Consider the following 243,359-nt stretch of genomic DNA (forward strand, 5'->3'; position numbering starts at 1 on the left):
GCGAATAATATTCCAGGGCTCTCTTTTTCACTCGTGCCAAGACATTTCTATAATTTGGACAGGGAATTTCATTAATTATTGTTATAAATTGAGACCTTTTAAGAATCCCAATTTTTTCTTAAAGACACATTTTTGCTGCTTTAATCATAAAGGAAAAGTACGACACATAAGGGCACCCAATCATATGGTACATATTGCCTCATCCTTTTAACAAATATGTTTCATAGCCCTATTAAAAGGGGTCTTCATCTGTCCTGTCAAAAGGCAGCCTAGCTGGGTTTTTTAGTTTAATTACACTATCCAATTAAAAAAAAAAAAAAACGAGCTGCATTCTGATCCGCCTCTCCTTGGGTTTGAGTGGATATGACATTTACAAGGCTCGCCTTTCAAGCAGACAATGGCGTGATTGATGAGGTGCAGACGCTATGAAGGAGGCGATTGCCATGTGGAAGCAGTGCTTAGTGCACTTTGATTTATTTATCATCTGTTTCTAAAGCAAGGCTGCCTGCTGCAGGTCCACACGCTGCAAAGTGAGGCTGAAGGTGGACCTCAGCCTTGATGTTGTGTGCTCACAGTTTTAACATAAGAGGAACCCCGGTAAGACCCTGAGTGGCAGTATCTTAGGGAGTATCCAGCCCTCCAAATCGTTGTAGCCCTCATTGTGCGCTGAGTCCAGTTAATGTTTCTGTTATTGACATTGACATGCTGTGGTCAAGCAGCAGGGGCCTCTTGTTAGCTGACTCGTGCTGTTTTGTGTGTTTAGAGAATGATTAATTCATTCAGGAGGGAGAAAAGCTGGATTCAGTCCACACACGGATGCTGACAAGTGGAAAAGAAAGGCTTAGAGCAGAGTATACATTGCCTTTATGTCAAAAGCCTTTGATATAATGTTAAAAATAGAAAAAAAATCCTCTCTGGTGTTAAAAGGGTTTTTTTGGGCCATTGGGTTTCTACAGATTTATATCACAGTCTGAAATATGGCACATTATTTAAGTCAATTCATAAAGATTTTCAGTATCACATTTCAGTCTTTTAAAGGGAAAAAACCTCCTCAAATCCTTTCATCCAAACCCACTCTATTAAGACTTTTTACCACAAATTCATGGTCTCCAACAAAACTCACTTTTCTAAAGGAGACGGTAACGTCTTGATTGGAACATCTTGAGAAGCGCAGCTGCATTGAAACTCAGCGAGGCGTGCTCGCTCGCCCGCTCACTGCAGCAGCACCAACCTCATCAGAATCCACTGATGAACTTAGCCTCTGACATCTCTCTTGTCTTCACACTTGTACAGCCATGGAGTCAGAATAATTTAGAGCAATATTTCATTTTTCAGCGCGGATATCTCGGTACAGGTTCATGAACAGTTTAACACCAAGCAAAGACGCCCAAGAAATATGTAAGGGTGTCTCTCACTTGCTCTTATTTAAAGAAAAGTCACTCTCTTTCCTTGTAAGATTTTGACTTTAAGTGATGGAGAATATGTTTAGTCTCTCTTATTTCTATTCTCTGAGCTAAAAATATGTTTTTGAATGAATGAAGGTGTGTTTAAGAGATATCAAGGGTAATATTTGAATGAAATTATATTTTAATGCACCAATCACTGAACTACAAGCACAGGAAAAACATGTAACTCAGACACCATGTGATCCCCCAACACTTTGTGATTCCTCTTTCGTCCCGGTCGGACACAGCAGTGATGGGTGGCTCTGTTCGCTCAGCATGATGATGGTCAGCCCTCTGAGAGGCAGCAGGGGTGAGCCACCTCTGTTGTTTATGTGCAGCCTCCTCCACACGCAGACTGAAGGGGGGAGTCAGGAGACAGATGCTTAACGACTCCCTCAAGGCCACAGCTCCAACCCTTATCTCATCCCCAGTTTGTGCAGGTTGCCATGGTAACTGACCTGAACTCTTGAAAGGATGAGTAACACTACAGTATATAGATATTCATATGTGGGCCCACAAGCTACCAAAAGAATTTATTGAACATATACACCAATAAAAGCCTGACATAATGTTGGGTTTATAGTTTGAATGTTTAAGGCTTAGTAGCAAAGCTGTGAATGTTATAACTTATAAAACTTATAGTGAGAGTTTTGGTTGAATAAAACTCACTTTTGAATGGTCCACTTCTGTAGTTTACATTAAAACATGAATGCAACTGCATTCTGTCTTAAATTAAGTTATTAATAATCAACTTCAAAATTCAGCTTGCTTTAATATTTCAACTTGATCTCATTTTTCATGCTGAAATATGTTTTAAGTCTGCCAATTACTGGAACATGATCCCAGACAATAAACTATGTCAGGGTATTAAATCCAACAAATATTTTCATATTCATATAAGATACATTTTTGCTCATTGCACTTGTAAGGTAAAGCTGAAAAAAATATATATCTGCACTGCGTTTGTCAGTATGGTGTCCATTGTTCAGCCCCAGCCTGGGCCTTGAAGTGCAGACTAAACTAACAAGGAGTGGTTGCAGTGTTGCTGGTTGCAGCAGCATGTGCAGCGTGGTGATCAGACAGGTGTTTGACATCTCCCTCTCTCCTCTCACAGAAACATCTGGCACTGCTGCCAGGACTAATTGTAACAGCATTCTGCAGGCTGTCAGTAACCCGGACACTAACAAGCACAATACAATTACAATGATGATGCAAGGAAAGCCTTTTAGAAAAAACACACAAAAGATTCTGTAAAAATTCAATGTATGTTTGGGCATGTATTCATTTCCTGTACGTTAAACTTCACTGACCTGTTCTAATTCACTGACTGTGTCATGTGTGTTTATTTCAGATCCTACCTTTTTGCATGAACAATATGTGAAAGTTGATACTCTCTTTTTTTTTTGTCTTTTCCAATTGTTTGGTCACTAAAGTTTTATTTCATTCAGAAAAATGTTGTCATACACACTCTTTGAAACTTTTACAATATTTTACAACTCTTAGTCGAATAAACATAAATCCACATTAGGTGAAAACTTACTCTGATGTCTTCTTTGGATTTGTTCCCCAAGCAGCATGACGCTATGTAAGATAGAAAAAGGAAAAACACCTGTCTGCCAATTGTTACTATCCTTTTTTTCTTTTTCTTTTTATTGACTTTGAAGAGGAATAGGAGGCAGTTTATGACCAGAGACAACAAGGTCAGATGTCCACTGTGGACAAGAATGTTGCCCATTATGTCTACTATATGATAATCAACATACAAAGCATATACAAAGCATACACCATTGTTGTTGCATTACAGCCATTTATAACTACTACTTTTTATCATTGTTGAATTGTTCAGACAAATCATTCAGGCCCCCAAGGGACAAATGATCTGCATGTCTGTTGAACCAGGCTGAAGGATGTTTGTCCATCACCCAGTTTTGGGTTTTATTTGATTAAACAGATCACTAAGTGAAAATGATTAGACATGTTAGCTTTATTAACACGAGCCAAACATCCTGACCTCAGTTAATACTGGGGCATAGACTGTGGACAAAATGTGTTGATCAAGCCACAGTGGACAAAATGTGAGTTTTGTGGTTTGCCATGTGTGCCTAGTTGGTAAAAAGTTGTCGGGATTTATATATAAGCCAAGTGATCCCAAACACACAATAACCACATGCACAGACATCAACAGTTTAAGATAATTTTGCATTTTATAAAACGACCTGTTATCAGTGTGTTTGGATTATTATTATATTTTTTATAATTGTGTTTTAATGCAGCTTTAAAATATCTACTCCAAAGTTTTGGTTCAATTAAGATTTCAAGTTCTGTGAAATTGTTGTTTTAAAAAAAGAGAGAAAGAAAGAAAGAAAGAAAGTCTTTATTGTCATTATACAACGAACAATTAGGAAATGCTTCATTGCAAAACATTTAGGCATCACAGTAATATAGAAAACATAATGCATTCAAGACTGAATCTATATAACACTGTGGACAATGTTACACAGTAATAACAGTGTAAAAAAATATACGGCACAGATAGACTAAATATGTAAAAATGTAGTGAGCAGAAGTGCATGCACTGGATAATGACTGTGTGTGTGTGTGTGTGTGTGTGTGTGTGTGTGTGTGTGTGTGTGTGTGTGTGTGTGTGTGCGCGCGCGCGTGTGTGTGTGTGTGTGTGTGTGTGTGTGTGCATTTTTAAGGAGAATATTTTAAGAGATTAAAAAAGTGAACATTTTCTTAAACAGGAAGAGTCAAAACTTTTTGAATAAAAGCTTTAAGGATCTAAAACTTGGGAAAAATTCTGTGACATTAGTGTTTTTAAACCGTTCCATAAATGATCATGTAGTTTTAATTTGTAAGCCCTTTAAGTGCTCATTATCAGGGCTGAACGATGAATGATGGCACCGTTAAATCAAAAACATTGCCAGCTTAACAGTGAGATGTCATGCTGTACAGTTATTATCATACTCTGTAGAAATGACAACATGTCAGTCAACAGGTGTTTATATGAGACTGTAAACAAAGCTTCTGATTGACATCACACTCTGTATGACTTACACCATTATGCCGTAATACTACAAACCCTGTGCTTATGTGTGTGTGTGTGTGTGTGTGTGTGTGTGTGTGTGTGTGTGTGTGTGTGTGTGTGTGTGTGTGTGTATGTGTGTATCTGGTGTGTGTGTTCTCTGACAAAAAGAGAATGAACAGTTTTATAAATGCAGACAAAGGGGTGTTAAGTAGAAGTGTGGCAAAGAAATTAAATGAGCACAATAAAAATGGTATGAGCCGTTTTACGAGTGACAAAAGATGCTCACTTTTACAGCATCCAGAGGACAAATTCCTGTGGCAATTGTGAGGAACAATTACTTAAATAATTGGGCCTTCAAAGAAAAGATTGATTGTCTAAAAGCTGTTTTCTGTGGAGAATCCATTAGGGGAAACCATTTTTCCTGGCTCCTTGACACAGTGTTTTTATTAATTTCTCCTCGCAAAGATGCATGATTCTTTGGTTTTTTGCTGCTCTGTCGCTGGCCTGCATGATGAACTGTGCTGCGTGGGGAGAAGTCATCAGATGAACAATTTAGATTCAACCTCTGATTTACTGAGCCTATATACATATACATTTCTCAAGCAAAAAAGAAAAAATCTCTTTCAACTTGCACTGAAATGAATTTGTGCAACTTTGAGGTAACTAAGATGTCTCTCCTGAAGAAAACTGAGCTGTGCATAACAAATATTGCGTTGTTTTTTTTTCCTGAGTGCAACAGTATGGTGTCTTCTTGATATGCACAGAGCTTAATTAGCACCTATTCAGTACATGCTCTTCACACAGTGAGGAGAGGCAAGGGATGTGAAGCAGCTGAAGGTTATCTCCCAGACAAGCTGCTCAGAGACGCCACAGCCTCATTCACAGTCGACCACGAGGCGCGTCAGGCGGGTCGTGCCCCGTCATCTTGAACCTGATTTTATTCCGTCTCATTTTGAGGCATATATTTCCTCATCTTGATCCCATTTTTAGGCCCTGCAGTGTGATAGGCTCTACCCTTGACTTTAATGTAACTCTGTAAGTACCCTGATGATTGATTCGGCATCTCCTGTACGGTGTGATTAGGGGTTGGAAGGGGGAGGTTTTGGGGTTGTTGTTAAAAACGTATCATGCTAGCGGGATGATAAGGCGTCTCCCTTATTGTGTACGTGTGTATGTGTGTGTGTGTGTGTGTGTGTGTGTGTGTGTGTGTGGGGGGGGGGGGGGCATGTGCATGTGGCCATCTTGAGTCCCCCTTCTGTTGTGCTGATGGGACAGAGCTGCTGCCATCTGCTTCCCATCCTCCCCTTTCCCCCCAACCCACAGTCGCGGCCGCTCTCTGATGCCCTTTCATCCCATGCTTGCATTGTCTTCCAGCTCTCCTTGGAGGTCATGTTGTGTGCAAGTACAATAGTGTGAGCAGTAAAGTGAACCCAGGTATGAACCCTGGAACACAGATAGATAAATAAAACTTTGTCAGACAAGGTATGGAAACTTTCTTGCATCAGCTCCATTTATGACATTAAAACTATATATTTTTAAAACTTACATCTGACACAATATTAGCTTTAACAAAAGATTTGATTTAAGGCCCTCGACTCCAGGTTAGACTCCATATTGAATCTTAACACTGACCAGAGTACAAAGAAGCTTCAGTCTGACCTTTTTAAAACCTGGACTACTGCTTTTCAGTTTTTTCATCTCAGCATTCACATGTTTTTATGTGAGCAAATTTAAGTTTCAATATGTTTGATTCTGCACAGTTAGTGAGCTAGTACTGCACCGCAAAAGCAAAAGGCATTTACCTGCAGCAAACATAACATTTTGAGTATTACTGCTAATATGTGGGAAGCTGATGTCCATTACCGTCCAATCCGGCATCCCGGAGCATCGTCACATGATTATAAAACCTTGGGGCTGATAGAAGTGATGGTACGCGTGGTGGAGTATTATGTAAATTTCAGCACAGGGAAGTGTATTCCAGGAAGAAAAAAAAAAACCGCTTTATTTATGTGTCCTACATCTCAACTTCTATTTCAATCATCCCCACCCTTCATCCCCCCTCCTCCCTCTGAGCCAGGACCCGCAGCTTTGCTCCGGGGCAGTCTGGTCCTCCTGTGACTGACACCCTCCACTGCAGCCCCCCACCAGGATGCTTCACACACAACCTGGGGGGCCCTGTGTAGAATTAGCTTTAAAAAGTAGGGCACAGATAATTGTCTGGACAAGAAAGTGTATCAGTGCTCCGTCACGTTCAAGTTCCTGCCACTCAGCGTTGTAAGGCTAATCCTGGGGAAGTACCTCTTCGCTGTAGGGGCTGAATCGCGTTGCTTTTTGACTTATTTCTCTGCCTGGGTATACATGTTAATGCACTCCTCAGCCCAAGGCAGCTGAATATAATTAATATGTATGAAAGGTGAAAAAGGGAAGAAAAGAGGTGTTTTTGATTCATTGTTCCTCTGTGTTGGCTTTACCATATTAATAACCAGGAGGATTAAGAAGGTCAGGACTGACCTGGTAAACATTAAAATTTCATGGCACTGCTACACAGAGCTGACAGTAAAAAGACAGTAAGCATACACACGCAGGCTCTCACGCTGGCATGAATATAAATTACTCACACAGCGTAACACCAACCAAATCTGAAAAGTGTGCTGGGATGTCATTAATAATAAACAGGCAGGCTCCCATTTATTAGAATAGTGAAAAGTCATGTTTTCTCCAATGTGGCCTATTTTAAAAGTGCGTCTGTGGGAATAGAGGAAGCGCTCGGTGCTTGTGTCAGAGCAGAGTCTCCGCTGGGAGGAGGTTTGGCTCTCGAGCAGCTGAACACTCCTCATTCTGGTGGGACAAATAGCAGAGGGACCTTTTTTTTTTTTTTTTTTCCTTTATTTTGCAGAAGCTAGATTTCCTTTACAGTGTGTCTCCATTCTGCTTATCATGTAAGGATCTGAGATTTTATTAGCCATGAAAATGTTCCGTATATTTTTATGCTTGGAGCTATAAAATGTAATGAAAGGGGAACACCCCACGGTGCATAAAAACAGCTCAGATCTTCTAGGATCCAGCTGATACAAGGCCAAAGGGTCCATTTTTATCTTTTGATTCTCACATTAACCTTCCATTAAAAATTATCTATGTTATCATCACCCAAGATTTAGCCTAATAAATTCCAGTTTTATGAGCCATCTTGGAGGAGAATTATCATGATGTTATAGTTTAAGTAACATATGTTCCAATTTACTGACGTCTACTAGATTTGACATGGCATCAGCCATCCATTCACATCATCATCATCATCGTTTCGTGGCATGAAATTCCTTGCAATAAGTCGCCTTTGGATTTTGGTGATCAGGCAGCACATGGAGCCAGAAATGAACAGGCTGGAACAGAGCTGGTGTGGAATTGAATGGGTTTTATTCTTGTGATTATGATCATGAAACATAATGTAGCAGAGTTTCTTGAAATAAAAAAAGGAGACAACCAGTGCACTGAAAAATGCACCTAATTTTCTTTTTAAGGATTCTATTAATCTGTTATGCTGAATCCTTACATTTAAACTCTTTATTGAGTCTATTAGCTCTATTAGGACTAAAAACACATTGTGAATTTAAAGAGATTCTTATAGGAATCTTGCTTTAAAGACAGTTCAGTTTTGTATCATAGTGCTTTATTACCTTTGGACTGGATGCGTCTATGCAGGCACAATTGTGGTATTTACTGATTTATTTTTGCATGAATGATAATTGATGGTTGATATATAACCAGAGAAAATATCATCTGAGGTTACAGGAGATGTTTGGAGTCTCTGAGGTGTTTATTGCCAGGAGGAGGTTGACAAATGTAGATGTAAATCTCATGTTTAAAGGTTAATGCTTTAGAGAATTCAGAGTCGTAGGAAAAAGAAAGCAGTTGTATTCATAAGTTTCATTTTCCTTCTGGAAAGCTGTAAAACATTTCCCCAAAGCTCACTTGAGTCTTACATTTGTGACAAAGACCAGTATAGTGTTACAGGAATTGTCTGCATTTTATTAAACAGCATGCGTCGTGCAAAATGAATACCTCTGTACGTGTTAAGTGATGATTTAGAGTGAGAAAACAAGTCTTTCCTTTTTCACAATGCATTGGTGTCAGTAATTTGTGTGGTACCATAGAGAGATGAGTCATACAAATGTCACAAAATAAAACCCAAGTGATATCACTAAATGCCTGACGCCTCTGCACAGAGCGAGCGGAAGCCTTTCAGGAGGTCAGCCAGGGTCGGACGGTGGGAGGGAGACTCTAGGGCACAAAAAATGAAGCTTTTCTGGACAGCTGCTGCAATAACGTGAATAGATGTCTTCCCCTCTGCAATTAAACCCTCCCTGATTACGTCTCCCTGGCTATCGATTGGAAACTTTCACTTAATAACCACTAACATGGTCTCTTATCTTAACCCCAAGGTCTGGCCTTCAAGGAGTGACTGTGCAGAGATTTATGTCCGCTTCTTTAGAGACTCCTCCGGGATATGGTGTCATTTCTGTATTCCAAATGAGGAAAGGTCTGTTGATCTCTTGTTGAACCACATTATTAAACACAGTGCTTCCCTGGGTTTGCAGGTCAAATCTTTTTCTAGTGCGGTGAATGGGAAGGGGTCAGAAATGGTTGAATGTAGCTCTACAACTTTCTTTGATTGTTGTCAATGAAAGGTTAGGTAGGGGGAAAAAAAGTATTATAATTGTATGACTTTAATGCTACTTAAAATAATAACCAATGTAGTCATGTAGCTCTAGTTCACAGTGAGTGCTGCTCTGTAATGAATGCTACAGAGCTAAAAAAAAAAAAAAAACTAAAACTGAGTTTTTAAAACACAATCTTTTCACACAATATCTTCATGTTTAAATGGCTCTCTACATAGTATCTTAAAAACTTTAATATTTCCTTTCACGAGTTTAAATTACTTACATTAGAGGGATAATTGTGGAAAGACCTGCAATCAATAGGATGATTACTAACAATGCCCCACATCAGCAAGAACTCATTTTAAAGAGCAAAATGAGTCCAGTGATTTAATTTTTAACCAGTGTTGGGGTCTTTTTATTTTTAGCATTCGTGATTGTAAACCAGGTTCCGGGTTAAACTTTGACTTACAAAACGATGTGTGCATTCAAAGTATCCCGTTTAAAGAGGGATTACCAACATCAGAGCTGCTCTCATCTCTTATTGTTGTGTTATAGCCAACTAGAAGTTAAACATGTCTTAATAAGCTAGCTGTATTGTAAGCTTGTTTACAACTTATTAGCCTAAAATCTGAGAGCTCTTTCTTGTTCTATAATTTGTTGCAGTCAAAATGTGCCTCAAAATTTCCGCAACAACTTGGCAAGGTGATTTTATCAAAATGAAATAAGTGATATGTCCTAAAATACAAAAATAAAACCAGAGCAAAAGGCTAACAAACAGCTAGCTTGTGGAAGAGACAGGGACTTGTACGTTAATATCAGGTTTTTTTAGGGCTAGGAAAAGGGCATTTCAGGTCAGTTATGAAGAAATGTTGTATATCTAAAAATAATTGTAAAATGTCAGTAGCTCAAATGTTTAACAAAGAAGAACGTGCATCATTGTTGGCTGAATTGTTTATTTCAGGTACTTTAGAGATGAAATTAACACTTTTCTTTATTGAGGTCCTACATTTACTATGGCAACAATTGCAGAGAATATAGTTTTGTCATTCTTATGTTGATTTTGTGGTAATTGGATCCTGCATTGTGAAGTGAAATAAGGTACATGATTTTCAGTTTGATTTAGAAACATTAAAAAAAAGGCAAAAACACTTAAAATAATTACCAGATTTAATATAAACTGCTTAATGTAATAAGGTGTAACCTTGTGAAATTTCTCAAGTATCAAGTGTTGGCCAGATCTTTCCAACAAAATGCACATGATGATGCACAGGAAGTGATGACTCTGTCAGCATGAAATAAAAAAATAGAGCTGGGACAATAGCCGTCTGTAGCTAAATGAAGAGACCTCCTACACAAACTGAGAACTCATCGAGAGAAAATCCAGAGATATCACAAGATGAACATCGCTGTTTGAAATCAGCACAACACTTATTAGCAACATGCAGATACCAGATGGTATTACTTACATCTTACTTGTCATGTTGATGAATTATTTTAAGACAATATTTACCTTTCATCCCAGAGTGATAACAAAGAAAGACTGGGAATGCAAAAGTCTCAGAAGCCTTGAAACAAAAGAAAGCGCATTTTAGTTTTTGAGAGGAAAAAAGTCACAGTGCGTGTAAATGTTTCCTGGGACAGCTCCAAGCCTCTGTTTGCTCCAAAGGCAACATTGACTTGTATAAGAAAATTCACCCTTCACAGCTCACGCCTCTGAATCATACACCTGTTTGGTTTCAGCGTGCCAGTCTTCCTCACTCACGCTCTGCTCAGCCATGTGAACATAGCGCAGGTTGTCCACAGTACTGCCCTCGGGCCCCGCAATGTGTTCATAGCCCGGCTGGCTGGCTAGCTGGCTGGCTGGTTGTGAGGGTGCATGCAGGGGAAGAGAGAAGAAGAGAAAGGAGGGGGAATTAAATAAATAATAGCTTGGCCTTTCTCTGGGTGAGTAAGCAAAGAGGGAAGCAGAGTTTCCAAGTGGCAGACACGGTGCCCTTTTGTTTTCCGGAGCTTAGAGCCCCTGCTCTTTATGGTAAATACAGAGCTTAAGATGATATAGTGTGTTTGCTGAGTGCAGGAAAAACTGGGAGAAGAACTGTAGCATGAAGGAGAAGATCCACCTCATCCACGTTTAGTATTTATGTAAAAATACAGCCCTAATTTGGATGTGAAATTAACATGAAATTGGCGATGGTCATTGAAACATGTTGGACAAACCGAGGTATTATCTTTCAGATGGATAGATGGTATTCTGTTCTTTCTGTCTACTGTCTGATATTGGACTAACTACTGCATTCATCAAAGGCCGAGTCAGACACACAGAGACAATAGCTAATGAGTAGAAGCTCCCAGTTGGGCTGAACTGGGCTTTGGTACTCCAGACAATGCAACAACATCTGTGCTGCTGCGTGCTGACAGAAGCATCCCCAGAGAAGTAGATAGAGAGAGAGAGAGAGAGAGAGAGAGAAGGGGGGGGGGGGGGGGGGGGGGGGGGGGGTGGAGGTGGTGGGGTCTTCACATGTCCTGTACATACAAACCATCCCACCCTCCTTCCCCCTCATCCAAGCCATCACCCATCTGTACGGGGGTCTCAAAACACAGAAGGGATGGATGAAACCAGGATCCATTTCTCAACCAGGTACACCACTTGCATTAAACTCGAAGCATTTGTAATGTCAAGAGTTTTGAGTTACCACTGGAAGAGAAAGAGAGATGATTTTTCCAGAAAAAAAGAGGGAGAGAGGAGGAAACAGGTGTGGACCTCCCTGTGGATGGTGCTCCTCTTGGGGAGGGTTAGCAATGACTGGGGCTGGATGGATGCCTCCCCACAGGGAGAGAGGTGCACATAATTCAGGTAAGAAGCCGTTCTCACCTGCTAACAGAATTAGTTATGTTAGGTGCCGACGAGCACAGCATATCCAACAAGATCCTGAGCGTTACAAGGCTTAGCGGAGTATCTCATTGTAAACATGCGGGTAAAGATAAAGCCAAGAACATGCACGTCTGCAGACTCACTCCCACCAAGGCGGTGACCCATCCGGAGGACAAGGTGTACCAGGTAATTAAAATGCAATCTCTGCTGCTGTGCCCCCTGGAGTGGCGGTGGCAGCGGACTCACCCAGGAGCCCGGGGGCGAGAGGTGCCACCTGCACTGCCACACCACCTGCGCCACCACTGCCTCCCTTCATTAAGCCTGGTATTTATACGAGCGTCTGCCCCCCCTCCAACAGCCCTGGTCTTCATGGGCCCCGGTAAGGCAGCGCTTTATTAGAATTAATGTGGCACTTCAGAGGAGAGTGTCAGTGTGGCGCGTACCGGGGTGCCAGGAGAAAGAGTCCCTAGCTCTCCTCTGTCACATTGAATAAAGGCGCCGCAGCCAGCCCGGAGCTGAGATGAGCGTGGACAGCACATGACAGAACTGTTTTCCAGGGCCAAGGGAAGGCAAAGTATTCTTTATTCAATCTGCTCTCATGTTTACAGGATGAGCGATTATATTGTACATGGAGAAGATGATGCCTCAAAGACAAGCACGAGACAGAACGTTGTGTCAAATGTTACCAAGAAAAACGGACATTCGACAAAACTCGCCAGCAAACACATGTGACAGTAAAAAATAAAACATCAAAGTCGTCAGGTTCGGCAGACCCTTGCTGTCATTTTATTTTGAATTATGTAATTGTCAACTTGATGGCATCCAGATTTAATATATTACACAGATGACGCCCAGCTTTCTCACTTTACATGTTGGTTTTTCACTCCTGCCACAAGCCAAGGCTCAACTCCCTGGGACATGACACAATTATCACATTACAAATCCCAGCACCCAAAATAATCTGAAAATAACATGATTTAATAAAGTTCCCATATGAGTCAGGAGACTCTATCTTTGGCAGGACTTCACAAGTACTTTTGCACTTCTTTGTATGCCAGACAAATAAAACAAAACTGTAGCATTTAGATGTATTTAGCCTCTAATATCTGCATGTTGTGTTGCCACATTTAGAGGTGAGTTTGCAGTGAGTGTGCTTCAGACTTGTTAGCAGTGTATTTGGTCATTTCTGCAAGGATAGATGGAGAAGGAGGGGTGGCAACACGGATGCTACTTGTAGTCAGGCAGCAGGGGAGGGCATTAAAAGCTAGTTTGCATCACTCAGCGCCTCCAATTAAACACGAATAACCAGATACAAGTTCCTGTCTTCAGATGTGTTTTATGAGCTGCTGTGCAGCAGGGGAATTCTCCAGAATATACTGTACATCTCTCCGCAGTTTGGCCATCTCCACTGCATGCCTCAGTTCATTAGTGTTAAAAATGGTAAGCGTTTTACAGCCAGATGTACTTTTTAAGTCTTATTAGCTTCAGATGATGTTGTTTAAGGGGCATATGAGGCTTCCAATTAAATCTGTAGCAAACTAAAACAGAAGTTTCACCAATGCTTTTTTTTTTCTTAGAGTTAGATGCAACTTTTCTCTGAGCCACGGGCCTGACTGTTAGCATCCTCTGTATCAAAGGCAGACATCAAAGGACTTCTGTAGCTTTGGCATACACAGCTAGACTAATCCTGAAGACAAAATCTCCCAAACTGGACTGAAAAAGAGAAACTAACAGTTCGGTCATAATGCATAGATGTCCATCCTCTGGGTTGCTTGAAGTTAGCATCAGTGGTAAACCAATCTAAGCATTAGCATATTTGTATTTTTTTTCAGAAAACAGTGGAATGAGTTTGTTGCACATTACATTCATGTTACATTAATTTTGACCAATTGCCACAGCTTTTTAAATGTCTATAGTGTTTAGACTAAGTTATTGATGCTGTCTATCCTCTGAAGGTTGGAGTAAGCACTGGTGGTAAACAAATCTTAGCAGAAGAATAACAAAACACAAGGTCGTCTTTTAATCACCAAAACCAAGTATGAGTTGCTTACACATTCCAATGTGGTAGAGTTTCAGAAGCTTTGTAAATGTCTTAAAAATCTGATAAAAAAAGTAAAGAAGCATTATAAGCAGTTGATTCAATAACTTGTTGTCTGAACAACTCATTTGGCTTGCCTGCAGTCATTTGTATTTCATTTATCTTGACAGCATGACTTTGATAAAAGTAAATATGTCCACCTCTACACGGACACAGTCACAGCTTCTTTGGCTTCTAATTTTGTGTTGGACTGGTTAAAATGGGTTCATCTTGAGCCATAGCACAGCCAAGAACAAAGCCCTTTAGCATCTCCCAGTATGGGGAGGTGCAGCGAGGCCAGGCTGCACTCCCCAATCCCCTTACTGTGCTGTCACTATTCATTCACGCTCTGCCCTTCCTCCGCGCGCCACAACCTCAACAGCCGCATCGCTCATGATAGAAAACAATGAGTGTGATTTGTGAACTCTCGCCGTCTTTGTAATTTCATCAGTGTAATGGGATTATATTTCAAATCACCACTCCTTTGTTCATTACACATTTAAACTCCTCTGACAGACAAAAACTTAAATAAAATGTGCATGTCAACCCTGGTTGACTTTGCCCGCTCCCGCACTTGATTAGACAAACAGCGTAGCGGGGCTGCGGAACGGGGGGAAATAATGTGCTCATTTATTCATTTTTCAGACAAGTCACAATAGATTTTTAACGACCAGTGTCTGACCTCCCTTAGGTACTTCTTGCTTAGGGGGGTTAATAAAGCTGAACACTGTGGTGCTTTTGGAGCAAGCCGAGAAGAGGCCTGTGATGAAATAAAGACAGGACCAAATCAAGAGTCTCCGAAAGCTCGCTCCAACCCCAGAGAGAGGACAGGAAAGTGGGGGTGGAGGTGGTGCTGGGGGTTGAGGCTGGAAAAAGAGACTGGTATTCCACTTAGATTCCAATTCCACAGGTCTCTGAGGGACAATTAAACCAAGTGAGGAAGAAGTACTCTCTTTCTCAATGCACTGGGGCGTGCATATTAGACGCTGCAACCATGGAGATACACTCACACACAGAGGAGTCTGCCAAGATTTAACTGGGAGGCTTGTAAAAGCTGCTCTGAAAACTTCATACTGACATTTCAGAACACACAAAGATTTCACTGAATAGTTCTTAAATTTAAACCCAAGCTGTGTGCAGTTAAAGAAGCTTCTGTACATCAGGGCAACATTAAAAGAAATGTGTTAGTGCAATGAGAAATTGCATAATATTTAGGGTTTAAAGAAGAATGTAGGCCCTCTGCAAGCCTATTAAATGTGCAGACAGACTGCTTTAGATGTGGGATGTCTCGGGAAAATGTCAAAAGTTTGGGCTCACCACACACACACGCACACACACACACAAACACACACACCGAGCAAAAGAGAGGGAGCCCGTGCAGATGTGCTGCCACTACACATCCATCTTGTTTTCCCGCCTAGCTCAGTGCTCTATTTGTCTGAATCTATGTCATTTTAGCTCACTCAGGTCAACGGCAATTCAACCTCCTCTTTCGTCTGAGGCACTTCAGAATCATAATGTGATGCATGTGGGATAGGAACCTGCTAAACACAGTCGCTGTCACTGCTCAGACATCGCTGGATATAAACGATATGAGCCCTGCTGCCTGCCTTCCCCGCTCTGAGCCGTACTACATCCTGTTTCCACCTGTCCATGATGGTGCAAACATCCTCTCCCACACCCTCTCAGGTAGTGCTCACAATGTGTCACGGCATTGGAATAAAATCACACCTCCAGAAACAGCAGAGAATGAATAGCTCTCAGGAATAGTAACAGGAGGATTTGTTCGTAACAGACAATATTTCATGCTTTTTCTGAGCTCAGCCTTGTTTGTCTCTGCATCGTTGGTGCAGCTCTCTGCTGGGCGTCTCTTGGGAATGGGGGAAATTAGATCCTACCTGATAATTAGCAAAGTTCAGAGCAAACTAAAATGTGCCCCACTCTCTTTTTGCTCCCCACCACTGGCAGCTTTCTCTTAGCAACTAATTAAGTCCGCCTCTGAGGTTTTCAGACAGCATCAGTGCTGGATGCTGCAACAGCAGAATTAAAAAACAACAGCAAGAAGGATGGAAATGAAGAGTGAGGGTTCCTTTTTTATCATGTTTTTCTGTTTCATCTTTTTATACTGACGAATAAAATATGACAATGGTATTCCTGGAGGGAATATTATTATTTCACACTTGGATGCATTCTTCAAATAGAAATAACAACATTGGCCGCTATTACGCGTCGTGGCAAATAGTGAAGCACCCTCTGTCCATAATGTTCTTTAATTATTATAATGTCATCATCCATATCCGGCAATGTTGCTTGAAAAAGAAACAGCAGAGCACACCGGGTATTAAATGCAAATCACTAATCTCCCCACAGCTGAAAGAAATCACAGCACACAGACAGCGTTATTAGTGATGTTATCGACACTGGTACAAATCTTATATGAGACTTATATGGTTGCAGAACGGGCTGTGATGCCTTTTTTAGCTTCATATAATTCAGTTGGGATTTAAATAGTTGAGGAAAACCACGTTTACATTTTTTTGTCATCCTGGTCCCCTCAAAATCTAAGAGGTGTTACAAAGCAAGCAAAGGTAACAAAAAAGAATGGGAATTAGTACATTGTATTAAAATTGCTTAAAAATGAATTTAGAACTGTTTGTATCAATTTGATTTAGTTAACCTCATTGTGTAAGACTTGTTGATATAGTAGTTTGATAATAATCCACGTTACTCAAAGCAAATCAAGTGTTTTTACACTTGTTTGTTTAGTCTTATTGATAACTTTTAGGTTATGCAGGTCCAACTGTCAAGCTACTTATGATTGATTGATTGATTGATTGATTGATTGATTGATTGATTGATTGATTGATTGATTGATTGATTGATTGATAAACTTGATTGTATTTTATTTACATGTCTTGCACACAAAGTGCCTGACCCCCTTGTTGATAAGACACCAGACATTCAGTTGCAGTGGTTTACTATTTCATAACATTACAAAGTTGCATGTTCCTTTCACAGCTCCGTCTTGAATAGTGGATTCTGTCTTCTCTCGATTTTGCAGATCAAATCTGCTATAAAAAAGGTTCCTCTATAAAGCACAACTCAAGTTTTTCATAATCATCTAACCAGAAGAAATCCATGTTAATGGAAGAAATGTTTCCAATAAGTGGCTCAGTAATAAAATATGTTTGTTTGCATTGATTGAATAGAGCTAAATGAGGATAAAATAAACGGCTTTATGATTTAATTCTATACAGTTTAATTCACTGGACCCTTGGCACCCTGGCCTATTAATTATATCTAAATCAACTCAATTGTTGACATAACTGGGTAATGTTAATCCAACCAATAGTTTTTTTTATTTATTTTAGTATAAGAGAGTCTGGTTCAAGTACAGTAAAAAGAAGCTAATTGTAATCTGTCATAAACCTTGAGTTAAACACTTGAATACAAGTTGCTCATTAGAGACGCTTGAGCCACCGGGCCTCTGATGACTCGCAATGTAAATGGAGTCGGCTCTAAGAGGAAACCCAGCAGCCTCCTTGATAAAGCTCTCGGCTGCACTGAGACTGTTTGTGATGTGCAATCCATGAGAGACGAGAGGAAGCAAGGCAGGCAGGCAGTCATTATTTTCTCCACAATTACCTGAAGTCCTTGATAACGAGCAAAAAAAAAAAAACTGCCATATAATTAGAAAAACACCAGCAACACCATTATTGTCAGGAGAACACAACAGTATAATGAAGCAATTATAAATGAGCAGCTTTGTGCTTGTCATTAATTTCTGCTTTTAAGGTTGTGGAGATGAAGCATGGCTGAACGTCAGAGCGGATGTTTAGGTGGGTGAGGCTACGAGGAGCGCACTCTGGAGTGTGTTGTGTGTGCGTGTGCGTGTGCGTGTGTGTGTGTGTGTTGTGGGGGGGGCACTGCTGGTGATGAGTCCAGCCAGTCTCAGAATGGACCAAATGTCCACTGGGGGGACACTTGAAACACATTATAATAACCTTCGATCATGCATGTGCAGCTAATGCTTTCAGTCTGAAATGTGTGTTTACAAATATGGCCGGATTAGGCCATGCAGGGTCCACAGACGGCCAAAAATCATCATCACGCTGTGTTCAAGTTGTTTATTTTGAATTAAGTGGAAGATGCTCAGTTGCCAAATGAAAAGTAATGAGGAAAAGTCCATGCCGGGTGAGGAGCTTGCCCTTTTCACACATTATCACAGAGATTGATCTCTGTTTCTGTTCCTCACACTCTTATCTAGTCTAAATTGAGAGATACCACATTTGAAATTCATAGATATTTTCCTTTGAAATGTATAGTGGGCTCCTGATGCAGCCACGCAATTAGGTAACGTGTTGCATTTCATTAAAAAAAAATTCTTCTCCAATCACTGAGTGGATTAGAGACATGTCTTTTTATTAATGAGCCTTTTTCCCCTCTTTGATTTCTGCACATATTGAAATGAGTGGAGACAAGCTGAAATCCCAGTTTCCTCCTGATATGTCAGCACAGCAGCGAGCGCGGATTGTTTGCTGCCTCAGAGGCTTCAAACTGAGAAAAAGGTGAGCAAATAAGATCAGCAGTGAGTGAGTGAAGTCACTCTGATTCATAGAAGAAGAACTCCACAGCTTTGTCCTCCACAGTTAGAAATGCCATCTTATTAACACATTCTACAGCACACTTCATCATATTGTCTCAGGAAGGCAATTGTATGGAAGGGGCAATTAGGACGGAGAAGCTGTGAGGTTGCCATTATTTTGGAATTTAATGACCACGCAATACGGAGCTAGATGTAGAAATGAGGGCTACAATACTACAATTATGCATAATCTGGCAGATCTTAGCGCACCCCCCACACTCCTCTTCCTTACGCTTTTGAATAAATTTACATGGAAATGCACCTCGGCCTAATTTATTCCGAAAAATTAGAATATACATTACAAATATTTCCATAGAAGACATCAGCAACATGCGGTAGGGAATTTAATGACTTATTTCTTTGTATTCATGCTTATGGATTAGGTTTGGGGGAGGGCAACTCCCCCCAAGAAGGACACAGATAAATAATTAAACACAGGTGAATGTATTGGTATTTATATTCACCTTTCATTCTTTTCAACCTGCTGTGCCATTCCTTCGAAAGGAAAAGAAAGCTTTACAGCCCATAACTCCAGAGAGAATACACACTGTGGGCTGTGTGTGGTGTGTGTGTGTGTGTGTGTGCGTGTGTGTGTGTGTGCGTGTGTGTGTGTGGTGTGTGTGCGCGTGTGTGTGTGTGTGTGTGTGCGTGTGTGTGTGTTCGCTGTGAAACCAAGTGTGTATGAGCAACTTGTAATGGCAAGATGCATGACTCTGGACACAACCCAAAAGCAGAGATTATTGACATGGATGCTCCACCATTAATAAGCGGCTGTATCCTTTTGTGTTCGGGGTCGCCATGGCTGCAGTTAACCATAACTTGTCAAGGCTGCTGCAGCCGCACAATGCGTACCTCATGCATCTCCTGTCAGCAGGCATAATTCCTGGATGCTGGCACGCCGCTGATTTCTGCATAAGTGATGCGAGCCTTCGAGTAGAGTTAGGAGCACGAGTCTTTTGCCATTGAGAGATGTTCATCATTCTTGATCTGGCTCTGTCAGGACCTGGTGTTTTAGTGCCTCTCACGATTAGGCAGAATTGACAGGCCAAGAAGGCAGTGAATAGCAAAAATGTGTGCAACTAAGGGGGTGTGGTGTGGGCTGCAGGGTGAAGTGGAGTGTGGCCGCCATTTAATCTGCAATTTATCAGTTTAGGCTGCACCATGTAACATCAGGGAGATTACATTCCTGAGAGAAGGAGCTCCATCTCCCCCTCCATCCCCTCCCACTCCTCCCCTATCTCCTCTCAAATGCCTCCTAATGTCGTCTGACGGCACAATGCTGAGGACAAAGAGGGAGGACTGTCTTTATTGTCGCCATTATTGTTTCTGAAACCCTTAATTAATATATAGCATTGTGAACTCCTCTGCAAGGAAGCAATGAAGTGCCAATGACAGAGAGACAGAGCATAAGAGGTTTTTCTGCAGAGACACGTCTTTTATAGAGGCTGTTAGTCATAAAGAGAAAGTTCGGCCACATTTAACATGCACAAGCACACAAACTGCACGCGCATTCACACGTGCACGCGCTGCTATTGATGTGCGCACATGACCTCTGACAACACTGATCACGTTGGGCCAATAAATGCTTAATTGCCATTTTTCCGTTGGGCTGCTTTATTGATGTCATTTCAAAAGTGATTAATATGAACTGTTAACTAGCTGTAGCATTAAGGGGAAAAAACTGAACTGGCATTTTAAATTGTATGCGTTTCTTTGATTTTTTCTTACACTGTAGAAATAGAATATGTTCAAAAATGATTCATATTACTGTATCAAACGACAAAAACATTTGACTTGAATGTTTGCCTCTGTATTTCCAGTGATGTGCAAAGAATAACTCGTTTCTAGACCTGAACACTGATGCATATTTTGTAGTATTTCACAACTGCCTGAGGGCACAGGGTTGTTTCTATGTGATGAAATATCTTAGTCTAAGTGATCCAAAATATTTTCTCTAATTTGTACACCTTGCACACTCTGCATGGTGTACAAAAAGGACTGTTAACAGGGTCACTCGCTTTATTAATATACACTGGATGACTATAGCAACAGCACGCTTACAAGTCCAGTTTTATCTCTGGTTGTGGGAGGGCAGCAGGCGAAATATGAAGACGATGGCTTACAGGAAGGAAACCCGTGGCAGCCTGATATTAAAATGGTTCAGGAGTCAAGTAGAACAAGTCAAATAGCCGGAGGGCAATCAGAAGAGAGAGAAAGAGGAGGGAAAGAACGGGTCATTCTTAAAAGCTAATGGACTGTCAATGAAAGTATTGTACTATATTTAATATAATGAAATATGTTTGTTGCTAGTCAACACTCTGCTATCAGTCATTTACTGTCTATTATTTTAACAAGATTATTAACCAAATATGAACAAAACATTTTTTAAAAGACCAATTTTATTGACATATTATTTCTTACAACCACAGCAGTGATCTTCCAGTAAAAATATGTTTTTTTCTGTTAATATTGTTTTCATTTTGTTATATGCAGTTTACTAATACTTCTACACATTTTATTTTTACATATTTTTCTTCTCCTGCATCTTAGTAACTTTTTCAGTGTTTGTCTACCAGCTGTTGTGATCACAGCTTCCCACAGCTGTAGCTTTCTGTGCTGAATGTCGACCAGATGGACTGTAGCCTGAATACCAGGTCATCCAGGGCTCAACATACAGAAAAAGCAGCCAACGCTTGTGCAAGAATAAACTTTCCATTAGGGCATTTGTGCATTTCAAATTGTGTGTGGTAGACAGTGCACAGACACATTAGTGCAATTTATTGCTCCATAATCAGCCTTTATCAAGCATGCCTGTATCCAACGGGGTATTTTGTAGACATTCCCCTGAAGAGGGAGTAGCGTATGACCCGCTACACTTATCTGCACAGCCTCTCTGCAGCGACAGAGAGCCTGATCCATCCTGAAAGGGGGATTGAACTCTCACAAGATGAAGACATGACATCTCGGGCTTACTTGATGTCAATGATAGGACAGCTCACTTGTAGATCGGGCATGTTGCCAGCCAGCTCTCTCTGGGTCCTGAACGCAGCGTCTGAACAGAGGCCAACGACACAGATGACACCCGGGGAAGCCCAGTCACCTGTTGCTTAAGGACAGAATAATCAAAGTGGGTCATACCGGGACACTGGCCACACAGTTTGTGTTGGGAGATGATGTGTTCATTACATGCATGTGTTTGAAAGTGTGTGTGTGTGTGTGTGTGCTTTTTGAGCTGAGTCCTGATATCCACCCCAGTGACAGAGATCATCAGCATCAGCAGAGGATCTTCAGCCTGGATCATGTTCACAATGAGATCTTAGTCAGGCAGCCACATCACGGCACAGAAAGATCTGCCTGCCAAACCATATCTGATCATTTATTTAGAAATGTTTAAATAAGCAAACATGTAAATGAAATAAGAGCATTTTTCTGAGATAAAACAAGGGTCATTTTATTATGGACAAATAACAACTGTATTGATTTACATGCATGTTACTGCTGCCCTTAGGGGGGTGTTGCCATGACAACTCCCTAACAATACTGCTTAATTGCAACCTCAATGAAACATGCATGCTCAATCAGAGACAGAGTTTACTGTCCAATTTATGTCAATGCATGAAAGGGGCCTGTGTTTTGTTGCAGGCTACACCTGCACTTGTCAAGGTACTCAAGTACGCCGGATAATTGGCTGTTGATTGCTGCCATTAACATGTGATGGCTAAGTGCATCTAATTCCTGTGCTATTTCTGCCGTTCAATTTGGTGTCACCACCACCCACTCTTTATTTCTCACAGGTGATTAGCTTTGCCGGGGAAATTGTTCTTTTTCTAATGATATAAGCACAATATAAGGAAGTAGCAGCAGTCTCACAAGCACCATTGTAACTGACACCTTTGCCTAATTGATACCCTTTGTGGTGAGCAGAAATGGAAGAGGTGGGTAGGCAAATGTATTACTCTATTTTATGTCAAACATAATATAATTAAAAGTATAAAGTCTCAAGACAGTATATTACTTTTTTTACTGTATTTCCATGCTTTAATATTGACTCTCTTAAGCTTGCTTATGATCAACAAGAGCTCTGCTTTTTATTTGTTCCAGGACACACATCTCCTTTTCAGCCCTTTGTCTTTGTAGTTTAAGCTGGACTCATCACAAAGAGTTGTGCTCACTTTTCCTATTTGCATCTCTTACAGTATCTCCACCTCAAGGCACACATCCTCGGTATCCCTTTGAGTTTAATCTCCTCTTCTGCCCGTGTCCTCGCGGCTATATCATTTAAGTTTTAATATGTGTAGCCTATTTGACATTTTCGTTCATTTAGACCCCCCTCTTCCTCTTCCTCAGTGCCCCCCCACATTTAATTTAATTGACGTGCTGCTATCTTGACGATTATTCTGTCCTTAGTAAAGCTTCCCAACACAAACAGCAGGTTAGTCCAACGAGATAAGAACATATGGACATGTAGCCAACCATATATGCACGTGAGGGGTGGAAAGAGGGCACGTGCATGATGTATTCGGACCCATTATGGAAAATACGACGAGGAATCTTAGTCAACAACAGACCATTTCATTGGATAACTCGTAAAAATAAAGTAAAAAACGTTTTTTCTTTGCCTTTCTTACAGGCTTTGCTGCTTAAGGTTGAGTGTTACATGTCCATCCTCTAAAGGGGCCTATATGCCTACTGAAAGAATAATAAAGACAATAATGAAGATGATAGAGACAATAATATATGTAATAATAATATATGTGTTTTTCTTACGAATACCCACCATAAACAAAGCAGATCCAGTTCCAGACAGCGAGTGGTTTTAAATGTCAGGCCGTCGTGCCCTGTGGTATTCTTTGTCTGAGCCGCTCTCAGATCAGATCTGCACACCGTCGACAGGAATGGTGTGTCTGCCATCTGCAGGCCACGGAGGGAGAGACGCGCACAAATGCAGTGCACAACATGTAAGCCTATCCTCAGTCGTGAAGCAATGCTGGTGCTTGTTGTCCCAGGCTGCATGGTTTGTAAATTATTCCTGGATTAAAAACAATGACTAGCAAGAACAAAGAAACATGTTTTAAATATTCTCATTCTCAATATAAGTCATGTTACACGTGATTCTAGTAGCCTTCGTCTAATGGTGTAGTCCTACCTTTTGCAATGTCATTATTGTTTGTATACTGTATTATCACTTCGGCAGGGGCCTTTTTTAAGGATCTGCTAGCCTACTGAAAACATTTTCACTATAATGAATATTTTTTTAATTATAATGAGAACATTATTGTCTAATCAGAAAGTCCGCAACCTCTTGCTTCTGATGTGTTCAATGACTTCACATTGTTGAGTCAGGTTAGTAAAAGCTACAGTGGGCCTATGGCTGTGGGTGATGCAGGATTCAGTTAAGCAGGAGGTGTACTTCTTCTACTGCTACGCTGCAACCAGGAAGTACTGTAGCAGACCACCATGTGAAGTCATGCATGAGCCCCGCTGGACTGATCATCTGTCTTCCCACAGCCATCTGTGAGAGACCTCGGGCCTGTTTTTGTCTGACATCAATTTGAAACTTAAACGAGTCAAACATCCCCCACTTTAATGGTCTTCTTTTTCACGTCAAAAAACATCACCTGCATGAAAAAAAACTCAACTTGCACCAATTATGTGCGATATTGCTGCAGCTAAAGACGGTAATAGCCATTGATAATACAGTATGTGTAGCAGCATAATAGACAACAAAACCAAGCCTCCTTGTCTTTCAAATCAACCAAGTGCCACATAGTCAAAAGATCCAATCTCCAAATCTGGCCTATCTAGCCATTGGCTTATGCAACTAATTAACTTCACACACCGAAATTTGAATTTAAATTAACACTTGCAAGATATCATCAGGGGACACAAAGCACCCCGCAAAGAAGTTTATGATGAAAAAAAGATGAGTATTAGAGAAGGCAAGCGGTGAAGTAAGGAGGGCTTTTAGATGAGGGGATATCTCCAATTACAATCCAGCGTACACTTGTCAGCAGTAATGAAATGTTTGCTGAGAGGTTGCTATTTGTGGTTGCTAGATTGGATGATGCTGCTCCACTGCCCCCACTAACAATTATATTCTGTGCATAAATTTCTCCACCATCTCCTCTTTTGTGTGAACGGTTGGACAGATATACCTACAACTGTCCGGGGATAATGAAAGTGTTGTGCGTGTACAGTACAGTACCAGGCACTAGAAGTGGGGTAAAAAAAATTATACAGTATAATATTGCAATATTTTGTGTGCCAATATTATATCTCATGTCAGCCAAGCATTGATATTTTTAATATATTTTAGATGTGCTTTTTTAATTTTTAACTGCTGAAGGGGTTGCACAATTCATTTTGAACAAGTTGCATTAAGAATTCTTGTTCAAGTTCAATTAGACATAATATGTAGTTAAAAAGCTTAATCGCAATATATTGTATCACAATTCTCAGCATATCTCAAAATGTAAAAATATCGTAATAGAATTGTATTGTGTCTCGAGTATCGCGAAAATATCGCATCGTGGGGTCTCTGGTGATTCCCACCCCCAGCAGATACGACATTCTCCCCCTGCAGACAAGACCGTATCTCAAGAGCTTAAAGAAAAAAGAAGAAATAAAAAAGGGAAAAACTTCTGCTTCTTTATTGTTTTTAAAGAATTACATAATGCATTGATCACAGTAAAGACAAACCGACTTTCCCCGCATGTCATAGTTGTGCAAGCTTACAGTTAAATGTAAAATTAGATGTAAGATGTAAAACTTTTATTTTCCTCTGCTTGGCCTTTCGACTCAATTGTACAGGGAGCAGAGCAGTAAAGCTTTGAGGAACAGACCTGCTCTTTGGCCTGTTTACTTTGCATACAATCAGAGCTAAAGTTAAAGTTGCTGTTACAGTCGTGTATAGAAATAATGTGTTGATTTGATCAGTACGTCACTCGTTGTCTGCAGCTGCAGAGACGGGCTATCTGTGGAGAAACATAAGCCAGGTCCCAAATAATTTCATCAGATTTGTGGAGTATGTATTTCCTATTAAAGTGACATCACATAAACCTAATTAGCATAGATGCAACCTGCAACTTGATTTTCCAGTGCATGGTTTTCTCATCAAATTGATTACACAGACGCTGCAAAGAGTACACCGCCAAAACATGGAAACATGTGGTGCATATGCTACTGTTGACAGACATTAAAAAAAATGTTTTGATGTCCCTGTAAATTCATCAGCTTGAAAGAGTAACAGTCAGGTGAAAAACTTAGCTACTCGAATGTTATTCTAATCACAATATGTTCATGTTAATGACTGCAAAGGCTAGAAGTAATGGAAAATGCACTGCTCCCTGTAAATTTGTTCAGGAAAACACATCTGTTTTGTGCAAAATAAATCATCGAGTTCTGATATGCAAGTATCACGGACACAAAGAGGAGCTTTGCATCCTCTTGCAGGTTCAATTACTGGCCTGTGGCAGATAGTAATCATATTCTACTGTTTATCATAATAGAGGAGCTACAGACCATCCAATGACTTCATGCAAGAGGAGGCAGAGGGTCAAGCAATCCCACACTCAGCTCACACACACACACACGCTCACTAGATAAAAACCACACACACGTACTACACCAATCACTGTAGCATAAAGTCAGTAACAAGTCAATAGTGTTGATTATTTGCTCTTTTATCCTTCTGTGTTTTGTGCTGTCAGGTTGTTTGCCAAGAAAAGTAACGGGGTAACTAAAACTATAATACATGTGGCAAGTCAAAATAGAAGCAGAGGATTTCAGGAAAGGGGGAGTGTTTAGCCATTTCCAGGATAATTAAAGACATGCGTGTACGCTAATTGGAAAGTTACAATGACACTGGGATAACACAGCCCGCCAAATTGAAAGGAAAGAAGAAGAAAGAAATGTAAGTGCACATAAGCAAAAAGTCCCTTTCTTGAAACTTAGGAGGAGGTAGAGAGCTAATATCCAATAGTCTGCCCATGTGGACACGTGGCATCTCAAGTATCAGATTAGCAACTAAAATGTCTTTGTTCGCTAACAAAGGCGAGCGTTAATTAAGGGTGATGTGACCAAACCATCACACTAGCTCAATATCCAATTTTCCTCCCCTTTCTTCCTGAATGTTTTACTGTTTTTACCCAGTGCAAAAATGATCCAGAGCTCTGTCGTCAACCAATTCAGGACAGTAACTGTATACAGGCTGATATCAGGCTCATTGGTTCCAACTCTGAGGTAGGATCTAGTATACCAGAGGGGATATTTATTGAAGTGCCTTAAAGGGACTGAGCCTTGACAATCAGTGATGTGGTGATGCGTGGTTGGCCGTTGGAGTGTTTGTACGTGGTGGTCAGGTGGGGATAATGCCTATCCTGGGTTTAAAAAAAAGAAGCTAAAAATAAACACATGTACAGAGCGCCCAACATCAAAGGCACTGTTTTCAATATTTCCATAAAATGCCACCACTTCTCTGTACACATTCGACCCTGTTTCCTGACCACCCAGCGTCCCCCCCCCCCAACACACACACACGGGCTACTCGTCGCTAAGGTGCCTTTCCTAACTCCAGCTTTTCTAGCAAGTTTATAACAATAACACCGCTTGCCTCAGACATTTCAACTGGGCACGATTGGATTTTTTTTTTTTTTTTTTTCAAATGATAAACAAAGAATTAAATAGAATTACAGAAATAAATACATTTTATTTCATATAAATATGTGGGCCCTTATGTCCAATTTCTCACTGACACATTCGTGTTTGGGAATAAGATGAAGTAAACAATTCATGAAAGAAGCTGCCCGACTGTTTGATACACTAACCCTCTGAGTATTATGGTTTTTGTGAATTAATATCAGTGTTTATGAGTCTCTAAATCCCATCAGTAACCATCACGCACTGTAAATCCCCACGTTACAATGAATTTAATGAACATTATACTGTAATTTAATTGGAAGCCCTTCCCTCTCACTCAGGGGGAAATAAAGATCAGTGATCACATCAAGGAAGTCTGGTCCCTTTATATAGGATTATCTTTTAGGTTGATTTAATGTCATATTAATAGCTGTGTTTATATACAATTCCTAACACAGACCCCAAAAGTGAAACATGACTAAAGAGACAAAAGAGGAAAAATCTAAATCAGGTTCAAAGTTAACATCTGGCCAATTTTTTCCCCAAGGCTGTTTTTTTTCTCAGACGGCTAAAACCTGGATTTGTCCACTTACATACAGTAATATATATTTTGTAATCTTTCAACGTCTCTGGCTATGTACAAGCTATACAAATAAAGAGCAGGCTGAGGGCCAGGTTTGAGAGGCTGTGCAGAGGGAGCAGTTGGTTGGGAAGTCTCCCAGTCTCCCGGCTCCTTCCCCCGCAGTCTGCCCATACAGGTGGCTGTTCTGCTTCACTTGCGATCGTCGATGGTCTTAATGAATTCCAGCGCTGCGGTGAACTGCATCCACCAATAGCACTCCTCCCCACTCAGCCGGCTGGCATAGAAATTATTGATGTACTGAACGGTGGACAGCAGGCAGGGCGGGTTTGCCTGGAGGGGAGGAGATGTGGGGATGGGCTCACATTAGCAGCTGAAAGACGCTCACGCTACGCCGTACAGATTTTAATCAGAAATATGTAAAATATATCCACACAGGTTAGCAAACAGCAGTCGTCTGGGGAAGAATTTCATGTTTATTTTTCGTCTTCATTCATCAAAACACAATTAGTAATCAAACTGAAGGTATGAATCCAAGGAAACTGAAGAGTTAGCTGAAAACACAGCTTTGTACCGACTGTGCTGTCAAACTGTGAGTATGAAGACGGAATGTACTCACTCTTATGAGGACAAAGACGAGCACAGGGACAAAGTCATCCGCTCCTGGGACGGAGTCTTCATTGGCCAGACTGAGGAGGTTCATGATGGTGGAGCACATTCGCAGTATACACTGGACTTTGTCTCGTGGTGTCTTGTACGCATTGATGGTCCTGATCTCGGACTGAGCGGAGGGCCAGGGGGCCTCCCTCAGGTAAACCTGCAAACACAAAAGTAAAATTACCCAACAATGACAAACACTCTGTAATGCTGACTGTACCAACACGTCTGTTCCTTTTCTATAAATGTTCTGGAGTGATGAGGAAATGTACAGTAATTAGGTAAATACCTCTGGGACTTGAAGGGCTTTATGATTTGCCGTCACAACTTTTGACAGTCGCTGGATATGTTCATGGAAAAGCCTGCGTGAGACAAAAACACTCAACATGGTCAATTCAACAATGTATGGTTTCTTAAAGAATCTTGTTCCTCTAGTTCTAGTTATGCAACACAAAGAGGCAGCGGTACTAAAATGCCATGACTTTCAAATTTGAAGTTTCAAATAATGAAAAAACAAGCAAAGCTGCAGTTAAAATGTCACAGAGTAGCTTCACATCATATTCGAAACATGTGAAATTATTTTAAGTAACTTGCACACGTACAAATTAGAGCAAAAACTTTAATCTGCTGATTCAATTTATGTATGCATTTAAACGCAATAATACAGACAAAACAATTAACATTGAGACTTTTACTACACTCATGAATCGAGAGAGGATGAGTGGAGGTTGAAGTTCTGCGATGGAATATTTACACCATAGAAAATGACTTCAATAAATTTGGGTTGAGTGTAAAAGTCAAATTTAAATGATCACTGATTCTTTAAGGCTGGAGCAAAGCACAAGAGAGTGTGTGCTGCTCTGGTGTCGTTCCAGATACTCACTGGTCTCTGAGAATGTCTCCATCCTGGTTGGGGTAGAAGGCCAGTTTGAAGATGCGGTTCATAACGCTACGTTCGATGGCCATCTGGGCATCCTGCAGCTGGTCCTCGCTTGCATATTGCCAAATGGCATCACGGGCCATGGCACCGTACAAGTAGCGCAGAAAATCCTCCACTGCTGCTGTCTTGTCATCTGATGCTGTGCACCCCTGGAACGCTGGAGGGAAGCAGAGGGACAGCATTAGCACATCAGCAGGATAGACTGCTATAATATAACTTCCAGCCTTCTAAAGTTCGCTATCACACAAAAAAACTTGACGAACAAACAAGTCAATAATCCTGAGCTAAGGGTTGATTACACACAATGTGAAAATATAGAGATACCTTTAATGAAGTCAAGCATCTTTGACTCCATGTGTTCGAGGAGGAGCCGAACACAGACTGTGGTGAAGTAGCGGTTAGCCACCTCCTTGTCTCTGAGCACCCTCTGGAGGAGCCTCTCCAGATGGGCCTGGGAGGTCTGAAGGCCCTGACGACACCTGGTTAGATAAGCGATGTATGGGGCCCGCTTTCTGAAAGGAACACATGTAACCAAATCTTTTATCATTGCTGCCCATGACTCTGTAGTTGCATAAAACAACACCGAGCACTAAACAGAGAAGATCACAACACAGAGCCAAGACCCTAAATGAGCCTGCACTGTCACCACAGTTACCTGTAATCGTCTGCAATCGCAGCCAGCAGCTTCCTGCAGGTGCGTGCGTCGAAGCGGCTGACGCAGCGTGTGGTCTCCTGGATCTGAGCCATCTGGTTCTTATCCTGAAGGTTGATGGCTTCTGCTAGCTGGACCTTCAGGAAGCAGACGATCTCATTCTCTGAGAGAAGAGAACGGTAGGAAGACGGCATTAGACAACTCTGCTCGCTGCTCTGATCAACCTGCTGCCTCCACATGACAATGTGACTGATGGCAGTAAAATGGGGTCCTGTGGTTTTTGCTGTTGACCATTGATTCTGCCTGCAGAACTGCTTGGAGGAAAGCTTAGAAAGTCTGTCTTTTCTACACCAGAGCTCTTGTATCTTACTGAAAAAATGCTGAAATGTTGTATTAATCTGTGTTACAAAATTATTTGTACTACGTTTTAGTAATGTGACGTTTCGCAGCACCATATGGAATTTTCTTCAAAATCCTTCTCTTTCAACCTTTCCCTAAATCTCTGAAGGCAACTGGAAAGGTGAAGGCGATACAGATGTTCTTGTCTTGCTTTAGGACACTTTCAGAAGGTAGGATTCTAGCCAACATTAAGGGTTTGTACCCTGCTCCTGACACAGAGCAGAGAGTCTGATTCCTTGGGTCAAGTAAATTTAAAACTAAATAATTAAATCATTAGTTTCAGTACAAACTCAAGTCCCAGCTCTAACATGCATGCAGCATTAATATTGTACTTCTTAGTTTCCTCTGAAGAAAAAAAGGTAGGACATAAAAAGCAGGTGAAAAACTCATTCACTGAATGTGTATAGCTACTAAACAAGCAAGTTACTATAAGCATTTATAAATATTGATTTTATGACTGTTTACCCTCAGAATCCATGTGATCAGGCAGCCCATTGCGAGTGGTGGCAGGAGCCATGATTGGCAGAGCCACTGAGTCTGCAGAGCACAACGCCAACCTCAACTTCTTCTTTGCGTCACTGAGGGACATAAACAGATAGAAACATAAGTAAGAGCAAAGGATACAAGTACAAGATCTGCAAAATTGTACATTTCTGACCTGAAAGAGAACTTGGAGCCGTGCTGCTGAGCTGTCTGGCTGGCTGAGTCCGGGAGGTCATCTGTGGAAATGTTCTGCAGGGTGTCCTCTCTGGGAGAGTCGTGCACACTTTCTTCTACACAAAGATCTAACAACACACACAACAATATTCAAACTACTCGATTAAACCATTGTAAGTGTGTGCAATAGTCGAATGTACCAGAGTGTCATTTTCTCCTGACCTCCTGTACCATCGTAGGAAGCTCCACCTGTGGCTCCATCACTCGGGCTGGTCCTCTTAATGTTCCTGTATTTGTCCAGGATGTCTTCAGCTGCCTGAGCTTGAAAGTTCTGTCTTGGCATTGGGTCATCTAATAAAACAACGCGTACAAAAAAATACATTAGACTGGAAACCAACATAAAAGATATCCACATGTTGATTCAGGCGTGTTTGGAAACATTAAATAAAATGTTGTTGAACCAAACACAGACCTTGTGGGACACGTTCATGGGGGATGTCATCTTTCTCCGGCTTTTCCCTTTTCCTAAATGCTGCTATTGGAGCTGTAAAGAAGGAGACATATTAACGACTGAATTCACTCTCACTTTCACTGGAGGCTGATCGTGATCCACTTGCTGTCAACCACTTTAACAAAATGACACTTTTTTCATGGTTGCACTAATTTTTAGGTTTTGTGGTGCCAAAAATAGTTGTGAAGAAGTAAACAAAAAAAGAGCAAAAGAATACTGAAATGGTTGAATAAACCCATTGGTTCATACCAGAATATCACAAGCTCACTGTATCTTACTGTGAAACTGTAACAGATGTAAATAACCATATGGATGATCATCCTATAAAACAAAGCTGCAAACAAGACAAGCAAGACAGACACTGAATCTAGAATTGGATAAACACAGAAAACACTGGGTAGTGTATCTACGTTGATATTCTGTGTTGTCTATACAGTAAGATGGGAACGTACAAAAGGAAAAGGGTGGTAAAACTGGTGCATGGATGAAGAGTGTGGGTGTAGGGACACAGGCTACACCATTGTCACATCACAGCCCTACAGCTCTAAGAAGCAGCACGGGTACGCAGCCGCTGGTTCCAGCAGGAAAAGCTAGCTCAATGACAACAGCACAGAAGCGTTACCTGGGACATCACTCTCAGCCGTCCAATAAAGCACTGTGAGGGACACAACAGACAGGGTTGGCCTTTCACACACAGGCTGCAGCTCTGGCCCACATGACTGTGTGTCACCGTGCAGAGCATCAAACACACACAATGGACTCTACAGAGATTTGATGGGAGATTGGTGGTTTCGGCTTCAGTGCTCTTTTCTTCTCCATGTGCATACTGCCGTCCACTTTATGAATATCAATGTATTGTTTACTTAAGAAACATCATTATCTCAAAGAGTAATAAGCAGTCATTGTGTGTGGGCACAGCTCATTATTTCCCAGACAGATGTATGAGAGATGGTTGTAGAGTAGAACTGCAACAAGAGATGTGTCATCTATCAGTGCTGATGACAGAAAGGTCTATCTAATGACCATTAGCCGCTGGTTGACAGCACTGCTGGGAGGGCTACAGCCATACAATCTACACAGCTAAAGCTCCTCTGATGACTGATTAGCTTTGAAAAGTCTATATAAATCTGGAGCCAGCGAGACATAAGGGAAAAAGGGCCGGACACGTCTCTGGTGTAACTTCAAACAACAAGAAACATCATTTTCCAACTAGAGCGTCAGCAATGGAGTGGACAACATGGATCATCATTCTCTTTCTCACATTATAAATTGGTTTTTGCTCAGTTCTTTAAAGTGTGATATTTCCTGTCAGTTGTGATTAAGAGAACTTTTTTCTGCGACAAGAAAAAAAGGAGCGCTGTGGGCAAACAGATCTCTTTTAGATGAATTAAAGGTCATTTTTCATTTAAGAAAAGAGGGCATTCTTTAAGTGCCTTAACGCTTTGTTTCCTTACCTTTGGGTATGGCTGACACAAATCGTTTCTTCCACCATGGCCTGTTGCGATCAGACTTCTCATCATCACTGTCTTTCCTGTCCTCAACCTTTGAATGGAATGATTCAGGCAGATTTTAAAGCATTATATCTAGAACTTTCACCTAATCTTCAAGTCTTTATGCTTGTTCTCAGCATTTATTGCAATAACAAAGTGTGCCTCTGTTGCACATACCTCTCCTTTCAGGGAGTCCTTGCTAGGCGACGAGGACGGTCCTAAGGCAAAGGCAGGGTCCCGCTCTTCTACAGCTACCCGCCGGTTAAGGCCGGGGTCACTTGTGGGCCGGCGGCCGGGGCACACGATGTCAGAGCTGCGGCTACGAACCAGCCTGTCAGGGAAGGAGTGGCGCTGTTTGGTGTGCTCCAGCTCAGCCTGGGCCAGGCAGTGAGGCATGAAGAGAGAGTGGCGCGTCTCCTGCCCCAGGGCACTAGCTTCAGGGATGGGAGGATCGGGGGGAGGGTGAGCAGGCCTGGCGTAGTGTACTTTAGGCCTCACTATTGTTCCGGTGGAGGAGCCTGAGGTAATAAAGCCAAATATAAAGGATTGTGGAGTTGATGGGGTTTTTTTTTTTTTTTTTTCAAATGAAGATAATTAACATTTATTCATCCCTGTACACTCCGTATACTGTATGATCAGTTTTCATTATATTCTCTATGATCTACAGGTTACTCACTTACCAGCTCAATGCAAAGGCTTCATAAAGACTCTTTAATTTTTTCAATATCAATGTTGAACTACACTCAACACCTTAAATAGACTGATGAGATTCTACAAAAACTTAAGTAACAGGTAGCGTTGTTCTGTAACACAGAGTTTTACTTTTTCCCAAAAAGTAATTTGTTTAACTTTCTATAACAAGAAAAGTATAAACACCTAAAATTGGGAGTACTGAAGAGAAATGTTAGTGGGACATGAGCCCTAGGTATAGGTGGGCCACCTGTTCCAAGGGTACACTCTCTCTCCTGAAAAGCTTCCATTGGCAGCATCGTGCCATGAGCACAGTGGGACGAGGGGACAGTGCCAAAGAGCCTGGGGTGAGGTCTCTCAACCTGTCATCCCTTCACCTTGCCACAGACACACAACCACGACCATTCCTCCCTCACACTTTTCCCACCTGCTCTATAAACAAAATTCACCAGAACAAAGACTGTAAAAAATAATCTGAGATACTTAATCAACCAATTGAACTGACATTTCATTTAGCTAATATGTCCAGTAATTGGGGCCCAGTCAGTCTTTCAATTTATTTCACAGAGTTCAAGCTGTTTTGAGAGCCCAACACATTAGGGTAGGGATTAAATGATGATTATTTCTAGCCTGATTGGCTGTAGTGCATTCTGGGAGTGCAAATTACCTTCACCCGAGGAGAGAGGATCGAACATGGCGAGTAAGGACTCTGCCTGTGAGGGGGGAGATGTCAGACTGTGTCCTGTTAAAACACAAAAGCATACAAGACAAGAGGGTTCACTAAATTGATGGTTGTTACACAAATTGTAGTGCTGTTATTTAAAATGGTTAATATCATTTAATTAAAAGAGGTAATACCTCAGCTTCCATTTGTGATCACCCTACTACTGACTAACATCAAATATTTGATTTGACCCTCTTTATTTAATAGTTAAAAGTACTGTAATACAGCCTTTTGGCAGCTGTGGAAGTGATGGGAATTGATAGCTCTAGCTGATGATGTGTAGGACGGATAGACATTGGACTGATGGCTTAGCTAGCCTAGCAGGGATGTGACACTCTCCTACCGTGGCCTGACTCCTCCCCATCTGGACTGGTCACAGAGTCCTTCCCCCCGAAGTCTGAGCTGCACTCTGACCGCAGGTCCTCGATCTTGTTGGGGATGTCTTCTGAGGTTGCACTGATCCCTGCAGCGAGGAGGAACAAAAACAACACAACAGTTGTGTTGACATTCAGGACAAAAGCAAGTCAGTAGAGTAAACTTTGGCTTAGCAGCAGCCAGAAGAGAGGGCATGTTCTGCATGTTCAACGTCTCTCACAAACAAAAAGAGGACATTTTTCTCTTTAGACTAATACTGCATGGTATCTCTCAGGTGTGAACCCACTGGGAACTCCAAATTGGTAGCGTAAGCTCCCATGGGTTAGAGGAGAGATACAGATAAGAGTGATCATCAGATGCAGACTATCCATCGACCGGATCCCATGGGACGTTTTCCTGTGAGCTGAGCCAGGAACATCACCGCTGGCTTCTTAATCTGGGATACTACCTCATGCCTGTCAACAAAGTGTGTCAAAAAAAACGTGTCCACCTGAGCCCATGAAAAAGACACCCAACAATAGCCTGTGCCATGCAGAAAAGTTCTCACTGACCCCACGATATTGGCTGACTAACCTACCAGCAAAATGACCGCTCTAAAAAGAATTAAAGAGGGTGAAAAAAAGGCCATTAACTAAACCAGAGTTTAATAATACAGGGACATTCATTACTGTTTTACTTATATAGGACAAAAGAAATAGTAGGATAATATAAAAATGACAGAGCAGTTAGGGGATTTTGGGCTAAAGAGTTGGTAAGGTTCATACCTGACACAACACTGAGACCTGGTGTGCTGGGCCTCGAGCTGACCTCTCTGACCTCTGTGTCGTCTGAGGTGCTGCCGACCCCGGAGCAGCTCTCCAGCTCCTGCAGACGCTCCTCCTGTTTCAGGTCTTGGGCTTCTGGAAAAACAGAAGGAATAGATATAAAAATTCCCTCTACAGAAAAAATACATTTGAGACAACGTGATAAGCTTTTTTCAATTCAAGTATGAATAAAGTACCATTTGAAATAAACTCATAATCCAATGTACTTGTGTTTGTTTGTTTGTTTCAAATAATGGTCACCCCCCCCCCACACTCCTGAAAGATTATTGGGCAACCAAGTGGGCACATATGTGAGAAATCAAACAAAGCATACATTATCATGTCTTATAACTGCCAAACCACACCATAAAGCTAGTGCGGCCAATTCTTTGGCTACCCAATGGAGCTGTTGGGTCAAACCCAGAGGCTCCATACTAACAGCAGTACTCATTTGCATGCTCGTTAGTAATAATGTGTTGCTGAAGTGCTCTTCAGAGTGTAGTTTTCTGCTGCCTAGCCATGAAACAAGCGCTGTACTCAAAGCGAGTCTCCTATCGTGCTATTACCGAGCAGAACAGGGGCAGCAAACGGAACAAAAAGCAATCAAGACACTCATGCATGTCATTTCTGCACTGCACATATTGAAGTGGTGTACTACTTCAATTAACATAAGGTTCAGGCTTTTCAAAGAAACACTTAACGCTGATAATAAAAACACTCTAGTGATTTTCACAAAACACTGGTTTTCAGAAGGGGAGTTAACTACATAATCTCTCATTAATAACAGTTGGGACTGTATGTTCATTATGTAAGTAAAGACAAAGAAAGTGTAATATTTCATTTAGAAGATTGTATTCACATGTCCAGTAGATTGACACAGTGACACGTCTGATATAAACTAATTGTCCTGGGTTATTAATGTTGTGATAATAAAAGATTTGATGTCAATAGAAATGCAGCTTTATGTCTAGACATGTAAAATAACTGACACTGTTTAAAGTGAGGACAGCTGCTGTCCTTGTGCTTCCCTCCCCACCACTCCACCACAGGTGCAAACACACCTGGTGGTCTCTCTAAGGAAACACTGAGCTGCCTTTTACTGGCAGAAGCAGATCTGCCCTGAAATACAGGCAAGTGTGCATACATGGGATGACAGATGCATGCACACATTTATTGGTATGGAATGCTGTGCAACCACACCTGGCGTTCCAACCCCCACTATAAGGAAGAAACATAAATGTGCATGCAAACACAAATGTAATGCTTTCATAAAGATAAAGTGCAAGAATCAAGACTACATCAGGAGCAAAGGAAAGTCAAAGCAGGTCTACAAAAACAGGATGAAGCTGGTTACCCACCGGAGTCACTGGGAAGGACCTCCACGCTCCAGGCCTCACTTGTGGTCTCTGAGATGGTGGAGCCATAGGGGTCCAGCAGTACTGAACCCGAGCCAGGAAGACACAGCAGGCTGCCAAGCATGTTCTCTGCAGCTGCCCCTGAGAGCAGAGAGACAAAGAGTTAACCTCCTTCCATAAAAAAGTGTTGGAACAGCAGAATATCCCCTCTACAGTCTGAAAGTCATCTTGAAGGCACCTTATTGCTCCTTGGAAAACATCTGCATGTTGTTAGGGCTCTGGTGTTGATTCATATTCTGTAATTACTTCTTATAAATTATTCAGGTTTTAAATATGAGCATCTTGAGAACTTTGGAGTGCCACTACAGGAACGATGCCTTTCATAAAAGCTTGAAATATTATGAGATGCATGAATGTTCATAATTTTAAGAGCTCTGTTCAAAAACATATCAAAGCTTGGTCTTATGGGTGCAACTAATTATAATTTGAATTTTAAAGTAATTTTAAAGTTGTATTTTTTATTTCAGAAATTAATTATTAAGTCCTTCACATCATTTAAAAATGCTTCTGAAAGCCCAAAGATGGATCTTGAAATTTGCACATTTGACCGACACATTTCAAAATTCAAATCACGATATAAAATGAGAGAATAGCATATGATCAGATGTAAGAGCTGGACAAAGCCAATGTGGAATAGTAAAAAAATCTTTATTTTTATCTTAAATCCATAATCTCTAATGATTATTATTCTATTTACTTTGGACTGAATGTTTCAGCACTAAATGGGCAGACTGTTGATAACCCATTCATCTTTACTAAAAACCTGTTCAACCACTGTTACACTTTGCCTTCAGACAACACAGTGTAAAGGCCTGAGATAAGCACAAATACTACATAAACCCTCTGTGACTGTTGTGTGGTCAGGGCTTCAGAGACACTGAGCTTTGCATACAGAGACACAGAGAGAGTTGGAGGTCACATACATTTCATGCTGGGACCCACAGGCCCATATACCACAGCGCCAAAGGTCAGAGGTTAATGGTAATATTTCACCCTGCCCTGGCCTCCAGGGCCATGACTTTGTGCTGTTGATTAAGCCTGGCATTACTCACAACCAAATTAGCGCCTAACCTAGCCTCTCCCACAAAGTCCTCAGCACTGTCTCCCTCCATCTCCATTTGAGAAGCCGTGGCTTAACAAGGCGGAAGAATGTGGAGGAGGGGGAAAAGAGCTAGCAGGTGTGAGTGGGAGTCCGTGGCCAAGGCACAAGACCAAAAAGTCGGCCTGTGGTAGCCTCACCCCCTGATATGTCATGATTCCACTTCATGGCACACACGCGCCATGAGTATGCGTATGCATGCCAGCATCCAGGCAACAGTGTGTGCTGATGTTGGCGGGGGCAGGGCTCTCAGTGACAGTGGGAGAGCTCTATCCCGCTGTCCGTGTTTACAGTCTTCAAGGTAGGGCGCAGAGTACTTGTCTTTCAGGTGGATGATTAAATGAGTGGCACAACAAGAAGTGAAACAATTAGAATTTCTGCCTCATTATCATGGTAATCTTATCAGTGGGATAATGAGGTATTAATGGATATTTAATGTGCATCTCATAACCCAATCCCTTGGAGAAAACACATAAGGAAATCGCTGTAAATTCACTTAATGATGGAAAAGTCCCCCAACGCCATATTCCGAAGAATGAAAAATGGTGGATGCAAATGAGAAGGAACCAAGGTCAATAAGACTGCAGGGACTGAGTGAATGTCAGAGAGAGAGAGAGAGGATGGAGAGATGGGCAGGGGAAGGCTCTGACGAAAAAGACTCAGGCAGAAGAGATGTGAAGATGAGGGTTTAGAACAACAGGAGGACTGTTATAGTCTTTCAGGTTTCACATAAGATGAACCCTATCTCTGTACAGCCTTTCTCTTGCTCACGTACTAATGGCTCTATAGAGTGCAGAAGCTGACCTTGCCCTCCACTATCTACTGAAGAAATGTAGATTTTATATCAGCATATTCTCTGAGCTATAATTCTGTGTTTTTATACTCATTAACAAAGTAATAAATACTGAGATACAGTATTTCAACCGACCACCAAGTAATATTAGATCAGGTTGCATTTAGGATAATTGGATTGAAACAATGACACTGAATTTGGTTACTTACCGTACTTACTTCTAACTTATAGTAATTCTGTTATTACCTTTGTTGCCAAAAACAACAAAAAATTGAGCGCTGGATAGCCTAGCTGTTTGGTTTCATGCCCCCATGTACAGAGGCTGTTGTCCACAAATCGGGCAAACCAGATTTGAATTCGACCCTTGACATTTTGCCGCATGTCATTCCCCACTCTCTCCTCCCGGGTTCTTACTCTATCCACTGTCCGCTCCACAATAAAGGCATAAAAGCCAAAAAGTTTTCTTCAAAACAGAAACAAATTAGTATTATGCTCAATTACAGCAAAACTGATTATGTGTAATCTTTATATGCTTTAAAGCTGTTTTATCATCTATTGATTATAGAAAAGTATACCAAGAGATTGTTTATGGTAAGGGGTTTTTGTTTAAGCAGTGAAAAAAGGGGTATGTCTTTCTATTACTTGAGCTTACTTCAAGACCCGCCTTTTGATGCTATTTCACCCTCACACCACAAGGTGATGACATTTCCCTTAAACTACTTAATCAGCAGTCAGAGAGGGTCCCTACATGGAGCTAATTCATACCATAAACTTTGCAATGATCACTCGGGCTGTGTACATCAATCAACATGCTTAATGATGAAGGGGGTGAATGATTGCAGGTAACACAGACATGACCCACCAGCTATTTCCTGCAGCCGATCTTCATCCATGTTGGGGTCAAAGTCACTGCCCAGCACATCAGTGCTCCACGTTTCGCTGACCGTCTCAGAGATGTCCCGATCGTCCGTCAGACCCATCATGTCTCTGATCTCAAACTTGCGCAGTTTGTCATCCAGGTTGTCCTGAGTGGTGGCTGCAGAAGACAGACTCATGAATATCTTTCATCTGTGATCCCTGCTTCACACCACCTGTAAATGATACATCCATGCTTCAAACCAAATATTTTCTAAGAAACATAACACACACCTTGTTCATGCTCCAAAAGTTGTAGAGCCTCCACCCCATTACTTCCTGATGGTCCAGCTCCGAGCTCAGAGACAGACTCTCCCTCCAGGTCCAGAGACGACACAGAGTTAGAACGATTAGATGGGCCTAAGGGAATACATGCATGAGAAGAGAGCGTCAGTCAGTGATTCAGCTGTTAGGGCATAAACCAGTTATGAAGTTGTGATCTTAAACAAAGGACAGTGGAATGTAAAGGTGACTTGAACCCCAAGCCTTTTTTTGTTTGCTTATCTTATTTGTCAGTACGCTTCACCCAAACAAACAAAACTGTTTTTTCTAGATTTCCAGATACCACTCTGAAAACACAAAAATAAACAGCTCATTTATTTTATTTTAGCATTATATGCCACCAGGCTGACGACTCACCCTCTGAGATGCCTTCCAAGTTGTCACTGCAGAGGGAGAAGCGCAGGGTTTTGTCTGGTTTACCATGCAGCTTAGTATCATCAGCATGGGCGTCTCCCTGGGCCCCATCGGCCATTTGAAGGTTCAAAACCTAGAGAGCCACAAAGAGAAGAAAATAATACTGAATAAAAAGATATCACTTGTCACTGCAAAAAAAAAACAATTATATATAGTTGCAAACTAGCATTTTGCTTTTTGCATTTTTGCCAGAGTAGGAAAAGGTCAATCTGAATCAGGGAGTGTGTCCTAAAGAAGATCTAAGGTTTCAGTTTCAGAACATTACAAGAACACACAAAGCACTAAAAAAATGCCTGACACAGACTCTTAAGAAGCCTTACTCCCTTTCAGTGGCAGTAAAAAAAATATGACATTGAATTTATAACATCATCATCATCTCCTGCAAATGAGTGCATTAATTCAAGTCACATTACCTCATTCTCTGACATCATCCCAGGGACAGTCTGTGGACCAGTTCCTAGTGAAATCACCAGCACCTCCTCTGGCATCAGCTCCTGCAGGGACTCTTGTGAGCTGGCCTCTGCCTCCCCCTCCTGGGCAATGTTGGTACGGCTTCGGCTCCGGGCTGCTGCTTGTTGGCCAGTTGGAAGAAAATTATGGGAGTAAAATGTTATTTTATGATTGTTACAGTTAGGAATTTAAAACTAAACAGTTATGGTGAAAATGAGCATCTCTAGCTAACAAGTCAAAAACTACAGAGCCAGAAATCTCGTCTTGCATGTCACAACAAGGTGTTGCCTGCAAATGGTTTCTTTAGCAGTGGGAATAGCTTTTGCATTATGAGACACAGCATCTTTAGGAGCTCCACTAAGAAAATGTCAAAATTGACATGTGTTTGCATGTGTATTCCTTAGGTAAGTTATCACCTTTGTGACATTTAAGACGAGTTGTTCATTAGTTTCTAGATGTCAGACAGAAGTTAGTAAAAAAAAAAAAAAAGAGGATTAGCTTTGTTTCAGCATGAAAAACACTTCTCTGAAATAAATATCAGTGAACAGCTGACTGGTTAAGCTGGAAACAGCCACACAGAAACACACGCACACCAAAGCACATAGACAGCTCAGTTCATAGACAGCTCAGTTCATGGTGTCTCAAGAAAATCAATTAAATGATATCTGCCACTTTTTTTCATAGCATGGGTCTACAAGGCTCATTCTTGAGTTAAAAACTAGTATGGCATTTGCTAAAACATGGCACTCTGTGCATGTTGAAATACCTACCAGGCCTTAAATAATAAAACACTTAAGCAGCTCATGACATTCATGCCGACTTTAAGACGAGCCTGACATACTTTGGCTCTATGCTTTTTGTGGCTGTAGCAGTTTAATATCCATTCTTAAAAACATTGAGTGAACTAAATATAGGAGCCTGGCCTGCAATTTCTGAATCATCTTGAGCGTTACATTAATACAATCAAGAATAGATTACAATAATCCAATATGGGGTCTTTTTTTGGTGATTGAAAATTTGAAAAATTCTGAAACACTACATGCCCTCCAATTCATTCAAAACAGCCAATGTAATCACTAACATCTTTCCTGTTCCACTCTAATCAGTTTAGCCTCTACTCCCTCAGAGACCGGTGGATGCCTTGTGCGTTATCATTGACACCAGAATTGTGGGAAGTAATTGCACCAAAGCTTCTGATTTTGACCACTACTTAGGCACAGACCAGAGGGAGGAAAGGTGAAAGATTGTTTCCCTTCTCTACCTGGTAATGAAAAGCCATAATCCGCTGGATGAGGAAGCAAAAAAACAGGAGAAACTTGTAAACAAAATCAGTGCAGAAACATTACAGCTCTAAAAATTAGCCACAGCAATGTGCAAGGCAAAGCAAGCATGGTGAGAGCATATGGACGACTGCAGCGCTAGGCAACTCTGGCAAGGCAGGGAGGTTGCTGTGCAGCTGGGAGAATGAACTACATGAGTGTTATCTAACACGCAACTGAGCGAAACAACATGGGTTAAGTATTCCCCAGCTCTACAACCGGCAGGCTACCCACCAAAAGGGGTTACTAATGGAATGTGAGCAGACAGAGAGGTGGTTGTGGGGTCCCAGGATGTTATAGCGGCTAAGTGTTGTCCTGGTCATTCATTGGCAGCAAAAGAGGAAAGAAGAAGGACAAGGTAGGGAGTTGAAGGAAGAAAACATCTCGAAATTTAAAGAACTTCAAGTATAAAATCAAAATTGTGTGAATAAATGTCATATCTCAGAAAAGCAAGTACAAGTGGTTCATTCTAATTAAGGGGGCGTTGCTGCAGCATCATTTGTCTTGAGAATGCTAATGAAGGTAGTCCATGCATCTTTTCCATCCATTCCAATTAAAATGAGTTCATTTATATTTGGTAATTTAATTGGTTGTCATTTCTGTAATTGAGCCTCAATCCAGGCCATGCTAATTATCTTTATAACAAGCCGAGAAGAAGCTCATTAGCTTCCTATAAAATACAGACCTTTCACTAGCCATCACCACTCAACTCTACTTGTTTATTTTGTTTCTCATTAGAAAACATATATCAATTCTCTTTTCTAGGACTTGTTTCAAATGAATGTGATATTCCAAAAAGACTCCTCACATGAGAAGACTAGACAAGCTTGCTTCAAAGGAGGACATCAATATTTAAAAATGTCAGAAATGCAGTGGCTGTAAAGACAGATACCTATTGGGAGCCTGTTCTTCTTGTTAGCAGGAGTAGTAGCTGGGGAGAGCTGAGGGGTGTTGGAGGGAGTAAGCTCCAGACTGTTACTCTTCACAGTTCGAGACTGGGGCACGTTGGCAAGCAGGGTCTCTAGAGCCATGTGCTCCTCCTCCCGAAGGTGGTCTCCGGCCATCACGCTCCGAACAAAGTCCACCTGGGCAGAAAGTGAAAGACTTTATTTTCAAGAACATACAACATTGACAAGTCAACAGTTATCCTGACAGATGGGGTGTGATGTAAGTCTAAGGTGTTGCTGGTACAAATCATGAGCTCTTTTGTCCACTGACAAAATATATTGTGTGATGAATGAAAACAAGTATCAATAGAGAAGATACACAAAGCTTTAAATCAATAATGAGATGCCTAGAGGTACCTTCAACCCAAAATCATTTTTCTTATTTCTGGATAAATTAAACTGCACACAGAAATTGCCAGATATGTTTATGCATAGATTTCTCATCCTGGAAAATTTCCGCTGTTTGCATCTGATGAAAGCTGGAATGACCACATTCTTCTTCTGTGTCAATTCTAACAAATAAAAGTGAGTCACTTCTGCAGTTCCACTTTTAAAATTTGAAAATGTAGTGAAGTTCTTCAAAAACTAAGATGTGGTCCTGGCAGTGTTAGAGGTCTACTCGGAACATGCAAACTTCTTTTTTTATTATAGATTGATATTTTACTTAGAACCCAAATTAATTCTAAAGAACCTACCAACACAAGCAGCTGATTATGAGAAATATAAACCGCAGTCCTACTGAGGCCTTCGAGAAGGTTCATTGAGGACATGGGAGGGGTCTCCACTGCTCTTCCTCCAATCACCACATCAAGAAAGGCAGCAACACAACTCTAAAGACAGAGATTCAAACAGGTAAATAGGTTATGAGACGACATTTGCTGCAATGGAAAAAATAAAACATCACAATGGTTCACACACCTTATCAAATTTAGACAAACTGCTTTTCCGCCTTGGGTCTGCATCAGCATCAGCCATGGCCAACTGCTGCAAAAGCTGCCCCACCTGTACGACAAGGAAATGTAAACTGTGTCTAAACGGTAGCATGATTCCCAAAAGTGTTGTGCAAATAAGAAAACCTGCTGTGCCACTGACCTGCATGAGATTAAAGCGAGCCACTTCATTGATGGGGGCATCTGAGATGATGCCATACTGCTCTGGGTTAACTATAGCTGGGCAGATGAAGCAGGTGAGCAGCAGGTCTGTACACATGGTGCGCACCTCGCCTACCTCCAGACGCTCCACACATGACAGAGTCTTGTACATCTGTGACACGATCCAGCGCAGGCTGTGGGGGAAGCAGTAGGTGTTCTGCTTCAGGTAACCGATAAACTTGTTGACCAGAGCTACCAGCTTGGCTTCATTGGCCTCCACAGCGGCCTGCACCCTTTGTTTGTAGCCATCTGAGCCCTTCTCTCCAAAGCGTTCCTGCTGGGCTGGAGTAAGGCGCTCTGTTACCTTAGCTGGGTCAGTCTCAAGGTGGTCTTCGTCTTCCACAAGCAGCTGCATAATGGGTTCATGGAGGGTGGCAGTGAGGAAGAGCTTAGCTGAGTACAAGCCCTCGGAGAAGAGCTTGAAGAGGATGCTGAAGGCACAGGTTCCTCGTCGCAGAAGACGCCGAGGGTTGTCATTCTCCTTCAGCTCAAACTCTACCAGGTATCGCAATACCTGTCAAAATAAGAAAGTTGATCAAAACATCTTACCAAAAGACTATTCAACTGTCTTGTAAATGTGTAACACAAGAGACAGAAAGGGCTGCTGACCTGTAGCAGGTAGCTCTCGTCCTCCTGCATGATACAGTTGCCGTAAAGTGAGGTGAAAACTGTATGGATGACACCCTGGGTGTGCTCCTGGTTCAGCCTCTCTCCTGCCACCAGACAGGACGCTACCAGTCTGGGGTTCTCCCTCATCCTGGCCAAAAACTCCCCATAGATCGTCTCCTGGAAGCCCAGAGTCTTGTAGCCATCGACAAACTGTGTGTCTTCCAGCATTTTGGCATGTTGGCAGCATTCAGCCGGAGAGGCCTCCGCACTGTAGAACAGTGATTTCCCATTACTAACAAATATTATATAAAATCTCTCGTTCCACAATCATTCGATTATTTAACTATTTCTCCTTATGATGTTAAATGTCTCCCAAAGTACAACCACAGTGGGTCTTGGAAGAGTTTTGCATTATCTGAATGTTAGACAACACTCCATCAACATTTGATGGATTGACAGGAAACATTAGCTTTAAAAACTCCCTTTAGAGCTGCTAGATAGATATATTTCTTTATTTCAAAAAAGGATCCAGGCTAGTTGTTAGCCTCCTGACCCCAAAGCTTATCTTGGGCTAAAATAGCCAGCTCCTGGACCAAGAGCTGTACTTTAATTCCCAACAGGTTGAACTTATCCATTTAAACACCACAGCATATCATGATGGTGGATCTTACCTGGTGAGAATGAGTCGATCAAGGTTGATCCTCTGCTGCTTGGCAATCCATGCGGCCCGGCACAGCCTCTCAGATGTCTTCAGCACATCGCTGTTGAGCTTTTGGATCAGCTGCTTTTCTGATGCCACGTACAGCCTCTCCTGCTTCAGGTGGTGGGCCAGAGTGTGGATGTCTGGCTTCACCATCTTCACCAGCTCACACGGGCCGAGGGCTAAATGACTGGAGCAAGAATGGAACAAGATACAATTGGAAACAGGTAAATGAGAGGAAGTGAGTACACAAACAATTTTGAATAAAAGTTGAAAGTCTCTGGTCTTTGATAAAGTACTCAGCACATCTTTTTTTACACAGCTGCATTCAGTCCACTTTGGGTATAGAGATGTTTTGCCCTTCAAGATTTCAAATCAGGAGGTTCATTTCAATATTTGTTTTATTATCATTGAAGGTTGAACATTTTTAGTTTTTAATTGTTGGGCAGACAAAACAAGTTATGTAAAATCAAGTTTTTGGAAAACGTATTTTCTAGTATTCTAACTGTTGAATGGAGTTGACTTGACAGACGAGTTTATGAAGCAGAGTGGATGACAAGAGAAGAAGCTAGTGGTTACATTTTTGCCAACTGCAGGAAAAACGAAAGTTGAGGATATCACAGTCTCTGATGCATCAAACTTGAGAACATTGTCATGCATCTCCTGTAGGTTCCCAAACTTTAAGGAAGTGAATAATAAAACCAAAAAGGAGTTTATTTAAGAAAGTTTCAGGAAGTAAGACGCTAGTTCACAAATGATGCTACGGTCATACAAAAAAAATCATTTGCATTCCACGTGCTTCACATACTGGCCCGACAACAACAGCCAGAGCACCCTGTTCACAAGCTTGAGAAGACGCTTCATAGCAGAATATGCTAATCACCCTCTCCTTTTCCAGATATACACAGCCAAGACATACAAACCAAACGCATAAAATTTGAATGATTTCTTGGTGAATCCTTTGCACAAAAGCCTCTTTGTGGCATTGCCGCTAACATAGTAAACACAGATTTAACTGTGGAGTAACGGCCCTAGGAAGAGAATGAGACTAGACTGGAGAAAACTGCCTCACAGTGGGAATGGCTGCAAGGCAGTGTTACTGCACACAAGCTAAGGGACAACCACAACACTTGTGTTGATATGCCTGACAAATCAGATTGGTTATGCAGATTTAAACACAAACTGATGAGCTCCACACTGAATTTCCCTGGCATTTCTAGAATAAATGGAGATAACCGATCTCCTTTTAATGTTATAAATAACTGTCTGTAATTATTGTAAAAACACAGGTAAGTTTTTAAATATCTGTCTCACATTAGAAGAATCTGGTAAGCTGTTAAATGATTTGTCTGTGAAGGCTTCCTGGGGATAGAACTTCAGTTCAGGTCAAAATAAAAAGGCAGATCATGCCCAACATTCATAAGTAATAAAAGGTTGATATACAGTGTCAGTTGTCAAGAAAAGTCAATAACTGATCACGTTTGTAAACGTTTTTTGTTTTTTTTAAGTATTGAAGACCGTTAGGTGTTTATCTCTGCATAAAGCACATAAAAAGAAGCCATGAGAGCGCACACTCTTCACAGGGAGAACTCAGAATACATTTTGCACATCACAATAACTAGTTCAGTAAACTCACAATAGCTAGTACTTCTTCAGTAAACTGCCTTACTCTTGAATGATAATTCATTACTTTAATATTTAAAAAATATTGATTTGAAAGAAAAACAATGGTTGACTTGATGATGAAAATATCAGTATACTTCACTTTAAGTTCTTCAAATGAGCTTTAATAAGCGATATACAAATGTTTATTAAATGTTTATAACAAACTACATTACAGTTATAAGCAAGTATGCAAGTTTAAGTGTTTGTCAAACACCATAACTCATTTTGTGGAAACCCTTGAATGTAGACTTTTGTAAACAGAGTTAATGTGTAACAATATTGCTTACCAACAGATATTATTTCTTCATAGGAGAAGTTATAATGGCTTGCAAACACAACACAATAACAAACAGAGAATGTCCTTAAGGTTCAGTAGAGTTCATTAAAATGTACTTGTTCAAAAATATGTTCATGTTTTGTATTGCTTGTGAATTCTTACTGGAGGAAGTTAGGTTGAGATGGCAATATGAGTTCATTGTCTTGTTCATGTCTACTTTTTATTTTCAAAACGTCCTTCTTTTTATTGACGAATAATCTGCAGGTAATTGTCTCACTTGATCTACTGCTGGCTTGTCTTTAAAGGGAGAATTTTCAAACTACTTTCCTACTAAAAAAGGCAGACAAAAGCACCAAATATTCACATTAAAAGACTGGGAAAACCTGCATTTCTGGCAGTTTCACTTAAAACATGAAACAGCCTGAGGCATGGAAGGTCTTCATTGATTTTTGGTCACATATTGACCAATTGTTTCAGGTGTGCAATTTATGCCAATAACTAAAAAAACCTTTGAAAGATTCTGGCATTAAGAATCTGTCATTTTCAGTTAAGTACGATGTCATTCTAACTATTCTTTAAACTATGTTTCCTACTAGAACTGCTGAGGTTGCTTTACAGTTTGGGTGATAATAGTTACAACTTTGATATTTTATCATTTCAATAATAACACTCTCTCTCTCTCTCTCTCTCTCTCTCTCTCTCTCTCTCTGCACTTAGGCTGGGCACTTGGATAGGGCTTTAAACTATTGTAATTTACATTTAGGACTTTTAAAAGATCAGAAAATAAAAAAGGCAAACATAAAAAAGATCATTTTTCTATCACTTTTGTTTTCAGCTGACAGGTAACTGGCTGACCAGTACTTCATTGGAGCACTTCCATGAATATACTTGTGTTCTTGAACAAACACATTCCTCACATTCTTGGAAGGAAGTGAAAAAGCATCTAGCTGTGAGGTGGCTAGCAGGGATGTTTACTGCCATTTGTCGTGGCCTTCTGTGCCCATCAGCTTTAATACAATCCATCCCATTTATAGCTACCTGGTGAGTCAGACATGGAGAGAGCTGAGGAACTCGAAAGCAGAAGAGATACCAAACAACATACAGTGTGAGGGAAAGCGTCATCTGCAATCCTCTGCTTTCTGTGAGAGAAACAGTAGTTGGAAAAAGAAGGCCGCTGACGGACAAGAAGACCTAATATTTCAACAATAGCGTTTGTGTTAGCACCATAGTTATAACAACAAGGAAGCATAGGACACAAGAGACGAGGCAAAAGAAAAGAGGATTTAAAATACCAACTACTTACATAATGAAGAATGAAAAAAAGGTCAGGATTATTTTTGAAAAGTTAAGCAAAAAAACCACTCAAAATTCAAGTACACATCACAACAACTGAGAAAAAGGTATTTGGAACACAGCCCTCTCCTCCTACTATATGTTCTAAGACACACACACACACACACACACGCATCCCCCCCTCCCACACACACACACACTCACATGAAACTCTATACTTTTTATAGAGATCCAAAGGTTTTCACTTTCTACAAAAGGTATTCATGGTTTTGAGCCAACATCCTCTTCACACTTCCCTTTCAGATAATTTCTTGCAGGTTGGGTATTGAACCTCAGACTTTCTTACTTCAATCTTTCCAGACCAATGGTAAAGGAAACTGACATTAAATGAAAGCTCATTCTGAGCATTTGTTCAGCTTTTCAGATTGGGTAAGTGGGCGAGCTGAGGGAATGACTCTGAATTAAAGAAACTGTAGTGGGGGTAAATACACAACAATCTCAGTCTTCATTGTTTCCACACCAAACTAAATATGAAGGGCGGAACAAGACCTGTATCATGAGGTTTGACCTTCAGTTGAGAACACAACATTAAAGCTGATATTGCCACACAAACCTGACCTTTTTTTTTTTTTTTAACTCTTTGTTCACTTAGATGTGATATCAAATAACTGGATTGTATATTAAACTTTAGACATACACATGTAATTTCAATAAACACAACACTGTATACTAGTTGTCCATCATATACTAAAGTGAAATGTCAGTACTTGTACTGTAATCCCCTTGTATCCTTAACATTCATTATCTACTTTACTCCAATCATAACTTTTTTAACTGGGGGGAAATGTGCACATTAAGCCTGGCTTTCAGGCCCTGTGGAGGACCTATTTAGATGGGACGGACCTTGTCCTTTTGCCCAAAATAGACAAAAACAAAATCCCTAATATGTAACGCAGACAAAGTTCAGCAAACAGCACAAACAGACAAAAACACCAAAACAACATAGACTAATAAATCAGTAACTGCAGCATGGACAAGCAAAGCATCAGAAAAATACAAATATTGGTAGTGGGACAAACATATACAAACACAATCCATGAAGAAGTTAGTCCTCATGTGGTGAGCAGACAAGTTTAGTACTGCTGGTACACAACATGATCAGAATTAGGAGTTGGACTGGCTGTGCTCTCGATGTACTGAAGTATAACATTTCCCTAAATACAAGTGGAAGGTGGTGACTTTATATCTGAGTTTGTAATTAAATACTATTTTCTTAATTTGAGTTTAAAGTCACAAATTCACTTAGCTGGTTATTTTCAGGAAAACATTCAGAACTAAAATGTAATCCATTACATGACAAAAAATAATATGAATACAGTTCAGACTTTAAAGTGTAACATTATTTATTTATTTTGTCTATGAATAATTACTACAGTAATTTGGGGAGAGACAATTAAAGTACTTCTGTAGCATCCGGAGTGAAGGGTTATATCCAGTATTTAAATATTTATGATGTTAAATGACAATGGGCTATGATTTTATTGTGTACTTTGCAACCGAGATTTAGCTCAGCAGCCAGAGACACGACATGGGTTGGGTTAGGGAGTGTTTGTTACCGGATGTTAATTTAGCATAGATTACCAGCAGAGACAATCTGGATGTTACAAATAAAACACCTAAGTGACGTCAGCTTACAATTAAATGATATGAAGGAAACTGACACAACCAAACACAACCAGTTGAGTGTCTTGCACCAAACGAGTGATTTGAAAAAGGAACACAGACGTAAAGAGGTGAACTGGCTAACTTAGCAGCAGCTCGCTAACCTCACCCAAGTTAAGCGTTTGCAGGTTAAGCTAACAGTCTGCTAGTTCGCAGTTAGCCTAGCTATAAGCTACGAGCTCCTGAGTGTTCAAATGGGATCAATACATCATGCTAACATGGATACAGTGACTTACCAAACGTAATCACCGTGTAGTTGTTGTTCACACTTTGTCCAAACACAGCTGATAATACGATTTCCTGAATCAGAGGGGTTGTTTGTTGGCGGCTAGCCGTCTTACAGCCAACAGCAGCGAACAGTGCTGTCATTTGCTGTCATCACGAGGAGACATGCGCAGTCCGCATGCGCAAAAGCTCGTTAAAGGGAGATTCCACACTTGTAAGGAAAACAGAGTTGGGTAGGCTTCTTTTAAATCAAAGTGCTGCAATTTACGATTTCATTCACACTGGAAGAATTTACTCTAAAATTCAGTTAACCAAAAAATATGTGTTTTTAATACTTTGTTTTAAGTTAAATATGTTTAATTCTTAAAATATGAAGCCAGTGAGAAAATATAGAGCAAACTACTTTGGGGGAAATGTGATCAAAGTGATAGTGTAAATGTGATGTGAATAATAACAATCACCCCATAAACAATCAGTGACAGTGGAAAGTGCTAACAATCTATTTCATGTGCATATTCAGAATGAAAACAATGGCTACAATCTGTAGCTGTTCCCTCAGTTTAAAAAAATGTTTTGTGTACACCATTGTTAAAAGGCTATTCAGTATAGCTTAAATAACAGTAGAGGAACAAAGCCCCCAAAAGACTAGTTTTTGAGATACCTCTATCCAAGGTAGAACAAAGCACAACCATGTTATTTCATAACTTTTCTAACATGTCTAGTTTCTATCATGGATGGTTGTATAAAAAATATTTTACTTCACTTATTTTGTTGTTGTTGTTTAGGATCTTAACAAAGTGAAAACAGTGAAATTAAGTCGTCTCTGTAAGTCACACTATCCGCCTTATGTATGTTTGGAAATCCAGAAAGAATGTCACCAATATTTTGAAGGGACATTTACAGAAAGTTGTTTTGTACAATTAAGCAAAGTTTTCATTTAGACCATTTTCAGTTTTTAAAACGTACACACTTAAACAAAAATGCATTCGAGGAGAATATTGAAAAATATAACAATAATTCAAAAGGTATGTATAACAAATGTCATTTTTAATGTAAGGAGAAATATCATCAACATTTGTCATTTATATTTTCTTAAAGGTCAGATATTATGACATACACTTTACCATGGGTTTCTAACACTAATATGTCTCTAGTCTGTCTACACACCCTGCAATTATAAGAAAAGTCCATCTTTTCTGTCTTTTGCCTGCTCCACTTTACAGAACATGTGTACTCAAACAGGCTGGTCTGGGGATTTTTTCTTCATGACATCACAAATGGCAGTAACCCCTCCCCCAGCCTCTCCCACAGCTAGGTGTTTGTTCTGCCATCTGAGCCTGTCTTCTCACTGTAAACAATTGGTGATGGTGCAAGAAAGCAGAAGCAAACCGAAACGGGCGTGCTCAACACAGCTCATTTACAATCTTACATAGAGCTGCTCAAAATACTAAGTCCTTTGAAACTTCTCCTATTAAACTCTGCACTGAGGATCACATTCTACATTTAATGCCACCTGCTCCTAAATTTTATACCATATTGCTCCTCTCAAGATAAAAAAACAAAACAAAGCCTAAATCACTGCCTTGGCTTACTGGACCCACTAGAGCCCTAAGGAGGAGCTTCAGACAAGCTGAACGCAAGTGAAAGCAGGATGAGCTTCAAATCTCATACGAAATCCTAAAAGAGCAGCTCATCACTTACCAAATTGCAGTCAAGGCAGCAAGAGCAAAACATTTCTCAGATATCATCTCAAAACATCACCATAATCCTAAAGTCCTATTCGATATTATAAACTCTCTCACCTGTCCCCCTTTTGGATCTTAGACACTCCTCTTAGTCAAGCAGAAGACTTTTTAAAGTTCTTCACTGAAAAAGTAGCTTGCGTTAAAAAAAATATCTCAGCCCCTACCAGGCCGAAAATAATTTTAAACATAAAAATGACATTTTTGGGTCTTGTTATACCGTTACAAAAAGGCATACTAGTCACAATGACTTTGAATCCCAACTGATGTGAAATAAGTGAGAGGTACTCACTAAAGGTTCTTGGCTGAATATTATTACTAACGTGCAGCCTCCCCGCCCTTCAACTGCTCTGCCCAGTTAAACTGTTTTGAGCCTATCACCTTAACCTCACTCAAAGAGACGGTTTTTAAAATGAAATCAGCAACCTGCCCAAGTCATATAGTACCCACCAAGCTCCTCAAAGATTCCTTTAATGTGACCGGCCCTTCGATCCTCTTCATTACAAACAGCTCTTTGTCAACTGGTGTGGTTCCTCCCTCTTTTAAACTTGTTAAAAAAAAAAACAACCTGGACCCCTTACCACTTTCCAACTACTGACCCATTCTAGGGTGCTGGAAAAGGTTATTCTTCAGAAATTGCTACCCTACCTTCAGCATAATAGCATATTAGATACATTTAAATCAGGTTTCAGAGCAGCCCATAGCACAGAATCTGCACTTCTTAAAATCCACAACAACCTTCTCCTTACAATGGACTCTGGTAACTGTGCTTTCCTGATCTTACTGGACCTTACTGCAGCATTCGACACTGTCAACCATTCAATTTTAGTTCGCATGCAGCATTGGGCTGGTATTGGAGGCACAGCCCTGACTTGGTTTACCTTATATCTGAAGAATAGAACTTTCCCCCTAAACATGGCCAACACCACATCCTCCAAATCTGGTCTTACCTGTGGAATACCACAGGGTTCCATCCTAGGCCCCTTACTGTCCTCAGTATACATGCTCCCATTGGGTCAAATTATCAAGAAGCACAACCATTCATGCCACTTCAACGCAGATGACACTCAGCTTTAACTACCCGTCAAACCAAACAACCTTGCAGAACTCACCTCTCACAGAACTCACACAATGCCTTGAAAACATAAAACACTGGATGGCCTATAACTTCTTATAATTAAATGAGTCAAAAACTGAAACCCCTGACGTCATCAAACAGGTTTCCAACAGCTTAGGACACTTGTCCAGCAACATCAGGCCCCACGCCAGGAATCTTGGCTTTATCTTTGAACACCGGTTTTACATTCGATTGCAAGGTAAATTAAGTAGTCAAATCCAACTTCTTTCAACACCGTACGATTTCAAAGTTAAAACCCATCCTCTCATTTAGTGACTTACAGACAGTAATCCATGCATTCATTTCATCTCGAGTTGACTACTGCAATTCTTTATAAACTGGGATAAGCCAGTCGTCCCTGTCTCGTCTGCAGCTGGTCCAAAATGCTGCAGCAAGGTTGCTGACTGGATCCAGGAAGAGGGAGCATATCAGTCCTGTCCTAGCATCCCTTCACTGGTTGCCAATACGATTCAGGATCGATTTTAAGATCGCGCTGTTTGTTTTTAAAGCCCTGAATGGCCTGGCCCCCCTATACATTACTGACCTCCTCAGGCCATACACCTCATCTAGGCTCCTAAGATCATCAGCCTGCAGGCTGTCCCCCGCTCACGACTCAAGCTCAAAGGAGATCATGCTTTTTCAGTTAAAGCCCCTAAACTGTGGAACAGCCTTCCTCTTCCAATTAGGTCTGCATCCTCTATTGACTTTTTAAGTCCCGTCTCAAGAGGTATTTTTATATATTATCGATTAGCCATGGTTAAATGTAGACCTCATGGTTAAATGTAGACCTTCTCATGGTTAAATGTAGACCTTTCTATCAGCCAAGGGAGCTCAGCTCCACCATTGTAACTGCAGCCTACATCCCCCCTGATGCCGATGCTAAAGCTGCTATGAAGGAACTTTACACCGCTATCAGTAAACAACAGACTGCTCACCCGGAGGCTGCATTTATAGTTGCAGGTGATTTTAATCACTCAAACTTAAAGACAGTGCTCCCTAAATTTCACCAGCATGTTTCCTGCAATACAAGAGGAAACAAAACTTTGGACCATGTTTACACAAACATCGCAGGAGCCTACACCACGACCCCCCTCCCCCACCTGGGACAGTCAGACCACCTTTCTTTGTTCCTCATCCCCAAGTACTCCCCACTCATCCAACGTGTGAAGCCATCAGTGACAACGATTAAAGTGTGGCCAGCGGGGACAGACTCTGTACTTCAGGACAAGTTCCATCACACAGACTGGAGTATGTTTGCTTCTCAGGCTACCTTGGGCTCTCACACAGACATTGACACCTACACTTCTTCTGTGTTGGATTATATCAATACCACCATCGACAGTGTTACAACATGGAAGCAGATCACCACGTACCCAAATCAGAAGCCATGGATGAACAAGGAGGTGCGTCTCCTGCTGAAGGCCCGCAACACCGCCTTCAGATCAGATGATGCAATGGCCTACAGCGTATCCAGGGCAAACCTGAGGAGGGGCATCATCAAGGCCAAGCACTGCTACAAGCTGAAGGTTGAGGAACACTTCTCCAACTCCGACCCCAGACGCATGTGGCAGGGCATCCAGGCCATCAGTGACTATAAACCCAGAAACTCCACCCCGATAACCACAGATGTCTCCTTCCTGAACGAGCTAAATCACTTTTATGCTCGTTTCGATAGAGACAACAGAGAGACACAGACCACGACCAGACCTCCTGCAGACAACCAGCCCCTCTCACTCACCTCCACAGACGTCCACGCTGCACTGAGCCGGATCAACGCTCGAAAGGCTGCTGGTCCAGACGGCACCCCCGGGCGCGTGCTTAGGGCATGTGCGGAGCAGCTCAATGGGGTTTTTACGGACATCTTCAACCTGTCCCTCGCCCAAGCAGCTGTGCCAGCATGCTTCAAAGCCACCTCCATTGTCCCAGTGCCGAAACACTCCAGCCCGACAGGCCTGAACGACTACCGCCCTGTGGCACTCACACCCATCATAATGAAGTGCTTTGAGCGACTGGTCCTAGCACACCTGAAAAACTGCCTCCCACCCACACTGGACCCATTCCAGTTTGCCTACCGCAGCAATAGGAGTACAGAGGATGCAGTCTCCACTGCGCTGCACTCTGTGCTCACTCATCTGGACAATAACAACACATACGCACGAATGCTGTTTGTTGATTTTAGCTCAGCATTCAACTCTGTCATCCCCTCCAAGTTGAACACTAAACTCGGAGACCTGGGCTTCAACTCCTCCCTCCGTCACTGGATAATGGACTTTCTGACCAACAGACCCCAGTATGTTAGGTCAGGACACACCTGCTCCACCACCATCACACTCAACACAGGCGTACCACAGGGCTGTGTGCTGAGCCCATTCCTCTACTCCCTCTTCATCCACGACTGCAGACCTGTACATGGATCCAACACCATCATCAAGTTTGCGGACGATACAGCGGTGATTGGCCTCATCAGCAACGATGACACGGCCTACAGGGAGGAGGTACAGCATCTGGCCGCCTGGTGTGCTGACAACAACCTGCTCCTCAACACCAGCAAGACGAAGGAGATCATTGTGGACTTCAGGAGAGAAAGAGGAAGCACGCACAACCCCATTCACATCAACGGGATGGCTGTTGAACGTGTCTCCAGCTTCAAGTTCCTGGGGACCCACATCACAGAGGACCTCTCCTGGTCCACTAACACCTCCAGTCTGGTTAAGAAGGCTCATCAACGCCTCTTTTTCCTGAGGACACTGAAGAGACACCACCTGTCTTCAGCTGTACTGATGAACTTCTACCGCTGTGTGAGCGAGAGCATCCTGACCAGCAGTGTCTCAGTCTGGTACGGAAACTGCTCTGTCACAGACCGTAAGGCGCTACAGCGGGTGGTAAAAACCGCCCAGCGCATCACAAGGTGTCCACTTCCTGCCATTGAGGATGTCCAAAGAACACGCTGTCTGCGGCGAGCTCATGGCATCCTTAAAGACTCCTCCCACCCTGCCCACAGACTGTTTACCCTCCTGCCCTCCGGCAGGCGCTTCAGAAGCCTCCGGACCAGAACAAGCAGACTGAGGAACAGCTTTTTCCCCAGAGCTGTTTCTCTACTGAACTCTACCCCCCGAACTCTGAACTCTGTCTCTCTCTCTCTCTCCCACTCTCTCTCCGCACCCTGCTGACCCCCCTCTCCCCTCCATATCACCTCACACCCCGAACTCTGAACTCTGTCTCTCTCTCTCTCTCCCTCTCTCTCTCCGCACCCTGCTGACCCCCCTTTCCCCTCCATATCACCTCACACCCATCATCCCCCCACCACTCCTCATGGTCACACACACACATCTCTCATCCATCTGTATTATTGTATTATAGTATGTTCATATTCTTTAAATTATCTGTAAACTTGTATAGAATGCTCACTGCATCTTAATCTGTATATTATTAGTATAGCATGCTCACTGCATCTTAATCTGTATATTATTAGTATAGCATGCTCACTGCATCTTAATCTGTATATTATTAGTATAGCATGCTCACTGCATCTTAATCTGTATATTATTAGTATAGCATGCTCACTGCATCTTAATCTGTATATTATTAGTATAGCATGCTCACTGCATCTTATTCTGTATATTATTAGTATAGCATGCTCACTGCACCTTAATCTGTATATTATTAGTATAGCATGCTCACTGCATCTTAATCTGTATATTATAATCCTAAGAACACACTTATTTTGTAGCATTACTTATTTATAGCATTTATTTATATTTATTGCATCCCATTAATCCAGCCATCCAGATTTACCAAATAATTCACTTTCTTTGTCTACATCTGTAAATTTTGCAATTACTGTACATAGCACAGAATTACTGTACATAGCACAGACTCTTGCACTCAATTACTGTACATAGCACAGACTTTTGCACTTTCTGCTTATTTGCACTTCTGGTGAGATGCCAAACCTCATTTCGTTACTCTATACTTGTATATGTGTAATGACAATAAAGTTGAATCTCATCTCATCTCATATTAAGTCTTCTGGTCCTGAATAGAGGGTTCTTTCAGGTTGCAATTGTTGCTTTCATTATCTCTTCTATATATTCATCTATTCAGATCATATTTTCTTTTGTGTTTTTTCGTGGATGCTATGATCACCTGTAAATTGTTTTTAAACGTGCTTTGACTTTGATTTGACTTGCCGACACTGCCATCTTTATATTTTTGAATATTACTGAAAAATGGAAACTTTTCTTTCTTTTTATAACATTTTATTTTGCAATTTAAGTCTGTCCAAATATCCGACTGGTCAGGCCTGTGGCTGGTCAGGCCTCTCGCTGGACAGGCTTCTTGCTGGACAGGCCCGTGGTTGGTCAGTCCTATGACTGGACAGGCCTGTGGCTGGTCAGTCCTCTCGCTCAACATCCCTATGACTGGACAGGCACTGCAGTGGGCTGTCACTGCACAGGTCAGTTACTGCACAGTGATTTCTCTGCACAGGTCAGTTACTGCATAGGCCTTTCCATGAACAGGCCTATCCTTGAAATGTGCTCTCAATGCACAGGTCTCCTACTGCACAGGTCTGTCAATGCAGAGGACTCTCACTGCATTATGCTTTCAATGCACAGGCATGTCTTTGCACAGCACTCTAACTGCACAGCTAGCCCTCTCCCCAGAAATACTCTACCTTTGAAAGAAGGAGCTACCTCACATGGCTTGGCTGCACTGCACTGTGGATGCACATGCCTGTCACTGCACAGGCCTCTTGCTGCACATGCCTAACACTGCACATGCCTAACACTGCATAGTCCTTTTACTGCACTGTGCTCTCAGCAAACAGGCCTGTAACTGCACAGGCCTATCACTGCACTACACTCTCACTACATAAACATGCTACTTCACAGGCCTATTCCTGCACTGTGCTGTGGTTGCACAGGGCTGTCAATGTACAGCGTTTTCTCTGCACATGTCAGTCACTGCATAGGCCTATCCCTGAAAAGGCCTATCCCTGCAATGCACTCTCTCTTCAAAGACCTGTCTATACATAAGCCTGTTAGTGCACTGTACTCTCACAGCATAGACATATCCCTGCACTGCACTCTCTCTGTACTGGCATGTGTCTACATAGGCCTGTCAATACACTGGGCCAACGTCATTATTTAAAATCAACACAATGTTGAAATAGGGTGTCAACCCAATGTTGAGATGACTTCAGCCGAACGTCATAACATGATGTCAGCCTATAGTCAGGGAATAACATTGACCTAATGTCAGAAAGTGACATCAGACCATTGCCTAAGACCATAATGTAGCCCACAGGCATGTCACTTTACCAGCCTCTCACTGCACAGTCCAGGCATGTCAATGCACTGCACTTAAGTTGCACAGGCCTGTCACTGCAAATGCCTCCTGCTGCACATGCCTCTCAGTGCACAGGCCTGACACTGCATTGTGCCCTACCGCCCATTCCTTTTAGTGCACTACTTCCCTCTTCTGCACTGCACTGCACTGCAGTTGCACATGCCTGTCACAGCAAGTGGCTGTCACTGTTAAGACCTGTCACTGCATTGCGTTTTGTCTGCAAATGTCAGTCACTGTATAGGCCTATCCCTGAAATGTGCTCTCACTGCGCAGGTCTGTTACTGCACATTGTTATATCCCAACCGTGTCTGGTTGCCTGTATAACAATTAATAGTCGTACTCTGACTGCACGTGTTACCATTTATTGGATAACTACAATAGCATGGTGTAACAGTGGCATTACTCTTAGTAACAAGGTAACATAGCCCCAGTCCCAACATTCAATGCACGACTCTTCTATGAAGGTCAAAGTAGGCCAAAATACATAACAGACATGCCTGCCAGTGCACTGTAATTTCACTGCATAGGCATATCCCTGCCTAGGCCTATCATTGCAATGCACTCTTTTTGCACAGCCCTGTCTCTACATAGGCCTGTCAGTGCAATGTAATCCCACTGCATGGGCCTATCCCTGCACTGTTCTCTCTTTGCACAGGCCTGTCTCTACATGTCTCCAAAAAGGTGTGAGGCACAAATTGCTCTAGCAGGTGTCATCTTTGGGTTCAGGCCATGCACCTTATACCAAGGGACTTTCTCAGAGGTTTCCAGTGTTGGTAAACAGAGGAGCACAAACATTTTTTTACAGCGTGTTTTACAGAGTGTTATGTGGGTGATATTTGTATGGAAATGTATGGACAATGTTGGAATCTGACAAGGGACTGTCTCGCTGCGAGGCCACAGTGCCAGCTCACATGACAGAATGATCTATCTCCCCAATAACCATTAGTAAATGATAATCTAATGGTAAACTATTAGTTAGTGCCTCAGTCGTTCCTCATTTGTCCCCCAATAACTATGCCAAGTTTCTTTTTCACTCAACAGTTGTGAAAACATTGTCTTTATCATATGTTGATAAATACATTTTTAGATCTGCAAAAAAAGTTCAGAATAAGAAATGTGGCTGGGAATTGCTCCATGGTCTTGGTCTTGTCTCAGTCTTGGAGCACTCTGGTCTCGGATATGTCTTGGTCTCGGTTTGTGTGGTCTTGACTGCAACACTAGCCCAACATCATAAAAATGTCGTCATCTGAACATCAATAATCACAGTCAGTCAACACATTGTTGGGATAGGTTGTCAGCCCAAGGGGGGTAAGTGAATTCAGCCAAACATTTTTTTTCTGTGTTTCTCTAATTTCTCATCTTCTCTTTTCCATTCTTTTTCACGAGAAATGTTGACACCATAAATTGTTGCATTTTTGTGTGCCTTTGTATTCTCAATAATGGCAGCATCATGAATAAAAATAACTTTGTTATAGTATAATGTGTGTGTGTGTGTGTCTGTCTTTGTGTGTCCCTATTTAGTTGTGGAGTATTGCTACAGTACTGCATACACAATAAATGTAACACTTGAATAATACCACTAGGTGGTGATCCAACACATACAACATTAAAGTCTTGAGTGGCAATCCTGAAACAGGAACACTAGTTGGCGATTAAAGCTCATTAATTGAATTTACTTTATTTTTCAATGATTGGGGAAGTTTTACAACTAAAACCACTCCCTTAAAAGAATTAACACTAAGTCAGGATATGGGGGGAGAACATGGGTTTTGGAGATATGATCAAGCAGCAACTAATAATTTGAGCAACAGAGTCAGAGTGAATAAACCTCTTCAAATGTATGTTGCTTTTCCAGCATTGTTTCTCTTTGCTCTACACCTCATTCGCCGTAAATCAAGTTTCCTGGAAAAAATGAGATCTGTTAACAGAAATAAAAGCCTACTTATTTATTCCAAAGAGATGTTTCCATGCCAGGCACTCAAGTATTAACGCAAAGTGTCAATACTATGACATCAGTTAGATCATCATAAAATAATAGTGCTTTTAAGATTTCTCTGCTTGCAGTTTTGCACTTTGAAGCAAAGTAGTTATTCTATAATTTTTTACATGTTTAAAATGTTTTAAAGAAAATATTTTGAGGGAGTGGATTAAGTTTTCCTGTTGCATGCATGCTAGGAAACAATTTTTGACATCTTAAATATCCAAGGAAACTGGAAAAATATGGATGTCTGCAAATGCTTATCAGGATGTATTACTCTTATTGACGGCACTCCTTCACTATAATTACATCAAATGCCAGTAATCTGGAAGAGAAATGCAAAACCACGAGGTCACTCTTTAAATTCCATTTATTATATATTTTATATGGGTTATAAACATCACAAAATAGAAAGTCGTGGAAGGTCTTGCACAAAGATATATACCATCAAGTAAAAGAGCAATCTTAGATTAGTTTACATAGGCAATAGAAGCAAGCATATATTCATATCATCATATCTGTGTTCAGTTCTGCAGCTGTGTTAAGAACATTCTCATTTATAATTTAAGTTTTAGTGCAAACAAAGTCTTTGCAGCTCTTGGCTCCAAGGGATTATTCAATATAATAATAAAATAGGTTTTTAGAATATATATGGTAAGGTTGCTCTTTTATTGCATATTGTTTAAGAACATAATGTAGTACTATAGTTACAATAAGGTCTCATGATTTTCAAATTATCTTATATTCAATATATATACCTCTTACATTTCTAAGCATCAAATTCATAAACATAATAAATGTAATTTTAAGCAATATCAATATTAAAATACCTGAATTTAATAACATGCTTTGAGCAAAATAATAGTTCATTTACAATGGTATTTCAAACAGCCGAAGTCCAGAGCTCTCAATGCTTTAGAATAAGCTCAACATCTACATTACTTTGTGTCAAATGCATTTTTTTTTCGACTGAAGGCCACTATCAAACAAAGCATTCTACACAAGAATGACATCAAAGTCTTATGATGATATAGTTTGAACTTACATTTTTATGAATTGGGAAAACAAAAAGGTGTTTTGATTGAATCTCTTCATCTATCAAACAATAACTTATATATATATACACAATTAAAAATATATCCACACAACTACAGTTTGCTTGGGAAATAATACTTATAAACAGTATGTAATATTACAACCACCGCAACATGGTATAATAAAAATCTCTGGTATAACATCTTTTAGAAAATCAATGATGGTTGTCTTGGCTGTGCCTGTGATCATTCTGTGTCTGCAATGAGATGTTTTCTTCATAAATATTGTGTGCTTCAAACATTGTTTGCAGAAACTGAATAGATCATATATGTCCACATTTAAATCACCTGGATGGGGTTTGTGCCTAGTCCACATGCAGGCTATTTGCTCTTCTGAGTGCAACAGGATCAGAATAAGCTACCGCGAAATATTAGAGAAAGAAAGAAAGAAAGAAAGAAAGAAAGAAAGAAAGAAAGAAAGAAAGAAAGAAAGACAGAGAGAAGGAAAGACAAAGAAAGAAAGAAAGACAGAAATAAATAAATTGGTCACATATTTCAACATAATTCCATATCACTTTTCAAGTTTGCTAAACCACACCATGTATATACATTATGTACATTTAATGTAGCTGACATCATCATCATCATCATCATCATCACTGATTAGTGCTCTACTATATAATATCATCCAAGAGATGAGGGGTGCCCACCCAGTCCAGTGTTCTTGGCTCTGAAGCAGCCATGATCATGCACATAAACTGTTTCCCTGTTCTCTTATCTATTGGGTAAATCGTAGTCGGAGTGAACCTTTTGTTAGTCTCAACAAACGCACACAGCTGATTATAGATTATCGGGTACTCGTGACGGAGGAACACTCCCCTGGTCCTGAGCTCACGCTGGATATTGACAAAGCAAACCTCCCTTGCTTTTCTTCCCTCCTCGCCCTCCTTGTCGATGTCTGGTGTGCCTGGAGGTGGAGTTAGGATGAGAGTCTCCATTTCACTGTCCTTTTTGAGCACCTTTTTGTCAGGGCTTGAGGATGCCAAGGACACCTTTGCATATTTGCGAACTGTTGGTGCTTGGACCCTTGGTGAAGGTCTATTAGGCACTAGTTCACCAACAGCTACAGATACATTCAGAAGAAAACATTCATTGGGGTCATACTCATTGCCTGCCAACTGTAGTTCTTTGCAGTATTCACCAAGGTTGTCCTTGAAGCCATCTAGTTCTCTGAGAGATAGGTACGTGGGAGACATGAGTAGGCTCTCAAGCCCTACATGCAGGAAGTTGTCAGCTGTCTCTGGATTAGCAAATCCCAGAAAGAGAACACCTCTACCTCTGGAGAGGTAGCCAGCTTTAGCAACCCGAGAGAAGGCTTTGTGGATCTCTGAATTCTCCCTGCAGAACTTGAGTGAATGTCGACACACACTGTTGACACGCCCGTACACACAAGTCTCTTTATGGGTCTCCCAGTCGTCCCTACGGCAGTTTCGTGAGCAGTAGAAGGTGTAGCAACTGTGACAGGATTTGTAGTACAAGCAGGCATTGAACATATTCTCAGTCCGGTTGCACTTGTTGTTAGCACACACCATAGTGTCATCTTCATCTGTACTGTGGTCAGGGGAGCATTCTTCTGCACTCCTTTGTAAAGCATCACATCCACTATCAGGGTCTTTGAATGTGTCAGGGCTGGATTTAGAGGATGGGAGTGGTGTGTTTGGACTCCCTAAGTTTTCAAGTCCAGAGGATCCTCTGTCTTTGTCATCGTCTTCAGAGATTAATTGTTTAAGCTGGTCTAAAAGGTCTTCACTTGACTTTCTGCGAGTTGGTGGTTTGTAATCAATGACCAAATCAGCTAAGAGTTCGTCTAGTTGCTCTAGACTCTGCTGAAGGGAGAAATTGTTGTGTTTCCTGTCTTTGGTAACTTCTACTGTGTTAGATGGCTGCTTCTCAGGCATTACTCTAGGAGGAGGTGTCTTTTCACTCTCCAACGTATCCCAGCTGACAGAGTGCACATCACGCCGCTTGTTCTTACCCGCACTCAGGTCATTATCAGTAATGGTGATCTCAGGAGTAACAAACCAGTGCCCACTCTTGGTATTTCTCCAGGGATTGTTTGAGCTTTTCTCTAAGGAGTTTTCAGAGAGCGAAAGGGCGGCATAGCGCCTTGGTGAACTTGAGAGATTAAGAATAACAGGTTGAGATGTGACATCGGAGGATGCTCCATGCCTTGCTTGGTAAAACAGATTCTCATAGCTTCGTCCACGAGGCACTGATTGCTCTCTGTCATGCCTGGGATATAGAATATTGTCCCATGACTTCGAGTGGTTTCTGACCTCTGATCCTAGTCTGCTGTTCTCCAAACAGCTGTTAGTAAACCAAGGGGGTATACTGGGGTCTCGCCCAATTCTTGGAGGTGTTATCTGAGAGGACTGGTTAGAGTAACCAGATATGCTTGAGCGATACCAGTCGTCAGAAAAGGCCTGGGACATACGAGGGCGACGGCGACCCTCTGTTTGGCATGGCCTTGGAAAGTACTGCTCCTCAGGGGAACTGTATGTTTTAGGATAGAACAACCTCGAACTACTCATGGAATGGTATGGATTAAACCGGCTATCATCTCCATAGTAAGATCTAGATAGTGGAGCTTGAGAAAAGTATGATCCTGCCTCACTTGTGGAGTAAGGCCTACTATATACAGAGTCTCTGTTGGAAAGTTGGTCTGTGTAATACGACCTGACAGGAAGGGTGTGCACCCAGCGAGTCCTTGGATCATACTGACCAGTTATTGTACTACCATGGCTGGTAAGACTAGACCGATCATCCTGGTAGTATGCTCTAGAGTAGGGATGAACTGAATATCGCACAGGGTCCTCTGTATAGAAAAACTTGGTTGGTATATTTGGATTTGAGTAAGCTCTTTGTTCTTGACTGAGAAATGGTGCAGTTGGTGACGGCATTCTGTGCATGTCTAGATGCTGGTAAGAGATTGGAGACATGCTGGTGGTATAGTGGTATCCTTGTCTATAGTCTCCACTGTAGCATTCACTCGGAGTGGGAGTTGGTGAGGAGACAATCTGTCGTGGTACATATAATCCTCTACTGCTGGCCTGGGAGTATCTTTGCCAAAGATGGTCAGTCCGCACATTGGGAACCTGCCTTGATGTGTGCTGCAGAACAGCAGCATCTGGTTTAATGTCCACACGGCACCTGACATGAGGGGTTGTGGCTGGTTTATCTGGTTTATCCTCCTCAAAACAGTCCGAGACATAGAGAGGAGTATGGTGTTGCAGTTTGGAAGGATGCACATCATTCAAAAAAGCCCTGTTGGATGAGTACGACTCTCGATGTGTTTCAGAAGTCCTCATGGTATCTGACGCAGCCTGGGGTGCATCCCTCCCCTTCCCGACCCCTGGAGGGGACACTGAGATGGGCACGGGAGTGAGGGTGGCCTTGATTCTTGGAGCACTTTTAGATCTTGTTCTCTTTTTAGAATCTGACCACGTTAGATGGCTAGTTTTGTCCTGGCCAGGCTGCTGCTGGAACTGCCTGGTGTTGAACAGATCAGGAGATGAAAAGCGCAGGTGCCCAGATTGATCTAGGCCATTCCACATTAGATCTTTGTTCAATGTCTGATGCTCAGCCCTCTTGTAAGGGTACTCCATTGTTGAAGAGAAAGACTGGGGGTCATCCAGTGACTCGATGAAGTCAAAGCTGCGGCAGTGTCTTTTGTTAATGATTTCCGGTTTGTCAATCATTTTTAAGTCACATTGCTGAGAGGACTGGAGAGAAACTGAGTGGTCAGTTAGGGGATTTAAAGTAAAGTCCTGATATAGAGTCGATGCAAGTATATCAGGGGGATGTGTTCGTGTCATCTTAAAGGAACATCCCTCTTCTCCATTCAGTGTTATTCAAGATCAACGCAACCTGTGAAAAGAGATAAATGAAACAAATAGAAATCAGTGCAATGTAGAGATGTATGACAAATGTTGACTGAGAGCGGGAGACAAAAAGATCCCTTTAAATTTGACTGGTCTGTGAAATAAATCTCCATAAATATTATGTTTATACATTATAATAGTAAAATGTTTATTGTTAAAGAACCTTATTATTTGTATCTGGTATGTTATGCTCCACTTGATTTGTTCGTATTGTTGTTAGTCTTTTGTGTTAGGTTTGTTTTTAATGGTACACTGAGTTGCACTTAGCTAAACATTACTTTTGCACAACTGCCCAAGGCAAATTTCCCCTGGCAGCAATAAAAGATATATATTATATAATATACTCTAGTCTAGCATTAAGTAAATGTAAATAAATCTGTTCAACGACTTGATTACATTGATTGCAGAAACCTGTAATGATTGTCAAGATATATCCAAATGATGTAGTTCCTCTTTTTTTAACAAATTGATTTCAACCAAACTGTTAGAATAAAAATTTAGACCTGAGCTGTGTTAAAACCAATCATATTAAAATCCTCAGTTAATTTGAGTAACTTCAGCATATTTGAGGAGATATTCTTACAAAATCAAGACTTAAATTAGGTTTCACAGATATCTATATAGGGGTTTTCCATTAAAAATGCAATATACATTTGCTTGGCATAATGCCTGTTTGCTGGTAGGGAAACAAAAAGGCTGAAAAAAACAAAAAAAATTGATGATATAATCTTAGTAAGAACTAATTTTATTGCATTACTCCAGCATGTCTTATTTGCCAGGAAATCCTTTAACCTATAGATCTTACTCAAGAAGCAAATGTTGTTTTAAAAGTAGGTTTGAGCTTATGTGTCTTTGTTTTTATAATAAAACAAATCAGGTATCAAGTGTTTGATATATTTACATTTAATTCAATCTATGCGTATCGATAGCAGAACTATTTTTTAGGACTTCAAATTATAAAAAATAATAAAAATAAATAAATATCATGACCAGAACAATTCCTTTTCAACAATGGATTTATGTGTCATAAACACATGGGCTTTCTTGTTGGCACCCGACCACAAGCTAACCCTGAGTTACCATCTGTTCACCGTGAAGAGAGAGGACTGACCAGCCGTCTCTCTGTCATGTCTCCACAGCACACCTAAATATCACTTTGGTTCACACACGTTCAACCTTGACAGTCAAAACAGCACTAAAGATGATTTTTAATAGTTTTCTTGTTGTATTAAAAAGCCTTCTATATTCCTGGATTTGCATTTTTTGGTTATCAGTTGATAAAAAACATTGCAAATAAATACTAATTCACTGTTGTTGTTTGTTTTTATGATAATGCCTTTCCATGCCCAGTTTCAGCTTTACTTGTTTACTGCATGTCTGGGAAATAGGCAAAAACGTTACTACATAATTCAATACAAATAAATAGGCTTAATTCAGTTCAACGCTTATCCATTTCACAGCTACCCAGATTTATTACAGGATATGAAAAATAGCTCCCACTATAGTTGTATAAAAGGGTTTGCGTTGATATTGTTAAACATTAAGCCTTACAAAGCCATAAAAGACCCTATAGGAATGCTATAGTACATAAATGCATCAAGAGGTCGACAAATATCAGAATTAGTTTGTTAGATCTACAATAGGTCCCTATTGAGCTTTTTCTGCATGAAAGCGTTTGTTGCATTGATTTAAGATGGAAAATAAAACAGCTTTTAAAAAAAAATAAGTAGACAGAAAAGATGTTTGAAAAACCTAACTACACATTCCTTCCTCTGTTCATCTTCATGGTCAGAGGCTGCTCTTCAATAGGGGAACTGCACTTTCTAGCACAAGTAAAAGACCACATGCCATGTACAGTCTCCATGGCTACAGCAAAGAAACCATGAAACACTCCTGGAGTTGCACACACAGGGCACAATTTTAGTCTAAAAAAACATGGGCCTCATAATCAATATGAATGGCTTTAATGTTCTCTGCTCTGGGCAAACAAGTGATGCTGAACTTATCAAAGAACGTACCCAGTGTTAGAAGCATAATTACAGAGATTAAGGCTATATATTTGTGTGCAAGGCTATAGGGTATATTAAGCCTCTATTATAAGATCTTTTTTCTTGAAAAACTCTAACATCAATAAGGCTTAGCCTACATTAATTTGTTTGCCAATTTTTCCTTAAACAACTTCGACAGGGAGCATATTTCAGCTTCTAGGCTATACGAGGTTTTCCAGACAATAACAAACATAATGCAGATTCGCCTCCCCATGGGGCCAAACCGAGGCGACGCATTAAGCCTGGAAGTGATACAAAAATTCTTGCACTAACACAGTTGTGCACCCCTTTTTTGTTTTGGTGCTGCGGCACGAGCGGCCCTCCATCCTGTATGGCTGACCTGACGCCTTTGAGCGCTGAATGACATCATTTGCGGTTAAAAAGGGAGAAAGCGACAGCGGGTTCAAATAAGGACAGAGAAGGGAAAAATTAGTTCGACTTAGTTTGGAAATGTCAGATTTCGGAGAGTGAATGAGTGGGGGGGCCTTACCGTCTCGTCAGTGAGTGAATCCGCTGCGGTGGACATGATGAAGCGACAGCCCCGTTCCTGAGCAGCTTCACCCGTTACCGCACCTGCCGTGATCCTGCCGGAGTCCATCCGTCCTTCATTCCGTCTTACATGTTTCCTACTTCACCCAGCAACGCTCACACGCTCGCTTGTGTCTTTTTGGTATGCGCGTTTGTGTGAGATGAAGAGGAAGGAGGAGGTGTGTCTGAGCCTGCGCCTGTGCGCGTGCCTCTGGAGGCGTGGTTGTGCGTGTTTTCATGATGGAGGGGGGGGGGGGGGGGGAGTTGAGGAGGCTGATGGTGGGAGGTGGGTGTTGAGTCCCGAAGCAGCAATGCGGTCTCATCTCAGAACATGGTGCCCTGAGGACAACTGCATGGGCACCAACGGGGCAGCTGCTGCTCGTTAATCTCAGTCTCCAGTGAAAGGTGCTTTGCAATCAGGTTTGTTCATCAAAAGGCAAAACAATTCTGACATTTACATTTAGGCCTATAGGGAAAGTTTGCAGACAGGCTTAAACACTGGCTGCAAACTTAGCCCTCGCCTGGATTTGTCAGGTCACTTCTGGTCCTTCTCCCACACTTCAGACATGCAGTAAACTTATTGATGAGAAAAGTCAGTCTTGTGCCAACATAGGCAAACAAAAATGAAGGAGGGAAATGCATGATGTAGGCCTCAGGGATTGGCTTGATACAATATGCCACTTTGTCAAGTAATCCTTAAATTACAATATTTTAAAATGTGTGCACGTGTTGGGGGCGGTTATAATTTCATCTAAAGTTCAAGTTGACATATTCAAATAACTTGTACTATTCTTTACATGTAGGGCTTTAAAGAATAGTACTTTAGGGCTATTCTGTCCTTAAACCAGTAACAATCACGTTTCTATTGATGGATGGAGTTCTGTTGTTGTTGACTGATTATCTAAACTTGACCTTTATGACCTTCAGTCACTCCTTTAATAAGAACCAGGAATGACGCATTGTCTTGTACAAAATGTTTTGTACCACATAGAAAGCAAGATTTTAACTTTTCCATATGTCGCCACTGTTACAGCTGCATGTTAAAATATCTTTTATGGGGTTGTGTACTAATGGACCAACACACAATGACCTACAATGCCAGGAGAGACTACAATATTCAAATCTTATTTTTCAAAAAGATTTGAGTGCTTTAAGCTTCTCACTTAGAACAAGTGCAACACATTTCCTTCGTTGTTACTGGTGCATCCAACAGATTATTTTTAACTACTGTTGCATAAAAATTAAAGTCCCAAAAAAGTTGGAGTCGGTTGTAAGAGTGTAAAATGTGGACAAGTTGAGGGTAAATATTTATGCAAGACATTGTATTCCATAATACAGCATGATTATGATACAACAAGTGTTTCTTCTTCTCTGCACACTGTCTTTGTTGTCTTCACTCTTCCAAGGTTACAGATAAGTTACATTATGTGCTATTATTATTACACATCTGCCCCAGTCTCACCTCTCAAGTCTCACCTCGCCTCTGCCTCCTGCATTGTTTGAATTGATGATGGGGACAGCTGGCTGTGAGCCTCAGCCCTGCCCGGCGGAGCATGTGACTGCTGCTGGAAAACTGCTTACAAAAGCACTTTGAGGGCAGATAGAAATCACCACAGACCAACTGTACTGATGATGCTGAAGATGGTGATGATACTTTGCTTTTGACAGAACCCGTTGTTAATGAAAATCTGGCGCAACACCGCTCAAGCACAGACAATGATCATCACTCTTTATTATCTTTACTCCTGTATCTCAGTTACAAAAACCCCTCGCCTCCATCTGTGACACACCACGTGTATTAGACATGATTCAGACCGACAGTACAGTGGATCTCACATTGTGCCGCATCCAGCCTCCCTGAGAGTGGGATCTATCTGAGCGTGTGTGACTCACCCTCTTCAGCACGGTGCATTGGCATCAGTTTGTGTCAGCTGTTGGTGAGCAGGCATGAGTGTCTGTCAGCTGGCTGCTAGCAGGTGTCTTAGGCACCTCGTATAGGCTCTGCAGAGAGGAAATCAATAGCTCTGTGTTGATTATAGGCCCCTGTGACAGGAATCAATCAGGCTTCTACAACCACAAAGTAACAACATCACAACACAATGCTGCCTCCACTGCTCAAACAAGCTACACGCTGCTCTGACGTATCAGCCATAATGAGCCATAAGGAAGAACCCGGACGTTCTGCTTTGTTCCTACACTCATGCTGGCACATTAAACAACCCTCAGTTCTCCAGCTGTCGCCTATTAACTCCATGTTAGATTAAGCGATTCTCTACAAACTTTCTCTCTGGTCTTTCTGTGTTCCCATCCAAGGGAATTACATAAGAGATGCGGGGATGCACACACAGCCAAGGCCCCTGCTTACAAAGTCCGGCCTAAAATAGCTAGTGTGGCAGCCTATTACAAAGCAACGTTCAGCCTCAGTTGTTTTGGATTGTAATGATATGTGAGAGGAAGCAAGGAAAGCACATTAAACAGGAAAGAGTGGAAATCACATTTCAGAATTTTTCGTGTTTTACAAGAAATCCCCAGGAGAGCCAAGGATGTTTCCTTTTGCTCCCTATGGTTAATATTTCACACAGCCAGGATTAGACATACATCTACATGTGGGAGGTTCCTTCAGCTCTTAGAGGACCCTCTCATGCCCTGTATGAAACATGTAGATGCTCTGATTCAGAGAGGAGTTAAAGTATGGAAGCCCTAAGTGGACATGCATCCATAAGTTTTATTTACTTTCCTGTGATAACCTTGAGACCTCCATTTATCTGTCTCTTATTTCCAGAGTTGCAAAAGCGCAAAACAAACATAGAAATAGGCTTCACTTACCTCTTACCTTTAGTGTGGGCAATGGCAGCATGTCATGTTCTGGTCTGGCCTTTCACAGTGACCAGCCTATTGTTTTTTTTCTACTAGATCGCCAGAAAATTATAACAAGAAAACAAGCTTTGTTATCTCAATATGATGATATGACAAATGAATATGTTATTATGGAAAAAACTAGCTTTGTTGTCCCGAGATAATCATAAAAATAAGCAGAGGCCTCGATAAAACAAATGAACTTGTTATCTTGGAAAACCAGCGTTGTTATCTCAAGATACCAAGATAGAAAACTCAAGACCTCTAGAAAACAAACAGAAATGACTTGCGATCATGGGAAAATGGAGTAAGTAAAATGTATTGATGCATGTCCATTTAAGGCTTCCGTATTATAGGCAGTGGTGACTCCAACGACTCAGAGGGAGATGCACCCAGTCTTCCCTTAATCCCAAATGAACCCTGATTAAGCCCTCAACAAATTAAACCGCTGAATCCTTTCCTTCATCTTTCCAGACCCCAGACGCAGTTTACAGTTGTGGCAGTTCATGCAGGGCACACACCACTCAGACGGCCTGTTTTTTTTTTTTTGAGGCTTTAGATGCAGCCAAGTGAAGTATTTGGATGCTCTTTTGGCTCAACGGGGCAAGTGAAGAGCAACACTGGTGCAGCTTTGATTCCTGGAGGATAAGACTAGATTAAATTCAGCGGATTGTTAGGTTTTTTTTTCCTGCATGCACTTGACTTATTAGAAAACTCTTACCAGTGTCCTCATGTCGCTGATACTGCATGTTGTACAAGGTGTGTAATAGTAGGGATTTCATAATCATCCCCTGAAGAGGTGGCCTACATCTCAAAAGAGAAGAATAAAATAGAACAAAAATAATAGTTGAATTGTGATTTCCCCGTGCTTGTTTTGCCAATTGTGCTTACATTGGCTGCAGACACACAAAAAAGAACGTTTTAGGCCACTCCGAGTAACACTCAAACAAATTCATGTGCACGCCAAACCATTTGGGAGAAGTATCCATGGCAACCCACACTGAGTAGGAGCAAAAGAAACCGAGCTGATTTCAAAGGGAATGAAGTAAAGTGCTGATGGGAGTCTTCCATGGAGACCGTAAAAATCTACGTCATGAGGACAAGAGGAGGTGAAATTGTTCCTGGCAAATGGTCATTCTGCAGACGCACCATCAGGAGGGATGTGAATGTGCAGTCTTTTCTATCAAGTGTTGGTTTATTGGAAAACTGGCAGTATGGATGTCTCTCATGTCCCAGATTTCCTCCAGCAGAGATTGACAATGTAAAGTTAACATAAGGTTTGGCATAAGGAGAAGCCCTGCAGCAGCCTCACGGTGGAAATGAGACTTGTGTTCACGTGGGCTCACCCTCACATCCTCCACTCTGTGAGCCTCATCTAGGTCATAGTAAGAATAGTGTGGATATTATTCACAGCTGCAGCGAGCAAACACAAACTCCTCTGTACCCGTCTCTGGAATCACAGTAAGACATCCCATGGTGAGTTTTAATTAAATCTTTACTGTACACACTCCTCTCTCATCCCTCATCATCTGCCATCTTGGCTCAGGAATCACTCAGTCATGTGTGCAGGTTTATTAAAGGGGAAACACATTTAAAACAAGCCCTTTGCTGCGTGCACTTTCTTTCCTCCACTCCCGGTGGTGTGAATTATTTGTGGTTGAGCATTGTGACAATGATACAGTTACGTAACTGCACAGAAACAGAACACAGGAATATTACAGTCAGAGCAAACTGCTCTGGCTCAGTTTCATCAGATTTTCAAACAGTGACTGAGGGCAGCAGGAGGTTTTATAATGCAGGACTGTCATTAAGAACAAGCTATTCAAGACTGGACGGACAACAAATCTTTTGTGCCTCGCTGAGGACGAATCAATGAGGTCCTTCTGGATAGCTCTCTGCTCTCCATCCCACAGACGCACAATGCAAAGTAGTACTGAGTTGCACTAATTGTGCAGGGCTGTATGTTGTGTATAATAGCTGCAACAGCCAGTGTTTCCCATTCAAAGATCCATCCATCGTGTGAGAGCTGAATAAAAATCTGAATTGTAGACTGACACTGGCATTTCTTTTTTTTCTTAATAAAAGAATGACTCTCAAACACTTGGTTATTCCTTTTCGACGAGGAAAAACCACTGTCATTAAGATCCTGCATAGTTTGCACTTCCGTCCATCAAATTGCATGTGCAAATCAGATTTGACACTTAATGTATATAATTACGTATGCACCTGTGCTTGCTGCTTCTCCAGGCTCTTTAAATGGGTCAGATCTCGAAATAACCAGCTCAGAGAAGAAGTTATGAGGCCCCCTCCCTTCTGTCCTCTGTCCATAACAGAGCAGAACTATTGCCTAAAATAACATTGAATCCTTTAGTTTTTACCTTCAAAGTCAAATGAGTGGTATTAGAGTGATTATACCGAACATCTATGGCTGTATAGAGGAGGAAAATCACATTGTCTGCTTTGAGCGGATGGATTAGCTTGTCAGATAGTGATTGACTCCATCCAGAAACAGATCCTCCATCTTTTAAGATACTTAACTGATTCCTCACCTCTGAATTTGAAGTGTGAATGATGATGTCTTACTAATATGATAAATTGCCTGGTAAGACCAGCACCTTAACTTAGCCTAGATTTGTGCCGAGAGAATAGAATGGCTTGCTGGGCAGCTAGATAAGAGATGCAAACAAGCATAGAGAGTTGTAAAATCCCGCACTGACCTTTCATGAGCTGCTATATAACATCCTGCCTGCAAATTGGATTTTGCACTCTGGACACTTTACTCTGCAATAAAAACTTTCGAGGGAAAAAGACATTGATCCATTTGGTGATTAAAATTGAGCTCCCTCCCTCACTGCAGGAAACCAACCAGCCAAAATATTCAGACAGGCCAAGCCATTTTATGAAGTAAAATATCTCAATTTTAGTGTTTTTCTTTCAGCTGTAGTCATACTCATTGATTTATACAAAACAAGCAGATGAAACACAGTCATCCTTCTGACTGCGGGGTGCATAATACTACTGGTCTCGCTCAGCTGCAGCTGCTGCATTCAGATTGGAAGGCCTAATGAAAGCCCGAAAGATACTGAAACATAATACATGTGTTTTTCCTCAGACACCATGAATTAGGCCATTCTTCCAAGAAGAAAAGATAGACTGGACTGTGATGAGTGGCATGCAGGGAGCCATTTGGTAAAATGTGTCAGATTAGTTTTGTTTAATAGGATTATGCACATGTTGGTATTTGTGCGTTCTCTGTGATTACGACTCAGCATTGTGTTATTAAAATGTGCACCTCAAATGAAACAATGAAAATGAAACCTCTCTGGAGTTAAAAAGAGAAAAAAAAATCAAATAAAGCACCTATCTCTTCAAACAAATCAGAAAAATTAAACTGCAGAATAAAATGTTTTCTGCACTTTCATTTTTTTTTTCTTGGAGGTTTGAGTGCACAGATTGTAAGTTGATTTGCACAAAACATTTGCCCCATGAATATAATGTGATTTCATATAGAGCTCTGATCATTACATGGTGTAAATGAGTTATATAACCTCCATAATGTTGTGCAGAACTGGAGTCTATGGTAGTCAGACTGCAGGCCCACACCCCCTTGTGGTCACAGTTGTATGACTGTAATAAATATTTTTTTAGCAACACGCTGATAAAAATGTTCAAAAACGATATTCTACAAAATGTGACTTATCCATTTTATCAGGTTTTTTAAACGACGTTTTTTTGGCTCTTTCCTGGGCTCAAATCTGTCGTTGTTTTTAGATGGTTTACTATCTTACACAATTTTTGTTGGAAAAAAAAACCCTAGACACATTGATCTTTATCTCAGAAGGCTTTTGGATGAAGACAACATAAAACATCATTAAACCTGATTTTTTTTAAGAAATTCAAAGGAGAGTCCCTCTTGAAGGATTGACTGACACTTCACTGCACAGGCATAATTAAGTCAAACTTTTAACCTGAAGCTGTTTTACTTTCTCTATTTTCAGTCAATAATAACAAATAACAGTCACTGTTGGTCATAGACTTTATTCACCATGTGCATGTTTTTATAACATACTCATTTCCACATAATATAGCTACATTGCATATAACATCAAATATTTTTTTTTTTACATTTAATTCAAGATTCCACCATGATTTAACGTTATGCAGTTTCTTATTTTTGATTAACAAAAAACCTCAGCTGTTTGATTCTTGCACTTACATTGAAGATAATCCGGCAGGCATTGACTGACAATCAGTTCCACTCAAAAGAATAGAATTTCCTCTTTTTACAATAGTTATTCAATACAATTTGAAAACAGTCAAACAAGCTTTCACAAAGAAAATAAAGTACATTCACAGTCAAATATATCTACCATAAATAATGTAAACGTTTCAAATGAAAAGATCTGTCATTTTTTTTCAAACGTAAAAAAAACCCACAAAACTTCTTTGCACTTCAGTCGCAGCTCATCCTGTCACTCTCAGGAGTTGCCATGGTGATTGGTATGTCTTAATATGGCCTCTGAGTGACAATTTTTCAAAGGTAACCATCCGTGGTGGTTTTTGATGGCTCATTTTCATAATTTACACACTCGGTGCAATGGTTACACAAGGCTGCTCATTCTGATTCTCTTGGCAGTCGGCTGCACCGCGATAAAACTCACACTGAGTCATTGCAAAATTAAAAAAAGAAGCCCTGAATCACAAATGCATAAATTCTACAGCCCCAGATAGTCCTCATAGAAAAATATGAAGCATAAACAAATGGCTGAAATAAAGTATAAAAACATAAAATGTAAAGATAGGATATCCACAATATATCACAAAGCACAAGTAGCAGCAGGGGAAAAGGCGACGATCTGCATCACTCTGAGCTCTGTACAACACATCTATTTTGGTTTGACCAGTTACAGAACATTCATACATTTATGCACCATTGAGCACAAGGGGTCACTGTGGCTACACAAACAGACTGATAATCACAGGCAGCATGGAGAATGAGCAGGGGGACCAAGACTCCTTTTCACTTTTGGCTATTGGGTCTTCTCTAAAAAAGCATGTTATTGCCATACGACGTCCACTTTCAAATGAAAAGCACTCCTTCTGGAAGACTTTTTTAGTGCCTGGAAACAGAATTGTTTCTGATATTTAGAATAGCGAAGATGTCAATGCAAAGGAAGGGTGACGGGGAGTGTCAAATCAGCTGCAGGTGATATACCTTTACTTTTACATTTACATTATATCGTTTATTGTTTGGACTCTTGCTTACGTTGAACCTGTTGACAACCAAGAGGCACACGTATGAAAGCAGCATCTGCCCCTGTGCTGAATTATATAGTGCAATAAAGTGCAAAAACATAATGCACTCACAAACTGTTGAACCCTAAACCAGCAAGACAAGAAACCACAAACAGATTGTACATCCACTTAGTCTCAGGCTGGTTTACAGTCGCAAGTGTGTTCATAACATTGCTTTCAAATAAAGGGAATATTAAATGAAACTGTCCAAATAATCCATTTGTTCCAAAAAATGTTTCTCAACCAAACCCACCTACGCTGTACAATACTGCAACACACCTGTTACTGACACAGCAGCACTAAAGCTCTGTTTACACCTGGTATTAACATGCGTCCTGGGTGATGGGATCACCTTGAGCATTAACACACATTCATTTCATAGAAAGTGTGTTTACATAACACAAGACTTTTTCTTCCACAGGTCTGTGGTTTCTCAGTAAAATAAAGACTATACTCTTCGACTGGAGTCTCTGTTAACGGTTAAAGTATCCAACAAAAACATGTGCATGCTTTACTCACACATCCTCAAACATCTGGATCCTTACTTTACAGCACTGCTACGAGCTGCATTGATCGGCTTGTGGATCACATCTCCAGCTCATGTCATTCCAAGCATTGGGAGATGTAGTTAATGCATTCAAATGGGATGTTAATTGAAAAAGCAGAGGCGTTTGCGTAGGGACAGGAGGACACTTTCATTTTTTCCATCCTGGACAATCTCGTCCAGGCACCATCTCACCCTCATCCCCCTTACCCTAGGATCGTGAAGTATTGAAAATCAAAGTCATCGTAAATTACTGGCTCAACACGAAACAAAAAACATTTCCTGTTGCTTCATGAAGAGCAAATTTTGATGCATACACTAGGTCATCATTTGCTTAAAATGACATGAAGGTAATCAAGCCAATAGGTCTAAAACAGACAAGAATGAAAGAGGAGTGGTCTGCTACTGAACATAATCTTTGCTATACCTCCCAGACCTACTCTAAATGTGGCTTGAGTGATCAGATGCAATCAGTATTGGGTGCGTCCACACTTGTATTAATGGCTCTCCACTTTTGATAGATTCAAGAAGTCTGCATGTTACTGCCAGGTGTACACAGCCTCTGTGATGCTGCTTTGTCAAGAAACAGAGAAATAACCCTGAAAATACAGACTTACATCAGTCAGTGTCTCTCTATTCAAGTATTATTCTGCAATATACTCTGTTTGCAAAAGCTTATGAAACAATAAAAAACACTCACCTCATCATAATGCATGCTTTTCCTTCAGCATTGGTAAACAACAACAACAACAACAACAACAACAACAACAACCATAAAACTATAATGGAAGACCCTCACCAACACAGTGTCACAATCAACTGGACATCCCTGAGACAGCTCCATTTGATCTGACGCTCTTGTCTGTGTAAGGCATGCTTTCATGGTGAAGAGCTTTCCAGCTTTTTGTTCTTGTGCGACAAAATTAAAATCAGAGAAAGTGGCAGCAACAACATCCTCACAACACCTAATAGCTTACTGCAAGAACTAATTCAACTACGTGTGACGACACAGTTACAAGCGCCAATGTCAGGGGTTGGAGAACGCAACCATTGCCTCCTGTTGACATGCAGCGAAGACATCACCATGAGCGGTCAACAGCTTGAACAGATCTAGCATTAGCTTAAAAAACAGACATCCTATGTGCGCAGCTGTGCTGAGTTAGGGACTGTATATAAATTATTAGGGGGCATAGGGACAGAAGAGGGGGAGGGGAATATATCTTTACATGTTTCTGTAGGGAGAGGAGTCAAATTTTTGTTTATATTTTTGGGTTTAATTTGGATAAAAAAGTTACATCAAAGATGATTTTTTTACATGTGTAATCGAGGGCTATTTTGCCATGTATAGAGGATTTGGGGTTGGGGGAAACAATGAACTCCATAACCACTTTGCATGTTCAATTTTGTGGCTATAAAACAGTTCATATGCAGCTATTAATTCAAATACAGTGTTTTGTTTTTAAAGCCTCCCATTTAAAAAATTATTTTTCATGACGTAAAGTTTAAGAACTAGCTATCCAGAATAATTTCCATACAGTCCCTTACTTCATTTGGTTGGTCAGCAAACCAACTTAAACTCAAACGTAAGAGTTACAATGACTTAACGGCACCAGCAAACAAGTTGTGTGTTTTCTTGGGTCTTATCTCTTTACGAGTGTTTGTGTGCTCTTTTAGGCTATATACAGGCTTTTGTGTTGTGTGTAGCATGACACAAGTAAATGTCTTACTTTAGCTTGAAGCGACGCAAGGAATGTTTCAGACATTAGTGGTTAGATTTACTGTGTAGTCTACTTTTTGCTTACTTTAAAAGATTGAAACATTTTAGGCAGTGGGTGTCAAGTGTGTACATTTTCATATTAGGGTCGGAGTTCTGTTGGTCCTTGTTGGGGGGTGGGGGGGGGGGGGGTCTGGCCTTCGGTTTTCCTGTCCATCTTTCTGTCAGAGGGAGGAAGGGTGGGTGAGGGGGCTTTTACCATCTCAGTCTGAGAAGAGACTGGCAAAAGATTTGCGTAGGTTGCGTATGGTTTCAGCCTTCACCTCATCCTGGCTAAGGCTGGCTCGTGGCGCCGGGGTTTCTGGAATGTTGAAGGTATTGGTAAGAGACTGGGATTTGCTATAAAGAGAAGAAAATGGCAATAGAGGAGAGGAAGAGGCTATTAAAGTCATGCAGCAAACCAATGGAGTGAAAAAGACTGAAGCGAGGCAGGAGAGAGAGAAAGAGAGAGAAAAACCTCAGAAGAATAAAATAATATGAAAGCGCATTCATCAATCATTCTCAATGGTCATTCACTATTACCTCATCATTTCAAGGTAGCCTCGAAATTGTGTAAAATGTGAATGATGTTTTAGGATGTAAACACATGGAGGTTTTTTACAGACAAGTGTGTTTTGTGTTTGCTGAAAGTTTTGGGAACTTCTGTGCTAGTGCTTTAAACCTGCATTCTTTCTTACGGCCAGCAGGGGGGTTTTATGTTGGCGCATAAGAGGGAGATTGTATCGAGGTCTATGAGAGATGAACTCTTCAGCTGACTAAATCTACCAGCTCAGAAAAAATCTGTGTTACAAGTTTAGTCTCACCAGTTCATCTGTCTCAACTAGAGCTTATTAAACAGTAGTGCACAGTCTTCCTTAGGGTGTGGCAACCATGTAGAGACAAGTCACAAATTGTAAAACAAGATAGATGCCCTGCTATTCATATCCTTCCAAGCTCCCATCCCTATTCCATATATGGTAATAGGGTAGCTCATCTGATAAAATGAAGGACTAAAAAAATATTGTAGATTTTTATAAATGGTATACTTTAGTATGCCAGATATAGTCGTTAAATACTAAAAATGTTCCACTTGTGTAAATGTGAAAAGGGTTAAGATCGGTTAATGTAACATTTCATAAAAAACAAGAACGTTTATAATTTTTGTATTCTTGTCAAAACTTATTGAGCAAAAATGGTGTTTCAGTTTCGAATACTCCTCCCTTTGTAGCACAATAACAGAAGAAATTAGATTTCAATTAACTGTTTTTTAAACAACTTAAAAGTTGAAAAGATACAGAGCAATAAGCGTTCTTAAATGTTTCTGCAGATGCTATCTAGACAGAGGTGACTAATGCAAAGATAATGTTTTGAGATCTTGTTCATCAGTGTCCTAGAAAATGATAGCGACAGATGTGTTTCATTCATTACGGTCATCAACAACCACAGGCCAGCCTTCGCTTGTTGATGTTTTTATTTATGAATCAGCATCTCAAATGTTTTGTGAAACTGCTGCTGAAGGACTGAAAAATGTAAGAACCAATAAATCATGCACATTCAGGTGGATAATTTGTCAACAAAGAGCATGAATAGATTCCATTGTGTCATGCACATATCAATGCAGGCAAAAAGAAAGAGGGGATCTTCTGTTCAGGTCAGCTGTGTTCTGCCCTTCATAAAAACATGAAAGGAAACAGATCCCACATCATTTATCAGATACTTACTTCAGTTGTGGCGAGTTGTCCTGACTTGGCTTCTGTGGGGGCTGAGGCTTTTGCTGCAGGGGGGGTCGTCCACCTGGGCCCCCTTGGCCTTGAGCAGCGGGTCGCGGTTGCTGGGTGGTGGCTGAGCCAGGACGGCCTTGCTGGCCAGGAGCCCTTTGTTGTTGTTGCCCACCCTGGGACTGCTGCCTGGGGGGCTGGGCAGGCCTCTGTTTCTGCTGTACAGGGACGGACTGTTGCCTCTGAGTTTGAGGTGAACCTCCTTGGCTTCGCTGAGGAGAGCCCTGACCAGAAGAAGGTCTCTGGCCTTGAGTAGCTCCCTGACCTGGGGGCCGTGGCTGGCCTGCAGTGCCCTGGTTTGCTTTAGCACTGGGATCAACAGCAGGGCTAGCAGCAGGCTGCTGCTGGGCCTGTACAGGAGGTTGGCCCTGAGGCTGAGGTCGCTGCTGGGATGGGGGACTCTGCTGAGGGCCACCTACAGAAGACCCTTAAAATCAGCAACCAAATACATATACTCAGAATTGGATGAAAAATAGCAAAACATGTAATTATTATTCCTAAACAAACAAAAAAATCCATCAAAGTTGTAGATTTTTGTAAACAATGTACAGTAAGTCCTCACCCTGAGGCGAGGGGCGCTGTTGAGCCTGTGGTACTCTTGACTGTGAGACCGGCTGAGGAGACAACGCTTTCTACAAACATATAGCAAGGGAAAGGACAGAAATTAAGTTTTAGTTTTAAAAAAAAAACAAAGCAAATAATAGTAAAGGTAATGTTAAAAAATTGCATGCAGAGAAAAAAGTGATTCTTGTTGCTGTAATAAATATCTTAATTATATCACACAATATTTCAAGACTGATTAGATCACTCTCATATTATTCTCGAGGGCCCCATAGGTCAATAACTCTTCATATATTTGGCTAAATTACTAAATATGACGTAAATGTCCACCTCTAAGCTAATGACACTGTCTGACATCAAAGTTTGAAACTAATGGGTTAGGTAACTCTGATCCCTTAGGAGCATAAGCTTCATCAATGCATCTGTATGAAAAAAAATGTAAGTTTGAGATACCAGCTATTGGTCTGGTCACATTTAAGCCTCTATAACTAGAGTTCTCTTGATTTGGTTGGCTTGGACATCACAGAGTGGGTGCTAGAGAGGTGGGGGTGTAGGGTTTATTTCCATCCTTTGAATCAACAATATTAAAAAGATGAATTTATAATTTTTGTAGAATTTCTGGGTAATTGCTTTGCCCTTCAAAAAAAAAAAAAATTATAGAAAAATAACCTCGGCTACACAGCATCAATTCTACATTATATGAACTGCAAAAGCAAAGGTCTATTTTATTTCTGAAGCCTAGCATTGATAGACATGGAATACACATGTACAGTATGTGTTTCATTATGTATTAAGTCATTGAATTATTTATAAAGGTACTGTGTGTATCCATATGCATTTATGTTAATAATTAATCTAGTACTCTGTTGCTCTTAGCATAGCATAAAGCATGCTCTTACTAGTATGTTCACATGTGCTATTTTAATAAAAAATGTTTTAAGACACTTTTGTGTAACTGAGCGACCAAAAACAAAAAACAAAAAGAAAAGCAGCATGCATGGAAATTCTGTGGTTAGAGCACCTGTGCTGGCTGTGCTGCTGAGGCACGCACTATTGAAGGGCTTGAAGTGGGAGGAACACTCAGGCTCATCTTTGACACCACCAGCTCTGCAATCTGAACCCGATCCTCATCCTGCTGGTCCCCAATCAGTGGCATTGAACAGTCATCTACCTAAAAAAAGATAAGTTGATAGATGTGATTCAGTATGCTTTCAGTCACATACAGAATATCCCCTTGATATGATTGTCTTGCCTTCTAGTACCTCTATAATGTAGTCCTTGCCATCTTTACCATGCAGAGCCTCCACAGCACAGATATCCAACCCTCCAAAGATGTCAGCACAAGAGTCCACCCACATTCTGTACCTGTAATGTGTTAAACAGAGCTATAATAGAGCACTGAGTCACTTTAGGGTTAGCATCCTCATCTCGTCTGCATTAATGTGCTCTTACTTGTCTGACATGGCCACCTGCTCAAGCATGGATGAGCCAGTGTTGGTTTTCCAGTTTCCAGAAATTGATGTTCTCCTGTTTCAAATTGTATTGTCATGTTAAGCCATTTTAATCTGTTTCACGTTTAAAAGTCTGAAACTTAATGCATTGAATCCCTAATTTCACTTACATGTATGCTTTGTAATTGTCCCCTATCTTCTGGATGCGGACATCATACTTAGCATCAATGAAGGGCTCAGATGTGGCATAAGTCTTGGTCAGTGCTACAACACTGGCAATATCTTGAAAATCATATTGATTGTCCACTTTAACCTGAGACAAGAAAAGGTCAAAAAATATACATACTGATTTTCGCGTTTCCACAACGATAGTGTTCATGTTGAAATAGGTGAAATCCTACCTTTCCCATTCCTGAGTGAGCGTGGCCCATCTTTACCACAACAGGGAACCGAGGGCAGGTTATCTGAAACAAGGAGCATTATCACATATTCAGATTCATCACTTCAAACACTAATGTCCATCCATTCCAAGCCAATAGGAGCGATTCATATTGATGGCTTGAAAGCAAGCCCAGTACTGTCAAGACTACCGTATGTGTGGAGTCATCTGCTCTGCTGCAACACTGATTTAACACACACACACACACACACACACACACACACACACACACACACACACACACAATAATCTGCATCCACCCAGACCAAAAAAAGCACACTCCTAAGATAAACATCTGGGCCTCAGCTGCTACATGAGATAGAGTATTGACATGGAAATGAATGACCTTCCTAAAATGTGTCCTGTGCAGAGAGATAGCCTGTCTGTGTTTGTGTGTGTGTGTGTCTCTTTAAGGGTTGTTAGCATGGAGTCATACCTATCAGCACAAGTGGATAAGGGGGAGGAGAAAGAAAGGAGGAGAGCAGATGGCAGAGAACTCACCATTTCCTTGTGGTTTGGATAGTAAACCTGTTCAATCAGTGGGAATTCCTCTGGGCCAAGTTGCTTGAAGACTCGAGACATCTGAGCAAACTAGAATAAACAAAAATGTTAAGGATGGGGAATTTTATCCAATCTATATATAGAGCCCCCTTCAACAGGCACTCCTCCGAAAATATCGGCAAATTTCAGACAAGCCTGACCCTGACATTTTCCTAAGTTGCCCTTGCACATATGTCCCTCACAGCAGGAGATTTTTGCTGTCTGACGGGGAGAGGGGGCGAAGGTCTCGGGACGGGAAGACATGACGTAAAGAAGACACTGCGAAAGTCACAGTGTAGTGTTTACAACATATTCAAGAAGGCTGTTGGGATGCAACGATTAGAGGTTTGATTGGAACAATTGTCTTGATTATTATGCATTAATTAATTTCACTACATGACCAATGTATGATTCATTTAAATATCCTTTAGTAATGTGAATGCGTTATTCATTGTGGCCTTTTGAAAAAGATTTTTGAATTTTGAATAACGAATCTTATCTGATAATCCTGTCTCTCTTTGTTTTTTGTTTGTCTGAAGTTTTGATGAAAAATTACAAACCCACAGTAGAGTGCTGCAAGTTTACAAGCTCCTGATGTTTTGTCACTGTTCCGAAACTTGTTCCCTCTACACAGATTGGAGAAGGGAAAAGTGTCACTGATTGAAGCCCTTTAGAGGAAAATTTTGTGTCCCATAGACTCCATACTGCCTTATTGATGATTGCTAATGTTGCACTGAAAGCCAACTTTCACTGCTACGAATGATTGGAAGTTACACGTTTATCTTTAATTCTCTACTAACTCAATGTTTGGTCAAGTAAAGTGCCACGAACTATGTATATATTACAGTTATTATGTATAATCTGTACTTGGGCATGTAGTGCTAAGAGATGATCTACCTGCTTGGTCCCACTGTCTAAGTAAATCTAAAATAGTGTAGCCCCCATGTCTCAATGAGCATGACATATGAAACTGCTGCAACATACAAGCCCCTTTGTTTCTATTCCATGCAGGTAGATCCAAAAGTACCACTAGGCCCTTTTTTGACAGTGAGAACACCTGTTGCAGAGCTTTTACAATTGAAAAACCTTGAGGGTTTTTTTTTTTTTAAAGATTCATTTTTGAGCTTTTTATGCCTTTCTAAGAGTAACAGTACAATGGATAGAGTCATAATCAGTGAGAGAGAGAGAGAGAGTGGGGAATGACACGCGGCAAAGGAGCCACAGGTCAGATTCAAACCTGGGCTGCCCTATTTGAGGACTGTAGCCTCTGTACATGAGGCGTGCAAATTAACCATTAGGCCACCAGCGCCCCATAGCCATGAGGGTTTTAAAGCATGGTTAATAGTGGAACAACATAACTGCTGCTACGCATTATTGGACGTATTCACAGTTTAAACAAATGAGTAGAAAAAATGTGCTGGTAAGTAGAAAAGAGTAAGAGGCAGCTTCCTTATGTGCACAAACATTCCACTGGTTTTGCATATAACGTCATCATCCCCACCCACTTACTTGCAGGGAATTGCCCTTAATTTCCTGGCTTACTTCAAGTGGAAATTTGAGTTGCAGCATGGCAGGAAAAAGTCCTGATAAAGTCGGGATGCAAACTTCAGGCATTTGCGTTCCCACATGCACCCCAACTCAACAATTTCAGGATATTTTCAGGAGTGCGGTGCTTGTGTGAAAGAGGCTTGAGTACGTTTTTGTTCGCACAAAACAATGAATTACTGAAATAATCCTTACCACCCATGGTTTGTCACAGAAGTTGTAGACAGAGTGTAAAGAGTTAACACTTGGCAGTCCTGCATACTGCAGGCCGATAACCATGTTCCGGTGGTCTCCGTTCTTGTCCATGCTAAATGCATGCTGTCGGATCAGCACAAAGTCTGGCTTAAAGGACCTGGGACAGAGGACAAAATATTAAACTGCATTCAAGACGAACAGAGCAGTGGCCTGGAACGTGCTTGTAATTTCTGCTATAGTGGAATTTCAACACTGAGGATTTCTAGAGTCTTTACAAGAAATACTTTGCAGTGTACATACTTGTTAACCTTGTGTCCATTCCTAAATGCATCAATGTTCACGTTGTAGGTTCCTGTTGCATTGGCCACCAGGTTGATTTCAGAGAATTCAGCCTAGAGGGAAAACATTCACTTCAATCTCTCATAAAGAATACCTTGTAACATATGATATGGAGGAGAACAATTAATTATATTTTTCATTCTATTCCAGCCAGGTTGAACAGGGTGCAGTAGACTCAAGTGTGTTCTTCTTTTTAAGGAGCCACAGGGGAAATAATGGAAACGCAATCACAATGTGAAGTAGAGGGACATAAATAGGTGGGAAGGAAAATGCCTCAGGCAGAGAAAGAGATTTTCTTTTAAATCTTCAGACTCTCCTGTTTGGTGGATTGAGGACTAATTGTGAGTGACAAAAAGTAGATCACGAAATATTCTAATCAGGCTACATGTTATGATGCAAAAACTTAACCGAAAAAGTGAATTGGTAAGTTGCTATAGGAATCACAGACAACCTTTTTATTATCAAGGCTTATAATTAAATGTTGCTTAATTAGAATGGCTTTATGGATACATCTGCCACACAAAATATTGATGAAAGACAATGAATCAGCAGTCCCCTCCTCTGTCTAACTGGATCCCTGGGGAATTTAGTTTTCAAAGGGGTCTCTGTTTTAACACAGTAACAGCCATTGACCTGAATGAGTCATCTGTTATTTTGTGAAAAAGCATAAATCCGTTTTTAGATGGTGTCGTGTGGTGGATCAGTGCTCTTTAAATACATAGACATAATAGTAAGACTGACAGAATGACTCAACTTGTGCCTTACAAATTTATTTTGGCTTGGTTAAAAACCAAAATAGGATTAGAGTGAACACATTTAAAACAGACCCGGCAGTATTTTCTCGACACACATAGATGAGAGACTGTGCTATTCATTGGCTAAATGTCTTTTTAAATAACGATGTAATATCCCCCCCAACTGAGGTTAACAGCCTGGGCCAATTTTTTTTTTTAACTACTCCAGTCTCTGCTCTTTATTTTACATGTTCTCTGTCATCCTGTTGGGAGGAAAAGAAAAACTTACCTGTTCTACTTTGATGTCAAAATCACCGTGGACCTTTCTTCCCTTGAAGACCTTTACCCTGCATGTGAAACGAGGAATTCAATCCAAATGTTGTTTGAATCCAGACAAATGGCTATCAGTTGAACAGTTCTCTTAAAATAGCTCATTTGCTCAAAACTAAAAAACTGTATTAAAAAAATCAAACCAAAACATCAGCTGACATCAATGGAGCATAGTGTCACTTAAAACTGATACTGGTTTACAGTATAATTGCTGCAAAGGCACAATGCAACATAAACACAAGGAAGCCAAGAAGTAAGCAGTCATTATACCTACCTGGAACAAAAGTAAATGCGAATTTGACCTAACAATGGTTCTTGCATTTAAAATGCACCTAAACACATCCAATGGCTGTTATTACTGTAGAGAGGGGGAGCACCACTTTGGGTCTGTAATGTTGGACTGGAGGGTTCTGTTGTCTTGGTGCATAGATCCATTGTGTTTATGATCCCCTAAAGTAAAGCTCTAATAAGCAAGCAAAATTATTTGCACTAATGGAGAGGCTGGGTTAAACGTGGTGCATGCATATTTCCTGTGCACTGTCCTTACATGCACTGTGTGAAAACACCTGCATCATCATGGTGGCAACAGCCCACCCAGTGCGCTGGTATCATCTTGGGCATTTAACAGGCAGAATGGATAAATACTTGGGCTCATGCAACAGCCGATCGTCTAATGAAAATGGCTTCTCTGCCTGCAATCTGTTGCGCTTTTTCCATGGCACAATTTCCCATAAGCAAGGTGTTTCTGATCTGAACAAGACGCCAGCAGGCTGCTACACGTGATATACCTCACTGAGTGAATCATATGACCTTCTCGATGTTAGGCCACTGCAGCCCACAGTCTGGCACACATTTCAGTCTAGACGATGCACGGAGCTGGCACTGCGCACTGCTCTTACCAGTCGGTCTGCTGGTCATCGATAACCAAGAGGATCTTTGCGCTGCTGGAGACCCCTGCGCGGTCCGCTGCCTCGGATAAGGTCGCGGCAGCTGCAGCCGTGGTCTGTTTGACAGCGTTGGAGATGGAGGAGAAGAAGCTGGAGCCGGAGCCGGAGCCAGAGCCTAAGCCTGGGCCTGAGCCTGCACCTGCACCTCCTACAGGCGGCTGCTGGCTGGTGGACTGGCGCCTCTCCGTCGGCCCAGGCGACACTGCGGGGCTCTGCTGCGGCGGGTCGGGGCGTTGAAGATCCGTCATGTAGCCATTGGGCAGGTTGGACATGAAATTACTGTCCGAGAGTCGTCGACGCAGGTAGTTCATGATGGAGACTTAATAAAATGACGGAAAGGGGTGTCCAATTATCCTCCAAGAGGATGCAGATTACAACTTGGTATTCAGAGAGAAAAAGGGATGACTAGGCTACTTTTCCATGGACAGAGGAGGGATCAATGTTACCTAAAGAGAGACAACTTTGTGTTATCATCAATAATGTGCACATTTTTGAATCTGATGAACAGTAGTGGGGAATCGTGACTGATCAGCCAGAGGAACAAGATATGGTAACATTAAAGCCAAAAAAAAAAAAAATCACACGCCCCTGATAAAAGCTTAAAAATAAAGAGTCCTCGCGTCAAATTCAAGTCAAATGATGTTTACATTCATATCGAACTGAAATCGGATTTTTGTGAATAAACTCACCTTTCAAAACAACCACCAATCAGTATAGTAAATGTCATAGCAACCTACCTTGGAGTGTATCATCAACTGATCCGCCCCACAGCTGAAGTGATGATGCCTATTAGCCTATTATTACTCTATCTCACAGGAAAGACTTCACATAGGTGACTCTCGTGTCCTCGCACGCGGGCATTGGGCTTAAACCTGTGAAATCAAAGCTACAGTCCACCCTGCATCACCGCCGTTCATCTGTCCTTCCCCTGAAAGCCCCAGTTCTCTTTTTTTTTTTACTGTCTGCCCTGCGTCACTCCCAGTCATCCTGAGGGAGAGGAGCCTGCGAGGTTGGACCAGTGTCAAGGTAGACAGGGTGAGGAAGAGGACTTCTGGATAGTGCTTTCAAAATAAGAGGTTACGTTTATAAGGATATTGATTTTTATTTTTTCATTCATAAGATTTCAAGCTCAAGATGAATTTATAAGAAGACATAGGCTGCTATTTTGACGTGTGTGCTAATAAAAAAGGTAGGCTAAACATATAATCACTTTTTTTAAACACTCAGTTTGCTAATAAAGGAAGAAGCCTATTAGTCACTCTCATATATGAATACTTGGGCTAATCTATAATAATTTAATTTGATATGTTTTTTTTTGTATTTGTCGGATAGGAATCCTACTTTCTGTGGCCCAGGTAGTATAATCCACTCGCTTTCAAATAATACATTACACAAGATGTTAGTCGGAATGTAAACAATGCAGCCACTGAAGGGAAATATTGACCGGAAGTCCTTTAGTTGAGTTCTGTCTTTGTTTTTCTCTTGTGTTATGGCTGTACAAAAGCAGGAAGTTTCAGTAGGGTCGTTAGCCCTCAAATAAAAAGCCTTGAAAGAAGCGACAAACTTCAATATTTGAAGCTGGTTTCAGCTTTGAACTTCCGGTGTTGTCCGCCCTGTGTGTGTCTCACTTGACGCAGCTGTGTGTGGGATGTTTTGCTGCTGATGAGAGCAGGGTGACAGGGGCGTCGCTCACTGTCAGACATGAGCCTGCAGTTGACTCCACGGGGGGGCAGGTTGTTGATGTGATATTGCATCCTGGTGAGTTCAATAAACCTGCAGTGGCACCCACACTGTTTGACTTTAGCTGACACGGGGTGTGACATTTGATTTTCTAGCAGAGTCAAAACAGGTTTGTCAGTAATACGCCATCTGTTGGTGACACAAAGGGCCAATGATTAAAACAGAGCCCTGGGGAGTCTGACAGTCCCAGACCCCCACTGCAGTCTGTGGTGACGAGGTTCACAGTGGACACTGATAAACATCACTGTTTGCATGTCTTACATAAAAAAGTAGAAGAACACCTGGTTTGGAGGTGCTAACTCTTCATTTACCGATAACCAGCGTGTAGACACATTTTTTTAGGCTGTACACAATTTCCTCTTAGTTCTGCTGTTTCTATAAGGTGATGAAACAGTCCAGCAGAGCAACATAATATTTATGTTCCAATTTGCATGTTTTTATGGATTGCAGGATAAGCGTTTTAAATGAAATGTGCGATGACCTTATTGACTGACTGATTTATTGATTCTCACTTAATCCTGCCTCTTCAGTTTCAGCCCAAATGTTCTCAGTCCTATATGCATCAACACTGCTGGAAACATCTAAACTCAAAGATAACCAAAAAAAAAAAAAAAAAAAAAAAGAATGACAACTGTTAACATTTTGCAACATATGATAAGTAGAATCATTACAGGACCCATGTTTTATGTGCCTTACAGTTTAAAAGCTACAAGATACCAGGGTTGGCATTTATTCAATATGTTCGAAAATGTTCTTTGTTTGAAGAACAAAAAAACCTAACCAATTAATATCAGAGGACGGATCATGTTTCAGAGTAATGGTTCATTGTTTTACACCAATTTAGAGATCCAGCTGCACCATTTCAATTTCTCCTGTGGGACTATGTTAAACCTCACAATAAGACAATACACAAATGTAACACTTAAAACACTTAAAAACACCTTAACCAAGCCATACAAATGGATTCATTAACAGACAAACTAAATGATTAAACAAAGATCAACTCAAAACTAATGGAACTAAACACACAACCCCTTGGTTGAGCAGCACAGCAGTCCCCACTCCAAATGTCTCTCTCTGCTGAAGCCAGCACTGTCCTTTTAAACACTGATGCCAAGTGTACCTTGTTAGGTAATCAGAAGTTTCACCTGGGCAGAGCAGAGAGCAACAGGAACAGCAGAGGGAAACATACAGCCGTAACAACTATGACATTTATCACTGTGTAAAGTGCTGGTTGTAAAAAGGTTCTATTTCCAGTGTATTTAAACAAAATACACCTACACCCACCCACACCAATACTTAAGAATAAAGAGATGGACATTCAAATAACAAACATGTTGCTTCATGCCTCCTCTTTGTTTAAGCAAGATGAGCCATGAAAATTATAATAAATATAGAAGAAAAGTCTGTGGGGGGATTCTAAGTTGCAGATTCAGAAATGTAAAGCCAGACTGTTTAAACTGCAGAGAATCTGTCTGTGAGCAAACATGTTTTTCCACTTGGTTATGTCATGAACAGCACTTCAGTATTTCAGATTATTTGTGATGCATTTTCATAGGCAGTACATCTTTTCACAGCATGCCATTACAGTGCATGACCTAGAGGGGGCACTGTTGAGCCAATATTGTATTTTACACAACACTTTTCATTTATTTATTCACAGCAAGACCTTCAAGTGTACAGCTTTTTCTCATTTTCAAAAGTTCTTTATCAACTTTTATTACACTGCAAGGACGAAATTTACCATTAAATATGTAATTGAATAGAACTACCTTATATTTACCAAATATTATTTTTGTTTACTAAGTACTCTAATGTGCAAAACCAAATCATATATAAGTGATTAATGTGTTAAAAAATGATTAACACAATCTATTTTCTTTATTCAGATGTACCTGTGCTAAATAGTGTCTGAGTGCTGGCCTCCAGAGACTTTCTACCTGTGTCCAAACTCCTCAGCGTTCTCATGGCAGCGGCATTTCCAGGACTTAAGAGTCTTTGTCTGGCCATCAACAAAAGCCTTTGGATTACTGGTAAGGCAGGCTCACAGTGCAGCTGCGTGCGTGTACGGGCAGGTCAGAGGAATGACTGGAGCTCCGGTGGGCTAAGAGCTCGAAAAAATGCTGTTTGGTGAGATTGCTGATTAGGTGGGAAGGAAGGGAGGGGAGGGGGGGGGGGCAGGTGCTGGATCATGGAGGGAAACAAAAGGCACACTTTACTTGCTTCAAGGGTATGCATCAAGAGTTGTGTAAAATATAACAAGATGATGTATGACCCCAAATCTGAAAAAAAAAAACAGCAAAACAAAAACAAGGCTCTCTTACTTATTTGGGATTGGTGGTTCTTTAATATTAAGCAACTCCACTTTCTACCTTTTAGACACTTTCCTCTGAGCTCATCCCTCTAGGACAATAACAACACTGACAGAATGAGGCTTCTTGATTGGCCCAGACAGCAGCCAACCAGAAGACAAGGACTTAGTCACAAGGAAGTGACTTCACCTATCTGCACTCACCTGATCCTTTACCTGGCCGAGCTCAGACGCAGCATCTCATTACCTTTCCATTACAATCCATAACTGAAGCTCACTGTGTGTCAGTACCTGCAGTCAAGGTGTTTCTGTGTGTTTGGCTTCACAAAGACAAAGAAAAGAAGACATGGCAGTCGCTAACTTCCACTACATCACCCGCATGAGCAGTGGCTTCAAGGTGTACATTTTAGAAGGTAAGGTTGATTTTTGCTATTCTTTGAAATGTACTTAATAGCCGCATGCTGTTCAAAGAGAGTGGATCCTTGAGTTACCTTGATCAGAAATATGAAATGTCATCATATTGCTTTAATAGACACTTTACATGTAATGCCTTAACTTATATCTGTGTACATCAAAGTATAATTTCTCTCTCTTAATGCATTACTTTAAGTGGAAATTTAAATGGAAAGAACCACGAGCTGTTACAACAGTCTCAAAAGCTTTAAACACTTTCAACTCCTTAAATAGACTAGTAAATTAATATGTGTAGCTTTTAATCACAGAGAAAGGCAACAACATATTGTTTTAAAGGAAATGTACTTTTGATAAAAAAGTTAAAGTCTTCTTATTTATGATTATTGGGTTGAAAGGTCCTTAAATGGATGTAATATTCTGTAAATTGTGCTTGAAACAATGCAGTGTGTCTGTTCCACATTCATGATAATGATTAAAGGCAGGGACACAGAAGGTCAGGCAGAATATTCCCGCTGATATCGAGGGAGAAATACCAATGCCTCAGGCATTAGAAAATCAGTATAGGTGTGGTTATGCCTGCCCCCTCCCTCCCCTCCACAATGGCACTCTGTGTGGAGGAGCCGCTCGCAGGTGTCGGAGTGTTCAGACACTAGGAAATGTGTAATGGGTGAGCACTCAGGGTGTGAATTCAACAAGAAATCTTTTGTTTTTTTGGAAACAATGGATCTCTTCCACTGTTTCATTTCAATGACAGTAGATGTTTATGTGACTCCTTTAAAGCACTGAATGACACATTTGAATACAGTTAAAGGAGCTCTGAAAATACAATCAATGTGGGTTGTAAGTGCTAACTGAGCATACAGTCAAACAATGGGTTGGTATAATTATGCTGCCATCACATGTTAAACAATGCTTTTTGTTTTTGTCTGTCTTGGACATGTGTGCTAACTGATGCACAACACCCAAGATCAAGTGGATTTAAGATGTAATAAGTGCCTTTTTAAAACCCCTTAAAATCCCTTTATGGGTTCAACTGACAATCTGATTATAAAGTGAAATTTTCTCACACTCTGACATAATTCTTTTTTGTCGATGTGTTTCAATTTAGTGTTGCAAGAATCCAGTGTGTGTTCTCCTTAATGGCCCGTTCCAATAATGGGCTCCACCCAAATCAGGGTCCTTGAACTCTTAAAGCAGTGTAATGTATGTCACTCATCCATGACAATGAGCTGTTGATTGTGCCCTGTTCACCGTGTGACGCGGCTGAATGCCAAACAGCATGCAGAAAAACAAAATTTACCGTTAGCATTGAATCAGCTGTGTCTTGTTGTAAGCCTCACTGATCAGGTAGATCGAGTTCAACGAGTTAACGGAGTCTACAATTAACGGTGACAAAAAAGAAAAAAAATATATTTTCCCACGAATTGCTGTCATGCAGGTCGATGTCACGGATCAAAACAAGAGTGAGTCATCACATGGTGACACAAACTACTATCAACGTAGTAAAATCATCAATGCCAGTAAATGACTGAATCGTCGATCTGGATTTCTTGTTCCCGCAGATGAGCAAAGCAAAGTCAGTTGTGCAATCATTGACAAGCCTTTCATTTAATTCTGCACTTTTGTTTTCTTATTCAGGTCAGCCTCACCTCAGAAGTGAAGACAGATACAGACACATCACAAACGACCGCGCTCGAGCCCCAGCCGTGTATCCAATCAAACGCAAGCGCAGCCACGAGAGAGGCCTGACACTGGAGGAAAGGTTTGTGAAAACGACTTCCAGTCATTATTCAGCATGACAAATGTTCTACATCCAAAGAGAGATCAAGGAGATTTGACATTGTCCAATATTTGATTGTTTAAGGCGAGAGCGGGTGCTGAGCAGAAGTGTTGGTAAAGCCGCCCAAAGAGCAGCACCAGCACCAGCCATCTTTAACAAGCCACAAAGCCCCACATCCACCTGGAGTCCAACCCCCAGCCCCACCAGCCCTCTGCCCTCCCATGTGTACTACACACCAGTCATGGATGAACCACTCGCCCTCATCAAGAAACCAAGAAAAGATCCAGAGAGCACAGAGGAGAAGGCTAAGAGTCCTGCAAACACTCAAATCCAGGTAATTCACCCAAAACTCTCCAATGTACCGAAAAAATGATAGATATTTGGGCCTCCATAATTTGTGTCAGTGACAGGACTGTATGTCCCTTTGTAATCTCTGTAGTATAGCTTCAGGCTACCCACAGCAGTGGTACATCTCCCATCTGGAGTCAGAGTGTCAACAGGCCTAAGCTTGTCCCAGCTATGCAATCCAGCCAGATTCAGGGAGAAAATGTGAGCGATGGAGGGAGGAATGTCATCAACAAGACCAAACAGACTGTTTTTCTCTTTGACCTGCACATGCTACCTCTCTGGGAGGGATCTGTTTTTTCCATGGGCAAACCCAACCTGTTCCATTGGTTTTTGAACTATGTTTTTTTTTCTGATGAGATGAAGTGGACAGTCAGGTTCAGGAGGTGTTTAACACTGAGATGGAAAGCGAAAGACACCCATGTTTTTTTGTGTTGTAAATGCAGCAATGTTTTTTTTATGTCTTAAATAGCAACCCATTCTTGTTTTTTCAGATGCGTCCCTCTGTGATCACTTGCGTCTCCTCATCAAGAAATCCCTCCTGCAGGTCTGATATCCACAGGGACCCCTCATCAGGTCAGTCTGACACTTTGTGAAGTAGCTGATCCATCAGACGGTCACTCCCTGATTGTCATTCATGTATCATAATGAATCTATCCTGCTCACTTTTACTGACTCACTGAGGTGTGTTTCTAAACAGTGTCCTTCATGCTTTCTCTTCTAGTGATTTCAAAGTCAAACTATGACCACGTGGTCGAGGAACATTTCCAGAGAAGTCTTGGAGTGAACTATCAGAAAGCCGCTCGCTCCCAGCAGCTCTCAATCAGCGTTTCAGTTGACGACCACTTTGCCAAGGCGCTCGGAGACAAGTGGCTGCAGATCAAGTCCAAGTCCTCCTCCTGCTCCTCCACACCTCCCAGCAGCCCGAGTGTTACTCACTCTCCCACCTACAAAGAGTGCACTAGCAGCACATCACCAACCTCCAGCCACTGGTCTGTCAACTAGAACAGAATCTTCGAGAAGAAAGTGGACTTTGTGAATTGAAACATTTCACTGCGTGCAGCTCTGCTTGTTGGTCAAGAGAAAAGCCAGCGCTAGTATGGAGAGGGCGAGCTTTCAGATGCTGGAGTGCTGTCACTTTGGACCGCCGTGTGTCAAAGTTTGAGACATATTGATGCAGACTGTAATGTAGCACCAATCAAGACGTCCTTGTTTGTTACATTTCTCTCCTTATTGCTTGTGGATAGCATCAGAATAATGAGATTCTGTAGTTGGTGACGTGGGATGGTTGAAAAATCATCAGTAATCCTTTACATTTCTTCGGTGTGTCATTCTTAAGTGACACAACTTTACTGTATTATATTTATGTTCTGATACACCTGGGTTCCTTACAGTCTAAATGACTTGCCTATCTGCTGTATAAAATATGCTTATAAGCTGTACACAAAACAAAGACTTTTAAAAAAAGACTTTTAAAAATAAAAACGTCAAAAAAACATGAAATGTTTTGTGTGTTTGTTAGTAAGACTTGATTTGCATTTTGACATCTGTTGGGCAACAAGTTAAAACAAAAACTAATTTTTTTTCCTCAGAAAAAGATGCTAAGGAAGTAACAGAAAATGATCAAACTTCTTTAAAACTCAAATGTCAAAAATGCACGTACAGACAGTAAAAAGTGGACAGGGTGGTGCACCAGACAACCTAATTTCACAGGTGAGTCAGTTTGTGTCTGCAGCACGTCCGGTGCACACATAGCATTTTACATGTAGACCTGTTGCCACACACTGAGTGGAAATTAAATGGATGTATGAGCAACACATTTGGGGCTTTTTTTTCTTTCCTGTAAGTCAGGGGAATGCAGGATGCATGTTGGAGCAGGCAGTAGGCCTTGTGTTCTGACATTCCTGTCTCCTGAGAAAATGACTCTGTAAGATCCTACAGATCCTGTTTGGCGAGGCACAGGAGGGAGGGAAGAGGGGAAAGCAGGGTTGGGCTCACATAGGCCTGAGCATGAGAACCAGCAGAGCTCTTCGGTTACTTATTTGCATGTCCTATCTTGTCCAACCTTAAATATGATAAACAACACTGGAGAGAAGTCCTAAGCTTCTGTCTTTGAAAGTACAGAGTTGGTCATTTTAATGTAAGTTGGGAAAAAGCATTTATTTTCTGACAAGATGAAAACCATGGGAAGGAGTTGTATATGAGGGTGGAAAAGATGAGAAAAAGCCATCTGAATGAGTTTTTTTCACACTGAAATGGTTGGAGTAAACCATAAACATAAATGTGAAGTCTTAAATATTAGTGGCAAAAAATCGAATCTGCAAATTATACCGGCAACACATAAGATATATGAGAACAAACGCAGGAGCAAATTGTGATCTAACTACTTTTTAATACTTCTCATTTACTGTCTAAACTGGTATTTCCACATGGAGCATGATTCATCAGTCGATGTAACCTGAACAGGGGCATTGATGCCACCTAGAGGCCCTGAGGTTTAAATCTTTAAAACAGGCAACACTGTCAAAGACAAAAGAGTTCATGTTACATGATGAGCTGCAAAAAAAAACAGATCAAAACAAAACGGGTGAACTGGTTGTTGGGTGAGCGAGCTCGCCTGACAAAATGACCTTTAGAAATGAAAGACAGATGGAAAGTGAGAATAAATACATTGCTTAGTTCACCACTAGAGGGCGACTTGGTGACAGGTGTGTAAAACTGCATCACGCTTCATTCATAAAATGTCAATCCACTTAATATGCTCTAACAATCATTAATTGTTTTATTCATTGATAATATGCAGTGTTGACATTATTCTTTGGTAAGTGAGTCTGTTAGCAATTATTTTGTTTATTCTAGTTAGAAGGTTCTTTGGTTTAATTACAGGCTATATTATAAACACATATATCTTTGACTAGATATAATGAGATACATAGGTACATTCAAGTGTGCTGGATAAAATGATTTAGTATGTTTAGATACTTGGCAGGCTGAAAGATAAAAAATGACTAGATCATGAGAATGTAAAGAGAAACACTTCTCAAGCAGCTGCACAAATGCACATTATTACTTCAGGCAACAATAAAAGATAATTACAATCCTGAATAACGCCAACATGACAGAAAACATCATTTAACTGAATTTGACTGAAGCAGTAGTAATTAAGTTTTCCACTAAAGTACAGATGATTGGTTGAGTTCTTGGGAAAGTTCTTTCTCTTTGTTTTGTCAGTCAGAAGTTTGATCACTGTCAACAGAGCAGGACGCATTTAGTAAATAATCCAAATGACATCTCTAAGCTCATGAGAACATGATTGTTCTGAATGACTGTTGTGGAGCAGCATGATTCATTGTCAAGCTTTGTGTTCAACTACTCGGTATTTAAACGAGCATGGGCAGCTATCTTATTGTTTGACTACTGATTGTTCACTTTCAGAAAGCTGGGTGTTTCCCAATCCCAAACTTATGGCTGATGTTTAATGATTTGAAAAAGAAAAGCCTTTTGATTTAGCATTATGCTAATACATGTGCTTTATTGCTTTAATACAGATGTGTTTCATAAAATCATAGACAAAACACAAAGATTGCTCTCAAACATCAGAAAGAAGTTATTTAAGTGACTTGTTATAAAAGAAAGCAACTTTTCCATGGGGTCAAAACAATTCTCACAAGGAGCGCCGATAGCATAGTGGTTATGTCGCACAGCGCATGTGAGGCTATAGTCTTTGTTGCAGAGGCTTTGAATCTAACCTCCTCCCTTTGGTGCATGTCATCTCTTACTCTCTCTTCAGTCCTGTCCAATGAAGGCAAAAGGGCCCACTAACAACTTTTTAAAAATTGCTCTCAAATGTCAGGCTGAAGTTATTTAATTGACTTATACTATAAAACCAAATTAACTTTTCCAGGGGGTCAAAACAGTACTCTGGTATTTGAGTAAATAGAGCAGTATTGTAGTTTAAAAAAAATCTTACTTAAAACAAAAGGACATATGTTTTGGAATCAAAAGTCACCTACATGTTTAATGGTAAACATATTCAAAAAGCATGACTTTGGTGTTTATTTAGCAGCCCCCTGTGGACGAAGTGGGACAATCACCTCTTTGCTAATCTTGACCAGTACATGTAAGTAGAGCGTTCTGAGAGAAAAAGGAACCTACTCTATTTTAAATGACCATAAGCTATTCTGAAAATATTAAATTAAATTAAATTAATTAAATATAAAGAGGCCTGAACACTTTTGATTATTGAAATTTTGTAGGATTGAACTTGTTGAGATTTTGTGAATATGTTGAAAACAATAAATAAATAAGTCTATAAATAGTCATAACACCCGTAACATCATTCATCACTAGACGAATACAAAAGTTAATATTGCTAACTATGGCTTTAGTTGACTAGTTAAAATGTCACAGAATGTGCTCTTTTCTGACTTTTGTACATCTAAGGACCATAATATAAGCTCATATATAGTACATGTTAATCGGGGGGGGGGGGGGGGGGGGATATTTTCCACACACCACATTTCTTTCAGCAGAGCTTTGATTCACTGCCGTTCACTTGTCACATGGTTTGGAGAGGTCACAGTTTTCCACACAGGTAGCATATGTGGGGTTGACTTGTCGGAACTCATCAGCAGATTTGGAGGCAGTGTAGCAGCTCGGAAAATAGCCCAAATATGCTGAAGTTTCTCATTTTAGTAACTGATTATCTTAAATGACAAGTTGCTCAGTAACAGTGTCTGTCATGGTTGTTTCAGTTCTGCCAAGCAACAGTTGTTCAGGTGGTTATCCATAGCATAAACTTAAAGTTAGTGGGATGATAAGGTATCATTTTAATGTTTGATAATCCTACACCCAGAAAAAAAAGATAGACAGAGATTTAACTAACTCTTACCTGCAGGATGAGAAATGCAGAGACGGTCCTATTTATTTACCATCTCAATATGCATCGATATAAAGTTTGTCCAGCAGGTGGCACCAGAGTAGAGGTCATGCTGTTCACTGAAAGATCACACGTGGACGATTCAGCACCTATTTTCTCCTCACTGATAGATTTTCTTTTCTTTTTTTTCGTCCTCTTAATGATTTAAACCACACAACGAATTCCAGAGAATTATGGGAATATTACTGGGGTTTTAGGAAAACAATTAACCCCGATTACTGTCAACAGAATGTAGCCTTAAATACTTTAATCGTTTTTCTTCAGGCACAAGGTGAAGATATATTTAGGCAAAACAAAAGACATTTGTGTCTCTCCATGGGGGTTTGGGGGAATTTTTGAGGATCAAAGGGACATCATCATTGAAAACTGTAATTTTTCCCCTCTGTCTACAAACACGTTAAACATTAGCTTTTAGGCAGCAGTGGTCTCATGACCGGCTGTGAAGGCGTGTACTCTCTCAGCCCATTATATAAACCAACCTCCATCAGGAGCATTTGAAGTGTCTGCAGCACTAACAATTTCCTCCGAGATAGAATAAAGTTTTCCCTGACTGGTTCCCCACCTGTTAACCAGACAGAGAAGTGGACCCCAAACACTGACAGCTTCACTTCGGTTCCACCTGTAAGTAGAATCATTTTTCTCTATTATCGCTCTCTCTCTCTCTCTCTCTCTCTCTCTCTCTCTCTTGTTCTTTCGTCCTTTTTTTTCTGCTCTGTCACTCTATTCGAGTTATGCAAGGGCAGCTAAACAGATTAACATACCGCTATTTTCCATGTTCACGGTGAGTTTGTGGGAAATGACTGACTGCTGTCTACCCTGAACAGTCCAATTATTAAGTTCTGAGCGGATTTATTATCATGGCATTACGATGAATTGGGCTGCTTTAACTGTCCCGTTGTTATGCAGGATAGACCGCCAGCTTCGTGTTTAAAATAAATTGTTTCCCGATACGTAAGTCGTCAAAATTGAATGAAATAAATTGATTTCGTCCCGTTTCAGTATTCGCTGTTACTGGTCCAACATTTTAGAAAATCCTATTAAAACGCCACAGATAAAAAAAAAAAAACATTTAAAGTGCTTTAAAAAAAAATGTGTTTAAAATCACTGCTGTAGCGTCTGCAGCATATTCCCAGCATGTGTCTAAGGACATGATCATTTTACATGGTACACCTTTAGTGGTCTGAGTCTTTCTCTCGTTTAAGTTGTGAAATGAAATCCACCCTCAGCCTAATTTAAAGCGACGTTATTGAATTCTGACTGACACTGACTGTGACTGTAAGATGAACTCAGCTCTTCACAGCCTCCTGTTTAGACTCTATAGGTTACACAGATAACTCAACAGTAATTCTGATCTCTGGGCAAAACCATAATGTGGCTTACCCCACTAATGACTTTTAAGTGATATAAAACACTTCATCATAACCACTTCCCTCTGCCACGAACACTGCTGTAAATCACAGCCAGTTACATATGTTTTGTTAATATGTAACTTTTCTTTGTCTTTGTTTATGAGCCAATAAATAAGAAGCATTAACCACCACCTTCTGTGTTTTGGCAGTGTGTATCATCATCAGTGCTCACCGTCACCATGGATGTCTCCTCTGGCTCTATATGCTGTCATTCTATGATGAAGGCTACAGACAAACCTTACATACTTAGCTCACAATGTGATTCTATTTTTCCCTTTAGCACTTTAAACTGAACCAACGAGGTTATCTCATAAGTTTTAGTATACATTTATTTATATGCACATATTACCTCAAATCTTATTGTAAAACCTCAGTCAGTTGGCTTGATTTTTTATTTTTTTGCTGATTAAATTGAAAAGTAAGTAATAATGGAAACGACAACACTAGCATCGCTGGCTGCTGCCACCACAGTGGCTCTGGCCTATCAGGCTGACATGTCAGGATACTTGTGGCTGCTGGTCGTCGGCTTCATCATCGCCTTCATCCTGGCTTTCTCCGTGGGGGCCAACGATGTGGCCAACTCCTTTGGTACGGCAGTGGGCTCCGGTGTGGTCACCATGCGTCAGGCCTGCATCCTGGCCTCCATCTTTGAGACGGTTGGCTCAGTGCTGCTGGGGGCAAAGGTCAGCGAGACCATCCGACAGGGGATAATTGACGTCCGGATGTACAACGGTTCTGAACACGTCCTGATGGCGGGATCTATAAGTGCAATGTGGGGTAAGAGCTAACAACAGTTAGATGGATATTGCTTTTTAATCTGAATTTTAAAAATGAAGGTTCATAGGATGTTTGATGTCAGATTATGAGAGCAGGCCATGTTCATGTTTTTGTCCTGTAGGCTCAGCTGTGTGGCAGCTGGTTGCGTCATTCCTGAAGCTTCCCATTTCTGGAACTCACTGCATTGTGGGGGCCACAATTGGCTTTTCCATGGTAGCCAAGGGTCATCAAGGGGTCAAATGGCTAGAGATACTGCGCATTGGTGAATATATGTTGTTATTTCCGAGCATCTTAAACCAAAGTGTGCAAAATCTAAAACACAAGTGAAGGAGAACGTTTTTTAATCCCTCCTCTTTTGCAAATGTATTTCCTAAAGTGGCTTCCTGGTTCCTGTCACCTCTGCTGTCAGGCATCATGTCAGGAATCCTCTTCTATTTTGTTCGCAAATTCATTCTGAACAAGGTGAGCCTAATTCACCTACCAGTGCACGAAGTCGGTTCAAAATCGTATTGAGAAGTCTGTGACGAGCCTTTACATGAGTTAAAAGAGCAGTATCATGATATAGATGGACCACATACTGAGGAAATTATTGAAAACTAAGCAACTCAAATCAGTGTTGAGAAACAGTATTTAAAAGTGTTTCCAAAGCGAAGGGTCACTTGAAAGGGTCATGAGGTTAATCTAAAGGGTCCTCGGGTAAAGTAACTTAAAGAGATTACGTCCTGCTACACTGATCAGTTTTTTTTTTGTGTGTGATATTGGGAAACATGAGTCCCTGGGGCTTCAACAAGTTAATTTCCTGAAACCACCAAATCTGAGAAGTTTAGATGAAAGTGACAAGAAGCCCCAGCTAGACACTTTCTTTATGAGGAGTTTCATGCCACAAAGGTAGACAACCACAGGTTTCATTTTTTCTGATTCATAATAATAATAATGGTTGTTTTTTTCTACAGGATAGTATTGTCTGAAGCAGTTATTAACTGCAGCTGCCAATAAGAATAGAAGACTTAAAAGTAATAAAAGTGATTAAATGTTACACTGCCCTCTACAGGCGGACCCAGTACCCAATGGCCTCCGAGCTCTCCCAGTCTTCTACGCCATCACGATGGGCATCAACCTCTTCTCCATCATGTTCACAGGAGCACCATGTGAGTAACACTGACATACATTACGCACATGCTTCTTTTTCAATTTTCACTAACCACACAACTCCCTGGAGTGAGCTGAGATCTGAGTAAATGTCACCAGAGGCATGAAGAAGAGTTGATGACCTTTGTAGGAGTCTTTGTAGAACTAAATAGGTGACGAAAAAAAAAAAGAGACGGATTGTTGTGTTTATCGTAATTTTTTAGATCATTCATGAACCCAAAAGTGTGCCCAACCTGGCCTCTCTTCGAGAAAATCTTAACGTTTAAACGCTGTGTTGCCAGCTAGGACATGACTGCAGAGAGAAAAAAACACCTTACACAACAAAAAAACACGTGAGCAGGAATTTGAGAGGGATACAACTATTAAATAGAAAATGTCCACTCCTTTTTGTTTCATTGGCAGGATTTAACTTGTTGAGAAGTCATTTGGCCTGGGCGCTTCACTGAAGGCTGCAGGCCGGTGTGTGTGTGTGTGTGTGTGTGTGTGTGTGTGTGTGTGTGTGTGTGTGTGTGTGTGTGGGATAGTATGATATTAACACACCACATCTCCTGCTGTGCAAAATGACTGCTTAATGCAGCACTCCTGTGCACACCCCAAACCATAACTGCACACATTTTCCAGCCAACTTATTTTTCCCAACACGGAAAACCACGTTTTTATTTAGCCTGCTAAAAAAAACCAGCAACAAAATATTTACCAACATACTTTATGCAGTAAATGTATGTGGCTCCTATTACTTCTCAGAACATTATGATGATAATAGCTTTTATTGTGTGGCCTTAATTTGTTGGTTACCCCCTGTCGTCTACAATCGTATTCTTTAAGGTACTGCAACAGCAAGGTGTCAGTTTGTGTTTTTATTTCTGAAAAACTGAAAGTGAATTGTCTTCAGCAGAGTGAACTCTAAATACATTATCATTTGGCTGCAAGACTGGTCTGGTTCTCACTATCTGTTCAGAGGAGTGTGTAGTGTTGCTGATACTGTTTTCTGTTGGAAAACTGAAACTCTAAAACAGTCTGTTGTGACATTTTGTATCATCTTATTTATTTCTGTTTTTTACAGAGTTTTTTGGGGGGTTTTCACAGAAAAAAAACATGTAGGAAAAGTAGAAATGTTGTGAAAAGATACAAACATTCTTTCAAAAGAGAGAGATAAATAAATCCTCTTTTTGTCTAGGCACCACAAGGTTCCTGCTCCTAAAATGTCACAGCCATTATCATTTAGAAATGTTTATGATGGTATGTTGAAATGTTCAGGAAGGTATCATTATTTAAACTCTTTTTTCACCAATTTTTTGAAGGAGCATGGAATTAATAAAGATGCCATTACGTTTGTGTTTTTCTTAATCTGAGACTTGGTTCCCTCTTGTGTCTCTGTCCTGTGTGCACAGTGCTGGGCTTCGACAGAGTGCCATGGTGGGGAACACTGTGTATTTCTCTGGGATGTGCCCTAATAACAGCTTTGTTCGTTTGGTTCATTGTTTGTCCACGCCTGAAGAAGAAAATCAAACGTGAGTACATGTCAAACTTTTAACCATTTGAAGCATTCTTCTGTAGTTTGCATTTGTTTTCAACTTTTTCACTGTGCTGCTGGTTCCTCCCAATCAAAGTTGGCTAAGCATTTTGTAGTTTTTTTGCCCTAGTCGGCCACTATAGCTTTTGAATTGCACACAAGATAGTATGAAATCTCAGAACATGAATGAAAAGAGAGGGATTTTCAGTCAACAGCTTTGGGTAAAAACAAAGCGTTGCCTAAAAAGATCTGATCACTTTAATGTACTCCAGGAGGAACTACTCCTGCTCCCTGTGAGACCCCTCTAATGGAGAAGACCTCCAGTAAGCCTGCGCCTCCAGAGCAGCCCTCGATACCACAAGACCCCCCACCTCAGACTCCTGCTGTGGACAGTCAGAAGGTGGCTTTTAAACTCGGAGGCTCAGAAGAAACTGACTTGGACAACAATGACATGGAGACCAAAGATTTGGATATCAGCAATGGTGAGATTTTAAGCCTAAAAACATTTAGTTTTTAACTTGTATTTCTCAGAATTCATTAGACCCCATTAGTTATATTTGTGGAGGTAAAACAAAAGTCATTCTGATTTAGTTCACCAACTGCCTAACAATAAACATTACATTTTGTAGGACTGAACGGCACTTTTGGCCCCATGATGATCACTGATCCTCACAGTGGACGCTCCCACACCATCCACAAAGACTCTGGTCTGTACAAAGACCTGCTGCACAAGCTCCACATGGCTAAAGTAGGAGACTGCATTGGTGACAGTGATACAGAAGAGCGACCCATCAGGAGGAACAACAGCTACACCTCCTACACCATGGCAATCTATGGTATTCAAGGAGACCCCAAATACAAGGAGGTGGACGGTGGCGGGCTGCAGAGGAGATCCAGGGTGGACAGTTACAGCAGCTACAGCTCAGCGGTGACCGGGGGGAGTACGGTCCAGGACGGGTGTGTGACACAGGAAGCTGACAAGGATCTGCCTTCGGAGGAGGACGAGCTGGAGGTCGATCAGCCGGCTGTGTCTTTGCTTTTCCAGTTTCTGCAGATACTTACAGCTTGTTTTGGCTCTTTTGCTCATGGAGGGAACGATGTAAGGTAGGCAAGAGGGGTTTTCTCTGAGGATATTTATGTATGTGCTGTTCACTCAAAGAAATTTAACAAGTCATTTTTTTTAATCTCTAGCAACGCGATTGGTCCACTTGTGGCTCTGTGGCTTCTGTATGACAGCGGCTCTGTCGTTTCCAATGCACCAACACCCATTTGGTTGCTTCTGTACGGCGGAGTAGGCATCTGTGCTGGACTCTGGGTGTGGGGAAGAAGAGTGATCCAGACCATGGGCAAAGACCTCACACCCATCACACCCTCCAGGTATTCTGCTTATTTAAATCATTAAAACGTTTGTATCCAAATCTTGCCTTAGTGAAAATGTAAACGGTCAAAGTGTATTAAAACATTTTTTTCCCAATTTAGTGGATTCAGCATTGAGCTAGCTTCAGCACTCACAGTTGTTGTGGCATCCAATATTGGCCTCCCTGTCAGCACAACTCACTGCAAGGTAATGGATCTCAAAATTTCATACAAGGAAAATAAATATTAGATTTGTGCTGGTACTGAAACCACTTTCAGTATCGGCCTCCAATACGACAGAAGTGCAGCAGAAGGTATCGCTGAGAATACTAGTCCATGAACCAATCCAATAACATAACCGCAAATTATTCTCTTTATAGATTCTTCTTAAACATGTAGAATCTGCAAATCACAAGAAAATCTGCTTCTCTTTCGGGTTCACATTGCTAAAGTTAGCCAGAGTGAGGCCTCAGTGTAACTTACTATTTACAGTTAAACTGAGATTCAGATGAAACAGATGAACGGGCTCTCCGCGGGAGGAAGTAAACAACCAAGAAATTAGGGCGTTTATTTTGCAGAGATATCTGGAGAGATTCATTTACTTTCGCTCAGTTACTTCTTTACAGTAGTTACCAAGCATGTTTTTTTAATCAAACAAGTATTGGAGGGATACATGAGAATTGGATTGAGGGAAGTAAAAAATCTTATCAGATTAAATCTAATACATAAGAATCTAAAGATGGTTCAGTGTAATGTGATGATATCTGTAGATTTATTTGATATTGTGTGATCACAGGTGGGATCGGTGGTGGCCGTGGGATGGCTGCGCTCCAGAAAATCTGTTGACTGGCTTCTGTTCAGGAACATCTTCATCGCCTGGTTTGTTACAGTCCCCATCTCCGGCCTGATCAGTGCGGCCATCATGGCCGTCTTCATTTATGTCATTCTGTGAGAGTCCAACTGTGCAGCTACACTGTTACATTGACTGAAAGACTGCTGGCAACCGCTAATGATGGCTGACGAGTGAAACTGTGCTAATAAACATGCTCCCTTTGGTGATAGTAAATGGTGTTTATTATATCACTCACTGTCAGCTCGAGGTCAAACAAAGATGACATTTTAATGGTGGAGTGTCATTCATTGTTAAATATCCTCAAGTCTGTGATCCTGTATATCACACTGTACATTTGTATAAAAGCAATGATCTGTTGAAAATCAAAACATTAATTTGTATAAAAAACTTCAATGTTTGAATTTTTTGATGTAAAAAAAATATGTATGAAACAAAAGAATTAAAATGTATTTTACTCACTATTTACATGTTTCACTTGTTTCACTTGTTTTTATTTACAGGGTAGGATAATAATAACGCTATTATTTTATATATATTAAATATTTATTTATATAGCACCTTTAAAAACAGATGTTCACAAAGTGCTTCGATAGACAAAGTAAAGGCATAAGCTCAAGAACAGACAGACATCAACAGTCAAACAGAGTACAAAAGTCATATCAACGCTAATAACTGGAGTAAAAAAAGATACAGCAGGCAGGTCTCTAACGGCAGTTAAAGCTACAAAGCAATACAATTTAGGAAGATTAAATAAAAGATAAAATATTAATTGGTTAAAAAATACACCAACATGAGTCGTTTTGTGAAGATGCTGATTACACACTACGCTGATTTGCCAACATCAACACATTGTTTACTAATTTCCTTTCCCCAAGTATATATGTAAGGTTTGATTCTATCTCCACTTCTTTTATAACTTAGACCTTTACTTTTGTATATTATATATTTGTTTTCACTTTAATCAGCTTTTTTAAGCTATACAAAAATAATAAAATCATGTCTTTGTGAATTTGGAAAAGAACATTACAAAAAATCCACAATAACATTGTTTTCACAAACCCCTGTTGAAGTTTACTAAAAGCCCACTAGATGGCGCTGTTGTCGTAGCTGCCCTCACAGCCTTAGCTATATTTTTTCCTCAGCCCAGACACACTTCCTCCCTCTCCAGCAAACAAACACCAGTGTAAGGAAGGACCGTGTTTACAGCAGTGTAATACTCATTAATACAAGATCGTTTATTAACCATTGTAAATGTAATCTTTCTGTTTGTAATTATTTAAGTGCTATTTTAGATTAGGGACTGGAAATAGTTTTCACTCACTGTGTGTTGTTTAGAATATCTCAGAGGCTCGATTATAGATTTTGATAAAAGTCGAACAGCTCCAGATTTTTGACTTCTGATTTTCCTGAATACATTTGTTGAGTCAATTCTTTAATTCTCTGATATCCCAAAAATAATAAAAAATAAAAATAAATCCCCAGATATCCAAAATGTAATTTGAATATCCTGAATATCTTTGACTACAAGTTTTACTAGTTTGACTACAGCTCTGACTAGGAGAAACGTTCAAATGACTTGCCATACACTCAAGCTAGTTTGAAGAGAGTGTCCTTGAAGAGCTGCAAAAGGCCACGTGATGGTGCTGTTCTCCAGATAATTAATGCTATTGGTTGTGTTTGAAGTAGAATATTCTTAATCAATGTCATATGTAAAGTAAAGTATTTTTTTCTCTTAGATTTTGCTTGTAAATGATTATACAGTAAAGCTTATGAGTAGCCTATCTTATAAAAACAAATTAAACACTGCTCATATTTTTGATTGCATTTCTCTACTATTTTCATAACTTGTATTATTCACTCCTCCAGGTCAAGTTATCAACATTACACTCTTATAAACAATTCATCTTTGAATCTTAACCCCTACCAATAAATTTGGACTGGGACAGAGGATCACATTCAAGACTTTTCATTCATTTTTTTCCTGATTGACAAATGGCTTCAAAGTAATTGGTAGATAGGCCCAGAAACATGTCTCTTCTAAGGAGCCCCTTTGCATCAAAATGATTGCAAAGAAATACTACCTGTTGCAAGAAGAACATTTTGCCAGCAGATAATGCTGTTGTCCCATATAGCAGGATGTTACATCAGTCACAGTTGGCTTAAATACACAGTCCTGTCAGTGAAATGATTGTGAAATGTTCTCCTTTTGTATCATCAGTATTCCTATCACTCATCCTTGCAATCATCTATAAAAACTTGATTCAGATATTTTAAGTCAGTGTTCGTTTTGAACTTTTAACATGTATGTATGTAGACAAATATCGGATGAAAAATTAATTTAGAAGAAAAAACTACATAAAAACAAAGATGGTGAACATTTCTTTAGACAGCAAACATTGGTATTCAAGTTTCATGCGAAGAATTGCATTGCTGCTGAATCCAGTTTTTAATCTGCCCAAACTCAGCCCAATCTTGTATTAATATGGATTTTATTATGAAATCAGATGTGCTACCGGAAGTTGTGCATTGTTTATTTTGTGACACTTGACTATTTGGGGTGATTTTCATCGGTTAACTGTACAGGTGCGCCTGGACAATTGTGCGTAATTTGCTATGGGCAGCAATAGCGTGTTTACTGTGTGAATGCATGCTGTTTGGCGTTTTAGGAAGACATTTGCGTCTGAAAACGTGCAACTGGGGCATGCATTCACTTTAACACAGCGGACCAACAAGCTGCTGTAGTCTGTGGCAGATTCTCGGGAATAAAACGACGTATTGTTTTTTTTTTTTTTTCCTGCAATAACACTGGATTACTGGAGCTGCAAGAGGAGGCTCTGAAGACAGATTTGGGCTTTACGGATGAAGGGAAACATATGATCACAGACGTGAAACGACAGGTTTGTTTTCAGATTTGCAACTCGTTCTTTTCTTCAGATTTTCTGTCGGCGCTTGTGAGATGCAGCCTCTACCTGACAGATGTGTGGCACCACAACTGCAACCTACAGGTTTGTATCGACACAATGTAGGCTACTCGTGTGGGTTGTGCGTATCACGAAATGAAATGATAATTAGGCTACTACACTAGATCATTTTAATATCATTGCGATATCATTAAAGCAACAGCGACAGAGTCCCTTGCGTTTCATTCACTGAATCTAAAAAGCTTTCTATATGGAATATGTCTGATATTCTTTCTGCTGGGGTTATAATCTGGCTGTTACTGCACACGGTCTCTCCTCTCCCCATATCCGATGGCAATAACATTTATTTTGATGCTCAGAGGTGGCTCATACTGTTTTCTCACTGCACTTTAAGCAAACAGAATTGCCGAAAGGTTCAGGCGACTAATGGGACTCTGGCACAGAGCTGGATTGGTTATCACCTCCTCTGAGACAGTGTCTGAGTGAGGAGGAAAAAACTCATGGGAGAAATCACAGCATTTGTTTACCACTGTGTTTCTGCCTTATCTCTTGTCTTTTATACAGAGTTCCTGTCTACCTGCTGCTGATCCGCTGTGGAGGATTGAGACTGCTACAGCTGCACATTTTATCATCACTTTTATGATCAGCGTCTGCCACTTCAAACAGGACCAGACTAAAGAGGACAGTGGCTGCTTTTGGCTGATCATAGTGCCAGCAGTCACGGAGTACCTGTAGACCATGGCTCTGGCTGAGCTGCTCACTTGAAAGCAGCATGAGATAACTGAAGACTAACTTGCTAATTGCTGATTCAAGCTTTTCTCAGTTTGAAGCTAATGAACATGTTCCAGTGTGTCAGCTGACTGACAGGGCTGCAGTGCTGTTCGAGCCAGAGACAAGTACAGTCACCACACAGGAGATGGCTCGACCAGGATCAGGGTTGCTGGCGCCCGTCAATGGGCTGGGGTACCCGCCTCAGAACCTGGCCAGGGTGGTGGTCTGGGAGTGGCTGAACGAACACGGGCGATGGAGGCCCTACAGTGCAGCGGTTTGCCATCATATTGAGAACGTATTGAAAGGGGATGCCCGGGGGAGTGTTGTTCTGGGGCAGGTGGATGGACAGCTCTCCCCCTACGTCATCGACCTGCAGTCCATGCACCAGTTTCGACAGGACACAGGTAAGAGACGTGATTGTTTCCTGTTTATGGTGTCACAGCTGGTGTCACTGTAGATTTAAACACAACAGGTATCTGTACATGAAGTTGATTACCCAGTATTTCAAGCATATGAAATGCATATATTAATGAATAATTTTTTGCTGACCTCACCTCAAATGATGTCACTTTTGGACAGTTTCAAACTGAGTAGCCTCGATGCGGTTGCAGCAAAAATCTTATGTAATTTTCAGAGGAATAAATGAGAGTACCTGGATGTGCCGTCTGCTTTGGGACTCAGGCAAAAAAGCAACAGGTTGAGCTTAGAGGTGTTTCAACAAACAGGTCACAAAGCACAAAGATAAGAAAACTCAGGAGTCAGGAGTGTCTTTATGCGGCTGCTGGAATGCCATGACCTTGCCAAAGGTCGCCGTGTTCGAGGCGCCACGCATTCATCGGGCAGGTGACTGCTGAAGTTCAGTGTGATGCTGTACATGCTTTACAGCTTATTGTTTTGATGAAACGTGGCGTCATTCCTTTAAGAGAATGGGAATCACAATAGAGGTTGCTTTTGTACATTATGGGGAAGAAACAGTTCTACTAGGTCTTGTCTAATATTAACTCCACAGTATGGGAAAAAAATGTTGTTTGGAAAATTCTCATCAAATTTTCCTCAGTTTAATGTATTGTAAGGGTTCTGTAAAACAGCAGGGAATCGATTACCTATGACAAGAACATGCAAACAGTAGTATTGAAATAATATTAATACAAGTAGTATATATTGATATAGAGTAAAATCCACCCAGCAGTCTTTGTTTGGTTGATTGTAATTCTCCCTTATGACGGCTGAGTTGACCAGATGTTTTTGCTGTACTCCAGCAAACCTCTGAACAAACTGTGTGTTTGTCTCTGTCTGTGGATTCACCTTCCTTCTGTTCCAGTGTTTGAAGCAGAGATATGGGGGAGGTTTCAGACATCTGTTTGAGGCAGCCTTGGACAAATCATCGGCTGCTTGATTTATTATTCACACCTGATTCAGCGACATATCACTGCTATTGAGTCACACAGAAAAAAACTTCTGATTGTGTTTTTTTTTTTGCATTGTGATTGTTGAGACAGGTCGTGTTTACTATAAAAACTATTTACAGAATCTTTGAATGTGTTATGTAACATTTGATCGTGAGATATACACAGAAGGTGACCTCAGTATGATGCATATCTTTTAAATAGTTAATAAACATTTGAAAACATATTTATGGATCGAGTCAACATTGTTCTTTATATTACAGAACAAATTGCAAAGGCTAGGTCAGTCACTGTCTGTAAAGTAAATGACAAATTCTGGACAAAACTGTCCATCTGTAATGGCATTTTACTCAAACTATAAATATACCCACAGCTGTAATACACTCCTAATTGTGTATGTGCTTTCTTGTTGCACTGGGCGTAGCAAACTAGCTCAAACTATAAACTATGTGGTATGTGGCTCTGGGCAACGCTATGTACTTTGTGAATAAATATAGCCTAAGCATTAACCCTAAATAAAGCAATGGAAAGACACAGTTGTTTTTTGAAGAAATCATATTTCAGTGTCATGTTCAATAGGCTATCCTGGAAAGCTCAAAAGTAGCTAAATGTCATCAGTGTTCCAGGTTGAATTCTGTGCATACACAGGGGAAATTTATTTGTTGTTGAATTGTTAATTGAATTGACTTCCAGATTGATTTAGCATTTTAAAAGACGATAAACTGCGAAAAATCTGGAGGGGATCAGGCAGTATTTCAAGTAAAATAAAACCTGTATTATCTGTTAGCAACTGTAACAGCTAACGTTAGCATTTAGTTACCGACTAGATAACCACCTTAGCTAGCAAGTCGCTAATAGCTAACAGTACTTGTTGAAAGTGTGACATGATACAATATGGAAGGCATAAATTCATAGCAAATGTAGTGTATGCTTTGGATTACAATTACAATTATGGCTAAGCTTGGCTATAGCAAGTGGTCAAATGCTTGTTAGGCTACCTGTTGTTGACTAACAATAGGGTTATCAGATGTGTTGTTCTACTTAGAACGATGTACTGATGTCCCTCCAGATTTTCATTATTTATTGTCTTTTTGAGTTGCCATTTGAGGAGGGATGCAGATGAGGAAAATATCCTCCGTCTATGTCATGTATTTATGTTACAATAGCGGCTTCTTCAAATACAGAAATTGGCTCTTTTTGAGGTATGTTACCCTAAATTCAAATTACGAGATTATCCGAAAAAACGAATGTAGACGAAACAGGTCTTTCCCCCCAGTTGCTTCTATGTTACAGAGAAACCAAAAGCAGACGTGAAGGCATGAAAACAGCAGGAGATGAATATATTTTTTCCTAAGCCTTCAATGTAACGGCTGCAACCATTAATATATAGTACTCAATGTATTAGTTTTGTATTGAATTGAACATATTCTCTTGTGGATTGTCCACTGTGCACATGTGTCTGGGGTTGACTGGCTACGAGATGAGCCACTGAGCCGTTTGTCAGCCATTACCACGGCGCAGGGGCCAGGTCTGACGTTTATCGGTCCTCATTGTGCCGTTCGCTGTGTTACCTTCCCCCTTGACTGGAATAAACCTGTCACTGCAGGGCCTGACGGACAGCAGCCTGGTCGCCCACTGCCCTTTCTCCCTCCCTTTTTTCTCTTTCTCTGCACTCTCTGCTCCTGTCCCCAAACATGGCTAACCTCTGCCACACCACAGCAATGGATCTGAGCTCCCATGATGCTTAGTTTACAGTCTGTAGTGATGTTGCACTTCTGTTCGTCCAATGGGCCTTGTTTAGCTTCTTTAATTGCAGCATCTGACACATCTCTTTCACATCGGATGTTTGTTTTATTTGTTGCACATCAGGTCACCCACACCCACTTGCTCTGCAGGCTCATGGAGTGCCCCTGTGGGGAAACCCCATTTTGTCAAGAAGCCAGTGATCTTTTCTCCGAAAGCTATAGTATAAGCTATTGTGTTAAATATATATATAAAGGGCCTTGGTTAGCTTGTTTAAATGCAGAGTTTGATGTTTGATATATAAAAACGTTTGTGCGTGACTTTGCTGACAGCTGTTTTACTTGTGGCTTGGTGTCCTGTCCTTGCGGACTGTGTCGGGGGGCCATGCTCTCCTCTGGGTTTGGGAGGGGCTCCTGTGGGTGGGAAACAGGCCGAATAACTCCAACTAATGAGACAGCAGCCATAGTTAATCTCTGTGCCTCCCTTTAATCACTGCATCATGACGACAACACATGCACCACAGACTATGCAGCACGGCCCATCTCTGTAGGGAGCAGCATAAACACATCTGTATTTGGTTGGCAAATCAAAACACAAGGCATAGACTTTAATATACAACTACTACTGAAGAACCCCCATCCATGTTGAAATCCTGAACCCCTCTGCTGTATATATATATATACTATGACTGAAGGCTTAGAGGCTTATATATATAGTGTTTGGATGAATATCTGGCTGAAGGCAGGGAGAGGATTGGCTCCCAGCCAAGGTGGATTGATCCATTCCCCTCCCCAGAGGGGCTTTTGAACCTCTAAACACTGCTGTGGACTGATCCCCTTTCACTACACCCACTCCCATAGCAAAACACACGGGCTTATCTGCCATCTCCATCACTTACCAACACTTTTGGCCTGTCTGATGGATTTCACACTGCAGCTATTGCTTTTGCTGCTTGGCTTTTTAAGCATTTAACTCTATACTTTTCTGATGATGGATAGGATAGATGTAACCTCAGAAGAGTCACGACTTGAATATAATTCCTTATTGAAAACATATTTTGTTGGTTTCTGTTAAGATTTGTTGTCATATTACTGCAAGAGAAATGTCATTGTTAGCAAGTAGTTTCTTTAGTACAGACAAACGGTCAGATGGCACAACCAAAGCACACGAAAAAATACAACTAAAATTAAAAGTCTATACCACTTACTAAATTGACAAAATTGACAGTATTTTCAGATTGCCAAGGTAGTAGACTAAGATGAAGTTAATTCATTGATGTTATTTTGCTTCTGGTTTTACATTTTGCTAACTGTACTACAAAAATAAACAGTCTTTTTTTTACTGACCAATTGTGTTGGACCTCAAATCTAAATGGTATCCGTGTGGACATGTGAACACAACATTACTTCAGTACCAACAGATGCCCATGCAGTTAACCAACCAGGGGGGGTGATGGTATTAGCTGTTGCTTATAGTCCCTCTCCTCTTAAGCCCAGAGTCGGTGTGTTTCTTTGGAGTTTACAGAACTGTAGTGTTTTTTTTCCCCTGTCAACAACATGACCAAGGTAAAAGAGATGGCAGATCATAAGCAGCCCCCTAAAAAAATTTAACAAGCTAGGCTAAATAGCATCAATTTGAAATAACTTGCCATTGTCTAATTTAGAGAATTCAAACATGGCAACATGATCATGTAAAAACTGTTGAATTATCATCTGGAAAATGAAATATATTTTATCAATGAATTAAATGAGTAAAGTTGAAATTTTCATACATAAAAACTACATTTATTTTAAATTTAAAATCAAATAGACAGAATACAGTTTGCAATCAACGCCGTATCTCTCTTTGTGTGTCTGCTGTTGTTTGTGCCTTTACAGTTGTTCTGTGCTTGCTGTTGTGAAATGGCTCATGTGTGACTGCAGAGATAACCCCTATCAGCAGCTGTTGGCTGCTGTGTTGTCGGAGCAGGGCTTTGTTTGTTTTGGTTCCACAGGCGTGAGAACCTCCTCTCCACTGGCCGGTTTCCCTTGGCTAACCCTGACTAATTACTGTGAAAAACGTCAGAAGAGAAAGAAGAGTGTGTCGTGTTCTCATGTCTGTTGTGTGTGAAGCTGACAAACAAAACTCACTGTGGTTGTGGTCTGGATACCTGCCTATAACTCTGCAGCGCATGTATGCTGCAGATTGTTGAAGACGATGGAGCAATAGATTTCTGTTCTTTTGTGTTGTTTAGTATGTAGTAAATGTGTGTGGGAACTGTTTTGGTGGTCTGTGGGAGGAAACTGTAAAAATGAGTCTGCTATGTTTGTACTAAAGGTCAAGTATTGTATGCATCAGCTCTGACTGTGAAGTCCCACTGTGTGTCAGAAGAAAGTAAAATGAGCAACGAGTGGAGCATAAAGCCTCTGAACTATACATTTTGAACAAATATGCCAAGAAATGAGTAGGACTAGAATCAAGAAAGAACAATCAGGTGCTATGAGTGTGGTTTTATATATGAGTCTACAAGTGGATTTAACCAGTGTGTATGAAATCAAAGTTACAAAGTGTTTCACAAAAGCAGCAAAATAAAACAGGAAGGTAATACAATAATGAAAATGTATATCAAAACAGTTTAGGCTCAAATTAGGAAATACAAAAATATTGTTGAAAAAATATGAAGAATGTGAAATTCAGGTAAAGTCAGGACAGGCTCTCAGATAAGGCGTGTTAAAATGGGTAAATAAAGGTCAAACAGGGTTTGATTTAGGTATGGCTGTGATTGACAAGTTGCTTCCACTGTGGCCTGTTCAGATAGGAGGAAAAAAAAGTTGATGACTGCTAAATAGTAGAACTGCAGGATTCAAAATTGAGGAGTCATACAAACAAATTAAACAGGTAAAATCATCATTTTACATTGTCTACTCATCAGTAGCTGAAACCCTTCATATGTCTTTTTATGGCATAGAGACACTGTGATTTTACAAAATGAAGCTACACAGAAAAATCAAAGGTGCACAATGCTCTTCAGATACCCAGCAAGTAGCGTCCCTCTTGAAGCTCTTTGTAATCAGTGTAATTAGTCATTGACGGTGTTTAGCAGAATCAAAATGGTGCTTAACCAAAGTGATGGTGTCACTGTACACAGGGGTCCATTAAAGCCCCCCAACAGCTGGCTGGAATCCATGTGGATGTGGACAGGAAAGGGGGGTTGGCATGGCGCTGTGGAGAGGGAGAGAGGGAGGGGGCGAGCTGACAGAGGTGAAGAGAAGAGGAACAGAGGGAGAGGTGGAGTGTTTTCCTGATGGAAAGTGGCAGTCAGGGTGGAGGGGGGGATAATAACACTCAAAAAGACCCTTTGCTGTGCACATTTCCCCCCGCTCTTTCACTCTCACACAAACACTTCACAGCTTTTGTCCTTCTGCTGAGAAGCTTGCCAGCAGCGCCTCAAGTTGTGCTTATTTTAATTAAGAATGAATTAAGGCACATTTTGTTAATTATCCGACTAAATATGTTGTTTACATAACGGAACAAACTGGATACAATGCTTTCAGAAGCTTTAAGAGTCATTAATACGTTGTGACCAGCAGCAAACACAGGAAATAACACACAAAATCCTCCATTGTACTACAAATAAAGGAAATCAAGCACATCTCTAAAGCAGTGAAGCAAACTGCAAAAGCATTATTATTCAAAATATTTTTTTTTGATATGTGGATTATTTTTCACATTTACTCAGTATCATAACACAAAAAATGAAAGTTTTTCTGTAGGCCTGCAGGATATGAGAAAAAAATGCAATGCGTTATTACATTGTTCAATATTGTGAAAAACAGACAAAATATATAGAGTGCATATTAGCTACAACTCCCATATTCTATCTATCTAATGTTCTTCATGTTTTACACCATGCCTGTGTTTGCATCGTGTTTCTCAGGTCCAATTATTCTGAGGGTAGACAAGAGCTTCAAATGAATGCATCTCAATGGTGTGAACTAAGTGAGAAAACATAGCTTGTTTATGTAAAATAATGTTCTTATTTACTGCAATAAATTCAGACCTTTGCACTGTGTTTTCTGCAGATGCTCATACATCTATAGCATGAGTTGTTAGTCATTGAGCAGACCCACCATTATGTTTGTCAAAAAACAGAAAGCAGAAAGTAGTTAATCATTAAAAAAGCTTTAAAAAGTTATTGCTTGGCCTTTCATCAACATGTATTCTTCTTACATTTTCATCAACATGTATTCTTCTTACATTTTCATCAACATGTATTCTTCTTACAGACACTAGATCAATTTCTCATTGATCAATTGAATGCCTATCAGACACTTTGTTTTGTCTGTGTTAAGCATCGGTCAGGCTTCTACTACCACTTAATAGCAGTCTTGTTCTCAGCGTTGTAGTGCTTTGGTCTGCTGTCTTCATCTTTATTGCGTTACAGTGATGAGCAGTCTGTGCAGCCTCTGGCTCTCCACATCTCCCTTTAACTTCTAATCCAGTCAGTCAACACTTTTAACTTCTAAAGTGGATATCAAACTTTCATCAGTGATACAGCTTCAAAGCTGCTCCCTGTGCATCTTGCTTATCAGGCTGGTCTCAGAGGTCACTCGGATTGTCGTCTGCCTCAGCCCATCAGCTTGTTGCTGCTGGAATAAGGATGAGAAATCTGCTTTGATCTGTCTGGGTGCATTTTCCTCCATCTCTTGGTTACATTTAGTGACACATCTCTGCTTGAAATGTGGATCAAGGTCTCAAGAATATGTGATGGAAAAGATAACATTTCCTGTGACCATGGATCAGTAGATCTGTTAGAAACTGTGAGCAATAGCCTTTAGTTTTAGTTTTAAATAATGACTTTATATACTTTGAAAGCACAAGGTTTCTTCAGTAGCAGACGTTAGGTAGCTGACGCACTGAAAAGACACGGAGTGTTCTTGCAGTAACAAATGGCGTGTCTTTGATCTGCAGGAGTGTGTGGTCTAACATTTACTGAAAGCCTCGTTTAATGGAGAACAGAGGCTGCTGCACTGAAGCATCTTCGGCTGCCAGCGATCGCGCTGAGCCACAAACTCAAAGCCGCCTTGATCAGTGTCGGTGAAAACACAGAAACAGTGCAAGACTTTTTGTTTGTCGTGTCAGCATTTTCACTCACTTTACAAAAAAAGCACCCTTAGCCCAGTTTGGCGCAGTTGCAGCATGACAAATTGCTAAATCCAAAAACTGGAATGGCTCTCTGAAAGCATCTTAGTGGTAAGACAGTCGTCATTGTTCCAGTCTGAGCTGCTGTAATGTCCTAAAAAGCCTGAACACACAGGCAGGAGTCCCATCTCTGCTGTGAGCACTTTACAAAAAAACGCTGCTAACAACTACATCATCACTTGGTGCCATTTTTTGCAAAATATCCTTTAGTTACATGTTCCCACCACCAACATTAAGACTTTATTCTTAGTTTGCTTGCAGCTTTATTCATTTTTACATGGAGCTAACATCGTGGCACAAAACACACGAGATGGAATATTGTTATTTCTAGGTAAGGGTGAGTTGAAAAAATTGTCAGGTTACACAAATTCTTACTAGAGATGTTCCCAGGTGACTAATTTCTAATTGGTTTAAACGGTTAAATTAAAGCCATAACTGTTTACTCTAAATGTTAGAGAACAGTCAATATTGAGTACAACTCTTTTAAAACTATCTTCAGGTAAACAGTGTATTTTGGTTCATCGAGTGTGACTGTCGCCAGTCTTCAGTCCTCCCTGCAAGTGAACATCCACATGCCTTTGTTAAATATGGTTACGCATTACTTCGGTCTATATGCCAGCTTAACCTGATACAGTATATACAACTACATCTCTACTTCTAGCTCCATAATATACCGTCAAACCACGCTGTTGCTTTGAGTTGCCATACTTTCACCATGCTTGTTTACATCCAGGTATTAGAGCAGGCCCATTAACCGCAGCTCCAGCTCCAGCTAGTGGCAGGTAGCTGCGCTGAAGTTTGAACATAGAATTTGATCAGCTTTGGGCCAACACATAACATTATTTTATAATTAATATAACAGACTAGTAGTTCTGGTTATAACTTTTAACTGTTCAGTGGACTAACACACACATCTCTAATTCTTAGTTGTTTTTAAGTTAGTTTGTAGTATAGCGTAGGGGAAGTGATTATTTGTCAAACTTTTTTTTTAATGAATATGTGGTATTTATTGATTGCTTATTCACAAACATAGGCATGCTTACACGAAGATATTAAACATTAAGGTCAATAAATTTTTTCAAATAACCCGGGGGGAGATTGTGGTCATTATTAATTATTAAACTGAAGTGAAAAAAGGAGACTAGTCTGGTACTTATGTGTTATTGAAATGTAATCTATCGAACTGTCACAAACTATGCATTCAGTCTAAAAAAGTTTTTTTAGTTACTTGCTCAAAAAGTTTTTGTATTTTATCGTACACAAGATGTTAGGAATTAATTGAAAGGCTCTGCAACTATATTTTCACATTTCCTCCTCTATCTCTCCACCTGCATTCTCCTCTCATTTTGTGTCATTAAAAGTCATAATTTTGATGTTTTGGATTCTTTTGATAGCCTATATGCTAGCTTCTGGCTTGATGAGTTTTCCACAGCAGTTCTTAACTAGTAGTTTTAAAAAAGGGGGGCAAAGCTGCTGAAGGTAGCTGCTGCTCTCTTTGTCCAGTGTCTCTAAAGGATTTTTTTAATGCACAGTAAGAAATAGGACCATTTCAAGTGACATCGAATGCTTCAGACAGGCTACAAAAAACAAACACTCTCCTCAAAGATCAGGTCTGGTCACCCTGGGACTATGGGGGAATGGGGAATTGGCTTTAAAGGTCCTATATTATGCTTTTTCTGGTTTTATATGCCCTTTAGTGTGTTTTCCAAGTGTCCTGTGCATGTTTAGGCACAGCTATGTACAAAAATTCAAAGTCCGCGGAAACGCGGCTTCTCCTGCGTCCTCCTGTTAGCTGTAGCATTAGCTGCATGTAACGCTCGGTTCTAGCCCATTGTTTACATTACTTGGCTGTTTACATTACTTGCTGCTATTTATTTTTCATACCAAGTCACTTTAATCATCACTTGTCACTTTAACTTGTCATTCTCTTCAAATACTGTTTCAATTCTCAATTCCCCCCAGTTAACTTCATCATTCATTTTGTACTGTATATACCCCCTGTTTTTATTTTTATTTTTATTTATCTTATCTATTCTGTTTAATGTGTATTTGAGCTTTCTTGTCTGTGCTGCTGTAACGCCCGAATTTCCCCTCTGGGGATCAATAAAGTATTATCCTATCCTAGCCCCCCTCGATAAAAATTTGTCAGTGCGGCGTCATTATCAGTGTGAGATCACTGATCTAAGCCCATTGGCTCGTTGTAGCAAGCCCAGCAGCTCATGTTGAAATTTCCGAGACGCGTGCTGAGCAACTGACCAATAACGACAGAGCAGATCGGCAGACCAATCAGAGCAGACTTGGCCCACGTGGGGTCTAACAGTGTGGGCTCAACAGAGCGTAGCTGATGGACTCAGAGCGTAGAGGGAGCAAGGAGGAGCAGTACATGAAAACAGACACTTTTTTCGGACTTTAGCTATTGTGAACGTACAAAAGTAGGAACATAGATGAAATATACGAATCCCAAAAAGGGCATAATATGGGCTCTTTAAAGCACAGAAGCATATTAGCTTGTTAGCTTTAGCCCTTAGCTAAAAGCACAGCCGAAGAGTAGCATGCTAGCATTGCGGTGGACTCTTTTTGTAGACTCAAATAAGATTTCAGTTGTCGTGGATTAGTTGACTGACAGAAAATCTTATTGCCACATTTCCTGTTAAGTTTATGAAATTTGAATAATTGTAATTTGAGGACGATACTGCATGATGCTGAACAAGAAACTCATCTGTTGTAGACTGATGTCAGGTGTACTGTTATTAAGTATATTTTCAACAACCATCCCAGCTTTAGTGCCTATAATGTTAAAGCAGTATCCAGCACATGTTAGTTTGTAATCGAGGTGTGTATGAAGCTGCTTGTATTCTGAATACCGGTTGGTCCAACAGAAACAAGGGGAGAAATTACTGCGACAATGCAGACGAGCACACACATGCACATATGGTTTACTTTCCCTCATACAACTTTCTTGTCACAATCCCTTATTTTGATGGTTTGCAGCCCGGGTGCTCAGCAGAATAACAATGTGAGCGTCTGACTCTTTCTCACCCTCCTACCCCTCCTCTCTTGCGCTCTCTGTGTCACCTGTAAGTGCCTCTAAATCATGTTTCCTGGAGAGAGTCCAGGTCTTGTGACTGGTCAGTATGAGGAACATCCTGCTGAGCCTGTGAGGTGAATAATATTTGCCAGGTGCTCCTGCCGGGGACCCTACAACCCCGACTGTTGCTCTTCGAAGGAGTCACTTTTTCTGACACTTCATTATTAATGAGCTCTCACAAACTCTCCAAGGATTTATAACACCGGTGCCTCAAGGTGAATTTTTATTAGACTTGAATGGTAATTGCTTCTGCTCTGCTCTGTCCTTTTATATGGATGCACTCAGTCAGAGAGACATTTGTCAATAGGAAAGGGAATGAAAGTCACTGCTACAATATCTGTTAGGTTGATGTATATTGTTTATGGCTGATTATTTACATTTTGAGATGAAAGTCTGAACCAAATAATAAAATGGAAAAGAGCCCAAAGAGCTTCAAACATTACAAGTCATATTCTGGGAGCTTGATGCTTTGCGCAAATGTATTATTCTGGTAAGAAATGTAACAAAAAAAGTTGTAAAATTTAGATGAAATAAGTTAGTCTGAGGACAGAGAGGAAATTTAAATTACTTGGGGGGTAAAAGCACACCATTGATCAAACTACATCATCATAAAATAGTTACCTGCACATCACCAAATAAAAAAAAAGACCTTTAAAGCTGAGAAGGATGGATTGTCTTCACGATGGTCATCATAATTTCTTGTCTCTTTGCTTCGTCTAATATCTCAGCTGCTGTCAGAGACAGTGCAGCAGACGGGACGCAGCAGGTGAACAGTCAGTGTCTAAAAATATTCACAGAAACAATAACTCTGCTACCGTCTTTCAAAAGATGAGAAATTGGACTTTTGCCTGAATGCAAATAATAGGACTCCATTGAGTGAGAATCACACCCAGTATTTCAGAACTAACAGCATTTTCACATACAGTAAGAGATTAAGAAAACAAAGGATTTAAAAGCTTTAGGAGGTTTGTGGTGTGTGTTTAAAAAAAGGATCTCCAGACATAACTACACATTGAAAAAAAAAAGTCTGCTTGAAATAACTCATATTATAGTAATAATCTGAAAACCAAAAAGTATTGTATTTTTTCAGGAAGTAGCGGACAAGATCGCCTCTTCCATTGTACAGCTCCAGGACAAATTTAGAGACCACTGCAAAAATATGTATTTCTCTGGTTCTTACAGGTTTGTGTTTGAATGAAATGAACATTTCTAGTATTATTGTTCACAACATTTCGCCCAACCTCCAAACTTCCAAACAACGTAAACATTTGAGGAAAATGACAACGAGTGAAGATAAGTAAAATATGGAGTGTTTTTCAGACCTTTAAATGCAATGAAAAATAACCTTGAGCTTGAATTACAGCTTTAATGCTTCTCAGCATACTTCAGTATTCCCCAATGCTGTTGGCTGTTGTTAGGCCACTCTTTGTGCAAACATTCAAGCAGCTCAGCTTTATTTGAAGGCTTGTCAAGTGATCACCGAATCAGTACCTTATTAAATAAGGTACCGCCTCAAGCGGAAAAAGACCAACAGTATAAGTTTCATCATGGAAGTCTGGTGGAATGACTTGTGCAAGTGCTGAAGTTAAACTGTCTCTGGAATAGCATGAATACAGAGATGCTGAGTCAAGGAAAACTTGGAGTGGAAAAAATTATTCCACCAAATTTTAATTTCGCTTATACTTTATCCTTTAGTTTTCTTTGCCACTTGACTTTCTGCAAACAAAATACATAGAACCGAAGAAAAAACTTTATTTTTTGCAGTGGTCTGATTTTTTACCAGCGCTGTACATTCTAATGATTAAAATGTGTACATCAAACAAGCAACACATTGAACCATGATTTGCCTTCAGACTGGTTTTATGTCACAAATAATGCTTGAATATCTGTGTGTGTAAAAGCTTTAAATGTGAGCTCAGACAGACTCTTCCCCTTCAGCAACACAATGTGAACTCAATCCTCTTAAATCCGAGCAGGCCAATACATCACTCTGTGCACTGAAGGTCAAACATCTGAGCTAACCGGGACTTTAGAGTGATTCACAAGCTTTCAAGATTCAAACACTCACCTCTTTACAGCTTTAAAGGTTGGTGTTAGGTTTGTAATTTGTCCTGTGGTCAGCTTTAATTCATGCCAGTGAGTTCCACTAAATGTACAGCGAGAGACATGAAGTTACAATACTTAAAATCAAATAAAACACCACTGCAGTGTAATCCACTCCTCTTCTTTGCAGGTCTTTGATCAGTATATTCCCAAAGGTAGAATAAGGCTAAGTACAGCTTCAGATCCTTTAGGTGTCTCTTCGATTGGGACCTCAAACTTTGTTTCGGGTGTTTCAACCCGTTAAGCCCAACAATCCCTCCTCCTTTGAGATCAACATAAATTTAATTGCAAAGTTGACCCTCGTCTGCTCTCGAGTAATTAAGCCCTCCCTTAAAATCATCATTAATTTATTCATCACAGTTGTTATACATTGAGGAGGTTTCTTGCAGCTATCAGTGCATAGAGAGTTTGAATTCAGCTGCTTGAGCTGACACCTTTAAGCTACCTTTCATTATTTCATGATTATCACAGTGTCAAAAATAAATGGCCCTTCAATGCAAAGTTAACCATTGTCATTCATATTTCAGCAGCTTTTGTTCCTGCTTCTGCAATTAAACTGTCCACTTCTAAAAGAAAGGATTTAGAAATACATTTCTCCACAGGCTTTAAACCCTCAGAGTGAAAGTTACACCGTCACACGTCTGTAGGCCTCGCTATGGTCCGTCAGACTCGTGTTGAGGCCGAAAGCTTAATAAAACGTTTTTTTTTTTAAAAGCTTTTAGCTACATTTTAACCAGGACATGACCCTGATTTTCTTCCAGCTTCTGACATTTAGCCTCGACAAGCTGGAGTGAGCGACCTGAATACTCTCGGTTCCTCTCAACAGATTCGACAGTCAAATTTAGAAAAAGTGTACAGCTCAAAATGCAGCAGTAAAAATAATTGAGCTATGAAGATGAGCTATTAATACTCAAATAAATGGATGTCTCCATTAATTTTGGAACACAGAGGAGATGTGATTAGACTTGTGATTCACCAGGGAAAGGGTCTGGGCCTGATCACAAAAAAACTCCTTGGGAAAGCAGAACATATTTAAAAAGAGAAGTTGTGTTTGTAAATCTATTATCCAGCCTTTCACTCGGGGGGTCTGATGACTTCTGGCCTCTCTCACACCACTTTATTGCTGATCAGTGCTGATCGCTGTAGTCTGTTGCAGTAACAGTGTGCTGTTATGTAGCCAGACGTTTCCTCTGATAAGACTTGACTGTGTCTGACAGCGGTTATAAAAGCTTGTCTCAGCAAACTCATTTAGTACATGCTGTTCAGCTCAATGAGTCAGACACCCTTTATTTGTCAAACGTAATATTCTGAGCTTCTTTCCCCCCTCCTGGTGTTTCCCATGAACAGCCTTGATGTTATGATGTAATTTCTTTGAAACTGATGACAGAGTGTCATAACATCACTTATTCCTTTAACTAAAGCACATCCACTTGATATGTTCTCCACCTCAACTGATGTTTGCAATTCAAGAGTTAACTGTATCTAATATGAAAGTGCATACAATCTGTACTTGGGGGTCTGTTTTCTTAGTAAGGGGAAGTGTTGCAGTTACTGATTTTTAGTACTTACGTATGTACTATTGAGCAATCACATAGCAGCAGGCTTCAGAGTAAGCAGTATTTTGAGCGCAGTCCATGGTAATGACATCTCGACTCCCATTGTCAGTTTATTTGCGAATGCAGCTAACAATCCGTTCTAGATCAAAGATTTCAACTTGTTTAAAAAAATCTGCTTCACGCTTAGTCATGAAAGACAATCAGGGTTTAGATTTCCCAACGTCCTGGAATGCATTAGAAATGATGGCTCCTACACCGTTCAACCAAGAAGCATTATAAAAGTTATTGTTCTCCTCTTGAGGACAGACTACAAGCTTCGTTGTTATATCAATCTGCATCATTTACAGATAAATATCACAGCCAATAAGACCAACAAGGTTCTAGTAGATTTGGTAGTGAAATTTGAAAGTGAAAGAAGTGAAACAATTCTATGCTAGATTTTTTTAATTAAATACACAAACTTTATTCAAAGGAAAAAATGGCTCCCTGGAAAACTGTTTGGAGCTTAAAAGCTACCAGAAGAGTTACGCTTTCACTGTTGCGGGCCCCCCACCATAACTTCTCGTGTATTATTTTATCTTCAAACAGTTCCAGGGACCAAATGTTCCTCTGAGGACAGTTTGTGTATAGAGTTATGAACATAACTCTATACACATAATCTGTACATTTCTCAAACTTCCACATTTCTCTACCAAAACTACATAGTGCACCTTTAATATGCTATAAACACAATCAGTCATATTTTGAGCATGATGCATATTAGGACCATATAATAGCTACAGAACCACCCACAGGTTTCATGGAAGTGAGTCATAAATGTTTGGCGTCTGAAACACTCACCACACAATAAGTGATATGATCATGTGGAAAACTTCCTCTTTAAACTATCCGACCTTCTGCTGTTTGCTCATTTCTGCGGTTGCTCAGTGACGGTATATATACAGCTCATAAAGTGTGATCGATTCTTGATGCTGTCACATAGCAGTTAGTGTTGCATGTACAGTGTGGCAGAGGTCATCTGACGGAGAGAGCTGCTTGAGCTACACCTTAAGTCTGCACCTTAAAGTGCAGCCATCAATCAGCTCTCTGCTGAGCGGGCAGAATGTCGGCCCTGATGTACAGTCTGTCTTGCTGCTGTGGCGGCTGACATGAAATATCGTGTGTTCACTGATAAATGCTGCATCACATTGTACATTTGTGTTTTTCTGTGTGTGTGTGTGTGTGTGTGTGTGTGTGTGTGTGTGTGTGTGTGTGTGTGTGTGTGTGTGTGTGTGTGTGTGTGTGTGTGTGTGTGTGTGTGTGTGTGTGTGTGTGTGTGTGTGTGTGTGTGTGTGTGTGTGTGTGTGTGTGTCATTTTCTCTTGTATTAATTGGAGGGAGGAGTTATGTGATCTTTGTTACAAGGTCAGCTGTAGGGCTACATGACGCAAAGAACACAATATTAGTATTGTTATCAGATTATCTTCACAATATGATTGATACATTTATACATATTTCTGATGGTGATAATTGTATCACTATGGCACATATGCATAAATCACATACCGTACAATTATGTAGCTGATAATAGTGATCTTTGCTCCATTAAACGGTTTAACATAATAGCTTTCTCTAATAGTTTTTTCTTAAACCTTCAGTAACATCTCTGGGGGTTTTCTCCTGCAGAACCACGTCTTCAAATCATTATTAAGTTTTGTCAAAAGGTGAGGCAGAGTACACAAAAGTATGCTGTCTACCTGCAGAAGTAAAACAGAACATTTAAACAGGAAATGTTTTATTTTTTGTCATCCAATGCAAACACTTGAGTTTTTTTCTTTTGCTTAAATATTACTTACGTTTTGTTATCAATGAGTTTGCCACTAGTTGCAGCATTCCTATACTGTAAAATGTCTCTAGAGGCCCTATCACACGTCCACAGCACTCCTGAAAATGTTTAAAATGTGCTTGGGTGGGCTACATGGTGAACGCAAATAGAACGTCTTCATTCTGACGTAAAACAGATTTTTTTTCTGCAAGTACGTTTTCTGTAAGAAGTTGGGCTGAGTCAATGTGTAGGCAATATTGTGGAAAATTCACCAGAAGTGACTCTATCAGAAAATGTATACATCTTCTGGCTTCAAAACCCTTTCTGATAGTTTGTTACCCCTCTTTTGTCTTTGAATACGTCTAAACACACGCTGCATTGATAAAAAGTTAAAAAACAGTTCATCACATCTACATATCATCAGATTCTGATGCTTTGTCTTTGCATCTTTGACACTGTAAACATTTCACTGTGACTTCTGCAGCTTCCTTATAACTTCATGTCCTGCTTACTACTGGAAAACCACCTTAAATATACAATGTTGAAAAAGGAAGTTATAATGAAAACTATCCAATACTTAACACCTATGTACATTTTAAAACATTAACAAAGTCAGAGGAATGGCAGCTCCAGTTACAAGTCATGCTCTTCTAGGGAAGCCAGCTGATGTCCTGTATCATGAGGTTTTCTGAACACCAGTTGTTATTTAAAATCCTATTCAGCTCACACAAAGTCTTTATCACTTGTGTATGATTTATGTCAGATTAGACTCAAAGAAAATCTATGTATTTTGTTAACCCTCAAAAACTGTATATATCCTTCTCTAGAAAAAAAAGTTTTGAAGGTTTGATTTTCACTTGATTGATGTGATAAATAGATCTGAATAGTAAATGTTTCATATTTGAGAAATACTTCTTTATCCATTCAGTTCTTTAATATGTCGTGCAGTATTTCTTGGCAGCACTCTGTTCAAATTGGACCGACTCCAGGATAAGAGAGCTCTGAAGCATGCAGGCATGAAAGGTCCTCATTTGGCAGCTGTCAGAGATGGGAAGAAATGTTGTGATATAATAAAATCCTCTGAAGTGCACGGAGGACAAGCAGGCAAGAAATCCCGGATAATTAGAAAATGTCATACTTCAGAATTAAATGTTGCAAAGAGCTGGATCAATCAAATGAGCCCGTGTTGTTTGGTGCTGTCTTTACTGGAGAAGCTTCTGTGAGCAGGATTTTGTTTTCCGTGTGAAAGTGACTCCTCTCTGCTAACGAGAAACCTGTTCAGTGTAACCCTGCTGGCCTGGACATCGAGCCAAGGCTGCAGGTTTGTGCACACGCATGTGTGTAACTGTGTGTGTGTGTGTGTGTGTGTGTGTGTGTGTTATACCTGTGCCTGGAGCTGTCCCTCCATCTCCCTCGCCTTGGTGACTCGCTGGCCCTTCACTGACACACTAACGAGGTTCCTGCTGGACGTGATGTGGCTCAAGTTGTGTGAAGTGGAAGCATACATATCCAGGAACGCTCATCTCTTTAGCCTGCAACACTTCACACACACACACACACACACACACAGCCACACGTGCATGCTGCTAGTTGTACACACACAAAGTGAGTCACAGAGGCTTCTTGGCAGAGCTGAAACTGCTCAGCTGACGATGGTCACGACATCCAGCCAGTCAGAAGGTTGTTTCAGGGTCTGTTACCTCACTGCAGTGCAGGAGCTGGCAGGTGTACAGGACTGTAACTTCATTTTCTCAATATCTTTTTAGCCACCCTGTTCTTTTTTTTTTTGTTTGTTTGTTTGTTACCTTTAAGTGCAAACTCTGCACAAGTACGCAGTAAGTGGCTGGCTCCCTGGGCCAAGGTGTGGGAGAGTTTGGCGAGGTGGAAGGGGCTAAGGGATGAGAAGGGCTGCAGTGGGAGTGAGGACACTTTTCCTCACCGCGTTTTGTCTTGCTGGCAGCAGAAAGTGTATTATAGGGGCCTGTTTTACTGCAATGCTCACTTTTGAAGCTCTGGCAAAAGTGAGACATCCTCTTTTTTTTCTGTTCTGTTTTTTTTGGCAGAAAACCTCCTCTCATCACATGCGTCCTTCAGAATACTCCCTCCCTCCTTGCATTTCTTCTTTTAATTTCTCCTTCACTTTGTCTGACCTTCCTCTATCACTCATTCTAACCCCTGTGTCTTTATATCACCCCTGCACTGTCTTCCATCTCTACCTCGTTTCCCTTTCTGTCTTTGCCTCCTGCCTTTTGTCTTTTCCTCAAAGGACAACTACCTTCACTTGTTTTTTTTCTCCTCCCCTTTCTGCCCTCCTCCATTTTCCTCCTTTATCATTTTTCCCATCAGTGCCTCCCTTTTTCCTGTCTCAAAAAAATGTATCCATCACATTTTGCAGACAAAGAGGTCGCGCAGGCTTAAGGGAATCCTTTCCTCTATCCACTACTGTAACTCATTATGAAGAACTGCATTCTGGGAAAAGTGTCATATCAGTGTAGAAGATGAGCTTTTAATGTGTGATTTTGTAAGAGCAAATCAGGGGAGCTACGATATTGTATAATATAATGCTGTTAAAGCAGCTTAATCTCAGACTGTCATCCTCATTATTCTGCTCTGTGATCTCTGGGTATTTGCTAATGAGCAGCTAATACTCTTACAGATCGCTCACACTTTGAAGTACAGGTAGGACAAGGTCCTCTGGGCAGATTATCAAATCTTAAGCCTCAGAGGTGCCTGTGTTAAAGAAGAGGTCACTTCTTATCGTGTTCATACGACAGTAGTTTCAGATCTTTTAGAGCCAGATGTTTTCTATCAGTGTGTGATGCATTTTTTAAACCACTCTGCAGCATTCTGTCTCTTCATCATCTAATAGCCAGCTCGGGTTTATTGTTTGTGCAGCCCTTTTTGGGAGATGAAAGTCTTTTTTTTTTTTCTAGCTCTGGGGTTTATGTGGAAACATCAAACATGCATCAATTATTTTCGTTCTCTCGTACAGTACACCATATTAGCATATTCATCATGTGGTTATTCATATGTGAGATATAATGAGAGCTGTATGATGATAATACATGGTCTGTGCATGGACAGATGCTGTGCTGCTTACAGCTCTGTAGGTGTTTGTGTTTGAGTAAACACTGATCAGCTGTTTAATGAAATAAAAAACAACTTCCATTGACTAAAAATAAGAAACTATCAAATCATGTGTTTATACAGGAGGGCAGTCTTTATGTGTATAATTAAGGTTGGAGGGAGTTGCAGCCTAGTTAGCTTTATGATCATGAGAAACATTTGAAAGAGACTTAACTTGTATTCAGATTGTAAACATTCAAAAAGCACTGAGGGATTCATCAATGTGCGTGTGTTGTTTCAAATAAGAAAACCAAATCCAGGAAGCTCAGATAAGTAACAAAAAAATGTTTTTTGTAGAAGTGTTTCAATTGCAAAAAGAAGAGAAGAAAGCTGCGGAACACTTTCAGTCACAGAAAGTACTCCTTCATGAACCTCACTAATTTCAACCTGACCCAAGTCCAGCCATATTTTTGTGAAGTTGCAATTTTCTACATTTCAGAGAAACAACTTCAACAGGACTTTTGCACAGTATGCCCTCTCGGCTGTGAGTGCTGTGGCAACATTATAAAAAGGTTCACTGGTAAATTAAAAGTGAAAGGGTGAGAACAATTTTGTGGTGTACTCTGCCTTGTTGTGAAAAAAAAAAAGCCACAGAAAGGGGAGGTGTTTTGTGTTTCATACTGTAAACAACTGCTGTGACTGCTGAGAACTGTGAATAAATCTTGACAGGAGCCTTTACTTTTTTTGTGTTTTTCAGCTCATTAATTAACCAAAGTTAACTTAAATTTACCCAAATCTGGTCACATTTAGTAGTCATGGATAGTACTGCATTTCCCTTAATGCAAATTCTCTTTTTTATAAATGACAGTGTCTTATAAACTCAACAACCAGAGTTTCCCAAAGTTTGTAACACAGACTTTAAGACATACATTTGAGGTCTTGCCCAAACTTTTTCTGGTTGGGTAAACCGTAACGAAATAACCCTGATAACGTCATTTATTGGGTAACATTAAAACTGTGTTTTTATTACCATCTGTGATGATGAGTAAACTGAACTTAAGTTGCAATTTGGATGGTGTACCACTTTCATCAGCTATTTAACAAGAAAGTGATGAGAAAGTGTCATTGATTATTCAGTTATCATTTGAGTCATTTGAAATAAGACTGATGTTAAATGTAAAACTGCTTCATTGGTGTTTTTACCTCAGGTTCTGTTTGTTTAAGAGAGAAGGAGACCTCTGCAGATACCTTTTCCCTGTTAGAAACTTGTGAGCAATGACAGTTGAATCATCTTCACAAGGTCATTTCAGAGGTCGTGCATGCTGTTGCTCCTGCATTGGTCCTTGAACAGCGATTTAGCTAACTAACAAAATCAGTATTCAACTAACAAAATGCAAACTCAAGTTATGCTTGACTAATGTTTTAAAATGTTGCCTTGTAGGGCAGCCCTAGTAGAAAGTTGCTTTGTTGCACCCAAGCAACAACCTCAGGTACTGGAAATGCAGAAGTGCAAAATCCTGCGGTTTGTTGAGCGTCCGCTTGAGGCTGGTTGATGAAGCAGCAGAAATCACATACACACCCCGTTCAAAAAAGCCTGTTTCCACAGAAGGAATTAACATGGTTACAGCCTGGTTCAAATAATGATTTGTTCTGATTAGGTCATGTTTGATCGGCACACACTGTACAGGGGGTGAATTTTTTGATTGCTCATCCGTTTTGATTTCATGAAGGATAAGCGTTATTCACAGGGGGGCGTGATACAACGCTTTGTCAAGAGGCTTAAATCCCGCCTCATCTCCAGCTCTTTGCCTATCTTTAGGTTGACTGAAGGTTAGGGTGAGACAGCATTTCCAGCTTGGCGCTGCCATGGATGGGTCTCCATAGCCCCCTGCAGTAACGTCACTTTATTAACAGTCTATGGTTGCACCCCTAATTTGAGGTGATTTTTCCCTCAAACATTTATTGTTGTAAAACAGTTTTATCTGTTTTAATAGCAACACAACCATAAGATAATATCATATTCATGAGATGTAAATGTTTTCTCTGCTGTGTCTGCAGCGTCTCTTCTCTGTCAGAGATCATCAGGTTTTCATGAAGAGGCGCTATCTTTAAGTACCCCTCAGACACATTGAGTCGTCTGATGATGGACCTGTTACTGGCCTCTCTCCTCCTGTAGTTAAAAGAAAGAAATGCACAGCTATGTTTTAATAAGCTCAACGCAGCCTCTGGGAAATTGATGAGGCTTGTCAATTAGAAAAGATAAATTACAGAGCTTGATCCTAGCGCTTCTCACACACCTGTCCTCCCACATCGGCAGCGCAGAGGAAGAGCTGCAAGGCGATGTGACACAGATTTCCACTCTCTGTCCGAGTGGTGAGTGTGGTGTGAGAGCAGGACGGGGTCCAGTGAGTGACAGAGTGGAAAATGTGAAGAACGGCTCAGTGAGCGTTGGTGAGGAGCCAGGAGAGACGGAGGAGAGCGAGGGGGGAAAAGCTCATGTCAGCAGCAGATGAGAAGAGCGAGTGGAGGAGGAGTTGTGCTCAGGGAAAGGAGTAGTAGAAATGATCACATATGGGCGTACCCCTCCTCCACCATCCCCCTGCACTATACACAGCCCTGGGGACAGTTTTCGTGACAGCAAAACCTTTCCCCAAGTGTTTCTGTGACAACAACGCCTGAAGCTCATGCATTTTGTAACAGCTGCTCAGGTATTACCTGTGGTAACACAGCAGGTGCACTTCACTGACTGTATTTTCCACTCGGGGTGTTTTCATCACCCTCACTCTCCCAGTGTGACCACAGAGGTGTTAAAGTGAGTGAACACACACATCAATAACCTCAGTGACAGATTCAAAATGAACCACTCCCTGTGTGGACTGAAGCAGATTTACTCCCTAGATAATCTCCAACTATACAGAAAATGTGTATCCCTAACCCTGAATCTCAAAGTGACAGCTTCTGTCCATCTATTGTCAGTTATTTAATTAATGAAATGCAGCTTACAGAGGTAGATAAAGGTTTTGTTTTCTAAAATGTATTTTTGCCTTGAGGTCTGATTTTTTGGTAATAAGAGGATTTTACAGATTCAATCAATTTACATAAGAAGTTACAAGGCATTACTACGATGGCCAATGAGAGTGGAGTCTTCCAAGAGACAGCAAGGCTGAAGGGTTTCTAAGCTATGGTACACATAAAGCCCCAAGGCTTTAGCTAGCATGCTACTGTTGACAGAAAGCTAACTGGTTAGGGTGATAGGATGAAAAGTTTTTTTCTCTTTTGGACTTATTGGGCCATCTGCTTTTGAATTTTCTCCCTGCAATGGATTATCAGAGCAGGTTGTAGTGAGCCTCTGGACTGTTGGGATCTGTTTCACTGTGAGATTACATGAGATCGTAAATAACAAAGTGTGGTGGTATGTTTCTTCTCCCTCTGGTGTTCACTGTAATCTTAGTAATATCTTACCAATATCAAAATGTTCACCATGTGCATGTTTGATTATAAGAGAATATCTGTGAAGTTTCCTCTTCTATGTGTGATGAAACCTGAGTTTTAAACTGGACAGCATTAGGAAACTCCCGACCCTGGATGACGCAATTGGGGGATGGGGGGGTGGGATCCACCAATGTGAGCTACGACGCATTAGTAAGCCAATCTGCTGATTTTTTTTTGGCAGGAGCCTCTGAGGACATCTGAGGATGTCACAATTTAATGTTTCATGTCCTTCCTTTTAAAAGACTTATTCAGACAGGCCTTACTTCACTTCCAGTGGAAAGAAAACAAAGATATGAAGGATGGAGACTGGCATGGCCTCATGTGGTGAACGAACAGTTGGAAGTTTCATCCCCCAGCTAACATTTTTGAGAGGGCTGCCAGGCTCACCCTGAACCCACCTGGCCCTGCGTGACAGTGAGGTCAGAATCCCACTGCGAGGGCTGGCGTGTTAATACATCACACAGCTACAGCTCACCCAGGGGAACCTCGCTGGTGTTGGGGAAGGACGGCTGGAGGACATGGTGGGAGGGAGGAGAAGGATGTGAGGGAACAGCAGGAAAGATGGCTGCCAGAGGCACACAGGGTCAAACAGAAAGAAACTACTTTTGCCTTGTTTCCTGTGAGGAAGCACATGAAGGGTTGCTGAGAGAGCATCAATGACTCAGCCATGGATTTGTGTCAGAGGCAGGTTTATGTATAACAGGAAATTACAACAGAAAAGGCAGCAAGCACAAAGTCAGGCTTGGCCTCTACTGGTTCTCTTAAGGTTTCTAACTAGCACCTTGAGGTAGACATTTTGAAGACTTGTAATAGACACTATAATTACATTTTATAACGTATTGTTGTTCACAACTCCGAACAGCTATGTAATGAAGAGATATAAAGTTTCTCTCAGTCTGGATGGTTTTATTCAAGAAATGGCTGGAAAACTTTTTTCTGAATTATGTTTCCTCAAGGGCTCATTATGCCAGTTTTCACTGGTTCAGTGCTGGATGCCAGTTTGAGCTTCCACTTCAGCGTCATGAGCCAGTATGATCGACATGATGCAAGACCAGAAGCGCCGTATGTGCCACTCTGACCTGCCTGCTGTGATGGTGGTTGGTAATGTTGGTAATCTAATCGCACAAGTTGCTGTCAAACTGGGTTACGAATAACAGTGCCATGCCACGTGCCACTTTTTGGTTTTGCCGATACTCTAAGGAGTTTAGCTGCAGAGATGTGGGAGTGCAAGCTAAGAAAAATCAAGCAGTCAGTCAATCATGAAGGCTGCAGACAGTTCAAAAATACAAAGCTGAAGTTTTTTTTAATGTGTGTGAAATCCAATAAGGAACCGCTTTATTTTGTTGTAACTATCCTTATAACCACATCAACCTTTAGAAGAAGAAATGTTAGTCCAGGCTTTTTAGTGTGAAAACGTGAGCCTTGGAGTTTTTTAGTGATTACACATGGAAGTCCACAACTTGGGCAAAATATTTAAGAGAAGCCAATTACATGCAACAGACTCCATCAGAGCTCTCATCTCGAAGAACTGCCCGTACAAACAGGCTTTCAAAGACAGACACTGTTTATGCCTGCTAACCCAAAGTTGAGATGTTTAAATTGATGCCGGGGATTAAAACATCTCCACATGCTCAATTATTTATGAAAGTTGTGTTAAACCAACCACTGGGCAAGACTTAGTGGCAAGAGCTGTGTCACTATTGATCGTGGTGGCCCGAAAAACATGCAGCTGCACTGAGTGCCGGATCTAATGGATCCCAGAGGAGCTGCAGTGGTAAAGGGTCCAGACGTGTGGTTCACCATCATGGAGCTTTCATCTGCTGCGCTAAACGTAACTGTTTTATCTTTATATCTTAAATTTAAGAAATCAGGAAACAAGGCTGATGTGAGAAGGGACAGATGCAATTGCATGAGAAAGTTGTGCACGGCTGACTGACTGAAGACGTGAGAGACACAGGCAGCTGGCTCACTGAGCAGTCATCTTCGCGTGTGTGTGTGTGTGTGTGTGTGTGTGTGTGTGTGTGTGTGTGTGTGTGTGTGTGTGTGTGTGTGTGTGTGTGTGTGTGTGTGTGTGTGTGTGTGTGTGTGTGTGTGTGTGTGTGTGTGTGTGTGTGTGTGTGTGTGTGTGTGTGTTCGAGTGTGTCTGTATGGTTCAGAGCAGCTCCAAATGAAATTAGCCATCAAGCCGAGTCCTTTAGCAGCAGTCTGCAGCAGAAAGTCAAGGTCATACTTGCTGTTTCTGCTGATGCATTTGATTCTCAGGAGTCAGCAGCAGGCTGCTGTATAGGAGGAGACTGCTGCCCACTATCCCTTATGCTCATTTCCAAAGTCATTCATCCTCTACACACACTTGCATCCCTCCATTATCACCCTAGTCCTCTCTGGTAGCGGGGTGGTGCATTTACCCATTAAATTAGGTGGGGGATGGAGGGGTTGGCGGTCTCTGCTGGACGGAGTGCCTGGACACCCTCGCTGATGTGCGGCAGGGAAATGGATAGACCTGATTTCCCACGTGACTACAGTAATGGTGTTATAATGGAGGTGGGAACTGTGTAGCCATGAGCAGAGGGACAGATGTAGAAAACTAGCAGGTTCACCTCCCCCTCCTTCCTGTTGTCACAGTGAAACATAGAGCGCTGCTTAATACAGCTGGAGATTGTGGGTTTGATGTTTGTGGTCTTGCCGACATGTATACAGTTCAGTCGAGTGATTTTAACAGCGTTTGCACTACAGCTTCCTACAATTTATGTTTGTATCCCTCTTTACCCACTGACTCCACAGTTTGCAACCATGCTCCCTAAGGCAGGAAGTGAACTGTTACACCTCATCTACAACAGCCGGTCAGGATGCTGTCTCAACACAAGTCAGCTGACTTGATGAAAGTAAAGCAGCATTAAAACTGCATCTTGCCCCAGGCTAGTGTCATAGTGCACTATTATGAGTGTTAGCAAGTGTTATTATGATCTATCGAGGGTTTTGTCAATGTTTCATGGACACAACATTTTATATGCTTAACAAATTGTCAATTTCTATCCCTAATACTCATTTAGAGTTAATATTTTTTGTAAGAAGCACATGAATTAAAATATAGAGAACACTGCAGTGATCTTTTGCATACAGACTGTTGTATATTCTCTCTTCTGGAGGAGCTTTTCAAAGTTTGTATTAAAAAAACCCAGATGATGTCATCTGGGTAATCTGGGTTCATGCCTGAGAATAAAAAGAGATCATGCTTCATCCAGAGTAGGTATGTAGTCTGAAAGATTTTGATATTTAAGCAGCATTCAAGAGAGGTCATTGACATACGCTAACAACCTGCATTATGGGAAATGTAGGTAGCAGAGTTTTAGAGCTGGAACCATACTTGTGAATAATGGTTCATGCTCTTCTAAAATCTGTCCCTTGAAAGTCCCTCTGTATCATGGCTGTAATAGTAAATTGCTTTGCTACGCTCTCAGTCACTGAAACATTTCAACAGTTTTTAATGACTTTTGTGCACTGTTTAGTTAAAAAACTTAATCTACAGAGATGTTTAAGATGCCGATCATGAACAGTCTGACCTTCAAAAAACAATGCGGACAATATTCTTTTTTGGTCTTTTTTTCTGCCCATCTGCCCACTTTTTATCACTGGTCTTTCTTCACCTTTCTTTTCACCCTTTTAACCATGACAAACACTTTTGCATCTACAGAATATTGAAAACGAAGATTAATGTCACAAGGTTAGAGCCCGAGCATTCATCCTCCTGTTTATTCTCTCCTCTCTGTCCTTTGCTTTTAGGAACCATGAGACCCGTGCAGAGGAACTTCTACGAGCCGTCGTCAGCCCCAGGGAAAGGCGTGGTCTGGGAGTGGGAGAATGACAACGGCTCGTGGACGCCGTACGACATGGAGATCTGCGTGACCATCCAGAATGCTTATGAGAAGCAGCACCCCTGGCTGGACCTGACCTCTCTGGGCTTCTGCTACCTCATCGACTTCAACAGCATGTCTCAGACCAACCGGCAGAGCCAGCGCAAGAGACGCCTGCGGAGACGGATGGACCTGGCCTACCCACTCATCATGGGCTCCATCCCCAAGTCACAATCCTGGCCTGTGGGTGCCAGCTCGGGACAGCCGTGCTCCTGTCAGCAATGCATCCTGGTCAACAGTACAAGAGCGGCCTCTAATGCTATCCTGGCGTCTCAGCGGAGAAAAGTCTACGGAGGGACAGGGGGAAACTCTGGCGCTTCGGTAACCCTCACTGGGGTTCGGCAGAGCAACACCTTCGCTGGAACCTCCCTCTGGTCGCCAACATCCACCTCCTCCGGAACAAACAACAATAACATAAGTGTGGGAGGCGGGCACGCCAAAGCTGAACAGGTGCAGTCACCTCTCTCCTCTGCCAACTTCCCCTGCTCCCCCGTGATGCCGTCTCTCTCATCCGCCCATGGCCACCACGCTCTCACCATCAACGGACAGAACAACCTGAACCGGCCGGGCACACAGCGCATTTCCATGGGGACAGCCAGAGGAGCCATCCCGCCAGGGTAAATATGTTTGCCTACATGCACTCTCCTTATCTTGTAGTTTGAATTCCCTGGAGTCTGCAGCAGTCTGTTACTTGTTTTAAAATGCGTTGATTTGGTTGATTTTACAGTTTAGCTGAGGCAGGATATTGGAAAGCAGTGTCTGCTTCACAAAGCTTCAGCCCGCATGTGTCTAGAGTATTGTGCTGTCATTTTCTCTCCTTCCCTCTTTCTCTTTGCTGATTTATGACTCCTCTTGTTAATGTGCTGATCAATGGATGTGCGGGAAAAGCCTCGGGTCCCTATGACACTTCATTGCCTGAGTCCCATCCTTTTTATGTGTGTTTGCCATGGTTACTTCTCCATAATGAGCTTATACTGGCCCCAATAGGCGTGAACATTCTGCAGCTCCTCTGATCATTCTGTTGCTTCTGCTTTGAACTCATTTGTTACGACCACACTATGATATGGTCGTAACGGATGTCATGAGACGCTTAAAGTCTGACGTTGTGTGCGGACCGCCGGGATCTTTGTGTAAGTGTTTCTTTATTTTATGTGTATAGTAAGGCATGTGTAGCTGTGGAAACCTATTTGCCACGGACGCAGAGCTCCACTGGGGAAAAATGAATAATGGATCAAGGAAAAAATTGGAGCTTCAGCAGAGCGCTGTGACCTCAGAGCAATTCAGCGAAAGGAGCCGAGGAAAAAAAGAAGTGTGTCTAGCGTTGTAACTGATACTTCAGTCCCCCTTCTATCCTGCTTTCTTTTACTAAAATAAACCATCTCCTGATCTAATTTGATTCCATTTTATTCTCTCTGCTCATGGGGAGAGACACACTTACTGCATTTTTGATTATTACCGTCCTTCACCCCGGCACACATGCTTCCACTCTCTCTGGCCTAATTCTGTGTCACTGAAAGGAAACATGTAGGACTTTTTCTCATCATGAAACATTGTCTCAGGTGTGACATGATGTGTCTCCGTGCAAAGGTGGAGAAAAGCAGCGTAGGATGAACAGCTCGGTTTTCTTTTGTATTTTAAGAAGTCAATGAAAGCTCAGCTGTGTGCAGAGTTGTGGATTAAATGGGACTCTTACCTCGAAGCATATAAGGTTTTTTTTTTGGTTTTTTCTGCGGAGACATAGAAAACGAAATGAAGAGACAGGAGGGAGTGAGGTGGAGTGCATTGGTTCCCAGGCGAGTGGCTCGCGATACAGGATGATTGTGGTTAACATAGACACAGCACGGTCATGAGAGCTCACACACACACATGCAGCACCCCATACTGAAATGTGAACTCCCCTTTGTAAATGTTCCTCTAGCGTGCTGCAGACAGACAACAGAGAAACCCACATAGAGAGTAAAACATCAGATCTGTTTTTCACACACCCTAATATAACTGCAGCTGGGTGCAAGAAAGGTATTGGGCACAGTAAGGCTTGTTAACATGTTAACCACACACACTTGATTGCAAATTTGTAGCTGCTATATTATTTAAATGTTAAAAATACTTAGATTTGATCATATGCTAGAACACTATTCTGTGTTTTTATGACCCATATGTAATTGAATATGAAGTCTGTGGTTTAAATACTGACCCTGGCTATAAGTGGGGAGAGGTTGTGTTGCTTCATGCGTCTATCTCACACGCACAAATATTAGAAGTGGCACCATCTGCTGGATTGTGTAAACACATCAGTTTATCTTATTACCAGGATGACACAGCCCACTATATCTCCACCTGCTATCAGGCTCAACCATAGACTGTAACACGTGACCAGATATAAGCTAAACGCCGGTGGTTTGTGAAATGAGGTCATGCAGGCTTCTATAGATTCTTTTGAATTATTGAGCTCACACAGCAGTCACCCTGTTGCAAGTCTAAAACGGGAAGTTGCTGTTTGTTTCTTGTTCTTTATTTTACTTTTAAAGTGCAGCTAAAGGCAACTTTCATTATCTTGTTCTTTGCTGATCATTTTCTTGATTAGACTGTTTCATCATTTGTGTTAAAAAGAATGATAAAAAGAGCAATCATTTTGAAAATGACTGATATAACATTTGCAAACATTATTCTTACATTGCCTTCTGATTAGCATTCATAAGCACAAAATCCTATTACAGTCTTCACAGCATTTAAAATGCAAACCAAAATCTCAGGTTATGAGAATGTTTCAATCACACTGAGAAATAAGAAATTAAAGTATTTAATTATTCACCTGTTTTAAAAACATAAATAAACATTTTTTTTCATAATAGCAGAGAAATAATTTATATTTTTCATATGTTTTAATCTGTTCGTGTGCCCTATTGTCGTGCATATATATATATAAGTATATAGCTGAGTAAAGATCAGCTCTGTTTGTATTCAGACAGGATTGCTGTGTTTGCAATTCAAATATTAAAAGCAAAGAAAGTCCAGTCCCCTTCATATAAAAGTAAGAAGTGTGCATTTGCATGCTTCCATTATCCGTGCGTGCGTGCGTGCGTGCGTGCGTGCGTTGAGAACAGAGATCATGATCCCTCAGTAGGCTGCTGCTCCGCTCTGGCACTCACTGCAAGATAAAAATTAACATTGAAATCAATGAATAAATCATGACAGCTCATCTGGACCGAACTGATGCAACTTAGAAATTCTTAGTGTCATTATTACTTCTCTACGGGGTATTTCAGGTGCATCTTTAAACAACTTGTAACCCCCCAGATCAGTGTATCAAGAGGTAGGATTTTGCCTCTGCCTCCCACTACACACATTAATATGCAATGAAGCTCTCCTAGAGTTCCCTCCCTGTACCCCCCCTCACTGTCTTTATTGTGCATAATAAACAGATGAGGAGGGATAAGTCCTCTGTCAGCATTTTCCTAACCAGGCCTAATGTGCGCTCTCTATTTGGGGAATCACATCGTTCCGGGTCTGATGAAGTCCTCAGGGCAGGCTGGAGATCCCCTCAGGAAAGGAAGGAAAGATGAGTTAGCTGGAGACAGAGTGGGGAGAGTGATCCCCATGCCCTGATCTGACAGAGGCCGTAATTAATGTGGTGTTAAGGGGTCAGGTATGTAGGGGGCCTGATTCATCACTTAATTGCTTTGGTTTGAGGTCACACATGACAGCTTTAGGTGTGAAACATGCCATCACTGGGAACATTCTGAGCAGCAGTATATTACAAGACACACTATACAGTCCTCTGCCGAAGGTGTGCTTTTCATACGGAGAATTTGGACAGAAGAGAAGAAAAAGGGGTAAACATCGGTGAAGTAGAGGAGAAAAACGAGAGCTGCCTGGGCGAAAGAAAAGTGGAGGTGACAAGGGTCAGTCTGTTTCGCTGAACGTTTCTTGTCAAAGCTTGAGCAGCAATGTTTTGTTGGGATCATTGGACACTGCAATTATTTTTTTTAGAATATGTTGAAATAATGACAATTGATTTTGTTTTATGGTAGAATTTTTCAATGGAGATGAAGGGTGCTTTTGGACTACCGTAATCTGAGTGTTGGGGGAAAGCGAGGATCAAAAGTGAAGAGTTTATGCCAGAGTTAAACCCTTAAAGTCATGTAGCATTAAGGATTGTCAGCGAGCTGTGAGGAGGTGACATGTGTCTAGAACCCATGGTGCTTGAGGCTCAGCCAGGACAGACCGGGTCAGAGCCTGCAGAGGTGCAGGTTTCTAAAATAGAAAGCAGAGGGAAAAGGAGTCTTAACAGCATGCAGGCGGGCTCCAGGTTGACTGGCTGTTTAAGGTTGCAGTTTAGTGAAGGAACAATTTAGCATTGCATAGATAGGAATTACTAAGTTTTGCTAAAATAATGAGGTGAAGTGCAATGGTGTGGATCTCTCTATGTAAGCAAGTTTAGCAGAGAAAGTGTGTTATCTTGTGTCTTTCAGTGTAGCAGATCATTATCATCAGTAGCTGCGGCTGCTGTTTCTTTTTGCAGCAGCAGCAGCAGCATGCAGCTTTTTAGTTATATATAAAGTATGCAATATGCTCTCTGGCTAATAGTGATATCTTTGCTAGAATTCATAAGCCATAAAGATGAAAGGCGTTCCTAATTAATGTTATGTTATGGATCCTTGACAGATCCTCTGCTCTGTGTGCTTATAGGAGTGTGTAGTTCTTGCAGTGTGCAGGAAACACACAATGAGATGGTTTTTAAGGGCTCTTGTGTTATTTCTTCTCTTAGTAAAAATCATTTGTTGGATCACACAGTCCATGTGAACAACCTAAACTAAACTGATAAAAGAATCTCTTTTACACAGCGACTTTGATTTGATTTATGGCTAAGTGCATGTTTAAAGGAAGTAGCAGCGACTTATTACTTTCAACTGAATGTCAGACTCTGTTTAAGCTCATAATGTTTCTGCTCCTGATTTCCGCCCATGTGTCCCTTCCTCTGCCTTCCACATTATCCTCAGCCATGAAAACAATCAGCCAGAGTTGCTTCCCTTCCGCTGTGTTCTTACTCCAACTATTTTTCTCTGAGTGATTGGCGGGAAAGATTGACTGTTTAGTCTTGACAGCAGCAGGAGAGTTCACCTATTATTCCCCTGCTTGCTGCTGTGGTAGAGAAGTGAAATCATTTGCAGAGGTCTTATCTGGAAACTGGAAAACATGCTGCTCAAATCGAACCTGTCACAGTTTCTGTTAACATCCTGACATAAGGTTTGTTATCGTATATCATTAGATCACTGCACATATATGTTTACTCTAATCAGTCTTGCATACAGGAGAGGTCACATGATCCTGGTCTCTGGTCCTCTGGTGTGAATCTTGAGTCCTCACTACAGATGAGATAGAACCTCAGCCGGGCCTTGTGTCCCTTTTCGTTACTGCACTCACCGTATTGCAGGGCTTCCCCTGGCACAGGATCAGAGGCTTTGGCTTATATCAAAGCAGTCTCTTGATGCAGATCTATGAAACGCCTTGGAGCTGCAGGGCTAAAGATCTCACACGCTGCAGCTTTAAGGAGCAGAGAGATCCAGGGGAATATGTGAAGTAGCATCAGCCCATGTGCGGTTATTAAACTGAAATATCTAACAGGTTAGGCAAAGCTGATGGGAGTATTTCCCAGTATAAGTAATGCAGCAGTCCTCCGTACTTTAAAGGTCTCTGCTATGTGAACTAACTACGTTCTGGTAATGTTTGAAGCTTATAGAGATTAATAAATCTAATGAAATCTGGTCAGATTGTGTTACCCTCTCTGTGAGTAGTTAAGTTCTGCAGTGACACAGTGGAACAGTTATATAGGATGAGTTCTTTATTTTCTTACACATAAACAAGCATGTACATATTTTAATCTGATCCCATACAAACTGATGCCAACATCAAAGGATAGTAATGCAAATGTGTGGTGGGACAAATTTGGAGACATAATCGACTATAAAGATTTCTAAAAGGAATAACCTGGATCTTCTGAATAGATCAGGCCTGTAATCATCCAATCATGCTGCTATTTTTTCAAATGTCACATATTATATAATTTTCAACAAGTTGAAATAAGCCTTCGAGCTCCCCAAAACATGTCTGTGAAGTTTCTTGTTAAAAATCCACTCTAATCCTGTATTTCATCATGCCTATCTGGTGAAAGGGTTACTGCCCATTGTGATGTCACAAAGGAAAAATCTCCAGGCCAGCCTTTTTGAGCTCACATTTTCTGAAAAGTGGAGCAGGCAAAATACGGAGAGGATGGGCTTTTCTCATAATTTGGGGGTTTGTGGACAGATGAGCATGTTGGTGTTCCAAAAACGTGTTAAAGTATAATTTGCATAACTTATTATGTGACATTTAAGCACACAGTATGTCAAATCTTCCACCAGGGGGCGCTCAATCAAAACAATAACAAAAGATGACGTTGAGGCTAGCGAGGAATCATGGGAGTTCTCTCTGCTACTCTCTGTTTTTGCTCAGTTTTGGTCTCCACCAACCAATTCTGGTTTTTTTTTTTTTTTTTTACTTTCACATGGGAATCAAATCTGATGTGATGTTCATAAAAACATTTTTTAAAACATGACTTAGGTTACGTTGATTGTTGTTTCTTTTAACCTGAGAAGTGGAAACTTGCTCACGAGCGCTTCCCTTCTGTGGCCTCTCGCTGTGGGAAACTAGTTGAATTTTTCTCTGGACCCCTGAAAGACAGACTTGTATGCTCGTATTAAAGCCCTGAGAGCTTTTTCCCGCTCCGCTCAACAGATCTTGAAGAGTGCGCAAGTCAACTGTCTCTGTCGTCTGTGTTTGCCACGAACTCATGCCTCTCCAAATGTCATCCTGAATCAGGCTCTGCTGCAGTGCTTTGTATATGAGTCAAGCTGTCTCATCCCATCGCAGTTGACTCTGTATCTGTGCGAGAGCGCATGTGACATTTAACTGGAGTGTTTTTAAAGGCGTACAGAGCAGAATAGGCTGCTGTTTTGTCACCTAATAGGCAGCGGTGCACAGTTGGAAGGATCTGCTGTTGATTTTAGAGGTCATAGGTTTGTTTAAAGACAGTGAAAAACATGAATTTTATTTTTTTAAAACAAGCAAACAATTGACTCGTGCAACTCTGCTGACATCTGTGTCTCCACATGACTACTTAGTGTAGAAGTTTGACTTAAATTAAAGAATGATGTAAGCAGGTCACTTTCTGTGGCTGTGAGAAACTTTAAAACATCAATTAAGGAAGTTTTCTTTGTTTTTTCTTCTTCCAGGGTTCCTGCACTCCCAGTAAAGAACCTGACAGGATCTGGACCAGTGCACCCAGCATTAGCAGGTTAGATCACATTCACTGTGCACAGTTTCCTCAGAAAACCACTAACAAGGGTGTGTTTTATGGTGTCCTATTAATCTTTAAAGACAATCACAATCAGTTCCTTTTTTCCACTCTTCTGTTTGTTTGTTTGTTTGTTTGGTTGTTTGTTTGTATGTCTGCGTGTTCTGTACACCTGCTTCAGGTATGACAGGTATCCTGATGTGCGCTGCAGGTCTGCCGGTATGCCTGACCAGGGCGCCCAAACCCATACTGCACCCGCCACCCATCAACAAAAGTGACATGAAGCCTGTGCCAGGGATCAACGGCATGCGCCGCAAAACCAAGAAAAAGCACCTGAGGAGAGGTAAGATGGAAGAAAAGAGGATGGGAAGAAATTATATGGAAAAAAAAAGTAAACGCTCAAACTTTTTACCCTGTTAGTGACTATTTTCAAAATGCATGGAGGAGAGGAATAGTCAAGTCACTTACAGTCAGCAGACTGTCTCTGTCCTGACAAGCTCTCCAGGATGTTTCCATATCAGCTGTCTGCAAAGCTGATGTTTAGCAGGCAAACAAAACCCAAAGCTGTGATTTTCTGTTGTTGTGATCAAAGGGTTGTAATTGTTTTTTAAATACCTCCCATTAAAGCTCCAAAGGTATTACAATAAATCTAACACCACCCAGGGTAGCTGGTGTTCAGGAAAGTGCTCCTGTTCCTACGCTAAATGAAATGGTTGGTGGTTCAGATTTACAAGCAAATGCAGCAGCTGTAACAATTTCACAAAAGAAACTCTATACATGCAGACTGACTGAGGCCGTGAAAGGGAAAGTACATGATAAGGGACTGCTGTGTTGAGCAGGTTTGAAAGAGGATCTGGTGTTTTAGTACGAATGCTTTGGGTTTGAATAAGTGTTGGTCGATTGGATGCCGCAGAAACTTTCGACCTCCCAGGGGAGTCTTTGTTGTAATTGATGAGAGAGACTGTTTGGTTTCCCTTTCATCACAGGGATTGTCCATTCCAATCTGTCAGAGCACTTTTTGTTTCTGGTCAGCCAATAACTCACAGTAAAACATATTGATGTGTGACTGTTAAGTTTAGGAAAGGTTAATATAGTAGAATGATATTGTGTAATTTGGCATTAGAGAAAATGGAGAAAGTGTTCAATCTGTCTTGTAAATTAGAGCCTGTCTACATGAACATTCAACCCACTGTTTAGGAAGAATACCATTTTCAATTATACATGTATGATTAGAGATTTATTGTTGGTTGGAGTTAACGCAGTAATTCTTTGATGGATGTTTCTTTTGAACACATCCCACTAAACTCAAACAAGACAAAGAGCTTGTAAAACACGTGTTGGAGGCTGGAGCCATAGATATATTCACATAGATGCTGCTTCTGTGCTTGTGAGGTGCTTGTCTCTGTGTCTGCCATCTTGGAGAGGGGTAGATAAAAAATATTGATTGTAGAATATAGATTGAGCAATGAGGCAGCAGCCAAGTGTGCAAACAGTCTGTATGTCTGTGCAAACAGCGTGAATGTGTTTTTCTAATGCTCTGCTTTCTGCACAGAAAAAGGTCAGAGAGGCTTTTGATCCAAATGAACAATCATATCGCAAAAAGTGTTTAAACACACTATTGAGTCTCTTCTGTATTTTTCCTCCTTTTTCCTGGTTTCCTCCTCCCTCTCCTCATAACTCCCCTGCCTCTTCTGTCTTCCCCCAAGCCTTTGTACCTTAACTCTTTTTTTTTTTTTTTTGGCTCAGTCTGTCTCTTGTAACTGCTCTCCCTCCCTCTGTTCACTGGCTGTCCCTCAAATGAACAAACAAAGGCTCCATGGGAAAAGTGGTTGCCTCTAAGCGTATTAGGGGTGTAAGCTGTGGGTGTGCTCTCAGCCATGCTAGCCGGGTTGCACACAGGATTATGAGGGAATGCAGGGACGGCTGGTTGTTATGTGTCAGTTTGAAGGTGACCGCCTCTTCAAAATCCCCGACATATATACTCATGTATACTTATTCACATGCACGCCCAAACTCTTTAAATGCGGGGGGAAAAAGGTTTTATGTCAATCCGAGGCCTGAGAGTTTGCTGAAACATGACATGTCATGTTATATCTTTAGTGTTCAAAAGACAATTGCCATCTGAGGTTTGAGCCTAGAGAGTTTGAATGCCAGTTTTTCCAATGTAGGCATATAGTAGCGCTCCAAAACCAGTGTGATGAAAAAGACTGACAACTGTTGTATAACTTTTCTTTGTACGTAAACGGATTCTTAACTTAAAAATAAGCTATATCAACAAGCAAAGCTAATGTTAGCCACAGCTTGGCTCACTGCCCCTTTGTGTCACTGTGTAAAATAAGCCTAGCGTCTTTTTGATCAATTCTGGTTAATGTTTTTACTGGTTTTAGTTATTTTAGTTATTTTATCTTTAAGTTTTAAAAAAACAACAACCTTGAATTGTGTGGGGAAATGCAGTACACGCTTACGTTACACTTTTGGCTAGCATCCTGCTGTTGTTGTTTGCTTTACATTGTAATTCTCCTAAAACCAGGACTTTTCTTTAATGGAGTTTCTAATGGCAGCAATGATATGTATTATTGTGGTGTAGGCCACCGTTGAGAAGAAGGTTGTTTTCTTTTGGTGAGGGAAACAAATCATGGTATCAAATTGGCAAATTGACCTGCAGTTATGTGGTATCACATCTCAGTAGTTCTGAGGCATTTCTTATTCTGTTCTGGCCTTTTTTTTAGGGGCGAGAGAGAGAGTGGGGAAGGACATATTGTCATGGGGTAGGTAGGATTTGAGCCCCTACCATCCGTTTCGAAGCCTATGCCTCTGTACATGGGGCGCACAACTTACCACTAGGCCACTGGCCCTCCTAAGTTCTGAGGCATTTGTGATACTAATATCAGTAATGGAAAGCAAGTAGCCTTAATAATTAATTTACAACTTGTTTTTGATGTTTATCTTGTGCCCTTTTTTTTCCACAACTAGGGAAAAATCCAGAGGATGTAGTGCGGAGATACACAGATAAGATTAAAGTGGCTCCAGATGAGGTAAGAAGAAGAAACAAAAAAGGGATTTGTGCCCACAAAGAGATGCACTCAGTCACCTTAAAAAGTGTGAATATCTCATAGATGTGCAATCATGAAGAATAGCAGCTAAACTATTTTGGTCGGCTATTCCAGGACTGTACCATCTGCATGGAGAGGCTTGTCATGTCATCCGGCTACGAAGGCATCCTGCAGCACAAAGGCATCAAGCCAGAGCTGGTCGGCAAACTTGGCAAGTGTGGGCACATGTACCATCTGCTGTGCCTGGTGGCCATGTACAACAATGGCAATAAGGTGGGTAAAAGCTTGTGAGCCAGACCCTGTTATTATGTCACTCAAGCTCAAAATATAAACACTCAATTTTACACAGCTTGGCTGTATTGCAGGTAACTGGCAGAGGATCAGGCTTCAATTTTGTTAGGCGCAGATGGGATCACATATAGTTTCATCAGATCTGTCTCAAGCACAATACCTATTATAGATTCTGCTCACCTCATTGCCAGGAACTAGCAGATAACATGAACAGCAGAAATGATTTTGTCTTACTTCACTCTGGTTGTTTCTCACTAAGCAGGTAGTTGTGGTTAAATTTGTGTTTTAGAAGCATTTAGAACTGCGTATAAAAGTGTTATCAGCACATGCTCAGGAGCAATATTTACTCTAGACTTGATCCACTCCACTCATGACAACTTTTCTTTCTGACTTTTTTATCAGAAGCTTCTCCCTTAGAAAGGGAATAAGGCACTGGTTTAATAAATGAATGAAAAGTGGAAAAATAGTGAATGAAAGATAAGTTGGTGTTTTTAAGAAGTAAGAGACATTTTTATGACATAAAAAAGGTTAGCTTGTTAGCTTACAGTTGTTTGCGATCACAGCTAGCAGTTGCAGAGCAGTCATTCGTGTTTCTTGCAACCCTGTAACTTTTCAACTCCAGTTTGATTGTCACAGACTTCTGAGGTATACAGTATATCTTTCTTTTTGTTTCCTTATAGTACTTCTTTTTTTGCAACCTAGTTTTGTATGTGCTGTGCGGTGAATTTCCTATCTGAATTCAGTTGCATTCAAGCTTGATGAATCAAGTGAGATTGAACCAAAACATTTAAAAACAAACCAACAAACAAAACAAGTTAAAAGTGGGAAAATGTTGTGTGGATCTGAGGGTAGCTGCAGAATTGTTGTTTACAAATACATAGAGACAGATATATTTTCAGATACAAAAATGCAAGGTCGGATTTGAACCTGGACGACCAGCGCCCCAAGGATTCCCCTTTAAATTATGACAAAGAGACGGGTATCTTAAAATGAAATCCATCCAAGACTTGTCCGCATGTCTAGATATCACGGAAGAGAAAGTGGAAAAACTGACCGTTTAAATCAACAAGACACTAAGCAGTAAAATGTAAGTGTCATCGTATTGCTTCATGACTTTGAAACTATTTTATTCAACTTTTCTTCAAACTAGGATGGCAGTCTTCAGTGTCCAACATGTAAAACCATCTACGGGGAGAAAACAGGCACACAGCCTCCTGGGAAGATGGAGTACCACGTCATCCCCCACTGCCTGCCCGGCTACCCTGACTCCAAAACCATCCGCATCGTCTACGACATTCCTGCTGGGATCCAGGTCAGAACCAAGTCCCTTCAATAAATCTACCATGCTGCTTTTGCGCCCTGATCCGCTGTAAATCCGTGCCCTTTCTGCACCTGCTACTTATCCGCTTAGGTTTGATGGTTGGTTGTTCGTGCAGGAAGGTAAAGTGTTGTAGCCCTGGGGGACGATCACACCGTCACCGTGAAGTAATAGACTCCTTAGAATCTTTAAATTTAAAGTAATAAACCCATGATTTAGAATATACTATATCGAACAATAGGTTTCCAAAAATCCAAAAACAAGAGACGGAATCCAATGAAGGCTATTTTAATTTTGTATCACAAAGCAGTGGAGAGGAGAGGTTGTTTTTTTAGCCTTGGTTAGTGTTGGTGAGATGAGAAGGTCGCATCGTGACTGCTGAGGAGAACTTTAATAGAGTCAATAAACTGACCTTTTCCAACCAAAGGAAAGGGCTTAGTGTCCCAGGGGACAGAGTACAGCAGGGGTCTCCTGAGCACTCGGGTCTGCACAGCTGCAGTATATCCAAGAAACATTTCTGTTTGTCCCCTGCTCTCTCTCTCTCTCTCTCTCTCTCTCTCTCTCTCTCTCTCTCTCTCTCTCTCTCTCTCTCTCTCTCTCTCTCTCTCTCTCTCTCTCTACTCTGAGTCCTCTGTCATGGAATTACTGGACAACAGGAATATAACATTTGGTCGTATATGAATAACTGTGACCAAATGAATGAGAATTAACTCCGAACTGTTTCATTGGGATAACCCTGAAAGATAACTTACAGAATAAAATATAAATACTCAATTTTTCTGCTTTCAGGTGAAAAAAAAGAGAGTCAAATTGTGTAATTTGAATCTTAATTAATGTATTTAATAGAGGCAGAAGAAGCTCAAAAGGGTTAGGCTTAGGAGAGGAGACAAAACAATTTAAGATTCACTAGAATTTATGGAAGAAGTAAATTATGTTCATAGTTTGTCATGACAAGACAGCTGCTACTACACGTTTCCTTCATTAGTAAGCGTTGGGTTAAATGTAATGAGGGTGCAGGGATGTTTGCAAGGATGGTTGCAAATTGATGGATTAGGATTATATCAATCATCCTAAAGAAACAAAGATTTTTCAAGAGATAATTGGATATTTTCGGTAGTGTATCCGTCACATTATTCACACAAAGGGCCGTCGTAAGCAGCAATAACACTAAAGCTCGTCCTGTGGGTGCTGTTGACATTTGCTGGACGATTAAGTCGTAATCGGAACAGAAGGAGTTGTAATGTTTGCTTTTGTTCTTGACATTTTATCCAGACCAACGAACACCCCAACCCGGGAAAGAAGTTTAGTGCCAGAGGGTTTCCTCGACACTGTTACCTGCCTGACAACGACAGAGGAAGGAAGGTAATCTGCGACAGCTTTCAGAAATCATAATTGTCCAACACTAAAGCTCAACAAGCATTACAACCATGCTGCATTCAAGTCCATCTTGCTGCACAGATTTTGTTTCTTCAGAGGTCATCTTCTCTGCTCTTTCTTTGCTTGTCTTTTTAGAATTTTCAAAACCAGTTTCCCTGAATGTGGTTGGTTGCTCTTTCTTGTTGCAATAAATGAATCATAACTATGTTCTCCATCCTCTTCTGTCCCTCTAGGTCTTGAAGCTGCTGATAATGGCCTGGGACCGACGCCTCATCTTCACCATCGGCACGTCCAGCACCACGGGTGAGTCGGACACAGTGGTGTGGAACGAGATCCACCACAAGACAGAATTCGGCTCCAACCTGACCGGCCACGGCTACCCTGACCCCAACTACCTGGACAATGTCCTGACAGAGCTGTCTGCGCAGGGAGTCGGCGAGGACAACCTGAAGGACTGATCTTGTCCTTATACAAAGGAACCACAACCAACCATGCATTGCTGTCTGCAAGAAGACAGTGACACTGCATGATAGGTCAAAATGCAGCCAAGATCTCTTTATTATCCTCAAACAAAAACACCCTGCAGAAGTGGTGGAGTAAGAGCAATGGAAGCAAAATAAAGGACATGGCTCTAATCCATTTTTTGATAACTATAAATCTCCCCCCTGCTGTCTACTGATCCATGCCTAGAGCATGCTGTGTTCATGCCAAATTTTTTCACAGGGAAAACGGTGTTTAGAAAAGGTGAGATTTCTATCCTGATGTCATTTGTTGCAGGTTATCGATTCAAACCGAAGCTGTTCCTCTGAACTTGGAGTAAATAACAAGGGGCCAAAACTTAAAAAAAAAAAAAAAAAAAAGCATATTTATAAATGCTAAACTCCAGAATGCATGGCCCAGACTAATGCTGCAATGTTTTCAATGTTGGGGGGATCTCTGCAAGAGACAAGCTGTCGATAAATCAGTTATTGCTTGTTATTGTGAAGAGATTTGAGAATTTCAGCATTTTTAATAAATCCAAACTTATCAAGAATGCTGAAATTCCAAATGCATCAATTATTTATTTTACTCGTCTTTCTCTAATAATGAATTATTGTCCTGTAACAAATGGTGATACTTGAAATTATAAATTTAACTATAAAAGTGCATCGATAACATTTCCCACTCCTGAAACTTACGGTCAGTTGTTCTGTCAAATGGGAGTGTTTACCGTAGTGCATGAAGTAGAATCCAGAGAGGTAAAGGGTATGAAATATTTAGTGTTTGGTAATAAAAGTATGTTGTGCGGTTGACTTTGAAGACTGTCTAAGAGAGGAGGCGTGAAATAGATGAAACAAGCATCTTACCAGCCAGTTTGAGGCTTGTTACGAGGTGTTGTTTCTTGAAGGGTTGAAGTTGTGATGCAGAGGTTTGCCACGCTCCAAGGTTACACTCATTTGTTTTGTTGACACACTGATGACGCTGACCTCTGTGAATATAAAGCCTTCATTAATTTTCTCCTCGATGAAGCGTAACCCAGCATTGACATGATCCATCATGCTGGCCGTACATAAGGGGCCAGTATGTTGTTGCGTGCTCTGAGGCATTCATTTGCTGGCTTTCAGGAGAAAAGCTGAACACGCTCCTCACAGATGGATGTCCCTCTTTCAAACACCAACAGTTTGTCCCTGGAGACGTAGCTCGGGCAGCACTTCTGCTTGCCTGCAATCTACAAGTCTCTAGTGAGCTTGTTTGCTGTAGGCAGAGCGCCGAGCTCCACTGCATGTATAGCCAGCAGTGAAACGTCTTATTCCCAGTGCGATCTCACACAGCGATGTAAAGGCCAGTCCTGATGTATGGACTTGACCCTGCTCTTCTCCTCCTCAGCAGCAGAGCACTTCATTTTAAGAACCAGGCAATTGTTGGTCTAATATGTTGTTAGCTGGGTGCAATTTTTTCCAAAGCTCTGTCTTTCCCCCTTTGGATTTAATGCCTGAGAAGTACATATTTTGAATGTCCTTGGTGTAGACTCTGAGATAAAACATGGCCCCAGTGCTGCATAATTCTCTGATTCATTTTGACGAGGACGGGTGTGGATGTAGTGTTTCCTAAAGGCACCCAGCTGTGAGCTTAATTTGGAGTAAATCATAGTCTTCCAGTGCACATTGAGTGCAACAGTTTCAATCGGTCGTTTTATTTTAAGAAACATATCTTAAACTGCAGCTAAATCTGTCTTTTTTTAGTCAATGTTTATAAGCTGGCTTGCAATGCTTCAAAAATATAAATAATTTACATTTGCAGATCTTTAAATTCAAGCTGAATTTGAGTCGACGGTGTAAGTTTAATTATTTTTATACTCTTCTGTAAAGAAAATATAAAAACATACTGACTGGCCGACAGAGGCCTATCTATACGCAGGCACATGTTGAAATGAATACATAAAATCTGGCAAAGCCGGATTTGTCAGTATGTCAGGGACTGTTGAAATATGTACGACATGTTATGAACGTCTTATATTACAAGTAGTCTTAGCATATGCTGCTGTTGTTACCTTAATGTAGAATCGGTGTAGTTGACCTCAGTGGGACTCCAATAAATACAGTAAATGTGTCTTTATTATTGGTGGGGGAGCTTTAGCAGCATGAAGATGGACGGCCGCCCCCCCCTCCCCCTCCCCTTTTCTACTTGACCAGAACATGGGAATGGATGCAGTCAGCAATCTTTGTGCAGTCCAAAGGTGAAAACAAAGAATGCCTGGGTTAATAAGAAGCTACAAATGATACTCAATGATTCTTAATTTTTTTGCATAGCAACACGCTTGTGTTATCATCCAAATGTCAATCTTCTGAATTCATTTCTTTAAGCCCTTTAACCTAAATTTAAATAATCTTTTTACTGCTAACTCTAAAATGAACACTATACAATTGTCCAAAGCTGGAACTATTTTAGATATTGTACATTGTGTTTGTGCGTACCATTATTTGTCTAACATCTAAACTAGCTAGTGTTCTTTACTTCTGAGTTAAGAACATAGTGAACTAGCTCTTTGATAGTGAAACTCCTATAAAAAATCAACCAATGTTGAGGCTAGTTAGCGATGCATGCTAGTTTGCTTTGACGGTTGCTGTAAATAAGCTACATAAAGGGTTCAATTCTTTATGAAAAATGTTTAACACTCAAGCTAGCTAGCAATTCATGCTAGTTATTTAAGACTTGAGCTGTCAATAAACTATTTTAGTTCTTGAAAAAACAAACTTGTAAGCTATCTGCAATAGCTAGTTTGGATTAGCTGTAAACAACTTATTTAAAGGTTAAAGTCTTAGAGAATTCAGTTTTTTTTTAGCTAGCTAGCAGAATACGCTTGTTGGTTAGACGTAAGTGATAAAGCTAATAAGAGTTCCATTCTTCATTAAAATTAACAAACATATAAACTTGCCAGCAATGTATGCCAGTTGGCCCAGACATTTGCAGTAAAATATTTTTATGGGTTAAATTCTTCATTAAAATTAACTTACATTTCAAGGGTGCTCGCAATGTAGGCTATTCTTGTTGTTCAGAAGTTGTCTGTAAATTACGCTCGAAGAAGCAATCAACCACTTTGATCGTTTCCTAATCATGAGCAATATATAGGCCTACTACAGAAAGGCGATATGAACCATGTCACTTAAACTTTTAGGCACATCTGCAGGCTACAGAAAACGACAAACAAATATTTGTATGCTTGATATAGACCCAGGTGTTATCTTTGTTTGGCTTGTTCCATCTCCTTCACAACCTTTTTGACTCCCTTTATATTACAGGACAGCAAAAGATGATGCTTCCAATCTATCAGGGAATTTTTTCCATGTCAAGTAAAGTTACATTAAATAGAGGAATCCAATTATTTGCTTCTTTGACTTTCTTTTCAATGTGTCGGCCTTGTTGTATGAAGGATTAAGGCCGCTCAGACTTTTCAGGTGTGTACAGACTTATATAGGAATGATTCATAAAACATGGTTTGGTATTTGTCTGATTAAGAAAGAGAGACAGAGATGGTGTTTATGCAATTTACTATTTTTAAGATAATATAGGCCTACATGGTGTATGTGTAGCAACAAGGCTGTTTTTTTTGTTTGTTTATATGACAATGGATGTTTTCTTTATGGGGTGACACCTACAGGTTTTTAAACAAAGGGGTTGCAACCCGAGGATGTCCACATGCTATGTATTAGAATACATATATTTTTTATGTCTTTTTTTTAATAATGATTGTCTCTAGAAGATATATAACATTGCTGTATTACTCTTATTATGGCCCATTCCATACCATTTTCCATTTGATGAGAAGTGGGATAAGAATGATTCACTTTTTCTTAACATGAGGTATTAACAGTTGTACTCTCACAGTTGTACTCTCTTGAAATGATACCATAACTATTTCTGTTGGTATATTGTATGTTTGTATCTGTTCGTCTGTGCGAGAGTGTGTGTGTGTGTGTGTGTGTGTGTGTGTGTGTGTGTGTGTGTGTGTGTGTGTGTGTGTGTGTGTGTGTGTGTGTGTGTGTGTGTGTGTGTGTGTGTGTGTGTGTGTGTGTGTGTGTGTGTGTGTGTGTGTGTGAACGTGTGAACGTGTGCTGAGTGTGTGTCCAGCAAACAAATCTTAGGTTCATGTCCTTTAAAGATACAGTAATGTTCTCCTAGAGGTGCATGTTAACCAAACTGTGAGCAGGTTAATTGATAATGCATAGCTTTTTGCGTCTGAAAACATCATAGCTTATTTAGAAATATCACCCAAGTCTCCTTGGGATTTAGCACTGTGGTTTTGCATCTTTCTCCAGATAGTTGGAAAGGTTTTTCCTCTTTCAGGTTTGATTTATACAGATGGGGAATGAGGCAGCGTTTGGCTGCTCTCCTCACTGTTTCTACTTGTAAAACATCTGAATGTTTTGCATTTTAAGTGCCCATTTTAATTGGCATTTTCAAATCATGAGATTTGTGGTTTCATTTTAAGCTGTGTCTACATATTGCTATTGAAAATTGTCCACAAAGAGTAACTGAGATAAACTAAAAGCAAGGTATAGAGACATTGATTAAACTATAAAGGGCTTCTTAATCTATCAGTCTTTATTGAATTGTGATGACCTTGTTGCATGTTTGTGTGTTTCTTGTGGAAAAATAAATGTGCCCTGGACAAGGGTAGTTTGTTTGACCTTTTTGTCACCTTGGCTCTTTCTCATTTCTTTCCACCACTTTGTAAAATGTCCTCGTTCATTTAGCTCCATATTTTCCCTCTTCCCAAGCAGCTCTCTGCTCTACACCCCTGTTATGTGGATATAAATGGCTTTGCTTGAGCTGTGGTATGCAGCTGAAACAGTCCTCACTGGCCGTAAATTTACTTTATGATCATTTTCTGTCACAGGCTTCGGTATGTTGGTGCTGTGTTAAAGAGATGTGGTTGGTGAATACAAAAGGAGGCTGTACCAGGCCTGCGGGAGACATACTTCCCCTTCAACACACACTCTTCTTCCTTCCAGCTTCGACCCATCAGCTCAGGGGTCAGTCTCCACCTGGGTCTGGTACCCAAACCTACGACCCTGCCTCCTCTCATGCCTAATGAGAGCCCTACAGGGAGAATCTTCTGCGTCACTGCTCTCATTAACATTTAAATAAGGCCGGAGGAGGAAATGGTGGGAAATATTGTTTTTTTCTAGATTGATTTAACATGGAGGTGTGATTATTATTACCATACTCTGAATGTATGAGTATTATTGCATATTGCATATTATTGCATGTGCTGAGTCAACCTTAAACATTTGGGGTGGGACAAATTAGCAATACAACATCAAATCGTCCTCCTGACTCCTGTGATAAAATCATCAAACTGTTTGTACCAAACAATGGAATTTAAAAAGTATGGCACTCTAGTCAGATTTACCTGTCAACCTTTCTCACTGCGTCTCTACTTTATGATTCCAACAATGGCAATTACGACATGAATGAGGGTAATGTGAGCGGAAGTTGGTTGGCCAAAGAAGCAGCTGGAAAAAAGAAGAGGATGATGAAACTGACTTTTTTGCAATAGCTTAATTATCTCAGAATTGCATGATGTAGTTGTCATGGCTTTGTGTATTGTATTGTGAGTTACCCTGTAATTCCTGCCCCTAATTAACATTAACATTTACCAGCAGAGGACTTGAGACAGAACATGAAGAATACTCAACATTAATATTTCCTGCATGCAAGTACACACAAGTTCATCATAAGAGTGAAAACTTGAACCAAGATGTATGTGTAAATAAAAGTTTACTGAATAATACAGTTCACAATAACAATATACCTAGAACAAAGCATCATAGTGTGTTTGCGAAATAAAATACACACAGTTGTGTTTTTCTTTCTTTCTGTAAAAAAAAAAAAAAGCCCTCATTCAGGGAATGTCAAGATGACAAGCAACATCCAACAAAAACAAGATTAACAGGAATAAAGCTTTATTAATGTAGCCTATTGATTGTCATTTCTGGCATGTGTACATCAGTGTTCAATCTAAGGAGGGAGAAATGCTTCCTCCACTTATAAATAACCCACAGGTCTTCTTCTAAAAGAACAGTGACAGTTACTGTACCTGATGACCATCTTAACAGCTCCAGGGACACACAGACCTGTTCTGAGAAATCACAGTTCTAATCTCTATTACACATGATGACCTTCTCTGTTTGAGGGAAACACACTATTTGCTTTAGAGGAAATGGCTTTACAGCATGACCATGTACAGTTTTTGTGTCTCAGACATGCCCAGAGAAAATGACTGTGTAAGATGATTGATTTTGAGGCATTCTAAAGAACTAATATGGCACCTCAAACGTGGCCTGACAATAAAGGGCAAAATGTAGTGGCCCCCACATTTATAAGAAAATGTAAACTTATAACAACGTAATTATTACTAGTATCATCTCATTTATATTAAATATGTATTCATTATTTGTATTGGTAATACATTTTGTTAAGGTTAATATCACCTGTGTGAATTCAGGAATGGCTACTTCAAGAGTAAGAACATTTGAAAAATGAAATATACATTAGATCTTAACATTTAAGTTGACTGGCCATAGCACCAAACAAAGCACATTGTTTGTATAAAGGGACTAAAGCAACATTAAAAAATAATACACAATTTGTTCACTGTATAGGCAGTGTTTCACTGTAGCATGTGCACCAGCTTTTTTAGTCATGGTGACATGACTTATAATACTAATGACACTGCTACATTGTTACCATGGTGATAAATTGGCTCAATAGAATACAAAACGTTGATAAAAGCGATATCAAAACACCTTACATTCAGGTACTGTAGAATTCAATACAACAAGCTTGCATAAAAATGTGCCACCGATGTCCTGTTCAGAATTTCAAAATATAAAAGCTTCTTTTCACATTTCACAACAAGTGGGTGCAGGCCATGCAAGGGATTGCTTGTTATCTAGATAAAAAAATATCAAGTCAGATCATGCTTTAATGTCCCCCAGCCCCCTTTCAAGTCAAGTATCATAACCTCTCCCTGGCTGGAGCTGCTGAAGTCGGTGGCACTCAGCAAATACAAAAAAGATTCAAAGTGGCAGAACTCCCTCTGCCCTTTACAGCTGGGAAATGTATTAAGAGGCTGCAGGAGCTTTCACCCTGTGGCCACTCTTTAGTCCCTGACAATCAACAGAGTGAACATCTGATGCTCACTCATGTCTGTACAGGATGCTGGGTGTTATTGATCCCAGTCTTGGTCTCTCTGTGGAGTCTAAGGATTCAGGATGACACTGGTGCTGTCCTCTTTTTCTCTGCGTTGGAAGGTAGCATGAGTCTGCTCCAGATCCTCGATCACCGCCAACAGCCGAGCAGCAACACTGTTACCTGACTTCATCAGCTGAACTTTGCATTCTGCACCACCTGAGATTCAGAAATGCATTAAATACCATCAAAAAATGGTTTGAATATGGAGTACGTTTGTGTTAATTTTCTAACATAAAGCAATACATGGACAATGGACAGAGAGTTAAAGGAATCTTTAACAGGGATAAACAGCATTTTATCCCCTAAGGATTGTTAGTGAATTTATCTAGTCCTGGAAAAAGGTAACCTTCCAGGTTTTTATTCATCTATTTATGTAAGAATCTATATCTATACAATACCCAGCTCTGAAAACATAATATATGAAGTGTGAGAATGATTACACAGTCATTTAAATTGTATTCTGTCATATGAATGAAAAAGAATCAGAGATAGCTTTAACTCCCTATCAGTTGTTGTCTCTGGGGAGGCTGGACTCCAAAACCTAGCTTTGCTACATACTAAAAAGAATGAAAAGAAAGCATCACTTTACGCTTCTGTTTAAAAAAAGCAAAACATAGAATGATTATTGATTAGATGCAATAGGTGCAGCCTCACCTGGGTGTTTGCTAGAACTCATCTTTGCTTTATTGCTGGACGTCTGATCAGCGCCTGGCAACTCCAGGTATTTTTTCCTGCAGTATCAGTCACACAAATGTGTTACACAATCATTAACTATCCTCTTAAAGCTGTGTGGTCTTTCTATAGAGTGACAGTAAAATAACTGTCATGTGAGGAGGCAGCAGGAACAGAGCAGTGCATTCCTGTGTTGCAACAGAGACCTCTAGTGCCCATGAAATGAATTGGGGCTAAGGCATTGACAGAATATCCTCCACTGACCTGAGTTTGTCTCTGCCCTGGAGAAGCTGCTTGTATATGGTCTGTGTCTCTACGTCGGGATCCAGCGGATCACTCCAGTCACCCAGAGTCACAGCTGAGTGAGTCCTACTGCAGCCTGTAACTGAGAAACAGACGTGTGTTTTACAGTGCTGCTCTACATATGAACTTCAAAATTAAAATATAAGTGTGTACAGTTTGTAGTGCAGATAGCCAAATAGAAATCTAACTCATATCATACAAGCAATGTCTAATAAAATGATTCTGTTTGTTAAGGACTGTGCAAGCTTTCAGATGGAGACTAAATGTAATTGGTCAGAGAAAATCATATTATGATTGTCAGAGCTTGTTATCCACTGGAGCAGCAAAAACATGGCAGCTACAAATTGAGGGGTTTATACATTAAAAATGGATCACCAGGAGCTCACTCGCTCTTTGAATCCCTGCTACAAGTTAGTTGACTAAGGATAATATGAAGCTGATATAAGAAGAACAGATGCTGATGGACAGAACTACTCATTGCTCAGGGATACTGTTCATTATTGGTGTTCCTTCTGGGGGTGTTGTGTGTAATTTTTTTACATTTTTGTAACAGTAAAACAGGAGCTACATTTGTTTTATATGCTAGCAAATAGCACATAGAACAAGTTAGAAACCCTATCCTGAGTCATGAGATAAGGATTTAAAATTGTGTCCAGCAGCAGAAGGAACGCTACAGATTGACAAAATCAGGAATACCAGCTCGGTCGACCTGCAGGCAGCAGGTCCACTTGCCGCTGCGATGAGCTCCTGGGTGGAAAGAGGGCAGCATGCGCTCGTTGTAGATGCTGACTTTCCTGATCGCAGACAGCCACTGATTCAGCTCATTCACGTTCTATTAAGACAAATAATGCAGTAAAATACGAGTTAAGAGGTTCCTTATTAAAATATTTCTAAGCAAAAGAATGCAATCACACTTTATAGCATCTAAACTTAGCGTTAGAATATAGAGTAAAGAAAGTTTATGAAATGAGTGATTCTCAATTCAGAAAAAGATCAAGGCAGATTCAAATGTGTAATATAAGCTATTACTGATTTAACGTAACACAACTTTTGTATTATTTCTCAGCAAAAAACTGACAAGCCTTTACTCTTATATATCGAGGTAGGTTATCTGATGAGTTTCCCTATTACAATTACTATCCTTGAAGTGAACACTTCTTAAGCATATTGGTTTTCAAAGTATGTATAATTGTGAAAATAAAAGCATTTCTTTTTTTTTCTGGGCAAAAACAAATAAAATCAGTCTCTTTATTTTAACCTAATATCTAAATGTCAAAACAATAGTGGTGTAAGGAAATATGTTATTTGTGCCAAAGCTAAGGAAAAAATGAATTTTTGTGTCAAACTTAAAGGTAATGAACTCTGTGGCTGACTGGCATTTGTCAGTACCAATGCACCTTGCACTGGATGTACATGGTGAGCAGCTGCCCGTCATTGTCCTGGGTGATGACCTGCATTACGTTCTGCTGCTGGAAGGCATTTTCATCCACTCTCTCCACAGCACACACACACTGAATGGGGATTGAGGAGCGCACCTGCAACAGTTGAGCCACAAACCACATTTCTAATTAACACTAGTATGCAGAGGCTGCTAATGATGGATCATGTTGTAGCCTCAGGCAGGCTCTACTGGGGTTTAAGAAAAAATAAAAGTGACATTAGATCACACAGCAAATTAATGGAGCAGCATCTTATTCTGAAATATTTTGCACACATTAAATTAAGAGGGAGAGTTTAAGGCAAGGAGGAAATGAAGATGAGATCAGCAAAGGCCACTTTAAAGTGTAAATCAGCCACTTCCAATGGGACCTCGCTTTACCCAGAGTGGAGTGCTCCGACATGGAGGAAAGGACATTGTCTGCAATCTGATTTGCAATGTTAGCATGAATCTCCACAGCCCTCAATTACCCCTCTCCTTTATTCCAGTCACACAAAGCCCAGACGGGCTCAAAGAGGGAGCTTTTTACTGGACTGGAGAGAGCCGGCTCTGCTCTCGTGCTCTCCCTCTCACAGTCTCCGGCTGGTGAATTAGAGGAGATCATTATCACGAGGTTAGGCCCTGCATGTTAATATCACTAATGGAGATCAACACAAGTACAATATAGGGAGGATTGGGGATGACTAGAAGGTTTCCTCTTTTTATGAGCCGAGCTGATGAACGCCCTTCTAAGGGCAGACACAGCGGCTAAATCATCATCACCGTCTCAGCTTCTGTCAATGGATGAGTCACTTTCTCATGACTTTGATTCAAAGTGTACTCATCTATTTTAGGCTTGTAAGAGAATAAATACACATTCATCTTGACAAAAAAACTTTTTTTTTTATCTAGATGTCACAACAGAACACAGATGTTTCCCACCATTTTATTTGGCGTCTGAATAATCAGAAAAATGAGGTTGGAACAGTAACTGAAAGTAACCCGAAACCCCAACAGGGAACAAGAAATTCTGACCAAATTATGCACTATTTTAATCTTTGAAATCTTTTTTAGGTTTGTTTTTTTTACCAGTACTTCATATTAGTTTTTGTCCCATTAGTTGTTTGTTATGTGGTGTCAGGATGTAACCTTTAGCCGGTGTTTACATAGCATTTAATTTAGTTCTGAAGAATCAAATATAACATATTTTTATGTGTTCCTGTTGTTTCCACATTGCAAAGAAAAATGTGGTGACTTCACAAAAGTCTAATGAGAACAATACACAACTTGGTGAGCATCTGAGGATGAGTAGGAACAATACCAACACAAGGAGTAATTTACATTCCAAATGCTAACATTTCTCCTCAAGCAGATATTTAATCCATTTCAAAATGTAATGGGGAAATGTAAATCGCTGGCCCACCTGTTCAGTACCAACTTGCCAGTCAGCGGACTTGGCATAGAACAGCGTCTCACTGGTCAACCAGAAGTATCTTTTCTTAAAGGCGAAGCGGGACAGTAGTTGGGGTCCCTCTGCTTTGTGTTTGTGTAGGTATCCCTCTTTAACTGTGACTGAGGGCATGAACACGGCCCTCTGGGGGACCTCAGACACTGCAGAAGGAAGAGGAGAGAGTTCTAAACTGAGAAAGTGGAAATGCGTGGCAGTATTTAGTTGCTTCTTACTAGTCCCTATACAAATAAACATCAAATAAATAAAAAGCACAGAAGGACTTAGAAATGCACACATAACAGCATGTTCATGCATACAGTCACAAGGTGGTGCTGTGACAATGAACAAACAGTTTTACTGATAAACTACATTTAAAGTCTTCATCAGGCTTCGCAGAGGCCTAACAAGCATCTATGTCTGTCCAACAAATTCACCCAAAGAGCATTAAATGTCAAACTGGCCTTTAAGAGAAAAGAGTGGGTGTTATGTGAAGAAGGAAACATGAGACTTCAGAGAGGGAAGATGTTTCACAACAACAGCCTCACTCACACATGACGGCAAGAAAGCCGCCAAGCCATGTTGGGTAACCACTGTGGCGTGTGGTTTTTCACTCGAGCTCCTCGCCAGCTCATTAACCCAGTCATATCTTTTCTACGCCCCCAGCAAGCTATTAATTTTTTAACTGCTTAGCTTCTGTATTATTTCATTTAATCCTGATATGAGGCAGGGGCTGCTACACTAGCAGCTGGCGAATGAGTTATTAGCTCAGCAGCATGACCTCCTTTTCTTTTCCTTGATTACATGTTTAGTGGTGTGTTCATTCATGTCAGCCTTACCAACGTGGTGATCTATGTCGATCAGCTTGTCCAAGAAGTCTTTGACGGAGGCTACACTGCGAAGGATGATGGGATGAAGAGGCGCCATCCACTGCTCCTTTCCATGACCAAGCTGAAGGCCCAGGTTCCCAACGCTTTGTAAGGCCTGGCGACCGTGAAAACACAACATCAGCTCCCATCTCAGGCACATCAAATCTCCACAAACTGACAGAACTCAGTGTGAGTGACTGTACATCTCAAAGTCGAAGATCAAACAGGTCCCTGAGGCCAAGCATGCTGTGAGGCCTTTTGTCCGGCCCACACCTGGCAGAGGGCGCGGAGGAAGTCCCGCTTCTCTCTGAAGCTCGGTTTTGAACCGCAGTCACACACACACACACGCATACACACGTACAGGTAAAAATAGCCTGTTCCCTTTCTCTGTAGAGGACCCATGGCAACAGCACTTCAGCACCATGGACAGCAACTACAGAAGCCATACGTGGGAGAGAAAAAAGGTCTCACTTTTCTTCAGATATGTGACCATGACACCCCTGTTACAATCATATACAGAGCACTTGCTTAACCCTTGTGCACTCTTAACAGAAATCATCCTAATAACTCTTTATGACCTTTTGATTTTGCTCTTGATGAATTTAAAAATGACCCCTTTCCATAGTTTGTATCATATAGGCCTACCAACAATGCATTCGTAAAAAAAACAAAATATATATATATATAGAAACATTTTCAACATACTAACAGGTAATGAGCTTAATCTACTTGTCTTATCCCAGTCTGACATGGGTCAATGATAACCCACAAGACTGATTTTGTTGCATTTTGTTTTTTAGGTGCAATGCAGATTTGAAAAAAAGTCAATTCATTTCCTCCTATGAGCAAAATATGGACGTGCCACTCTCCCCCTTGTAAAATTGTTGTGCTCCACCTGGTACGTGAATTTACTTGGAGGGGACAGAACTTCTCTTTGCTTGAAAGACAAATGCATCCCTGGTTTGTGCATGTGTGTGCTCTAGCACACACTTTTTCACACACAGTGTTTCTACACACAGTGCAGAACGGGGTTGTAATTACAATTCATAAGAAAGCCAAACTTCAATCAAAACAACCAATCTTTACCAAATACAAAGGGTGTGCATTTAACAATATGTCAATATGAATGCAGAAAATCTAACTCTAATGACCAAAAACATCATCATAAGCTCTGCTGTGTCACCTACTAGACGCTTTTCTTTCCACTTTAAAAAAATCAAGGATGTCGATGGCGTCTTTCTTTTGTAACCGTATGTACTCTCTCTTGTAACAGGAAGATTTTGAGGGGAATTATGTGGGATTGTATTGTTTACAGTTTAATGGAAAACAACTGCAAACTTAAATAAATCAAACATCATAAAGAAACCCATTCTGAAAGCTCTTAGTATGAGCAAACATATTGTATTTTGTATTCCTGCTTTATATTCATTTATATTACACTTGCAAATTCACATTCCTCACTGTTTTCAGACAGCATGTGGCCTTGCATCCAGTCATACCACTTCTTAACAGTTTGTTTGTTAGTCCTTTAAGTGTGATGTCTGGACATGAATAAATTATTCATAGTGTTGTCTGTGTGTGTGTCCGTGTTGTGTAGCGTACCTTGGCTAATAGCAGTAGTGTTCTGCTTGTACGAGTATCAGCGTGCTGATCCCTCAACTGAAACAGTTTAGGTGTGAGGATTGCAGGGGCGAAAAAACGCAGGAAAAAGAATCCACTGATGGCAAGATACTTCACATCCTGCCAAAATGAAGATAATCCGACAGAAAGCACAGTGTTTTCTTCTCTTAGTATCGCAGAAGTGGATGAATATATTCCAAGTTATGATAATGCACAAAGAAATAAAAACACTTTGCATATACAAAGGCACTAAAAATGTGTTCATTGTGTTTTTTTTCACCAGACTGACCTCATTCTCAGGTTCAGCAAATTGCTCCTCCACTCTCTTGTGTAGCTGTTTGAAGGTCACTCTCATAACAGGAGGACACTGATCGACTGAGCCCACAATTGATTCAATGATGCTAGCTAAGTAGCTGTGCAGCATCTCCACACTGCTGTCCCGCACCTCCGCCTCCGATACTGCACCCTTAAACGAAATTCGTCTTAAGAGAGAAAGAAAGACAACACAAATGAGTGAATGCCTGTGTCTGATCAAATGAGTATTTGCATGAAATCTTATCAAACAACAGCTGTTTTGTTTATTGATTTTGTTGTTATAGTCAGATGAAAATGCCTCTTATAAAAGCACTGAACGACCTCTCTGTTCCTAATGATGTCCCTTCATGTGTCAGCATGTATTCTTAGAGGTCGTACAGATTGTCACAGATATTGAGCTCTGATTTAAACTCGTCAATACAGATTATTAGACAGGGAGTATAGAAGAAAAAACTAGGTGATGCTATGCAGATCTACAGCAGACACAGAGCATGTTAGATCCTGGAACTTCCCCATGTCACAGATAGACATCTCAGGGAGGTCACAGCAGTTGCCAGGCAACAGCCTTCCCCCGATTTTTACAGCTTTTTTTTTTTTTTTTCATACTCTCACGCTCATGTCTTCCTCTCTGGGGTGAAATGTAGAGGAAGTCTCCAGTGGCAGTTTTGCCATTTGACCACTTAACCACATAGATTTGTGAACAAACAAAACAGACATCAGTGAGGCAGATCAGAGTTATTTTTAGGTCTGAAAATAATCATGGTTTTGTTTTACCTGGTGCGGTTCAGGTCAATCTTACACGGGTCGAGCTCGATGTATTTCTTCTCATCAAAGATGCGGTTGATGATCGGCTTCAGCACCTCATGCAGATACAACATACCAACAGCCTGCAGAGAACACACCCACATCTCATTTACATCTATGCATATGTTTATTTCACAAATGTGCAAAAAGAAAAGAAGGTACAGTATAATGCAGCAGGAAATCATATGACAGTGCACATTTCAAAGAGATAGTGAATGACAAAGGGTAGAGACACAAAAGAGTTAGAAATAATAATCAGTAAACTCACCTTAATATACAGTAGAAACAGACAAAAACAATGACTGACAATTTCTGATAGAGAAAAATTAAATATGCATCATCCCACCTTCATGAACTGTTCCATGGCCTTGGAGGAAAGTGAGTTGGAGCGAAATAAAGTGTTTGGATCAGCTATGAAAGTAAAACAGAAAAGAGAAAGATAAGTTTGCAGAACATAACAGAACTAAACATAAAATAAATCATATAATACAAAACATTCAACCATGACAGCTTTTACTGCTCGTTTACTCATTTATTTCCGTATCAGACATGGAGCAAAGAGGATGTGGGTACAAGACATGATCCGTAGGCGGCAAAACTACAGGGAATATCCTACATTTGGGAAAGAGCGCCAGTGTCGTCAACAGCACCTTTCTGAAAAGTTGAAAGATTTTCAACTTGAGCAATTGGAACAAAAATAGTTTAGCACTTAGCCACCTGCCGCTGCGAACGCTCTGTACTCATTGAAAACAATTGAAAAAAGATGATGACGCTAAGGAAAACGCTGGGTGGACACGGGGCAATAAATATGATTAATTCAATTTAAAGAACAAGAAGGGTCTGCTGATTTCTTGCTACATCTTTAAATGCCTGATATATGTAAATAATGAACATACTGCAAGAGAACTTTGTTGTATTTAGTCGATCTCAATCTTTCTTGTCCCTCAATTGCCATAATTTCTCTACTTTTAAATGTTTAAATGCCATATGGTAAGTTCATTGTTTCATAGTGCTTTATAAATCAAGCTTTTCTTACTTTCTCCCAACAATTGTAATGAAGCATCATTGGATTCTCACTGACTCCCTGATTAGGCACATAATCATGCTTGATTAGAACCTGTGAGATAACTAAATACCTTTATGGAATTAATTAGTAGCTGTTAATTCAGTGTGTAGGCCTACATCTTTTGTCCATTTCTGCCTTTTGGTCTGGCTCCAGGTTATTTGGCTGTGCATGCTTTTGATTCTGTTTGATCTATGTTTATCTGCCAGGCATTGATCTGCTGTAGACACAGAGCTCAGAGTCACAAATAAAGACAGACTGTCGTTGCAGCAGCATCTTTTAAATCCTTCAAGGTGGTGATACTAAAGTATCCATGGTGACAGATCTGGGTCACCAGGTAAAGTCTTTTATTTTTTAAGATGAGGGTTTTGGGGGAAATTGTGTTTTGTTTAGTTTTTTTACTGGGGGTGTTCATTGAATTTTGTCTAACTCTAATATCTGGCTGTTGAAACCATATTGTCTTGATCTGGCGGTTAACATTTTGATCATGTGGAGTTGCTATGGTAACGTATGCTTATTATTTCAAGCTACACAGACAGAAGCCAAAGACCAAAACACAACTGTGTGTGAGAATTAGCTATTTGGACGTGTTTGAACATGACTAACATAGAGCACAGAGAGGCCAAAAAAAGACTGCTGGGTGAGTAAATAATTGGCGTCAGGTTCGTAAATATAGTGTGGGAAGACTTGAACTGCCTACACACAGACCATGGATTGCTGTTCAGAGACCTTGACGCCATTTCAGTGTTAAATAGAAGCATCAGTCAGAAGGTCTCTGGAGAGGGGGAAATAAATAGACCACCGGGTCCCAAACACTGACTCATAGAGATAAACTTAGGTTAGTGAATACGCACGCTGTTTAATACATATTCATAGCTGTTACATTAAATTACATTATAATGGTGCAAAATTATACAATGGTGCAAAATAAAAAATAAAGGTTCAAGCAACCAAGATATTCATTTGGGTGCCATAACTATACTGTTTGTCTGCTTCCAGATCAGCCAGAAGTTAGTTGGAGTAAGCTTTTCCAATATGGGCAACCGTCACCGTTGGGCTTCATAATGCCTCTCTATAAAACCAATTGGTGATGTCACTGACACTTCCATGTTTTACAGATTCTATGGTTTGCCCAACACCCCCTCTCACACACTCCCTCCAACAGCTGCTGAGAACTGACTGGAAGCTATGCACTTTATATGAACTTTACATTGGAATATAATCTGCTTGAGATGTGATATTTGCATGATAAACTTGCTGCTGCCCGTCATTTTATTCATGCATCATAACACACTGCATGTTTGCAAATCTGTTGACAATGAAGTGTTGTATGTCTTACTGGTGTTGTTGACCTCCCGGGTGTTTAGGTAATCCAGAAATGGCACCACCAGGCCCTGACCCAGGTAGATCTTCACCAGAGTCATCGCCACATCCTGCCGGCTCTCCACTGTGGTCACGTCCTCCAGCATGGTCAGGGCACTGCTGTCCTCTACCTGGAGAGAAAAAAAACATTTGAAAACAACGCTCTGACAATTACAAAGACTTTTTCAATTTAAAGCTAACGCTTAATGAATCAAGTGGTCAAGTTAAGTTAGAAGTGGATGAGCAGTCTTTAATTGATATGCCATAATAACGTTTGACGTACAGATGAATATGTAAATATAGAAAGAAAGAAAAAAAGGTGATGCTGACCTCTGTGGGTGAAATGACCGACTCCACCAGAAGGTGGATGAGGGGCTGATAGTACACAGAGGGCAGGATTCGATCCTCCACCAAACGCACCTTTAGCCTCAGTGCTCCCAGCTTCCCTCTGACAACGGGGGGAAAAACACAAGAATCTAAAGAAGAGGAGATTTGCTGCACACCGTGTTAGAGTGAAGTAAGTCCCTGTTACATTATCCTGGAGAGGATGGAAAAAATAGTCTATGATTGTAACAAGAACATTCATAAATATTTGTCAACTCTGTGACACACTACCAACTGAAATTAATCCTAAATATAAAATGTTTCACACAAAGGTCAAGTTCTTGTTAAAAGCACATCTAGAGCTGTACTCATTTGCAGCATGTTTTTCATGTAACATGTCTAGCTATTATCGTATTTAGAATGCATTGTTAAGTTAAGGCATGTTCATAGGCCTAGCTAGGCAAAAGCGTTAAAAAATTTGCAAAAGCTATACACTCTCTGACATCGCTTTAATGCCCTGTTTTGAACTTTGTTAAATTGCATTGTCTCTATTAAATTAAATTAATTAAAATTCAAACAAGAGTTCCAGGATTACTTTGTTTTTATGAAGGTTAGGGCAATTCAAGACAATTGACTTTCTGCGGTCGTTTTAGACTTGCAGTATAATTGGTACTGGTATGATGAAGGACTTTGTTTACAGAAGCGTAAAAAGAAGAAACTGATCACACTGTTATCATTTTTACACCTATTTTAGAAATTGTGTACATTTTTACAACGGGATCCTGTTAAAACAAACTAATAACTTGACAGAGCAGGAACAACATTTCTAGAAACAATATTAAAGGATCTTTACGTTCAAGAAATCTGTCAAAGATGCTCACACTGTTTTCACAGAGAGCTGAGACAGGTTTTCCCAATTGCGTGATCTTTGGTAGAAAGATAAAAACGTAGGTCTTTAACCAGCTTCTATTTATCATTTTTCAATTTTATAAAACCTCTTGAACTGTGAGTAATGTCCTGATAAACCTGTGATAATCTCCTGACTTTGACACCATCCTCTCTGTGTCTCTATAATGCTGTGAAACTAAGCTCTACACCTGCATGTGTTCCTTTAAAGCACATTAGACACATTTTCTTCTTTGAGTGCATTTGAAACACTGGATGATGTTTTAATTATATCCCTAAAAATAGTTGAAAGCTAAATGATTGACCTAGTGTTACAAACACACAAACTCACCACATTGTACAAACAAGCACACCCATAATCCTCACCCAGCATCGACCTCATTGTTTCCCAAGGGCAGCAAACGAAACCAGCCCTCTAAAAGAGGTGTCTTGTGCAAACAAGCAAAAGGGATTTCCACCTGGGGAAAGAAAGAACAAACAAGGACACACTATAAGTCAGGAATAATAACTTATTAAGAAGGATAATGGGGGGAAATATTGTATGTACTTCAATGTGAGGCAAATTTTGTTGTAATTACAAGTTGAAATCTGTTAAACATGGTACAATATTATAACTTTGGCTTCCTCACCTTTCCCAAAAAGTCATTCTTTCCCACCATGTCCCAGTCCCACACCTCCACAGTGATGCTTCCCTCCTCACTCAGCTCCTCTGGATCCAGCTCCAGTTCCAGGGTCTCTCCCCAGTGAGGGAAACGGGTCTTTTTTATAATCTAAAAGCGCCACATGTTTTAATGTTAGAAATTCCTAAATTCAGATCTTTCTTCATTAAACATCTTGGACTTTTCTGCTCTATTATATGTGTATAACATATATGTAAAACAATGGAAATGTGTGGCTTCACTGCCACCAGTTCACACTGTACATGCATGCACAATGAAGCTCACCGAGGTCTCTGCACTGTGGTTGTTGAAAATAACTCTTGCAAATGGATCAGAGGTTCCAGAAATGTCTCTTGGAGCCAAATCTCTGCAGGTTTCATGAAAAGGGAAAAAAAAGCTGATTAATACACTCAAGTGCTCAACAAGCTCTTGAAGGGCCAGCAAGGAGAGACAGGAAAAAAACAACAACAACTACTGATCACTATTCTTTCAGGCTTTAATCACTTCTATTCAATCTTGTCTGACTAAAGAAGTGTCAGGACCTGGCTGACATGCTCATTAGTGTCTGAGAGGGAGAGGCAGCAGCCTGGGACGCACAGATGGGGCAGTGGGTGGTGTGATGGAGGCCGAGTGAGTCAGGAGGGGAGTGTGGAGGTTTGTGGGGTGATGGGGAAAACATTTCAGCACAGGAACAGGGACAGTACTGCCAGGTCACAGCTACAGAGATGTATCTTCTGCCTCATGATGAACAGTATAATCAAAACTACGTTAAGGTTATTTGACAGTTTAACTTCTTTCCACGTTCATTTACACAAATGTTAAGACTCAACACAAAAAGTGTGCTGATCTGAAGTTTAGTCTGTCTATCATTACCTCAGAATAATCTCATACTCGTCCTTTTGTCACGCTTTAAAGCTCACAGTTTTGTTACCTGGCTTCAATGACTTGACATCTCAGGCTAATCTTCTCTGCGTCTTTGAGCAGCAGCAGACTCAGGTGGATCTCTCCCTGGACTTCTTCATCGGGGTCAACCCTCGTCAAGTTCACCCAGCTATCAAGTCCTGACCAAACCACAGAGAGACTTACTATTAATAGACGTATTTGTTTAAAAGAATCCTCCTGTCTGCATCAACGATCTAAAAATGAAAATAACCTATGAATACAAATTGAATTCTAAAAATCTAAATAATCTGTCTATTGACAAATTGTTTGCTCCCAACTTTGAAAAGTTAAATAAAAAAATAGAGATGAGGTCTGTTGTAAATATTTAGGCTGAACGTTTTAGTCAATAAAAACATGAAGTTGAACTGCAGGAAAAAAAACTTAAACTATTTTTAGAGGCAATACCTTCTCCAGTTAGTTTTCAAGCAAACAAGGACAATATTCCCCCATATTTCCCCCAGTTGCCAAATATCAATATCAATGAACTACCTTCTAACACTGAATTATCTGATTATAGATGAGTTGATTATTTTACATTTTTGAGTATTGGCATAGGCCTATTTCTATATCTGGTTCTATATCTGTTTAAACATGTCCATCGTGTTAGCCAGTGCAATACAGGGTTAAGGCATGAACACTCAAAAAGAAAATAGAATGTAAAACTACAACACAGTCCTCCAGAGTCTTGACAACAAGTTTCTTAATATATAATTAACTGTTTTTTATGTTTCTTAATATCAGAAAAAAGCAGGGGTACAATGTCAGGTCCAGACAGTGAGAAACTGACCCATGAATCAGTCAAGTGAAGGCAGAGATGCCTGGCGGCTCTCAGGAGAGAATCATCAGTATGCCGCCAACACACCTTGTAAACACTTTGAGTTATTGAAAAAAAACGGTAAGATCATCACGACACACCATATTTTAAACACAGTATGTCTGGCCAAGACTGTGAAGAGAGAGTGTGAGTTCATGCGGGGACAATCTTGACTAAATTCTTTAAAGTGAAAGCTTCAGCCTGTCTGACATTTAACGGTTAACGTGTTGATGTCCACATTTCACAGCATTGTGGTCTTCATCTATAAACCTGGTTCAATGAAAAATAAATCAACTCTTCACTCAAACAAGCACTGAGGGAGCCACACATCAAGATACATGGTCTTTTAACTGCTGTCAATGTAACCAAAGCAAATTCACTTTTTTCATACAGTGGACTGACACTTGAAAGTTATTTTAAACCATTTGCATAGCAGTTATTATCTCTCTGTGGTTTTGAGAAATTACATCCTGGTTTAAAATGGTAGATGATTGGGGCTAGAACAGGATTTTCCCTATGTACCTCAGAAAGAGACTTCTAAAGGAGCTATATGTAAGATATCTACTGAATGAAATCATAAAATGACCTTATTATATCATCAGACATTAAGGAAACATGCTATGTTGATGTGCTGTCTTCTCTGAAAAAAACCCAGCAGCCAGGATGTGGGCAAGCGAACTGGTTCAGATATAACTGATTCTACCCAACCTTAAAAGCCTCTGCATTTCTGTAATAAGCCAAGAAAGTGCTTGGAACGCAGAAATGTTTCAAGACAGATAGATGCAGAGCTGGCTAAACACTGAAGCTTCATTGTCTGTGAAGTGGCAACCTGCATGCAAATCAGCCATGCAGGACTGCAGTACCAAAGAGAGCGGTAAAAACTTTTTTGACTGAATACATGAAACATGTATTCAATAAGCACGATGGGCCGAAGGCTATATTTTGCTATTGTTCCATAATAAATATTGCCTCTCATTTGTACATTTTATTAAAATAAATTAAAATACCACTTAAATTTTAATAGTCGAATTTCACTTAAATGATTGAACAAGTGCGAGACATTTAAAACAGTCTTCAGATTTCATTAAACATGTCACTGTTTTGAATATATGACATTTATATTTCTATATTTGATTACCAGTTTCGTTGATGTATGCGGTACACTACAGTGGACATTTATGTAACTTATTATCATTTATCACTCATTTCAAAGTAAAGATGATAAAACTTTTAATAATTTATGCATGAAAGGTTTGAATGTTCAGCTGGTAGACTAAAAAACATTCCCAAAGTCTGCGTCTAAAAAAAGCATGTCTCCTCACTCAGACCTTTGACTCGCTCGTGATAGGCTGCGTGTGTTTAACCTCTGATCTTTAACCTGTCCTGTTACACACTGCCGCAGTTTGTTCAGTCCTACCTTTAGCTTGAGATCCAATGGCATCTTTACTCAGAGTTATCTTTCCAATAACATCATCGTGGCTGTAGAAAGAAACAAAAGATGATCAGATAGAAGAACTTGAAAATACTATCAAAGGTTTTTGGATCTTTAGAGTTTTAAATGAGGTTAAACAGTCGGCAGACTGATTAGAGAGTGGCCTGTGATGAGAATGAGGAGAGAAAAACAAACTTTAATCACTCAATGTGGGCGACCATCTGCCTGAGAATGTTTGTTTATTCAAAGCTTGGAGTTTTGATTCCAAAAACATTGAAACTGTACACAAGGTTTTAACCCAAATATATCAGTTCAGGAGACAACTAAAGCAAACATTCATGGCATAGACAACTTTAAATCAACTGCCAAGATCTGTCAGTTGTGGTTTAATATGGGATCTTTTGAGACAGATTTGTTACCCGATCGTGTCCTCATCCATGACTTGAAAGGAGAGTGAGTGGAAACCCATCGGGAGGTGCAGTGTGTACTCTTCACCCCAGAAAGGATTAAGGTTCTTCCATACTGTGGCGGTCCTGAGGAGAGATGTTTAAGCACACCTTTTACAGAAATATATCTCAACCCTAACCCAGTATAATAAAATAATATGTTAGAAATCATTTTGAATCTGGCTGCAGTATAAGCGCTTACATCAATGAGGAATAAGTTTACGCTTGTGATAAGCAATAACACATAATGGGTTCAATAAAACAAGTTCAAGTCCAAAACATTCATTGCTACAGGATTTTTATAAATACTCTGGCTTTTGTACTTATTGTTTTATTTCTATTTCTTATTTTGTTCATATTCTATGTATATTCCTATATTTGCTACTGCTATTTGTGTAAGCAGCTGAAACAACTGAAATTCCCCCAAGTGATTAATAAGGTATTTCTGATTCTGATTAAGGGTTCAGAAAGACATAGTAAAATGTAAACTATTGCTATCAATACCAATCATTTATCATTTTAACAATAAAATTGAAAGACTTAACAGAATACACAACAATTTCTGAACCCTTAGTTGTTTCTAAGAGTGTATCTTGCCCTTTATTTGCCACCACGATCTAGCAGTCCCATCATCCATGAGCATCACACTTGAGGAGTCAGTTGGCCAGAAACACTACAAGATAATTAGCGTGAGCGTTTGCAGTGAATCATTGTGCCTTTTTCCCACATGATGCCAGATGGAACAATAACCTCTGAATTCAACCCCTCGTTTCTGTTAAAGCCAGCATCAGAAGTTTTTGATTGGCTTGGTTTGAAGTGGTACAACTTGGAAGCAATGCATTATATATTATATAACAGCTATTGAAAATAAACATATTTTAAGTGTGCTTTATGGGAAACAATCTTTTGAAATTGTGCGCTCCAACACCTCTGAACTTGTGCTCTGTGCTCCTTGTTGAAAACAGGAGATCCCTGCAATAATTGATGCAGTCTCTCCATGGTTACCTGAGGCTGTTTTAAAGGCCAGACCAGTATCAGGTTCTCTGTGTTGGAGGGGCCACGCTGTGGGCACCTCCACAGATATCATACACACTCCACCCTGGTTACATATGTGTAGAGTGGTGGAGCACAGCCAGAAACTAGCACAATGCAAATATTTCCACTTGGATGATGAAAGATATTTAAATATGTGCAATTAGCACAATATAAAACTGATGCGCTACATCAAAGGCGACGCTTTTTTAAGCACATAATAGATCTTCAACGATCAAGAGAGAACTCACCTGGCCACAACTTCATTGTCAACTTTTACAATGCAGTATGGGTCACTGGTTCCCGAGCTGAAAATGACAAAAAAGGCAAATAACAGCATGAAACAAAGTAGCATAGATCATTTGCATGGTGGTAAGATGAATTTAACGTATTTTCCTTTTCTTATAATTAAGTAAATTGGAGTACCTGGACCAGACTGACTCACCTCTATTTTACAGAAAGCAATAACCAGAAATTTGCATTGAAAATGTTGGCTAAAATGTCTTCGTACTGGCTTTTCATTTAGCTACTCAAAAACGTTTTGGCTCTAGGCGATATATTCTGAGAGCACAGCAGCACATGCCATTTCAGGTACTTACACGTCTTTGGCTGGAAGGTTCCTACCCTCGACAATTCTGAAATAAAGAGATGTGTTTTTGGCCATTTTTAGTCGAGTCCAATTTTCTCCTATGTTCCCATACGCGTTCTTACAAATAGTGCTCTTCCCCTCCGCAAGTGAGTTTTCTTCATTTCGTGGCACCTTCAGCGCGTGACGGCGCACAGCCCACCAGTAGCGCGCGACACAGACGCGCATTCATCCCAGTCAGTCAGCAGGTTAAACCACAGGCTTAAACACTGTGGGTTAACCACTGTGGGTTAAACACTGTGGGCCACTGTGGGCCACTGTGTGGGCAGCACGGTGATGTTTTAGTGTCGTCACTAGGCTATACAGGCTGTCCTTTTAAACGGTACAAATGTATGAATCATCAGATTGTGTCTTTTCTGAAAACATAGTGGTTTTCCATACATTAAGCTGCATTCACAACAGGATGCGACATGTCTTTACGACAGTCTCGTTTATAATATTTTTTTAATCGACGTCGTTGCCTTGGAAAGCTGCCATGTTAATTTGTGATACACGCAAATTAATGGTCACACCTGGTAAGTATCTGGACCTCAGGAGCGTCTCTTCTTTGATAAAAATGCGCCACCCAGTGTGTATTTTAGGCATTGCGTGTTTTATTACAGTCAGGCATTCCGGCAGCCACCAGCCTGGGGTCCTCACAGCTTATAAACAAGGGAGCAAGCCTGCACTAAAAGTACGCGTATTATGGAAACGGTTGACTGCATTTTGATAACTTATTGAAATGTTTAGTTCCAGCTAGTCCCCAATAAATAGCTGTATTGGGTTTTTTTTTCAGGATCATTTTAATTATAAAATTGGGTACATTGTTTCACTGAGGAGATGGATGGTTACCCCGGAGTCATCGTCGGTGATCCCACCAAACAACAAGAAAGACATTACTACTTATTATCAGAACTTCAAACTTTAGTTAAAGATTTACCAAGGTAAAGGTGTCTTAACTCCAGGGAAGACTTCACTGTACCTGCTGTAGTTAAATGGACATGTTACTTCATCCTTGTGATTGTTTAATGTGCTTGCAGCTCCTTCCAGCAGCGCCTGTCCTACAACACGCTGAGTGACTTGGCTCTGGCCCTCATTGATGGGACGGTTTATGAGATTGTGCAGGGGCTCCTCGATATTCAGCATCTGACTGAGAAAAACCTTTATAACCAGAGGCAGAAGCTGCACTGTGAACACCAAGGTTGGTGCACTGCTTTTTGTAAACACAAGTGAAACAGTGGAGAACTTTTCATTTGACCCGAAACAGCCTAGAACTGTTGCCAGTATTGTTTTGTTTTTTTTCAATTGAGATAATTCAATTAATGTTTTTAATTTGAATGAAAAAGCTGTACCAATAACCTAACGTGTCTGTTTGAATTGGCACTCTGCAGGGTTGTAAATGCAAATGTCAGTGTGATGCCTGACTGATGATTGCTCTTGTGTTTAGCACTCAAACAAGATCTTTTAAGGAAACATAAAGAAGCTCTGCAGTCATGCAAGTCTCACAACCTTGCGCTTCTCAAATCAAACCAACAGGCAGAGCTGGAGGTAAGATATTTCCTCATCATGTATGGTTTTCTAAGTAGTTTGCACTATTCACCACTGCACTGTTTCATGTTTAGTCATGTAAATATTAGTCTTTTCTTATTGTGTTTATTGTTGATATTTAATGTTGTACCTGTACATATGAGAGCACAGTTCACCAAAGTTAAATTCCTTGTGTGTAAGCATACCTGGCCAATAAATCTGATTCTGATTCTTCTAATAGTTGTATGTTTTGTAATCAGGCTCTGGAAATCCGCGTGCGAGAGGAACAAAAAATGATGGATAAGAAGATTGTAGCAGAAATGGATCAGAAAGTGATAGATCAGCAGAACACCCTGGAAAAGGCAGGAGTCCCTGGATTTTACATCACCACTAATCCTCAGGTTAATGTCTACACATATCAACTCACTCTAATTAAAATGCACACGATTCACTTTGTGATTCAGGCAAATATCCAGTAGATGGCGATGTTTCTTCTTACTGATTGGTTTTGAATGTTGTGTTTTAATTCAGGAACTGACAATGCAGATGAACCTCCTTGAATTGATACTCAAACTACAACAGAAGGAGTCGCAGTCTGGGGTCATGTGAGAAACATGCCTTATTTCACAAGAAGAGATGAAAAAATCCTGTGAAGGCCACAGACGGAGTACGCTGACATTCCTGTAACTACGAGATTCAACATGTGGTGGTCGTCTTTGTTCAGGAAATGTTTGATTGCTATCACACCATGTGTTCCTGTTAAGATACATTATGTCAATATTTATGCAGAGTATTGAGAGAGCAGGCTCCTCCTCTAACTCAGCAGAAGTAGGTCATTGTGTTGCGTGAAGACACAGAGGGCTGAAGCATGGATGAATTGTTTGACTCTTCTGCAGTGAGCTGGTCTCCATACAAATCCCTCCTGATGCCTTTTAAGAAATCAACACAGTTTTTGGGAGAGCTAATTTCAAATTTGTAAAAAGGAAAAGGTGTAAATCTGTTAATTCCAGTTTTCCAGCTGTATTTTGAATGAACTATTTTTTATTTATTTAGTTTTTTTTTATTAATTACTCACTTTTTAATAAAGGATTATTTTTTGTAATCTATTATACTCTATTGCTAAGTTTGTTTGGTTCTTTTGATAAAAAAGGGTGAAAACTATCGAACCTATATCCCTTCACATTTGACATATTTTTGTGTTGGTTAATGCCTTATTTCCCACATAAATAGACAACAAAACACACTTGAACCGATGATATGTCATACAATAAAAACACAACCAGGGTATGGTTGGTTCCATTGGTAGTTTTTTAAAAGTGACTTAAAATATCTTTGTCTTTTTGACAAATTGAAGAGATATTAGTAATGTAGAAGATTGAAGTTTATATTTTAGGGTTAGGGTTCCTTTTAAATAAAGTTTCCAGCTGCAGCTAGGTTGATAATAAAACTGACATGATCAACTTCGTCCTTCCCTCCTAGATGATAAATATATATATTTTTGTACAATACACTTGGTGGGACAACCTGAAGGCGTCGTCAGTGATGTACCATGGGGTCATGGGAGGTTTGTAAAGTACAACCAGAACATATGATCATCTTACCCGCAGTGCTTCTCTGATGATGCTGATTACACCACTCAGTTCAGAGTTGTGCTAAGGGGATTTGGGAATATATTACTAATAACATGTAAGCCTAAATCATTGAGGAAATAAAAAGAAAATATTTGATATTGACAGGTGATTGTTAGATTATTTTTAATACTTTTTTTTAAACAACATAAGTCCCAATTGATACCTTAATGTATCATCTTCCTTGCACTGGTTAAACAAATCCAGTGCAAAATCAAAATGTCTGAAATGTATACAAAATCATACAAAAGTTGTGAACTATTGTTTGACCAGTTTAAAGTCTTATTACATTTGATTCCTGAAATGAATTATTGTGCTGGGTTTAGAATAATCCCACTGTACTATGGTGATCCAATCATACAAAAGAGTTTTGAGCAGCACATCATAGCCTATACATATATCGTGATAAGATGTATAACGTGATCAACTCTAATCAGATTAAGATTGTTTTCTCTCTCATTCTAAAACTTTGATCCATATGGAGATCCGATCAGCCTATTTATGAACAGGATCTGTTCTGCTGTGTAATGGGTGGGGCGCAGCGGGAAAGCCCCCAATCATCAGGACTGTAGAGGTGACTGTCTCTTTAAGAAACAGTCCGGGCTGTGCAGGTTTTATTCCACGGTGCACCTTCTGCTCCATCATCAGACGATGCAGCCCGACAACTTCTAACAGCACCGAAACTGCGGCACAGATGATACACCCTGGAAAACAACGGTATGAGATAATATCATTTGTTGCCTTTTTCTGTTAGAATTTATATTTGATTTTTATATTTGACAGAGGAAACCCAGTGAACTTACCCTCCTTTTACATTAAGACTGCGATATCGCTCTCCATATCCAACACATCCAGGAAGGAGAACTATAATAGCCCACTAACGGTCCTCTATCTGAGCCCGTTTCCATTTTGTCATAAATTATTAATTTGGCATTCAAACGACGATTGGTTTCCTCGCCTCTTACCTGCACGGTCTGTATTGTGTCAAATGTCACTGAATACGAATGTAGTAAGAGTCGTGCAGTTTACGACAGTAATTTTATTATTGCTAGAGGGATAAAATGTTACGTAATTACAAAGGAGGCATCCTGTTGTCGCCATATGCCGACAGGGCACGAATCGGGATGTTGCGCCGCCTGTACCAGGAAACAGCGGATGGGGATGTCTGAAGGTAGCCTAGTCTTGGCAGTAAAATAACTGACTTGTAGGCCCACACCTTTCATTTCTTAAGCGGTTACCGATTTTAAAGGTTTTATTTCATATTACGAGCGCACCGGAGACCTTTAAGAGATGACGTGGACTTTCCTGAGCTGGAGAGAGTGATGAGTTTCCAGTGCCACACACCTCTTAGCAAAATCTAATAATTTAAAGACACAGGCTAAACATGTATGTCAATACTTTCTATCAATGTTTTTATTTATTTTATATGAATTCCTGCCAGTAACCAAGCTTTTATTTTGTTTACTAAAAAAGAAAAGAGTCACAGCTTAGGCTATTGCAGTCAGAAAGCAACAATTGGTTCTGTTTGGATAAAATTGAAAAATAAATGCTATTTATCCAACAAAATGAATTGATTTATTTGATTAAATTTAACAATATGCCTTATTAGTTTTTCGTGTTGTTTTTTTTTTTTTTTTTTTTTTTACAAAATTAGGAAACTTTCCTTTATATATGGTGGCCAATACTGGAAGGTGATTGGCTTAGTATTGATTGTATTGTCTATCAGGTTGGTATAAATTGTATTGAGGCAAACACCGAGAACTGAAGTACACTTTTGTCCTGCAGGTCAGCTTCCTAGACAGCTAATGGATCCAGTGTGACTGTTGCTACACCATCCTGCCTAGCTGGACTGTCATACTCTGTCACTATGGCAACCTGTCCAAGTGACTGCACCCCAGCGGTGCGACTTTGTCAGAAACTGAACCGGCTGAAGACGCTGGATGAAGACATGATGGCCACGTCACTGAAACGCTGCCTCTCCACCCTGGACCTGACTTTGCTGGGAGTTGGGGGCATGGTGGGCTCTGGCCTGTATGTCCTGACAGGAACAGTGGCTAAAGACATGGTCGGGCCTGCTGTCATCATTTCCTTCCTTTTCGCAGGGTTCGCTTCTCTTCTGGCAGCCTTTTGTTATGCAGAGTTTGGAGCTCGTATCCCAAAAACAGGATCTGCCTACATGTTTACCTACGTCTCGGTGGGAGAGATTTGGGCCTTTCTCATTGGCTGGAATGTGATTCTGGAGAACATGATTGGTGGAGCTGCTGTGGCACGGGCCTGGAGCGGCTACCTGGACTCCATTTTTAACCACGCTATCCAGAACTTCACAGAGACCCACATAATGCAGTGGAACGTTCCCTTTCTTGCCCATTACCCTGACGTCCTTGCAGCAGGGATCCTAATAGTTGCCTCGTTCTTCATTTCCTTCGGCGTTCAAGTGTCCTCTTACCTCAACCACATCTTCTCTGTTATCAGTATGGCAGTCATTGTTTTCATCCTCATCTTTGGCTTTATCCTGGCAGAACCAGTCAACTGGAGCCAGAAAGAAGGAGGTTTTGCACCATTTGGTTTATCTGGAATACTCGCAGGCTCTGCCACGTGCTTCTACGCATTTGTGGGCTTCGACGTGATCGCATCCTCAAGCGAGGAGGCGAAGAACCCACAGAAAGCTGTTCCCATTGCAACAGCGATCTCACTCGGACTAGCAGCAACAGCTTACATCCTTGTCTCGACAGTGCTCACTCTGATGGTACCCTGGCACACGCTGGACCCAAACTCGGCTCTGGCGGACGCTTTCTTCCGTCGAGGCTACAGCTGGGCTGGGATTGTTGTGGCAGTTGGTTCCATCTGTGGTGAGAAATTTATTTATTTATTTATTGAAAAATACAGTTTAAGGCAGATGGCTGTCCACCTGTGAGTCGGGTTCTGCTCGAGGTTTCTGCCTGTTTAAATCTCAATGTTACCAAGTGCTGGGTCACGCTAAATAAAAGAACATAGTCTTTTGTATCTGCTCTTCTGTTAAGAGTCATGAGATTAATTATGTTATAATTTTGGACCCATCTTTAAAGTTAAATTGCTCTTGTTTGGCATTGCAGTACATGTCTGATAATGAATCTCTGTTCCCTTTTCTAGCCATGAACACTGTGCTGCTCTGTAATCTCTTCTCCCTCCCTCGGATCGTGTACGCCATGGCTGAAGATGGGCTCTTTTTCAGTATTTTTGCTCGAGTCAACCCCACCACTAAAGTCCCCGTCATTGCTATATTGGTGTTTGGTTTCCTCATGTCCACCATGGCTCTCATCTTTGACCTGGAAGCATTGGTTCAGTTTTTGTCCATTGGCACCCTCCTGGCCTACACCTTTGTGGCAGCAAGCGTCATTGTGCTGCGCTTCCAGCCTGAGAAAGCCAGCAGCAAGGGAACCGCTTTGACATCTCCCAACCCCATCGCTGGGCCGTCTCCTGCACTGTCGGAGTCTCAGACCATAACTGAGGACACTGGGGAGCTGAAGCAGTATGAGTCCTTCTCTGACAAACTCCAGCTGGTGGAGAGGCAGAAAACCACAGAGCGGAGAGGAGTGGGGCAGCTAAAGGCGTACTGGGAACCGTACCTGGGAAGGCTGATGGGGGATTGTGAGCCAGGCGAGGTGGTGGCCTTCTGCGTGCTGACTCTGATTGTTAGCTCAGTGTCTTTCTGTGCTGTCCTGGAATTTGGACAGAAGCAGCTGCAGCTGCCAGTGTGGAGTTTCATAATGTTGCTGGTGATTTTTAGTTTAGCTTTTGTTGTAAGTTTGGTGCTCATATGGCTCCACGAGCCACAAACCAACAGCAAAACATTCCAGGTGAGCATCTTTTTTTTTTTTTTACATCTAGTGCACATATGTTATTTGCAGGGGCGTGTCCAGGGGGTGGCTCTGGGCTAGCACAATTTTATTCAGACATGTGTGTGTGTGCCCACACATTATCTATGTCACCCCTGCATAAGTCAGTGAACCAGGGCACCCCTGTCTAACATGTCTGGACACACCCCATGTCATTTAATGATTGAATTCTGCTGTCTTTTAATGTAAGTGGATTTCTCATGCAAACAGTCCATGGTTGGTTTATGACTGTGATTTTATTGTGCTTTAGGTTCCTTTGGTTCCGTTGACTCCAGGTGCAAGTATCCTCATAAATGTATTTCTCATGATGAAGCTCAGCCCTCTGACCTGGGTTCGATTCGCAGTGTGGATCGCTATAGGTAAGATCACAACAAAAGAACTTCTGTAGTAATTTATAGTTTTTCATAACTTTTCCTACAGTACAGACACATTTAAAATGATGACCAGATCAAATGTTTCTGTCTTCCCCTCGACATAAACATTCTTTCTTGCATGTTGTTTCATTAAGTCGTAATGTTTATTTCAAGCAGACTACTCAACATGTGACCCTTGGTTTTAATGTGTTACTGAGAAAGTTGCTGGAATACACTGGAATACAACAGCTGACATAAACATCTGATGTCTGTTGCTAGGAAACCTAATGTACCTGAGTGTTACATCATCACATTAAACATTTTCTGTTCTCACTGGGAAAAGAGAAAGCTTTCCATTTAGTCAGCAACCCTGTGAGAGTCTGGTCAGACAGAGTTAATGCCCTGCCAGTAAGAGGATGAGGGGGAGGGGGACATGATTAGCTTCATTAACCTAAGGCTCATCTGGACCAGTAAACCATTTAAACCTGGCTGTCAGACTGCAACAAGTTAACAAGATGCACACACACTGAGTATTAGACTTGACAGAGCCTATAGTAAGCCTTTCCCTTGATGTGAAGGACCACTTACCTTTAAAGAAAAAAAAAGGGGGATTTCTTCATATGATCCAATTTTAGAGTAAGAAAGGACCAAATTGTTTTTTTTTTAAAGCACTGGATTTCACTCACTATAATACATCTAACCAACCTCCAACAAGGATATGTTTGTCTACCAGTCCACAACTTTTGGGCAGACATAAATATGCAACAAATAATGTACAGTGACATCATTAATTTGATAGATTGCTATGACATTTGGTAGATTCACCCTCTGCTCTTGATGAACCCTGGTATCTCTGACTGTTTATCTAAAGGCCGTCATCACTCCAAAATAACATTTTATACAATAATTGAGTTAATGACTAACATTAGCGAGAATGATTACATCCCTACAAGTCTAAACTGTATTGTTTGTTGTTTACTATCAAATGCCGTCATGCTAGCACCGTAAACCTTTGAGATTTTAAACAAAAACTGACCATGCTATTGATGGTAAACACCATCATTTCTGAGTAGAGACAGCATGTCAGCAACTCATTCTTCTCATGTTTGTCAATACAATAAAACGATCCAAATATAATTTAAACATCCAACCTATTTTCATTGTATGTGTTTTTTATACACAGATACATTGCTTTCTCCTGTACAGGACACATTTTAAATAACTGTAACATTGCAAACAAACTTTGCATCCCTAATGGAAACACTTTTCTCACTGCCCAGCTTGACACTGCATGCCCACACTTAAGCTTTGAGTCATGCCAGTTTCAGGTGTTCCTTTCTGTCCCTTTCCCAGGTCTCTTTGTGTATTTTGGCTACGGGATCTGGCACAGTAAGGAGGGCATGCGGGAGCTGCAGCCCAAAGACATGGCTGCTCGATATGTGGTACTACCCAGCGGCAGTCTAGTAGAGACAGTGCAGTCCGTCCAGCCCGATGGACAGGTGGACCCCTCGACCCTCCTCACCAGCTCCCCGGCTGCCCCGCCAGCTGAGGACTACACAGGAAAGAGATGATGTGTGACCAAACAAAGTTCTTACTGCTGCCTGGTATCATCTGTTGTGTCACACTCATAGGCTGTACCATTATTACTGTACTCTCTGTATCTCACTCCCCTTAGCCTGCCACACTTTGTTCTCGTTTCTCTGCAGGTGTTAGCGCACCACAGGATGGGATGCACGCTCTCTGTCTCTTTGTGAAGCATATTTGTATATCTTGTAATACTCGAATGTACAGTAGAGAGCTATATTACTGTCCTGTAAACTCCTAGCATCGAAGTTGTGTTAGAACCTTTAAGACCAGCTCTCTTTTCTGCGACGTTGACTGATTTTTCAGAAACCATGTGGTCAGTATCTTCTTTGTAACAACAATATTTGACTTAATTAAACTCAGTGTAGGATTATAGACACATATCTGGAGCTGCAAATCATGAAAACCCCACTGCACCGTTTTGACCATAGTAAGCATGTGTTGTCATTTAAGCAGAGCACACATTCTTTTGAGTTACATTTTTGCCTTCTCAGATTATTTTCTCTCCTATTACTACGATTTCTAAAAGGTGAATTAATCCCATATTCTAAAATGTGTATTTATTTTTCTACCAACACTATTGTTCTTTTGTACAGATCTCATTCGCTTAAATGTTTCTTTTTTCTGTGGCTGCCACTGATGTTTTTGTGTGTCTGTGTTATATATTTCATGTATTGACCTCTATAAGTCATCATCAGTAATTACCGTTCACCTTTTTTAAGTGTCTGAACATCACTGCAGTGCTTCTCTTAATCTCCTTAATCTCATCCCATGACCCCTTTCGTTTTTTTTTTGTGTCACTCATTTTTGCAGTTGTTTCTCACGCTCATCTAGAGACCAGCACTCTTTCACGCTTGAAATAAGATTACAAATAAAAGCACATGAATCATTTTAATTCTATCTAACTGTCAAATGACCAATTTCCAGAGATTACTTGAGAAGTTTTTAGATTATTTGATATAAAAGGTAAGCACAAATCTATCCAATAAAAACCTTCACTAACAGGGTACAATAAATTGGCTGGCTAACAGATATTGGTTGTCATGGTAAACTGGGATGGGCTTCATCTCTCCGAGGCCTCCGTAATCCCTGCAGATTTGTTGCAGTCCGTGTCACAAGCCAGCAGCCTGACCTAGATTAGACACCATCACAAGAGTGAGAACAGATAACACTCCCACCGTCTACACAAATAAACAACCGCTTCAATGAGCAGACGCAATGCTTTTCTCTTATTGCATATAGAAATTATCCCAATGATTTTTGTTTGTATTCATTTGAGCTTTTGTTTGCATGTGTTACATAAGAAACCAATGGCCTTAAACGTGTTGTTATAGATGTAGACTGAAATCCAAAGTTTAAGCACACAATCCTAGTAATTTAATTATTTTATTTATCATTTGTCTGTTTCATTTGATTTTTTTACAAACTCACGCTTTGTAATTGACGAACCAAAACACAAACAGAAAGTACAGGAGGATGTAAGGCATCATTTAAAAAAAGTCTGTTTAAGAGGATTTTTGTACAACTTTGCACACTGAGAACTTCTGTCTGATTATTTTGTGTCACAGTTTTGCTTCTGAAGTCAGGATAAGTGACATATCTTGATACTGCGGTGCTTTTTTTTAAAGCTGATCGTGCGCCCACCTCTTTCCCTTGTCTCTTTTTGTGCTACGTGGAGCACAGGTATAAATGATCTCTTTTCGTACTTCTGGATATTGTACTCTATACTTGCACATTAAGTTATCAAATCTTTCTGTTATACTGTATGTCTGTATAAGATTCAAAAGACGTGTTACTAATGAAATAAATGTTTTGAAGCAGCATTTACAAAAATCTGAATTGTGACATTAGTCTATCTGTTTTACCTCACTCCAATTACATCCTATCAGTTATGAAAATAGTATGGAAATGTAGCTTTGATTTGCAGAGTTTAAAATACTAGTTTCTATGTCACGAATAGCACAGTTACTACATTAAGCCAGCCTTGGTAGGTTTGATTATGGTTTAGGTCTGGTATTATGTACCCACGTATGACAAACTTATAGGCCTAACAACTATCATATTAAGGCCCTGACACACCAAGCAGACGGCAAAGAACTCACACATTTCTATTATTTCTAATTTTATTAAAGTCACAGTTTTTAAATCTCTTTGAATCACTTTAATAATTGTTGTGTTAGATAAGCTAGTCTACAGTACACTCAAGCGTCTGTAAATGGTCAGATGTCTGGCCATTTAGACATTGATGTTGTACAGTATGTAACTCATATTAAATGTGTTAGTCCATTTTCTTTACAATGCATACATGAAATATTCTTGCAACCATTAAGAGTATTTTCCGAACAATAGAACAGAACAATAAAAAGAGAGACAAAAAAGTCAGCTCACTAAACATCCTTCTAAATGCTGAAGAAGGCCTTGTGCTGAAAAGTGTCCTTTGTTGATCTGTACACTGGACATTTAGTGTGCTGACTTTTTTTTTTGTCTGTTTAGTCTTGTTGATGTCATGCACCTGAAATATTGTATCACAGTTGAGTGTGCTACTTTTTTGCTGCAAAAAGAACAAAAAAAAAATCTCTTCATCTTCTCTAAATCTCTTTTCTCTAAAACATATTTTCAATAGAAAAGGCATCATCGTCTAATACTCACCTCTGCTTCAACATAGTTTAGAGCTCACATTTTCTTCTCTTGAATATTGAGACTAAATGCCAATGTTCTTCTGATTCTTCTTACTGCCATCTCTTTCACTGGCTTTAATTTCATGCTTGGTGACACAGCTGTATCGTTAACCCAATTTAGGGATTAACCCTCAGGTAGGTCAGGGGCTGTCATTAAAGTGAATGAACAATACCTCAGGAGTTCATTCAGGTAGTATAGGTGAGGGATAAAATTAGATATTATAGTCAGGTGTTTTCAGAGCACAACTCTTCTATGAAGACAGAGCGATAGAAGAACAAATAGAAAATGTGTTTCACTGAAACAACACTGACACAAGCAAAGTCTCTTGAGGCTCCAAATTGGACTCATATTACACAAATGAGCTCAAATTACAGCCTCAAACAAACCTCATAATGTGTAGTGAAACACAAAAATGACATAAAAAGTCCCAACCGTCCCACTGATCCACATCCTGTGTCTTCAGTGCAGTATTATGGATTCACTGACAGATGATCCTCAAGGGCGTAAACTAAAAGGTCTCTGGTGATTCAGCAGAGCACGGATCCTGTGAGCTCTCGCGTCTCCATGGAAACTCCCTCTCCCCTTCCTCGTCAATAAGTACTTAGGGCTACAAAACGCCTGTCTCCGTGTCAGTATTTGTGTGACATTTAAGGTTTTACAAAACGCCCAATTTACTCTGAATCATGTGACTCATCTGATGTCTGGGCTTCCTATTCAGATACCTGCAGGCCAGTTTGAGACGCAGATCATATATCAGGAAACCTAATATGACAAAACCATCAACGCCCTGTTTCAACAGCAGTAAAATGAAAGTCTGTATATACACAGTGAGGTTATTGCAACTTTACTTGATGAAAAAAGTTTGCACACTGTTGAAAGTGTACATTATGACAATGCCAGATTACAATTATATCAGAGTTATTGTGTTATGTTGTACAAAAAGACATATTCATGTAGGGTTGGCTAATGTTTTTCCTAATACAAAACTGTCTTCCTGCGATTGAAATTCAGTCTTCTGTTTGTTTGCATTCAGTTTCATTTTCTCCTCTGATTTGAGCTCCTGGAGCGAGCAAGGAGAAAGCTACTGCGTGTCTTTGTGTTGCTTTTAGCTGCAGCAGTGGAGTCCGTGTTGAGGTGGAGGGTCTGAAGGTGGAGTTGCAGTGACGAGGGGGAGGCAGAAGCAGTAGATACCTGATCCCCTGACGCAGCTGACTCCGGACCACTTCCTCCTCGTTTGGCCTCCTTCCCTCTGTTACTGCATCCCATCCATGCTGCGCTGTAGCTCTGCCTGTGGCACAAAGAAGGAATAAAGTCAATACTGGAAACCCAGCGTGATGATTAATAATTAATAAACATTTTAACACATTTCACTTACAATGACGTCGTCTGCATTTGTGTCAGGTGAGTTTGTTGTTTTTCTTCTGTGTGAGTGTTTGGCAGAGGGAAGCTCCATGCATGCTGAGGTGAGGCTTCCTTTGAGTAAAAAGTAAAAGCTTTAACACAGTTTTCTATGATCCAAATAAACATCCTCAAAACCACAAGTACATTTTTCAAATTTTTCAGGCTTACAAATATCCATATGTCCTACCCTTGTGTTGTTATTTTGTACTCTTTCCCTCAGTTTTAAGAGGCTGGTGTGCAGCGTGGCGTTTTCCTGCTCCAGAACTTTGATACGAATGTTATTTGCATGCAGCTGTCGCTCCATATCCATAAGCACATTTCCTGTACCTTGAAGACATGCGATGAACAAGATGTTAAAATGTAAAAGATAAGTAAAGCATTCATAATAAATGTGTTTTTTTCACTTGGAATAAACACTACACTGATGCTCTACAGAGCAAGTTTTCAAACATACATTCAGGAAATGTCGGTCAGTGATGATGGTATGATCCTATAGACAAACATTAAATAATCTCTTACTCTGTGGTTGGTTCTGAGCCAGAGGGCTGAGCTCGGGGAAGGCCACCAACAGTCTCTCCCTCTCTCTGAAAGCTTGTGTGCCTTCTTCCAGCTCGGTCACACTCTTCTTCAGCTCGCTTATGTGTGTTTCTAGAGTCTGCTTCTCCCTTTGCAGCTCTGAACACAGGTCCTGGTGGGGAGAGGAATCACAGCATCAGCTACTGAGTTTACAAGCAATTATCATTAAAGGCCAAATACTATGATAATAGAGCCATATCGGGAACTAAAAAACGTCAGTATACCTGCTGCTGAGTGAGCTGAGCCTGCACTTGCTCCTTCTCCTCTGACATCTGTTGCAGCTGATTGTGAAGGCCGATCTGCCTCTCCTCATTTTCTCCCAACTGACTCTGAAGCTCCTCACACTCTTCGTCCAGAGCATCAACCCTCTTTAACAAAGATGTCTGCTTTGCCTGCATTGACTACCGAACAACAAAAACAACAACAAAAAACATGTGCAAAAATCCACCAGAATAACGTTTGTCTGTTTTTTTTCTGGTGTGTCTTTACACTGACCTCTTGCTGACGACAAGCGCTGTGGTACTTTGCATTCTCTTTGTCAAGTTGGAGTTGAGTTTCCTTTATTTGACCCTCTAACTGCTGAATCCTTTGCTGTAGTTTACAACAGGCCTCTACCTCTATGTTTAAGCTCCTCACCTTCTCCTGCAGCACAATATTTTCACATTCTACCACAAATAACGAGCCATAATGAGGCGTATTAGTTTATTTTATGATTTTGCAAAATGTAAACATCACAAGATTGGCATGTCCTTACCAAGTGCTTGTATTGTGTCTTGCTGTTCTGCTACTTTCTCGCTCAGTCTGGAAACACTCTCCTTCAAGCAGAGAGCATCTGTTGCAAAAATATAAAAGAAAATGGTGATTGAATTGCCAATGATTTCCAATCATATCTATTTGTGACATTTCGTACCTCTTTTTAGTTGTTGTTGCTCCTCATGTAGTCGTTGCTCAGTTTCATTCATTGACCTCTGTGCTTTTCGCAGTGAAAACTCCAGCTGGACAGTATTTGCTTGGTGTTTTTGAATCTCTTGCTTGAACTCTTTCTGTGATCTTTCAAGCTGAGTCCTGAAACTGTCCCGCTCTTTTTCTGCTGCAGATAGCATCTCCGTAAGAGGCTGCACTGTACCCCGCACATCCCGGAGATGTTTTGCCAGCCGGCGCATGTCTCTGAGCTGCTCATTGGCCCACTGGACGACGTCTGTTGCTGTCATCTGTCCTGGCTCCAGGGTGTCCTCCACAGCTCCCAGGAGGAGCTGCAGAGAGGAGGGCAGACCCTCGCTCTCAAACAGATCTACAAAAGCATGTCCTGTTTTTCTCAAAAGAGATTGCACTTGATGACATGCGTCGCAGGGAACAAGGGATGATTCAACTGTCTGGCAGTTTACAGTGTGCCTGTCAACTTTAGGGTAGAGGGGGCTGTTGTGAGCAGGACCAGATGGTACATGGTGAATGGTGTTTGGGGAAGACCCAGCAGATAAACATCTGCAAACATCCCTCTTTGAGCTCAACTGGTGAGAAACGGAAGATGTTGCTTCTGTCTCAAATGTACTTTTTGCTTTTGTCTGTTGTGTGATGTCTTTAGAGGGGCCCTATACGGGAGAAAAAAAGCATAAAATGCAATAAACTGTAGTTGTCATTATTGTAAAATGTTTTATTTAATTTTAATTAGCATAGTAAGTATTTCAAGTATTTTCTCCTACTTTGGCAAATTCAATTAAATTGCTCCAATAGTTTCGGACAACAAGCCCGACTGACAGGCATCCATTGGTTTGTTCTCTCCTATGGCCACACCTCATGAGCTCAATATAAGCATTGAAGCTTTGCAGAAGAAGAAGTAGTCTTGTCAGGAAGAGGAGAAATAAAGAAAAACCTGTTAGTCTTAAAGAAGTTTTTTTTTTTTTTTAAATATAACTTTTGGTTTTGTATTACCTGTCAATAACCAGCTCCAATAACACAATGTGGGAATGTTGGCTGAATGCTTCATCTCCAGCCGTGAAGTCATATTGCTCCAGAAGAGCTACCATGTCCAGGTTACAGGACAGTTTATCAGGGAACTTCCAGGAGGAGAACCTGACAGGTCCGGTTCTTGAGAAGACGTCCACGGTCGCACCTTGAAGGTCTACGAGGTCTCTCCGGAGGCTTTCGACGCAGTCCCGACGACCCAAGAACTGACTCATGTCTGAAAAGCTTACAGTTCTTCTGCCTGTGAAAGTGTGGGACGAGATGAAGCTTGTTGACTTAGAATCTCCCTGACAACCTCCAAATGTACTCTAAGTCCCATGATGCTTTGCGTCTTGTTTCCGGAAGTACTAAGCCTCCATTGGGTCAACGAAAGCGCGACGCAGTAAGTGTTCAACTATAATCAATATATGCGTTTAGCTGTTGTATTGAATTCTTCCCGTATACTGTAGTATTCTGCTTTCCTTTTCAATACACTGAGTCTTTTTTTGTTTTCTGGGTGTTTGCAGGCACCTTTCATTGTCACTAAGAAGACGCCACCATGCCGCCTGGGCCTGTTCAAATAGTTCAGCCGGAGCCGAACATCAAGGTGACGATACAACTACAAGAGACCTCATTTTAACATCATCAGTGTAATGTTAGCTAACACGCCGCTTTGTGGGGGTAACGTGAGCAGTTTAACATACAATTGAAGTCACCGTGACTTTTTCAATACAGGGTCATTTTAGATTATCTACACCTGGTTAGCTTGTTGTTAGCCTCCACATCTACAGTGAGTGTTGAGATATCTGCTGAGACCTTTGCTGTTACTACCATCAATGGTTGCGGCAGCAGGATTTGGAGATGTTTCGTATAGTATTGAAGTATCAAACATTCACATTCGTGTATTCGTTTTATGAGCACAGAAACGTGTTTAAAAACTATTCTTAAAAGCTTGAAGTGTAAGCAGTTGCAAAGTTTTACCATAAGGGGACGATGGCTCCCTACAAGGTCTGTTACAGACAAATATTTATTTCCAGAGAGACTTAAAAGTTGTCGTTTTTTTATGTTGTTGGTGGCTTGAACATCTGTTATTTTGGTATGAATGGAGTAGCATGATCATCACATTACTCTAACTAAACCCATAAAAAAATGACTTGATGCTTTATGGTTCAAGGTGTGTATTTTCCATTTAGGTGAACCCAATAAATGTTTCTATGTTTGCAGTACAATCTTACAATGAACATATATATATATATATATTTTAAATGTTTGTATATTTTGCATACAGCCTTACAAACTTACATATTTTCAACAGAATGATGCTGCAGTTGAAGAAACCCCGGCCACTAAACCCATCGTTGGTATTATATATCCACCTCCTGAGGTCCGAAACATTGTTGACAAGACGGCTAGCTTTGTTGCCAGGTTGGTTGCTTTTGCATGTGTCGATTCAGAGCTCAGCATATGACTGGCCAAAAAGGGCCTTTGTTTTTTATTCTATACAGCCGTCATCTTACCTTGATTTTAAGACTATGATTTGAGAAAGTGTTGCTGTTTTCACAGAAATGGGCCTGAGTTTGAAGCAAGAATCCGTCAGAATGAGATCAACAATCCAAAATTTAATTTCCTCAACCCAAATGACCCCTACCATGCCTACTACCGTCACAAAGTCAATGAATTTAAGGAGGGCAAAGGACAAGAACCATCTGCAGCTGTGCCTAAGGTTATGCAGCAGGCCATGCAGCAGTCCCAGCAGCTTCCTCAAAAAGTAAGTCATTGCATTTGAGTCTGCTCTTGGTTTAGTTTTTTTTTTTTAATACTTGTAATTTGTGTAATAAGTATGTGTTCATAAAAACTTTACTTTTTCTGTTTGCCAATAGGTGCAGGTGATTCAGGAAACCGTGGTCCCCAAAGAACCCCCTCCTGAGTTTGAGTTCATTGCAGATCCTCCATCAATCTCAGCGTTTGATCTGGATGTTGTGAAGCTCACTGCCCAGTTTGTGGCTCGCAATGGCCGCCAGTTTCTCACTCAGCTCATGCAGAAGGAACAGAGAAACTACCAGTTTGACTTTCTGCGGCCCCAGCACAGCCTTTTTAACTACTTCACCAAACTGGTTGAGCAGTACACCAAGGTGACTTGTCAAATGATGTCATACTGATATTTCTGTTGTTCTTTGTGGAGTCACAATGCTGAACTGTATCTTGTTTCTTTCTCCTCAACCTACAGATTCTGATCCCTCCCAAAGGCCTACTGAACAAGCTGAAGAGAGAATCAGAGAATCCAAGAGAGGTCATGGACCAGGTAACCCTCCTAAAGTGTGACTGCTTCTCAGAGTAAGCATTAAATTGTATGTGACTCGGGTTAATCAGTGAATCTACTGTTCCACCAGGTGAGGTACCGTGTTGAGTGGGCAAAGTTCCAGGAGCGTGAGCGGAAGAAGGAGGAGGAGGAAAGAGAGAAAGAAAGAGTAGCTTACGCTCAAATCGACTGGCATGACTTTGTAGTGGTTGAGACGGTGGATTTCCAACCCAACGAACAAGGTAATAAAACCAAAACGATCCTGTTCATATAAATATGTAAAGCCTGGTTTGTACTTCTGTGTTGAATCTACGCCGTAGTGGTCAATGCCACCTTTAGCTCTACATATGTGTCACTGGTTTGTCCGCATAGCTCTTCACTACTCTCCCTAGTAAACACTAGTTGGCAGCGTGAACAGTTATATTGCCATTTTGTGGATCCGCCACATTCTCTGTATTATTGTGTACAAGAAACCACAGCAAATAAAACTAGGTGTTAAATGTTGTTTTTGGAGCTGCTGAATAATGTTTTAGCGTTTTTCTTCTGCAGAATTCTGAATATGGCAGAGACACCAGAAGTGTTGTAAATGCTGGACATACGATGCTTCCATGCAAAGCAATCACAGGGCTTGCGATCTGTGTTGTTTAGATGTGTAGTTACATTTTTGAAGAAGTACATGTCAGGTTACGTACGTAGGCTTCTGCATGGGTACAGGGCTGAGCGAACCTGCCATAGATTCAGTGCAGAAGTATATTAGGCTTAAGCACTGAAATGTGGAAAAACATATTTATCTTTTTTGTGTGTTTGCTTTCTTAGGCCACTTCCCCCCACCCACCACACCTGAGGAGCTCGGTGCTCGCATCCTGATCCAGGAGCGCTATGAGAAGTATGGCGAGAGTGAGGAGGTGGAGATGGAGGTTGAGAGTGAGGATGACGATGATGAACGGGAGGTTCGTAACGCAGGCCAGCCTTCACAACCAGATCAAGACACACAAGTGCAGGACATGGATGAGGTAAGAGTAAAGGAAATATATTGTCCTTGAAAGCGGCCCAACTAGAGGCTGCTTCATCGGTATATTTTAACTGACATGGTTATTAGTTGTTCTTTATCCTTAACTTCCTATTTCAATCCACAAAACCTTTGTGAACAAGTACTCAGTACATGTCATTGTCCCCCTCCTCCTTCAGGGGTCTGATGATGATGATGATGGCATGAAGGCTCCTCTGCCGCCAGACAGCCCGATGCCACCACCACTGCCCCCGACTCCAGACCAGGTTATCATTCGCAAAGACTACGACCCCAAAGGTAACACATGCTTCATGTCATGATTGCTAAGTGCATATTTAGTCATCTCTATGTACAGTTCATTATAATCTATCATTATCTCTTTAATCTCCTCACAGCCTCCAAGCCTCAGCCCTCAATCTCAACTCCAGATGAGTACCTCATCTCTCCAATTACTGGTGAGAAGATCCAGGCCAGTAAGATGCAGGAGCACATGCGTATCGGTCTGCTGGATCCACGCTGGCTGGAGCAAAGGGACCGCAGCATCAGAGAGCGGCAAACGGAGGATGAAGTCTATGCTCCTGGTTTGGATATCGAGAGCAGCTTGAAGCAGCTGGCTGAGAGGCGTACTGATATCTTTGGTGTGGAAGAGACGGCCATTGGTAAGAAGATTGGTGAAGAAGAGATCCAGAAGCCGGAGGAGAAGGTAAGGAACAGTTATTTCACTGGAAGAATTCCTGATCTGAATGTGTTGGCACCGTTCAGTTTTGATCTTAAAAAAAAAACGTTCATGTTTCCAGGTTACTTGGGATGGCCACTCAGGAAGCATGGCTCGTACCCAGCAGGCTGCACAGGCCAACATCACCCTGCAAGAGCAGATCGAAGCCATTCACAAGGCCAAAGGATTGGTGGGAGAAGACGATACTAAAGAGAAAATTGGGCCAAGTAAGCCCAGTGAAATTCATCACCCACCTCCCATGTCCTCCTCTGCAGGCATGTTGCCCAAACCCGGTCCTCCACTCTCAGCGATGTCACGCCCACCGTCCTCTGTGAGTTGTTTAAGCTCTCTTCTATGTACATACAGAAAAAGAAACGTGTGTGATTTTAACAATTAACCTACTCGTATGTTCTTTGTGAACAGTTGGCTCCTCAAGTCCGCACCACTCTCCTGTCTGCTGTACCTGTAATGCAGAGGCCTCCTGTGTCTCCTGTGGTGCGCCTTGGCCCAGGACAAGTTTTAACACAGATGCCCCCCATGATTCCTGCTCCCCGCATCAATGTGGTCCCCATGCCACCATCAGCACCTCACCTTATGGCCCCCAGACCGCCTCCTATGGTGGTTCCAACAAGTAAGATACAGGTTTCTTAACAATTATCACTCCCAGGTTGTGTTTTTTTTTTTTTTTAAACATAAGCCTTCTTTGATTTAAGTGAAAGTTAAACTAACTGCCTTTTCCTCTAGCATTCGTCCCTGCTCCTCCTGTGCCACAACCCCCAAGCGCTGCTCCTGCACCACCAATCCACCCACCCCCACCTCATGAGGACGAGCCGGTCAGCAAGAAGATGAAGACGGAAGACAACCTTATGCCAGAAGAGGAGTTTCTTCGTAGAAATAAGGTTTGCCTGAGCAGGAAAATGTTTATGGTTATGTCCATTAAGTATTGGCACCCTGAAAGATCTGCATGCAAACAACATTCAAAATACAGGATACAGACTTCGTATTACAGTCAAATGAATTCTCTTTTAAATATACAAACCAAGATAAGACTACACCCACTTCAAAGTTATATTATGTTTCTAGTGTGCTTACATGGGGTAATGTTTTTGAACAGAGTAAAATGGGGCTTTATATAGTAATATTCTTTTTGAATGTTGAGCAAACTGTTTCCTCTCTTTTCAGGGTCCTGTGGCTGTTAAAGTACAGGTTCCCAACATGCAGGACAAGACTGAATGGAAGCTGAATGGCCAAGTGTTGAATTTCACTGTTCCACTCACAGATCAGGTTTGCATTCTTTGGATTGTTGTTTCCTTCTCTTATTAGTAACAATGCATCTATGAATTCTTACGGATGTGCAAATGTCTCTTTAGGTGTCTGTTATTAAAGTCAAGATCCATGAAGCCACAGGCATGCCAGCAGGAAAACAAAAGCTGCAGTATGAGGTAAACTTCTTTTTCTTTAAACTAAACATTCCTTGAATCTTTTAGTCTGACTTATTAACTAATCATGTGTCACCTCCGTTTGTTACAGGGCATTTTCATTAAGGATTCTAACTCCCTGGCTTATTACAACATGAGTAATGGATCCATCATTCACCTGGCACTGAAGGAGAGAGGTGGAAGAAAGAAGTGAGCCATGCAGCCAGAAGAACAAGATCTGACTCGTCAAAGATTTGTCTCTGCTGTCATGTTATTTTACTAAAATAACTTTTTCCAGTCCTATATCTTTGGCATTTCCTACAAACTGTAATGCTTTTCAAAGAGTCTAATTAATTAAACTGTACACTAGTTGTTGGGCATAGCTTCATACTATCTCATCAGCTCTAGATTTGTTCAGGATGATATAGTATTTAGAAACATGTACGAATATGTAAACTCCCAAAATGTTCAGTCGTTTGAATAAAGGAATAAAAACAATCGGCCTCTGTTGCTTCAAGGTGATGCTTAAGGTTACTTTCAATTAATCAAACAACTGTTTTTGTATGTCTCTAGGCGCATTCCATATGGAGCAGTTGTACATTAAAAACAGCGACATAGGACAAAAAGATCTAAAGTGCTAATGCTGATTAACAAGAACAGTGTTAAGTGGATGGCATGATACAAGAGGCTTTCTTGACAAAAAAAATGATGAGTACGAAGCAAGGGAAAACTTCAGGAGCATTCAGTCAGCTTATTGTAGTGTGATAAAAGTATTTTGAAAAGCAGAAAATTGCACAATGAAGTAGAACACAATGACTCCTAGATACATTTCCTTCCCAGAAAAAGTGGAGAGGAATTCACAAAAAAAAAAACCCTGCATCTTCCTGGAAGAATTGCTTACAACAAATAGTTTAAATGTCTTTGTTATATCCTGTGGAAGAACATACTGTTTGCTTTTCTTTTAATATCAATTAAACCATCAGAAAACAAAACTTGGGGGACTGTATGAAAGAAACAGGAACTATTATGTATGAACCCCCTCAAGATAAATACAGACTTCAAGTTCAGATGCACCGAGTAGCAAGTGCTGGAAATCCCAGGATTAAGGATTCAGACTAAACACAACAGTGAATAGTTTGTCTCGTCTGAGTGGTGGTTTACTTGGATATATGCCCTGTATTATACGATTTAAATTAATTGCAGCGTAGCAGAGAGACCGTAACTGGTGCACACATTCCAGACAGGAGATGTACTTCCTAACTCAGCCACTAGGGGAAACATTAAAACTGTAAATCCAGCCCAGGACGACAGACTGCGGGTCGAGGCGAAATCTCAGCACAGTCGGGATGACAGGACAGCAAGCCAGGATCGGTCAGCTAAAAACATGATAAATTAACTAACAAGGCAACATAGTTAGTACACGAGTAACTATGAAAAACAGCTGATAATGTAGCGTTGGTTTGTTTGAGGTGGGGTCAGTATAAATTTAGTTTTTCCTACTGTCGGCACGGACGCCTCAGGCTAACTTTATGTTAGCAACATTAGCTTGCTGATTTTAAAATAGTTAACTCAGCCAGCGTAACCTGATTTGACGTGGCCTGAGAGCTGCAGTGTATCGTACGATTACACTTTAGAAAGAGAGATAAACCGTAGTGTTGGAAGTTTTAATGAAGTGGAGAGACCATGTCGTCGATGGTGTTTGATTGGACAACATATGAAGAGGAGCTCTTCTGACTTCTGTCAACAAGCTCGCTGACGTTAGCTGTCCTGGTTAGCGAGCTAGCTCTCCCGCTAACATGGCCAACACGGAGAATGGACGTCGGCAATCTGCGGATACCAGGAGTATCCGGACAATAAGTAGCTCTCACATGGACGATGAAAGCTCTCTGGGATCCGACTCGGAGATCAATGGGTTCACCAGCGACAGACAAACAGATAAATATGGATTTATTGGAGGGGCGCAGCAGTGCACGGAGGGGCAGTAAGTTACTCTCAACTCAACACTGATTCATTTACTTCAATCTGTTCACAACTCTTTAGCTTACTTAATTATGATCCGTGTGTTTTGACTATAAACTTGGAAGATAAAAGTTGTTACACGTTGCGATGAGTCACTAAAAGGTGACATGTTAGTGTTGTTTGTGTTGTTGTCTTGGTGCTCCTGACACAACAAAGCTCACAACCAGCTGCGTGGCACAATGTGGTTTACCTCCCAAAATATGGAAAATAAAAAATCTCCAGAGGAAATCGGATAAAGATAGATTTTTTTTTTTTTTTAACATGTGGCACATTTTATCCTATTTTTCTTTAAATAAAACGATTTAGATGTTTCTGTTAAAGCCTGAACGACAAATCCAGACTGTTATTTCATTTGTATGTTTTTTTTTTTGTGAGCGGATTTATTCATAGTCTTTCAGATAGGAGACAGTGTGTGTGTGTGTGTGTTTTTTTCCCCCTTAAGAAGGCTTTTCTGTCCTCTTTTGTAAACTGGAGGCCTGAAGCCTTAATCACGGCTCTTAAAAAATGTGGAAGGAGTGAAAGAAAGTTGTGCCAAGCGCAGGCTGGCTGGGAGTTTCCTGTTTTTGGGAGCTTTGGCAGACTTGGAGCCAAAGATCTGGTGCCCCGGTTCTAGAGGGCCTCTTTTGGCTCCCAGTTTTCTAGGTGGTCTCACACACGTAGGATTGAACTTAACACTGTTTGGCAGTGATTGAAAGTAACGCATCTTCTGATACTGAAGCTGCAGTAAAACATATCGTTGTACTGATCTGTAGCACATACTCTACTGCTTTTTATAATGTAGAGGGCAGTCCCATGTTTAAAGAAAAAACAAAACCTTTGAAGAAGTCTAAGCCCTACAATTACAGGCTATTGCTGATGAGAAAATTACATAGCTGTGTATAGCACCATACCACATTCGTAATGTAGGTTTTCTTTTTCGTCTGGGGAATATTATGTGCAGACCCTAATGTCTCCTCTCTGTAAACCTTTTGAAATTGAATTACTTCACAAGTCCGTCAATTCTTCACTGCAGCTCTTTGAGGTTAAACAGGCTTTACCATCAAAGGGCAAGATCTCAACTGGTGTCTTTTAATAGTCTCCTTCAAACACAGTTAGCAGTTGTTATTTTTTTACCTCTTTGCACAGCTTACTGTCTGCGTATGGGACGGCCACACACACAAATCTGATGGCACATGCAGAATGATGAACAGCCTTTCTGAGGACGTGTTCTCACTTTTAACAGACAAGAGTCTGCTTTCAATAACAGCCTTTCCTATGGTCCAGAGTTTTGTTTTAGACTGACCATCAAGAAAGACTGTGGCATTTTTTCCCCACACTGGACCCTGAGTCCAGTAAGCCTCTTAATTCACTGGCCAAAGCACATTTTTGGGGCCGAATAAAACATTTGTTCAAACCTGATAGAAAGTGCAATTTAATACAGATTAACACAGGCTTCATTACCCGTGACCTATCATCATTTTCATTCAAATAGAGATCATGTATTTTAATTATTATTTATCTAAACTGAAAACTCAAGTTATGTGTTACCAACATGAACATACATTGTCTTTTCCACACTCTTAGCCCAAAAGAAACTACCGGTTTCACCTCCCGCTTTGGCTGCTGCAGCAAGCCAAGATCTGAAGCTTCAGCCTTTGCTAGCACTAGAGCAAAGAACGGTGGATGTTTGTTGAAATGTAGCTTGTAGGATTGTAGAATGGCTATAAAATTTGTTGACTTTTTATGTAACTCTAATGTGATAACAGAGCCTGGCCCCATTTGAAAATAGATAAATGGCTGGCCCATGCTCCCTCTCCGATAATGAGAGAACACATCTATTTACTATTCAGTCCTTAATTGGTATTTTATTGATTGAATACAAAAAATTGTAATCTGGGGGCGCTGGTTTGGCTACTGGTTTGGCTTGGTTGGTTGGTGGACTGGGAGCCTCATGTGCAGGGGCAGCGGTCATCATCGCACTGGTCGCGATTTGACTGCCGATTCTGACACTTTTTTGGTGCATTTCATCCCCCACACTCTGTCCCTGCATTTCCTGTCACTCTACAGCTTTTCTATCCGAATGATGGCAAAAGCCAAATAATGGTCTTTTAAAAAAAAAAAAATAATAATAAAAAAAATTGTATTCTGTACCTTTACCATCTCTGTTCAATTATTTTCTCCAGAACTCGGGAAGTTCCTCCAGAGGTGCTCAGACAGAGGGAGGTGAAGTGGCTGGATATGCTTGGCCAATGGGACAAGTGGATGATCAAGAGATTCAATAAGGTCAGCATCATTATTATGTCAGGAACACAAAATGTAAATGGGCTTTTCTGTGTGGTGCCTGATGTGAGAAGTTTTTCTCTTAAGCTTGTTAGCAGCTTTACCAAAGTTGTCTCCTTGCAGTCGACAGTTTTTCCCCTTCCTAATAGTTTTGTACACATGATCAGACGGGGCAAATGGCATTTCCTAAGTATTTGATTGCACAAGGAAAATACTTTTGTGGACACATTGTTTGCAGCTTCACTTGCCTGACCGGTTCTGTGAAACACGCTCAACAATTCGACACACAGCCGCAACTTCACCTCATTTCCATGAGTCAGCAGCGAGGCAGGACACGACCCATCCCTTTATCGGTTCATGCACCATCTGACAAATTGACAGTCTCAGATTTAGGGTGGGGCTGTATTTACTTCCTCTGAGAAAACCATGTAATAAAGGTGCTGTGGATATAAACTATAGCTGCTCTCAAATGCAGGACTGGCTTTCAGTTGGAAAAAAAAAAACACCTCATGGAAAGAAGGAACTGTGTATTTGAGCTCCAAGCAGTTTTCATTTTTCTGCTAAATTAGTAGGCTCAAAGGTTTCTGATCCCTTGTTGTCCTCCTTTAGTTCACAACAGCAACACAGCAGACAGAGTAATCTCTATTGGGGAGTTTGTAAGCTCTTTCTTCGTAAAAGGAATTAAGAAACGCGAGTGCAAAATAAACCACGATCACTATTAGTGGTGTACTGAAACGCTTAGATATGATTTGTATTTCATTTGCTGAAGCTATGTTCTGCACAGTGGTTTGTTACTCAATTTGAAAGATAATGTTCACATCAGACATACCCTCTACTATTACTTAATCACCATGTCCTATCAATGTTTAGAGTATTACTAAGTGATGTAAAGTTGTGCACCACTGAAAACAGTATCCACATACAGTAAAAACCATCTCAGTAGGGTTTTATAAATTAATCATACCAATACTCACATTAAGTGAGGCATTCAGTGTCCAAGTATCTTTGACTTGAACCTGTGCCTCTCAAATTGCGGGGCGCAGCGACATGAAAGGAGGGGGCGTGACCCAATGGGTTGCCAGGGCCCCCCTTGAAATCTGATTGGCCACCCCAGATGCAGGGTTAAGTTCTTATTGAGGACACATTAAAGGGATACTTCACCCGTTGAAACATGAATCTGTATTGACATTGGGTCATATATGTAGTAGAAATGTGAAATACATTTTGAAGTTGGTGCCTTCTTGGTCGTGAAAAGGCAGAAAGTGTCTTTTTGGCTCGTGGATGACAAACACCAAATCCCAGAATGCACAGCACCGCAGGCCACTCCCACGAAGGTCCTCTAGTTCAGAATCAGAAATACTTTATTAATCCCAGAGGGAAATTCGATCGATACAGTTTCTCCAAAATATACAATATAGCAGTAGAAATATAGAATTAACAACATTTACAGACATATTTACTTCAACACATAAGACCGTTTCATCAACAGATTCAGAGATTTCTTCCAGAATTGATCTTGGAAATTCCTGGCAGAAAACAGACTCTATGTCTGTGTCCACACAGACCGGCCTGTCGGAAACAGCCGTCTGGATCTGGTCAGCAAGAGCCTGTTAGCATAGCCTTCAAGCAATATTGCTCGTTAAGTTTTGATTCTAGGAGTGAGTTCCCACCCACTGATCTGTGATTGGTCTGTAGCTTCAGCGGTCGAAAATATGAGGAACTTGCGTTGTAGTTTCACCCCGCTAACCGCAACAGCTTCCAGTGACGCAAAATGGCAAGATTATCGGAATCGGAAGCTCCTTTTCAGACTTAGAAATACAAAGATTCTCAGGGGAAAATGAGGGCGGGATGCACGACCATTCAAAAATACTACCAGGTTTCTAATGATACAAAGCTTAATGCAAATGGGTGAAGTATCCCTTTAACGATACAGGTTATAATCTGAGGTAGGATATGCTGATCTAAATGTTTTGGCCAATTTTTTAAAGTGACCTGGGACTAATGCAAAAATATATATACTGCACCACAGTATACAGCACATCACTTCTTTGTTGTGATATGATCAAAGAAAAACATTCACGTCGTCCTAGCTTGCCACAGATGCAATGGGCCAACACAAGCGCACACACAGTGTATGAATAATTATCTATCATTAACTGAGGTTCTTAACTACAGATGTTTCACCTTGTCATACTACCAAAAGCCCAGGTCTTACGCTTAACATGAATGATTCAAGTGTCTCTGTTTGGACCTGCTCTTTATGTAAAGTGTCTCGAGAAAATGAATGTTATTAATTGGCGCTATACAAATAAAAACATTGACTTATTTATTCTTTTACACCTGTGCTGATCCTATTGTGACTTCTCATGAACCAAATACCCTGCATGATGTTTAGTACTGTATATACTGTATAATAATGTTGTTGTTATTTTATTATGTTATGTTGTATTCATTATTTAATAGAGTTGTTTACCAGGCAATTTGTAAGAACCTTGTATTCATTTCTACCTACTTCACCCTGTGACAGTATGTTGTTTGAAAACAAAACTACCTTTCACATGTTCTCAAGAAAAAGGAACAAATACCAAGTGAAAGGTGGATTGCTTGAACGTTGACTTTCTATACTGAACCAGATTGGGCAATGCACTTCTCTGCTTGTGGCAAACCTTAGTCCCCTTTGTTTTCCTCTGTGTCTTACTTTGTTCTGTGAATTCTTTTGATCCTCTGTGGCTCAGGTGAGGCTGAGGTGCCAGAAGGGAATTCCTCCTGCCCTCCGAGGCCGTGCGTGGCTTTACCTGTCAGGGGGTAAGATGAAGAAAGAGCAGAACAACGGAAAGTTTCAGGTCAGAGAGCCTCGCTCTTTCACTTCCCTATCAGGAAAACCTTTTTGCTGTATTTTTGTCTCATTTCATTTTTAGATTTCAACTGAAAATGTTCCTTAAACTGTGGTCAAGCAAGCAGTGTTACGTTTGTGGTTGAGGGCCCAGATGTGTTTGACACAGGCCTGGAGCCAGACCACATTTAGTTAAGGTTGTCATAAAAGGAAAATGTAAAGCTTCCTTTTAGAGCTAAGAATACCACTACCTTTTTATTTAAAATAGGACAATAAAACAAATCTTTTAAAGCAACAAGTATTTCTTAGTTGACCAACACACATTTTAGAGAATGTCCACTCTTTGTTTTTTGTCAGTCTGCTTTAAATATGTCTCTCTGTCTGAATCCAGGAGCTTGACAGCCAGCCTGGAGACCCCAAATGGTTGGATGTGATTGAGAAAGACCTCCATCGACAGTTTCCCTTCCATGAGATGTTTGTGTCACGGGGGGGACACGGGTAAGTTGTCAGACATGATGTGACATTAAACACTGAAACTGGTAACAAAGATAACTTTTCTGAGTGGTTGTTGTTGTTTTGACTGTCCACAGGCAGCAGGACCTGTTTCGTGTCCTTAAGGCCTACACTCTGTACAGACCGGAGGAGGGGTACTGTCAGGCTCAGGCTCCTATCGCTGCTGTTTTGCTTATGCACATGCCTGCCGAGGTACGCCTTCCCCTTCCCCTCCACCACAAATACCAAATAAACTGCCATGTTTGGTGTCAAAGTACTGTCATCATATGTTTGTAATACTCTGTTGACTCTGTGGTTATTGTGTCTCTCTGGGTGAGTGAAATCCACCCAAAAATAGGAATCACACATGGTCTTTTTTATTATACTTTCTAGCTCTGTTTCCATTTGTGACCTTGAAGAAGTCTATTTTGAAGCTGCACTGCACTGAGCCAGACTGTACATATGATGTCATCTAGAGATAAATCATGAGTTTCTCCAGAAAATGAATAATAGATCAACTTTAGGAACATTTTAACAGCAGCCACAGTGACTGTTTTACAGTGTAGGTGTTGGTTTCTATTTTAAAACTTGTCAATGGATCATTTCCAAAAAGTGTCTCCTGATGCTTTTTTAATTCAAACTCATTCAGTATATCATTTTTGTTTCCTGGTTTGGGTTTGCACACAACATAGTGAACTTTCCTTCAGTAATTATAGTTTACATTTGTAGGTTTTCAAAGAGGTGAGTTTATATAACGGCTTTCAGACTTGTAGAAAACTGCATATATTTCCAGCATGAGCTGTATTTGTGAACGCTATCAGCTGAATTTTTCTCTCAGACTTCACCCAGAGTTTCTCCTGTTGGCGTCTAGCATTTTTTACCGCAGAAAGTCCGAGTGAGCAGATGTGAGAACGCAGCAGGAAGGGGAGGGGGAGTGGCATTTATATAATGTGACTGGAATGGGTGCATAGAGTGTCTGCATGCAAACGGCTGCATAACGTTTTCTGTTTGTCAGTTTGTTCTTCTTCTTTTGTTAATATTGTGATTCTATTGACCTACACGCAGCATTGATATAAAGGCAAATATTCTCATTATAGCATCGTATAGCGGACTCCGTTGCTTCGGCCGCTACTTCCGCATTGTCTTTTTATATACACGTCTTACCTCGGGAGACCCCCTGCCCCCCCCCCCCCCCCTCTGACAGTGATAGTCTCCTATCACTGTCATATGTGCATATGTGAACAGCCAGGTCAAGACAATATCTGGAGCAGTCCTCCGGAAATTATCTAGATATTCATTTTCACATGTGTAGGAGTACACATGTGAAAATGGCTTATGACTCCAAAATAATCTAAAATGTCAATGGCAGGGTCCACAGAATTTTTTTTTTTTTTTTTTTTTTTTTTTTTACAAGCAAATAAACATCCATGTTGAATAATAACGTGGTTTGGATAAAACAACAAACTAGTATTTAATGCCTATAACAGAATGCAGTGGATAAAGAATCCGTCTAAGCTGCCATGTTTTGGATTTTGTGAAACGTTGATGAACGTAGTTATGTCAATCAAACGAGCAGCTAGCTTTTCTGTTATTCTTAAAGTCAGCGTTTTCCTTATTAACCTGTTGTCACTGTGAACACACAGAAACGGCCTGAGAAATGAGCGCTCTCCTGACATCATCTCTGTGTGTGTTTCCACAGGATGCCTTCTGGGGGCTGGTCCAAATTTGTGAGAAGTATCTTCCTGGCTACTACAGTCCCGGCCTGGTGAGACTGCAACACATGCACACATGCGCAATGAAGTCACCAGGTGTTGGTGGTGCACTGAGAAAATAACTTCATCTGACGTCTGCTGTTCCAAGAACTACAATCCAGATGAATAAACTGGACTTAGGCTGGGTTTACAGTGAAACAGGAATACATCATTGTTTCTGCCGAGTTCACAGTGTGGCAAACTTAGTGATGAAACCAACAGGGCGTTGTCTCTCTTCTCAAAACCACAATTAAATTTAGGATTGTTTACTTTCATGGGATTACAACATGATTCATTTGCACTGGTTTATTTTTAATGGATGAAAATCAACATGTGTGTCAAGTTTCAGCTCCCACACTACAGTGCACAGTGGCCTTTGTTTTCTCTCTTAATCGTTCCTATCTGTGTGACTTTTAGGAAGCAATACAGTTGGATGGAGAGATCCTGTTTGCTCTGCTGCGACGTGTCTCCCCACTAGCCTACCGCCATCTGGAGAAACACAAGATCGACCCCATCCTCTACATGACTGAATGGTTCATGTGTGCCTTCTCCAGGACGCTGCCCTGGGCCTCTGTGCTGCGTGTCTGGGACATGTTCCTCTGTGATGGTAACAATCACCATCAGATATTGAAGATAAGCAACACATCCGGTTGTTTATCACACTATTGATACACTGCTCTCTCTTCCAGGGGTGAAGATAATCTTGCGTGTGGGTTTGGTTCTGCTGAAGTGCATGCTGGGTACCCGAGAGAAGCTGAAGGCCTGCCAGGGCCAGTATGAAACCATGGAGCTCCTCAGGGCCGTGGAGCCTCGGTACATGCAGGAGGGCTTCCTTGTCCGAGAGGTAAGAGCAATGTGGTGTAGTGGCTCAGGAGGCAGACATTAGACCAGACTCCAAGAATCTCAGTTACTCGTTGAAAAGCACACACTCTTTATAGTCGCTTTCAGACTTTAGAAAAACTCTTTTCAGGGGAAAGCTGCATGTGTGAACGCAGATAGGTAAATATTTCACGCAGACTTTAGCCGTAGTTTATTCTGCCAGTCCCCCAGAAGGATATCTGTGAGAAGGCCAAGTGTGTGAACGCAGCCGGATATAATCAGTAGAGAATTCAGCAGAAGCGAATGGGAGAAACAACACAGCATTGATATAAAGGCAAACATTCTCGTAATAGTGTCATGTAGTGGACTTTGTTGTTTCTTCTGCCACCTCCACATCTTTCTTTTTATTTCATGTCATGTTAGAGGACTCTGACAGTACTTTGACTCTGAGGGAGGTGAAGTGTGCTTCGAAACGTTTGTCCTTTGCGCCATATTAAATTTCCTAAAGTGATTTGTGTGCTCCAGTTTTTTGGGGGATTGTGCCTGTGTGAGGGAGTTCATTAAATCATCCTTTAAAAAAGAAATGTGTATTGATATATATTTTTTTACAGTTCTTCAATATAACTTACATTACGTTTGATTGTGCATGATACACAAAGGTTTCTTTAAGACATAAACTGTAAATAACAAACTACGACTGTGCTTATCCTATCAAGATGTAGTGAAGTATTGTGTCACTCGGGAACAGTGGGCGTTGAGAATGCAGCTGAGGAAACTGAGAATGAAAGTGAAATAGAGACCAATTGAGCAGAGGGCTGCCTGGTCAGTGTCTGCTTCCTGTGCCAAGCCTTGTGTGAGTCTCTGTCCGCACTAACAATACCTCCTCTTATATGAGGGGTTGTCCTGACACCAGCCCGCAGGCTCTTTGGCATTTACTGACAAAGTTCACATTTTCACACAATGGTCAGGCATGGAAGGAACATACTGTATATTCCAACAAGGGATAGTCTTTTTTTTCCCCACCCAACACATTTCCTTAAAAACTGATCTTTATGTTGACGACTCAGCTGTGACCTGTGACGCGTCTCTTCCTCTTACAGATCATTGAAGTACCAGTGACGGCACGAGACGTGGAAAGAGAGCATCACACCCAGCTGAAGCGCTGGAGGAAGAACCGCGGAGAGCTGAACTTCAAACCACCCCCAAGGATGCACGGCGCTCGGCTCATAATGTTGGCCGAGCCGCCGAGGCGCCAGGACCTGCAGCAGAACCCCACCATCGTGCTCGAGGTGCCGCAGCCCACCCCCAAGCTGAAGACGGGCAAAGAGGATAGGAAAAGCAAGAAAAAGAGAAGCATTAAGAAAGCGCCCCCTATTGATGAGATCCCTAATCCTTACTCTCTGCCCAATGACCCTCCACCACCACCCTCGACTCCGCCAGCCCCTCCTCCCATCAGAAGAGGGACCCTAGAGACTGTGCCAGAGACTGAAACAGAAGTATTTCACCAGCAGCCTCCTACAGACCCTCCTCCTGCCAAAGAATCTCCTCTTCAGCGCTCCACACAAAGCCTCAGCAGCACAGAGCAGGACACATACCTGTAGCTCTGTAGCAGTTTGTAAATGTTTGTGTGTGTGTGTGTGTGTGTGTGTGTGTGTGTGTGGGCAAAGCACCAGCACTCTTTAGCCAACTACCAGCCAGCCTTGCCAAGGTCTCTGATTGGCCGGCATAACCTTAATTCAAGCGTTGGACTGTTTTGTATTCATGTATTCAGTTTAGACACCATTTTGCCTATGATATTATCGATCTACACGAAGGCATCATTGCTAAGTGTTGAAATAGGTTAATGCTTTTCACTCTTTTGGTGCTTGATGCTCTTATTCAGAACTTAAGTCTTATTTTGTGTTTGCACGGGAGACATGTTACTGAGTCATTGGGAGTCATTTCTTCTGGGCAGTGTGTTTTCAGGTCTTAAATGGGAGGTGCCACAGCTAAGGCTGTTTCTTGCTTACATTCCCACTCATTTTCAACACGATTGAGATCTTTTGAACTTAAACTGTGCAGCAGGTGGTGTAAACTCTATGATTTTCTGAGACCTACATTTTTAGTCCACTAGAGGGCAGCCTTGCAAAGTTACATTACATGTAAGGAAAGCTGATAACAGATGGGATGACATTCTTTGAAGGATTCCTAAGTTTTGGGGTGTTATTGGGAAACTTGTGCATTTCATTTTTGTATTCTTGATCATCTTCCTGAGTTGATGAAATTGAGTCACACAGCATTGTCTTTTCTACAAGCACTATTTATTTAATAATAGTTAATACATAAATATATATATTTTTGTGCATGTCCTGCTAGTGCACGTATGGTCATATATCTTCTTCATCTATTGAATTGATGTGGCTTAATTCTGTAAACTCCAGAAATTCATTGTGCCAAGCACTTCCAGCCACTTTAGAGCAGCATTATCTCATGATGTAGGTTTGGCAGCAGAGAAGACAAAACTGGACATTCTTCCCATACGACACATTCTTGCCTTGTTTGGAGCTTATCAATGGAAGAGCTGTCTCTTGCCAAATGCTAATCTGTGTCATATATGTGATATTGCTTTTGTTCACTGTGACACCTTGGACCGTTAGAAAATCACCTACTGGTGCTGATCTTTGTGTTAGAATCGCTCAAATATCCAGATGGAGCCAAGAAGATCCTTTATAGCGCTGGGCTATTTTTCTTCAATCATTTGCTAGAATTTCCAAAGCAGATCAAGACAGTGTTGTTTTGTGATCACCCATGACCGCTACCTGTGACCAGCCAATTCAATTAGTACAGCCGAGAGGGATCATGTGATTTCAAGGCATTTTGGGATATTTGTAGCATTTCCTTTTTTAAAGCTGACTAATTTCTTTGGGAGTTACGGAGACATGCAGGGTTGGGACTCTTCCTTTCAAAACTTATTGGACAATCTCTTTTGTAACAGCTAAGTCTGTTTTCTAACTTTCATCACAATGACTAAAGGTAAAGGGAGTTCAACAAGCATAAGTATGCAGGTGTTTAATGTGTCTGTGTAACTAATAATACAACAATGTCCCTGGTCAAAAAAAAGCATGTGTAAAAAAACAAGGAGGGTTAAAAAGATAATTCATCTTTAAGCAAACACTATTCTGTATGCAATAGTTTTTCAAACTTCTTTTATTACACACCTCACATTTCTTTCATCCTATTTTTTAATTTAATGCTCATTGTGTAGATATGACGTGTAAAATAACAATTTGTTTTGTAATGAAATCTATTTTTCAAGCGGTAATGCTATATTTCATTGAGAAGTTACAGAAGCTGATCCCTAAATCTTTCATTTGTCAGACAGTATAGGTCAGAGATGTACATTTGTAACACAAGAAAAAAGTTCATCTGAAAATCGTGAGTTTTGGTTGAAAGTTTTCTTTCTAGAAATACAGATGGATATAATTTTACCATTCAGATCCGGATTAATAGAAAAATATATTTGACAAGCATGGGGCAGTATTCATCAATGTGAGTTTAAATTCTGCAAATAAATTTGTGTGTAAAGCTGTCTTAAGACTTTTTTTTTCCTTTACTTTTTTGCATGTGCTTTGTTTTATGCATGGTTTTTTTTTTTTTCAACACTAGATGGAGTCATAGAGTCAAAAGTGGGTATTTTCTTAAAGCACATTGGGGCGCCTCATGGAAGGGCCAAATATGTCCAAAGATTTTTTCATTCACATTTTACACATCATAACAAGTCAGTCCACAGTTACATGAATTATATTCAAAATGTTTTTTGTTTTTTTAAACCCAGTTCCAAATGAAACAACAATGGTTTACTTGACGCTTAATTAAATTGGTATAAATTCTGAGAATGAAAACAATGAGCATAAATGCAGACCTTTTTTGTGAAGTGGACAGCTGTAGTATTCATTCATGCCACATATTAAACCAATATCCCTGGAGAGGGAGTAATGTTTTACTGAATATCAGCACTGCTGGAAAAATGGTACCGTGGTATTTTTTTGTTGCTTTACCACAAGCAGTGTAGTAAAAGGAAGCCATCGCAGAAGTGCAATAACATACAGTCCCTCAAGTGTCCACTGGAGGCTGTTTCCAAGGGCCGAACAAGTAAAAGAGATGGTCCCACGGTCCCTAGTCAAAGGCTGATGTTACGACGTGTAGGCCCAATCATTTTACAGTCCATGCTTTAGCCCGAGTCAACTTAACCGTTTGCCCCACAGCTGTTAGCCAACTGGCTAGTGACATGTAGCAACACATTAAACCTACAGGTGTGAGCGTTATATCAATCTTCTCCTTTAATTTCATGCTTAACATAATGTATTCCATAATGTTAACTTTTTCAACTACCGTAATGTCTACAGTGATCAATCTATTTTCATTTGTGTAATTCTACATTGTTGAATCATTCACCTCAGGTGGGGACTACATGGCACAAAATCTTAGCCAATAGGAGTCCATGCCTGGTGTGTATCTGTCTGATTGTTGTGCAAATGAAAATTTGATTGTGAAGCCCCTGTAGACGTAGATCCATTTGTGACTTACTTTTGGCCTTTTTCCTCCAAAGGCCCTGAGACACAAAGGAGATTGTCAGATCGTTGGGCAGTGGTTGTCGCCCTAGTTTTTGTTGTGTGTCGCATCTCAGCTGCTCTCACTCAACGTTCTCGAGGCCAACATACCCCCCTGACAGGCGCAGTCATCTTGTGTTTTTGACGTCATTTGGAGCCAGAGTCTGCGCAGTAGGGTTCGGCAGGAGAAGCCCTGGTAACACGCCCCGCACATCCAGCTATGCCAAAAGCACTCTGTCGGTCTACGACTCTTATGAAGAAACTTGTAAGCACAACCAACCACAGGATTCAAAGTCTAAATCAAACACGCTGTGTTTAAATAAATCAATTTTATTAAATAAATCAATTTTATTATATTTTTATCATTACTGAAAGTACGTGGGCTGCTGGGTCCTCTGTTTTTGCTGAAATCGTTCTATATTTAAGTTAGGTTAGCACCACAGACCGTAGACTACAGGGGGTAAGATATGTTGTATTTTGTTAGAAACTGGTAGTTTGCAATGCAAATCATGTCTGCTTTTCTCTGGTGACTTAAAGTCAAAATATTTAAGTGAACAGTAAATCAATTGTTTTTTGTATCTTAATTTTAGGCAAAGAAGACTATAAAAGCAGAAGGGATTACATCTTCCACAGAGGCCAAGCATAAGTTAAAATCATCTGTTAAAAATTACATATCCTGTGATTTCTTTATAAGTTTCATTTGAGGATTGTAAAAACAAGCTATTGTTAACAATACAGGCTTGTATAATAAAATAAAAATCACACTGAATCACACAACAGCAAAAGGTTTAATAGAAAGGTGATGTTTTCTTTTCCATTTTTACAATCGACAGAACCTAAAAAGGAAACCATTAAGTTCAACCTTCGTCTGCATGGCCGTGTACAGTGGGGTCGCACAGTTTGAAGGAACCTCCTCCCCTTTTTCACCAGTGCTTGGACATTATTGTTAGTAATAATGCAGACCATCAGGCAATATTGTATTTTTTATTACTTTAAGAGACCTTAACAGACATTTTTATTTTAGCTGGATTAAAATCATTTGACGTAAAGTTATTTTTGGTGATGCGTGACTAACAGCTGAATTTTACTACGGATCATATCGTTCTTTCATATGATCTCACTAAACTGAAATAAAAAGGTAAATAATGTCCATCACTGCCAGCTATCAGTCACATATTATTAACACCATAACGTTAGCTATGTTAGCCTACTTTAGTGTTAGCTAGCTAGCTAACGAACTTTATTTACATTTTAATTTACAGAGTTAAAGCAGATGTCCTCACATCCAACAGGTCGGTTAGATGTGTTTACAGCGGAAAAACTCCTTTTGTCAGTCCACGAGCGACAAACACGGAGTGAAAAAGTTCAATGTCTTTTTGGCTTTCCGTCGCTACGTAGCTTTGCTATTCACAAAGAGAGCTACGCAAGATTGGCAGCTGTCAATCATCGTCATATATGACATAAAATCCATTTTTATATCCAAATAACTTATTTAAAAGAAACTTGACAGAAAAATAAGCACTTGAACACAATGTAGTGTGATAATAACGGCGGTGTGAAAATGGTCATCTCAACAGACTACCGCTATCTGCTGGCAAGGATAGTTATTTCCTCTAACGCATGGGCAGAACGTACATGGTGGTTGGCCGTCGGCTGTAGTCTTTGCCGTGTGCTCTAGTGCAACTTTTATGCAAAGATGTGAGGTGACCAGACGGCCTTCGTCGCCACTCGTTCTTTGCCGTCTGCTTGGTGTGTCAGGGCCTTAAGACTTTTCTTCAGTTTGAACAGCTTCCCCCTGAAAAGGTCATCTATGGTGTCATACCAGTTTAGACTAATAACAGGTTTTATTCTTCTCTTAATCACTGTTTGAACTGCCAAATGCCTCGTTTCTCACCCTAAGGTGTGGGATAGTGGAAGACTTGCCTTGGGCTTGTAAGAGTTCATTAGTAATCACTACCTTGATGACCTGAGTTAGCCTGGCTAACTTATTTCTAATCGTCCAGCAAGGCATTAGCTGCAGCTGTTGACCTCTGGTCTTTAAGGCTCTAAGAAGTGCTTAAAATATTTAGGAGCTGTCATTGTCTGTTCAATTGCTTTTTGGATACACCTTGTATTATCAGTCTAACTGCAGAATTAGGCAAGGTGTGTATGATTTCTTACTTAAGAGAAAATACCTGTAAATAGTTATTAATCATACTTAGCCATTGTGTCACTCCACGGAGGCCATTATGGACCATTATGGGATCTGTTGATGTTTGCCCACATGAGGCACAGCAACAGTTAATGGTCTAAGTCCCTGAGGAATGCATGCACCGTCACGCTTTCCCTCTTTGCATCGGACACCTGGCTCTCTTTCAGTGCCACCGTGCCATTTACATCTCAAAGGGGGACGACCAAGAAGGCTCTCTCTGTGCTCCCTTCCTTACTCCAGAAATGATCTGATTTATCTCTTCATCAACGGAAATATCTGCCTTTAGAGGGCCATCCCGCCACTCTCATCCCCAGCTAATAGAGCTTGGAGAGGGAGCAGTAAAAAGAGAGACTTGTGATCCTCCGTGTGATCCAGTCCCAACGGACCCATGTCACAGCGCTTGATTCATGTGATGCGGGTGACTTTCTCTCTGCTCCCAGGCTCAGCGTGTTAAAACATGGGGGGTTCGAAGAGTGGGGGGATGGCATAACGTAAAGCAAAGGCGCCTGTGTTCCTGAGGTATCCGATTCCCACGTTTGATGAAGCATGACAGGTTGGCTCAGGTCAAATTAAAAGGCTGCAGTAACAAATATGAGGGCAGACATTGTGATCCTCTGTGCAGGTGAACTTTCAATGGCAGTGAGAATAAAAAGTTATTTATTGTGCCGAAGGAGAACATTAGTAAGAGGGGGGATCCCTGTGCAGGCCAGGGTGGATAATTGAATCATCCTTGTGTTGTTTTTGCTGCACAGACCTTTTAAGTTCTTCTGCCAAAGGAAGGGCCCTCACCTATAAATTGTTCTCTATTATGGAGGTCTGTGGTTTATCTTCTTTGCATCAAACCTTTCAGGAAATTGTGTCCAACAATCCTTTATTTCTGTAGCATAATATATATCTCATGAATACTTCTTGTCTCTGTTCCAGAAGGTGGAGGGAAGAATTACATTTCTCTTTCCACACATAGTTTTATAAATATTCTCCATCCTCTGGCTCCTTTCAGCTATTTCTGCCCACCCAAAAACAAAGACTACTGGTTAATAATGTTATAAATGCCTGCCAGTGTTTTAAATCTGGAACAGTGCCTGCAGGCTCAACTACTCCAACATGTGATATAAAAGCCTCTGTGTACCTTGGAAATGCAATTTTGGCACCTTTGCTGTTTCCACTGTATAATTTTTCTTCCATTTATGGTCTACAAATGGTTATATAAACGGTTCAGTCTAAGCTGGTAAATTCAACATAGAAAAACAACCCAAAATTCTCGTGGGTGCATTTAGAAAGGTACTTCAAATGTCAACACTGTTCTTATTCCAGCCTCTCCCAGTGGACACACACAGTGCCCAACGTTAGGGACTGTAGGAAAATTATTAGGGAGTTGGGGTTTGAACTTTAAGTTAGTTTGTGTTCATCTTACATTTTATTAGAGCTATACCGTTTATGACAAAACTTGACAATATTTTATATGATAAATACAGGAGGAATAAAAAAAGGCATGCTCTTGAGATAAACCAGGGTTCCAACTTACTATAAAGATCCACATCCAATAATTCATGAATTTGAAAGCGGCACATTCTGTATGTAACAGATTAAAGACCTACATTTTTACGTGGCTTTTGAATTGGAATAATTGCATCATTGTTTTTGACCAAATATCTCTCATGCTGTTTGTTTCATCTTAATTTAGTTTGAACTGATTTTTGTTTAATAATTTCAAATATTTCAATGATTTTATTGGATTTCTATAGTCTTTCAAAGTGTATCTATTGTAGTCCATTTTTATTCCTATTTTGCATCAAGGGCTGAATGTTTGTATGAAAGTTGTGTTGAGTCAGTAAAACTGAAACATTGTCCTTTGTCTGAAATGTCATCCTGGCATAAAGACAATATTGTTGTCATCTGGCATTTTAAAACTTTATTTCAGAAAAAAAAATTCAACAAAGAAAATAAACTGTGGCAATTATTATTAAAACCCCTCTATTCTAAGTTCCCACTATAATTTTCATACAGTCCCTTAGCAGATTTTTTTTCAAGAAAGCTAAAACGCACAGCTATTTAGTGGTTTCAGACGATCCCAATCTCTCAAAGCAGCAGGGCTGTGTCTGTCAGTCAGATTCAAACATTCGGGTGAACGGTGAAAAGCTAAGTGAGGCGTAGTAATTGTGTCTTTTAATCACCTGCCTGCTGCTTCGCCTACAGGATATTTTAGCTCAAAACGACGGGTGTGTGGGGGTTATGTGGGGGTAAGTGCTGCACACCTGCGTGGTCGTCATACTCCTTGAGGAGTTTTAGGCATTTCATTTAATCTCCATCAGTTGCCCCCCGCCCCTCCTAACCTCCTGACCTCTCTACATCCCCTGGCTCAGTAGTGCTGGAGGCATGCACAATTACGGCTGTGAAGTCTTGTCAGGTAAATGAAGCATAAAGAGCCGCTACATTTTACCTGACACTCATGAAGTCTTTTGACGTGACTCAGTCTTCATTCTCTGTTGGTTGGAATTAAACCTGTCACAGTTGTTTTTTTTTCTTATCCTTACATTTTGAGTGAGCTATTTTTGTTTTGTCCATTGAATATTTCCTCCACAATAGGGACAATTGAACATGCTAACAGTGTGAGGCCTAAATGCAGATATCAAAGGATAATGTATGGCAAGGCAAGTTTATTTATTTCATTAATTTGTAGTGTTCCAGGCTTAAAACCATATTTAGCCTGATCATTAAGTTAATGTCAGTCCTCCCTTTAGTCACTGTATGAAACCAATGTAGAGCATATTTGAAGTTTAAACAACATAGACTATTTAATAATAACTCAGTTAGACAACAGCTCACATTAGCATTCATGCAACTTGCTGGCTCACATTTCCTTTAGGCTGCTACATGATGTTGTACGTTTGATGTCACTGCTAATCTGACTGAGGAAATCACTCCTGTTTTATTATCTAGTTTTTTTGGGAATCTTACTTTTTTTGCAGAGGACACAAAGTTAGCAAGTCAACATGGAAAACCTGAGGTACCCAACAGTAATCACAGCTCAGCTCAGTCCTATCCCATTATTAGCTTGAAGTAAGTGGCTGAATGCTAACATAAGCAATTATGTGACATTAGAATAGAATGCCTTTTATTCATTATACAATTGTACAATGAAATTAGTAAAACTCACCTTAAAGTGCACACACATACAGCATTCAGGTGAGATGTGCAATGTATGTGTAGAAAGTATTTACATCAGGTAATATGTGTGTATTGCACAGTAAAAAAAAGTTAGCTAATGGGTTAAATATTTAAAATATGACCAGATGTTCCTTCAGATTTCCCGTCTATTGTTGTTTGAGTTACTGATCAATCAGTATCTGGTTTAAAATGACAAATGGTTCCCCTACATCTGCACCACTAAATTAAAGACATCGGAAAACATTATTACAGCATTTGAGTTTCCCACCCTAATCTTAAGGTCAGAGTAAAATGGCTGTATTAATATGGTGAGTAAACCAACCTGAGGTGATTGGGCCCCTGTTCACAGCTGGCTCCTCATTATCCCTTCTCACCTCCTCCACTGGCTCCTGTGCTCTCCTTTTTGGGTGGCACTGATAATCAGTAATTAACGGAGCCAGGTAGAGACTTAGCAGTTAAATAGCTCTCTCTGGGTGTTTGTTTACTTGTGTGTGCGCCTGCTGAGGCTCCTGGCCAGTGGGTGATGAGTTACAGACACAGATGGTGGGCATCAGCAGGCCGGCTGGGGGCAGATTAGCAGCCTCCAATGTCTGAGCGGCCCCGTCCCAGCCCTCTCCCACTCCCACCGAGCCCCAGAGGAGTGCCTGTCTGTAACTCTATTCGCTTTGGCAAGCCTCATGTGTTGATGGAGGCCGACCATGGGCTTATCTCGTCTCATTCCACCATCAGCAGGCCTAGCAGGCTTGGGGCTCCCAGAGAAAGGGGGCGGGTGCGTGTGTGGTGGGTTGTCTGGTGGGGATTTCTGTGTGAAAACAGACTTGTTTTGAAAAGGTTATGCTGTTGCCTTTGTGGCACAGATTTTGTAATTAGAAGTAATTTAACACGGCTGAATGAAGCCTTATCTATACTCGTTTGCACTTTTAAAGCATTGTGTCAGGGTGTTAACCTTTTATTTTCTTAATTAACTACTAAGCTTTAGTGACCTTTTATGATTCATCCTCAAAGCACCAGACTGTAACCCTCAATGTGCTTACATGTAGGATGCCAGCTGCAACATGTGCCACCTCCGTGTTGGTAATCCCTTCGGTCACATGAAAAATGCCTACAGTGCAGATTTTACCATGATGCCATATGCATGTTGCACTGGACAGGAAGCACAGCTAAAACAGTCCAGGTCAAAGGTCAGCCAGATGCAATGTTGAGGGCGCAAGAGGGGGAAAACTGGTGCAGCTTGTAGGTGAGTGTTCAGGGGCCTGTTTATTTTATAAACAGTGGGAGCAGATTAGTATTGGAGCCAGGCTCCCGCCGCCATATGGGGAGGATGTCCTCTGTGTTAGGAGGCTCTCAACAAACCATTGTGTTCCCGGTTAGAGACACACAGTCACTGGCATCATGTCTGTTAATCACTAATAATGGCATGATGTTGTTGCCAATACACACGTGTGGACCAAGGATGCAAAGTCTGCACCGCTTCCAGTCAGGGCATAATGGAGTAGTGAATGATCTATTAGTAGCGGCTAAGTTTTGAGTCATTAGTGGTGTTGGCACACGCAGGCACTCATCAACGCTTTTGCTGGGAGGCAAAAAACAGGAAATGGATGGACCCCCCCACCCCCCCACCCCCCAACCTTAGCGCCAGTCTAATGAATCCTGCTTGAAGATGGTTTTTTTTTTGTGTTGCTCATCTCCTCAAGACTCACAGCTTCTTCCTGCCATTGTTTGAGGGTTTTGAGATCCAGTAGCAGTAAAGTCTCTTTGATGACTCCAACTGTCATCGCTCTGCTGGACTGACGGGTTTCTATCGTCACTCAAGCATTCACACAAACAGACTCCTGTTTGACGGCTTAAATGCGCTCATCTGAAGCACCTTACTGTACTATGAATACATGTGTTTTCGGATTGCAGATCCCAGAAATCTTGTCACACTTGATTTGTGTACGCGTCGACTCACGGAGGACTTCCAGTTCAAATACAAATAAAAGCAACACATGGAAATGCTAAATTCAACACCCCATTAATATGGTTTATCAACCTTCAAGCTGAGAAATGTTTTCTTGGCTGGCTGCTGAGAAATGCTCCCAACAGTGCTGCTGTCAGTCAGATTAACTATTTAACTGTGCCATTACTCGGCAGTGCAGCTGACAAGCTGGCTGCAGGGAACCAAAAGTGTGCATGTGTAGGTAATCCACTGTAATGGCAGACTAATATTCTAAATATTTTACTATATATACACTTTAAACTGTATGTTATGTATTATTATGAAAGTGGAAATTGTTACTGTTCATATTTCAGTAACAATAGTTTTAATGACCCTGTGGACAAAAACAAACCTCTTATGTTTTTGCTGATTTTGTCCGGTACATGTGTAAGAAGAGTTTGTTAACAGCATGTCATCCAGCTTTCTTTAAATTGTCAAATGTATTACTCGGAATATAAAAAAGGTGGTTTCTGTAGCAAAGACTTAAACACTTCATCTGACACTAACCTGGAAGCAGTGAAGGATTGACGGTTACCATAGAAATGTAGATCTTTTTGCCGACGCTGTTGTTCATGTTTGCAGCCCAAAGAGCCGTCATCTTTCATTTCAGTCTGTTTCATAACCACCTACAAACTCCTCATAGGAGCACTAAGATACTTGAACTTTAACAGAGACTCTAACATGTCAACAGTTTGTCAAATACATTTCTAACTGTTTCAACTCCTCCTCTAGTCTTGCTTACGGCACGTTTTAACCCAAAACTTGATGTAAATGCTTAAACTGATGCAAGTCAGGAGTCAGACAGGTCAGCTACTCTCGCAGTTACTGTTAATTGATTATGCTACAACTTAATATTTGTGTCCCGGGGTGTGAGTTTATGTTGTGTTATAGCGTTGCAGAAGCAGGAGAGGCACGACGTGTTTACAAGCAGTAAGAGCTTCACATAGTGTCCACTTCAAACTGACTGCAGAAGCACTGGAAGTCACATACACACCCATTTCAAAAACCCTGTTTTTTCCAGGAGAAACTTGCATGTGTGCAGCCTGGTTCAGAAAATGAAATTGGCTTTGTCTTGATCGGCCCACACTGTACGGGGATACATTTTTTTGATAACTCATCCGTTTTGATTTGATGAAGGATAAGGGTTATTCCCAATAAGGCAAGTAGCTGACCTGATTGACAGGCAGGCACGGTGTAGCGGTTTGTCAAGAGGCTTAAAACCCGCCTCATGTCCAGCTCATAACCCGTTGTTGGGTTGACTGAAAGTTAGGGTGAGACAGGATTTCCAGTGTGGCAACCGCCATCAATGGGATTCCAAAGCCCTCTGCAGTAACAGAGGGGTTACTTCCCTTAGGCTACGTCCATTAATATTTACAGTCTATGACTCACACATAGCGGTGTTCCAACCTGCCATCGCTGCCATTTTCACACATCACGTAAAATGGCAGAGGGGGGCAATAAGGTATTTAGGTCAATAGACGCTAAAATGCTGGTGGAATTTCTAATGAGAAATAACAGCAATGAGCAGGTAAATATGTACACAAGTTGTAGGTATCCACTGAAATGAAGCCGTAGATTGATGCTCCTAAAACTCCTCTTACGTAATTTTCATCCAAAAAATCCACAGGACCACATGATCAAAGTTTAAATGTTTACTTAAACAAAAATAAACAATAAACAGATACAGGTTAGTCCAAAACTATACAAAAAGGAAGAGATGAGAAGAGAAGTCAAAAGACTGCGTGTCTCCAATCTCTACTTGTCTGAACTAGGCCCAATTAAATTGAGCCCCTCCCCCTCCCAGATCCAATGAACAAAAATGATTTCATGCATCCATACATTTAACATGAGCAATAAGGCTCCTACACAAGTATTTGAGCCATTCTTTAGTTTCTCTTAAATCAGACAGAACAGATTCCTTAAGCTGTGAGTGTGTAGATCAGCTTTTTCTATCAGCGTGTTCTCCATATATTTTTATCATTTATGTTATGTATTTTATATTGAAGGCCTTTTCAGGGACAGGCATTGTAAATTAGCATTGGCTATAAATGCTGCGGTGCAGTGCATTGTAAAATTGTTGTTCAGTTCTACTGCATCGCTCCCTGCCAAATAAACCGCGAAAAAAAAAGAAGTAAAAAACGTGTGTTATGGATACTAGCTGGGGAGAAACTTGATTGTTACAGAGCAGGAACCATAAACCTAACGCCAATAATTCTGATGTTTACAAATGTAGATGGGGCCCCTCTCAAGGATCTGGCCCTGGAGTCCAGCAAAGTGAGGAAGACAATGCTTGATCTGGGTAGATATACACACTGAGGAACACAAGGCAGGTTTGTTTCCCATGGACAGAGCTTGAGTTTGGCTTTGGCTGTTATTTACAATGATCTGTGGGGATGAAAAAGCTGCTCATGTATCAGCACAGAGGGTGTTGTGTCTTCAGAGCTGCACAGACAAAGCCCCTTCATCTCCAGCCCGGGGTCTGATCGAGGAGGATCAGGGCACAGCGGTGGGACTTGTTAACAGTGCTGTTATAGCTCGCCAGCCGCAGGTTTCACTCGTAGCTGACAGGCTGGATCTGGACCCAAAATATTATTGGTTTATACTGGATTAGGACTCACAGGGATTGATTGTTGATTAATTCTGTTATGCCAGCTCGCTCACATACATGAAGATATTAAGATAGGGTTCAGTTGCAGGACAATTTCCAACTCTAATCCTGAATACATGCAAACGTCTTATAGATGCACGCCATTGCAACATGTGTCTTTAGGAAGCACAAAAAGGGTCTCTTAGAGATGAATGAGGCTGAAAAGCAATAATCACAGGCTTTTAGTCAAAGTAAACGTTTTAACCCAAGCTTTAATTCATTAGGTAGTTCTCTCTTTTAAGTTAGATTACAACATATTTTTCTAATCAGTGAAGATTTTTAAAGTCACAATGTTTGGTTTCTTTTTGAAAGAGTAATTTCATAGTTTACAAAAGTTTTAATGTATATTTAACGCACCTCATCAGTGACTTTTGAACTTCTCTGAAGGAAAATAAACAGCCACTTCACAGCACAAAATATCTTAACTGTTACTGAAGTAAGCGAAGCCACAAGAGCACATCTGGACTTAGAGCTTGTGCTTAGGTTCTGTTCATGCATTAAAATGAACTCATTATGCCATATCATAAATCTTGCTGTGGCCATGATTGCATATGTGTGCTGTTGTCACCTAAACTCAACCCCGGACCTACATCTGCTCCGGGCCACAGATCATGATAGATGTAAGAACATGATTGCTGCAGATGAGAGCAGAGGAGAGCACTAATTCTTAATCACAGTGAAACACATGAGCGAGTCAGAGATGCTTTATTGGGGTTTTCCCTTTTCATTTAACTGCAGTTATAAAGAGCATCAACAAGTAGATTAAGTGAGGTTGAGTGAGGTCAAATTTGATTGCACCTCGAGAAGATAAGAGTCTTTCATTGCTGCTATCTCGTCTTCGCTTTTGAATAATATGCAAGGTTACATGAGGAGACCGGCCTTGGAAGAAGAGGTTTGACTCATGAGGGATGGGGCCCTGAGAAAGAGGGTCAGGATGGCGTGCAGGCCTGGCCGGTCATGGAGATTAAGAAGAGGAGAGAACGAGCAGGCGCTGCCAGCGATAACAGCAGGAAAGATAATAAAGGGGAAGGTGTTTCCTGTGAGTGTTCCCTCAGGAAAAGTTCTCCTCCATCCATTTCTATTGGTTTCTAGTGGACGAGATGCAGGCTAAAGGCTCTGTCGCCATCTTGAACTGATTTTCTGCAGGCTTGTAAATCAAATAAAACTTTAATGACCTCGCTGTCAACATAAGGCGAGGGGGTAAAAATCCATGTAAAGTACATACTATACATAGAGGCATATACACATGCACACACATTTCAGCTCTTAAGATCCTATTGTGTTTGCTCTCCTCCATCTCAGTCAAGACAAACAATGGATTTGGCTCGTATTGGTGTCCTCACTGACTCAGATGGTTAGTGTCCCCTTCTTGATGCTATCGGCTATTGTCCTGTTGTTCCGCTCCTCCGGCTCTGAAGATGAACTCATGTGTGATTCAACAGATGTCACAAGTGCTCTCAAATTCATCCCAAATTAGATGCTCAATCACGATGCTACTTCCAGCGTCTGTGAAGCCCCATCAGAAAGGAAACACCAACTCCAACAGTGTTTCGAGATCTGTGTTGAAGAAAGCTTTGTTTGGCTCGGCTGTGTTTCCAAGCTGTTGGTTCCAGTTGAAAGAGCTGCAAGGAACCATACATGCCCCAGCTGACTTTTAATCACACTCACCCAGCCACAGGCTCAGTCACAGAGAGTAGTAGGCCTGTAATTAGATGACAATGAGCCCCTCTCTGGTGCACATATTGATGGCCGCAGAGTTATTGATCAAAGACATAAGAACAGGAAGAGAACAGAGGGGGGACAGGCCTGGTATAGATGTTTGGCTGTTTGAACAACAGGTGACAGACATCCTACAGGCTGAAATCTAGCTGTGGACTGCTGTGGTTAATTATATATTGTGGTCCAGAACTAACTCTACCGTGAGCTAGTTTATACCACACATAGTATTCCTTCAAACAACTGTTGGCAAAATCCCGACTTGGTGTCTGTCTGCCTCTATATCACAGATTACACTATACAAAGAAACAGTGGTAGATGCCAAATTCAAATATTTAAATATGTTGTAAAAACATTTGTGTTCTTCATTGCTGTACCTACTGCAGCTAACTCATTCATCTGACTTCCGTAAGTTAACATAAAATGTAATGTATAACTACAGAGTGTAAAAACTGAAATTTCCCCTTGCAAGGATCAATAAAAGTAAATCTTAATCTTAATCAATTAGAGAAAATTTTGCATTTCTGCACCCCTAGTTTGCATTGTTGTATTATTATTATTAAGGCTACCGGTACATGATGCAAGGCGTTCAGTGTTAGAGATAATGGTTAGGCTAACATACTTCCTTAGCTAACGAGTTTCACTTGGTTTCTGTTGTTTAAACTTAAATCTATTTTTTTGTTTTAAATAGACAGAAACATTTGCATTGTACCCCTCACTCTTGTCTTGTATTCTTGTCTGTCTTTTAACAGAGTTCTAAAGATACGTTATTGTCTTAGTGCTGGTTGTGAATGAGCCTTTTATTTTGGCCTGTTTCTCTAAAGTGTATGAAATGTTTTGGGCCTTGAACTTTAAAGTTGGTTAGGTTGTTACTGCACATACTGACATCTAAAGCTCATGTTAGAGTTGATAATCGTTCTTTTGATCCATTTATTTTTGGAAGTGCTCAAAGAAGGCAGCACCCTTCATATTTCACTACAGCCTCATGCACATAGAGTTTGTAGAGAGTTCTAAACATTGTACTTCTTACTAAGCTAACATTAGAAAAACCCTTGTTTAGTAATATCACTTTTCAGAGAGGAATAAGCTGTAGTTACTATTAATAAAGCTATTTTCTTGCAAAATATTAACTGCAGGGAGGAAAAAGCAATAATATTTAGCTCTATGTTATCTGATACTTGAAGGGATTTACTAAATTTGCCACAGTTAAGTGTCCTTTAACAATTATAGATCCCACTTAGAGTTATAGCAACATGAACTTTGACCTGTTGAGCAAAATTGCATCAGTTACTTCTTATTCCTCCGTCGTACACTGGCCAGTGTGTACAATACAGTAGCTCATTCAAGTATGAATAATACTGTTTTGGGTGGGTAGATCCGAGGGGGGGACAGCAGCATACGTGTGTTTTCAATTCTGTAAAAAGGCCCCAGACTCTGGAGGAGTGGAATTGGTCCAGCTGGGCTCCACCTCATTCCTCGTTTGGCCTGCATGCTTCAGATATCACTCTGATGTCATGGGAGAGCTATCCTCACCTCTAAGGGGAGGTGAACATGTCACAGGTTGCAGATAGTTTAGTGGTAGGGAAAATTGCACCATGGCTCTTCTCCCTCCGCCCTGCTTCAAAACGTATACATATGAAGGTAACTAAAAAATGCAGGCTTCAAAAATGTCTTTATTTCTTTTCATGTTGTTCAGCTGGGGATCAAACCCTTGTCCTCCCAGTTGAGAAACAACAACTCTACCAACTGAGCTACAGCCACCAGACATTATACTTCTGCGTTCCTCTTTTAGGGTTGTATTGATCTAAGACATCTGTCAAATGATTATCAATTAAGGACTTTTAGGTTGATTAGCAACTGAAAAGCCACTGAACAGTGAAAGTCCAGAGAAAGACTAGGCAATATTTTAAGTTTAAGAACATGTGACTGTATCAAACTATCGAAAAGTTGTGTTGGCCTTCAGTCACTTATTAGAGTCTAATTGGTTGAATTGGATGAATGCTAACATTAGCTGCTGTCTGATCCTAGCATATAATCGAATGTGTTTAGTTGAATTGTGGTCTGATTTCTTTCTTATTTGTTGCTGTCTGCTGTGTCTTTGATTGTTCATCAACCAGATAATGGTACAGTGATGACTTTTTGTCTGATTCCTTTCATATTATAACCCTTATAAACACACCGAGACATTTTGACAGCATTTGAGCTTTCTAACCGGGGCGTGGTGTCAGGGAAAATGTCTTTGCTGTGAATGTAGTGAATGGCTTACAGTATAAAGGTTGTATAAAGCCCTATCTAAGAGACCCAAGGGCCACTCTGGAAGTCCAAAACTCCACTTGGTGTGACAACAGGCGAGTAGACGCTCACACTGCTCTCTACTCTGCTGTAACCTAGCTGCATCCTACTGTAGTGACTTTTCTCAAGGTCTAGGATGAGACTATATGGCTCTTGTGATTCACTTCATGACTAATCTGTTGTTTTTTTGTAGTTTTTCCTGAGTTACAGACAATACAGAGATGCAGAGTCTCACATGAAAGGCTTTGAAAGTGTCCTTCCCTTTGCCCTCCTAACTTCTGGACATTAAAAACCTTCCCCTTCTGGTCATGTATTTCAGCTTGAAGTGCTTTCCACATTGGCGCAATTATCCCTGGGTAATTCCCTTGCTTTGTACATTTTTTGATGGTTTAGTTGATGTTCTCTGTTTGCACGCTGTGTGGCTGTGGATCAAAGCCAGTGGTTCCTTCTTGTTTTCTGCTTTTATGTGGGAAAACCATTTGCTTATTAGTTCGACCTTCAGCTTGGGTGCACTGGGACCATTACTCAGGCTTTACGTAGTGTGTTGAGCTCATGAATTGTTTGACCCCATCAATGCACACTCATGCACTTGTGGTTTCCTGCTTTCTTTTATCCTTGAGTTATTCTTTGCATAATCTAAAAAAACATCCAAATCTCTTTTATCATCAATGAAACTGTAGTTAGTAATGTTCATAGTTTATTAGCAGAATATTCTTAGAGCCTCTACAAATCAGGCCTGAGATGGTAAAAACCCATGAAGTCATAGTTGGGAGTCTCATCAACAAACATCTGGATAAAAATATACATTTAATGGCTCTTGAAAAATCAAGCTTATTCTGCTGGTTGGACTATTTTCTTGTGTGCCAAGCAAGTTTGAAATGAAATTTCATCGGCTTCCTCCCTGCAAAGGCACATCAGGGTAGTGTAGTTAACGAGTTGTCTGAGTTATAATCAGTGGAGAAAGCAGAATCCCTGCTTTGCATTGCAAATTAGTGTCTCTGCAGAGTTAGCTAGTGCGAGCAAAATTAATCAATATAAACCAACATCATGCCCAAGTCCAGTCAAATATCAGTAAGTTTACATAAAAAAAAGGATCAAAACTTATTTCTAACTGGTCAAATATGTGTCCTATTGTAGCCTACCCAAAGGACCCTTAATTGTGTAGTTAAAGCAATATTGTGGGTTTTGGTATCTTGTGCTTTTAATTTAAAAAAATAAAACATTAGAAACTCAATAAATCATTTAGACGTCCTTTTAGAGCTAGTTGTGATCTTCACCTGTATGTCCAACACTGACTCACTTAGGGAAAACTAGCATCACAAATGTTATTTTCTCTTTTGATCTATCTTTTTTTATTGACCTTTAGTTGATTTTGATCTGGTTTAAGTAAAGTGTTAGAAAAGCATCAAGACTACCCGTCAAAATGTAATGTTTGACTCAGTCCAGCCAAACCATAAAAATCTGTTTACTAAAAGACACAAATATTCTGACTAGAGTAGATAGAAACACAACAATAGTTGTCACAGACATATGAATCTCAGTGACCTGTTATTATTTGTTTATTTATACCTTCATGATAATTGTGTCAGCTTTACTTTAAAGCGACTTAATGCACCACTCAGGTTTCTGTCATGCCTGTTGAGTAATGAGACCTTCACCCTGCTGTGTCTCTGCTCTCTTCCTCTCCTCTGCTGCTCCCATTTTCTCCCTAGTAAAACAGGAAGAGGGTGTGTTTGGAGAACCAGAGCCTGAGGAGTCAAGCCGTTCTCCTCTGACTGACCGAAGTCTTTGTATGTGTGTGTGTATGCATGCCAGGATAATTGCTTTCAGGGAGCCCCTGAATGCCTTACCCTTGTTTCTTCAAGTCTTCAGAGATCTGCAGTGTTTGCTTTGGGCATTGTGCCCCAAAGGCCCCAGAGGCAAAGTGTTAAGCCTTTACTATGTGACATGCTTTATAAAACAGGTTGCTGCATGTGGGCCCTAACACACCAACCACATTACAGACGCACATGCAAAATATGAGAAACTATCAGCATTCAAACATGGGCCTGTTTCTCTTGTAAGACATCATTCACCAAACTTTACTCTCATTCTCTCTATCAGGCACAGCATGTGGTCTTCCCCTGGTCTAACAGGGGCTTCTGCACTTTTAGGATGTGCAGGAATGGGAGTACAGCATTTCAGACACAGCACCAGCCTGGTCAAGCCAGACCTGATGGGGATTAGAGGTGAGCCATGCCTCGCCTCGCCCCGTTCCCCTCCCAGCAGGAGCTGTCATGTCAGCCGTGGCGCCCTGCTGCTGAGCTCCACTCCCATTGGGTGGAGGTCAGGGGCCAGCGTCAGGTCACACCGCTGGCTTCTGAAACTCTTACTGAGCCTGCCTTCCTCTAACAGAGAGTACGAGAGCAAGCGTACATGCGATCTGACAACCCAAGCCTCGAACAAAAGTAGAGGGAGGTTGAAGCTGAGGGCGTTCTCTGCAAGTACAGTGCTGTTGGACTTCAATTAGAATCTGAATCATTTTTTTAACACTAGAATTTGTTTTGTTATTCAGAGATATTTAACCTTTAATAGTCTGCATTAAGCGTAGGGAGTTTCTGCAAACTTTCCACGGAGCATGGAATGTTCATCTGTTGTTTCATCACATAAAATTAGTTTTAAATGACCTAGCTTGGTATCTAATTGCACGCTGGTGGTATTTTGTCTGATAAGATGTTCCTCTGTGAAAAATTCCTCCCTCCTTTTCTGCCCCATGGGTCTTGTTAGCTGTGGAATTTTGGTGGGTCTGTCGGGGGAACAGTCCAGGTCAGATAGACGCTGAAGTGACCAGCAGAGAGATAAATGGAAACTCTACTCTGAGTTATACATGGGAAGAAATCGAGATGTTTGGAGAAGGAGAGGAATTACTGTGCAATATGTTTACAACATATTTAAGGATTGATGCTCAGTTCTTTTTTTCCTGAAGATGTCAGATGTGTAGTCCCTTTTGATTCTGCAGGATCTACCCAAACCAAAAAACCATTAACACATTTGCACTTTTCCTCTGCGTGAAATTCGATGCATCACATCCAGCTGTACAAAGGACTGCTGTGAGATTAAATTGAGTTGATCTGCAGGGGCAGCTGGCTGTAACTTCAGAGGCTCTCAGTCATGACAGGCAGCAGCTGGATGGCAGAGAGGAAATCTGCAGTGTCTGCCTCAGAGACTCTCTGTATCTGATCTAAAGAGGAGACTGCCTGGTGTAGCGTCTCGTGAACAATAACAGCAGCGGTGGCCTGGCTATTAACAGAATTGTTCCCGCCTGGGCCAAGTGCTGCCTGCTCGTCCTCTACTATATCCACACTTACAATGTCATGCTTTAATCCTTCCTGTGAAATGTATCATGAACCCTATCAATCTTTCCAAGCTTGACTCTCATTTCCCCTTTAGCAATGCAGCTGGAAGTTCCTCTTTCCCTTTTTCTTCTGCCAGAGCAGCAAAATGTTTGTTGATGCCGGTGGTGGCCTAAGTCGCTCCTCTGCAGCTTAATTATTTTAAGTCCAAGAAGCCAAGCTACTCCAACTTTCTGGGTCATTCTTTGACCCATATTGAGTTTATTTCCTGCCCTGAATGTAATCTCCAATCAAGAGGCTTGTTCTAGCACTGATAAGCATTCAGATGGCAATTAGCGATTAGAGATTTGCGCCTGACAAGATTACCTGTCGTAATTTTAAAATCATGCTAGCCTAAAGGCTCTGGAATTCTATTGATCCAGGTTAAATATCTCAATATTATTTTTTTTTTTAATTGTAATACAACGGAGCTCAGAGCTGCAGGACTGTGCCTCTGTATGTAACGCTCCATCTCGTATCCACTTCTATAATTCATGCATGGTATCTCTCTCACTGAATTTCCACAGAATGGGACTGTTCCTCTTGGCTTGAGACACAAGTGAGTACTCCCACTAAGTATACACGACTCTTAACTTATCATCATACACCTCTTTGACATCATGTTCAATCTAACATGAAGCCACTAAAGTGACATTGGCCAAAAGAGGTGATGTAAATCATCGCTTTACTTTGACCTATAACTCTAAAGATTGATGTCAACTTGGTATTTCAAAACAAGGGGTTTTTACAGGATGTGAAAAACTGATTATCTTCTCCAACCAATCAGTAGTACCAGGTTTTTTTCCACAACTTCAGCAAATGGGAGCCAAAGAGTCAAGTTGAGTCGATCTGAGCGGAACTATGAATTAAAAAAAGGGGCCTTTTGGGAGAAGTTCATGTTGTTGTCTTTAATGAACATCTTCCACTTGCAATTGTTTCCTTTGATTGATGTTTTGACACCGTTTCCTCTTTTTTTTCTTTTTTTTTATTGATCTTATGTTGACACTCCCTCAAAGGTCAGAGGTCGAACCTGAGTAATGGAATCTATTGCCTGTAGTGATTGCAGTACAGACCTGTTGACCTGGGCATTGTCTGCGTCAGCCTCAGGTTCAATGGCCTGACAGGTTGAGGTGACTACGGTCAGTGGTGCTCTGTCACTTACTGCTCTCCGAGGAATGTTACATCCGTACTCATGCATGCCTGGAAGGGCCCCTAAAAGCAACAGACTCTTAAGTCAAAGTGTGGCATAAATTTGACTAAATTCCTTCTTCTGACGTGGTCCATTATGTTTTTTGTAGCTGTTCTACATAGGAATTTGTGTTAAAACAAGTTTAACTACACAGTCTTTGAGAACTTCACTGATGAAGCTAATCTGTGTCTGTGTACTGTCTGCTGATGTTGAAAGTGTTGAAAGAATAAAGATGTAAGAGAAGAATTGCCTTTTCTTTTGCTTTCAAGCACAATTGATCACTTCTGGGTTTTCTTTTTTGGAGGGTATTTCATTCGCGCTGATGATAGCCTGACCAGCTGAGACAGGGCTTTTATGCTCACTTTCTTTATTAAATGTTTCCTGATTGAGTTTTGACGCTCCAACTGATCTGCATTGGGTTTCTCCCTTGTTTTTATCAAAGGCACTTCAAATATGCCAACACAGGAGTAAAACGTTTCATTCTCATGCTAGGTCACGCTGCTTTTGACATCTATCCACAAACAACATGCAACACAATAGACCGCAGCCTTAACATAATTTTTCAGACTCAATAGTTCACAGTTCTGTCTTCCACTTGACCAGCTGACCACAGGAGAGTTCAACCTCCAGACCTTGTGTGGTTTCCTCTGCCTGCTCTGGGAGGATACTTCACTACCTCCTGTTTACTTTTTACACGGGAGGCCAAAGAAAGTGATAGGGACTGGGAGAAAATGCCTCCACACAGCAGGGGGCACACACAACAGCCTGTTTTTAGACCCCAAGTCATCCTGCTATTGTGGGTGCCTTACCCAAGAGTGGCATGAGGTCCACAGAGGAAGAAACCAAACACACTGCTGCACAGAGCAATCAGCGCCTACACACTTAGGCTGATGAAGGATGTCGTCTGCTAAGGAGAAACAATAGCCCCTCTGACCTCGATACAGTTAGTGTAACTCAAAATTATGCACGTAAGAGTTTCAGTGTTTAAGTGTTGAAAATGGAGATCCATATGAAAGAAATAGAGATAAGTCACTTGGAGATTAGTCAAATGACACTTTAAAAATAAACCTTGGCTGAGGTTCCTTCATTGTTAATTGTGTGAACTTAAATTAGATTCTAAATATGATCCAATGAGCACTAAATGAGGGGGTTTCGGGCTGTTTTATCCATGTTTCAAAGACAGGGCGTTGACCCTTTGTAGACTTATTTCTTCTGTATTAAAGGCTGGTCTGGATTTGGAGACAGATTCTCAGAGTGCCCTCCTTTCAGCTCCGAGGAGGTCCGGCTGATGGATGAGCTCTAATCAGCAGCAGACAGACCTGCCACAGGAAACATCTCCCCATCACGTTTACGGAAACCAGCCCCTTCTCCAGAGACCTGCTGATAGCCACAGAGGGAGAGGTGGGGGGGGAGGACAAAAAACAATCGGATTCTCATTTTCTGCAAAGACAGTCAGCAGACTGTCTCTGCACTGAGAAGAATATGATTTACAGACCTGCTGCCAACTGGCATCACTGAACAAAACAGCAGCACAGCGCTTGATTAACTTTTAAATAACTGATAAGGACTTATTTTGGGAAAACATGACTTGTTTATTTCTCATCATTGCATTTAGCACTCCAAACGATGCATAAAGTTCAATATCTTTCAGAAATATTCTCAGTGTTACCCATACATAGAAAAAACTTGGCGGGCCGCTCAGGTATATAGGTATATGGCTGCCCAAGTATATTTCCCACCTGTTTTTATTTATTCATAAAATCGCTGCGTCCTCAAGAGATTAAGAGAGAAAGAGATGATACGCTGCATGGAAATTGTCAACTCCCAGACCTCACTCAGCACACAGATTTGTAAACTGTGCACACGGATTCCAAATGCAAATCTGTGCGCACAGTTAAGAAAACATTAACTCAGTTTGGCGCACGGATTTGCAAACATTGGGTACGGATTTGCAAACAGCTTCAGAGGCTCCGTGCAACACAACAGAACTCCCATTTTAATACGTTTCATTGCAACTCCATTATCACTACAGATGAGCATCTTGTGGGGAGGCTTGTTATCGAGATGCATCAAAACCAAGGGCGGAAGTAAAATGAGCAGATTAAAGTTATTACAAAATCTAAAATAAGTTAGAGAACTCTTATTTAATCTTATTTGCAGTCTTGCCCAGAATGATCTTAGAATTTAAATGCCTTTTTATGTGTGTGGAATAAAAGCTAGAACCTGTGGTCAGTTAGCTTAGCACAAAGACTAGTAGACTTTCCTTTTATTTTTGGTGACCATTTTTTATGCTATGCTAGCTAAATGTTTGTAATGTGAATTACATAACAGACATTTTGACATCTAACTCTGCAATTAAGCAAAGACCGGTGTTTCCCAAAATACCAATATCTGTTAATTTCGATCTGATAATGTAATCCAAGTATTTAACCAAAGAAAGGTCCATTATTGATGCAAAAGAAGCAGGCTAACAGGTTCTAATGCAATATGCAGGTAGGATGTAAATGCTAGGATAAGGATCATTGAGGCTTTAGCATGTTTAAGGAAGTTTCTCCACAAAGCATACACACGCAAAGCAGAGCATGATTCTTAGTTCTTTGAAGTTTCCCACCTTTATTCTGACCAAGCTGGCGTGTTATCTCGTACATGTAGAACCTGAACAAAGAGTAAATATGTAGCATGTTTGTTGACGTAATGGTGAAGTGTATTTTCTCTCTAAACCCCCTCCTCTTTGTGTGTCTATAGGAAGCATCTGTCAGTTTTTGTTATTCACTTTGTGTCCTTGCCAAAGGGCTTTTCTACCTCTGACAGGTGAGGCTTCTCTACTGCCAGACAAATCCCCCCAAAATCCCCCTCTGCATGTTGGGATGAGCAGGGTGATGAGTCGCCATTCGCTCTGCGTATGAATAGACCGATCAGTGTGCTATGTTGGAATGCTGAGCGCTGTTTGCCTTTTGGGCCCGTGAGAGCTTGTCACTCCTTATTGTGGAAGCAGAGATTATCCCTGAAAAGACCCTGGGTGTCCACTGCTCTCTTCCCTGCTCTCAAACTCTCTGACCTTGATCTTGCCATCAAGCAGTGTCCTGCCCTCTCCATGGACCCGTGCAGTCACACACACACACTTATCAGTGTGTGTTCAATTATGTCAGGCTCAGTGTGACCACCATCAAAAGATTTCCACTTTGTTGAGTCATCATAACTGGGTTTTTTAATTCTGTGTTTGTTCAGTCCGATATCATCTGTATTTTTGTATATTTTGTTCAAGCCAATTTGCATCATGTGTTGTACATTTAGTAGTCCCTAAAGGATTGTGAATAGAACGAGAGCAGGTTAAGGCTTGCCCATTCAGCCCTTATCCTAAAGGCCCTTAGGGTTGTACCTACCTTAACCACCTGTTAAAAAACATTCAGTTTTCATGATACTCGTAAACATTTCTTCCAGGTTCTTCTCAATTTACAAATGAAAGGCCTCAAACTTTCCTGAAATGTGACATAAATTGTCATCTTTCTTGAAGAACCTGTGGAGTAAGGGTCATCCACAAGAACAACCATGGTGGATGAAGTCGTACCACTCTAAACAAAGACCAACAAAGGCAGGAAGGGCTGAGTCGTTGAACCCAACAACAGCATGGATGGTGTGCATACAGTGTCAGTGCATATGATGGGTAGCGCAGACTGTTTTTCCTGTTTAAGTTTTCTGTCTCAGAGGATTCGCCCTCTGAGAGAAAAGACTCACTTGGGGTCTGCAGTACAATGTAAACACTCAAATCATGGCTCTTATGTGGATGTTTAGACATCAACATGTGAAGGTGTTAACACACTAGTGGGAGGATGCCTTTTAGGTGGAGGCTATTCCCTTTGTTCTTGCTTGCAAAAGAAGGAAGACATTGGTTAAGAACATGAGAGAGAGTCAAGGTTGGTAGTCCTGCTGGCGACAAGGATCTAATAATAACAATGTTACTTGGAATGATTGCTGTAAAATTCTGTGAAGACAATCATGACTCTCTGAGGAGGAATCTTTCTGATCTTTTGGTGACTTTTCAACTATCCCTACCTTGACAGCTCTGCTAGTGCATGAATTTGTGAACAATTACTCACAGATTTTAGATGAATCCTAAAAACTTTCCCTGGCTTTTATCTGTTGCCATGAGGAGGTCAAACTTTTTGTTCAACATTCTGTTTTATGACCTTGCAAAGTGCGTGCACACCTTAAAAATGTTGTTTAGTGCTAATTAGCAGACATTGGCTTGCTAACCAACTAAACTGAAGATGTGAATGTGATCAAGCTTATTTTCTGCAAAATGTACAAAGGGCAGATTCTGTAAAGTTTCTCTTTCTTCATTTTAAGTGAAGAGAACTGTAAATGGCTTTGGGGATTTTTGACATTGTTATCTTCTTGAGACCTAACTTAGGCAAACTGAAAGCCATCTCATTCAACTCTTGTGAAAGGTAAAAGCTCAAACTGAAAGTCTTGCACGATTAAAGTGGATAAACAGAGTTTGCAGGATAGGAAAGAAAACCCTCAGTGAACCGTACATAACTTTGAAATCAGGCCATTGAAGGGTTTGGAGTATGTTTTGACTGATCCAGGCCTCCACAGAACGGTTCATCCAGATCTTATCAGATTGGTTTATTTTTATACCTCTAGTAACTACCATGCAGAGGCAGTGCCAGATCAACTTTGCCCCACAATTACACCTCTGTTACATTTACATTGACGGTGCGGCATTACAAAGCCTAACAGTAACTTGTTGACATGCCAATGTAAAAGGTGCTATGTATCGGGACAAAATTGGGTAATTGTTGCCCCTTGTAAAAATGAAAAAATAAAACAAAAACCTTCACAATTTGTTAGACCTGTACAAAGGACTAACCTCCATACACCTGTTTAGTTTCTTCATTAAATGGAAATTCATGTCAGTCCCTGAAAGTTAGGTGTCATTTCAAGTGCACCCTTGAGTTGAGTAAGTACAGACTCACAAAGTTGTGTCCCCTAGCCTTAGCTGTTAAACATCACATTGAGACACAATAAAATGTTATATGATCTACTGCAGACAGAGATCAATACTTTACAGAATTGGTTTTACTATTTTGTGACTGTTCCTGAATGTCACAGTTTGTCAGAAATTATTGTATATCAAGGTTGTTCTTCCAGATGGTTTGACAGTATTATGACCTTATGGCTGCCGTGTGTAGAACAGCATAGCAGAAGAGATTTGTGAGGAGGCATGAGATCAAATCATATTTCATATCCAGGTCAGCTTTAGACACAGATATTAGCCCTGGTTCTTACTCTGTCTGTGCACAACTCATTCATGTACAATGCTGAGGTTAACTAAACGCTGAGTGTTTTTATGGTGGTTACCAGCAGATTAAAGTGTGGAGGGTGTTAGGGAGTGGGGGATGTGGTCTGCAGCTGTCTGTCTCAGCCAAATCATAGCTTGAGGAGTGTGGGGAGCAAACATTTGGCTTGATAATAGACTGTGCTGTCAGCTAACACATATGCTGGCGACATGGCCACCCTGACAGGACCCCTCTTTGAAGAACCGTGTTACGAACCTTGTAGCTCAAAGGATTAGACCAAATGATTTAGTGATGCATTAAAACAAATGATGAGCTTTTTTAAAAGAGTTACAGCATCTTTTCCTGACTCAGATGTGTTTTGCTTTGCTGCAAAGTCAGAAAAGGTGCTCTCAACACGGTTAGAAATGCCTCTGCTGTTCATTAACAATGCACCAGCTCTTATTAAATCCCTCAGCTGTGTTTCCAAGCCTTCAATCCTTGAGTGAGATGAAGTGTAGCAACACGTGCTGAGTGCAGAGTATGCGGATCAACCCATTTTGGAGGCTGAAATAGTGCCGGGCGCTGTCCAAATATTTTCTTAGAGTCCCAGCTTCTTTTTGGAGGCACTTAGCCTTCCTACGCGCAGCTCAGAAGAGCGACACATGGCTTTGACATTGACTTTAGGCCTGTTTTGGGATCGTTAAAGACCAATTTGTCAGCATTCAACCCATGGTAGACAGTGAGATGTGTTTCAAGGGGCCTCACATCTGGACCTTTTGTGTTTTAACAGTGTCCCGCTTCCTCTTTTAGAAACCTGAAGTACGTGTGTAATGGGAAGGCCACGTTCCAGTTACCAGTTAGTGTCATTTCATTAGCATTCTCTGGCTGCAGACTCGTATTCAGACCCTAATCCTTCTCTGAACACACGCCTGCTCTCTTCCTCCAGCCACATTTTGTGATTATAATCATCAGTTTTAATGGGTTAATGTAATTATCAGCTGTCTCCAGAAAGGAAAAGCATGGTATTATTGAGCGGGAAAACCTTGCAGAGTTAAACATGAGCTGCACAGTAAGCACAGATTTAGAGAAGGGCGAGACAAGGCCTAGGTCTGCTCTGGCAATCAGTCACAGAGAGGGCAGCTTGATTAAAGGAAATGGACCAAGTGGAAACTTTGAATGTTGTGTTTTCAGTTGTGTTTTTGACCTGTCTGGGTGATAGCAACGACAAAACAGATGCTGAAACAATTAGGGCAAGTCAGAGGATGTTTTTCCTCCAACTCTTACCCCCCCACCCCCCCACCCCTCCTTACCTCCTCTCGCCTTGTGATTGCACATCAAAGTTGTCGACAGAGTGTAAAAGTAGATTTTATTGTTTGACTCCTTAAAGCAGTTGTCAGGTTTTAAAGGAGCCAAAGCTTCTGGCTGCAGACAAGCTGAGAGTGGAGACAGCTTCACAACAGCGCTGCAAAGGCACAATGTCAGATTGTCCTATTTACTGAGTACACAGTTTAAAATGTATGGTATGATGGTTAGTCCCTTTCCTCAATTTTAGAGATATTTATTAACTACATGTCCCAAAAACAACTTTCAGATTTACTTTTGTACTGGAATTGTATTGAATTAAGAAGGATGGTTTCACTTACTCTTCTGCCGGTGCAATGAAACATTTGCAGAACTGAAAGGCCGTCTCAGGAAGCCTTCAAACACACCAAGCTTTTTCGGGAAAATGTGCCAGAGAAGCAACATTTTTGTTGGTGTTTTTTATTAATCGGAACATTACAATCTCCATATCACGCCCAAAGTTGTTTTTGAGTCTTTAAATTGCACTGAAACCAGCTCAGTGCAAACACACTGTGACGTTTCTTTAGTCAATAAGAGTAATATCAGTTTGATGGTATGCAGATAGACACTGCAGGAAAGTGGCGTATAGAGTGTTAAATCTACCAATAATGCAAATATCACATATATGGATTTAAATTTAATGTACAAGGAAGATATTATCTTTATTTTTTTTATTACATTGTCTCATTGTAAAGGCAACCACGCAGCCTCAGCCCCAAAAATTAAAGGGAAGTCAACAATGTACTGCCAGGGTCAATACCCCCCCCCCCCCTTCCCAAACACACACACACACACACACACACACACACACTCCCTATGGTTTGTTTGCTGTGAATAAGCAGAGGGTCCGCCCCCGCCTTAGAGGTGACTGATTTACAGTTTGTTGCTGTCTTTCAAACAGCTGACAGATGGAGAAAACAGTGCAGCCTCCGCCACTCTGTCGCCTCTGTGAGACGCTTCAGAGTTTCAGCGGTGGCAGGAATGCACCGGGCTGCTCCTTAAGTTTGATGTGAGGGTTAACAGCTACCATAAAAGTGTAACAGTAGAGCATATACGTTACTGTTTTGTACCTGTGATGATCATTGAACCTCTTAAATATACTTTGACGGGCCTGAACAGGCTTGTAGCAGCAGTTGGCAATAAGGCCAAACTACATGGTAAATAAACACAGCTGCTCAAATCTGACAAGACCTTTTTAAACTCTTAGAAAAACATTATCATACATGGGCTTGATATTTTAACAGAAATGTAACACAGTGCTTGTCTGGGTTTAAGCCGCATTAGCAGACTTAATTTAGGCTGTAAATCTTCAGAGATATAAATAATCGCCATGATTCTGACATGCTCATATTGGTGGGGCACAAACTGGCTCTTAATTTTGGCTCCCTTTTTTTATCCCAGATTTGTTTTGCTCACTCAGCATTTTTTCCCTCCTGGTCTTTTTCAGGTCTGTCAAAACTCTTTCATTCATGTCCAGAAGGAAATGAGAGTATTACGCTCAGATGTTGTGAAACTATGAATGAAAAGTCTGCAAAGCACCTGGTTCTCTCATGGAGCTGCTGTTTGGGGGTTTTTTTCACTCTGCCTTCTCATTACAGTGAGGGGGCTTCAAGTTTCTGCGTCTCCTGTTAAAAGCAAAACAGCTGAGAATAATACTGTCACAGGTTATTTTCGATGAGATCTAGACTTTTTCTGTCTCAAAATGTACAGAACAACATCCAAGATTAAATAATGAGCCAGGTGATTTTAAACACAGCCAAAATAATGATTTACAATATCATATGCAATCCTTAGCTGAAAGGATGCTTGGACTTGCTGGGCAATTCATGGATCTTCAATTTCAAATACAACTTTGTCCTCCCATGATCATGAAAACAAGATAATCAAGATTAAACAGTTATTGTCCCGCACGCTGTGTAGCGCTGGTTGGTTGTTACATTTTGACCACAAGAGAACATCACTACCTCATAAATATAAATTATTTAGTCTTATTCATTTATTTATATTTTATTTATTTTTTCTTGTATCTTCATTTATTGCTTGTTTTTCAAAGTGTTCAGGATATTAAAGTGTGTGCGTTTGATATATTCATATGATGCAGATGTTGTTAAATCGATGAGTAATCATGTTTAATAATCATGATCTCACTATCAATCAAAATAATTGTGATTCTGATGTTTGTCATGATCAAGCAGTCCTTATTCAGGCAGTCCACCTTTCATTAAAGCACAAATATCCTCAAAATAAGTCATACAAAGTTTATGTTCAATATATGTAAAAAGGTTTTTGTAACTCAAAACTCTTCACTTTTCAGCACCCAATCACTAAAAATAGGCACAGTACATTTTGAAATTATACAAAATGTTGTTCCAAGTTATCTAGATAGGCTTAGTTAATTAATAAGAGACATAACTTATAACATCCTTACAAACATATTTTATTTCAATGTCTAACAAAGTCTTTAAAAAGTATAAACTCCAGTGTATTGAGTCCATAGCGCTTGGGTTAGAGATGTAAAATAAGGTGAAAAAGCATTATTGAAAATGTGAATGTAGAAGAAGAGACTCATTTCTTTCTGATTGAGCTGCAGGGTTTTTGTTTTGTCAGGAGATTTCAGGCCAAATGGAGTCAGATTCCCGCAGATCTCCTGGGGATGTATAGAGGGCCGGCCTGGAGTCTAGCAGAGCCAGAAGATCCCAGCAGTCCCCCCGACTCCCTAATCCCTGTCATTAACTCCACTACACACAGTGCCAGCCTCTACCCTCTCATCAACACTGTCCTTTGTCCCCTTATTTCTTCCTCTCTCTCATTAGACTCATCTCCCGCTTCTTTATTTTCTCTCATGTTATTGTTTTCCACTTTTTCTGCTCCGCTTCCTTCCCGGTCTTCCCTTGGAGCGCAAGTAAGAACATAAATCTGCAGGAAAATGTTTTCACCTGCCCACTTCATTTTTAAAAATAACTGGACAAGATACAAGGAGTTATCATGTCATATTTCTTCTTACAATCAACAATCTCACCTATATATTTTTTTTACATAAAAACAACAGTGATAAAAATAATATTTATCTTATCATGCAATCAGGTCATCTCCTAAATAAATATCGGACCCCAAGCAGCTATAAAACAAAAGTCTGACAGAGGCATCTCAGCTGGAGAGGACAAACCATCCTGTTATAGTACATCCTGTGGTGCTCACTGTTTTGTCCATTGACACACACACACACACAGAGGATGGGTGCGGGGGTGGTCCAGGGCCCTGAGAAGGAAGAGGGGAAACACCTTGTGACCCCGAGGTTCCTGACCAAGCTACTGGAGAAGTAGAGATGACGAGGATGAACGGTAGAAGAGCACCGCTGGACAGCTGCGTGCATTTGGGTCAATGAGTTCTGTTAGCAATGATTACCTGCTGATGTCTGTAATATGGTAACCACATCCCAAAGCATGAAGACAAATGTTTAAAATAAATAAAAAGAAACATGCAAAGTAGAGGCTTATCCAACTGTGTGTGTGTGTGTGTGTGTGTGTGTGTGTGTGTGTGTGTGTGTGTGTGTGTGTGTGTGTGTGGGTTGGTCGGTGGGTTACTGTGTGTGTGTTTGTGTGTGTAGGTGTTTGTGTTATCTCTTGGCAGGCGGGCAAAAAGGAAGGTAGATAAGTCATAAATAAACAGTGAGGATTTGTTTCTTGTGGCAACAACAGTACCCGACTTGCACACATGGTGCTGAAGTCTGGCTCGGGCTCGGCCATGTTTGGGTTTTGATACGGATGACAAACATGACTGTCTCCGTGCGCAGGCAGCAGACGGGACAAACTCTCTGCTCGGTTAAACACATCCAAGGAAAACTTTGCTTAAAGGCATGCACGTATCATGCTTATTGCAGGGTTGTATGGTGGTGTGTGGTTAGCGATATAGTTTCACAGCAAGAAGACTCAAATCCCTGGTCGGACCTACGGACAGGTGCATTTCTGTTCGGGGTTTGAACGTTCTCCCCATGCATGAGCAGGTTCTTCCTCCCACAGTCCAAAAACATGCTTGTTAGGTAAGTTGGAGACTGAACTGCCCCTCATTGTGAATATGTGTTTATGTGACAGCCCTGTGATTGACTGGCGAACCGTCCAGGCGGTACCCCCAACCGACCCCGTCCTTCCCCGTGACCCTGATCAGGATGTTAGGTGTAGACAATGGATAAATGCTTAAAGCTGTTAATGAAGCCTGAGAGTGGACACATACAGTATGATGAGCTGGCTCTGTAGGTATGGTAAGCTCAGCTCCTCTGAACCTCAAAATATGCAGAATATTTTCATTTTTCAAACTCGTACTCTTCAGGCCCCACGGATACTGACTTAAAGGGATACTTCATCCATTTGCATTAATCTTTGTATCATTAGCAACCTGGTAGTATTTTTGAATGGTCGTGCATCCCGCCCTCATTTTCCCCTGTGATGGGAAATCTTTGTATTTTTAAGTCTGACGCAAAATGGCGATTTTTGCGTCACTGGAAGCTGTTGCGGTTTGCGGGGTGAAACTACAAGGCTAGTTCCTCATATTTTCGACCACTGAAGCTACAGACCAATCACAGATCAGTGGGTGGGAACTCACTCCCAGAATCAAAACTTAACGTCCGTCATATTGCTTGGAAGCTATGGTAACAGGATCTATGGAGAAAGCTGATAATGGCAAAGAAATGTGAACATAGTGGCGAGACGGCTGCTGCCGACAGGCCGGTCTTGTGTTTTGGCTGCTGCGGCCGCTGGGCACTGGCCGTTGCGAGCCCGGCCACCGCGAGCCGGCCTGTCGGCAGCAACCGTCTCGCTGCTGTATTTCCGCCACCGGCCGCTGCCAACTCAGCAGCAGAGACATAAGGCCTGCCTGTCGGCGGCGGTGAGGACGAGGAGCCGGGGCCGGCTCGAGCTGGGGCGGACTGGTAGTGTCGGTGCTCTCACTGTTTGCCTATGGACACAGACATAGAGTCTGTTTTCTGCCAGGAACTTCCAAGATCAATTCTGGAAGAAATCTCTGAATCAGTTGAGGAAATGGCCTTGTGTGTTGAAGTAAATATGTCTGTAAATGTTTTTATTACTATATTTCTACTGCTATATTGGATATTTTGGAGAAACTGTAACGATCGAATTTCTGATTCTGAACTAGAGGACCTTCGTGGGAGTGGCCTGCGGTGCTGTGCATTCTGGGATTTGGTGTCTGTCATCCACGAGCCAAAAAGACACTTTCTGCCTTTTCTCGGCCAAGAAGGCACCAACTTCAAAATTTAATTCACATTTCTACTACATATATGACCCAATGTCAATACAGATTCATGTTTCAACGGGTGAAGTATCTCTTTAAGTGACATCACTTGAGTCAATGTGGCACTACCTCTGCAGTTGTAAAAGGCTTCTTTTTTTTCCACACATGCAGACGTTTTCAATAAGATCTGTACACAATTGTTATTTGAAAATTGTTGATGTTAAGCTTCAGTTGGTTCTTACGTGACTAGTTAGGGACAGAAAGTAGAGGCAGAGCTGCAGAAAACAGGGAGGATGATTTACTTTTTTACTGAAGGGAGTGTAGTCCTTTTCAGGAGAGCTGCAGGAGTCTAAAAAAAATTTTTTGTCCTGGATGTTTAATTTCTGTTATACTTTCTTTATTTGATTCTTTGCAATAGTCTTTTACAAATCGGGAAAATGGATGTTGTGTTCTAAAACATTAGGCTAAATCAGGAAATAACCAATGATAACTCTTATTCCAGCAAAGTAACTGTTCCTTTTATTTGTTATTCTAGTTTGTTTCTGCACTTGATTTTTTTAAACTCTGCAGATAGTATGGACACAAACAATCACAAACATCAAAAAGAATACATTTCCTTCAAAATCTTAAGGAGAGAAAGAAAGGTATTTTCATCCATTGCTTCAACTCGATCTTGGATACATGAAGAACTTTTTTTCAAAGTTTCTGGACAACAGGTGTGTTGCTCATTAAGAGGAAAGTGCTGAGAGCGACAAAATGAAACAATAGCACAGTCTTATCAGCACAAACTTTTCTTTTGATCGGGTGGCGTCACTGTTGGGTTCAGCGCTTCGGTCGAGAGAAGGCAGATGTGGGGAGAAGATAGCTGTTTGTGGTGCAGCTGACCTCAAGCTTTATGGTTTAACTTGACACAAAGAGTAACGCACAATGATCTCTGAAAGCTATTTACAGTTTTTTAAGACGTTGTGCTTCATTTTTGTGTTGTGACTTTTTTCTTTTGCACTGAACATATAGACAGTGATCCTCAGGTAACCTTCACTTTGACAAGATGCTGTGTCAATTAACAAACTCCTCAGCAGGAGTAGGGCCATGCACATCTGAGGGTGTGGCACTGACTCCATGGCACAGGAGTGCGACGTCGTCTGACACAGCAGAGTCAGCACTTAGCAGGCCGACGTGAAAGATCCGCGACCTCGGCTCACAGGTAGCTCTAAGATTTGACCAG

The 243,359-nt window shown here is 40.8% G+C and overlaps 12 protein-coding genes and 2 long non-coding RNA genes across 30 annotated transcripts; 7 read left to right on the forward strand and 7 right to left on the reverse strand.

Annotated features, from left to right (window-relative positions):
• Positions 1 to 25,359: 25,359 nt before the first annotated feature.
• gapvd1 (GTPase activating protein and VPS9 domains 1) lies at positions 25,360 to 51,270 on the reverse strand. Of its 7 annotated transcripts, none has more exons than XM_065964304.1 (29): positions 51,128 to 51,270; positions 45,906 to 46,124; positions 45,235 to 45,502; positions 44,567 to 45,139; positions 44,393 to 44,476; positions 44,170 to 44,304; positions 43,420 to 43,612; positions 42,762 to 42,842; positions 41,172 to 41,326; positions 40,702 to 40,831; positions 40,297 to 40,422; positions 40,010 to 40,183; positions 37,199 to 37,336; positions 35,802 to 35,936; positions 35,006 to 35,125; positions 34,606 to 34,680; positions 33,426 to 33,766; positions 33,213 to 33,300; positions 32,381 to 32,413; positions 31,720 to 31,791; positions 31,470 to 31,598; positions 31,249 to 31,375; positions 31,056 to 31,168; positions 30,195 to 30,354; positions 29,864 to 30,051; positions 29,483 to 29,696; positions 28,889 to 28,961; positions 28,562 to 28,759; positions 25,360 to 28,275 (listed from the first exon to the last, which is right to left on the reverse strand). In XM_065964304.1, the coding sequence occupies exons 2-29, from the start codon at positions 46,088 to 46,090 to the stop codon at positions 28,135 to 28,137; spliced, it is 4,449 nt and encodes a 1,482-aa protein (XP_065820376.1). In that variant the 5' UTR covers positions 46,091 to 46,124; positions 51,128 to 51,270; the 3' UTR covers positions 25,360 to 28,134. The 7 variants fall into 7 exon arrangements, with proteins under 7 accessions (XP_065820376.1, XP_065820377.1, XP_065820368.1 ...); XM_065964305.1 differs by having other exon boundaries at positions 35,802 to 35,933; positions 41,172 to 41,329; XM_065964296.1 differs by having other exon boundaries at positions 41,172 to 41,329.
• Positions 51,271 to 61,654: 10,384 nt separating this feature from the next.
• On the reverse strand, positions 61,655 to 69,061 carry unm_hu7912 (un-named hu7912). The gene is made up of 2 exons (XM_020633029.2): positions 68,816 to 69,061; positions 61,655 to 66,263 (listed from the first exon to the last, which is right to left on the reverse strand). Exon 2 carries the CDS (start codon positions 66,209 to 66,211, stop codon positions 63,011 to 63,013), a length of 3,201 nt encoding a protein of 1,066 aa, XP_020488685.1. The 5' UTR covers positions 66,212 to 66,263; positions 68,816 to 69,061; the 3' UTR covers positions 61,655 to 63,010.
• Positions 69,062 to 75,727: 6,666 nt separating this feature from the next.
• On the reverse strand, positions 75,728 to 89,174 carry syn1 (synapsin I). Of its 3 annotated transcripts, none has more exons than XM_020632986.2 (14): positions 88,898 to 89,174; positions 88,113 to 88,606; positions 87,173 to 87,230; positions 86,111 to 86,202; positions 85,811 to 85,967; positions 84,032 to 84,121; positions 83,493 to 83,555; positions 83,262 to 83,404; positions 83,093 to 83,167; positions 82,903 to 83,005; positions 82,662 to 82,811; positions 81,642 to 81,711; positions 81,023 to 81,494; positions 75,728 to 79,661 (listed from the first exon to the last, which is right to left on the reverse strand). In XM_020632986.2, the coding sequence occupies exons 2-14, from the start codon at positions 88,469 to 88,471 to the stop codon at positions 79,526 to 79,528; spliced, it is 1,968 nt and encodes a 655-aa protein (XP_020488642.2). In that variant the 5' UTR covers positions 88,472 to 88,606; positions 88,898 to 89,174; the 3' UTR covers positions 75,728 to 79,525. The 3 variants fall into 3 exon arrangements, with proteins under 3 accessions (XP_020488642.2, XP_065820413.1, XP_065820418.1); XM_065964341.1 differs by having other exon boundaries at positions 81,023 to 81,506; positions 88,898 to 89,173; XM_065964346.1 differs by having other exon boundaries at positions 75,728 to 79,623; positions 81,023 to 81,506; positions 88,898 to 89,171.
• On the forward strand, positions 88,324 to 96,262 carry vgll4l (vestigial like 4 like). Its single transcript, XM_065964353.1, has 7 exons — positions 88,324 to 88,462; positions 91,790 to 91,933; positions 92,280 to 92,624; positions 94,264 to 94,387; positions 94,490 to 94,739; positions 95,245 to 95,326; positions 95,475 to 96,262. The coding sequence occupies exons 3-7, from the start codon at positions 92,558 to 92,560 to the stop codon at positions 95,753 to 95,755; spliced, it is 804 nt and encodes a 267-aa protein (XP_065820425.1). The 5' UTR covers positions 88,324 to 88,462; positions 91,790 to 91,933; positions 92,280 to 92,557; the 3' UTR covers positions 95,756 to 96,262.
• Positions 96,263 to 100,153: 3,891 nt separating this feature from the next.
• slc20a1a (solute carrier family 20 member 1a) lies at positions 100,154 to 107,207 on the forward strand. Its single transcript, XM_020633048.3, has 11 exons — positions 100,154 to 100,310; positions 101,248 to 101,875; positions 101,997 to 102,137; positions 102,252 to 102,337; positions 102,927 to 103,023; positions 104,416 to 104,535; positions 104,810 to 105,019; positions 105,167 to 105,641; positions 105,729 to 105,914; positions 106,017 to 106,101; positions 106,690 to 107,207. Exons 2-11 carry the CDS (start codon positions 101,527 to 101,529, stop codon positions 106,843 to 106,845), a joined length of 1,905 nt encoding a protein of 634 aa, XP_020488704.2. The 5' UTR covers positions 100,154 to 100,310; positions 101,248 to 101,526; the 3' UTR covers positions 106,846 to 107,207.
• Positions 107,208 to 109,322: 2,115 nt separating this feature from the next.
• On the forward strand, positions 109,323 to 156,326 carry dtx1 (deltex 1, E3 ubiquitin ligase). Of its 5 annotated transcripts, none has more exons than XM_020633058.3 (10): positions 109,323 to 109,751; positions 110,232 to 110,842; positions 137,657 to 138,404; positions 145,059 to 145,120; positions 145,302 to 145,463; positions 148,094 to 148,155; positions 148,288 to 148,446; positions 149,615 to 149,776; positions 151,055 to 151,144; positions 151,393 to 156,326. In XM_020633058.3, the coding sequence occupies exons 2-10, from the start codon at positions 110,584 to 110,586 to the stop codon at positions 151,615 to 151,617; spliced, it is 1,929 nt and encodes a 642-aa protein (XP_020488714.2). In that variant the 5' UTR covers positions 109,323 to 109,751; positions 110,232 to 110,583; the 3' UTR covers positions 151,618 to 156,326. The 5 variants fall into 5 exon arrangements, with proteins under 5 accessions (XP_020488714.2, XP_020488713.2, XP_020488715.2 ...); XM_020633057.3 differs by having other exon boundaries at positions 109,323 to 109,643; XM_020633059.3 differs by having other exon boundaries at positions 109,323 to 109,643; positions 145,311 to 145,463.
• On the reverse strand, positions 127,272 to 129,003 carry LOC136182999 (uncharacterized). Its single transcript, XR_010668843.1, has 2 exons — positions 128,703 to 129,003; positions 127,272 to 128,356 (listed from the first exon to the last, which is right to left on the reverse strand). It is a non-coding gene; the product is annotated as an uncharacterized lncRNA (long non-coding RNA).
• A 1,077-nt stretch (positions 156,327 to 157,403) lies between the features above and the next one.
• LOC109983370 (rasGAP-activating-like protein 1) lies at positions 157,404 to 176,214 on the reverse strand. Of its 3 annotated transcripts, XM_020633061.3 has the most exons (21): positions 175,923 to 176,209; positions 175,575 to 175,631; positions 174,265 to 174,378; positions 173,831 to 173,892; positions 171,589 to 171,718; positions 170,943 to 171,024; positions 170,628 to 170,768; positions 170,365 to 170,456; positions 169,099 to 169,216; positions 168,746 to 168,899; positions 166,690 to 166,754; positions 166,314 to 166,426; positions 165,514 to 165,706; positions 165,207 to 165,344; positions 163,575 to 163,719; positions 162,712 to 162,899; positions 161,269 to 161,406; positions 160,568 to 160,703; positions 159,833 to 159,953; positions 159,551 to 159,627; positions 157,404 to 159,052 (listed from the first exon to the last, which is right to left on the reverse strand). In XM_020633061.3, the coding sequence occupies exons 1-21, from the start codon at positions 176,135 to 176,137 to the stop codon at positions 158,904 to 158,906; spliced, it is 2,628 nt and encodes an 875-aa protein (XP_020488717.1). In that variant the 5' UTR covers positions 176,138 to 176,209; the 3' UTR covers positions 157,404 to 158,903. The 3 variants fall into 3 exon arrangements, with proteins under 3 accessions (XP_020488717.1, XP_065820428.1, XP_065820429.1); XM_065964356.1 differs by lacking the exon at positions 161,269 to 161,406 and having other exon boundaries at positions 175,923 to 176,211; XM_065964357.1 differs by lacking the exons at positions 157,404 to 159,052; positions 159,551 to 159,627; positions 159,833 to 159,953 and having other exon boundaries at positions 160,569 to 160,703; positions 161,261 to 161,406; positions 175,923 to 176,214.
• A 367-nt stretch (positions 176,215 to 176,581) lies between these two features.
• Positions 176,582 to 178,591, forward strand: dgcr6 (DiGeorge syndrome critical region gene 6). Of its 2 annotated transcripts, XM_020633054.3 has the most exons (6): positions 176,582 to 176,642; positions 176,745 to 176,892; positions 176,989 to 177,149; positions 177,396 to 177,496; positions 177,736 to 177,876; positions 178,007 to 178,591. In XM_020633054.3, exons 2-6 carry the CDS (start codon positions 176,789 to 176,791, stop codon positions 178,082 to 178,084), a joined length of 585 nt encoding a protein of 194 aa, XP_020488710.1. In that variant the 5' UTR covers positions 176,582 to 176,642; positions 176,745 to 176,788; the 3' UTR covers positions 178,085 to 178,591. The 2 variants fall into 2 exon arrangements, with proteins under 2 accessions (XP_020488710.1, XP_020488708.1); XM_020633052.3 differs by having other exon boundaries at positions 176,596 to 176,892.
• A 621-nt stretch (positions 178,592 to 179,212) lies between these two features.
• On the reverse strand, positions 179,213 to 180,689 carry LOC114920258 (uncharacterized). The gene is made up of 2 exons (XR_003808572.2): positions 179,907 to 180,689; positions 179,213 to 179,807 (listed from the first exon to the last, which is right to left on the reverse strand). It is a non-coding gene; the product is annotated as an uncharacterized lncRNA (long non-coding RNA).
• slc7a4 (solute carrier family 7 member 4) lies at positions 179,695 to 186,738 on the forward strand. The gene is made up of 5 exons (XM_020633026.2): positions 179,695 to 179,820; positions 180,889 to 181,952; positions 182,233 to 182,939; positions 183,229 to 183,337; positions 184,685 to 186,738. Exons 2-5 carry the CDS (start codon positions 180,971 to 180,973, stop codon positions 184,900 to 184,902), a joined length of 2,016 nt encoding a protein of 671 aa, XP_020488682.2. The 5' UTR covers positions 179,695 to 179,820; positions 180,889 to 180,970; the 3' UTR covers positions 184,903 to 186,738.
• Positions 186,739 to 188,422: 1,684 nt separating this feature from the next.
• ccdc157 (coiled-coil domain containing 157) lies at positions 188,423 to 191,896 on the reverse strand. Its single transcript, XM_029277165.2, has 10 exons — positions 191,501 to 191,896; positions 191,272 to 191,410; positions 190,482 to 191,160; positions 190,326 to 190,403; positions 190,067 to 190,236; positions 189,796 to 189,972; positions 189,515 to 189,683; positions 189,183 to 189,322; positions 188,970 to 189,067; positions 188,423 to 188,882 (listed from the first exon to the last, which is right to left on the reverse strand). The coding sequence occupies exons 1-10, from the start codon at positions 191,746 to 191,748 to the stop codon at positions 188,630 to 188,632; spliced, it is 2,151 nt and encodes a 716-aa protein (XP_029132998.2). The 5' UTR covers positions 191,749 to 191,896; the 3' UTR covers positions 188,423 to 188,629.
• On the forward strand, positions 191,803 to 197,451 carry sf3a1 (splicing factor 3a, subunit 1). Of its 2 annotated transcripts, XM_020632966.3 has the most exons (16): positions 191,803 to 191,915; positions 192,040 to 192,119; positions 192,828 to 192,937; positions 193,076 to 193,280; positions 193,393 to 193,644; positions 193,740 to 193,814; positions 193,903 to 194,053; positions 194,628 to 194,824; positions 195,000 to 195,117; positions 195,216 to 195,523; positions 195,618 to 195,866; positions 195,959 to 196,166; positions 196,280 to 196,434; positions 196,718 to 196,819; positions 196,906 to 196,977; positions 197,066 to 197,451. In XM_020632966.3, the coding sequence occupies exons 2-16, from the start codon at positions 192,072 to 192,074 to the stop codon at positions 197,165 to 197,167; spliced, it is 2,352 nt and encodes a 783-aa protein (XP_020488622.1). In that variant the 5' UTR covers positions 191,803 to 191,915; positions 192,040 to 192,071; the 3' UTR covers positions 197,168 to 197,451. The 2 variants fall into 2 exon arrangements, with proteins under 2 accessions (XP_020488622.1, XP_065820470.1); XM_065964398.1 differs by lacking the exon at positions 191,803 to 191,915 and having other exon boundaries at positions 192,030 to 192,119.
• Positions 197,452 to 198,248: 797 nt separating this feature from the next.
• On the forward strand, positions 198,249 to 210,695 carry LOC109983323 (TBC1 domain family member 10A). Its single transcript, XM_020632967.3, has 9 exons — positions 198,249 to 198,934; positions 201,135 to 201,234; positions 203,967 to 204,074; positions 204,456 to 204,562; positions 204,655 to 204,769; positions 206,256 to 206,321; positions 206,725 to 206,914; positions 206,997 to 207,151; positions 208,227 to 210,695. The coding sequence occupies exons 1-9, from the start codon at positions 198,750 to 198,752 to the stop codon at positions 208,725 to 208,727; spliced, it is 1,527 nt and encodes a 508-aa protein (XP_020488623.1). The 5' UTR covers positions 198,249 to 198,749; the 3' UTR covers positions 208,728 to 210,695.
• Positions 210,696 to 243,359: the final 32,664 nt, after the last annotated feature.

The sequence above is a fragment of the Labrus bergylta genome, chromosome 2, assembly GCF_963930695.1.
Source record: "Labrus bergylta chromosome 2, fLabBer1.1, whole genome shotgun sequence".
In the NCBI taxonomy this organism is placed as follows: Eukaryota; Metazoa; Chordata; class Actinopteri; order Labriformes; family Labridae; genus Labrus; species Labrus bergylta.

Excerpts from the sequence above, each read along its gene's own strand:
- syn1 (XM_065964341.1), bottom strand. The coding sequence starts at position 88,471 with ATGAACTACCTGCGTCGACGACTCTCGGACAGTAATTTCATGTCCAAC. Across the intron at positions 83,556-84,031 it reads ATCCAAACCACAAGGAAATG|ATAACCTGCCCTCGGTTCCC; the intron begins GTGAGTTCTCTG and ends TCCTTGTTTCAG. Across the intron at positions 79,662-81,022 it reads GACAACTCGCCACAACTGAA|CAAATCCCAGTCTCTTACCA; the intron begins GTAAGTATCTGA and ends TTCTCTTTATAG.
- slc20a1a (XM_020633048.3), top strand. The coding sequence starts at position 101,527 with ATGGAAACGACAACACTAGCATCGCTGGCTGCTGCCACCACAGTGGCT. Across the intron at positions 101,876-101,996 it reads ATCTATAAGTGCAATGTGGG|GCTCAGCTGTGTGGCAGCTG; the intron begins GTAAGAGCTAAC and ends TTTGTCCTGTAG. Across the intron at positions 102,138-102,251 it reads GCTAGAGATACTGCGCATTG|TGGCTTCCTGGTTCCTGTCA; the intron begins GTGAATATATGT and ends TATTTCCTAAAG.
- LOC109983370 (XM_020633061.3), bottom strand. The coding sequence starts at position 176,137 with ATGCGCGTCTGTGTCGCGCGCTACTGGTGGGCTGTGCGCCGTCACGCG. Across the intron at positions 163,720-165,206 it reads CACTACTGCTATTAGCCAAG|GCCTTACAAAGCGTTGGGAA; the intron begins GTACGCTACACA and ends CACGGTCGCCAG. Across the intron at positions 162,900-163,574 it reads CGACATAGATCACCACGTTG|TGTCTGAGGTCCCCCAGAGG; the intron begins GTAAGGCTGACA and ends TTCCTTCTGCAG.
- gapvd1 (XM_065964296.1), bottom strand. The coding sequence starts at position 46,090 with ATGGTGAAGCCAGACATCCACACTCTGGCCCACCACCTGAAGCAGGAG. Across the intron at positions 33,767-34,605 it reads TCCTCTCTCCTCGGGTGAAG|GCTCCTCCACCGGAACAATA; the intron begins GTAATTTGCACT and ends TTATTACCTCAG. Across the intron at positions 30,355-31,055 it reads TGATCACATGGATTCTGAGG|AGAATGAGATCGTCTGCTTC; the intron begins GTAAACAGTCAT and ends CTCTTCTCTCAG.
- slc7a4 (XM_020633026.2), top strand. The coding sequence starts at position 180,971 with ATGGCAACCTGTCCAAGTGACTGCACCCCAGCGGTGCGACTTTGTCAG. Across the intron at positions 181,953-182,232 it reads GGCAGTTGGTTCCATCTGTG|CCATGAACACTGTGCTGCTC; the intron begins GTGAGAAATTTA and ends TCCCTTTTCTAG. Across the intron at positions 182,940-183,228 it reads CCAACAGCAAAACATTCCAG|GTTCCTTTGGTTCCGTTGAC; the intron begins GTGAGCATCTTT and ends ATTGTGCTTTAG.
- sf3a1 (XM_020632966.3), top strand. The coding sequence starts at position 192,072 with ATGCCGCCTGGGCCTGTTCAAATAGTTCAGCCGGAGCCGAACATCAAG. Across the intron at positions 194,054-194,627 it reads TTTCCAACCCAACGAACAAG|GCCACTTCCCCCCACCCACC; the intron begins GTAATAAAACCA and ends TTGCTTTCTTAG. Across the intron at positions 196,978-197,065 it reads AACAAAAGCTGCAGTATGAG|GGCATTTTCATTAAGGATTC; the intron begins GTAAACTTCTTT and ends CGTTTGTTACAG.
- unm_hu7912 (XM_020633029.2), bottom strand. The coding sequence starts at position 66,211 with ATGACACGAACACATCCCCCTGATATACTTGCATCGACTCTATATCAG.
- dtx1 (XM_020633058.3), top strand. The coding sequence starts at position 110,584 with ATGGCTCGACCAGGATCAGGGTTGCTGGCGCCCGTCAATGGGCTGGGG. Across the intron at positions 110,843-137,656 it reads CCAGTTTCGACAGGACACAG|GAACCATGAGACCCGTGCAG; the intron begins GTAAGAGACGTG and ends CTTTGCTTTTAG. Across the intron at positions 145,121-145,301 it reads AGTGCACCCAGCATTAGCAG|GTATGACAGGTATCCTGATG; the intron begins GTTAGATCACAT and ends CACCTGCTTCAG.
- dgcr6 (XM_020633054.3), top strand. The coding sequence starts at position 176,789 with ATGGATGGTTACCCCGGAGTCATCGTCGGTGATCCCACCAAACAACAA. Across the intron at positions 177,150-177,395 it reads GCTGCACTGTGAACACCAAG|CACTCAAACAAGATCTTTTA; the intron begins GTTGGTGCACTG and ends TCTTGTGTTTAG. Across the intron at positions 177,497-177,735 it reads ACCAACAGGCAGAGCTGGAG|GCTCTGGAAATCCGCGTGCG; the intron begins GTAAGATATTTC and ends TTTTGTAATCAG.
- ccdc157 (XM_029277165.2), bottom strand. The coding sequence starts at position 191,748 with ATGAGTCAGTTCTTGGGTCGTCGGGACTGCGTCGAAAGCCTCCGGAGA. Across the intron at positions 190,404-190,481 it reads GCAACAACAACTAAAAAGAG|ATGCTCTCTGCTTGAAGGAG; the intron begins GTACGAAATGTC and ends TTTTTGCAACAG. Across the intron at positions 189,973-190,066 it reads GCGCTTGTCGTCAGCAAGAG|TCAATGCAGGCAAAGCAGAC; the intron begins GTCAGTGTAAAG and ends GTTGTTCGGTAG.
- LOC109983323 (XM_020632967.3), top strand. The coding sequence starts at position 198,750 with ATGGCCAACACGGAGAATGGACGTCGGCAATCTGCGGATACCAGGAGT. Across the intron at positions 201,235-203,966 it reads TGATCAAGAGATTCAATAAG|GTGAGGCTGAGGTGCCAGAA; the intron begins GTCAGCATCATT and ends TCTGTGGCTCAG. Across the intron at positions 204,075-204,455 it reads AGAACAACGGAAAGTTTCAG|GAGCTTGACAGCCAGCCTGG; the intron begins GTCAGAGAGCCT and ends GTCTGAATCCAG.
- vgll4l (XM_065964353.1), top strand. The coding sequence starts at position 92,558 with ATGGCAGTCGCTAACTTCCACTACATCACCCGCATGAGCAGTGGCTTC. Across the intron at positions 92,625-94,263 it reads CAAGGTGTACATTTTAGAAG|GTCAGCCTCACCTCAGAAGT; the intron begins GTAAGGTTGATT and ends TTTCTTATTCAG. Across the intron at positions 95,327-95,474 it reads CCACAGGGACCCCTCATCAG|TGATTTCAAAGTCAAACTAT; the intron begins GTCAGTCTGACA and ends TTTCTCTTCTAG.